Source organism: Lycorma delicatula, chromosome 1 (genome assembly GCF_047948215.1).
Source record: "Lycorma delicatula isolate Av1 chromosome 1, ASM4794821v1, whole genome shotgun sequence".
Taxonomy (NCBI): Eukaryota; Metazoa; Arthropoda; class Insecta; order Hemiptera; family Fulgoridae; genus Lycorma; species Lycorma delicatula.
The window spans coordinates 159,469,971-159,758,328 of record NC_134455.1 but is presented as its reverse complement, the minus strand read 5'-3'; the positions used below and the strand labels follow the sequence as shown (position 1 = coordinate 159,758,328).

General features: G+C 29.9%; 2 protein-coding genes across 5 annotated transcripts; one reads left to right on the top strand and one right to left on the bottom strand.

Moving 5' to 3' along the window:
- The first annotated feature begins 13,092 nt into the window (after nucleotides 1-13,092).
- On the top strand, nucleotides 13,093-53,699 carry LOC142324760 (uncharacterized). Of its 4 annotated transcripts, none has more exons than XM_075365727.1 (5): nucleotides 13,093-13,385; nucleotides 20,137-20,280; nucleotides 29,620-30,077; nucleotides 35,842-36,471; nucleotides 53,061-53,699. In XM_075365727.1, the coding sequence occupies exons 1-5, from the start codon at nucleotides 13,257-13,259 to the stop codon at nucleotides 53,329-53,331; spliced, it is 1,632 nt and encodes a 543-aa protein (XP_075221842.1). In that variant the 5' UTR covers nucleotides 13,093-13,256; the 3' UTR covers nucleotides 53,332-53,699. The 4 variants fall into 4 exon arrangements, with proteins under 4 accessions (XP_075221842.1, XP_075221835.1, XP_075221847.1 ...); XM_075365720.1 differs by having other exon boundaries at nucleotides 35,839-36,471; nucleotides 53,061-53,698; XM_075365732.1 differs by having other exon boundaries at nucleotides 13,251-13,389; nucleotides 35,839-36,471; nucleotides 53,061-53,698.
- A 31,283-nt stretch (nucleotides 53,700-84,982) lies between these two features.
- RhoGEF3 (Rho guanine nucleotide exchange factor 3) lies at nucleotides 84,983-256,661 on the bottom strand. Its single transcript, XM_075354770.1, has 16 exons — nucleotides 256,352-256,661; nucleotides 212,144-212,336; nucleotides 139,520-139,677; nucleotides 131,988-132,265; nucleotides 128,908-129,130; nucleotides 122,514-123,163; nucleotides 112,085-112,221; nucleotides 108,282-108,461; nucleotides 107,617-107,802; nucleotides 102,645-102,824; nucleotides 96,955-97,176; nucleotides 95,724-95,864; nucleotides 91,349-91,477; nucleotides 90,039-90,123; nucleotides 87,228-87,470; nucleotides 84,983-85,421 (listed from the first exon to the last, which is right to left on the bottom strand). Exons 1-16 carry the CDS (start codon nucleotides 256,534-256,536, stop codon nucleotides 85,237-85,239), a joined length of 3,375 nt encoding a protein of 1,124 aa, XP_075210885.1. The 5' UTR covers nucleotides 256,537-256,661; the 3' UTR covers nucleotides 84,983-85,236.
- Nucleotides 256,662-288,358: the final 31,697 nt, after the last annotated feature.

The following is a 288,358-nucleotide window of genomic DNA, read 5'->3' as shown; positions in this document are numbered from 1 at the left end:
TATTAACACTTCACTTCTCAATCTGACAAAATACACATTTAAAAGTCCATGTGTGTTGCTACTTTTAAGGTAAAGCATTCTCAGTACTCTATAAATAAGCAGTAACGATACAGTATTTAGGCTAACAGGAGGAAAATATTCACCTCTACTTCTATGCAATGTAACTATTTTCTTTTGTGCAATTATAAACAGCCTAAGTGCAAGTAGATAAATCCATCCCCATCAAGTTAAACGATACTTAAATTCATACCTTGAATTTAGAAGACCGTAATATATTTCTTTTAATACTGACAGTTGTATAAGAAATCTTTATTAAATTTAGAAAGAGTCAGTTGTACATATCTTCTCCAGTTTAGATTCTCATTGAAAATCATATGTAAGTACTTTATATTACAACAAACTTTCAATAAACATCCCTTCATCATGTGTTATCAAATTAAAAAATGCTACCACGTACATCAAACATATAATTAAATGAGCCTCCCCACTCACCAGCATTATGTCCCGCATGGCAGGTCAGCTCACCGTCACATATAAGGCACAACTGGAAAGCAAGTACTGTTTTGTTATAAAAAATACACATCATTTTCAACAGAATAATTTTATTAGTACATGGAAGAGCAAGCATACCTTAAACTAATTTTCTATATAATTTTCACCATTATAAAGCACTTGTAATTGGTTTTTTCATTTCTTCCTCAAAGAACATTAGTGAAGATATCCACTGTTGTACAGTATTTTTCATGTTAGCATCATCATTGTTCCACTAACCAGCAAGGAACTGCTTGAGGTAGTCGTTCGGTGCCAAGTTAGTACTGTAAGGTGGGTGCTTCAATTGCTTCCAGCGTAATTGTTCAATCAGACTTTAAGTTTCACTGGCAACATGCAAACTAGGATTGTCATGATGCAACAAAACCCGAACGACAAGCATACCTCAATCTTGTCTGAGATTGCACAGAGTATTCTTTTGCAAGTATCACATTAAAGAGAAGCATTTATAATCTCCTCTCTTGGCAAGAAGTCAACCAACAAAACTTCTTTCTTATTCCAGAAGATGGTCTACATGATTTTTTGTGTAGAAATGGTAGTTTTGAACTTCTATTTTTCAGAGATCTTGTGTCACATTCCATAGACTACTATTTGGATTCTGAAGTAATGTGAAAGACCCAAGTCTTGTCTCCAATCACTATTTCACTCAAAAATTCTCATCACCTTAATTTCTGTTTCAAATAAAAATAGACTGAGCAGATATTAAAGATTCAACCCACTGGCTTGATCCAATGGTGAATGCGTCTTCCCAAATCAGCTGATTTGGAAGTCGAGAGTTCCAGCGTTCAAGTCCTAGTAAAGTCAGTTATTTTTACACAGATTTGAATACTAGATCGTGGATACCGATGTTCTATGGTGGTTGGGTTTCAATTAACCACAGATCTCAGGAATGGTCGAACTGAGACAGTACAAGACTATACTTCATTTAATACATATCATCCTCATTCATCCTCTGAAGTATTATCTGAAAGGTAATTACTGGAGGCTAAACAGGAAAAGAAAGATGTTAAAGATTCATAAGAAGAAACTCAATGATTTATAAGGGATCCATGTTTATACAAATTATTATCACTGAAAATACATAAGGAGGAAAAACAAAATTAATAAGAAGTAGACATTTTTGTGGGTTATGGAATTATGGATACTGTGACCCATAATTGAGCTTGGAATGCCGCAATGTTCCCATAGCCCTGCAGGACGTCGTACATGACTACTTGTCTAATCGCACGGCTCTGTTTAAGGATGCGCATCTAGTTGTGAAAAAGTCAATCACCAGAGGAAGCCTGCAGTGCTCTGTTCTCGGTCCTTGGTCCCTTGCTGTGGAACCTGGTATTCGACTGATTTTTGGGACTGACATTCCCGAAAGGGGCACGGCCAAGGCTTCGCTGATGACTGTCTCCTGTTAGTTGAAGGTAACTCACAACCACAGCTAGAAGATCGAGCACAGGCGGCTTTGTTAACTGCAGAGGGCTGGATGGACATTCAAAATTTAAAGATTTCTGTGCCCAAGACGAAGTTTATGCTTCTCAAGGGTCCAGACAAATTATCATACAGTCGTAACCCATGTATTAAGTATAAAGGCTGTGTAATCAGCCAAGTTCGAGTTCATAAGTACCTAGGTGTTTTGTTTTATGAAAAAGTTGCTGTTTACCAACCACATTAGGCAAGTAGCGGCAGACGCCGTCTCTGTGATGGACAAGCTTAGGAGGATTGCTCGAAATGATTACGGGCTGTCAGGCCGTCATTTGTACATGGTGTACTGAGGTTTCTTCGAAAGTATGACCTCTTATACGGCGTCCGTTTGGGCGCATAGGTTGGAAAGAAGTTGTTAATGTTTTGAATGTTATGTAATTAAGAAAATAAAATGTAATTTAATGGAATGTAATTAATATAGGTTAGTTATTAGTAATATGTATTAAGTGGTGGGAAGACTCTCCCTCTCACTGTGTCAGTCGACTAGCGACAGCGGCTCCGCACAGATGTGCGTAAACGTGTGTTATACTTCATGTTAAATTTATACTGTATGTTAAACTTATACTTTAAACTTTATTCTGTGTCAAGCTCAAATAAACTGTGTAATTTAAACTGTGGATCTTATTCCATATTTGCCTATTTTTACTAACAGAAGTCGAGCACTTATTCAAAATTTAAGAAGTGCCCAGCGCAGAGCTTTAATTTTATGCACTGGTCTTTTTCAAACAACCTCCTACGAGGCTACCACCATATTGGGAAAGGCTCTCCCAATCGATTTGGTGGTGAAACTTCAGGCGGCCATGTGGAAACTGCAAAGAGGCAGGGAGGCCGAGGTATCTGGGATGCGGTTTTGAGCTGGGCCTGTACTGGAGCAGAATGGTGATCTCAGTGCACTGGTTCTAAATTTCAAACAATTGCCCATTTCCTGTCTGCAGAGGAGGCTTTACAGACTCCCGATGGAAGCTGCCTCTCCTTTGATTTTAAAAGTAACAGTAGCCCGAGTGCTTTCCAACCATGTAAATTTAAGCCAATATTTTTTTCAGTTCCGCTTGGCAGTTGATGAGCTGTGCATCTACAGGGAGGTCCAGTCGAAAGAACACATGATGTTCGACTGCCCAGCTCTTGGGAGGGCCAGAACTCAGGCCACTCTGGAACTTAGAGGTCAAGGGGAAAATTGGCCACTCACAAGCGGCAAGAGTCATATTATCGGACCGTGTGGGAGTTTCTTGATGCAGTTGCTTTGTTCAATTGACATCAGTAGTTTGCCTAAGGGAAAAGTCTCCTACTGCACTGCTGTAGGAAGCTAACTGAGAGATATGGCTGGCTACCAGCCAGATTAAGGCTCCTAGCGCTTTAATGGTGGACAGGTACTTGCTGGCATTCAGCGGACTAGGTGTGGCAGCAAATTGCAAAACAGCTGCAGATATAGTGGATTGCAAGTGTAAATGTACCAGTTAATATGACGTCTGGAACAACTAAGATAGACATTCTTGAGACATGTGGTTAATTGAAACCCAACTACCAAAGAATACCGGTATTCAGTCTAGCATTCAATCCATATAAAAGCAACTGCCTTTACAAGGACCTGAACCTTAAAACTCTTTCTTAAAGAACTCTTTTTTTAAATTTTCATTACATTTTTAAAAATAATAATAAAATAAATTTAAAATATTTTTATTATATTTTTTTAATTTATCTTCTTATTCTTTGATGGAGGAGTAGGGAAGGGAGAATATTTTTCAAACTTTTCCAGAAATACTCATTCAATATCAGTTTTGGTAGTTTTGTTGCAAAGAATCTTGATTGTTCAAATTCTTTTTTTCCCTTTCTGGGGTGAGGCATGTCGTAACATTCACATGAAGGTATAACTGCTAAAATTCTGCAGATTAGTTTTAACTAAACGTAGATAACATTACAGTTTTCCTGAATATCACTTAAACTCATCTAGTTATTACTAGTACTTCTAACTAACATTTTTAATTAAAAAACTTGGCAGAAAGTATTAAAATTACATACTAATTATGTAATCTTAAGTAGTAGTTACAACTGTTTATACATATGTTCCAATGAATTAGATTATTACACCAAAACACACATAATAATATACTAAATGAACAGCTATGCAAATGCAAACACATGTTTTGATCACAATCTAATAAGTCAAGCTACTGAAAAAATTTCCAGTAATAAGGTCAGTTAATTCTACATGAGCAGTACAGCCACTGAAAACAGCTGCAAAAAACACTGAAAACATCATATGATATAAGTTTAGAAAATGTTGTATTTATTAAATTTGATTCATCATTAAAAAAAAAACAAAAAAACATTGAATCCATTTTCTTTTGTAATTTTTTTATAATAAAAAAAAAAAACAACAACAAAAGATAAAATTATCTTTTTTTTAATCTTGTCTTGTTACTATTTGTGTATAGGTGGTTAAGAAATAAAACCAACAAAGTTAAAATGTTGAAAATAGCTTAAATATACAAAATTTGATCCAAAAATACTTGAAAATTACAGTTCTATTAATAAAAATAAATGGATTAATTACTGTATTTAAGAAAAAGAAATATGACACATTTTAAACAAAATATTAATATAAATATGTCCAAACTGATCAAATGAAGGAAGAAGATGACTCCAATGGAATATGAAATAAAATATATAGATTGCAACTAGATTTACATTGGAAAAAAACTAGATTATTCAAAAACAGACTTTCCAGACATTTTAACACATATACACTAAAAAAAATGTTCAAATGTAGTAGAAAGCCTCCAAATTAAAAATTGAACAATTACTTATATCCAGCATGTATTGAACTCCACTACAAAATATGATAACACTTTTCGGACAAGTAAATGATTATTTTCAATATAAAGTACATCATATAATGAATTTTTTTCTGTAGGACCTTTTAGAGATAATCTAAAGTGGAGTTACCAGTAATGCTATCATTAATGGGACCCTTCTTAGAGGTTTCCTAGTATTTAAAGTTGTCAAGCTTTGTTTTTTTGATAAAAACAACATATTAAATAAATTTAACATAGTTGGAATATTAAGAAGTTTCATGACTTTGTTAAGACAGGTACCCACTAACAACAGTACTACCAAACTACAGTTTTATATATGTAAATATAAAACTAAAATTTGTTTAGAACAATTGATACCACCAAATAACATAGAAATAACTGCAACAAATTTATTCTGAATTCGTCATAAAAACAAGATAAATTATTTATAAATAACAGCATGAAAAAATGTAATTTTAATTTAAGATTTTTAATCTATTTAGTACATGATGCAGTTAAAAAACTGCAAAAAAGTTCTGCAATAAGGTAAGTATTTTAGTATACCCTACCTGAATGTATTTTGATTGTTTAAAAAATGTATAAAAATTATTCTAAATTAACTTAAAATATACGGATGGAAAACCCTATATAAAGTCTGAGACCACCATCTATGTATATCGAGGGGATTTTCAGTTCTTAGCATCTTTCGGAAGAATGCACATCAACTTTCAACCTAATCAGTTAATATATCTTCTCTGTACTTGGTGTCCATTTGAATCGAGAAAGTCAAGTGATTTCTAAAAAATGGATTAAGAGAGTTTCTTGTTGATTAAATATTACTTTATGAAGGGCAAATTGCCTGGGGTGACTAAAGAACTAAGTAGAGGATGGATGACTAAAACTTGATAAGTAGTATGGTGAATCTGCACCTTTGATTAGAACAGTTTATGAGTGGTTAAAAATTTTTGAAGTGGTCATATGAACAAAAGTGGTGCGAAACATTCTGGACACCCTATTGAGGTCACTACTCCAGAAATGATTGATAAAATTCATAATATGGTGTTGGATGATAGAAGAGTAAAGATGTGTGAAATTGCTAATGCTGAAGGCATCTCGACTGAGTAAGTGCTTAATATTTTGTATTAACATTTGAACATAAAAAAGCTATCCACAAGATGGGTGCTGTGATTGCTCACAGTTAACCAAAAATAAAATTGTGTGAGGTACTCCATGAGTGATTTGCAGCTGTTTCTGCAAAATTCACAGGATTTTAAGTGTTGTTTCATCACTGTAAATTAAACATGGATATGACCACTACACATCTGATACCAAGGTGCAATCCAAACGATGGGATACCAACAGAGATTCTGCACCAAAGGGGAAGGCCCTTCCTGCAGCCAGGAAGATTATGGTGACTATCTTTTGGGATTGAAAAGGGATAATCATCAATTATTTAGAAAAGTGTTCAACGATTACAGGCAAATATTATCCATTGTTATTGGATTGTTTGAAAATCGAGCTGCAAGAAAAATGTCCACAATAATGCACCTGCTCACTTGTGGCCACAAAATTGAGAGAGTTAGGGTTTAAACTCCTTCTGCATGCCTCTATTTTCAAGATTTGCCTCCTTCAGACGACTATTTGTTCCCCAAGATGAAAAAATGACTGGCAGGAAGAGATTTTATTCACATGAGGAGTGCAGGAAAAAATGGCTAATTTGCAGAGTTGGAACAATCCTATTATTTGGAAGGGATCAAAAAACTGGACTAGCATTGGATGAAATATATAAGTTTAAAAGGAGACTAGTTGAGAAATAAAAATGGTTTATCTTGAAAAATTAAGTGGCTTTTATTTCTACATACACTTTTCAAACCATCGTCTTTATAAACCATTATACAGATTTAGAGAACAAGTGTCCATATAAACTTGGTTATAAAACATAATAGTCCCATTTACTAACTACATCTTTATTTTAGAGGGAAAGAGAAAGTTATAACCAATAGCAATCTACATAATTATCAGTTTTTACTAATATAATAATGTGTCTGTGGAAAAATTAGTTTTAAAAATTTGTTTCCTACAAAATATATGTACATAAATTTTACATTAAGATTTCTAACTGGAATAATATGTGTAAGAATTTTTTATAAAATCTTCAGTTTCAGAATGGGCAATGCTATCTTCATTAGAAAAAAGGGTGCAGGAGAGGTGTAGTGTAGGGAAAGTTTGCGAGATTAATTCCCTTCCCTCCTGATGTACCACACCACTTCTAGTCTGCCTCTCAGCAGCTATTAATGGATACTTCTTCATTCACATTTTACTCTGTCATTAAGTGTAATATTTGACCTAAGATTAGAATCATTCTTTTACTACTCTACAGCCCTGAGACTTTCTAGTACACTTTTACATACTTAACCTTACACTGGGTTTTGATAAAATTATCTATTTTTCCTCCTAGGACAAACTATTTAAAAATTATAAAAATACAAGAATAATGGGTTGGGATAAAGTGTTGTAGTAGTTCAATGTCAGATTTGGCGATATCTGGTATCTTTCAAAACAGAATTTATGATGTTATGATGATTTATGATGACAGAATATTTTTGGCACTGTCTAAACCTTCCACAATCAATCTTTATCAACAACCTTATTTTTGTACTTTAATTTAATTTTGTTGAAAGATAAATTAAGCACAAAATAAACATGGTTTACTATTCTCAAAACTACTGCTTAACTTCCTACTGAACAACCATCTGCATTAAAAAAGGCTAACAACAAAGTAGCAATAATTTCTTGGCATTAGTGAAGAAATAATGATATATTAAGAAAGTTACCTAAGATTCATTTTTTGGTCATGGGATAATTTATGATGAACTTTTATAGTAAAATTATCACTATATATTTTTAAAAAAAGGTTTAAAAATTCAAAATTATTTTTTTCTGCTTCCCAACTCCAAAAATCACTTTCTAAAAACATTTGTTGATTTTTCTACTTTTACTCTGTTAAATGGAAGAAACTAGAAAAATTCCACTAAAAATAGTACAAACGATGGTAGATTTTAGAGCGAGGTTGGACTGTATGTTCATAGGTGATGAATAAAGACAAACCCTTGTGCAATAATGGTTTAATGAATTGTCGTCTTGACAGTTAATGAAATGAATTGTAACATAACGTATAACTTGACATACAAAAATAAAAAATTAAATAAAACATTAAAAACAACATTAAAACATTCATCCGAACAAAGAATGGAGTCCATCCGGACTAAGCGTATGACGTGGCCGCCTATCAGATTCGAGTGCCGAAAGCTAGTAACACAAATTGTCCATCCGGACGAAATAAAAAATGCGACCGCAAAGCGGGATTCTAACGTAGAATGCTAGTAAGCCTTAACTACTGGTGAGCGCTAGTACCCACTAGATTGCAACACCGGAAGGCTCGACGTGGAACGGAACAACCAATAAAAAGTGGATCTTTTCTGTTTTTCCCGCACAATGGTTTCTTTTACGTTATTAGTAATTACGTATTAGTAATTCATTTCTAAAGGTCAACTAATGCAATAATGTGCGCCCGACACATTCAAGTTTTTCTATGATTACATCATTCCCATAAGTGTTATCCTACCATTTTTTGAAAACCCTTACTGTCCCAATCTCCCAGATACTCAACATACATTACATTTCTTTCTGTACTCCTAAAAACTTCAAGGCACCCGACAACCTCCATGCCATCACTTGTTTCTTCTTAACTCACTCGCAGAGACTGGGCAATTGTTGCTGGATTTCTTCGATTCCTCGCTCTGCGCAGGACGGCCGAGGGGATCTAGTAGATTAGGAAACTGGGTGGCTAGGGTCCGCCTGGACAGTTTGATTGGCCGAAAGTAGGCGCTTTGGCAACGAGCCACGGTTAGTTAGACAAGGTATTATAACTGCAAAAGCTGTCGGCGGAACGGCGACTGCACTACCGATGTGCATGGGATACCATGCAGCTGAAAGGTATAGCGGTGTTTTGACGAGGACAGATTTTTTATTTCTTTTTCCTGTTTAGTCTCCGGTAACTACCGTTCAGATAATACTTCAGAGGATGAATGACGATGATATTTATGAGTGTAAATGAAGTGTAGTCTTGTACATTCTCAGTTCATCCATTCCTGAGATGTGTGGTTAATTGAAACCCAACCACCAAAGAACATCGGTATCTACGATCTAGTATTCAAATCCGTGTAAAAATAACTGGCTTTACTAGGACTTGAACGCTAGAACTCTCGACTTCCAAATCAGCTGATTTGGGAAGACGCGTTCACCACTAGACCAACCCGGTGGGTTTGACGAGGGCAGATTAGAATGAGCAAACGACACTGTCGGCGGGATGGCAATTGCACTGCCGAGGGCATGGGATACCATGCAGCCGTGAGGTGTAGCGGCATCTCGACGATGATTTATGAGGTGAATGTCACGCGGGACTCTGCGATGGAGCCGACTGGGAGTAGGAGGTCTGTCCGCCTCTCCCTAGTGGACCAGACCGGAGTCCATAATTTAATTTAAACTAAGTCTGGGGTTTGAACTAAAGTTGAGTTCAGTAAGGAAAACTAGGACCATATTTCGTTGTTGCGATCAACATCTTTGATGGTACGTTGTGTTTAATTTGCCTCGATTTACGAGACATTCACGAAAAAAATTGGCGCATAATAAGTAGAACTAGGCGCGGGATTCCTGCTTCCGCAAACTCGGTTAGCTAGTTCAGAGGGATACGATGTAGGGCATTCAAGATGTCCGGACGAGGCCTACAGCGAAGGCAAAAGCTGAGTTAATGAATCACCGATGAAAATGTCTACCGAGGCATTTACATTGGCGGCATCCCAACGAGGCCAGGCTTATTACTATGAGATGTAAAAAGTCAGAGGGCGATAGACGACTTCCGTTAAAGCCAAAAACGGGAGTGAACGGGGGGGGGGGGAGGTGGCGGCGACCGGAACGTCATTAGGCGGGTGTCTTCAACTACAGGGTTGGGATGTAGGTGAGGTTAAGTTCGTAATGGAACAAAATACCTTACAAGGATTCGACCCCTTACCAATATTACTCATAGCATATACAAAACACTAATTTATATCATATTTAGCTCCCTTTGTTTTATCTAAATTCATAAATTATATTGATTTATCAATATATTGTGATACACTTATCACAAAAAAAGAAAAACAATACTTTTGGCCAATTCAACTTCTTCCTTATCAGAATAAATCAAGTTTACACAGTCATTTTCACAACAATATTTACAACAAATGTTTTTAAAAACTTATGCAATAAATTAATATCAAACATGCAGTATTAATCATCTGATCCTTTAAAACTTCCGTAACAATCTAAATTCAGTTTTTTTTCGAAGAACTATTTACTTCTGGTGGTGGCTGATACGGCGCGGATACAGGTAGATCTTTTACAGGAACACTTTTTTCCCTTTTTTGAAAACTCCGGGACCACCGTTAAGTATAACTTCAGAGGACGAGATGGATGACATGTAGTGTGTGAAAATGCCATGTCTGACCAGGATTCGAACCCGGAACCTCCAAATGAAAGGCCGAGACGCTATCACTCGCGTCACGGAGGCCGGCTTTTATACGTACTTCCTTCCTTTTTCCTCTTTAGCCTCCGGGTATCACTGTCAGGCATTACTTCAGAGGATGAATGAAGATGATATGTATGAGTGTAAGTGAAAACTATGGTGTATAAAAAATAAAAGTACAGTACTAAATCTCTCTCAGTATTATGTAGAAAAAAAAAGTTTATGTGGACACTACATGACTTCCTTGTACACCTATTAAATTACATATACACATTTTTTACAGCACTTCATTTAAACTTATTTCATTTGAAAGTGAGATACGATCATCCAATTCTTAATAAAGCGAAGCCACACAATTGCTAAAATATTAGTTAACTTCAAATATTTATACAATAATTACTTCAACAATCATATCTGAAATATTAGGATAGAGTCCCTTTATTGCTTTTTAAATAAATGTGTCTTATATCTATCTAATACTATGTTTTTTAAATTATTTTGATGTAACCATAAAAAAAATGAAATGAAAAACGAATAATCAGATCATATACCAAATCTAATTTGGACACCAAATTACACTTGCTAGTACGCCTATTAAATTACATATAAACATTTTTTTTTTTTACAATCAGAGGTTAATAATTATTAATAAATCAATATATTTAAATTAAAAAAAAGAAATTGGACTCTGATTCGAATCAAAATATCTTCCCCTTATTAAATCGAAATATTTAATTAATTAAAATTTTATTTGGCAATAACTCTGGAACCAATGAAAATAAGTACCACTTATGATACATCGTTGAAAAGCTCTCAATGAGGGCTTATTACTGCAGTTAAGAAAAAGTCCAAAATCCAACTTTTTGGGGGTTTTGGGCTTTTTTGGACACTTTTGTTTCAGTCGATTGCAATCAAAAGGAGAGGTGCACAACTAGATGTTACAGCAGTCCTAAATCCAAAATTTCAATATCCTAGGGCTAAACGTTTTTGAGTTATGCGAGATAGGTACGTATATACATACAAACCTACGTACAGACGTCACGCCGAAACAAGTCAAAATGGATTCAGGGATGGTCAAAATGGTCATTTCCGTTGAAATCTGAAAACACAATACTTCCTTTAGCCGGGTTCGAATCCCGGTCAGGCATGGCACTTTCAACACGCTAAAAATCATTCATTTCATCCTCTGAAGTTCATTTCATTTCAAATCATTCATTTCATCCCAAAGTTAAAAAAAAGCTTTACTTCGTACAAGGAAGTAATATCAGAAAAATGTCGGGCTTGAAACAAACAGATTTCAGGTCTAGACAACACTTTACAAAAATATTTACATATTCTGTATTTTTTATCGCGTTAGCAAAATACTGACATGGAATTGTACAGAAATAAATGTAAAAAATCACATGGCGCAAAATTAAAAAACCAGACATTTTTTTATTTTTGATGGTCACGCTTCTCTTAAAAAAAACATTGTGGAGGAAAACAGAAAAGGCCCTAAAAGGTTACCTAAGATTTTTTTTTTGAATTATGATGAAGTATTAAAAGTTTAAATAAATCAAAAAAAGTTCTGGAAAATTAAAAAAATATATATTTTTAAACTTTGATCGACTTCCACCCCCGAATATTGGCTCCAAATTGTTGTTTTTGGGTCACTTTAACTATTACGGTACTATAACTAGGAAGAAATTTAAAAAAATCGGTTAAAAAATATGAATAAATTCCGGTACAAAGATTTTATCGATTTTCATGGGATATTTTGGGTCAAATCTTTTTTTAAATGGTTATATAAGCATGCAAGCAAGTTAAGTTGTTAACGAAAGAAAAAAAAATTTCACAAATTAATTCTTTTATATATAGATAGATATTCTTTCTATGATAAAATGAGTACAAGACTGTCAGGTAATGCCTTCCAACAAATCAAGTTATTTAATATAACATTAGATATTCATTCTAACGATAGGAGTTTACGTTCACGGTTCATTCTAACTTAGTGAGTGAAAGACTAAAAAAACTACACAAAGAAGAATGGCTTCAACTGCAATAAACAATTCTTATAATTACTACTATTCCAGGAATGCATTCCAGTAACAATGCTAAATACTATACTCTAAATTGCATGTACTGAGCTTAATTTAAAGTGGGGTTATGTTTACAAAATTTTTAGAAAATTGACCCCATACACAAGTCCACAAAATTTCATTAAAATCGGTTTATCTAGTCAAAAGTTACTAAGCTTCAAACACGCCAACACTCATACGTACGTACAAACATTAATTGAGCCCCTTCTTTTTTGGGAGTTCCTGTGTCATGAAATGTCGAGAAATGGAAAAAACTAACAGCTCATTTTTTGACTGATTACTATACTTTCCTTTTTGCAATGTAGCTCTACAGCTATGTCAGGAAACAAAAAAAAACGTATGAAACCAAAGATAATACAGCCACTCACAAATAATTAATTGTGTATGTGGACCGCGTACAGAATGGCATGAATTTGGTCTTGAATGTGCTTGATCGTCAAATAATCAGCATATACCTGGATCTTAAAGGTCAAACAATTTAATAAATGTACTATTGAAATTAATAAGTAACCATTTATCGGTAGCTCCCGCGAAACAAAGGTAACTACAGATTTTCAAAACAGCCAATCCCGTCTTGCTATCGGCAAATTCTAGTTGGGATAATTCTAACACGAAGTATTTTCATTATGATATTTGAATGTATATGTTGTATAAAAGTGATCTTTTGACTTGATGTTATGTATTGTTTCCCGCTCGTTAGCGTTAAAACAATCCATGAGTTATAATCCTATTTTGTTTTTTGCATTTTCTAACTAATATTATTTTGTTGTTACTAGCTGATAATATTTTTAATTTCTAAAAATGGTCGATGAACAGTTACAATATAGGTGTCGTTTATGTGGTGTACATGAATCAAAGACATTACTTATGGTAAACATTTTTCAACCGGAGAATTATGTTCCTAAAATTCATAAACTTATTCCAGTATCGGTAAGTAACTAAAAAAATATTTTAATTCTTTGGTTAGTATTAATATTTCACTTCTCTGTCAACTCAAGTTAGGTTACAATGTTTCTATTTCTTATTTGGTATTTTTTAAACAAAATTTATGCATAATCTTTTCTACTGGTTCTTCGTCAAATTTCATTGGTTTAGTGGGTTTGAAAACAGTTATTTCTGAATTTTTTGTCTCGTTTGGTAGCTGTTGCTGTAGTATACAGCATAGTTATATTTTGATAAGATATCAAAGTATTTTTTGGGTGTCAGTTTTGCATAATCTTTCACAGTTTTCAAACTACCTTTAGCATTAGGATATTTTTAACAATCAGATTTTTTCTTTTCATGTAACTGTTAACTGGAAATTTTGCAGACTTAAAATACTTAAATAAACTGCTGTCAATTCTAATTCTTTCTACTGAAATATGTCAGCAATCAATAGAACCAAATAACCTGGATTGAACTGTGTGTGATTGTGCATATTTATTGAACATTATTTTGTTGATAAATGATCTTGAATTTAAAAAAGATTTTTGCATAGGCCATTGTCCATTCTGAATAAAGCCAAAAAATGTCTTGCTTTTTATTGTGTTTTGAATATACAGAATCTTAAGGATAAGGGTACAGAGAAGGCCCTTTTTTCTTTTTAAAAATTATTTCATGTCCAAATATATATAATTTTAATGTTACAGTTTTTTTTTGATTCAACACTATCCCGTTATTTCATTTAAAACCAACTTATAACTGTTGTCCATAAATTACTGGACCTAATTTCTAAACAGCTGATGAATATACTCCCATCACCCTTGGGTAAAGTATTTTTCTCCTCAAACTTCACTATTCTATGCAGGCTGGTTCAGTGTAATATAATTTATTAGGTTTTTTGTTGTAATGTTAATTTCCATCTGGTTTAGTTGATTAAAAATAATTCCAAAATATAACTGGTTACATTCTTATAATTAATATTCATCATACAATTTTCAGGATATCATTTTCAACTGGAAAATCCAAAAATATGTTGATTCTTGACTTTTGGGTTTTTCCTCATTAGTAATCTTACTTTACTAGCTAACTATACCCTTCAGATTTTATATTTAGCTTTTACCAACCCCAGGGGTTCCAAAACAAATTTGCATTGAGCTTCCTTGAAATTTCAGAGCCTTGATTATCTACAGTGCTAAGAATGGATGTCTACAAACTTGTAGTAGAATAATATTAGAGTATTGGAAAGAGAGCACAACCCTACTTTATCTGTCTGTTTTTGCCCTTCATTCTGAGCTGTCACATGTAAACCAGGCCAACATTGTTTCAGACAAATACTTGAAAAATAATTTTCACTAGGGGAAGTGGAGTTCTTTTATCAAACTTTCTGCAACTTTGATTAAAATGATTATTAGATAAGTTAATCGAAGCCAGTGATTAGCTTGTGTCGTATTACAACAATTAATTCCCAACTCATGCTTCAAAAATAACTATTCTCAATCAGGCTCATTAAATTATGTAACAGTTGTGTTCATTTTAAATAAAATGTGTAAACACATCATTAATTCCTATTACTGTGGAGTAGTGTTAGACCTGAAGTTGCATTGTTTTAGTCTTGACTCAAAACATCAAAAATTTGTTTTAAATAAAATTATTAAAATATTTTAATAATGTTAAGTGTAAGGTGTTTCTTTAGGTAATTGGTTGTGAATGTGATATTAAAATTTCAAAGTAAAAAATTATATATTCAGAATGGGGATAAAATTTAAAAACTGCAAAATCCCTTTAAAAATTTGTTTAATAATTGTATTTAGGGATTTTGGATATCGCTGATAACAAATATGACAGTTAAAATACAGAATGGTTAAAGAATATGGAAATCTTGGAAACATTTCTTTAAACTGTATTTTATGAAAAGTTATGTTTAAAGAGTAAAGTAGAAGACAGCTTAATACATGCAAATAAATATAAACTATTTTAGGTGAGTTTATTTCAGAATATAATTAGAAGCCTGTTAACAGAACCTTGTGTTAAAATTTTCCAAATCATCTTGATTTGCAATTGTGATAGTAGTGTTGATAATATAACTTGCCATCTACAGCTGTAAGCTGTACCACATAATGTTTTTAGTGGCAGTAAATTAATGTTTCACAGACTTTCTGCATACTTATTGTTATTTAAATATCTCAAGTACTCCCTGACCACAATTTTAGCCTGAGATATTATGGATTGTAATTGTACAGGAAAGTTTGGTGTATGGATGTATGTCATATGGTTTGACATTACATTTCTTTTTTTCTTAAAACAATCTATTGCTTCAGAATAAAAAAAATTAAATATTTTATAAATATTGCAAGCTTAAAAAGAGTACTGCTTAAAAAACTGAAATTCCAGACACATTGATGTAATATTGACAGTTAAATTAGTCAGAAGCAATACTTGTCATGCTATTTGCAGATAAGTTTGAAGTTTAATGTCGTCTTCTTTCCTAAGGATAGTAAAAATTCATCAAAGGTGATCTTCATTTTATTTTTTTATCTTTTTTCTGATAACCCATGCTATTTTATTGCATTAATGAAGATTTTTTTCAATGATGAAAAAATATCCTTTTTTAAGTGACCTGACACTTGTCAGAAAAATGAAAAATAAGTTTTAAAAATTTGTTTGATTAACTACGTATAGACCAATTCTTTTTATTGACCTTGGGGTAATTTGATTTTTTTGGCTGGTGCTCTTCTGTTATCATTTTTCATGTGATAAAGGACTATCTCAGTGTATGTATGTATGTATGTATATATATATATTTTTTTTAAATAAGTTCTTTTAAGAATCATACTCCTCAGTACTACACAAATATATTTATTTTATTAGATCAAATAAAGTAGGGTGACTTACTTTATTCCACTACATATGCAGAAGTGTTTTCATGATTTACTTGCATCATCTGTTGGATTACATAATCATATATTCTTCTCAAATTACATTACATTACAAACTTCATAAAATATAATAACTTATCATGCATTTATTTATTTAATTTAAAATTTTAAATCGTTTATCTTTTTATTTTAAGAATTTAAACTTTTATTCAGTTAAATTAAAAATTAAATTTAAAAATATCAAAAATTAATTAAAATTAACATTAAAAATTAAATTGTAAATTTTTAACGTATGTAAAATTATGCATGTTGTCCATTTAACTGAACTTACTTTACTATATATTCCCGTATTCATTAATAATTGTACCATAATCATTATTCTATACTGATATAGTAAAGTAAGTTCAATTAAATGGACACCATGCATAATTGCTTTACTTAAAATAATTTTTATTTGCTTTTAATTTTTGATTTTTAATTTTAATTTGAGATTATGCCTTGATGTCGTATTTTTACATATGTAAAATTTTTTACAGTTTAATTTTTAATGTTAATTTTATTTAATTTTTCTTATTTTTAAATCTAATTTTTAATTTAACTGAATGAAAGTCTAAATTCTTAAAATAAAAAAGGATTAAAGGTTTAAAATTTAAAATAAAATAAATAAATGCATGATAATAAGTTATATTTTATGAATTTGTAATGTAATTTGAGATGAATATATGAATATATAATGCAGCTGATAATGCGAATAAATCGTGAAAGCGCTCCTGCATATATAGTGGAATAAGCTAAGTCATTCTACTTTATTTATTCTGAATTTTGGTTGATCTAATAAAATAAAAAAATATATATATAATTTTTTAATTAAACAAAGATTGATGTATTTGGTTTTGATAAGCTAAATAATTATGTGTGCAGTTATTAGAAGTAACAGTACTTTGAATTGGTTTAAAAAAAACCTTTTTAAATAACTGTGTTTAAGAGAGAAATAAGTACTTAATGAACATTCAATTGATACATTACTGATATTGTGGACAGTTGGTCATGAAAACTGAATTTTGCTTGTTGTTTTCTTTTGAGTCACGGTGGACCAACAATATGTAATTAAATTTTTTCTTACAAAAACAATCCACCTCGATATAATAATTTTACATTAATATGGAATTTCCTTAATCAGATTAACAATATGAAGAAACCATTTAAGTTAAGTAGGGTTAAAGAATACTCAGAAGGGTTTTCTTCCTTTTTTTTTTTTGAGACTTGAATGGACTTTTCTGTAATGAATGGAGATGTATAGGTTAACAGATAAGTAATTGAGGAATTAAATAAGACCACTATTGGCTTTATTATGAAGTGAGTTATCAAGCTTTAAATTCATCAGCAGAAATGTAACATGATATTACTTTGAATAGCAATGCGTGATTTATATTTTTTCTCATCATTCTATTTATACAAGTCATTTCTCCAATTATTTTCACAAGTTCACTGATAATATGTGATATGCATTTTTTGTTGTATCATGTTAAATGTATGATTTAAAAAAAATATTTTGTTGGAACTGCGGTTACTGATATCAATTAATCATTGAGTGGCAGTCAGAGCTTGGATATAAAATTTTATTATTAACCAATTATTTTGTATAGTGTGGATCAAATATGTAATATTTTGTACAAAATTTCATGCTCTTTTTAATCATCATGTTTTTTTAGAGAAAAAAGAGAAGAAAAAACCAAGCTATTACCAAGTTTCTCTCAGTTTTTTTGCAGGTATAGTGTTTTTAAGGATAATTCTCAATTAGACAAGTTACATAGCATTTGAGTTGATGGAATCAACAGAACATTAATGCCTGTTCTTAAGGAACTTTATCTCAGAACAGTTAGTTAGTTGTATTCTACTTTTCTATTTATTGAAAATTAAATAAGTAACTTTTCTGAAGGTACAATCTATTGACACTAGTTTTAATTGAATAACTTTTAAGCAAGGAAGCATCTGTCAAAGATTAATCAAATTCATTCATGTGCTTGTAACCTTTTCCACTTGAAATGTATAATGTTCTTTGTGAAGAAATGTTATAACAAAATCATTGAAATTTAAGAAAACTAACTATAATATTTTGGTATAATAATGGAAAACATCATGCTTATGAATAATTTAGATAATTTAATAAGTAAATAAGTATGAAAAAGACTCCTTTGTAAATGTATGGGAAAAATTTTCATGTTGTGACATAAAATAAGTTAATTTGTTTTTATGGTAGTTTAAAACAATAAAAGTTATGTTTTGTTATGTTATGTTTGTCATATTTTACTTTTCATTAAAAAAATAAAAAATAAATAATATAGTGTTACATGTTCGTTATGGAAATGTGATAGGCATAACAAAAGGTTAATAACCAGCTTGCATCATTCACAGTATAATAACTCTTAACTCATAAAAAAGATTTAATTTGATAAGTATTCCACCAATTTTTTTTTGTGAATATGTGAAACAACTTTCAAAAATACATATTTTTAAAAATTTTATAAATCTTTAAACAAAATCAATTATATGTAGACAAATCTGGATCCTTTCAATATTAAATAAATATATTGTGTGAAATGTTAACTTTGCCAACAAATTATTAATATCATGAAAAATATGTCCTATTTATTTGTTTCTTAATTTTCAGGATATTAAAAAAAATTCTTTCTAAATAAGTTTTACATTTAAAAATTGTCCCTTTGAGGTTTTCTGTGGTTTATTTATAAATGAATAAATCGTTTAGTCAGTGAATTAGAATAAAATCAGGAAATTCAAATAAACTTGAAACTTCTTAGATCATTCTGTTCTGTATGACGGGCCGTTGAAGCATGATAGTCACAGATTTAATAGCATTCCCAAGTACTTTCTTAACCATAATAAGGTGAATAACAAGTTTTTAAAAATAAGTCCTATTTACCTTTGTTTCTGAAATGGTTCTTGATTTAAGATGAATAAAAGGTAGATTGATTGTTTCCAAGATTGAAAGTCTTTTTGGGTTGAAAATTTTAGGACTTGTATACTTTCCTTTTTTAAAATGACCTTGGTATCTCGTAAGATACTTTTTTGAATGACATTAACAAAATTATCTCATTAGACCTGTTATGAATTATCCTTATTTTGTAATTTACAAACTTCAGTATGTTCTAGATAAATGCAAATTTATGTGTACATAGTATCATAATAATATATATCACATTTTTATTTTGTATGCTACCTTTTACTACTTATTTTTAGTTTTTTCTGCTATTTGCGTGTAATTTAAAAGTGGAGTTATGGTTCTTATGTATATGTTTAACTTATTTTAATTACAAAGAATTTCAAATTTACGTTAAGGAAAAGAAAGAGAGTTCAGTCAAACCCAAGAAATCAGATGGTGAGTTTTATTGCAAAAAAAAGGAATAATTGTTAAGAAACAATTATCCATAATAAAAATTAAAGGAAAGCAGCTAGTGGTTGTGGTGTTTAATTAAGTAGTTACAAAGTATATGCAAAGAAAAGCAAAATATAGAGATGTAGATTGTGGCAGACATTATTTCTAATCTCTAAAAAGGTAACTGATTAAGTAACAAAAATAACTGATTTAGATGATTTTGATAAATGTGTATTCAGAAGATTGGTAAGTGATTTTTCTAATTTAAAAGCTACTACCAACTATAGATTTGATCAATAAAAAACCGATAGTATCAGTTACTCTGCTAGTGTGAACATTTTGAGGACAATAATGTGATCTTAAGGACTCGAATTGAAGAATTCTCAAAATATTTTTTTATGTTAATATATGTAATCAATATATTATTTTTTACTTGTTGTCACTTGGTTTGACATGTTTTATTACATAACTTTTTTTAAAATGGTTACAGATTAATGAGTATGATCCTTTGCCTAAGAAGATGTGTTATACTTGCCTATACAAGATTGAAGACTTCAGTAAATTCAGTGAAAAATGCGTGAAAACTCAAGATCTACTGAAAAAACAGCTTTCTTGGTGTCAAAATAAAAATTTGGTAATTTTAATTTGGTTAATATCCCCTAACATTAAAAAAAATTAATTAATTACAATTAAACTACTGATTCTTGGTTAATTTGAGCGATTTAGTAGTGTTCTTGTAACGTAGTGGTGTGATTTCTCTGCTGATTTAAAAAAAAGATTAATTTGATCACGATGATCAAATTAATCGTACAGACAGATGATCATTGATTAATTTAAAACAATGCTTATCATAATATGTATATACTTATATACATCTATACATTTTTTTTACAATTATCACTATTTATTTTTACTATCTCTTTAAACAAAATTAAAGTGTACTTTATAGTTGTCAGATGTTACTATTACTAATTATAATAGAACCTTCAAATCAAAATATGTAATTGGAACTGAATAAATTTCAATTATTACTTTCAAACTGATATGTTTATTGATTTGGAATGCAGAACCAAATTAATAGAAATTATTTGATGCAGGAGGTTTTTTCATGATTTTTTTTTTACGTGAAAGCCTGTACTTTAATCTACTTTCTACATTATTGCCACCAATATTAAGGCACTTCTCATATTGTGCAACCAGCTTTTGAACATTGTCATAGAAGTCTGCCGCCTGACTTAATAACCACTGCAACACAGTATACACCGGTACCCAGACAGACGGTATTGACACTGGTACCCAGCATGAGCATAGTTTTCAATAATTTAAGCGTTTGGTCACAATTTCATAGACAACAGTTCTTGAAACTTATGGAAACTCTTCAGATAGTGAAGAAATCATAAAGCATCCATTCTCTCTCGCTTTTTTGTCAACTTTTTGCACCAAATCTTCACTAATGACAGAAGATCGTCCATTCCGTTCCTCATCATGAACATTCTGGCGGCCCTCTTTAAAAGCTTTAACCCATTTTCGTACCATTCCATCACTCATAATGTTTTCTCCATACACTTCACTGAGCTGACAATGAATTTCAGTCACTTTCACACCTTTAGCACTAACAAAACGAATCACACCATGTATTTCACAGTTGGTAGGATTCTCGATCAGCAGAGGCATTTTAAATACTCACAAACAAACATAAACACAGTCGAATATTTCCATAATGGTGTCTGTGGTTTGCTCATACACTGATCTTGAGCCTTTGTCAACAGTCAGTGACAAACTAACAAGAATTCAGAGGTGGAAAAATCTAAAAGTTTGTAAGCCAAAATATGCATTGTGGCGAGGAAGGTCACAAGCGTGTCCGCAGAAAGCCGAGGCTCCATCGTGCGTCAACTGTAAAAGGTTGCGCAAAGAGTGCAAGCATTCAGTCAACAGTAAGGACTGTGGCTGTTACTTACGTGGGGTAGAATTGTACTTCAATTCCTTGGATAGTTAGTATCCTTCTTTGAAGCTTGGTGTTTGCACATAGAGTTAGGAGAGTCGTTGTTGTGGGTTTCGGGGTTGTTTTTCAACACCGCCCATTGTCAGTTGGGTGATCTGCCAGGTCGTGTAGTTGTTTTGTGAATATGATCCATCTCATTTCTGATGCAGAATGCTGTATGTATTGTTTCTGCGATGCCAAATTGCTTCTTTGGCAATTTATTTCTCGACCACGGGTTTCTAGTGGTAAGGTTATGCTTGCAGAGTCGATTCCGCATCGGACATGGGTGGATCCGGCCTTTAGGTTCTTAGTCCCGGTCTTAGACTGGGTTGCCGCATTTCTTGATGCGGCCTGGCGGAGATTAGGTATCCTAGCGGTTTGTGCCGCTGTATCCATAATTGACTAGCCTGTGCTTCTCTAACCTGTGTTGGCGTTTGCGGGTCCTTGTCTTGTAGGTTTCTCGGGTGGCTAGAGGACCGCCCAGGCAGTTCAACTGGCCAGAGGTAGGCGCTTTGGCACCGGCCTAGGTTAGATTTTTGACTTAGTTTCAATGGAGGTTGTACCCGGGGAGTTTACTCCCTGAGTACGATTTTACTAACTTTAGCATGGCAATTGGTCGAATTGGAGTGCATACTTATTAAGGGGGTAATAAGTAAATGTTGGTTGCGATCAACCTAGTGCTATTCCAAGCGGTCCTTAAAAGTGGAACTGTAGTGAGAGACTAGAGGTTATACTCAGCTCCTGACGGACCAGACCTGAGGTCCTCTGAGACTTAGTGTATGCTGGCTGCACTCCAGTCGCTTAAATTAACGATATTCGTAGCGGGTGACTGAATTTTTGCAGTTTGATATGCTGTTGTGGCATACTTGATGCATCTACGCTCTAGGGTGTAGTTTAGGGCTTAATGGTGACAAGCGCGGGGTCTTCAATTTTCCGCGAGTAGGCTTTTAGCTTAGTTCCTGAGGCCAACGTGGTAGCTTTAGGTGTCAGATGTTTTCTTCGGAAGGCATAAACTCAATACTATCTCTCCGGGTGAATTTACTGATGTAGGTGTCCCTTGGGGCATCTGCATCAGTGGCATCTCACGTGGCCAGGCTGAACACTATGGAATGTGATCAGTTTGAGGGCAACAAGATGTCCTCCGTTAAAGCCATGGCTGGCAAGGAATGGAGGGGGTGGTGTAGCGACCTGACACGCTACGAGGCGGGATCTTCTCCCCTCGGGGGGAATTGAGATCTGATACATATTACAGTTCCTTTCTGTAAAATTGTACTCCTTCAGTAACCATCTGCTTTATTGTCTAATTATTCTTAGTAATGAATAAAATTAATTTGGACGGATGAAACTGTTCATTTTTATTCATTTTTTGAAAAAGAAATTTTACGTCGTGTTTATTATAAATTTATTTTGAATAGCAGTTATCAAAAGTTACTTATTTTTAAAGTTATTGTTATAAAAGCAGTTATTGTTAAAAAATTTGTACAATGAAAATGAATTAATCTTGATTAATGTATTTGTTTCAAGATAATTTATCATTAGTTAGAACTTAATTTATATGTTTCGTCTGTTCATGGATATTAAAAGATGAATTTCATTTTCAGTGTCTTGTATAATTAATTATACTCAGACTGAGTTACATAGATATGTAGTAAATATTTACATTCTCTGTTGTGTTTCATAGCTTTTGCAAATTATTTTTGTGGTTTACATGAAAATGAATTAAAATATTTCTGGCTTTATGTTTTATTATGATTAGTGGTAGATTTGTTTTTGGATTGTAGTAGCAAACTTTACATCTATAATTAGAATTAAAATGCTTCAGAGCCAAATACTTGAAATTGACTAATGTTTATGATTTCATGAAGAAAGAAGCTCTAAAGATAGAAAAGTTTAGAGATTTCAAGTATAATAGTCATCCAAAAATGTGAAGAAAGAACTGCTGCTGTTTGTGGAATGTCAAGATCACAGATTCAGATACTTCAAAAGAAAGAAAAGTGCTCTTCAATCAAAATCATATTCAAAGTTGTTTAGCAGTCAAAAAAGTATAAACAATGTTCAAAAGTTATCAGGGGAATGAATAGTTTTGATAAAAGCATTGAGAAAAACCATTAACAGGTTTTATGTAAAGAAGAAGGACTTTTCTACTTAAAAGAGTTGCATCAAGAATTTCAGATTTATAATGATTTTAAAGGTAGTGAAAATATTCTAGTGATTCTTGTGAATGAGTTAGTTTTAAGGTGGTATAAAAGCTACAGTAACAGAAAATTTTTGATTGAGGAAACTGACATCCAGTGGAAGGGAATTAAATATATAAAGGCAATTATTGTCTACAAAAAAGCTAGTACACCAATTTTTTTGACAGTCATTTACTTTATCTTTACATTTGACTTCAAAGTCATGGTTGATCAATGATAATGACAAAGGACTTAAAGTGATGATTAATAAAGGATATCATTTAATAATAATCCATCCAGAGAAGAAATGGGCATTCATTCCAAAAAAATGTTAATTTTGAAAGTTAGTTCAAATAGCAGTGATTATCATGACAACATTAATATGATTTTAAATCTTTGTAGAACGTGTAATTTAAATGATAGTCCACAATTTCTAGTACTTTAAATTTCTTGTATATTGCTTTTGTTGAATGCAAGTTAAATTTTCCTTTTCTCTTTTTTGAATTATGTTAGGTCAAGATGCTGTTTTTTAATGGGTTGAATTAATAATTGTTTATGGAATGTTTATTTCAATTTATTTTTTTAATTTGGTTTTAAAAGTATTATTTTTATATAAAGATTTTTTTAATTTATTTCTTGATTATGTACATATCACCTGTTTCTTTCATAAATTTAGATAAATCATAACAAGTAGACAAGTAGTGTACAGGAAAGTATATCTAGAAACCAATTTTTGATTCTATTCCTTTTTTACAGTAAATAAGTTGACTTTTCAGTTCAGTTGAATGTGATTGTAGATGGATTGTTTTATTCTAAATTAAGTTACAGTTGAATCAAAACAATGACTAAAGGTGACCTTACTGTGTAAAACTAAAAACATTGAAGTTGATTATTGTAAAGTCTAACTTTTAATAGATGAAATGATGGAAAGATTTTTTATACGTTTAGGCTATGATGGTGATAGTAAAAGTGAGTGCAAACAAAGATAGTTAGGAAATTGCAGAAGAATTAATGCATAGTGCAAATTTAAGTAAGTTTTTTTTGTTATTATTAATAAAACAAGAGTAATGTTACGTTTAATAAAAAAAAAAACTTAGTATAAAATAATTAGGCATTTTTTAAATTTATAGTTTAAAATTTATTTTTTTCTGATAAATAAGATAAAATTTGTAATACTCAGTTGATGAAAGCTTAACATTGAGGCATGTATTAAATTACTAAATAGGATTGTTATTTTGTTAATTACCAAGTTAATATTTTTAGATTGAGTAGTAGGGTGCTTTCAGTCTTTTACATCACAAGCTTGTATATTCATCTAGTGTATTGTACATTGGTGTTCTTTGATTGAGTTGGTTTGATTCTCAGAATCAAAAAATTGTTGTACTCTGGTTGTATTATATCTGATACAAGCCACCAGTGGCTTTGGTTGTGCTGATCATACAATCCTACTGTTAAATTAAAAAAATTGTTTTTTTTTTTTAATTTCTGCTGTGTTCTGTGCTCGGTTAAGTTTTTTTTATCACACATCATTTTTATTTGCAGTATCAGCCTAAGGCTGTGTTTTTTTGTTGTTGATAAATAATTAACAAAGTTAAAAACAGATTTGGAAAAATGTATTAAATAAATAAAAGTGTATTTATGTTCATGGTCAGTGAAAACTTCATTATAATTGTTATTTTTCCCTATCTAACTGATTAAATTACAACTAGAAAATTAATAGTGAAATCATAACGTACTGTACAGTAGAATAATTTTAAATTATTTTATTATTATAAAATAGAAGTGGAAATGATCGAAGCAACAGATGAATTGGGTGTTATGATTATTCACCAGAGTACATATAAGTACATATGGTTAACTGCCAAATGGCCTGATGAATGTGCTCCTGTTCATACTCCTACATAAAAAAGGCTGCTGGTGTATAACCAACAAGGTTTGCTGACAATGTGATCCTGTTTGCTTGCGGGCTCTGAAGTTAGAATGAAGGAGATCCTTGACTGAGTCCAGTAAGAAAATGAGGTACTAGGCACTATTAGAAAAACAGAAGTTATGATTGTAGACAGAGCTAACAATCTTCCAGTCAGTAATACGCTGTGATTTCAAAAAGGTGGACTGTTTCATATATTTAGGATCCACAATAGATAAAGTTGGGGGCTTGTAGGCCAAAATATGAAGAAAAAGGCAATCACTAGCAATACAAAGCTGAGACTACTTGTTGTCATGTATGGCATGGTGACCTGGACCACCAAGGTGATAGACTGGTGGAGAATTGTTGGATATGATATGTGGACCTACAGAAGAATGCTCCACGTCATGTGAACGGAAAAGAAAACAACTCTATTATAAATGAGCTAGATATACAGAGGAGGAGTTGTTTGCAATATGTTTCTAGCACATTATCCGCTTTTTTAGCCATATAGTTAATGGGCTCGGTGAGAAGCTTGAGAAACTAGTCGTACAGGGAAAAATCGAAGGCAGTAGATCACGCGGAAGATCACTGAAAAGATGGCTGGATCAGATTGAAGAGGTGACTGAAGAAATTCAAATGGCAGAGGAGTGTGAGCTATGGCAGGAAATTGTCAATGGGATATGAATTGAATCAGCAGCTTTTAGACAGGAGAAGAAGGATCACTGATAATTATGATACGGATTAAAAAATTTTAATCCCAATTTTTCATCAGTAAGATGAAATACTGAAATTAGCAGCATGTGTTCTTATTAATAAATTTTTTCTAATCTTTAAATCAAGATCTCTTCTAAAATGTAACTTATGTAAATCACTGATTGATTTTATTAGCATTTTTTAGTTCTGATTACTTCAATACCTTGTGGATGAAAATGTACTTGAAAAATTAGGATGCACATTATTATTCTAATATTAAAAATATGAAAAATACTGTGTAAAACTGATGTAGCTTCCTCAGGCCCAGTACTACATTCTTCTCAGTTCCATATGCATGAGGTGTTCCAAAATGATATGCTAATATTTTTCTTAAAAAGTTACTTGTTTTTAATCAAGCAGGAAATTTTTTTTTTTGGTTGAAAATTAAATTCTCTCTTGAATTGCCATTAAGTTTTGTGATTTTAAAAATCATTTACTAGAATCAAGATTTATAATTTAATAATTTACTACAATTGTAAGATTTTGTATCCTAAAATGATTTGTAGATTTTAAACTTTTTTATTGATAAATGAATTTATTAAATATATATATATACTTGTGGAAGGTTTGAAATCAGTCATAGGTTATATACTAGTAAATAAACTATTAAAGTGAAATACTATTAACATGTAAGTTTTACAGGATATGATGTAAATTTGAATCATTTCTTGCTGTTGTTAAAAATATATGTTGTTTGATGGAGGAGAGACACTCAGAAAAGTGGTTCAGGAAATTGAAGACTTAAAATAGACTAAAGAACATTATAACATTTAACTGAACAAGATGATACTGAAGAATTCCCAGACATAAAAGGCTCTTTTGAATGCAGCAAAAAAAAAAAAAAATTAGGAATGAATGGGAAACTCAAAGAAGGGGAAAAAATTGAAATTTATCACAATAAACTATTAAAAAGTAAATATTTTTAATAATTTATATATGAAAAAATTCATCTCTTTTTAAATCATCAGTATTTTGCTGTTTAAAATTACATTTGTAGAAATGAGGTAATTTAACATTTTTAGAAAAGTAATAAATGGAAACAGTTAAAAAGAATTTTTATACAAAATTTTACAAAGGTAAGGAACTATAAAAAAAGGAGAAATAGAGTGGGAAGTGGTTGTTTGAAAGGCCAAATGAAATCTTGAGTTTCTTAGCATATTGAAAAGGAAATACATGGTAGACAATGTTTAGTTTATGAAGTTATAAAGTAAATTGTACCTAAACGTACTATTTTGTTGAAACTGCCGGCGCAATAATTGGGAGTAACGATTAACACAGCAGTTGAGTTATTTTGTTCAAATTTGTCAGCCATCACTGCCAGTGTGTCCCCACTAGTCTGTCCTTTGCTCTGGCAATGTAGTGCAAAGTAATTCATATACGTTAACTAGAAAAATAGAGTTAAATAGAAGACTGGTAGTGTTTATTGTTCATTAAGAAGAAACAGAAAGCAGTAAAATTGATTCCATTAACAACCAAGTTTAACTTTTAAAAAAGGAACATTGCTACAACATGGATAATCTTTTGAAAACCGATAAGGAGACATTCAAACATTTTTTAATCTAAATCAGTCTTATTTTAATTTTATCTCAAGTTTAGTGGGGAATAAGTTGTCAAGAAATATTATGAATGCAATGCAAGACTGGATGATACAAAGGAAAGGTTAGCAATCTTTTTTGATTTCTAGACACCGTTTGTATAAATATATGAAGGAGTAAAGCAATAATGCATTGTATCGTTAATATAGGAACGAAACAAAACCTTAATTACAGGAAACTTTAAAAAAGTAAACAAAAAAATAAACCTAAAATAAAAATTTCAAGCTTGTAATTTTTGCAATAAAATACTCAACTTTCTTGTTCTTTAGTTTTCTGATGTTCGTGTATGTTTAAATGTATGCATATTTTATTTTTGGTTTGTGTTTTTTCTTTCTTAATGATTTCTAAGGAACTTTTTTGGATATAGTATATTGGCATGATTTTAAATCAGAAAGTTAATAAATAATCTTTAATTGATGTGAACGATATAGTATCATTAAAATACATAAATTTCACATATAATAACTTTATTCAATATATGAAAATAAGCATTAAAACTTAATGAAATGAACTTAGTTAAATTTAAGAAAATACATTTTTCTACATTATAAATCGATTTTAAATTATTATTATTATTATTATTTGTTTTTTTACGGGAAATTGCTCGATGCATATTAACAAGTTTATCTTCATGTTCTTAAGATTGATTTAAATTACTCAAATCCCTTCATTCACATGCTTGATAGATGATATTGTTACGGGAGGAAAATCTGAATTTGCACTGAACTTGAGGAAACAGTTTATAGGACACATTGTTTAAAAAAGGTGTGTACTTTGAACCATGTAGCAATTGATACAGTTTTCATTTTTGAAAGTTGTTTCATTTTGACCAGGTTGAATTATTTTCAGAAGTTTTGAAAGAGCCATGAGGGTGAAATAGGGAATGTTATAGATAGAATAGGTAATCATTATGTAGAGTGATTCAGGAGGTATCCATCCCTTGGTGGTGTAATAAGGGTACTAACAGACTGGAACTAAAAGTTACTAATATCCATGGATCACCAAGATCAAAATGTATTATTACCTGGCAACAGATTGATGGCTGGAAGCAGTAATGAGGAGCCATTAGCTGTTCAGCTCTATTTATGTACGAGTATAAATGTGACTATTATGGAAACTATAGAAAATTAAGTTAACATTTATATTAAACCTTGTTTAGAGTTTATTTCTTTCAGGACATTTTTTTACAGGCGAACAAAGCTTGCAGTGATTCATTATGCATTATTCTAATATTATGAAAATTAATGAGGACCTGATGGGGATCTTTTCTGTAATTGATTTACAGTCTATTACTTCAGCTCATTTTTATTGGATTGTAATAGGTTTTTGCAAACTATTTTATCAGATTAAAATACACATCCTCTTATACTCTCATATTATTTTCTTCTTAAAATTTGACATTTACATAGCTACATGAGTGTTAAAAGTAATGTTCGAGAAATTGTATAATTAATTTGGGTCTGTTCTTATTTATTGTTTTTTTTATGGCTATAAATGTCATACCATTAATTTCTGTAATTTTAGTTGGTTTATCTTGTTAAAATATTCTATTTATTTTTAGATACATAATGAGCAGCTGTTGCCACCAATGCAATTGATAAAAGATGGTGTAAAAATTTCCAATACTCATAACAAGAATAATAGTAATACTAATAATAATAATAATAATAATAATAATAATAATATCAACAGCAACAAGAATGTGGAAAAGAAGACTAGTAATTCGTTCATTAAGAAAACAGTTAATCAGAATGACTTAAAGAAAACAATTCAGGATAAATTAAAACATGAAATGATTGATAGTAACAAAACTATTGATAATAAAAGTCTCACAGCTTGTACATCTACCTCTAGTCTAATTACTACTACTGTTACTATGACTACTAGTACTACAGCTTCTAATAGTACTACTGTTTTTTCTACTGCTACTACCTCAGTTAGTAGTTCTCTAACATCTATTAATATAAATAAAACTGCTGTTCAAGATAAAAATAGTTGCGTTAAATCTGTTAGTACAAGGTAACATATATAACTTATTTAATATGTAGTTTATACTGTCATTTAATTAAAGGTTTTTAGTACAGTTGTACTCTGTTTACACAGAGGTATGAAAGTAAATTAATTATTTTCCCTAAATTTTTGGGTAACCTGTTGTAGTTGACATACTTTTGTGTGCGATAGTATATATTTATCCAGACATACATTTGATCAAAAAAAAAAAATGCAGGGAATTGCCCTATTCAGTGGAGACGGTGTAAAAGGATGCATTAATTTTTTACTTCACACTACTTGTCAGCTTATTGTAGGTGGGATGCATAATTATCATCATCAGAAGTAAAGTTGTACTTGTCACAGTTGCTTTTTCCCTGGTAAAATGATGTTCATTATATATTTGTTGCAGGAAATAGAGTGGAGGTTCTCTTAAGGAGCTGAATATCATCATTCAGCAAGTTTGACATACTGATAGGCAACACCATATATTGCTTGTGAAAAAGGCAGTTGGAAACCACTTCATTTAATAACCCTATGGGGTAGTTTTTATTTTTTGGGGAATGATATGTCATATTTTGAAATGTGTTTTTTCTTCTATCAGAATGCCTACAACCTACAGTTATAGGACCTGATACACATAGTAGGAAAATTATTATGTTGTATGGTTTTTACATTTTGTGTGACTGTTTTATCACACTATTGGAGAAATTAATTTGACTGGTAGTTTGTTGTAGATCATTGTTTTATATTTCTGTAGAATAGCTGCAAAGTTGATTAATAGCTGTAGAATAGCTAGAAAGTCGATTATTTCATTGCTGATCTAATATAAGATGTTCATGCCAAATGCATGAAATTTTGTCAGAATCAGTTTAAGAATTAGCATTTATTTGTTTTCATATTTCCTCATCACTGTTGGCCAGTCTGAAATTAAATTAAATTAAATTGAATTAAGCTGCTCTCAGCTAAACAGATAGTAAAAAAATACAAAGAGCAGAAGTTGGATAATGTTCAAGCCAGAGTACGTGATGGATTTTGACAATCAATTGTATTAAAATAATCCAGTTTTTGTCAATTATCAGCAGTTTTTTCTAGTGTGTCAAAGAATTGCTTTAAGAACCTGCAAAATATGACATGGCATCTGAAAAACTTTGTCTGATATTTGAATTTATTTTATATAGACATTATTTTGGCTAATTAAATTTTAAGTTTTTTTTCTGATAGTCTTAGAGCCACGTTTCATTACTATGATGATATTATTCTTGTTTTTCCAATTTCTGACGAATAACTGCATAATACTTATTTTTACCATACATTAAGATATGTGGACAAATTTTGACACTATGGCAGTATGTTTATAATACTCAGGTATATCAGTTGGAGGATCAGGAATGACCATAAGAATATGTTGTAATGATAATGTATTAATTAACTTGTATAACAATTATAGCACAATTGAGGTTCTCAATCTGTTGATGAACCCAAGGCATCGATCATAATAACTTTGTGATTAGACATACATGAAGTGTTCATTGTGCTTTGATCTTCATCAGTTTTCAAGAATTTATGAGTTAGGAAGTTTTCAATATTAAAAAGAATTAATATTTATCTACTATTATAAGCCAGCAAGCTGTCAAATTAACTACTGCAACACAATTTTTGACTAAGATAGAGTTACTACCAATTACCAATGATGTATTAAAACAGTTTTTTTACACATTGTATGTAGACATTACTGATTCAAAGAATTACTACTTATGGATGGTTTTTGTAAAATTTTCTTTTTGGTGCCGACAATTACTATAATGGTTAATTTTAATTTTGTTATTGTCAGGTTAGGTGTTTTTAGAAAAAGTAAATTTAAGTTTCTTTTATTTTGACTTAAACAAAAAAAAACCACAAAGTATCTGATCAGCTTCTCTCTGCACAGACTATACTATCTCTATTATCATGTGATTTGTAAATTGAGCATGCTGTAATATTCTTATTGTACCATACCCAAAAACTTTCACATATTGGGGACTTTTAATAAAATGTGAGTAATTCTATCATGATTAAGCCAAATTATTAAATTTTTCAAAGTTGTTGATGTGATCTTGTGGGCTAAGTTGGGGATCTATGTACTTATTTAAATTACATAATAAATAAATATATAATTTAATTGCTTTGAAATTTAATATTATTTAAATATTTTCCAACTTATACACCATTGCTTTTAAAGTACCATTACTGTTACTGAATGTTGGCAGACTTCTAGGTAATTTCATATCTGTTCACAGTTGACCAGAATAAAGAGCTGGTTGATCTAGAAACTACTGCCTTAACTTCTTCAACCATGAAATTGTCCATCATCTTGGACCTCAGTTTTCCATGATTTTCCTTTAAGTTGTGAGACATAGAAGCTGATAATTTTCTAAATCCTTCATCGTTTGTGGGAAGTAATTGAGTTTTTCCTTCTTGTAATTTTAGATACTGCTGTGCTGGTATCCATCCTTTTCGGTACATCCTTATATGAACCTTATCGCATCAAATATTTATAAGCAATATTTGATAGACCCACCTCTTCTTCGGTTGCGTATTCAACAATGCTTTTGTTAAGTCCAAGACTAATCACCATATATTAGTTCAGAGAAGATTAGTGCTTAGTCATTCTTTTCCTCAAACTTGAACTTATTAAATTTCGGCTGTGTAGGACATTCCTTGTTTATAGAAAGACTGATCTGGCTTCTTCTGTTCTATTCTTTATCTTGCTGGATTGTTCCAAGTCATCATACCACGACTATTCCAAGTATATAAAATTTTGTACTCATCTATGAGAAAAAAAAGTGACCATTGTCACGGATTCTATGTGCACTTACTATAACATATTTTGTCCTCTTAATGTTAATTGCAATTGATGTCGGCCAGCTACTTGATTTTTCACTATTTTGTAGAAAGTGCTCAATTTAATATAAAGAATGGATCTAAAATCAACCCTATCAAACACATCACCTAATGTGAACATCATCAGGTATTCCATCTTCTATTTGATTATTTGCTTTCTGGTTCCAATATAGATTAGCTTTAAAATTAAGTTCCCCATCATTTATTCTCACCCTCTTCAATGTAATCATCCTCTCATAATGCCTGACCTTATCAATAACATTCTTATAATCCGTGAAACATAGATACACATTATGTTCATCATGTTGTGCATCTTCAGTATTCAGGTCTGGTACATCTAAATATATATGATTTGACAGATTAACTATATGATTTCCTTTGCAGTCTCAGATAAAATCTTGAGAGTCTCTATAGGTTCCTTATCTGGGTCTTTAGCTTTGCTATATTTTTTTCGGTGTAGCAACCACTGACTTCACTTTCCAGTAATATAGGAGCATCTTCCATATCCAGAGCATCATGTACTTCCATTGTTCTATCTGCAAAATTTTATCTTCCAGATAAAATTTGGAAGATCATCCAGCAAGCTGTCCTCTGACATCACAAGCAAATCATTATGTCTATTTGCCAACTTATTGTCTTATATCTTAATGGCCAGTCAAAAGGTTTTTAACCTTTTATGGTGATTAAAACTGATGAATCTTACCATGCATTCCTCATTTTACCACACTCTTTAGTGATCTAGTTTTTTTTTTTGCCTTTTGGGTCTCCGACCTAATAACTTGATCTGCTTTTATATTTGGTGGTCTTTTTTTATATTTCCTTCATCCTTCCATCATATTCAAGGTATGATCCAACATCCCTGACTACTTCTCTTCATGCCTCTCAAAACTCAATTTTTCTCTGATTTTTCACTTTATCATGTCAAGTGGAATAACAAATAATTTATTATCAAATACTTGAACAGTTGCAAAACAAACAGTGCAACCTATTGTCAAATGACAATGTCATTTGTCATTTGACAATGATATTACTCCCCTGCTACATTACAATATGATACATTTTTTAATAGTACTCTCCTGCTTCAGTTCAAGCCTTCCTTAAGATACTTCACTGGGAAGTGGTTCAACATCTATCATGCAATCTGATCTGGCTTCTCAGGGATTTTGATTTGTTTCCCTAAACTAAGGCAATTTTATGGCAGCAGTAATTTTGAGAGTGACGAAGTCAAGAAGCAGAAGTGACTGAATGGCTAACAACTAGTGACAGATTTATTTAATGATGGAATAGAAAAACTAGGGAAATGGTATGTTGAATGTTTAAATTAAAAATAGTGATTCGCAGAATATTTTTATTGATTTATTTTTAGAAATATATTTTTTATTTTGTGGAAAGAACATTATAGTGAACTATATTTTTAGATTAAGATTTAAGTAGAATACTAATCATACTTAAGCAAAAAAAATAAATAAATAAAATAATGGTTTTAACATTTTGCTGGTTTTAACATTTTAACTTAATATTTTTACATTTCCCTGATGTTAAATGCCAAAGCATGCTACCTACTAGTCATGGATCAAACTAAATTGTTTTTGCTCCTGATTAAGTCAAACCAGGTACTTGAATGTTTCTGATTAAACAAGTATCAAAAATGTTAAGTACCTGTTGCCAGAATACCTACTAAGCAGAAAATAATTTTCTTATACAGGCAGGCACTGTTTCTGTCTATCCTGACAGAAACAAAGAACCAACGGTTCTCTTTCTATTATTGTTTCTGTAAATCTGTTCCAATTTGCAGTGTTTTGAGATTTGAGTTTCAGTGGCATAGAATCCTTTGGCTCCCTCTTAGATTATGTAACCATACTAACGCATCCATTGTGTCAAAACAGTACAGTTTACATACGCGCTTGCCAAGGTACAATGTCTGATTACTTTGTTTAGTTTATGACCACAGCTTTTTTTAATTAGTTCTCTCTGCGTTGATTAAAAGTTGATAATGAGTACAACGGCATTTAAAATGGTGGGAGGGAAGTGAAGGCAATTATATATGATTAGGGTTCAAGTTTAATTGAACTGAAAGAGAATTAATTGGTTTGGTTTCATTTTAAATGATTAGAACTGTAAGTGAAATGAACTATCCAATTACAGTGCAGTGTCTAGTTCTACTCAGTAGAACTAGACAGTGAGTCTCTAGATTCTTCACACTGAGTGCAATACTGCTTAGCTTGTGTACGTGATACAGAACTTACCAGGTGATATAGCTGTGCACTGATTTTGTGTTTCTAATAGACACTTCACTTTCTTTTTCTGTTTAGCCTCCAGAACCATTATAAGGTATTACTTCAGAGAATGAATGAGGATGATATGTATGAGTGTAAATGAAGTGTAGTCTTGTACAATCTCAGGTCGACCATTCCTGAGATGTGTAGTTAATTTAAACCCAACCACCAAAGAACAAAACAGTATCCACGATCTAGACTTCTAATAAACACTTTTATTTAAACCAAGATGTTTGATCCTTATTATTCGCCACATCCCTATTACCTACTAGGAAAGCACCCTAAGAGTGACTGAAATCCATATTAAAATAAGGATGACTGGATAGAATCCTTAATTTACCATCTTGATGCATTTTGGTAAATACTTACCAAACCTGGTAACAAGTTTTGGTGGCACCTCCTTACTCTTACCTGGCCAAGATGCAATTTACCTTCTTGCCCAGGACCATAAACCTCTATATTACTGTTGATGAATGAATTGCTTGATATTTTAATTTTTTATTTATTTGATTAGACTGTTAAGATAAAAACAGTGCAGTGATTATTAAAAAAGTAAATGATAATGATATGTTGACCTGAAAATCTTATTTATGTGTAATTTATATAAAATATGTTTTAATAATTTTTTTCAGTAGTAATGGTGAACCAGATAAAAGTAAAAGAGAGAAGTTAACACTAACATTAAAAAAAAATGAAGGAGTTTCAGATTCTTGGTCTGTGCCATCTCCAGCAGCAAGTAAAAGAAAAAGAAGTGTTGAATCACATCAGGGTTATGAGTCGCAACATACGAATGCTGATGAAGAATCTGTATTATCTCAAGGAGCAAGTAAAAGGAATAAAAGTGTTGAACCACATCAGGATACTGAGTTGCATCATATGAATATTGATGGGGAAATACATTATAAAAAATGCAATAGTCAAGATAAAACAACCGAAACCAGTAGTAGTTCTTCCAGTAAAAGTAAAAAATCCAATCTGAAAGAACATAATGGACAAGAGATAAAAAGAAATGATGCTGCTATGAAAAAAAGTGATTCACTACTACGTCCTGAGCCCCAGCAGAGTTCTAAAACAAAAGAAGTTAACAATATTAATAGCAAAACAGATGATAGCAATAAAGAACAGATTCCTGATTATTTAATGGTTACCAAAATTCCAATGTCAGGAACTGTTTACACTTGTTTTCATTGTGAACAAACATTTGTTAGTCAGACGACTGCTTGTACTCATAAATGTAATAAATTACTGCATATGTTAGCTCTCAGGTAATTGTTTAATATATTGTTTTTACTATTATTATTTTTTAGATTGTGATGAGGTTAATTTATGTTGATTTTCTAGGTTAAATGGAATCTACATGTTAACATTATTAACAATAAAGTGTGCTTTTTCTAGCCTTTAAAATAATAATTTTGCGTATAGTAACTTTTTTTTATTTATTCAAATTTTTTTTTGTGTTTCTTACCTCTTAGTTTTTCAATAACCATTAATAATTTATCTGTTTAATAAATGATCTAGTATGATACTGATTACATGCCAAAGTAATGCAAAATACAGAACTTGATAATTAGGATACATAACAGAGATACCACACTACACAAATTAAATTATTCAGAAAAATAATTTGTAGTTTGATACCTCCAGCATAACAAATACTTATGCTCTTGTAACAATACATATTTTTTAATTAAATCCATTTGTCTCATCAGTATTGTCTTAATATTAAAACATAAGTAATTTTACAAAAGTAATCAAAAATGAACATTAAATAAATTTTAATAATTAAAGTAACTTATGGAAAATTATTTTCATTAGTTTTATTTTCTTTGATATAACCATACCAATTTTAATTGATGTAGATTAATTAATTTTGAATAATTTGCAGTTTTATTTTTAATTTTTCATGATATTGTATTTTAACTTGTAATATAGAGATGTTGCTGAAGATGATCTAAATTGAATTTATCTATGACTGGTTTATAGTATTTGGTAAAGATGAATTTTTCATTATTTTTTTCTAGTATTTGACATAAAGAAAAAGCTACGTTTAGTGGTCATTGAAATAAGTTCAGAAATAGAAAATTGTGAAAACAATTTTCAAAAAAATTTCATTTAATCTAAAACTACATAGCCATTTCAATTGTTAAACAATTATCATTAGGACATAACTTGGGTGCGGTATCTTCATTGTCTATGTTTCCCGAGATAAATTTTTACTTTTCCAATCACTCACAGTAGTTAGTGATGTCTATTAGGTGGGAGGACAATCTAATTTGGAAGATTGAATAATTTAGAATGTTTTAGTTAATTTTCTGCTTTTGACTGAGATTTCTTAAAATGTTATTACACATACAGATTCTTAAAATGTTATTACACATTTTCTTGTCAAGTTAGTTTATTTTTTCACTGTAGTTTATCTAAACAGTAGAAGTACTCCTTTTCTAGTGTTTCTTAATTATTGTGTATTTAGTAATTAATTAATATTTATCATTGTCATTTTTTTTGTTTCATTAAAAATAAATGTTTGCATTTTTAATTAGTTCCTCTGTATATCCTGTTAATAATTTATATAATAAAAGACAGTTGCTGTATAGTTTTTTACTTTAATAATTTTTTTTTAACGATTTTTGATATTTTCTGTTTTCAGTTTATTATTTGATAGTTAACTCTTTATTACTGTCAGTGAATATCTTCGCATGAAAGACAATTCTCTTGAGGAGTTTTCTCATGTGCAAACCCTGAGATTTTAAATACATGAAAATTTTATATTGGTAAAGTTTCTTTCTAAATAAATTGTGACTGTAATTAAACATTACACTGCTGAAGATTTTCTTATTATTAAAATTATAATTGTTTTATTTTTCTCTCTGGTGAATAAATGAATGAATTATTTTAACGCAATGACTACTGTGAGGAATAGTGCAATAGCATTACTGGGATAATAGCAATAATAATAATAATAATAATAGCAATACTGGGAAGTTGGCATTCTTCATCCTCAATGATAGATTTTTTACTAGTTTATTATTTAGCATACTTGTGGCCTTCATCCTAAGTTTGCAATCTAAAAAAAAAAAACATTTTCTAAGAATAATGAAAGAAGTAGTCAGCAGTATACTTGGCTACTCAAGATATAAAACAGCGAAATAAGAAAATTACATTATTAAAGGAAAAACAATATCAGAATTGTCATTGGTTCCAGGAAGGTTAAATAAAATGTTAGGCTTATGATAATGCCAAATATGATAGAACATGGTGTAATGGAATAAAATTATTGCTGTGAAACAAGAACAGAGTACTGTTGCATGATATCAGTTTGACAAAGATATCGAGAGATTACACATATTAAAACTTTTAAAAATATACAATTTATTTATTCTTCATTATGTTACTATCTACAGAATAAATAAATTATTATACAAATAAATCAAATTTATAATAACTAATGAAAATTAATATATAATTTAAGAAATTACTATGTTATTGAGATTATAGTTAGAAAAATCATAATGTCCTTTATGCAAGGATTATTTACTTTTACTATTTAAAAAAGGAAATTAGCATTAACTAGGTTTATCATTACTTTTAACATTAAACGATTTTATCCCCAGTTCACTATAAATTCACAAAATAACTTTTTGCACTTAACCAAAGAACACTGTTCCACTTTTATGACAGAAGAATACACTTGTGACTCACTTTACACTTGTATATTTTTACTGTTATTGCTTACATTGTAGCTTGTTGGCCCTTGAGATTATTTATACTTGTAGGCCTGAGGCTTGTCCTGATGTAAAAGCAGGTGATAAATTTTTGCATTTTTAATTAGTTCCTCTGTATATCCTGTTAATAATTTATATAATAAAAGACAGTTGCTGTATAGTTTTTTACTTTAATAATGAACATTATTATTACTTTACTAATGAAAATTAATATATCATTTAAGAAATTACTATGTTATTGAGATTATAGTTAGAAAAATCATAATGTCCTTTATGCAAGGATTATTTACTTTTACTATTTAAAAAAGGAAATTAGCATGAACTAGGTTTATCATTACTTTTAACATTAAATGATTTTATCCCCAGTTCACTATAAATTCACAAAATAACTTTTTGCACTTAACCAAAAAATCTTGTTCATTTAAGCATAATAGCTTCAAAATCATTATTATCCCAATTATTATTTTATTGTCCAGAATTCTTACTATTCAAACCTTCTGCTCTGTTTTAACAATCTTACCGTTTCTCTTGTTGTGTTTCTCAGTTTTCCCCTTTTTACATTTATTTGTCTGTTACATTCTTCCTTTATTCTCTCACACTTTCCATTTTTAGAACATTCTCTACCGTCACAGACCTTTACAGTGAAAAAAAGGGTTCACCACATTTGACCAGCTATTGCTAGCTATTTATGAAACACAATAAGGTAGACTCATGATGAAGCTTTTTAATTTTTGCTGGGCAAATGCTTCTATGGTTTTTCAAAGCAGAACTTAAAATACATTCAACTTATTTTAAGGAAGCATATTAAATTCTCTAACTGAGAATATTCCAAGAGAAAGTGTTCAGACAACTTTACCATCCCATGCTGCAATAACAATTATCCATTTCAGAATTGGATTAATTGGTAAGCTGCATTTTGCATCCTTACAGCCCAAGTGTTTCAGAATAATTGAGATGTCTCAGGTAGTAGTACTCTGGAACTGGAAGAGTACTTGAGAGTTTTAGGGCATGAAGTAAGGTAAAATGCCAATACTTAGTCACATTAAATGAATCAATTATTGTAGATTACCAAAAATTTGGTGCAAGTGATAAAAGACAAGAGAAAAATGGCTAAGCCAGTGTAAATGAATAAATATGTATTTTACGTACTGTACTGGTTGTGTATTTTGTTCTAGTTTTATAAATATCAATCTTTTTAACTAAACATTTTAGTGCTATTTTAAACATACTGTTGCTATTTTAAAATGGTAGTTGTAAGAGTTTCTTTTTATTTCTTTACTTATTAAGTATTCATTTAAAATATATATATATAAATTCTAATATCTTAATTTAATTCTCCATTAGAATAAAAGTTTAGAAAATTTTTATGAGTAAATATTTAAGAAATATATACATACTTAAAATATATAAATTGGTATTTCTATCTGGTCACCCTTTTGAAATGTAGGAATTCAAAGATGTTGATTTCAGATTAATTTTGAAAAAAATAATCTAAAATCAACATTTCCGGAATGGTTCTCCAAAAACATCATTCTTCTCTATGGCAATACTTCAGGAATTTTTCTTTAAATAAACAAAAAATAGTAATGTTATTCTTCCCCATCACTAGGAAACATTTTCTGTAATTTGAGAAATTCTTATAAAATGTATTTTAATAGTTTATCTATATGTTTCAAATATTTTTGGATACAGGTTAAAAAGTTGTAATTCTCACAACAGTTCAGTTAATAAAAAGTGAATACTTTGAAAACTCTGTGGATGAGACATTTGAAAAATAAAAATGTTGTAAATGTGAATTTTACTTCCTTTTGGATATCAATTTTGATGTTGGAAGTGTGGAAAAATCTGAAATCATCATGCAATCAATTCAGAAATTGTTTACTTTCTCTGGAAGATCCTATAACAGAATTGGTAACATAAGACTCCAATTGTCAATTATCTAAGCAAGGTTGTTGTTGAGTATATTTACTGTACTTTTTTATAAATATTTTAAGTGCACTGTATTTTAGAAATCTTTACCACTAAAAACACTCCAGTAATGCAAACATTTGACATTAAAAAAAAAGTGGAAATTGTGAATGGAAAAATTAAAAATTAATTACATGCTGAGACATTTTGCTGTTCTGAAACTCGAATAAGTAATTTCTTAAAAAGGGAGGCATGGTATTTTGGAGTCTTAAACTGAAAATGACAATCGGTAAAGCAAATGTACTTTTTGTTTAACACCAGGTGGTCGACAGTTGACATAAGAATGCCTATACAGGGCATTAATTAACTTTTACTGTAGAAATTTGATGTGCGAAAAAGCTGTAGAAATTGTTAATGAGCTAGGTTATGCTGATTTTAAAGAATCGCAGGTTGGTGAAACAAGTTTAGAATTGGACACTATTTCATTTAAAGGTATTTGTGGTGAAACTGCGGCTATGGATATGAATGTTTAATCAGAGTGAAAAAAAAGTTAAGGAGGTTTTATTTTATCTGTTAAAAAGAAGAAAAAATTATAACTATACTTTTATATATGATAAGATAGTACGACGGATGTCTCTAAAGTAAAGCTTGCTGGGAAATTTCACTCCTTAAGGTTGGCGAACCTGTGTTGTTCATGGCCACGCTAGTAATGTACACACTGCATTGTTGTCTGTAAGTTGTCGAGTTGTAGTACCTTTGATTATGTGTGAAGATATTAACGTTATAAAATGAATGGGAAAATTGATGTTGCCACCGACTGTGAAATACGTGGAATCATACGGTTTTTAAGCCATCAAAACATTAAGCCGGCTGAGATTCATAGGCAGTTGGTTGCTGTGTGTGGTGGTAATGTAATGAATGAAACAAATATCTGTAAATGGTGTGTAAGGTTTAGAAATAATGGAATTAATGTGCATGTAAAGAACGTTTGGGGAGGCCCTTAATAATCACTAAGGACTTGTTGAAACGTATTGATGATGAAATCAGAAAAGATCGTCGCTCAACAATTTCTGACCTGGCCCTTCTTGTTCCTGATGTTTCAAGAGCTGTTAATAGTCATATTGTTCATAACTATTTAGGCTTCAGAAAGGTTTGTGCATGTTGGGTGCCACACATCTTAATGGAACATCACAAAAAACTTGAATGGGATCTACTCTGGAATTTTTGATGCGCTACATAGAAAAAGATGATGAATTCCTTAATTAAATTATTACCAGCAATGAAACATGGATTTTGTGTTACACGCCAGAGATAAAACGGCAGTCAAGTGAATGGCGTCATCCTCAGTCACCAACAAAGGTCAAGCCACACCCATTTGGATGCAAACTGATGGCTACAGTCTTTTGGGATCGATTTGACATACTGCTGATTGATTTCATACTTCTGATTACTATTTGTTTGGGAAATTGAAAGAATCTTTGCATGGTAAGCAATTTACAGGTGACTATGAACTTAAAAAAATTAATCAGTAGCTAAATTGACTGGTGACAGAAGAATACGACGAGGGTATGTTGAAGCTGGTGTATCACTATAATAAATGTCGTAATTTATGTGGTGATTATATAGAGGAGTAGGATAAGGTATGGTAGTTTAAGAGAAATAAAAAATATTTATAAAGTTTTTAGAATAAATTTTTTTGCAATGAAATATTCTTTATTTTAGAATAACCTCTTGTAAATATATCATATTTTGATATTAAAACAAAATTCAAAAACAAATGCTTGGGTGTTAATGTTAGTTGATCTGAAATATTACTCTTAAGATATTTGTATTATTTTGAGTATTTTTAATTAGGTGAATTTTTATTGATCAAGAAAAGAATTGGAGATGTCACATTATCTTTTGCTTAACCAAATGCTGTTTTCTTTGGAATTCCTGATTGAATTTAGAGTTGTTATTTGAAAATAGTCTCCTAAATAGCTGGCAAAACATATTAACACTTCTTCATGAATCAGCATTTTTTCAATTTGTTTAATGCTAGATCATGAGGGATCGAATTAAATTATATGACTAATCTAAAATCTAAAGACTGTCCAGACATTTACAAACTTAAATAAAATACTTGTGTAATTAAATCAATAAGTTAAAATTTTTTAAATACATTTTTTGGTGAGCTGGATATCATTTGGTTGCCTTCAAAATAATAATAATAATATTTTTTTGGAGAATATGTATTTTTATTTTTTTTATTGATTTTCTATAATTTTTGAAAAATGTTTATTAAACTTAATAAATTTATACTTCTCTCTCTCTCTGCTTGAGGCAGACTTATAGGCCACATATTAATGCATCCTGGAGTAGTCGCTTTAGTATTGGAGGGACAGGTAGCTGGGAAAAATTGTGCAGGCAGGCAGTATTTGGAATATGTAAAACAAATTGTTAGGGTTGTGGGGTGCAGGAGGTGTATATAACAAAATGAAATAACTGTCTCTAGATAGGGAATCTTGGAGAGCCGCATCAAACCAGTCAAATGACTAAAAACAAAAAAAACTTTTCTGGTTTGTTTAAATTATCAGACTTAAAAATAAACTTAATGTTAGCTGTTTTAAAGTAGCCTTGATAATGCTGTCTCTTAAATTATTTATTAATTGATTGTTAAAATAGAAGCACTTTGTTTTATACAGAGGTTAGTAATTAAATTTTTATCCCTTCAGAAGTATTTTTTTTTTTTTGTTAATTAAGCAATTATGGCTCCTACTTCGTTATTTTTAACAGAATGTGGGATAATTTGTTATGGAAATGAAAGTTAATATTTTAAGTTTATTTTAAATCGGCTAAGATTTGATTATAACTTCAAGTAGTTTTCATACATAAGTTTCACCCATTTGGAAACAAACAATTTCAGTCTCAAGATTTATTCTACATTTTGATATGTTTCTATTTTCATTGTACCAGGTGATCATTTGAAAACTTACCACATTTATTATTCAATAGTTATCAGTTCCATCGTATTTTTGTTTGGAGGCATGTATACCATTCTCAGGGGAAACTTTTTTAAAATTATTTTCAAAGGAGTGGTACCGACCCTTACCATTACACCTACCCAACTCAAAAATCTTAAATGGTATTTGTTACATTTAATTTCATTAATTGACAACCTCAAAAAAGTAATGAATTTTGGTGTAAAAAAAAATAAAATCTGCCCATCTCTTTGCTTGGTAGGTGTAAAAAATCATTTGAGGTATTACTTTTTTAAATTTCAGTCCAACAAAAAAAAATATAAAATTATGTGATATAACTTCTTAAGCCATTTGAAATAATCGTAATTTTTGGATGAAAACTAAAAACTATTTTTAAAATTGCCAACACAAAATTTCACCCTTAAATTTTTTTTTAATTTTCAAGGGTTGAAAACTTATTTTTTTTGAATGAGACAATAATAGCTTGTGACAAGTCATTGGAAAGTCTTTTGAATGACAAGTAATTTGGTACAAATAAAATAAAATTTGGTTCACTGGTATTGAAGTTATGACTAAAACGTTTTTTTGTAGGTTATGTTAGGATACAGTGTTACTGATTCAAAGCATTATGTCAGAAATCATCTGTTCTTAAAAAATAATATGGGTTTCTCCAGCAATGAAAAAACGTTCCAATAAACCCAGCATTATAACATCAGTTAAACATACAAAAAACCAATAATAAGGTATCTACTTCTTGCTGGTAAAATTGTTGAAAAATTGATTACCTTGTTATAACAGGTTATAATTTTCTGCCAAATATTGAGATCTTAATTTCTATTATAAATTTTTGCAAATTGTTTTCTTTCATTTGTATTTAATTAGTGGCAAAAAGTATTTATTTTATCATCATATTTTATTTAAATTGTGTTCTTTAGTTAAAATTGGCATTTGGTTTGTATTATTATTTTACCATTTGGCCTTTCCTTTTTTTGCCTTTGTAAATTTGTCTCGCTAAAATGACTTGCAATATGTAAGAAAGGACTGAACTAATTTTTACATACAGAGAACAAAATATTTGTGCTAGAAGAACTGCCCAAGCATGTAATTAATGGCATTCAAAATAAACATGTTTCAGACTCTTACATTGTAAAACTCGTAAAAAAATTCCAAGAAACAGGATCTGTCATGAATAAAAAAAGTGCAGGGCAAAAGGTTTTAGACAAATTAACTGAAAATTTTGAGAGAATTTTAAGTTGAAATTTTGGGAAACGTAGTTGCAAACCTTCAGAAATCAATTTGTAAAACATCCCGTGAAACGGGTTTCTTATGGTTCTGTTTTTACTACATTAAAATTGAATAAATCTTTTCCGTATAAAATTCAGCTGCCAAGAATTGAATGAGGATGACGCTGACAGAACGACTTAATTTTGTGAAGAAATGATTCATTAATAGTTACCAAACCAATGTTTATGAAAATTGTTTTTGTGACAAATGCATTTTCTTTCTAAATGGCTTTGGTAATAAACATAATCGTGCCAATATTGGAGTGATGTAAATACTCATGTTTTCGAAGTTGGAGACATGAAGCATCCTGAAGAAATAATTGTGTGGGCTGGGATTTACAGTGATAACATAATTGGTCCAATATTTATCAATAGAAATTTGATAGGTAAGACATATTTGCAGTTGCTGGATGAAGTTATTCACCCACTAAAAGTCCATACCTTAGAAAATCAGTTAGATGACAATGGAAACATGGTGCTTGATGAAAACATGCTTCACTTTCAGCAAGATGGAGCAGCTTCTCACTATTCAATTCCAGTTCGACCGAATGTTTCCTGAGCAGTAGATAGGTAGAAGAGGAGTAGTTAAGTGGCCGTGGCCAGCAAGGTCTGCTGATCTTAGACCAATGGACTTTTTTTTGTGGGGTCATTTAAAATCAATAATTTATAAAGAAATTCCTACTAATATACAAGAGTTGAAATATAAAATCTTAAGAGCACGTAGGGATGTAACTAAATAAACTTTAATAAAGGTAAGATGTGAATTTCAACAAATACTTTCTTATTGTTTACAGGAAAGTGGGAATCATATTGATTTAAAAACCGATACTTTTTTTTTTATTGATGAAAAAATGTATTTCATGTATTCTTTCTTAAGGACTACTATTGTTAAAAAAAACCTTCATAAGAAACTTAACTAATGAATGATTTAAGCTTTATTTTTTGATTAAAAATTATTAATTTATGAATTAGTTTTTATTTAATCATTAAGTTTATCTGGTAATCAATTTTTCAAAATGTTCCCAGCAAAGAAGTAGGTGCCTTATTATTAACCCACCGGGTTGGTCTAGTGGTGAACACATCTTTGCAAATTAGCTGATTTTGAAGTTGAGAGTTCCAATCCTAGTAAAGGCAGTTACTTTTATACGGATTTGAATACTAGATCATGGATACTGGTCTTCTTTGGTGGTTGGGTTTCAATTAACCATACATCTCAGAAATGGTCGACCTGAGATTGTACAAGACTACACTTCACTTACATTCATACATATCATCCTCTGAAATAATACCTTAGGATGATTCCCAGAGTCTAAACAGGAAAAAAGGTACCTTATTATTGGTTTTTCATATGTTTAACTGATGTTATAATGCTGTGTTTATTGGAACATTTTTTCAATGCTGGAGGAACCTAAAATACTTAATTTTTAAGAAGAATGAATGATTTCAGACCAAATGCTTTGGATCAGTAGTTAACTGATACTGTAACCCAACATAATCTAAAAATTGCTAACATATTCTAAAAAAAATCACATTTTTAATCATAACTTCAATACCAATGAATCAATTTTTATTTTATTACTTGTCAGCCAAAGGACTTTCCAATGAGGTGTCATAAGTTATATCATCTCATTCAAAAATCATAAGTTTTCAACCCATGAAAATTTAGAAAAAATTTAGGGGTGAAATTTTTTGTTGGTAATTTTAAAAATAATTTTCACAGTTTAATTCATAGATTAAGATTATTTCAAATGGTTTAAGAAGTTATATAATGTAATTTTATAGTTATTTTTGTTGAAATTAAGTTTAAAAAAGTATTACCTCAAATGGTTTTTTTCGCCTGCTGAGTGGGCAGATTTTAAGTTTTTCACTAAAGTTCATTATTTTTTGGGGGTTGTTATAATTAAATGTTACCATTAGCATTTAAGATTTTTGAGTTGGGACAGGTGTAACAGAAAGGGTAAGTTCGAACCCTTGAAATCAATCAAAAGCACACCCTTTTAGTCCCAGAATATAGTTGCTATGATTTACCTTCAAGATTGGGATAAAAAAAAATTTGAATTTTGAATTTTTTTTGGTTTAGATGAACCAGAATGATTTTACTGCATGGATTGTTTTGTCTCGGCACCTACTTATTACGAAATCTACTTATATTCACCAGTGACAATATAGGAAAAAAATTTATCTCCCTTGTGGTTAAAGCAATGAAGAAAGTACTTGCAGATGATATCTTTCTCTGATCTTCATGTGCACTTGTCAACATTTTCAGCACCCATCATGAACACAATTTGTGATTGCCTAGTGTTGGTCACAATTCTCAACAATGTTGCCTTTGAAAAAATTGGAAATCCCAGAGAAAGATTGCTAATTGTAAAGCGGCAATTTTCTCTCACTTTGCATTCACTCATTCAATGAGATCATCAATCTAGACATTAGGCTTGCCATTTCTCTGTTTGTTGTGAACATTTAAATGACCTTCCTTAAATTCACAATTGCCTCACTTTTCCTTCACTCACTGCGATAAGCCCATATGTTTTAATAATTGATTGTGAATTTCAGTAGCATTATGTCCTCTTGTGTTTTGAAATCTAATTACTGATTGAACTTCACAGTTTGTGGGATTTATTATTATCAAATCAGTGAATTACTTCTCTGATTTGATAATATTAGAATCATTAAAACCAATCAGTGTTGCCAGTCGCTATTTATAGCTCATTGGCTCTTACTTTTGAACGGTGCTATGTGTATAAAAGTAATCAAAATTACTTGTTTAATTTTGTAACGTTTATTTGTATTGCATTAATAAATTCAGTTATTATCAGCATTATTAATAAATGATAACTTTGAGGGGGCATAATCAAAGTAATCATCAATTTGCTTCATGTGCTTCAATGACTTTGCCATGTGCTTCAATTAAATAAATAAAATTTTATTCTGGTCAGTATATTACTTTCCTTTCTTTTTCCTGTTTAGCCTCCAGTAACTACCGTTTAGATAATACTTCAGAGGATGAATGAGGATGATATGTATGAGTGTGAATGAAGTGTAGTCTTGTACATTCTCAGTTCGACCATACCTGAGATGTGTGGTTAATTGAAACCCAACCACCAAAGAACACCGGTATCCACGATCTAGTATTCAAGTTCGTGTAAAAATAGCTGGCTTTACTAGGACTTGAACGCTGGAACTCTCATCTTCCAAATCAGCTGATTTGGGAAGACGCGTTCACCACTAGACCAACCTGGGTTGGTCAGTATATTACTGTATATGACCTAAATCACATCCAGAATGGGTAGATTTTTTACTTCATCTGAAAAATTAAAGGAACTGTTCCCAGCATTTGTTGGATGAATCAAGGGAAATCATGGTAAAAACTTTGATCAGAGCAACATCATAACATGCATAATTAATATTATAAAATCAAAAATAGATATGATTAAATTCTACATTAATTATTTATATATAAAAATGAAATAATGTTACAGTAAATATATGAAGATACTAAGTATAAAAAATAATTCGCAATTTAGAAGGCATCAATGAAAATTATTTGTGCACATATACATGTTGAATGGAATGCAGAAAATTCATGATTTTATTAAAAAAATGTTTATTAATATTAAATGAAAATTCATTGACTGAGTAATATTGTTTACATTTTTTACAATGATTTCACAGCTCATTATTATGTATCTTGAAGACTCATTCTGTCTTAGAGGGAGTATCAATTGGTGGTATTGCAAATCAAATTAAAATATACATAGCATAATAATGATGAAAGCTTATCAGTTTATTTAGGGTGCTTCAAAGCAAAATTCCATAAACTGATTTTATTCCATAAACAGTTTGCAGTTAAAGCAAGTAAAAAAAATTATTCAGAAGAAACTATATCTAGCAACTGAATCACTCCATTATAACATAATTCCATTCTTAAAGCAGTTTTAATAACAAAATGAATACACTTATTTTTGTGCATTAAATCTATTTTTAAGATCTTAAGTTTAATTTATAGAGATTAGGTAGCCTTAAAGCATTTATTGTACTTCAAAAAGTATATTTTTCCATTATGGAGTCGACAAATTTAATTCCTATTTCTTTAGTAAACATAAGTTTTATATTAAGCCAATAATTGATCACAAAAGAAGACCGGATGATCTTGTTTATGTTTTTACATCTAAAAGAATAATAATTTTTGGCTACTTGTGGTATAGTTTGAATAGCACAGTTTTGTATTTTGATATACTTTTATTTCACTATTCTTGAGGAACATTGTCCGAATAGCTGGTGGTATCTTTTTGTTATTATTTTGTGAGTCGTTTTAATTCCTGATTGTTTTATTTTTAATGACTTCACTACTTTATTAAATGTTTCACTAAGTAATTCTTTCTGCATTTTTGGGATACCTTATATTCCATTTGTAATTTAAATTGTATTTATGTATTATATTGTATTCTTATTCAAGTTCTCATTTAAGATTTCAATTGATTTCATAATTTAATGAATGAGGTCTGCATTCTTTAATACTATTATTATTGGTATTACTATTATTATCTTTTAACTAAAATCTCAAATAATACAAAAATAAAACTTTTATTATTTCTAAAAAGAGTTCTTTTTACTCTGGAGACATTGTAAGTCTTTAACCCTACTTTTTAATTTATATAATTTAGACACTTCCACTCTCTTTTATTTCAATAAAATTTGATTAAATTAGCACAAGAATAAAAATAATCACGTTAACAAACTGAACACATCTTTAACTTCTCTTTTTTTGTCACAATTTCACTCATACCAGCATTTTACACAGCCATTATTTATATAAGAAGATAAGCACCTGATGTTCACTTTTGTGCATCACAGATGCAGTTATCTGATGATAAAACTAATACTATTGATGAGAAACATATTTAATTGCATAGAGGTCGGTTTTTTTTTAGGGGGGATTTACTTAATAAAAGATGTACTTGAAAAGGGAAAAATGAATAGGGGGTAAAGTATTAAAAGAAATACTGACCATCATTTTGGATGTTAATTATAAGTTATCTTGGAAAATCCATTAATACAAACTGATAAGATTGCTAAGTTGAGGTATTATAAAGACCTCTAATCTAAATTTATTAGAAATAAAATGCTACTTAAATAAACAGTTGTGAATGACTAGAAACATTATGACCAATTGATTATTAAGTTTTGATCACAGAATGGGACTGCAAAAGAAGTCATTTAATTAATGGGCAATGTTATATCACACCTTGACATTAGTGTGAAAAAGATAAAACTTATCTTGACTCGTAACACAACTGCAATATGTCAATTTGTTCAAGGTATTGGTCAAAATTTATTACAGAATTACTTTTAAGGCAACTTCTGTTAACAAATTAATGACATTTGGGTTGCTGATGAGTTTTTTTTAAGTGCATTAATATGTTTGATGTGATTTTTTGAGTTTGTATGGCATTGAATCATGAACTCCAATGATTATGAAAAATTATTTCTTAAAAGTTAGTGTTAAAACATCACAAAATTACCTGAATTCCAGCATTGATAACCCATTAAAAAAAAGGATCCTGTTAAACAACGTAAATTAGAAGGATTGATTAAACTATTTAAAAACTTAAGAGTCTACCCTAGCTAGTGATTGACAATGTGCTTGCCCCAGAGGATGTTTCAATTAATGTTCATGATTTTGTTGCTGCCTCACAAACACCTTGCAACTGTCAATATTTATGGTAATGACATTGATGATTCAGAATTAATAAATACTTTTTTCACAAGTAAAAAATCTGAAGAGGTAAGAAAATTAAAACAATATTTTTTACATAAAGGATTAGCGGGGCATTAATTTAATACATGAAGTTCAGTTTGCGTAATTGTTCTTGGATTCTGTTCAAACTAAAATATTTAGTTTTTTCAAACCATCTAGTGATAAATCTCATAAAAAGTTTTTCTGAACCGTATTTTTTTCCATTTTAATTGTTATAAAGTATTTTATGTAATATTTTATTATCAAATAAAGATTGAATGGAAAAAATAATTTTAAGTGGGTGGTTAAAAAAAACTGGTTTGCTATCTTGAATTTACATAGATAAATAAGTAAAGTTCTATTCAGATGATATAAAATAATTGTTGTTTCTCTTACTTAATTGCTTTCTGTGTTTTTCTAAACAGTGAATGCCTTAAAAAAAAAAGTTCAATATTGGGAAGTTTTAGTGTTATCATGTATTTTTAATATGTGGAGGGTGTTTCAATGAAGAAATGTAATAAATTTCAGAATGGGTTCTACTGGTAAAAATAAAAAAGTTTCATATAAACATACATCTGGAAATGGTTTTTTCTCCTGTTATATTAACAAAAAGATTCATTGTGATTTCAAATCCCAGGGCTAATACAAAACTATATAGAAATCATTGAGACAAAAATTCAGGAATAAAATTAATGGCTTTTACCCAAATTACAAAAAAAAAATGGTCATGGATGGAACAGGATCTCCAGAAGTAACTAAGAAAGTTGTTGTAAATTAAAAAAAAATAGAGTTAAAAGACATGGATTTTGAGATTTGGCATAAATTTACTTTGTTAAATGCTAGTAAAATAATAAAAATGTATAGATATATAATTAAGAGAACTGATGTAAGAAAATCAACAGAAACAAATTTAAGGAAAGTTTTAAAATTATTTTTATTTAAAACAAAACGGACAAAAATGTGGCAGAAAAATGTATAATTACTCTAAACCAAAAATCATTCTTATATTGTGAAAATAGTTGTAGAAACAAAATAAATAAAATAGCAGTCTAAAGTTATCTTTACCAATGGGACTTATACCAAAATTATTTCTCTTCCCTTATATATGAGGCCCCGTGAGACTTGCTTCAGGCACTTGGTAGCCAGCGTGTTAAAAAAAGTCTTTAGAATTAAAAACAAATTACAGTTTATAACAGTATTTTCCTTGTTGATGAGAAAGGAAAAAACTTAAAAAATGTTGATGCAATTTTAAAATGCAGAAAAACATGAAAAATTGGTTATTTTTGGAAAGCACTTAGTTATGTTTCACATTTTTGTAGAGAAAACACAAAAGATCATTAAGAATTGTTTAAAACTATATGAAATACCTAAGCCATAATATGTACTCTAATATTTTTCTCTCCAAGAAAGAATGCTGTTAGAAGTTTTTCAAGTTGTAATTTGTAATACAGACTTTTTTTTATTCATTTATTTTTTGTTAGTATCTGTTTTTTAATCACAAATCCTCAATTGTGAAGAAGAATAGATAGTTAAATGAACACATATGCATCTTATACCTTGCACAAAAATTCTTGGAAATGAGGTGGTTGTACTGGAATACATTAGCTAGAAAAACCTTTTTTTTTTTTTATGGTTACATTTTTTGGGCAATTGTTGATTTCACAGCTCTGATATTCAGTTGAGAGATTGTCTGAGATTCAGCCTCTTAGAAACTTTTTATGTAACAAATGTTAGGGTTGTTGTACTCTACATTATATAAGAAATAGTTTTGAAAATATAGTACGTTTGCCTGTGTTTAATATGATTTATGTTTTTTTTTGTAAAATACGCTATTCATTATTGCATGCATTATATTAACCATTCATAATTCTATTTATTGAATAAAAGATAAGTTTGAAGTTTTAAACTGTTATCTTTATGTATTCAATAAACCACAATAGAATACATTAAATTGCAATGGGCATATTTTTATTCGGGATATTGCATCTCTAATTTCTAGCATGTTTACAGTTTATTATGAGCTTTCCTGAAGAATGTTGCAATCTAAATTGTGTGTACAGTATTAACATGCTAAATAAACTGTGATTTTCTTTTAACAATGAAGGAATCAGAAACAAGAATTGTAGGAATATGTTCTTACCTTACCATAAATGTATTTATGTAATTTCTTTTTTACTGGAATACTTAATAATTTAGGATTATGATACTGAGTATGTAAAAAAGTATTCTTTATGATTTCAGTGATAATCCAGCCAATGATGTCAAAAGCTCAGTTTCAAGCACTGCTGATGTAACAACAGTATATGTATGTGAATTATGTAATCAGACTTTCAGCAGACAGGCATCATTAACAGCTCACCAATCTGTTCATTATACTGCAGTTGTTGATTATGACAGTGATGCGTGTGATGAAAATTTTGATGAAAATATTGTATTTTATGGACAAAAAAGGAAAAAGAAGTCAAAGATTGTGCGTAAGGTAATACAGGATCAGGACGGGAATTATTTATAATTAGTTATTTTGTTTTGTTAATGTTTAAGTGGTAAAGTAGTTTTATTAACATCTGTTATGTTTGACTTTTTTTTGAAGAATAAGAAGAAACTCAATTATTTGGTGCTCCATTCCACTGTTTGGAAATGATGTTACATTAAGAATTTGCTTTACCTTGTAAAAATTTACACTTAATATTACTTTACTTTGAAAAGTGAAGCAATTACATACAATTTTGTATGTAAATAACTATATTTGCTTGTTTTATAATTCAGTTGTTATTCAGTATTATTATTCATGTAAATAATTCTGTGTATAAGATTGTTTATATGATTTCTACCTATTACTGGAATTGTGTGCAATGAAAATCCTTTGTAATAAATGTTGATTATGGCTTAAACAAATATAAAGAGTTATAATTATTTATGAACTACTATATATGTATAATGAGCTCAACACTGCCAATATTAAGTGCATTATGTGCACTTAACATTTAAGATTATCATCTTAAACTTAATCCTTGTATAATTCTAAAGCTATAGTGTTTGCTACTCAGCTAACAATCTGCAAAAAAAATGTTTATATGTGTTAATACATGTGTACGTTTCAATTTGTTCAGATAAAGAGAGAAAGAGATGGCTTGTTGAGATAAATATAGTAATTAACACATTTTTCTAAAAACATTAGATTCTACTCATATTAACTAAAGATGCCCTACATTTTTAAAACCATTAAAAAGAGTATTGGATATGTATGTGTGAGTACATTTATGATTTATTTCTTTTTTATGATTATTTATATAAATATAATTATGATACTTAAAAAACTATAAGAATAATTGAAAACAATAAATAAATCATAAATATCCTACATCAACTATAAATAAAATTAATAAAGTATGGAGGTGTTCTTTTATCTCATATATAGTATGTTCTTTTATCTCATCAGTCCTTTAGAGTTTGGTAATTTTCCGGCATGCATACATCATTGTTCAGAGGTTTTTATGTATATATTTAACTTAGGAAAACAATTCTTTTGTTATTGTATTTGTCTATATTCCCCTCTGTACTAATATCTCAAAAACAAAAGTATAAAAACTGTTTACCACCAAGAGTATAGAATTTAATAATACTTCTTACCATATGCTTATTATTTTTTAATAGCACTTTCGAGGTTTTCCCTCATCATCAGTTATCTTTTTTTTTCTCAAATCACACATTAAGTACAGTACTGTATGTGTGGCTACTCACATAATAATTTAAACAAATTTTTAACTATATATTTAGTATTTTGACTACATAGTTTTGTATGTTGTAATTTTAATTTTTGAATTTATTGTGTGATTTGAAAAAAAAGAAAAGTTTTAACTGATGATGAGGGAAAACCTCGAAAGCAGTATTAAAAAATAATAAGCATAAGGTAAGAAGCATTAAATTCTGTTCTCTTGGTGGTAAACAATTGATATATATGTATCAAAGACATTAACTGATAAAGACTTATTAACTGAAATGTAATTTATTTAAGTTTATTTTCCTCTTGATTGGATTGAATTAAATATAATAACAAGACATACTTTACTTAAAAATATTATCTTTTTTAATGTCTTGGGTTAACCAATCAACTACACAAACTTATAAATTAAATTCACTACATTTCAATTATAATTTTCTAAGCTTCCTCAGGTAGGATACAATACACACATCATACAGTATGTAAGAGAATTTTGTATGATGTGTGTATGAATGTGTATTGTCACCTGAGGAAGCTTAGAGAATTCTAAGTGAAACGTAGTGAATTTAATTAATAAGTTTGCATAGTTGATTGGCTTACCCAATAGATTAATAAAGATAATATTTTTAAGTAAAATATGTCTTATTATATATACGAGGGTAATCAATTATTATCCGCAATGTAGTTATAAATTTTATTGCAATACAAATAGGAAACTTACATGTACATCCTTTTTCATCATAGTCCTCTTGTATTTCGACGCACTTGGTCCATCGTTGCACAAGCTTCCTGATAGCATTAGCGAATACTTAAAAAAAAAAAAAAAAAAAGAATAGAAGGAAGAGTAGGTGTGGAAAAAGGAGCAGAGAAGAGATAAATAATGATAAAATAATTCAAGATAGATAGAAATGGCAAAAAGGGTTCCACTGAGATCTGTCTTCAACTTCTCCTTTGATTCATCATATTATATTATATTATTTATGAGCACAAATGTCATGAAATTTAAACTTGACTTCTAGAGTGTGTATCTCCTCAGTTCCATAAAATTTTCTCTTAAATAAAGTTGAATTTTTTCACTGGTATGTGAATTAATGTACATACCAATATACTGAAGTAATAAATCTAAAATTTCTCTTGGTTGGATTATACACAAAAACTTTTCAAATACTTTCATTGATTAGTTTTAAAGCAAATCTATATTAGACTTGAAAAAGCCTATTATTTTAAGTTAAATATTAGGGATTGCCAAATATGATGCAATGAAAAGGGATGTGATTGGTTTTCTCAAGTTAACCAGTAATGGTTGTCATGTTAATCAGTAAAGGTGATAACAGATTGTTATTTTATTTACTTGAAAAGTTATAAAACATAATTTTTTGCTATAAACCCACAAAAGTTATGAATAATTTTTTTTTTTAAATTAAAATGTAACTTAGTATATTTAAGTCATAATAAATGATTAACTGATTTTTTGAGAAACACTAATAACTTTTTTTGTAAAATTAAAAAAAAAAAAAATTATAAAATACTCTTTATTTAAACAAATATTTTCACTAATCTTTTTCACAAAATAATTTTAATTGCTTGAACTTCACTATAATGTTTACTTTTCAGTAAACTTTCAAGATTATATATTGCTAAATGAGGAACCAATTAAAAAAAAACTTTTATAATAACTAGTGAATTTAAATTTAGAAGCTAAGTCAAGAATCCCAGCGGAGCTCAATTCTAACAGTAACCTGACTATTTATACTGAATTCTATCCTCAGGCCTCTTCACTATTCTAATTCAAAAAAATTTTTAAATGCCATTCTTATTGTTAAAAATGAAATTACTAAATAATCTTTTAACTGAAATAAAGCTTTATCATGACATCCATCATAAAAATAATTGTTTATAACATATTTCAAGACCAAACAGTTGCTACACAGCAGATTAGTAAAACTAAAACTTTCAGTACATCAAAGAAGACTGTAACAAGATGTATGTAACAAATCATATGTCATGTATCAAAGTGAATGTCTTAATATACATTATTTGCACATTATAATTATATATTTTTGTCAAATATCTGATACAACATGCTCAAATTATTCGTATAAATTGAAACGAATAAATTGATAAACTCCTACAGATAAGATTCTGGGACCTATTTTATTTGATTTTTTAGGTAAAAAAATTAGAAATCACTTATTCTGTATCTTAAATTAACATCCTAAAATGTTAAGTATGGCCTAATTTCACCGGGGTAGCTGAAATCTGAGTGAAATTTTTTACTAGCCATAACTCGCAATTGAAGCATATTATGACAATGTTTGTATGAACTCTTTCATTATTTCATGAGTAGAATAGGTTATGAAAGTTCTGGGACAATTTCATAATACATGCTGTAAATAACTAAAAGCAATAGAAATTGAACATATTGTGTCAGATCACCTTTATAAAATTATAGCTCTTTAGTGCTACTCACTATAAAAAAAAAAAATTCGAAAGATATAAAAATGGCGTAATTGGTAGTAAATATAAGACACGTTACATTTTTAAATGAAACAAGTTTTATCACAAGCTTTTATATTGTCCTCTTTTATGTTTGGTATATGACAATTATTGATAGATTTTGAAAGTAACACTATTTACTCTCATAATATTTCTCTTAGAGAAGTTAGTAAATATTCTGACATAACATCACCTTCATAGTAATAATATTAAACTTACATATTCTACAGGTGAGCAACATAAAACTGAGCCTATAACATAACCGCTGTTGAATTAATAGTTTATGTTGGAATGAAATTTTATGAATGATATGGATAAATTAAATAACGAAAACTTAAAGGTAATTTAAATGTTACATTTATTTACCTTATTAGAAAAGATGTTCAAAATGACCACTCTGGGCATCGATGCACTTTTGTGCTTGACTGATCATATTGAGAGTCGTCTGACGCAAAACGTTGTCACTTGTGTTGATTTCTCGTTGAATATTCACTTTCAGTTCATGTTCTGGGAATTAACATGGCCAGATAAATGAAACCATGCCTTGTCTGACATGAAGTACGACCTCGGGTCTATCTGTTCACTAACAATGTTTTCGAGAAGTCAGTTGCAATAATCAAGTGGTTTTAGTTTGTCTGTCTCCTTCAGATGTTGCACAGTTGGAACGCGGTATGGTTTCAATTTTAGTTCATGAAGAATTTTACTACAAGATGTGCATTTAACATCAGATTGTTGGGATGACATGTGTAGTTATTTTTTGGACTGGACTCCTTTCAATATCGGCAATGGCCTGTGGAGTCCTAAGTGAAGGAAGGTTGCCTATTTTGTTTTGCATTTGAAACCAAACCTGTTGTACGCCGCCATTTTTTTAACTAAATCGTGTATGCTACTCTTCACTGGAATACAAGCATTTGGAAATTTTTCTACAAACACCTGGGGTGATTCTTCAAATGACCCAGAACGAATATAGGCCTCAACTATACCTATCGTCTCCTGGATTGAATAAGGCATTTTACATAAAAACAATGCCACTCACAATACTGCACTGCAACAAAACATACTGCACCGACATGTAACCACCTGACAAATGGCAGCAACAATCAGTAGTAGCATATACATCCACTAGCTGTGCTAGATATGAGAGAGTCTTTCATAAAAAGTGTTGGGTAGCAGTTTCATTATGGGCTAATTATAGTTTCGTTATAGAGGGTTGGATGTTGTCTTGCTGCAACATCCTATGTTTTTAAAGGGTCATCAATAAAAGATGTCGTTTAGCTCAGAGAAGACCTTGATGATACTTCTCAAAGGCCGTTTGGCAATGAGGGGGACGAGTCGGCGTTCCTCCCTAAATGTAAGTAAAACCGACATGAAAGGAAGCGCGTCCTTAGACCATTGTGAACGATTTTGAAGCACTTTTATTTGTGGAAGAATTAATGTTTCTCACACGGGATGAGATAATTGAAATGGCAGAGGCGGCCTTCAAAGTTGATTGTCAATTGTTATTTATGATGGGTAGTCGCGAGGCAGAACGTTACCACGTTGTCTTCCAGGTGATTTTTGAACTATTTTAAGGCATTCAAATCTTAGGGTAGGTTGGTTACTGACTTTTCTGTGCGTAAAGCCAAAGAATTTGTAGATGTTCAACATTGTTACAAGTGCACACAGTTTCGCCACACATCTTAACTTTGTAAAATCTGGTGGTAGGGTGCTTCCACATTAAGGATGTTAGACATAAACGAGAGCTGTATCGTATGTAGTCGGTGGGCCCGACTTGTGTAAACTGCAGATCTCTTCGGAAGTACCATAAGCACTCTGTAAATTGTAAGTATTATGCGATTTAGTAGGGGGCTGTCGTAATTTATTGCAATTGAATATCGTTAGATGTTTGGCAATTAAATCCCTAGCGTGCTACATTGTGCAGATTGAACTTGACACCATTGCCATGCGTGGGGAGGTTGGATGTTTTCTTGTTGCAGCATCCGATGTTTTAAGGGTCATCAACATAAGACGTTTAGCTCGAAGAAGCCCACGATGATGCTTTTCAAAGGCCGGTTGCTGGGGAGGGGACAAGTTGGCGTTTCGATGTGTCGAATACGAAAAATATTATAAGTCCTTACAAAGACATTTATAAGGGGGATCAGTTTTTCTAATTTTTCTGACGTTTTTTTTCGAACCAGACCAAATAAGGCCATCTCTACCGATCCAGTCCTCAGCTATCTCTTGATCCCAAATCCAAAAAACCCCAAAAATTAACACACCCAAAAAAATCTTCGTCTGACCAAATTCTTCCATTTTTAGGAGTTTCACACAATTTCTGACTAATTTGAAACCTGTCCCAAAATATCACATCCAAAAAAATCTTTGAAACGCCTAAAAAAGGAAAGAATTGGCTTGGCAAAGATTTTTTTGGGGGGGTAGTTTTGGGGGTTTTTTGGATTTGGGGTCACGAGATAGTGGAGGCTCAGATCGGTGGAGATGCGGGTTGGTTTTTGTCTGGGACAAACAGGAAGTTAGAAAAAAGTGATCTCCTTATAATTGTCCCCGTGAGGACTTGGATTATTTTTTGTGTTCGAGTCATCGATAAGCCGACTCGCTTCCTCACAGCCAAACCGCCTTTGACGAGCTTCTTCCTGGTCTTCTCCAAGCTAAACGTCGTGTTATGTTGATGAACTTTTAGGTCGAGCCCCTCACACCTGCTGAGCAACCTCAGTCGCAGAAGTGAATGAAATTCCCCCACTCACAATAAGGGACCCAACACACTTCCCTGTTTGATAAAATGATTGCTAAAATGCATCCTTTCATCAAACAATACACCAAGGTCTTCTGAAATTTTATGCGGCTCTTAACACCGGCTTTACAGTTAAAGTGGTGGGTTATTGCTCTATGATAATTTTTCTGCGCCCTTTGAAAACATACATTTCTTCTTGTCCACAGATTTCCCATCCACGTGTATTATTTTATAGCAGCCGCACTTACGGGCCATCATCGAATTAAAGACTTTCGGATCAAGAACAGATCTGCGAATATTCCTCGGCACCTGAAACTGGCTGCGAGAGTATATCCCAGACACTGATAATGGACAGACGCCCAGACTGAGAATTCAAAATATAAGAAAAAGAAGCTAGTTGTATAGTTGCCGACGATTTAGATGCAATGATTTTTCTGACATTCTTGATGAAAGTAAAACCGACATGAAAGGAAGAGGCGTCCTTAGGTCATTGTGTATTACTGATGATTGTTTATTTGTGGAAGGGTTAACGTTTCTAATGCGGGATCAGATAATTCAAATGTCAGAGGCGGCCTTCAAGGTTGATTTTCAATTGTTATTCATGAAGGTAGGCGCGAGGCAGAGCGTTACCATGTGGTTTTCTGAAGTATTTTAAGGTGACCAATCTGAGGGTAAGTTGTTTACTGACTTCTCTTTGTGTAAGGCCAAAGAATTTGTAGATATTCAACGTTGTTACAAGTGCTGCCAGTTTCACAACACAGCTGGACTGTGTAATATCTGGTGGTAGTGTGCTTCCACTTTGGGGATGAGAGACATAAACGTGAGAAGTATCTTGTGTAGTCAGTGGGCCCAACTTATTTTAACCGCAGATGTCTTCGGAAGTACCGTAAGGAATCAGTAAATTGTTAGTATTGTGCGTGTTATAAGGTCTTTGTCGTAATGTATTACATTTGAATATAGTTAGATGATTAAAATTCGGCAATTAATTGTTTAGGGTGCTTCCATGGCGCAGATTGAATTTGGTGAGATCGCCATGCGTAGGGGGTTAGATGTTGTTTTGTTGCAGCATCCTATGTTTTTAAAGGGTCATCAACATAAGACGTCGATTAGCTCGTAGAAGACCACGATGATGCATCTCGAAGCCCGTTTGGCTGTGAGGGGGCGAGTTGGCGTATCGATGTCTTGAACATCAAATTATAAGTCCTCACCGAAACAATTATAAGGGCGTTCACTTTTTCTAATTTTTCTGGCTTCCTGTTCGTCCCAAACCCAAACTGACCCGGATCTCCACCGAGCTGTACCACCTCTTTCTCGTGATCCCAAATGCAAAAATCCCCTAAAATTACCCCCTTCCAAAAAAATCTTCGCCTGGCCAAATCTTTCTGTTTCTAGGGGTTTCACACCATTTCTGACATATCCGACACCTGTCCCAAAATACCCCATCCAAAAAAAAAAACGTGAAACGGAAGGATTTGGAAACATACACTTCGTCTTGGGCACAGATTTTCCACCCATGAATATTATTTTACAGCAGCAGCACCTATGGGCCATCATCGAAGTCTAGACTTCTGGGTCAAGAATAGAGCTGCAAAAGTTCCTCGGCACCTGAAACTGGCTGCGAGAATATATCCCAGACACTGGTAATGGACAGACGTCCAGAATGAGAATTTGAAATACATGAAAAAGAAACTAGTTGTAGTTGCCGACGATTTAGACAACAAAAGTTAAATACAGCATAAGATATTTGTTTTATGTGCAAATAGAAAATATATATAGACAAACATTTTATTAATTGCTTCCATGATTTGGATGAATGCTTGAACAATAACTATGGATGACCTCTGATACTAGATAAAAAAAAAATATTAATAATTTATATTATAAAATTTAATTAATTCAGAACAATAATCAAGCATAATGGTAAATTTAATTAATCAATTTCTAAATCTCATTTGTGATAAAAATACAAGTACCATAAAATTCATGGATTCAATCTTTTACTTTTAATATGATACAAATTAAATAATATGAATGTGTTTTTTAATATAATTTTCTTTCATACAAGAGCACTGGCTCAAATGTATGCTAATGAAAGATATTGTAATAATAACCAATAAAAAGTACAAGTTGTTATTGACAATATTATCAAAATTAGAAAAAATTACAACACCAGACACCTTCTCAGAATTTACCACGCACCATAAGACACTTCATCTCATTCCTTGCTACTGCTGCAGAAGCAGTTAACAGAAAACATTCAAACTATCACAACCACTACTACCACAAACAATTGCCATTTCACAGCTAACCACACATTTGTTGCTAAAACACAACAACTTAGGATATGGTTTGTATTTAGGATCTGTCTTAAGATATATTTTTTATATTACTTGTAACCTGACTGATGCTATTTTACAATATGTAATTTATGCAGATAAGATGAATGTTGTACTCTTATCTATTGGCAGTTATTCAAAACAAGAATTGCAAAAATTAACTGTTCTTATAAAATTTATACGGGTATGGTTTTGTGATGGAGAAAAAAGTGTATTACATTTAACGACTAGATGTGGTTGATGTGTCATCATAATATTGATAGACATGAAATAAAAATGTATATGTTTAATAAACTGATGGGTATAGAGCATGTAAATGTCAGTGACTGGGTTGAGATTCAACTGCTAACAGGATTGCTCAGTGGTAAGATAATGTTAGGAGTTGGAGGGAAGGAAATAGCTGACCAGATTTATTTCTAGTAATATATATCACAGTATGATGTATATAGAGATTGACTGGTATTCTGAACTGTATTAGTTAACAGCAGTTGAACTGTTCCTTACCTTCCTTTATACATTTCATATTAAATATATCTCCTTATGTATTTCATAATAATATATTACAGTATGCTTGTTGAATCTAAGCCAGATTGTTTCTATGAAATAGAGTAGTATATAAAAAAGAAAATGGGTCATAGTTACAAATTTTACAGATATACAACTTTTCTGTATAAAATTGTAATTTATTAGATTACACTTAATTTATATGCAAGCTACTGTAAGTTCATATTACTTAATACAAAGCACAGTTTATTAATGGTCTGTAGGTTTCTCTCTCTCTTTCTTCTTTCACACACATTGCATTTAATTCTGTATCACCTCCTCTCTCTTCTTTCAACATAAAATATATAACTGGTCCTTGGTTATTTCACATTAAATGTTTTACATTGTATTACATACAAGTGATTTGTGCTTTTGAGAAAAAATTGTATTTTATGTAATGAAAATTGAAACAGAGGTAATTTTAGTTGTGTAGGAGTACTGTGAGTTATTTCATAGAAATATTTTATGAAATTCCAGATGGGAGCTTCATTTTTTGTGAATTACCCACTGGTATTACATTATAGAAAAAGACTTCAAGAGACAAGAATTAAAGAATTTAAACACAGAAATAACTTCAGTGGGAAGTATTTTTCGGAATTTTCACCAAGGATCCCATTTGTGGTAGCAGTTAGAGGTACATTATCCACTGTTTAGCATTTTATCATACTTTCAGTAGTACATAATTATTTTTAATAAACGGCGGCTGTATGTGCACAAAAAATTCACTATGGATTTATTTTTTGGATAGAATGCTAAGAAATATTTACAACCAACTTAAATGTGTTTATCTGAGTACATTGTTGTATTGATCTCGTATATATTTTTCCTGATTAAGATTGGATCTGCAAACTAATAGTTTTAGGAATAATTTATTATTTTTCAAGTCCTTTGTTTTATTTTACTTTTTCTGTTATTATTATTTATACTTAAACATTTGCTTTTCTTTTGTTTTGTTTTCACTGCTGTAGCGTTTCAGTATGTCTTATTCTATTAGATGCATTTGATTGTAGCAAATTTTAAGAAAATATTTAATGTCATTTATATATTTGAATAAATTTTAAAATGGAGTACTCAATGCTGAAGGTCTCTGACCCGAGGGAGAATTGTTCTGATCTTGGTTTGCTGGTGTCAGGGAAGAAAGAAGTAGACTTTGATCATACAAAGCAAGCCGCATTCACCTTGATGTGGTGGGCTGAGGGAGGAAATCAGTTCTGTCAACAGAGTTGTGAAGATGTTGTCTTTAAACAATAGAAATTTCTGCAGTTTGCTTGAGAATATTGAGTGCGGGTCAGGCTGCAAGTTTCTGTCGATTGTCAGTCTACTGACAGTTCTGTTGCTGAATTGGGAGAGGAAAAAACTTGATGACAATGGCTTTATTGTCAAGTCAAGAAAAAAAAGGTGGTGAAGGACTACAAGTTTCATAAAGTTCTTTTGCCTGGTGAAAGCCATGCAAGGGACTTAGGCCTTATGCAGAGTTATTTGGGGCTGGATTATCATGTGACTTTGGTGGTGAAGCTCGAAAGGGTCCTCTGACCTTTGTACTTTATGAGGTGGAGGATCTTTCTAAGAATTTTTCTCTAGGCTATACATGATTATTAGTGGTATGAGTGCCATCAATAGGTTGCTGGTGCAGATCCCTGTTGTTGTAACAAAGATCAGGATGTTGAACCATAAAAGGGTGTTGTACCCTGACATCCTTCACCAGTTCAACATGTCGACGTTTGAAGTAATCCAAAGGAAAGTGAACAGTTGCATGAGGAGACATATTGATGCGATGTTGGATTGTTCCTTTTATGGATCCAAATGTGAGTTTCACATTCCAAATGGACACGTGCCATGGGGTGTATTTATCAGGCTGCAAGGTGTTTTACATGAAGCCATGTCATTGAAAATTTTGAGAAAGAATTTTTTACAAGAACAGGAAAGATCCTTTTTCTGTCTGATTTACCTATTTTAACTATTCACATACCTCCCACCGTAGAATTACATGTACCCTAACATAATAATAATCAGTATTATCAAGTCTTTCCCTAAAATTACCATAAATTCTAATAATATTAGTCACATAATGTTGGTAGTCTCAAACTTTTTAAAATATTAAACAGTGATTCCTCCCATTTAACCATACTAACATTAAGATTTCCCATATGAATATTCAATGCCTAAAACTGAAATATTTCTTTTCTGTGAATAATTAGATTTTACATATTTTTCAGAAATTGGTAGACCAATAAGGATGCTATTTTTCAGCTCAGTAATTTCAAGCTTGCCAACGATTTTTATACAACTGTACATATAAACGAGGAATTTCAATTTTTATTAAAGATTATGTTTTTAATAAAGTTAAAAGTTACTTTATATTTACAGAAGAAATCAATTTTGAATGCTAGCAATTCAATGGCCTAGTCTAAAATTGATATTTTCATTAATTAATAGATTTCCTGGTTCTTTTGAAAACTTTCTATATAAACTATTAGAAACTCTTTTAAAAATGCCTAATAAATTAAATCTCACAGTGTGATATTTTGAGGGGTCATTAATAAACAATAAGGAAAGCTGGTGGCCAAGAACAGTTCCCTGAGGCACTCTATATCTTGAAGTGAGGACATAAAGTTTATACTTGTATTCTTATCAAAAGATGAAAGAAATTTCAACTAATTATTTACAGTTGGTAGGGTATGACTTTAATCACTTGTAAGCAGTTCCTCTGATACTATAGCTACTAAGGTTTTCATCAGTAAAATATGTTATGGTTTTCAAGAAAGATTGATTTTTCATAATCTTTTCAAATACTTTAGAAAATACACATTAAAAAAACTGCCCTATAGTTTTTTAAACTAAGTAACAAAACCTTTCTTATATTTCCAATAATTAGAATTTTTCTATAGTCTGAGGGAACTGTGGTTAACATTAACTCTATTAATGACACTACTCTATCAAATAAATCTGCTCAAGTTATCATTGTTCCTACGTTGATTAATTTAATTTAATTTTGATTAGTGAGAATGCTGTAGCAATAAATAAATTTACTCAAATTATCATCATTGTTTCTACTTTCATTAATACAAAAAATAATTAATTTCCTTCAATTGGTGCTTCTGTTGGAATTCCTTCAGTTGGGAATACCTCTGTCTAATTGTTTGTATATGCTGCAACCAGCATTTAACTCTCATCAATCTTTGCTGTCCCAGTTTTTAAATACACTGATAGACAAAAAAAAAAAATGTTTTGTTTTTCTAAGTGTGATACCATTTCTTGAATGGTTTTTTTTGCATACATTACACATCTGTAAATGCAATTTTTCTATTACCTTCAGTTTTAGATAAATTGTGCTTCAAAAAAAAGTTAAGGGAAAATATAGTTAAAATCTGTAAAATTTATAATTTTGCATGGTCATACCTGTTTAGAATGATTTCATTGATGCATTTCTTTTAAAAATAGGCTCAGGCATATCCCGAATTAATGTCCAATGGTAATCAGCTAGCATGTTAATATTCCATTTCCCTTTATAGTGGCTTTCCATCACCAAAATGTCTTGGTGGAAATGGTCACCATGTTCGTCACTTACCTCTCTGAGGTTGTCCAGGAAAAAATCCAGATATGAGTGGAGGAAATGTATTTTCAAAGACATATTACATCCCATAGCTCTATGAAGTAAGAAGTTTATTAATAATATCATGGTAATTGTTAGATTTTTGTTTCCTGAGAAAAGTTTTGCAAATGTCTTTAAATGAAGCCCAAGCTGCACTTTACACATTATTTAACATTTAGTTAAATACATCATCTTTGACAAACTCTCTTATTTGAGGATCAACAAATATTCCCTTCTTTAATTTTTCCTTCACTTACATTCAGAAATTTCTGCCTGATGTACAAAAATTCGAGACTATCCTTCTTCACTGCTTAAAAAAAAAATCTTTTATTAGTCCTAACTTGATATGGAGAGGGAGTAAAGATATTTTTTAAGTTCAACTAAGGGCTCATGAATCATATTTTTCCCATATGGAGTTAAGTTGTTTTGTTTCCTCCACTCTTTGGTAACTTAATGTTTATCTCTAGCTCAGCTGTCCCATTCACAAAGAAAACACATGTACTTAGTATAGCCTAACTGCATGACTAACGAAGTAGCTATAACTTTCAAATCACCACATATGTTGCAGCTACGATTTTTATAATTTGTTTTTTCAAGAACGTCTTTCATCATGGAGTGTGTCTCTTTCAAATTAATACCATAAGCCATTGGTATCGAAGGATATTTTTTACCGTTGTGTAATAGAACCACTTTTAAACTATACTTGTATAAATCTATGAAAAGGCACCAGTCCTCAGGTTTATGAGCTTGCCCTAAGTGCAACATAAGCTCATCAATATTTGTGCAATAAACCAAATTATTTTCATCAATAAAGTACTGAGAAAGTTCTATTTGTCAGCTTCAAAAGCCTGAAATTTTTGTATTTTTTGAAGTAAATTCCAACCTTGCAGTCTTGATTCTAACAGTTCAGCCTGATTTTTTGATAAATTTTAATCCCTAACCACGTCATTTAATTCACCTTGTCATATAAGATGTGGCTTATTGGAAGATAATTCAAAATCAAAATCATTGTTGTCTTCTTAGTAATGCCTGATTCTTCATCACTGCTGTCAAAACATACATTCACAGGTGGTTCAGGAACTGGAATAATTTCACTGTGAGGTACAGGCCTGATTGCAGATTGCAATGAAGGATATTTGATGATTATAATGAAGAATTTTGGATTCTTCATTAGAGACCAGTTCATTCCCATGGCTAAGAAAACTCATCACCTTAGGTGCTAGAAATGTTACGAAACATCTTAATGAAATGAGAGTTAACAAAGTAAATTGGTATCACAGAAGTCAGGAAATGGATCCAAAACTACATAGATATGCTTAAAAAGATGTCTGTTATTATTTTCAAAATAGTGTCTCCAAGATGAATGGAATCAGAATAAGCAGAACTGTAACACGTATAAGTTTCTTAAATAAGAACTTGGAAAACATTAGTTTATAAGAACTGAAATATTGAACATTTTCCAATTCAAACATTTTTATGATTAAAAAAAAAATGTGAATGACACCACTGACTGAAAATTTAATTTTATAAAACTTACCAATTATTAATTATTTATCAATTCCAAATTAATTATTAACTGATTAACATCTGATCAGTAGGCTGGTTGATGATGATACTCAAATTTTGTAAATGTAAAAATTTGGGTGAAAAGAAGGAAAACATTTTATATTGTGATGTTTTCATAAATACTACTTGTACATAAATGATAAATTAAAGAGAGTTAAATTTAAAACTGATAACATAATTTATTTACATGTTTTTACAACATAGAAAAAAATATATTACACGTTTTCTATAATAGTAATAATGATATGGATTATTTATTTTACTTGAAAATAAGAAAACTAAAATCAAATAACAAACAATAGTTAACTATGGAAACAATAACAATAAATAACAGTTAGTTAATATGAATATAATAGCAGCTAACAGTCAAATATTTTAATTTAAAAAATTATGTTTTATAAATATAATTACTTGTAAATAATTTTGCCGCAATTATGGTAATAGGTATAACATTTAATATAAATATCTAACAAAGTTATTTTTAAATTCTATCACATTTTAAGATAAGAAATATTTATTATTGATGAAAAATTATTACAACATTAAAGTTAAAAATAATATACATACATACAACAGTAAATAACTTAATTACCACACATTGTCTAGGCCTATGATATCAACACTGATTGTGTATGAAAAATACACTACTTTATATCAATCAGTCTTAATATGAAAGATATGCCCTGTTTCTTTATAAATATTTGAATAAGTACATATACCTAATCATATATTAAGAATATTTAATGACTAACCCATCACATTAAATTCACAAAATAAGAGGAAGTAAGAGGAAGGTAACTCAAAGTAAGATTACTAACTTACTCAAAATCTTCAATTCTGTAAAAATATGCTATAAAACTCTGCGATGTTAGTTGATGCATGTTTTTTTTTTTAAATTATGTTATTTTAAATACAACTGTTTTAATCCACTTAGAAAGAAACAATCTTATTGGTATTAAAATTATTCAAAAGTCATACTTCAACCCCTGCTAATCCAGATTTGGTATTTCATTAACATATATTGTTAATGAAGACGTATTTCAGAAAATCTTCAGTCCTAAATCATAATTATAGCTTATAGTATCATTTACATTTAAAAAAAATAACCATCATTTATGTAAGTATAATTGTTATAAATAATTGAAAATTACCAACTATTTTATTCTTTTTTTTTTAAATTTGTATTTGGTAAATTTTATACCACAGCTTATAGTAGTAGCAGCAGCTATACTATGTTAAATTGTTATAGTAACCAATTAAAGTGCACTTCTGGCTTGCCTAAGATTTTCTTCAATATACTACACAAGTCTCCATTCATATCTGGATTAGTAGGGTTCAGTTGTAAAATGGATTAATATAAAATCTTTATATGAAAATAAAAATTTTAATAGTAACATTTTTGAACAAGAATGCACAGGCTAGAAAGGGCTGCCCTCAATAATTTAGTAAGCAATACAAAAATCAATGTTTACTTCACCTTTTTCAATGTCTGAAAAAGGTGAAGTGAACACCTTACATACAACAGACTTATGAAGGTAAGTAGTAACCTTTTCTGAAGAATGGGCAAGGAAACTATCAATCGCATAAAAATTCCAATCAAACTGACAATTCAATAAGTAACCTTTTCATTAAACAGGTATTTTCTATTGTACTTTACTTAAAGTGTGAAGATAAAAACTAACTGTAGGTTTGCTATGTATTTGTTTATCCATTCAGTACTTGCTACTAGCTGACAAACCTAGCTGAACATGAATAATCCAAATCCTCCATATTAATTAAATCACTAATTATCATTTAATTTTGACTTTATATTTTGATTGTGTATTTAAAAAAAAAATTATCTTCAGCTTTATATAAAACTAATACTTTTGTATAGTATAATATGTATATATATATATAAATATATATATATTATATCTTTAACAATGAAGATTACACAACACTTTTTCATTCAGTCTGACTGAACTACTACCATAAAACAGGGCTACTTTGCTCTAAAATATAATAATTCAGCGCCATCTAAGGAGAGAACTGATACACTTTGGGTAATAGTTTTTTGTTGGCAGTCACAGATGGCACTGTCTACTTTAATCAGGGGTATTCTCCAGTGTGGTCCAGTTGTGGTCTGTTTACTGTTTTTAGGTGGAAGTGATCTGTTGTGCAAAATATTTTCAAAGAAGAATTATTAAAATTCAACATTATAAAGAAAGTTTGGACAGTAAGTACAAAATTTTCTTATTAAAATTTAATATATAATTTGAATGTAACATTTAAAAAAAATGTAAATTCTTACAATTAACTTCATAATCATTTTGAGGTTACAGTGACTGTCACCGGCATTATTGGTGTTACTTTGGGGCTGCCCAAATTGTTTTGAGGCTACCATTCCAAAAATGGGCCAGAGTAGCCTCCATTTGTTTAATGGCCAAAAAACACTAAATTACTTACATTTTTAAACTATTATAGTACTGCACTATATTTCATTTTCCAATTGACTAAATCTAACTGGAATTTCTTGTTTCAGAAATGATTTGAAATTACTGGCATAAGCCAGGAGCACAAAAATATGCCAACTATCCCAGAGAAGCTGCAGAACATTACAGTATACCTTTGTAGACTATTATCGATAAATTGAAAGGGAGCTATAGTATAACACCTGGTCAACAACCAGTTTTTACACAAGACAAGGTGGAAGTGTTTACATTATACATATAGGTATTGAGTGAGTATGAAATTCCATTATCATCCTTAAATTTGTGGCATGCAATAAAACCTTATCTTGATAAAATTCACCGTTATGTTTATCAATTTTCACAAAATTTTCTTGGAAAATACTGAATAAAATATTATTTAAAACGCCAACCTCAATTAAGATAATGATTGGCTGCATGTAAAATATAACAGAACAGCCGTGGATGAAACGATTTTATGTGATTATATTAAAAATTAAAAATAAGTCATTTATGATGATCCACCAGAGAATATTTGAAACCAAGACAGAATGAAACTTGACTGATGTCTCTGGTCAAAAAAAGGTTCTACATCACCGAGGGACTAAATAGCCTGAAAAATATGCTATTTTCCAAATTCAGCACACCTCTAATTCATGGGAGTGTTGCAGGCAAGGTTTTACCACCTTATGTGGTTTGCAACTCTTCTCAGTTATGGACTATTTAGAGGGAGGGGGTCCACCAGTTTGCTGATATCACCATACTAAATCTGTTTGGTTTGATGTCAGAACATATCATGACTGGTTCCAAATAGCACTCTTACTCAAACTGAAAAAATTGAATGGGAAAAAAATTATTAGAGCAGAAAATCTAAACACACACCTGAATGTTATGATTCTTCAGAAGTGTTGTGAAGAAAATATTTAATTTGTTTGCCTATCACCAAACAGTACTCATTTGACGCAGTCCCTAGACATGGCTTTCTTCCATCTGATGAAAGTCAAATGGCAGCAAATTCTAACTGAATGGAAAAGTACACTTGAAGGTTTACAATCTTGTATTCTTCTGAAACACTAGTTTCCTGGATTACTGAATAAGGTCCTTGAAATAATGAAGCCCAATTTCAAGAAGAACTTAAAAAGTGGCTTTAAAAATGCAGAACTGTCCCTTGTGATGTTGAACCGTTGCTGCAGCTCGCTTCATGAAAAGAAGTTCACCAAGAAGCAGTAAATGCTTAATTTCTTAAATGAAGCACTGGAATCAACTAGAAATTTTTATTCAAATAGTGTGGTACCAATAATAAAAACATTCTTCAGAAAAGAAAAAAATTATATGTTCCAGCTGGAATGAGTGTGTCTCACACAGAAGTCTCTAAATATAGTAGCGAGCAAAAAATTCAACCAGCAGAGGCTAACTGTTCAAAAATTATAGAAGAACCATTTTTGACAGTCATCAGGCAATCTAAAAAACAACTACTGGTATTAGTATCAAAGCCATTAATGTCAAATTTCCCCTTTTTTTGTTTCTAGTGTCTAACCAACTTACTGCTGTTCATAAAAATGCTGCATTTCATTTTTCAAAAATAAGTTTTTTCTTACCAATCTGCAGTATTTAATATTAAATATGGTGACTGAAAGAATGTTATACGCAAACAATATTCTACTGTGAATTGCTCAGGTTTGTTATATGTTTCTACAGGTTTTCTATTGCAGAGCAAAGTTGCCAGCTCATGTGACTTAATTAGCCCCACTTTTTAAAATGTTATTAAAATGTAAAAAAAATTGAACTGATAGTTTTGGTAAGTTATGTAAGTGTAAAAAAAAAATATTCTTTCAAAAATGGCAAAATTTTAGAGCAAGTCGCCCTGTTCTACAGTATGTGAAAAGCTTTGACATTAGCTTTGTCTCTTTTTAACATCTGTAAATGTTATACTTTTATAATAACTTGAGAGATGTTACTTCATACAAAATAAGTTTAACAAATAAATAAAATGAAATCATGAATACTGATAAAAAAAAAATTGTAAAAGGAAATGGAATCGTCATTTAATACATAATCTACAGTTAAATCCTACATGTTTTTGAGTTTAATAAGTTACAAATCAAGATTGTGAAACTTTACTATTACTCCAATAAAATAATACAACTGTGAGTAATTAATCTAACTATTGCCTAATGATTATACAATGGCATCAGTCCAACTTAAATACAGAACCAATCCCTAAATACAGGTCCAATTCAAAAATTATTTTAACACAGATGAAATTGAAAACTATCTCAGTGATTGTGTAATATCAAAAATACATACAAAATTTAATAAATTTCAAATACTATTTCAATATATGGAATCATTTTATGGAATTATGATGTATTATTTTCAATACAAACTAAAGTGAAAGCTTTCTCTTATTAAATGCTTATTTCCAAATCAGGACATAACTTCACTTTTTCCTTATGAGCTTGATTAAAATATCAAATTTTTTTTTTAAACTTGTACCTTTCTCATACCTCTTCTAATCGATCGCTCTATGAGACCATTTAAGATATTTATAGCAAGAGGCTATCTTATCAATATTTATATTGCTTTTTGGAATACTGAAATTGCATTTGTATAAAGGCTGATAATTACTGGCATAAGTATAAAAAAAATTTAGAAACATTAATGTAGAAATTGAAGTGATTGTTTAAAAGAAATTAAGAGTTTCATTAATCGTTACTTAAAATGCAATTATTTCACACGTAAAGAAAAAATATAACAGAAAATATTTGTTATTTAATGTGTTCAACTTTTTTTCAATCATTGTTGTCTGCATGAGATTATTTGTATTACTTTGGATTGTTCAGAGAAATTTCCCACATTATGTTTAAATGCCTCCCCATATTTCATGTATGAAATATTATTAAGACATATCATTGCTCAAGAATGTGTTATATCTAAAAAAAAAGGAAGTTTTATATACTGATTTATCAAGTTGTAAAGATTCTACATCCAAAATAACAACTGACTTATTTTGATACATAACAGTAATTTTTCAGAGAGACATTTGTTTTTATCCCTTAACCAACCAGAAGATAGTAAGAACTAACTTGGGTAAGAAGAGTTACATCCAAATTAGGATAAGCTGTTTGAAAATGCAACTGCTCTAAACCTGCAGTAAATCAGGTGTTAGAATATTTGTAGTTAAACCATTTGACTTAAAACAAGTCTGCTGTCCAAACGACTTTATGCTTAGCCTTTATGTTTTGATTGTTAAAAAGTGTGAAGTAATAGAAAAGTGAATAAAGAATCAATTAGAAAAGTAAAAAATTGAAATGGCTTATGAAAGGTGAACTTTTAATTTTTATATTTATGATTAATGTAGTTTTGTACTCTTAACCTCTTTAAATGTTGGGGTTAGAGTTCCATCATGCATATTTCTAAGGCTAAAAATTATATTTTAAAGAGAGTATTTCTGCGACTAAATCCAATATGTATAAATTTTGTAAATAAAAATTGAATTAGAAGCCAAAATTTTCAAACAGTCTGAACTGATATTTCACTAAGATTTTCAATTTTTTTTTAGCCTCTGGACCACTATTAGGTATTGCTTCAGGGGATGATGAAATGACAATTTGTAGCATGTGAAAATGCCATGCCTGACCAGGATTCAAATCCATGACTGGGATGTAACATTTTTAAATCGATACATACTAACTGCTACTGTCTTGAATAAATCATTATTTTGTTATAATTTCTAAATGAACAGATATGTTAAATGTGTCAGATTCAAATGAGATTGGTTTTGTGATTACATAATGCAGTACAAATAGCATGACAAAGAAAATGTCAAAACCAAACCTCCAAACACAATTTTGAATACCCTTTTCTCTGTTGAAAATAATTTTATAATTCATTCTCTGTTAAGTTTCATACATACAATTTTCATAATGGATGAAAATAATTCATGGTTAAAAGTTATTCCGTATAATGGTGGTTAAGTTATTCCAGGCTACATATTAGTTATTATACAGGCTATTTATTTAATTTAAATGAACATGTCAAATTAATATATACTACATTAAAACCTAACCAAACAATAATATGAAAATCGGTAATGCTATAATTTCATCATGCAGGTGTGTATGTTCCTTTTTTTGCAGGAAATGGTTAAACTGACAAGACATATAAATATAGGTGTATTATTTTTATACAAAATTAAGTATAAATTACCTATATAACCTAGTAATGTCATGGTGCCTATTATTCATCACTTTTTAAATTACCAAATCTGATATCATGTAGTGAGAGAAAGAAAGCGTGTTGTATTTTATTCTTGTTTACTGTCACTAATAATTTGTACATCTTTTTAGGTTTGCTGATGAAAGTGACATAAGTCAAGGGGATGGGATATTAATAGTGAAACAAATGAGTAATATTACTGCATTAGAAGTGGTGAGTAGAATCTTATCATCCCTAGTAATATTGTCCATAATAAAGATGAAGCTGATAATGTAAGTAATGTGTACAATAGATTTATCATTTAAGTCTACAGAAGGCAATTATTCAGCACTAAGTAATATTAATTAAAACAGTTTAACGCAACCATAATAATAGTTTTGAAGTTACAGAAGAGCAATTTATCAACCATATTGCAAAGCAGAATAATTCTGTCAGTAATATAAGTGCACATAGCTTGCTTGATTAGAACAAAAATGTACTAAAAATAAAGAAGCCAAATGTGAGAGTATAATAAGCCACTCAAAATTAGTAAATGTAAAAAAAAAACAGATGGAAGATGGAAGTAAAAAAGAACTTCTTAAAGAAAGCTGCAAATGCATAATTAAATGCGATTTAAAATTTTCCAATGCAGACAGAAAAGTAGTTCATGAGCAGTTCAAGTGATTGCAAGATGACAAAAAAAATAATTTTCTAAAATTTATAGAATATAAAACAAATTATGATAACATAAAACCAGCCCTTGTCATGATCAGCTTTACAAATTTCTTTCTGATGCAGATAATGTTAAACATTTATTCTTTTAGATTCATCAGAAAATTTTATTTATCTTTTTCTCTTCAAATGTTTTACATATACTGATTTATAAACAGATGTTATGCATATTCTTCTCATCAGAGAAGTAACTGTCCTTTTAAGTACTTCTGGATATTAGTGAGGAGAAAATAAAGGTCTGTAAATTATACTCCTTAAATACACTAAATATCAGATAAAAGGATTTACAATTATTTTGAGAAGAATAACAGTAAGACAGATATCCCTTGGTAACCTGTAAAAGGAAAATTGGCAAAGAATGAAATAAAAGGTAGAATGCAAAGCACATTCCTTATTTTTGACTGTCGAATCCCATTATTGTCAAGCAACTTCTTCTATACCTCAACTCACTTAAATAGAAGTAAAGATTGTTAAGATTTAAAAAAATATACCTATAGGGATATTTATAATAAAGAAATTGATCTGTTGGTCTTAATTCCAAGAAAAAAAAAACAGTTGTGACTCCTGTGAAGAGATGAAGATAAATAAAGTCTTCTGATGAATCTAAGAATAGATGTTGAGCATTATCTGCATCAGAAAGAGACTTATAAAACTAAGAATGACAATGACAGACTTAACTGTAAGAAACATAGTGAAGTTTGTGAAATTGCATTTGTATAAAGGCTGATAATTACTGGCATAAGTATAAAAAAAATTTAGAAACATTAATGTAGAAATTGAAGTGATTGTTTAAAAGAAATTAAGAGTTTCATTAATCGTTACTTAAAATGCAATTATTTCACACGTAAAGAAAAAATATAACAGAAAATATTTGTTATTTAATGTGTTCAACTTTTTTTCAATCATTGTTGTCTGCATGAGATTATTTGTATTACTTTGGATTGTTCAGAGAAATTTCCCACATTATGTTTAAATGCCTCCCCATATTTCATGTATGAAATATTATTAAGACATATCATTGCTCAAGAATGTGTTATATCTAAAAAAAAAGGAAGTTTTATATACTGATTTATCAAGTTGTAAAGATTCTACATCCAAAATAACAACTGACTTATTTTGATACATAACAGTAATTTTTCAGAGAGACATTTGTTTTTATCCCTTAACCAACCAGAAGATAGTAAGAACTAACTTGGGTAAGAAGAGTTACATCCAAATTAGGATAAGCTGTTTGAAAATGCAACTGCTCTAAACCTGCAGTAAATCAGGTGTTAGAATATTTGTAGTTAAACCATTTGACTTAAAACAAGTCTGCTGTCCAAACGACTTTATGCTTAGCCTTTATGTTTTGATTGTTAAAAAGTGTGAAGTAATAGAAAAGTGAATAAAGAATCAATTAGAAAAGTAAAAAATTGAAATGGCTTATGAAAGGTGAACTTTTAATTTTTATATTTATGATTAATGTAGTTTTGTACTCTTAACCTCTTTAAATGTTGGGGTTAGAGTTCCATCATGCACATTTCTAAGGCTAAAAATTATATTTTAAAGAGAGTATTTCTGCGACTAAATCCAATATGTATAAATTTTGTAAATAAAAATTGAATTAGAAGCCAAAATTTTCAAACAGTCTGAACTGATATTTCACTAAGATTTTCAATTTTTTTTTAGCCTCTGGACCACTATTAGGTATTGCTTCAGGGGATGATGAAATGACAATTTGTAGCATGTGAAAATGCCATGCCTGACCAGGATTCAAATCCATGACTGGGATGTAACATTTTTAAATCGATACATACTAACTGCTACTGTCTTGAATAAATCATTATTTTGTTATAATTTCTAAATGAACAGATATGTTAAATGTGTCAGATTCAAATGAGATTGGTTTTGTGATTACATAATGCAGTACAAATAGCATGACAAAGAAAATGTCAAAACCAAACCTCCAAACACAATTTTGAATACCCTTTTCTCTGTTGAAAATAATTTTATAATTCATTCTCTGTTAAGTTTCATACATACAATTTTCATAATGGATGAAAATAATTCATGGTTAAAAGTTATTCCGTATAATGGTGGTTAAGTTATTCCAGGCTACATATTAGTTATTATACAGGCTATTTATTTAATTTAAATGAACATGTCAAATTAATATATACTACATTAAAACCTAACCAAACAATAATATGAAAATCGGTAATGCTATAATTTCATCATGCAGGTGTGTATGTTCCTTTTTTTGCAGGAAATGGTTAAACTGACAAGACATATAAATATAGGTGTATTATTTTTATACAAAATTAAGTATAAATTACCTATATAACCTAGTAATGTCATGGTGCCTATTATTCATCACTTTTTAAATTACCAAATCTGATATCATGTAGTGAGAGAAAGAAAGCGTGTTGTATTTTATTCTTGTTTACTGTCACTAATAATTTGTACATCTTTTTAGGTTTGCTGATGAAAGTGACATAAGTCAAGGGGATGGGATATTAATAGTGAAACAAATGAGTAATATTACTGCATTAGAAGTGGTGAGTAGAATCTTATCATCCCTAGTAATATTGTCCATAATAAAGATGAAGCTGATAATGTAAGTAATGTGTACAATAGATTTATCATTTAAGTCTACAGAAGGCAATTATTCAGCACTAAGTAATATTAATTAAAACAGTTTAACGCAACCATAATAATAGTTTTGAAGTTACAGAAGAGCAATTTATCAACCATATTGCAAAGCAGAATAATTCTGTCAGTAATATAAGTGCACATAGCTTGCTTGATTAGAACAAAAATGTACTAAAAATAAAGAAGCCAAATGTGAGAGTATAATAAGCCACTCAAAATTAGTAAATGTAAAAAAAAAACAGATGGAAGATGGAAGTAAAAAAGAACTTCTTAAAGAAAGCTGCAAATGCATAATTAAATGCGATTTAAAATTTTCCAATGCAGACAGAAAAGTAGTTCATGAGCAGTTCAAGTGATTGCAAGATGACAAAAAAAATAATTTTCTAAAATTTATAGAATATAAAACAAATTATGATAACATAAAACCAGCCCTTGTCATGATCAGCTTTACAAATTTCTTTCTGATGCAGATAATGTTAAACATTTATTCTTTTAGATTCATCAGAAAATTTTATTTATCTTTTTCTCTTCAAATGTTTTACATATACTGATTTATAAACAGATGTTATGCATATTCTTCTCATCAGAGAAGTAACTGTCCTTTTAAGTACTTCTGGATATTAGTGAGGAGAAAATAAAGGTCTGTAAATTATACTCCTTAAATACACTAAATATCAGATAAAAGGATTTACAATTATTTTGAGAAGAATAACAGTAAGACAGATATCCCTTGGTAACCTGTAAAAGGAAAATTGGCAAAGAATGAAATAAAAGGTAGAATGCAAAGCACATTCCTTATTTTTGACTGTCGAATCCCATTATTGTCAAGCAACTTCTTCTATACCTCAACTCACTTAAATAGAAGTAAAGATTGTTAAGATTTAAAAAAATATACCTATAGGGATATTTATAATAAAGAAATTGATCTGTTGGTCTTAATTCCAAGAAAAAAAAAACAGTTGTGACTCCTGTGAAGAGATGAAGATAAATAAAGTCTTCTGATGAATCTAAGAATAGATGTTGAGCATTATCTGCATCAGAAAGAGACTTATAAAACTAAGAATGACAATGACAGACTTAACTGTAAGAAACATAGTGAAGTTTGTTTTGATTTGGAGAATATAATTGCCTTGCCTCACGCAGAAGTGTTTTCTAGGTTTTTTTTTATAAATGTAAATGTAATTGTTATGATGTAAGGCTGATTGCTCTACAGATACAAGGACTTATTTTCCAAATTGTCATGAATGTATGGGAGAAGAAATCAAATTTTCAGTGTTCTAATTAAAATTTCTAAAAATGTATTTGGTGATAATCAAGATAATAATTTGGTTGTCAGAATCCTGTGCATCACAGATCAGGAGTTCAATTATTATGATTTGCATTATTAGATTTCTGCAAAGCAAATAGAGTGTTTATGTAAAATCAATACAATAAAAATCTAGCAAACCAAGCTTTTGCAACATCCAAGAACTGGATGCCATTCACACTGTGATTGAAAGATGGTTGAAAGGATTAGAAGTGTACAGCCCTGTTTTCTTATTAACACATAATCTCTTGTAAAATAAAAGAAAGAAAATAGTAATTTAAATGAAATAGAAGAATTTTAAAAAAATTATCAGCCCATTCCCTCAAATTTGAATTTCGATCAATTACTATGTACTCAAACTAAGCACATTTCAATAATAAAAGAATGTCCTTTACTTGTTTCATTCACAACTTTTTTTAAAAATAAATGTACAACAGTGTTGCTTCAACCTACAAAGAAAAAACTCACCTGAAAGAATAAATCATCTCATATTTTTACATTTTCAAAGCCAATAAAATAAAAATCACCTTGAAAATAGAAGGAAGTTTTACAAGGCATTCTTAAGTACTGACCGGTTGATTTAAAATTTTATAAAGCAGTTTTAAATAATATGAAATTAAAATCTTATTATATCTTATTAATAAACTTTTGACCATATTAATTTTTCAAATAACAATCTAGTTTAGTTTTAGTAAAAACTAATTTTTTTTTTTTTTTTTTAGTGAATAGAGGAATAAAAGTAATAGGTACTACTTTTCTAAGTAAAAAAAAAAAAAAAAAAAAAAATAGCATTAGCCTACAATATTTTTTCTACTTTACTCTGTAAATTTTTATAATGTACTATTATTATTATTTATTTTATTATGATTATTTTTTTAATTTCTTGGAATGTATTGCTTTATGTCTTAATTTGCTACTACTGTAACAGTAGTAACAAATAAGAGAGAGTGTCTGGCCCTGGACCACACCCAGCTGGATGAAAGCCCATCACTGAAGCCCGTCTTTATTGGTCGGCGTGTCACTAAATGGCTCAACAACTATGGGGCAGGTGTTGGCTAGTAACAGTTTAATAAAACTTTATAATTTATTTGATAAAATAATATTGAAAAACTTCAGAATAAACAGAATAATAATGAAGAAAAAGCTATAATCATATATTTCTATCAAGGCATTTGAACTACCTCATAATTTGGGATATAGAATAAATGTTCTCAGATTTTCTCATCCTCAAAATACATTAGTTCTATCTCCAAATTCCATAACATAACTACTACTTGCTTTAAGGGTTTTTAAATAAATGTTAATATATGCATTGAACATGTGTAATCAATCAACAAATATGGAAAAAATTTAGTTGAAAATACTTTTAAACAAAGTTGAATTTGCTTGAAAACTTTAGCAGTTATTTACCAAAAAAGAGAATTACTGAACATAGAACACTTGCATATTCAGGCAGCGTAGTCTATATAGTGATAACCTAACATTAAAATCATTGCTGATGTACAAGTTATGTTGAGATCGGAACATGTTAAAAAATGATCTCACATGTGCTTGTAACACAGCACATGATATTAGTTTACTAACATCATTGGAAAAAGTATTCTGTGCAACACTTTTTCAGAACACTTCCTCTTTCTAGTGCATTACTAATTCTAAGATAAAAATAACTTGATTTTCACAGTTATTTCTTTAAAAAGTAATCCTTTGCTTGTGAGTCAGCACAGGATTCATAAACATTATTTTAATAATGGAGTATAAGTGCCATCCATGTATGTAAAAAATATTTTTTAATTTAATTATATATACCAACCTATACTTTATTTTATGTACATTTCATTTGATATATTATTATTAGAACCCATATAATATTTTGTGCATGATTATTTATGCAGATTTTACATAGAATACTTTATTATGATTCCATCATCATTTTATTATCTCTGATAATAATATGCAGGAACCAATTGTAAATAATGAAATTCTTAATGAAACAGTAAAGAACATTTAAGAAAGTTTTACAAAAAGGATAAAGCTATCTTTGTATATTTCAATTGTTAAAAACAATTATTATTAGTTAAGTAGAAATTTAAAAAAATAAATATAAAAACTAAACATAAAAAATTGAATCAACAAGACAACACTATGAGGCACTACAAACAAATTTTTATAACTATATTAATAAAAAAATTGGAAAGAAAAGATTAGCTTACAATACAGTGTATTAAAATTTACACTTTTGGCCTGCATTGGCCACCACATCCTGTTTAGATCCTATATTAAGTAGGATAAGATAAAGTTTATGTCAACAAAGATGTACAACAAAAATTCACACCATTACAGAAATATTTATTAAAAAAAATTTAATTAATATAAACCTTTAATATTATTAAGATAGAAAAATTTCAAAATTCTGCAGGAATATTAGGTAACCTACATCTAGTGGGAGATGGTATTAGCAGTAAAACAAAAGTTCGAGATAAATTTTTATTTTTCTTGGTATATAAAAGGAAAGTTGGAAAGGATGTGGTGACTAGCAAAGGTGGAGAATTTAGGTGTATATAGATTACACTGTTAAGTTTGCCAACCCACTTGGACTATATACATAGTGAGATCATATTATTTTTTTAATTTTCAGTTTTTATTTTATAAATACGGGTAAATTTTTTTTTAATATGTGTGGTAAATCTTTATTTATTTACAGACAAAAAATAATGACTATAATTAATAATTTGACTGTTCAACAATCAAACAGTATTTATCTATTCATAAATTTTTACTTTTTTCAAGTGGCTCTTGGGAATTTCTGGTTTTTCTTTATTGCAAGAACTAAATTTAATAAAATGCGATATATAAAATAATATCTAATTTTACCAACTTCAATCAGGTTGAATAACTATTTTTAAGATGAACATACTAAATGCGTATATAAATACTCTACTGAATTTTATAATTATAACTTATGGTATTAAGTATATAATAAACACTATTTAATATAATATTAATGACATAATAGAGTAAGTAATCAGTTTATTTTAAATAATACACCACATCAACTTCTTTATGATCATATACAATATAATATTTGAAAAAAAAACAGACTTTCTAAAATCAATTTTTATTTATTAATTATGTGCATAATTGTTAACAAAGAACATTTCATTGTGGATGAATCTAAAATTTGTTAGCTACTTCCTGAGGTAAACAAAATACTTAGAAAGAGAAAAAAATAAATTCATGTGGGTGAGAATATCAATGCCTAGATGTTATTATGCCATGTAAAAAAAAAAAATGTATAAAAAATTAAAAAAATAAATGGATATAATTTTGGCATGTGGAATTATAGGAGCTAACACAAACCAGAAATATCTTTCAACACCTTGGTTGCTAGCCACTTTTAGTTCTATAAATTCAGTTAACTTATTAACTTATATAATAATCCATATAGCTTGGCTACGGAAAAAACATCTTAGTCTGAGCTGTTTGGAATTGTTTTATCAGAATTATTGGGCTTCTAAATTGTATATACAGAATAAAGGAAAAAATAGTTTATTAAAATTAATAATAAAAAAAATAATTTGCTTTGTTTGCTTTATTAAAATATAAATGATATGTTTCTTGATGTTTATATTTATAAGCATTTTGATTTTTTTTTATGGCAATCCAAAATTAAGCAATTATTTTTATATCTTATCTTATGATGAAGAATAATTACTGCTTTTCAATGTTAAAATTCACAGTGTAGTATTTATTAACTATTATTATCAGTGATACTGCTCGTAAGTTTTATACACAAACACACCCACCAATTAAACAAACCTCTCATATGACAAACAATGTACAAGTTAAGATTAATTTTTTTTAAATTAAATCTGATATTAATGAATGAAATATATGGTTACGAAGTGCAGAAATAAATTAATCTGACAAAATAAATAAATAAATTTGACAGTAGAGTTTTTAACGAAGGTTACTGATGCAATATATTGTCATAATATATAATTAACAGAGATGAGAAGATAAAATATGTTTAAGTTAAATGATAAAAAGTTCAGTCTTACCCTGAGATCAGTAAGGCAGCAGTCAAGGTGTTGCAGTATAAATACCTTGAAAAATATGCTGGAAAAGAGCTCTGTAAGAAGTTATTTTGGTACATAAAAAATTTAAGGCAACAATTTCAAAATCTACATAAAATTTAAAATAAAACTAAAAGTAACTGAATAATATGATAGTAACAATGCATATTATCAATATTTACACATAATAGAGATTATGAATGACCATTGATTGTGAATAAGATCATCTTTTAGTAATGGGAAAAGTTAAAAACATTATATATAAACATATCTCTTTTGTCAATTTTAAAAACGATGTGAGAATGATAGTATAATAAAGATTTCTACTTTTGAAATATGAAATGAAAGAAAGCTATAGAAGAAACGAGATTTAAAAAAAAAGAAAAAAAAACACTTGAATAAATTATAAAGTAAATAAGTTTTAATAATTGCTAAGAATTAAGTATGCATCCAGTATTTGCAATTTCAGTAAGAAAAGAAACCAAAAAAAAAAGAATTTGTACATATATGAACACTAAATAACAAAACTAGAATTTCCTCACATAGTAACATTACCATCAATAAGGTTACAAAAATTTACAACAGATGTGGCTGCACATAACTGCACTATGTTATCACAGATTAATCAATGAATATAAGATGATTTGGAGACCGATAGAAAATAAACAAAAGATTTCCTGTAGCTAACTAAATATTTGTACAAGTCGCAAAATTGATGATTTTGAGAAAGTTGATATTCTATTTAAAATTTGATAGTCAGTTAACACTCTTTAAATTAGATGTAAAGGGTGTTAACTTAATGTTTTAACTCCAACAATTTTTTTTAAATTTCCAGAGAATGGTAATTGTTACACTGATTTAGACAAACATACTTGAAAGAATACCTAAAGTCCTTGAAATAAGAAAAAACAACTTATAACAAAATATTAGGGTGAATTGAGTAACAGCACCACGATAAAATAGTTAAGTAATGTTTAAGGTCTTATGTGCATTTTTTGGGTTTTGAGTTTAGCAGTGAAACGTTTGCACTATAGTTACAATAACAAAAAAGCAGAATAAAATATTTCAGAAATTTTGGAATGAGGAAGTAAATTATTTATAAAAAGAAGAGCATTAGTAAAAGATATTAAGTTAAAAAAATGTGTAACAGTAAACTTAAATAGTATCAACTGATAAATAGCCCAATTAATATGTTTCAAATATAAAACAAATAATGCACAAGATCCCATAAGTAAAAAATTAAAACAATAACTGCAGCTAAAGACCGTAGCAGTTGACGCTAGTCATAAAACATTAACAAAGGTTAAAAATAATGGCCTAAAAGGTTAAGAAAAAGGAATGATTAAATATTTCATGTTTAATGTGCTAAACACTAGGTTCTTCATTGATACATATGAAAACGTGAGATTTAAAAAAATTAACAACAGCTGTTCATAATTCTACAACTTATTACAATATAATTTTAGCTAAATTAAAATTGTTATCATAATAGAGTTCCACTAAACAAGATAAAAAAAAAAAAAAAAAAAAGCATGAAAAATGTGCAAGACCTCAAACAGAAACCATTATGTCTTTATTCAAGATCTCCTGTAATCAAATAAAAACATAACAATTATTTACTGTATAATATGTTATGTTTACTGAATATGTGAAGAATTCTGTAATTCTATAGCAGTAAAAAAGATCATATTTATTCCAAAGGAGACACATTAACTTGTTTAATACTTAATAATTCAAACTCAATAGATTGATGATGAAAAATTACAAAAGTCATTAAAATCAACCCTCTTCATACCATATTTGCATTTTAATCAATGCAATACAATCAGTCTTAATGAAATAAAACTATAATTATTTATTACATAATAATATTAACAGCAGTAAGTATAATAATGGTCAGTAGTAATAATAATGATAATAATAATAATAGAAATATTATTATTAAAATGAATATTAATAATTAATTAAGTCATTAAGATATAAATATTACAGGTATTTAATTTATTATCGTCACACCCATCCCTTGACTGTGACGATCACTTGTTCTCATGACGGATGAACTGTCTGAAGGGTGGCAGCCCTGCCCAAGGCACGAGTCTTTTTATTACCGCCAAAAGTGAACCAAGTACCAACACGACGACCCAAAGAATGTGTCGAACCATTTAATCCATTAGAGCGTGCTGATAATGCGACTGCATCTGATGAACCTATTCCTCTTTTGTAATTTTTACCTGAAATAATTTATTTTAACAGTAAAATTAACATTTTTAACAAAGAACATATAAAAATAGAAAACCTTTTTTACATATAAGAATAGCTGAATAAGGAATGTAGAAATATCAGTGCTGTAGCGTACAAAATTACTAGGATCTCCAAATTGTAAAGAATATGATAGTGTTCATCCAGGTTACTTTCCTCTGACACAAATCTTGGTAATAATGGAGGCAGATCAATTTTGGCCAAATTAACTAAATTATAAGCAATTGAAAGTTGATTTTTCAAGAAAGTCCAGGAGAAGCTTTACTAAATGAACATCTAAAGAGACATGATATGTTTAAAAATAATGATAATTATAAATCTGTAATTAAAATCTACTCAAATTATTCTGTTAAAAAAAGTACAAATTTTCATGAATATCCAAAATCTGTGGCAAATTGTGCAAAATTTCACCATTATACCCTTTTGACAGCATCCAAAATTTCATCAGCTTTTAAAATATCATTTTTATGTTTACATATGTTAAATATTGTATGTTAAATGTATGACATATTAAATACATGCTACATACAGTATCATTCTATTATAAGTGTGATAAATAGAAGTCTTAAAAAGCAGAGTCTGCAGTGTTGTAAACAGCAATATCAGGCAACACAAATAAACAACAGATAGAAACAGATTCAATAATTTATGGTAATCAATCATAAATGTACACAGATATATAAGAAATTTAAATAGCCTAAAAATGACCAAAAAGCAAAAATATTGTATTTTACTGCTATACAAAACTATTGTATAACAATAACTACTGTATACTTTAGGGGTGTTAATTTTTTTATCCAAGTAGTGAGTTTTGCTCAGAATGTCACTTTTAATTAATTAGATTAAAATAAGAACGTACAAGAAAGATTTAGCTTTGTTTAACAATTTATTTATCTATAATAGAATACATTTAAACCATAGAGTTTGAATTAGGGTACTCATGTGGCAGAATCAAAAAAATTAATTGTAAACAGAATTTCAAGACTTCGATTTAACATACTGTATATCATATTTTTTAAAAAGTAAGATGCACTATTTCTCTACCTTACGCTTTTTAAAAATTTGTTTGTGCCAACAAAATGAAGATATTGATATCCTGTGATTGGTTTTTTTCAAAAATCTAAATTAATAGTGGGGTCTGACATTTCTTTCAATGTCAGAAAATTTGAACAATTTAATGTACTAAATTTATATTATTAAGGAAAAATTTCTTAGTTCTACACATTATTTTATAATTAAATTTTTACATTTAAAACTGCTTTTAATACAAGAAGTGTCATGACAGTACAAAAACATAAAATTACAAGTTCCATTTGATTGTTTAAAGTGTATACAGTCATGTTTAAAACAATAGTTCCCTTGGATCACCAATATTATAAAATGCTAGGTACTGTATTTTTTTAAGATGACTAATTCAACAGAGGTGCTCAAACTTTGTTTATGAAAATATAATATCAACATTTTTACCACGAGAATCATGAGAAATAATTACCTGGCGAAATACCTGACCAAAATTTGAACTGGGTGAAAGGCAAAGACCATGGATACCTATCCATGGTGATAGGCATGCTTTTGGCATTTATTAATGATTACCTACCATAGCATTTAAAACTACTTAGAATATACATAAAAAATTATAATAATGAAAGTAATAACCTTTTTATTATTCTACGACTAAGCAAAAAAATGAAGAATGTTCTTTTATAACATTTTTTATAAGAATAAGCAAATAAAATAAGGAGCAAGCTACATTTAAATAGAAGAAGAAATTAGTATACCTCTCGGTTTGTTTGGAGGTCGGCGATAACATTGTGCTGCTGCTATCCTTGCAAGTTGTCTTGCAGCTGGTGCAAATTCAAGACCATCTCGCAAATCCTGAGCAACTAAACGTCTTTCTTCAGCAAAAGCTTCTAACCATTTTGATTTTTCTTGTTGTGTACGACAACAGAATAAGAGCCATTTATCTCTTATGCAACTATATACTTTAATTCCATGCCGAATACTGACACCTAGTTGTGGATCTATTAAAAAAAAAATTCAATAATAAATATAAAAAAAAAGTCTTTATAGCTACATATACAAAAACTATTTGTTTTAACTTCAAAGAAGTACAGTTGCTAAACATACACATAAAAATTTTGGATATGATTGTGGCGATCCTACTTCATGATTAATGAATGCACTTATGTTAGTGTCTGAAAACAATTAAAAAAAGAAGTGTTTTTAGTAAAAGTGATAATTTAATAAAATTAGTAATTAAAACAATGATAAAAAAGGTAACATACAATTAATATACAAAGAAACAGGTTATAACAGCTTTACAAAAAGAACAAAGAATTTACAAAAAAAATTATAGAAGTTAACAACAACCTTCTTCTTTGTGGAAGTGAAGTCCAAACAATACGTAAATAAAAATTGAAAAACCAATTGGTATAACGCATTATTAGAAATATGCGAGAAATATATTATAAAAACTGATCATGCACTAGTTTTAAAAAAAAAATATGTAATTTTTAAGAAGTTCTTTAGAAAGGAATAAAACAAAATGGTTCTATAAGAGGTAAAAAAGGTGTCAGTGAAATGTAAAAACCATGTTTATGATATTATGATTCACTGGTATTCACAAAAGATCAGGATGAACTGACTGAAAGTGTAAATAATATAAACAGCTCAGTAGATGAAGAAAATTACAGAAACATAGCAGAAACTCTTATTCAGTATACTATAGAAGACCTCTCAGTAAGTGAACGCTTACTTTTATTCATACAATTATTGCAGAATACATTGATTTTAATTTATATATATATATATAAATTAAATAGTATTATTTTAAGTATATACATACTTAAAAAGTTATATATAAACTTAGGCTTTGCCCTTTGTCAACATTTAATCTTGCCATGGTACTTTACCACTACTGATTAAATATTTTGCATATTCATTTCTACTTTGTTTTGCTACAAGTGAAGTACTTGATCTCTTTGAAATTTGCAGTGGAGTTAAATGTGCAGAGTCCTACCTCTTAAGTATAATTCTGTTGTATTGTTTTTGTTAGTGAATTTTCATAGTCAAACACACATTATTATTATAAGGTGAATTTTTTTCTGATTAAATAATTATATAAAATATACAGGTATTATGTAGTTAATCTTTACAGGATACATGTTTATGCTGTGTGAAGAATTTGTAACCAACCAGATATTACACAAAGTGCAATTTTAACAACATTATAAGCTCTGACCAAATGATTATTAAAAACTGTTGTTTGTTATGTCAAATCTCTTTGTGAAAAAGGTTTCAGAATGAGTTGATAACTGGCAAAGGCTTCATCTCCAACAAAAATAAAATTAAGTTTTGTTCACATTCTTCTCTCTTAGAAATTTGTAGAGAATATTCATTTAAATGTTTATAAAAGTTAGTGTGTGCCATATTCCACCATCAGATATCCTTATAAGCATTCTTACATTGATGTTTATGCTTGTTTTGTAATATGTGTATATTCACAAGGTCAAACAAATCAATAATATATTTGAATCTATTCTTAGAAATATTCTGTATTCATCAGGCTCTTAATTTCTCATTACTGATAATAAATTTAAATGATTGTATTAATATATTTCATTTAACAACTTTTTTTTCACATTTTCCACCTTGATACCTTCATTTTTTTGTCTTTTTTGGTAGCACTTAAAGAAGCAGCAGGACCAGAATTGTGTGGAAAGTCAACACAAATCTGGATATCAGTATTTTAGATCTAACAGACTGATATGATTATTTTATAAAATTAATCTACATTTCATCTTAAATTTTCAATAAACTTAATCTTATATATTCAAAAAAATTGGAATGAAAACCTATTTCTAGTCTGTCTGGGCATTCTACTGAATGGATCAGGATGATAATTTTTTTTATTCTGCTCAGAATGGCCCACAAATATGTCATAAAGTGTCAATGAACCTCAAACTTGAATCTCCTCTGAAAAATCCTCAAAAGATTCTTATTTATTCCTTAATATAGGAACTTTCTGAGGTTATTTCTCACACGAAAATCACTTTGAAGATCCATCAATGCTTCATGATATATTTGCAGGCCATTCTGTGCAGAATAAAAAAAAATCAGACCGATCTGTTAAGTAGCATGACTGGATGAACTGAGAATAGGTTTTGAGTGTTCATTTTACCTGTGTTAGGAAAGAAAAGAAAAAAAAGCAAAGGGGTTGGGGGTGAGACATGGAATAAATGGATTAGGTTTTTAGCAGATTTTTTTAAAATATATAACATTATTTTGTAATTTATTTTATTAGCTCAACCAAAGTACAGAATAAATGAAGTAGGATGTCATCTTATTCCACTATATATGCAGGAGCGCTTTTGCAATTTACTCGCATCATCAGCTGCATTATATATTAATCTCAAATTACATTACAAACTTTGTAAAATAATTAATTGTAATTACTTTGTAATTATACTGTTGTGGAGCAGGAAGGGTCCGATGTTTAATTATAAAAATACTCAATAAAAATTAAAGTTACTAAATATGAATAGGTCCTTTTACAAGAAAGTAAGTTCTTTTAACTTACACTTACTTACCTTTACCATCTGCTACATTTATAACATCACTTGTGTCCATTTCCATTCGGCCCTTATATACGTAAGTATTTCTTTTTAAGATATCCTGAAAATTTAAAATAAAGAATAAAAATACAAAATAGTTACATCATAACTAAATAAAACTTCAGTGAGCAATAAAAACTATACAGTGTAAAAAACGATCTTTAAATTATGTAGAATATATAATTACCTATCACATAATTCACTAGTAGTTTCAGTTAATCATCGGTTAAAATTACAATCATCAGAATGAATAAACTCATAAATAAGAACTATAAGTGAAATACTTTTATGAGAAACCTTATTTCAATGTTTCAAAAAAAAGAGAAACTGGAATAAACTGCTTTACTGTATTAAACAGACAAGAGTGGTTTGAATTTTTTCAAAATGAGTTGATATCTTCAAGTCATGTTCAAATATTCCTAATTCAGTAAAAGACTTCAATGAATGGAAAAGTGTTAAAAAACAGAATTATCTTAGAGAATTTTTAATAAGCAGAATGCTTGAAATTAATAATCACAATTTTTTTTCACGCATTAGTCTTATAAGTAAACATTTGAAGTTATAACTATGTTAATTCATTTATTTATTCATGTGCTAATAAAATCTAAATGGAGGCTAGATTAAGTCCAATTATTCCTCAATATTTTGTTGAATGAAGGAAGCTCATTTAGCAAAGTATTCTTTTAAAGACCAAAGAAAACAAAAATTAAATGTACTTCTACCTTACTACTTACACAACATAATAATCATTAATCAGTTTGTCTACCAACAAAAGTCTTTTTTAAATAAAGAACTTAGAAAATTGGTTCAACCTTTTTAATAAATAAATAGAAAACTTGAATACAATAGGTTTTTTTACTAAAAACTTCTTTTATAGTTTATAATTGAGTTTTTTCTTGGCAAATTGGCAAACTGTATGTGTCTGCATTAAATATTCTTTAAACAGTCCTAATAGTAGTAACCCACAAAACTGCTTGCATTACATATTAAACTTATAAAATACTAAATTTATAGCATCTAGAGTTAGTTAAAAACCATGCTCTATAATCACACATATCTTTTTGATATCATTTTTTTATTATTTAATATAACTACTTTGTATAAAATTGTATTACCAGGCCCAAATAATAAATTTAAAAAAAAAATTGCTTTCCTCTTTAGAAACTTGGGATTTATTACTAAATTTAAATTTTATTTAGTAAAGAGTTAAGGAAAATAATGGTCAAGCACAGATTTCTCTTTTGATAAGTAAAATCTATAAAAAATACCAGTGGAGCTGAGATTACCTTTTTACAGTAAACAAGTTGATGATCAAATAAGAACAACATTATGCTACTAGTCCACATTCCAGTAGTTATTCTAACAGCTTCCCCTTGATATATCAGCTGAGAACTGCCTTCAATTAAATCATCACCCTGAAAAATCCACAACATAATTCTTTACAACGATCAGATAAATAAAAATGTCTTAACAAAATTGACCTTATAATTTGTCTATAAAATAAAATTGAACTTACTACATTAAAACCTACTTTAAAACCTAATTTTCTAAACGAAAGTTTTATTTTTCCTTAATTTGATCCTCATATAAACAAACTGATTTCATGGAGGTACAGCCTAATTCCAAGAATGTCTGTCTAATCCCACAAATACACACTAGGCAACTATACCAAAGTTATTTATTATGCTACAGCCTTATTAACTATACACTATCAATTGTTTATTATTTTTAGCTATAAACAAATATATTTAGCTTACTTCATTTTATATTTATTTTATTGTTTTATTATTTTCTTATACAAGTATTTTTATTGTTAAAAGTGAAGGTTTGCTTTTATTTATAATCATAAATTCTTTATTTTGTCTAATGCTAAAACACTTCTGATGCTAAAATGAATAATATAATACTACTTTGGAAAAATATTATTTTAGTTACATTAAATTTTTTTAATTTATACAGTTATAAATAAAATATATAAATTTTATATGGAACTTTAGATTTTAAATGTGTTACAATTTAAGTTTAAAATATAATTAATCACTATAATAATCTGCCTGTTTGATTCCTTTCAATTTACTGGTTGAATCGTTAGACCTATGTGTTGTTTCTAAAATATTTATCGCCATTTTGTCTACCAATTTGTCAATGATGCCGCCCACTTTCAACATTTTTTTTTTTAATGTGTCACATACAATTCTCAGTCATTATTCTGTCAATTTCTTCTTGAAAGACTACTTTTTACATTAAAAACTTTACTGTTTGTGGCTACATATCCTTTGGTATGGCTTCAGATCATCTCAATAAACTGAAAGAGTAGATTGGTATGATAAAAGCCTTAGAATAAAACATACATATTTTCTTACTATTTTAATAATTATACGTTTTTTTATATTTTTGCTGTAGTACATTTTACTGTTGTATCAAGTGGTATATGTTTGGTATTATGAGAATCGTTCTGAAAGTTTTGACATGACAAAGAAAACACAAGATTGTTTTTATATTTTTCAATGTAGTAATCTTGAAATTTGACTGTTTTAGACTAACAACTTTTTAATACTCTCAGTATAATGCGATTTCTCCAGGTTTGGGAAAAGGAAGTAATCACTGGAAGCCAAATCTGATGAATTTGGGTCATGTGGAAACACTTCAAAGTGTATTTCATGGAATTTTTACAGCAGCAACCTGAGATGTAAAAGCAGGTGCATTACCATGGTGAAAAAGCACTTTCTTTTTGGCCAGATGTGGACATTTTAGCCTGAATAGCATCCTTCAATTGGTCCAGTAGTGAAGCATCATACTTCCAAGTAATCATCTTGCCTTTTTCCAGGAAGTCTATGAGCATCACATCACAAGAATCCCCCCCAAAAAAACAACATACCTTTCCTGCAGATGGAACCATTTTTGCTTTATTGAGCGCACTTTCACCTGTCCCACTGTTTGGTCATTGGCATATAATGGTAAATCCATTATTCATCTACTTTTATAAAATTCTGAAGAGATTCAGCAAAATCACACACAAATTCAGCACCCATAGAGCGTATAGCTTTTTCATACCCAAAACATCATGTAAAATGTACTGGAGAAACATCTATGAAAATGTTTGCAATGTCAGCAAGCTCACGTAACTTCAGTTGGTAATCATTTAATATTGCATTGTGGATTTTATTGATGATTTCATTTGTGTTAGTAATTTAGGTTTTTAAGCGTATATTCTTGAATGATATACGACCATGTTTTAAATTCAGCAGCCCACTTTATCATCGAAAATGATGGAGAAGAATCCTTCAAAGTGGAATCTAACTTTTTTTCTTTATCCATCAGGGTTAAATCTTTTAAAACAAAGTACTCTGTAACAGGTTGAATTTCAATTTTATCCATTTCTCAGAAAAAGTGAAAACTTGTTTGCTGTACTCCATCACTACAAATAAGCAACAGAATGCATGTGTATGAAATTTCACAGCATGTCACCGAAAGAATTATACTTGACAAATATCATAATCAATTGATTATATGAGATGGTATCAAAATATTTTGAGACTACAAAATATTTTGTAACATGCCAACAGATAGCAGCACAAGGCTGCATATACAGTTATAGTGTGCATTGGTAGCTGTGCAGCTTGTGTTACTGTGAACACGTGTGTTACCACTTTTGCGATTCCAACATGAAATGATACGTTTGAACAAAGAATGAATATGAAATTTTATTGATACACGAAAATCTGCCTGAAATGTTAAAAATACCATACATAAAAATATGTTGTCAAATAATAAAAATATTAATTAAAAATTAAAATGATAAATATGTTAAAAAGAATGAATTTGTGTGTGTGATTTGGCTAGCCAATATTATATTACTGACAGTAATATACGTCATATTTTTATATGTGGAATTTTCAACTTTAATTTTAACTTTTAATTTTGATTTTAAAGTTTATATCTAAAGTTTTGGAAAATTCTTTTTTGCTGTATTTATTAAGGATTTTTTTTGTTAATGGTGTGTATTTATAATGCGAGAAAATCGTGAAAGTACTCTTGTATATATATATATATATATATATACTGCTACTCAAACTTATCTTTTATTAAGAAAGGGTAAATAAAATCGTGTGAGAATTTAATTTCTTTTAAAGAATTACTTGTCATGGAATAATAAGGTTTTAACCTGGAACGCTGCAACAGTCATCTGCTGATAAATACAGCACAATTCAAATGGAAAAAAAAGAAGAAAATAAACACTTGAAATATTGTATTCTATTTCTAAGACTAGAAGTTCTTAGTATTTTAAATAGATATAGAAACCCATTCTACTTATTTCTTCAAGTTTTGAATAACAAAATTTTATCAATAAATCTGTATTGTTATGCAGTTGTTAATATTTTTAAAATGTTACTGTATTAGCTGTTGATGTATAAACTAACAATTTGTATTCTAACTGGAGTTGAATTTTTAAATTCATTCTGTAGCAAACATTTACTTTATATTTATAAAACTGGGATGAATCTTTAAAAGAAAATGTTACTACTTATATTAAATGAATTTAGAGAAAATGAAGTTAACAGTTATGATTTTCTGAACATTTTTAAAGAGAATGGCGATGATTCAACTCTATGAATTGGGTATAACTTCTGAATATATTTTATGTGGTACATCTTTCTGGGTAGTAAATAGCAAATCTATTGTGTTTTTATTTAGCTTTAAACATCTAAACTATCTTTTACTAGGTTTATATTAAATTATGCAGTTTGTTTCTAAGGATAATTTTTTTAATGCATTTTTTATCTTTCAGCTATTTCAATTTTAACAAGCTACCTATTAGTCACATAATTTTAAGAAGTTATTAGATAATAATTCAAGAAAATATACTCAAAGTGATATCTAATCCTTATAACTTATTTTTACATTTAAAGTAACTGAAGCAACTAAAACAAGTTCTGCAAAATTGAATGCTCATCATAGTGTAAAATTTCTGGGTCTTTATTAATGTCAAATTTTTGTGGGATGATGAAATTGTTCATAACAAAATTAAACTGTATTTATTTTCTATTTTGGCACTTTAATAAAATGCTAAGCTTGCCATCATTGTTAAATATCAATACACCTACATTCATTCCCAATTAAAATAAAATACCACCTTTTGAGGCTCCCTCAAAAAATTTTTAAAATTTTCAAGACAAAAAAATGTGCTGTTTGCACATCATAAATGTGAGTCATTTGACTAATACTTAGTAAATTAAAAATTTGAATTTTTCATGCGTTTATATATATGAATGTATGCAACCTTAACTAAAAACAATAGACACTTATTCTTAAAAAAAGAACCAAAACCTCTATCAAACAGACAATAGATTTGTCTATGTATTCTTCATGGTGTGCATAACACACAAAGTTCTGTTTATGTACAGAACTCAACACATCACTTCACCTTATCAAAAACACCTTATTTTGATCTCATTGCCAATCCATTAATAAATAAATTATCAACCCATTTAAAATGCTTTTCTTTCAATTAATTTAAAATAAAATTAAAAGATAATATTTTTTCATTTACAGTAACAAAATTACCTTGTCAATAAGCTTTTAAATAGTAATTAAAAAAAACCTGAACTTTCTGTTTCTCTATTTAATGCATATATCTTAAAAATGTTTAAATATTCATACCTCCCAACCTTCAACACGTTGCTGCCATGATGCAAGCTTTTCTAAACTTTCCATTCGTCTTTTGCGTTCATTTATGAGTACAGCTACACCACGCATTGCTTCAAGTGCTTCTTGTATCTTACTATGGTCCAAATGATCAGACTGAAAATGATCAAACATTAGAATAATTATTTCCAATAAAATTAACAATGAAATATAATTCTGAAGAAGATTAATCTATCTATAAAAATTAACCAATTTAGTAACAGAAATTCTAACATTATATTAATAGCTTAGGTCAGTGGTTCCCAAACTTTTCTGAGTCATGGTACCCTTTTTCAATTGAAATTTTTCCATGGTGTCCTACTCTAAGTAAAAGTATGACTACTCGTAAGTAAGAGATAAAAATAAATAAAACTCATGTATCTTCATTATTTAACTTTTCTTTTTTTTTTACTTTATAAAAGTTTTTTTTTTTAAATTAACAATTATAAATGTCTTGGTTCAATTAATTCTGAAGCTTTTACAATATTTTGCGACACCCCTGTGAAGAGATCATGGCTCCCCTGGGTGCTGTAGCACACAGTTTGGGAATCACTGGCTTAGGTGCAGGAATATCAATGTGTATCATACCATTTTTATAGATTTGCTAATGCTATTGCTACATTTCAAATGATAAATCTAATTTTTTTAATTAAAATTCACAGGACCTATTAAGAACTATATAAGACCTATATTATGGCTATAGTTAGTATTATTAATCTACTTAGTGTTAGTGTCTACTTAGTGTTTTGTATCAAGAAGACTTGATATGAAACACAAATCTCGTGTAGACAAAATCTGAATAATTTATAACTAGGTGCATGTGAATGATTTGATTTACTAATTAATGAATAGTCTTTATGTATTTTTAGGGAATCATAAGTTGAATAAACTAATGTTTGTTTACAAAGAAAAACTAATCATCTTTTTTGACATAACATTTTATAATATCTTGTAAATCAAACCGTTTTATTTTTCTATTTTCACAGTACTTTGTCAATTACATAAAATAAAATCTGTAAAATATGGGGGACTTTTTTTTTAAAAATGAAACTGAATTAATGTTCATTACATAACTACAAAATAACTGCATTACATAATTGTGGTTACATAGAAAAAAATACAAAAATATTTATAGAAAAGTATTTAGAATTTTGGTAAAAGTAAAAACTACTAAAAGCTTTACCATGAAATTAAATATAGTAAATACCTTAGTATATTTCAACAATTCAGCTAACTGTAGAGGATATTTACATATCCGTTGTACTGGAGTTAATAGATAACCATCCAAAGGTATTTCAATTAAGCCTCTCATCAGTCTACATGCTTCAAAGAATTTGTTGTAGCTATTATGTTGATACAGCTCCTGTAAAGTAGCTATTGCTAGAGGATGACTATTGCAATATTCTGAGTACATTCTAAATCCTGCTTGCTGTAAAAAAAATAAAGAAATAAAATATCAGAATACATAAATATAAACAGTACCAAAATTATGGTGAATAAATTAAAACTTTAAAGCCAAAAGGTTAATAAAAAACCAGGAATTGATTTTACACAAGAGCTTAAATAAAGGAGTTCTAATTTCTGAAGGTTAACGTATTTATAAACCAAATCATTAATTAATATCTTATTAAAAAAAATTAATAATTCTATGGGAGTTGTACACAACTGCTGAGCATTATCGTTTTCTATTAAAAAAAACTAATGTAAACTAAAGATTTCTGGAAATTACCTATGTCAGTATGAACAATCAAATTGTACAATATGTAAAACATGATATAGGAACTCAGTCTGTTTTGTAGCCATTTTGCTACAGGAATCTTTAATTCATATCAACTAAGTTCTTCCTGAATGCATTATTTTAATGACAAATTACTTTTCTACCAATCATGTTCAAGTTTTAAAGAGTGTACTAAGAATCTTGCTTCACTTTATGTAAATGTAAATGTAAATGTAAAATCTACAATTTTTAAGAAAAATAAAGAATTTCACACCTTAAAATTCTCACTAATAAAAATGTTTGACATTTATATACAATATTAAAGCATCTGATAAAATTGATAAAGCAGCATAGGTTTATAAAAGCTATATGTAATTAATGGTGGTTATAGTTTATACGTTTTGAGATTGTTGAACACAGCTACAACATACATAAATGAGTGATAAACGTATAAATACCAGTTGAGAAAAAGATGTGAAAAAGTGTTTTATACAGAGTTTAGTACATGGAAAATTTATGCAAATGTAGTTTTATTAGTTCTGAAAAATGATCTTAAAGTAAAAAGAAAATAAATATTTTTTAAATTTTAAGACATGGACATGATGAAAGATGAAAGGAATAAAATGGTCAAACTATTGTAGAGATGTTAAAATAAAGTCAAAGAAAAAAGAAATAAATTAAATGCCACAAGGAAATAAAATTCTGATTTTATAGGACAAATACTTAGAAAAGAGCTTGTAAAAAAAAACCATAATAGAAGAGTAGGTGGAAAAAGAAGCAGAAAAGATAAATAACAACAAAATAATTCAAGATAGATAGAAATGGCAAAAAGGGTTCCACTGAGGTCTGTCTTCAACTTCAACTTTGATTCATCATATTATATTATATTATTTATGAGCACAAATGTCATGAAATTTAAACTTGACTTCTAGAGTGGATCTCCTCAGTTCCATAAAATTTTCTCTTAAATAAAGTTGAATTTTTTCACTGGTATGTGAATTAATGTACATACCAATATACTGAAGTAATAAATCTAAAATTTCTCTTGGTTGGATTATACACAAAAACTTTTCAAATACTTTCATTGATTAGTTTTAAAGCAAATCTATATTAGACTTGAAAAAGCCTATTATTTTAAGTTAAATATTAGGGATTGTCAAATATGATGCAATGAAAAGGGATGTGATTGGTTTTCTCAAGTTAACCAGTAATGGTTGTCATGTTAATCAGTAAAGGTGATAACAGATTGTTATTTTATTTACTTGAAAAGTTATAAAACATAATTTTTTGCTATAAACCCACAAAAGTTATGAATAATTTTTTTTTAAAATTAAAATGTAACTTAGTATATTTAAGTCATAATAAATGATAACTGATTTTTTGAGAAACACTAATAACTTTTTTTGTAAAATTAAAAAAAAAAAAATTATAAAATACTCTTTCTTTAAACAAATATTTTCACTAATCTTTTTCACAAAATAATTTTAATTGCTTGAACTTCACTATAATGTTTACTTTTCAGTAAACTTTCAAGATTATATATTGCTAAATGAGGAACCAATTAAAAAAAAACTTTTATAATAACTAGTGAATTTAAATTTAGAAGCTAAGTACAAGAATCCCAGCAGAGCTCAATTCTAACAGTAACCTGACTATTTATACTGAATTCATATCCTCAGGCCTCTTCACTATTCTAATTCAAAAAAATTTTTAAATGCCATTCTTATTGTTAAAAATGAAATTACTAAATAATCTTTTAACTGAAATAAAGCTTTATCATGACATCCATCATAAAAATAATTGTTTATAACATATTTCAAGACCAAACAGTTGCTACACAGCAGATTAGTAAAACTAAAACTTTCAGTACATCAAAGAAGACTGTAACAAGATGTATGTAACAAATCATATGTCATGTATCAAAGTGAATGTCTTAATATACATTATTTGCACATTATAATTATATATTTTTGTCAAATATCTGATACAACATGCTCAAATTATTCGTATAAATTGAAACTAATAAATTGATAAACTCCTACAGATAAGATTCTGGGACCTATTTTATTTGATTTTTTAGGTAAAAAAATTAGAAATCACTTATTCTGTATCTTAAATTAACATCCTAAAATGTTAAGTATGGCCTAATTTCACCGGGGTTGAAGTTGAAAATTGCCTTCTATTGTTTCATGTGTATTTACTTCTGCCCATGTATGCTCAATGAATAAGATGTTGACATCTCAAGTGAAATTTTCCTGTTTTGTTTTTCGGTAAACAAAACATACATGTAAAGTTGTCGATTAGTATTCCACTAGTTGTAAAACTCCAAATGAAGCAAACCATCTCCTGGGTGTAGATGTTGAACAGACTGTTTATGATAGGGTAAAACTTGTTTTGTTTAACTGTTCTCCAAACCATCAAACGTGAAACTCTGATATTGCTTAGAAAGACATCATGTACTGACAGCTGGACTGTGCTGAACTGCGTTAATAATAATTTCATCAATAACAGCATTGTGTAGCCAGATAGTTGGTATTACTAATAAGTAGTAAGCCTGTTTCTGTTTCTTGCAAAAAGTCATGCAAATTGTTTTGAGATGTAGAATCCTGCGATTTGGAATATGTATTTCATATTCTACCACAGCAGCTGTAGTATTACCACTACACACACCCAGAATGAATATTGCATCAGTGAATTCCTCTGTTGTAAACAAGTATGGTGTTACATCAGTGGCAAACTGATCATGCTCACACTAAAATTGACAAAACACATTTACTAACGACAGCACAGTTTAAATTACCAGATATACTTAATGTACCTTACAGATTATTTAAACACTAATATAATATTGCATATTGTTGATCAGCTGTTGTTATTTTATTGCCAACATTGAAATAATAATTTTTCAAATAATTTATTGTATTTCTGTCAGTAATAAAAAGATTATTATGTAAGTAATTTTTATTTCACAACTGCTGTGTAATTTTCAGTTTTTAAAATTTTTCAACAGTAAATTTTGTATTTACAGTTTTTCCACATTACCAAAAAAGAATCAGGTTTTTGTTTACATACACAAGTACTTTTCTGACAATTGCAGTAATGTAGTGTTTCTAAATATGATTCAAATTTTTATAATTTTTCTTTGTTTTATTTAAGTTATCATAAACCATTTTTTCAGAATTAAATTCACTACAAGTTTTGTTTAAACCCACTTAACAACATTATTGTACGTCAAACACAAAATCAAGGTTTTTCACCCCAATTTATTTGTTATCCCAATTTTATCTTTACCCCAATTTATTTGTGATGAAAACGAATAAATTGAAAAACTCCTACAGATAAGATTCTGAGACTTATTTATTTGATTTTTTAGGTAAAAAAAATTAAAAATCACTTATTCTGTATCTTAATTAACATCCTAAAATGTTAAGTATGGCCTAATTTCACCGGGTAGTTGAAATCTGAGTGAAATTTTTCACTAGCCGTAACTCGCAATTGAAGCATATTATGACATATGTTTATATGAACTCTTTCATTATTTCATGAGTAGAATAGGTTATGAAAGTTCTGGAATAATTTCATAATACATGCTGTAAATAACTAAAAGCAATAGAAATTGAACATATTGTGTCAGATCACCTTTATAAAATTGAAGCGCTTTGGTGCTACTCACTATTTAAAAAAAAAAAAATTCTAAAGATACAAAAATGGTGTAAATGGTAGTAAATATAAGACATGTTACATTTTTGAGTGAAACGAGTTTTATCACAAGCTTTTATATTGTCCTCTTTTATGTTTGGTATATGAAAATTACTGATAGACTTAAAATCTATATCGGTTTAGAAACTGTATCGTTTGACTGATTGTTATACTGATAGATTTTTAAAGTAACACTATTTACTCTCATAATATATCTCTTAGAAAATTTAGTAAATATTCTGACATAACATCACCTTCATAGTAACAATATTAAACTTACACATTCTACAGGTGAGCAACATAAAACTGAATCTACAATGTAACCGCTGTAGAATCAATAGTTTTTAAGTTGGAATGAAATTTTATGAATGATATGGATAAATTAAATAACGAAATCTTAAAAGGTAATTTTTAAAGTTGCATTTATTTACCTTATTACAAAAGATGTTCAAAATGACCACCCTGGACATCGATGCACTTTTGTGCTTGACTGATCATATTGAGAGTCATTTGACGCAAAACGTTGTCACTTAATGTCGTTTAATGTTCACTTTCAGTTCATGTTCTGTGAATTAACATAGCCGGATAAATGAATTCATGCCTCGTCTGACAAGAAATACGACATCGGGTCTATCTGTTCACTAAAAATGTTTTCGAGAAGCCAGTTGCAATAATCAAGTCATTTCAGTTTGTCTGTCTCCTTCAGATGTTGCACAGTTGTAATGCAATTTTAATTCATGAAGAATTTTATGACAAGATGTGTATTTAATACCTGATTGTTGGGATAACCTGTGTAATGATTTTTTGGACTGGACTCCTTTCAATATCGGCAATGGCCTGTGGAGTCCTAAGTGAAGGAAGGTTGCCTATTTTGTTTTGCATTTGAAACCAAACCTGTTGTACGCCATATTTTTAACTAAATTGTGTATGCTACTCTTCATTGGGATACAGGAATTTGTTAATTTTTCTATGAAAAATTTCCAAATGGTGATTCTTCAAGTGACCCAGAACGTATATAGGCCTCAACTATACCTATCGTCTCCTGGATTGAATAAGGCATTTTACATAAAAACAACTGCACTCACAATACTGCACTGCAACAAAACATATACTGCACCGACACGGAACCACTTGACAAATGGCAGCAACAATCAGTAGTAACATATACATCCACTAGCTGCGCTAGTTGTGAGAGAGTCTTTCATAAATAGTATTGGGTAGCAGTTTCATTATGGGCTTGGTTTTATGCTGCTCATCCTGTATAACTTGTATTCTTTTTAATAAGATTAAACATATACATATATATTTAAATAAAAATTTTCAATGCAAATAATAAATTTGAAAATTATATTATGAGATGTACATCACTCTGTTCTCCGATCTTGTAACTGCAGTGGAACATATATTTGTTTTCTTGCCCCACAATGGTTAAAAGCAGTTATAAAGAAAATAAATTAGACTTTATCAAGGCTTAAACTTACATGTTTTAAAAATGTGTCACCAATACAACTTTTGTGAGGAGCATCCCATTCAACACACTTTTCCAGATCTTCAAGAAATTCACTTTGGAACTGCAATAGTTGTTCAAGATTTCCAAATATTGTTGTTATTTGTTCTTCACTAAACATGTCTGTTCTCCTTCTACATTCAGCCAAATAGCCCTGGAAATAAGGAAAATATTATGCTTAAAAACAAGTAAAATTATAATGTATGTAACTAAAACACACAAAAAATGTATGTAAACTGAATTAATATACATAATCCAGTATCTCTAAAGGAATCTGGGTTTTTACATCCTTTCTTTATTCTAATTTTATTTTTTAAAATTTAAAACAATAATGTATGAATTATAAAACAAAAATTAATTTCATAATGATGATGATAAAAGTTTTCATCAATTTATCTTCAGTAGTTTTTGATGGGCGCTGATGAATCAATCATTCAGTCAGTCAGAACAAGTGCTTTATACGTACAGAAATATACATATATTAATCACTTAATTACAGTTAAGTTTATTGCCTTACCCACCGGGTTGGTCTAGTGGTTAACGCGTCTTCCCAAATCAGCTGATTTGGAAGTCGAGAGTTATAGCGTTCAAGTCCTAGTAAAGCCAGTTATTTTTACACGGATTTGAATACTAGATCGTGGATACCGGTGTTCTTTGGTGGTTGGGTTTCAATTAAACACACATCTCAGGAATGGTCGAACTGAGAATGTACAAGACTACACTTTATTTACACTCATACATATCATCCTCATTCATCCTCTGAAGAATTATCTAAACGGTAGTTACCGGAGGCAAAACAGGAAAAAGAAAAAGAAGTTTATTGCCTTTAATGCAATTAATGACATTCAATGCCATTTCGAATCTTACATCACACATAAAACTTTTAAAGGCCAAAAGCTATTTATGTCATTATTTTGGTTGAATAAAAATAGAATACTGAAATCTGTGAATGAAATATGAAAATATGTTATTTAATAGACAGAATAATGTTATACATGCATGGAAATATAATGGAACATTAACGAATTATGATTATAAAATGGTTACAGTGGTCTGCTACATTCATAATTTGCAATGTATGCAAATTATTATATCCTAAATTATATTTTAATTATATATTATAATACATTATAATGCTTATTATATATTATATGCTAAATTGTATATCCTCACACTGGATCTGGCACTTGACAGGTTTAAAAATGTAACTAAATAAACTTATTTTGCTAATAAGTTTATTTAGTTACATTTTTAAACTATAAAAGTAACTACTCTTACCTAGTTATAGTGTAAAAAGTATTAAAATATTTTTGAGTCATGAATCAGGCTGCAACATACCTATGCTTAGTAGTAAATTAAGTTTTCTAAATAAAATTTAGAAAATTTTCCTCAAATCTGAAAGTTTGATACAGAGTTTGCAATTCTCTTGAGATTTACAGATATAATGGTATAAAAAATGATCATTATGCAACTGGCAGTTCCTTTAATGAAAGTTTATTATTAAAATTTGACAAATTACAAAAAGTAACTACAGAATGAAAGTAAATAAGAAATATATGAGTATACTTATTTCTGTTGACCTTTCTATGGTAGAGAGGCAGCATCTCCAACTTTCATCTACAAGTTTCTGAATTTGATTCCCAGTCAGGCTTGGTAAAAAACATGTACATGTTTTTTACATGCTAAAAAATTATGTAACTGCAATTGTGCATCGTCTGCAGTAATACATAAATAAATAAACAATGTGTCCATGCTAATTGTCTTAAATTTTAATGCCAATTAGGAAGTGTAGTCGATTGTACAATATACAGCTGCATTTTTTAATATAAATTAAACTTAACTTGTGAAATTACACATTCTTTTTTCTGTTAAAAATTTCTTGAGTTAGAAAAAATAGATAATTGATTAATCTAAGATATATATATATATTTATATATATATATATATATATTATTTTACTGAAGTTAATCTTTTTAAGATTGATATTATTCCTCTGTACTGTGTTAGATTATATTTAAATTCAATTAAATAAACGACTTAGTACAAAATACTGAGATAAGCCATATCTTAACTTAATTTTAATACAATTTTGAATTTTTATTAAGCAATAATTGACTTATTTCAATCATTACTGAGGATGTGGGATCCTGCAAAAGTACTTTCATGGAAAAATTAAGCTAAGATATATCTTATCTCAAAATTCTGTATTAGGTGGTTTATTTTAACAGAACATAAATATATATATAGATATTTCGAGGGTGAATCAAATATAGTGATTTTTTTAATAAATTTATTGATTAATAATATATACAATTCATACCTTCATCATTTCTCTATATAGTCTTCTGCATGATTTACATACTTTTGCCAACGATTTGGAAGCTTGAATATTCCTTGTTCATAAGAAGTTTGAGAACGAGTCATCAACGAATTGCGCATGTACTCCTCAAAGTTTTCATTGTTTTTGAATCATTACCCATTAAAGTGATTCTTTCAAGGGCGCAAACAAAAAATAGTCATTGGGGGACAAATCTGGACTGTAGGAGGTTGGGAGTTTCCCAATGCATTTTTTCCAATTTATCCCTTGTCAAAATCATGATCTGGCATTGCCATGGAGAAGGATGACATCTCTGATGGTGGTGTTCTGCCTTTTGTTTTGGTAGGCGGCTTTTGTTGACTGTAGTAACTAGGAATAATAAGCCGCATTCACCATTCGTTATTTTAGAAAAAATCAATGAGTAAAACTCCCCTTGAGTCAAAAAAATCATTGCAAGAGCTTTTCTGAATGACAGAGGATTTCAGCCTTCACTGGGCAGCTCTCATCTTTCCTTCGCCACTCCTTACTCATTTTTGACCCTGTAGCATAATGATGGACCCATGTCTCATTACATGATGATGCACCACAAAAGATTGTCCCCCTTCTTGCTGAAAATCAAGAAGTCTTTCATTCAGAAGTCTCTCACAGATCTCCATCCTGATCTATTTTTGATTTTCAGTCAACAACCTCGGAACCCATTGGGCACTAATTTTTCTAAAGCCAAGATGATCAGTGATAATGGATTGAGCACTCCCATAGCTGATACCCACTTCTGACGCGATTTCTTCAACAGTGAACCAGCAATCCCCTTTGACAAGCTCTCGAATGGCATGGATGTTGTCAGCTGTGAGATTTGACCTTGGTTGTCAATCATGACTTTCATTTTCACACTTTCTCGCCCATCCTTAAATTGTCTGGCTCACATATAGATTCGGTTCTGGGACAGTATAGTGTCCCCAAACTGTACCTTTAAATGAGTTAACATTTTTGCAGGTTTAACGCCTTCATTAGTTAAAAAATTTATGATTATATGTCATGCAACATGACATATAATCATAATCTGCAAGGCGTGAACCTTTTGCTCACTCATGGCTGGACTGAGTACTTAACAGAGCAGAGGAGCAAACCAAGCTGGTTCCCTCTCTCTAAACACACCAAACATTAACAACACCCCACTCCGCCATCCAGCTCAGAACTGCTTGCTGTGCATAATAGCAAAATTACCATTTAAATTTGATTCACCCTGGTATATACGAGGTGCGACAATAAAGTAATGAGACTGATTTTTCTTTGCAAGATGTGGCAACCCTGCAGCTGGTGTAGGCACACCATCTTTGACCTTGGTCTATAAGCTACTTCTAGTCCAAGCGGCACATTGATGCTGCAACTGCTCAGTCGTGAGTTGTGCTGTAATAAGTGAACACGTGTTTGTGTCTCTCGTCACAGAAATGAAACCGCAAAATAATGTGCAACGGTATGCCATTTATTTTTGCGTTAAATTGGGTGAAAACGCGACAACAACTTATGGTAAGCTTCAGAAGGCTTTGGGAGAGGAGGTTATGTCAAGAGCTCAAGTTTTTCGGTGGCATAAAATTTTTAGTGAAGGCAGGAACGAATGTTGAAGACCACAGTGGACGACCATCAACCTCACGGACAGATGTCAACTTGACCAGGGTGCGTGAAATCGTACGATCTGATCAAAGATTATCTGTGAAAATGATTGCACAGAACTCAACATCAATCGAGAAACGGTTCGTCTAATATTAACTGAAGATCTTGGTATGAGAAAGATTTGTGCAAAAATGGTCCCCAAAAATCTCACACAACAGCGAGAAACACGGAAAAATGTGGCAGCCGATCTGGTAGAGTAAACATAAATCAATCCAGATTTGTTGAGCCGTGTTATCACTGGTGATGAAGGATGGTTTTTTCAATACGATCCAAGAGACCAAACGCCAAAGTTCGCAATGGTGGTCAAAGGGATCAACCAGACCAAAAAAAACTTGCATGTCAAAGTCAAAAGTGAAATGCATGCTTGTGTGCTTCTTCGATTCCAAGGGAATTGTTCATAAAGAGTGGGTGCCTCCTGGACAAACAGTTAACCAATATTTCTACAAAGAAATTTTAGAAAGACTTCGTGAACGAGTTCTTCGTGTCCGTGCCAACATTGCTGATAATTGGATTCTGCATCACGATAATGCGCCATCCCATACTGCTGTCAGTACAGTATTCTTTAACCTCAAAACAAATTTCAGTACTACCACAGCCACCTTATTCACCAGATATCGCTCCGTGCGACTTATTTCTATTTCCAAGAGTCAAAATAGCGGTCAAGGGACACCATTTTCAAACAATATAAGATGTCCAAAAAGCTGTGACGAGGGTCTTGGAGAATATTACAGAAGATGAGTTCCAGACATGCTACCATCAATGGCAGAAGCGCTGGAATAAGTGTGTGCAATCAGAGTGGAACTACTTTGAAGGAGACAACACTAAACATGACTAAAACGGTAAGCAACATTTTTTTTCACATCAGTCTCATTACTTTATTGTCGCACCTCGTATATTAATAATAAAATTTACTAACTTTCACAATCAAGAAATTTAATAAACTATAGAGAATAATTACCTCAGCTACATCCCTCAGTACTTTAACAAAATCACGTTCTGTGTTAATGAGCTCTCTGACAACTCTAGATCTTACTTGGTCATTTGATAACAGTGATATGCTAGTTCTCCTTCTAAGCTGTTTGCTACCTCCTGATGCCATAGCTGCTAAACAGTCTTCAACCGTATCTTCTTGGCTAACTCTTAACTGCAAAAACATCAATAACCACACATAATTATAATTTATAAGTTAAAAGTTTTAAAATGACTTAAAAAATATCTTTACAATTAGTCTGTATTGATTTGAATAGTTGCATGGAACTGAACTTTATACACAAATGCTTTGTGGTTTATAATGTTAACATTAAAATCCAAACAAAAATAAGTATACTTTAGTGATTTCACTTTTAGTGTAGCCACAGGCTATAGGAACTAATCAGTTATTAGCTATTAGTGTATCCACAGGCTATAGGAACTTATCAGTTATTAGCTAAAGTATTTAACACGTTCCAATCTTTTCTGATTATGATCACCAATATTGAGTTTTCATATCCTGATCATATATAGTTCTACAAAGTGTGCATTACTAGTGGTAAATTTTTCACAGATTATAAAATATAATGATAATCTACATCAAATAATCATAGAATTAATCATTGTGTAAATAAAGTATAAACTGATAATTACTCTGACAAATGCGGAAGGGAACCATCCTACACAATTATTACAAGATCCCCACCACCAATCTCTGTCAAGTGTATCCAATACTTCGATAACATCTCCAGCTCTAAATGCCAATTCTTCTGTTTCCATGGCTACATGATCCCACACAGCTTCTGCAAGTATAACGACTTCTTCATCCATTACCTGAAATAATAAAAAATTAATAACTTAAAAAGAACTTGATAATGTTACAAAACATCAATATATAAATGGTTCACGCTGGACCAAAAAAAATTAAAAAAAAAACAAAACTGTTTACCTTGACAGTGATATGCTAGTTGCTAGTTCTCCTTCTAAGCTGTTTGCTACCTCCTGATGCAGGGCTGCTAAACAGTCTTCAACTGTATCTTCTTGTCCACACATAAGTTAAAGAATTTTCTCATAATTGAATTCTCTACATGTTTTGTTACAAATTTTTATCTAATCTGTTGATAATTTAAAAAATATAATTTACATCAAACCTAAAACGTGTTTATTTCTGGTTTCTAATAAAGCATTGCATTGATAATTCTTGATGTGTGGCATTTCGTCTTTTTTTTTATTCCCAGCTGATATGTATATATATTTAAATATCTCAGTTATTAGTGATTTACACAACTACAGGGTGATTTTTTAGTCCTGTTACCCAACTGTTAATGTCTGGTAATTTTTTTCTAAGAAAGGGAAATTTTGTTTTGTGACATGAAGTTGGTAGCGCTACTCAACCGGTATAGATAGGGCAGTGTGAGTTGATTTGTTTGAGCTGTGTAAACTTTTGTGCTGTTTCTGGTCATGTTACGAACAGAATGTCTTTTACATAGAACAACGAGTTTTCATTGAACAATATTTTGTTATGAAATCATATGCGATTGTAAAAGATTTCAAATTAAATTTGTTGGTGTTCTTCCGCCAGAAAAAATGTCAATTTCTAGGCTAGCAAACTGATTTCGAGAGACAGGTAGTGTTTGCGACAGAAAACATAGTGGTCGACCAACTCGCTTGACAGATGACGTTTTAGAGAATGTGAAAACATGATTGCTCAATTCTCCACGGAAAAGTTTACGAAAACTTTCCATGCAAGTTGGTTTGTCATATTCGAGTGTTCAGAAAGCTGCTAAAAAATTGAAATTGTATCCGCATCACGTACGATTAGTCCAAGAGCTTCAGCCTCCAGATTTAAACAAGCGATTGCAATATTGCCGTTGATTTAGGACTCTTGTAAATGATAATGGAATCAAATTTTTAAACACAGTGTTCTTTAGTGATGAAGCTTGGATCCATCTAGATGGTTATGTGAACAATCAAAACTGTCGAATTTGGGTGGTTGAAAATCCTAACGCTTTACAAGATAAATCTTTGCATCCTGAAAAAATTGGTGTGTGGGGTGCGATATCTCGTCATCGTATAGTCAGACCCATATTCTTCGAACAGACAGTAAATGGTGAAGTATACAGCAATATTGTACGCCAATTTGTGTCCCTCCTGGAACCTCAAGAACGGTATTGCTGGCTTCAGCAAGATGGGGCTACATGCCACATGTCTCAAGAGACCATGGATTTTCTGCAAGAATTCTTTGATGATCGAATAATAAGCAAGGGCTTATGGCCTCCAAGGTCCTCAGACCTCACATCTCCTGACTACTTTTTGTGGGGCTATATTAAGTCCGAGGTCTTCAATAACAATCATCACAATATTGATGAACTCAATATTACAGACTTAATCATGAATATTTCCAATGCAACTCTTAAAAAGGTTTCTGCTAATATGCTGAAAAGAGTCCGTGCGTGTATAACCGCAAGGAGTGGGCAATTTTTAGCATATTCTTTAACAATTATGTAATAGCTTTTTATTAAATCTCTTTTGTAAGTAACAAATACATATTTTTATTCCACCTAAATTTCCCTTTCTTAAATTATATTTAAAATTGGGTAACAGGACTAAAAAATCACTGTATTATATGGTGAAGCTTTTAATAAATGAGAATTTTTCTGTTTTTAATGAATACTGTTTGACAATGGCCCTTGAAAATTTATTTATGAACAGTAATAGAAAACATAAATTAAAAATAGAAATGCAAATTCTAATAAATCCCAATTATAGAACTTATTTATCACTGCATTTTGATGAATACACTGAATTTTCAACTTAATTTTTTTAAGTGTACTTTGTATACCAATTTAGGGTAATAAATTTAGCTATACATCTCCCAGCAATACTCAAAAGTAAATAAAATTTCTTTATAGTTTTTATTGTAATGACAATTTTATTCCAAAAACATGATTTTTTTTTTTTAGTTGAAAATGTCTCCACTACAAATTGCCTTCTTTAATATTTGTAACCATTATAAATTTTGACTAAAATTGGCTTATAGGGCTTAATTAAGTTGGTTACTTTGTTAGAATTATATACTTTTTATTTTATAAATTTTGTATTACGTCAATTAAAATAAAAATAAAATAAAATAAAATAAAAATTAAAAAAAAATAAAAATAAAATAAAAATTCAAGGTTAAATGGATTTATTCAGAGAAGACTGATTGTGGATAATCACGGCATAATTAGATAAGAATAAACTATTTTTTTTTATGATTGAATTCTTATCGCACATTCCTGCTAAAAATAAAATTTATCATAGTATGACATTATGCCTGCAATGGGAACAAACTATTCCCACAGAAAGTGTTACGTTAGTGTGTGAACACGCACTTTCATAGACTGAGTAATTCTCAGGAATAGTGGTGGGGTAAGACTGGGAGACCATCGAAAGATGCAATTTGTGTTTGGATTCGTCGGTGTGAGCTTGAGTGCAGTGACTTTGTTCGGAAAACTGTTCAGGAGGTTTGCAGTTTATGTTTTATTCTGGATACAGGTATGAGAAACTATTATTAAAGGTCGCTGTGCAAAAATACTTCAATGGTTCGATTACAATATTACTAATCCGTCGACCATTTAATAAAGAACTATTAAAGATGTTACTTGTTATAATGATAAATTATGTTCAAAATTATAACCAGAATTAATTTCGGATTGGCCAATTCCATATCAGTATATGTATTAATAAGATGATTTGTGAAATTGATATGCAAATATCAAAGTTCAAGTAGATAAATAATAAAGGTTCTACAAGTTTCAGGTAGTTTAATAATGGGTGTTCTGAATCAAATATCTACTAAGCAAAAGAGTTTGTTTCATAACGAATAAGTAATGTATAATTATTCATTGCTAGTAACATTTTTTGATGTGCTGAGTTATTGTAACTGGTTTTATGTTATCTTAGGATATAAAATTATCAAGCAGCATAGTCATAGTGCATTGTTTCGCAAATCCCAACATTAGTAAATTAGAAAATTCATTTTTTTTAAAAACAAATTCTTTAAAAATTTTTATCTTTGTAAAAAATTTAAATTTGGTGTAATATAGTAGCTTACATATTGTATAAAAATTGATGGAATAAATAGACCAGTTTATTTTGGAAAGAACTACAAATAAATGAAAAAGAATAATTTAAGTTAATTTGATGAAATCATGAAGCGTATATCCAATATTTGGGTGTAAGATAAGATGATTCTGTTCTCTACAGAAGAGTGTGTTAACTTTTACACATACTTGATAATAGTAATAATAATAATTATTATTTTCTCTACCTTTAATTCTAAACTAATTCTTTTTTTATTTCAAATTTATGAAATTCAAATATTCACATTTATAAGCTTAATGAATTCTATTGTTCTTCTATCTTCTGCAATTCCTTAAAGAACTACACATAATGTAAGAAATTAAAATTTGAACCTGTTCAAATGATTTCTTCCTTTCATTTAATGATGTCATAGAAGATTCAGAATCGGACAGTATTTCATCATCTGACGTAATACCCTTTTCGTCTTCACTAAGGTGACTTACATGAGAAACACGACCACCAATATTACCTACAATTCACAAAAATAAAAGTATTAGATCATAAGTGAAATATATTCTGTATGAAAAATGCTACATTTTAGTTATACCTGAAGATGTATAATTTAATTACATTATTTTGAAAAATTTATAATAAATTAAATGTTAGGTATTTTTGGTTAGGTTTAGTTGTTTTGTTTTTATGAGCCAAGGCTAAATATTTTTTGATCATATCTTGTAAAGAATAAACCAACTTTATCAAACCCCAAAGAAAATAATCTGACTGCTGAGATCGGAAGATAGTGGTGGCCACTTTACTGGTTCATTCAATGTAAGTATAATTTAAATAATCTCTGACACTATTAAACATAAGTTGAGTGTGTTGATATTATGCACCACCATACAAAAGCCATAATCTCATTATATTTATAACTATTTTATCTCCAAGAGTTCAATCAGATTTGTTTATAAGAAATGCAAGTACAGCAGCCCTGAAAGACTTTGTGGTAAGAAAAAAGAGCTGATTATATTTTTATCAAGACCACACACAACACATTAAGTGAAAACAACAAGTTGCAAGGAAATGAAATGTGGCAGACTTATGAGGGTTTTCTCTGTCCAAGTATCCATGTTTTGAAATTGATAATTTCATTTCTAATGAAGCATTATTAACTGATAATCAGAATATGATGAAAGAAATTAGGTTTGAGAGCAAATTTTCTAAATAACCATTTACAGAGTTTTGTCTATTCATCATGATCTGACCGTAATATATCTTTAACATGCCTTATATAGAATGGATACAATTGTTGCTCCTATAATTTTTATAATGTTTGCCAAACACTTCGCTATGAAACATTTAAACAACATCAAATCTTCTGGTGCTTGTAATAGAACATAACTGTAAAGTATTGGGTATTTCTTCTTCAGTATTTGCATTTCTTACAAACTGCTGTCGATCAGCATTTGATAGTTTTGGTTTCTCCACAACTGCTCACATCTCACATTCCAAACATTTTATAAATGGTAATTTTTGATCTTATTTCCTATAGTATTCTCAAACTGCACCAACACTGTTATGTACTTACCATAAATTAACAACACTTCAGTCAATTCTCAAAATATATACAAGTTTGTGTTGTCTCCTATTATATATAATAGGAGATTAAACTATGCTTTAAATTCTTATCTAAACAACACAAAACCACTCGCATATAATCCAGAAAACTTAATAAATTGATCAGCTATTATTGGTAACTCATGAGATAAAATATTTCTTCAAGTAATTGATTTGTTCTAGCATCTATTACTATTACTTTTTTAAATTTATTATTTATTTTAGTGTTATGAAGAAGATTTCTGTTCAGTTTACAAAGTAATATTTTCTGCCAAATTCTGATCTGTTTTGTTTTCAATTAAATCAAATTTCTGAACGTTTTGTTTGCTGTTGACATTATTTACTTACAAAAATTTTCATATAATTGAATTCTCTACATGTTTTGTTACAAATTTTTATCTAATCTATTGATAATTTAAGAAATAAAATTTATTGTAAACCTAAAAAAAGTGTTTCTTTCTGGACATATGTTATAGCGATTTTTTTTATATTGATCTTTCAGATCAGTTTCTGAAGTAATGCTATGGAAATTAGAATGACCCATATAAATATAATATATATATTACTTTAATGAAATTAATACTTTTAAAATTATATTATTCCTTTACATTGTTAAATTATATTTAAATTCTATTAAAATAAACGACCTTGTACAGAATATTGAGATAAGACATATCTTACCTTAATTTTTTATGAATGTACTATGAATGAAATTAATACTTTTAAAATTATATTATTCCTTTACACTGTTAAATTATATTTAAATTCTATTAAAATAAACGACCTTGTACAGAATATTGAGATAAGACATATCTTACCTTAATTTTTTATGAATGTACTTTCATGGGACTTGCATCTTCAGCACGATTAAGCTGCTAATTATAATTAATTTATCATTTGGTTTATTTTGTCTTTAGTTTAAATTTTGTGCATATTTTTCTTTCAAGTAGATTATTGTTTAGAACTTACATGACATATATGAGAATTAAAAATTACTAATGTATGTCTTCAAAAGGATTTATTTATACTCTGTCTTTATTTCATTTTATGTAATAATTTATTTTTATTTTTTGTTGGCTTAGTTTTTAGACTTTAAATTACGTAATAATTAATATGGGTTATATTAAAAAAAATAATAACGATCTAGGATTAATTACATTAAAAAATCACTAACTGCTTTTAGTTTCTGTTTGTATGTATCTACATAGTATTCTGTATGTATGTGTGTGTGTATGTATGTATGTATGTATGTATGTATGTATATATATATATATATATATATACACACACACAAATCTATATTTATTATTAGATCCTTAGATATGTTTCTTCATGTATTTTAATGAGGAAGTTGAGAAAGATGAAATTGTAAGTGAGAAAGTACTGGAATTTGTAGGGAGTTGAACCCAAGACAACCGATTCAAACTAATTTCAGATTCTCTTGCCCCAAATGCACTCATGAGTATTAAGGCTAATGATTTGGAGCAACAAGTGAAAACCAAATTAAAATAATTTCAACTTAACATACTCTTAAAATAATTTTGATTTTGTTTTATAGGAACACAACCCATTATAATCCTCTAACCATAACATGCATATACCTACATATATTAATGTACAATTATTATCCCTAAGGTAAGTTTTTAGTTATTACATCCTACAAGTTCCTGCTTATATTCTTCAAGTATGATGTTGATGGTCTATTCATTATCGTTTGATATCGCACAACATAATTCATGATCATGATCAAGCTTGCCAATGGCAGAACTAAAATATAAAATTTGTTGCATGTTGGACATGTATTGACATATTTGTTCATATATATGTGTAGTGTAATGTAAAAACAACTCAGATATGATCACACCAACTGATCTAATATAGAGATTACAACTAACCGTTTATCATCTTTTAATATATACATCAATTTTTAGTATCCCCCAGATAAGGTATCAAGGTATAGATTATTATTTGCTCGTGTTAGTTCTTCCATGGAAGAATGCATTTCCAGGGTCAAGTGGTGAATGTTGTACTACAGTAAATTTGTTAAGCCAACTGATTGATTGTTTACTATATTTTTCTTTTCTGTCTGGTTGTATAACAGCTATAGCTTTTCCCTCCAGGTACTTTACTTTACAAATAGCCACACAAACAGTAGCAATTGTGATATACTGAAACAGATTGATGTTTGTAATTTCAAAGAAATGATTTCTTAATTATAGACAACCTCTACTCAAGATATCTACATTAGTTACAATGTTCTTATACTCTTCAATCTTTTTCTTAAAGTCAAACACGTAACTTTCAACAACTCTGTTGACATGCCACTTCAAGAGCTTTTCTCCAGCGTTTGGTTTCATGGTATCTGCGCCATAATAATTAATTTTCGAAATAGGTCTAATGTACTTCTGATGTTTGTATATGTTGAAGAAATGTGGAAGTACCCTTTCTTTAGTTCAGTAAGTCCATATGTCTTCAGAAAAGATGATAATGGTGAAGCATCAAAGTTAGAACTATCTATAATTTAAATCTCATATCCAGTTAATGTCATCAATATAAGTTTTGTTCTGTTGTATATAATAAAAGGTGCAAACATGTTCTCCACACAGCATCTCAGAATAAATTGTGCATCATATCCTTTTCTGTAAAGTGCTACACGAACGTAATCGTAATGTTCTTTTGTTAATAACCATTTACAAAATGAATCATTATCATAAAATTTCCAAGTCTTTCTGTAGTAATTTTTAACCATCAAAAAATTTGGTACATGTTCTCCTATTTCTTGTATTGCCTCATAATCGAAGAATAAAAAATACTTTATTATATACTGGCAAGATTTGTTTTCATCAATGCAATCTTCAGTAGATTTCATTCTTACAACCTTTATACCTTCCACTAACATACGAGGTCTGTTCAAAAAATATGTAGATTAATGTCATAAAACAAAATGTAGTCTATTTAGAAGTTACTTGTCTGGGTCTCCTTCAAAGTACTCTTCTCTCCGATGCACACACTTATCCCAACGGTGTTTCCACTTTTGGAAACAGTCCTGGAACGCTTCTTTTGTGGTGTTCTTCAGTTCCTTCATCGCATTTGCCTCAATCACGGGAATTGTCTCAAATTTTCTTTCTTTCAAAAATCTTTTGAGTTTGGGAAACAAGAAGAAGTCACAAGGAGCGAGGTCAAGTGAGTTGGGTGGGTAGGGAAGAACAGTGAAAGAGTGTTTGGCCAAAAACTCATGAGTTCTGAGGGACGAATGGACGTTGTCATGATGAAAAAACCAGTCACCACTTGCGTAAAATAATCTCGAAATCTAGTAACATGATCCAACTGATATCTCACACTCTTCAGCAAGCTCTCTGATGATCAGATGTCGATTTGCCCGAACCAGGGTGTTGATTTTGTCTATGTGTGAGTCGTCAGTTGACATGGAAGGACATCCAGGATGCTCATTGTCTTCAATTGACTGACGACCATCTTTAAAACGTCCATGCCACTTAAAACATGTCGCACGCTTCATAGCAACATCGCAGTAAGCCACCTTGAGCATATCAAAAGTTTCACTCACAGATTTCATTCAAGTCACTCATCTGCCAAATGAAAAAACACACTTCACAAACAATCACGTAGCTAAGCAACTAATACTGATATTTGCAATCAAAAAACTGCGTTGTAATCAGCTGATCTGTACGAACATGGTGATACCAACTGGACCCAAGCAATTCAAACAGTCTACATATTTCTTGAAGAGACCTTGTATAGGAATTATGACTATCCATCTTAACATATTCAAGACAGTTCTTATATTTCCAGTAGCCACATTGATGTTGTTTGTTTCTTTTACAGATATAATTACATATTTTACATTTGTAGATATTTTCACAAACACTGCCTTTTGCTTTGTTCCATTATACACTGATCATTGTAACTATATTGACTGCAGTACTTATAGTATATAGCTGCATACTCTTCATCATGATCTGGTATCTTACAAGGTATCATACAGTTGTGTTCAGGCATTGGTCTACTAACATTCCATGCTCTATCATATTTTTTACAGTAATCTGATTTACCTAACAAAGCCTTCATACTGTTAATTATGTTGAAATGGTTAACATTCTTGTAAAGATAAATAACAAGAACTTTTGAATAGCCTTTGGAGATACTCTTGGCACACTGAATCATAATCTGAATATCCAATACTCTTTTAACATGTTTGATATATTCCAAAGTGAATCCTTCCTCATCAACATGTTAAGTTTTTCAATTGTGTTTACACAGTTCATGTGCAAGCGCTCACTGGAATCTACTTCCTTGTTTGATAGACTTTTTCTCTAAGAGGGGTGGATTCTCTGCTTGACTTGTATTTTGTGTTTGAATATATCATTTTGCTTGGAGAAGATCCTCTCCAAGCAAAAACAACTGATAGTGGGTTGGATTTGCTTCCCAGAATCTGAGCCGGACAAAAAACAACTGAAAGTCAACTGCTGCCTTCTACTCTCAAAGACTTTAACAGATAATAATAACACTATCTATCATTTTACGTAAAGGATTTCACTACTGCTTAAATATTTATATTCTTTTTCATATCTTAAGTAGGTGCACACAAGCACCTACTTGACAAGCACCTGATTTTTACTAAATTATATCATAACTCTTTCTATTAGAAGTTGATTTTTTTCTATCATCTCAAAGCTTAAGTAAGCAATATAATCAGGATTAGGAAGGAGATTACTGTCTTGATTTTGAATAGTAATCACAATATCTTGTATTCAGTGCAAGTTTTATTTTAAGGTATATTCAATCTTTCTTAGGGGACTTTATGATATTTTACTTCCGTGAGGTAAATTCAAAAAGAAAGCATACAAGATCTCTCTTTCATTTTTATGCCAGCATAAACTGTGATTAGCAATACTTTGTTCAATTACAGTGAATTTTGATTATGTCCACGATTCTAAGGTTTGGAGATCTTTCTGATGTGCAGAAATTTGCACAAAAAAATCTGTTCTTTTTAAACCTAACAGTTTACCCATAAACTATTAAAGATGAGAGACCCATACTACTGAAGAGGAGAAACCCTTATCATGATTTGGCATGGTTATAATGATTCTATTTCCACTTTTGACAAGTTTAATTTCATTTTCAGGTTTCTTGATATGAATATTTATCCTCTCTTGAATCGTTTTCAAAGTCCAGTAGCCTTATGCAAAATATTTAATATTATAGACTTTTTCTCCTTCAGCATAAAAATACAACTCACCATCTTTCTTCAAGTTATATATTTTGTTAAATGAATAGAAATCAACAAGTGAAGCATATACTTATTGTCTTCTTCTATATGCACTGGATGTTTGAAATTTTATTTTAATACAGATTCTGTACCTATTAGTTTAAAACAATTTCATTTTTATAATAAAATGGATATTACTATTACTATAAGGAAGAAAAAATTACACTATCTTGCCACAACCTCTTAGTGCAATAATAGTCAAAAGCTCTGTGTAGAAAAACAAATTTATGGCTAAAACTTATTTAAAGAGAAAAAGAGGATTAAAATATAAGCATCAGTTCATTTTTACTAAATCATTACAATAGATAGCATATATGAATTTACAAAAGTAGTATAAAAAAGTAGAGAATACTATGATTCTATCATAGTATGATAATAGAATATTATCATCCTGATTACTCTGAAATAATACCTTAGTTCTGGAGACTAAACAGAAAAAGAGAGCCAGAGAATATGGTGATTGCTTATTTTTTATGGATCTTGCAAAGATTTAATTCCTGTAGATGAATGTGAGAAAACTTCTTTAGTTACATTTGATGACTGTTTAATGGAAGAACAAAAAAAAAAAGAAAAAAAAATTAAAGACTATTTCATTACAAGTAGTCATAAAAATATGTCATGTTTATCTCAGTCAGAGCTACAGCCATCTATTTTTAAGTATGATTAGAAATAATATAAATTTTTTCTGCATATTTCAATCATATAAATATTATACTAAAAGAATATATGAAGATTATATTGGCTCTGAACTAAAATTTGAGAAATTATGCAATAGTTGGTAAAAACACTTATGGCTTCTTGACTAATGATGTGCATAAATGGTAAATGCCAATACAGGTTATGTGAAGCGTTTAGCATTTTTTTTAAATATTTTTATTTATATAATAAAGATATTAATATGAGAGTCTTAATAAAATAGAAAAGAAATTATTGAAGAGGTTCAGAGAAGGTAAAAAAGAACAAAAAATGGCTGAAGAATAAGAATTGAAACATCCTTTGATACCACCAACTAGACCTCCATAAGAACTTTCTCTTGAAAAAGCTAAACAAATTGAAGAAATGGAGAAAAACTAAGATGAAATTTCATGAAAGATAAAAACTAACAAGAAAGAAGACAAGCAAAAATTTAATGTGGATGCAAAGTAGAACTGAAATATTGATACCACCAACTAGAGCAGCTCCACAAGAACTTTCTCTTGAAGTTCAGCGAATTGAAGAAATGGAGAAGAAACTCAAAAATGAATTCAAGTCTTTCCATATTCATGAAGATAAATAACTCAGAGAATGGGAATAGAAATATAACCAATAGTTAAAGCACTGAAAGAGAACGCAGTTGAAAGTACTTCGAAAATAACAGTTCCTGTGAAAATCAGATAATAAATTATTTGAACCGCTTATTGGAAGTGTACCAAAACAGATTTAGTTTGGTGATGATAATTCTTCTTATGTTATCAGATAAAGATGAAAACTCTCCATTGCCTGAACCTTTAACTTCTGGGAAGGAATCATTCCAAACAAGTCAATTAAAAAACTTAAGAGGTATAATAGAAATTGGATCGATAGTGGTAAAATACATAAAATGAGCTGCTGATGATGGAAAGTTTGTTATTTGGGTAGATGAAGAAAGGGATGAAATTAAAACTGGGGATTTTCCAATCACATTTGATGATGATGACTATGTTTTCTGGTCAAGATTCAAGAAGATATAAAGATACTGATGGCATTTTGGTGGTTATTGACTCTGAACAATTATATTGAGAAAAAATATGTACACATAAAGAAAATGTTATTGGGAACATAAAGAAATTTTAATAAAGACCTATTTGCTATATCAATACAATGATCCCAAATCAAGTATAGGTCATAAATGGAAAATGGTTAACCTATTTGGGAGAAGTACAAAAAGAAGAAACATGAAGATGCTGGCTCAGTAGTGATGAATGTAAGCAAACAACCTATCGAGTAAATAAAAAATTTGGATGAACTAACGAAATGGCTACATATTATCTAAGCACAAGAGGCTGCTGGTAATAATAGCTTTCATAATGAAAAAATGTTACTGGTCAAGATTTTTGTGTGATTGGATGGTAGAACTACTAGCTACCCAAAATGGTCTAAATATTGAGTTTGATGTACATCAGCATTTCGAGAAAGTGTAGTAGTATGTTCTGGTCTCGTTAATGTTTTCATAAATAATCTTTCTTTTGAATTACACTGGCCTGGTGCACAATATTGTGGACAGAGTACAAGATTAGAGAAAATATAAATTTGTGGTGATAAAGGAATTGATCCAACAGATTCTGTTTGTATGGACCTTGGTAACTGGTACTCGAAATATAAGAATACAGAAAACAAATAGGTAGCAGATAAGTGCTGTTAATAGATTGCTTTCTAAAGTTGCTGACCTAAATGAATATGTTATGGATTTACTGATTAAACCTACCATATTGGCAAAGATAAAATTGGGATTAGATTTGAGTACTTCTTCATACATGTACTAAAGTATGATATTTTTTTTTGATTTTAGTACTTGTTAACAGTATTAACATTTTTCTATGCAATAAAAAAAAGTTATGGTTTTATACAAATGAAGGTCAATCTGTCAGCTAGGAAAATAATGTTAGAAGTGATGCGAAGAAACAAAGACAACCAGATTGGTAGTGGATTGTTGAATGATATTTTGACTATGTTCCTTTTGTGGATAAAATTAGTCCTTTGATAAGAAATAGAACTGCACCTCCTCTGAAAGAGATGCTACCCTGGTTAAAGGACTAGGCTGATAAGGAATTGAATGAAGTAAAAGACCTGCTTGATGATAAATTCTTTACTTTCTGAAGTTAGTAAATAAAATGCTCTAATTCCTTTATTATCTAATGATTTACGTAAATAAAAAATTGGGTGTAAAGTATTTTAAGGTAGTTTTCATACTAGATACACTACTAACCAGCAGTATTAACATTAAAATATTATTGTACGCAGTATTAACTTAGATAGCATATTTTCTACAGGAAATCATTGGATGTGTTATATGAAGAAAGGTAACAATGTGGATTTTTTGATAATTGTGAAGATCCACCTCCTTCATTGGAACTTCAACATTATCTAAAAAAACATAAATATCTTATACACTATACATAACACTAGGGAACAAAAAATCATTTTATTTTTGTCTCAGGAAGAAATTCAGGTGGAAATTGTTTTAAGAAAAATTAAATTTAGTCAAGGTTTTTTTTAAAAAAAATTATACTCTAAATTTCAAATAGAAACAAAGTGAATAAATTATATTAGATTAGAATCGAACTGGAGAATGAATGAAAATTTTAATTTTATTTGCATTCAAAGACAGTAATTATTTTAAGAGAAGATCATATGGAAATTATTTATCTTAAACTAATTCAAAGTCAAAACTATTTTAAGAGAAAGTTAAGTGAGAATAAATTTTCACATAAAATTCTCTTTTTGCTCCAAATCATCCGCCTTACTACTCTCATACGCGCACATATACATTTACACAACACAAAACACACACACACACAAAACAGTTTATTAATTCATGAGGCAGGATTTTATTTGAAAAAATTGATGTCCTCATGTCCATTTTTGTGTATTAAAAGGTGTATATGAAAACAGATTTAAAACTGTAACATACGTAAAGGAACATCTTAACTTTTAATATCTCGACTTTAATATTCTGAAACAATGCACATATATTTTTAGTACTTTTAAGTTAAGTGTTTCTAGAAAAATCTTTACAAAACATTTATTATTAGTAATAATTATAAATTTATGTAATAACCCACTTAAAAAATTACTTTTAGAGATTAGCAATTATTTTTGCTTCAGAAATAAAATTTATAAAACTAAAAATAAGTGAAGATTATCAATAAAGTAGAATATATATAATAATAAGTAATTATTACCTATTGTTTTGATTGATGATAATTCATTTAAACCAAGTGGTTGACTGATAGAGCGTCGTAAACCAGTTAACCTACAAGCTAGCCTCCTGGATGATGCTTTAATATTTGTCACAGATGTTATGTCTGTGGTTGAAGTATTATTACTTTTTCTAGGACTTAAATTTGGTCTAATTTTTATGGGAGATGGTGTAGATAGCATTCTTCTATAGCTACCACGCATTTCCCAATTAAATAATCTCTGACCACCGAGGTCAGAATGTGTCCTTCGTACAGGTACATGACTCCCTCGTCCAACATGCCTTGAGAAGCTATGAGCTTGAAGTCCTGCTTTTAATTTATCAATTAGTATTTGGTTTATAACATCTGATGATGGTCTGGAAGGTGGTTTACTATCACCAATACTACTATCACAATTTGCTGTATTATTTGGTCTTCGTCTTACAACCAATGGGCTATCAACATCATCACACATCTGTTCTTCTTCACACATATGATCTGTATCATGCTGTGATTCAGAACTGTCACCACCCCCACGACTTGTTGATATTTCTATCTGTATTCCACTATCTCCACTATTGCATTTAGCACTTCTTGCTGCTTTTTTACCTTTTCTTCTTTCTTTACTTGATCTCCATATTAAAGGACCAAACCTAAAAAAAAAAATTAGGAATACAAATTTTATTGAATATAGTAAATATTATGACATTATAATGTTCAATTATCTACCAACTGGTACATTAATGGCAAAAATCATCCAGTGTGAATGGTTTTTGGTAAGCAAGTAATATGAAAGAATACATGACAAAGCTCAGTTTCTTATATTACTGGCAGAAGCCATAAACTTACTGACTATAAACAATCACAATATTCAGTCTGACATTTTGAGCTGTTCTGAACAGCATATAACATTACGAAAAAGTTTTTCGTATACACGTACACATAATACATAAAGAGAGGCAGTATAAGAACATGCTTACAAAAATTACTTTTTAATTAATTTTTTTTTTCAAATTACTTATAAAATAAGTAATCCCTTCAGTCACAATCATCAACAGCAATAGTTTTAGTTTTATTATTTTTTAAAGAACCAATTGTTTATGTCATTAGTAAAAAAGTCTGTAGCTTAACATGGCATTATTTACATTAAATTAAAAGAAAAAATTTGCAGAACTAATGAAGCAAAATAGGTGGGATGGATATTAGTAGGTATTCTGCATGGGCAGATATGAATAAATAAAAAAATTTATAATTTTTGGGCACATATGTTCAGAAATTAAGGTTAACAGAAATGAACAACTCTACATTTTATGAAGTTTTCTGTTAGGAAAGTTGGTACTTACGTATTAACGCCACCGCAACTACAGCTTTATTTAAAAACAAAGAAGTCAATCGGATTTCGGTGGAAAATGGGCCGATATAGAGTTTAACATAAATAAATAAATAATTTATTATTTAAATAATCAAGTTGCAATAATTACTGAATTGATTAAATAAATACTCAAAAAATTACGGTGTTAATTAATCAAGGTTAGCGAGCGTAGGTTAAGTTTGGTTAAATTATATATTTTTTTTCCTCCTCTATGAATCATGAGACCTTGCCGTCGGTGAGGGGGCTTGAGTACTCAGTGATAAAGAGTAGCTGGACCGAAGGTGCAACCATATCGGAGAGGTATCTGTTGAGAGCCAGACTAAGGAATGATTCCTGAAAGAAGGCAGCAGCTCTTTCAGTAGTTGTTAGGGGTGTGAGTCAGGACAACTTAAACGGCCATATCAACATCACTCAGTCCTCTGAGTACTGCGCAGCTGAAAGCAATGGAAAACTACAGCTGCTTTTTTTCCAACAAAATGTGGCTCTCTGCATTTTCATATAGCAATGATGGAGGCGCCTTCCTTGGTAAAATATTACGGAGGTAAACTAGTCCCCTGTTCGGATCTCCGGTTGGGGACTACTAAGGAGGGGGTCACCAGAAAATTAAAAAAATAAAACATTCTACGAGTCGGAGCGTGGAATGTTAGAAGTTTAAAAAAGGTTGGTAGGCTGGAAAATTTAAAAAGAGAAATGGATAGGATAAATGTGGATTAGTAGGAATTAGTGAGGTTCGGTGGGAAGAGGAAGGCGACTTTTGGTCAGGTAATTTATGAATAATTACCTCAGCTTCAAATAATGGGCAGGCAGGAGTAGATTTCATAATGAACAAGAAGATAGGGAAGAGAGTAGAATATTTCAAAACGCATAGCAATAGAATCATTGTAATAAGGATAAAATCAAAACTTAACCGACAACGATTGTTAATGTCTATATGCCAACAAGCGCCCATGATGATGATGAGGTAGAGTGTGTATACGAAGAGATTGATGAAGCAATTAAACACGTAAAAGGAGATGAAAATTTAATAATAGTTGGAGATTGGAATGCAAGCATTGAAAAGGGCAAGGAAGGAAATATAGTGGGTGAATACAGGCTGGGCAAAAGGAATGAAAGAGGGGACAGACTTATAGAGTTTTGCACAAAGTATAATTTAGTAATTGTCAACACCCAATTTAAAAATCATAATAGAAGAATATACACTCGGAAAAAGCCAGGCGATACTGCAAGGTATCCGATAGATTATATCATGGTTAAGCAAAGATTTAGGAATCAACTCGTTGACTGCAAAACTTACCCTGTAGCAGACATTGATAGCGACCATAATTTGGTGATAATGAAATGTAAATTGGGATTTAAAAACCTGAAGAAAAGGTGTCAGATGAATCGGTGGAATTTAGAGAAGCTTGAGGAAGAGGAGGTAAAGAAGATTTTTGAGGAGGACATCGCAAGAGATCTGAGTAAAAAAGATAAGGTAGAAAATGTAAAAGAAGAATGGGAGAATGTTAAAAAGGAAATTATTAAATCAGCAGAAGCGAACTTAGGCGGAACAAAGAAAAACTGGTAGAAAACCTTGGGCTTCAGACGATATATTGCAGCTGATGGATGAACATAGAAAATATAAGAATGCTAGTGATGAAGAAAGTAAAAGGAACTATCGGCAATTAAGAAATGCTATAAACAGGAAGTGCAAACTGGCGAAAGAAGAGTGGATTAAAGAAAAGTGTTCAGAAGTGGAAAGAGAAATGGACATTGGTAAAATAGACGGAGCATACAGGAAAGTTAAGGAAAATTTTGGAGTACATAAATTAAAATCTAATAATGTGTTAAACAAAGATGGTACACCAATATACAATACGAAAGGTAAAGTTGATAGATGGGTGGAATATATTGAAGAGTTATACGGAGGAAATGAATTAGAAAATGGTGTTATAGAGGAAGAAGAGGAAGTTGAGGAGGATGAAATGGGAGAAACAATACTGAGATCTGAATTTAAGAGGGCATTAAAAGATTTAAATGGCAGAAAGGCTCCTGGAATAGACGGAATACCTGTAGAATTACTGCGCAGTGCAGGTGAGGAAGCGATTGATAGATTATACAAACTGGTGTGTAATATTTATGAAAAAGGGGAATTTCCGTCAGACTTCAAAAAAAGTGTTATAGTCATGATACCAAAGAAAGTAGGGGCAGATAAATTTGAAGAATACAGAACAATTAGTTTAACTAGTCATGCATCAAAAATCTTAACTAGAATTCTATACAGAAGAATTGAAAGGAGAGTGGAAGAAGTGTTAGGAGAAGACCAATTTGGTTTCAGGAAAAGTATAGGGACAAGCGAAGCAATTTTAGGCCTCATATTAATAGTAGAAGGAAGATTAAAGAAAAACAAACCAACATACTTGGCGTTTATAGACCTAGAAAAGGCATTCGATAACGTAGACTGGAATAAAATGTTCAGCATTTTAAAAAAATTAGGGTTCAAATACAGAGACAGAAGATGTAGAACATGTAACGGAACCAAACAGCAACAGTAATAATTGAAGAACATAAGAAAGAAGCCGTAATAAGAAAGGGAGTCTGACAAGGATGTTCCCTATCTCCGTTACTTTTTAATCTTTACATGGAACTAGCAGTTAATGATGTTAAAGAACAATTTAGATTCGGAGTAACAGTACAAGGAGAAAATATAAAAATGCTACGATTTGCTGATGATATAGTAATTCTAGCCGAGAATAAAAAGGATTTAGAAGAAACAATGAACGGTATAGATGAAGTCCTACGCAAGAACTATCGCATGAAAATAAACAAGAACAAAACAAAAGTAATGAAATGTAGTAGAAATAACAATGATGGACCACTGAATGTAAAAATAGGAGGAGAAAAGATTATAGAGGTAGAAGAATTTTGTTATTTGGGAAGTAGAATTACTAAAGATGGACGAAGCAGGAGTGATATAAAATGCCGAATAGCACAAGCGAAACGAGCCTTCAGTAATAAATATAATTTGTTTGCATCAAAAATTAATTTAAATGTCAGGAAAAGATTTTTGAAAGTATATGTTTGGAGTGTCGCTTTATATGGAAGTGAAACTTGGACAATCGGAGTATCTGAGAAGAAACGATTAGAAGCTTTTGAAATGTGGTGCTATAGGAAAATGTTAAAAATCAGATGGGTGGATAAAGTGACAAATGAAGAGGTATTGTGGCAAATAGATGAAGAAAGAAGCATTTGGAAAAATATAGTTAAAAGAAGAGACAGACTTATAGGCCACATACTAAGGCATCCTGGAATAGTCGCTTTAATATCGGAAAGAACAGGTAGAAGGAAAAAATTGTGTAGGCAGGCCACATTTGGAATATGTAAAACAAATTGTTAGGGATGTAGGATGTAGGGGGTATACTGAAATGAAACGACTAGCACTAGATAGGGAATCTTGGAGAGCTGCATCAAACCAGTCAAATGACTGAAGACAAAAAAAAAAATTATATTTATAAAATAAATAAATATAAATAACAATTTATATTCTATTTTGAATCTGTTTCGGCCCATTTTCCAATGAAATCCGATTGACTACTTTGTTTTTAAATAAAGCTGTAGCTGCGGTGGCGTTAATACGTAAGTACCGGAAAGTTATATTATATGATGAAAGTATCTTTAAATATGATGAGATGGGTACCCAGTAAGAATACCCTTTTTCTCCTATAATGTAAGTAGCTGATATTTTTTTCCAGATAAATTATTTAATGATCTAAATTTTATCTATTTAAATACCGTATAGAAATATATGATAAAATAGAAATGGTAAGAACTATTATTTTTTCTTATTATTTAAAAAAACCAATGTCATATATGTTTATTTCATCTTTTATTACTTTATATGCTATGTCTTAAGACGTTCTAAAATATTAGTAATCTCCAGAGGTGGCTGAATAGTTTCTAAGTCAATTAGATATTTTTTACACCACACAATTCAGTGCAGGATAGGTGAAAATTTTCTTTAAGGAAAACAGATGGTATATACCAATGCTATATTTAAAAAATATGAATAAATACAAATATGTATTGTATATAAAAATGTCTTGGATGTAGTGCTTATCAATATCTGGAAAAGATCAATTTGCTTGTAGCATATATTTAGGCTGATCAATGGAAAATGTGAATCAGCAAAATGCTGGTTTCTTCCTTGGGAAAGGTACCTACTAATCTCTTTTGTGAGAAAAAATGATAGAGATGGGATATCTTTGAAGGACATCTTAAGATAAAACTGTTTGTCTTATTTTGCTGATCCATTGCAGGTAGGGTATCCTTTTCTTTCTAGCCATCCTTTTCTCTTTACCCGTTATCCTTTCTGGTGGTATTCTGAGGGTTTTAGTTAATCACTCATTGGATACTTGGTAAGGTAGGGATGTGTTTGGGTTACTCCTTTGTGTTTGTATGATTATGTTGGTGTGGCTCTGACTTTTGATCTGTCGAGAGACTCTCTAATCACTTTGGATATGTTGAAAAGGTCCAACTTACAGCTGAATTGTTTATCAAGTAAAGCCAGACCTCCTATATATATATATATATATATATATATATATAATATATATACATACATATATACATCAGATGGTAATGGATGCAGTTTAATACCAGAAATTAAAAAAAACAATTATGCATAGAAACCCCTTAATTATTCTGTTATTTTTATTTCAGCAAGAATATTTCATTAAGGCTGGAACAAAAACAACAGATATAATGAAAAATAAATCAATTTTCAAATATTTTGATTTATAAATGTTACTTTGTATGACATAGGAATTGTTAGTATGACACATACAGATAAATTCAAAACCGCTTATTGGAGGTCATGCAACTAACTATTAGAAACATAGGAAGGCATAAAAAAGCATTTAGATAACACTTATGATGGATAAAGTAAGAGGATGTAGTGGCAAAGGAAGGACTATAAGCAAAAAAGACATATAGAAATTATTTCTGTGAACAAGAACAGATTATTATGATTAAGTTATGGTTAACATGTACCTAAATTTATCTGATGAATTATCATCTTTACTAGGACAGCTACATGATGATGTAATAGGAAGAGAAGGCTCTGTAGATGCTCGCTGTGGTTGCTGATGTTCTTCATCATCTTTACTGCTACTTACACCACCTCCTCCTCCTTTCTTGTAAAACCTTAAAGAGAAACTCTTCCTGAATTTTTGCAAAACACTCTCTGATGAAGTACTAGCACTTCCTATTCCACCTTTGAAAAAATAATAATAATAAAATATCAATTGAAAAAGATATAAACATATATATATTACGACTCAGATAATAGATGATTATTCAGATACAAAAACATCAAAACAAATAAATATAAGAAGGTAAGCTGAATAAGTTGACAGCTAAAAAAAAACATACATAATTCAACAATAAAAAATATGAGTGATGTTGAATTTATACATCCACTTTTAAGTAACATAATATATTTTTTACAGTCCATAATATAATAAAAGTTTTTGAATGATGAGCTATGAGCGACCAAATATAACTGTATAAAGTACTCTTCCATTGAATTTACACTGGACTGCTGATTATTGTCAACTACCAGTTTTTGTTAGATTTATAGACTAATTACTATATTGTTACCTACAGTTATAACAGTAGTTATAACATACTTAAAAAAAACAGACTTTAATAGTTCACTAATAAATCTATAAAATTAACCCATAACAAAGATTATTTTACAGTTACAAATATTAAACGATAATTATGTAAAACCTCTATAATTTTGATTTCTAAAAAAAAATAAATAAAAATTATCAATAGTTAAATAAAAATATATATTTTTCTTTCTAAAACATAAATCAAACATGTACTTTTTATTAGATAATTCTATGTATACTTGAAAGAAAATAAATAAATACTGCATAATAATATTTATAACAGCACAGTAATAGTAATAGCACAGTAATAATTAGTCAATTCACTTATAATATGGCAGTCTTCTTATTTCTTCAAAATAAAAAAGGACCAGTACAGCAAGGGAATTCCTGAATAATTATGCTAAACAATTCCGTATACCTGCATCATCTTGTTTACTCTGGATCATCAATATATAAGTGAAATTCATCTACCGCTGAGTGTAGAAGTAGAAATTTGCCTTTTTTTTAATATATTTTTCTTTCTTCTTAACTTCTACCATTGTAAGATCAACTTTTTATTTCCAGAACGGCTAATTATAGCCCGATTAATATAAACAATTTGCTTATCTTCTTCTTTAAAATATCTGCAATGATGTTAAAAAAAAGGCAAATTTATTGTACTGAGTGTGTTTCAGTAGTAGAACCACCCTACGATTTGTTTGTGTTAAGCTACATAAGTCCTTATGAAAAGCTGTCTTCTTTAGTTTTAAAATCAGTTTCTTAAAAGTTGAAAAAGAACTGAATTCTATTTAAATAACAGCAACGTTATCATACTGTCTGAACTGGTCACTACTTGTAATGTTAAGTTTTTTGTAGGATGGAAAAACAAGATGAGATTTATAGTTTTCTCTTTTCAACATTAATCCTTTTCATGTTTTATTTATTTGTTCCACAACTTATTAAGAAAAATTAAATGTGTCTATTTTCATGCATTCTTATTCACATAAATAAATAAATTTTTTAATATTTCTTATATTGCCCTTGTTTAACTAGTTTGGGTATTTTCTTTAAAAATTGTATATTAATCTATACTTGCATATATGAAACAATAAATTGTAATCATAATGAATAATAAAAATAATAATAATAATAAATCACAAAGAATTATAAAAAAATAATAAAGGAATTGTACAATATTATATATACAACTTAAAAACTTTGAAATAAAAAATTAAAAGAATGCAGATTCACTTAATCGACTTAAATAAAATAAAAAACAAAGATTTAAAAAATATTATTTCAGTAATAATAAAATATCATGCAAATTTATGACATATCTAGCCTTATCATGAAAATGATCAATTATTATTTTTACCTCTTAAGACATAAGTTTTTATGAGAAATGTGAGATAATGTGAACGAGCAGCAAATTAAAACCAGGGACTAAAGCATGATAATGAATTCAATGGGATATCCAAATACGGGATGTCCGAGAATTATCTAAACAACTTTGACACTGAGTAAATAATTAATTTATTAAGATACAAAAATGGGTTGTTTGAATTTAGAAACATTAAAATTGAAAGTTTCATTTTTACCTGTAATCAAAGGCATTCAATTACTTTATTAGTATATTAGTATTATATTTGCATTATTAGTAATTTGGAAAATATCCAACTGGTAATCAATTTCATGCTATGTTCAATAAAATATAAAATCTATGAGTTCGAATGCGTTAACAATCCTCTCCTTAAGGTCATTAATATCCACTACATGTTTTGTATACATTATTCTTGATGAAATCTCTTAGGAAAAAAATCACATGGAGTTATAACCAGTGATCATGGTGGCCAAGCAATCGGCTCATAACATCCAATCCAGTGATTTGGGAATGTGTTTTTGAGGAATTGACAAACTAATAAACCCCACTGTGGGGTTTAATAAACGGTTGATGGGATGTAGGTCTGAATTTCATTGTACATATAACCCATTTTGAACGGTATTAGTTTAGCACTGTATTGACTCATTACTTAGTCGATAATTGAGGCATTTACAGTAAACAAGTATTGGTATTAAAATTTTACCAGGCGCAGGGTTCGCGCTTCCGTGGACTCAGTTAGCTAGTTCAGAGGTTGATATTGTAGGAAAAGAAGAGTGAAGGTATTCAAAGAAGTCTAAAGCAAAGGCAATGGCTGTGATAATAATTTTTACTGATGTAAATGTCTGCCGAGGCATTTGGATCAGTGGCACCCCGACTGAGGTCTGGCTGATGACTGTGAGATATAATCTGTTAGAGGGTCTAACAAAAACCTCGTGTAAAGCTCCTCATGACCTGGAACGGAGGAGATGGTGTGGCAACCGGAATTGCCACAAGGTGGGTGTCTTCCTCCCCTATGGGGTTGGGATGTACATAAACAAACAATGCATAGCAGCAAATAATTTATGAATAAATAGAAGATATTTAAATTTTCATACCTTGAACAGAAGAATTACTAGTATAAGATTTTTGTAATCGCTGTTTACAGTTATCTTTGGATTTAGAAGTAGTATTGGATGAGCTAGCTTGATTAGTATGACCAACTTCAATATCATGATCATCGTCTTCATTATCACAGTCACCTCCATGACCTCCATCATCATCATCGTCGTCATCATAATCTTCTTCATCTTCATAATGTTCATCATTATCATCGTTATTATTGTTCTTGTTGTTATGAATTGTGCTCCTTGAATCAACAACCCATTGCTGCCTTCTATAATCATAATGAATATATTTATTTAATTAATTATAGCAGGATTACTGGGGTCTATGACATTTGAACTATTTATATATTTTAGGGAATTTAATAAGTTTAAAACAATAAATCATATTATTTTTATGTTTTAAAATATATGAAATACTTTCAATCTAGAAACACAATTAGTATTTATTACTATTTTTTTGGTCTACATTTCCACAACCTAGTTTAATTGCGCAGATTCTATCTTTAAATCATACTGTGTATAAAACACCCCAACTACTATTTATTTTAAAAACCACTTTTAAAGTTAAAGTGTGTTAAAAAAATAGTTAAAATAATTTAAGTGTTTATGTTTCAGATTTCTTAATGAAAATAGTTTTAAATGATCCACACATATCTCCATAAGTATAATTGGAATTGATCTGTTTTTGCTCTTCTATTAATATAAAACAACCATGTGATTAAAACAGGAACGTGACTTTTAGTCCAGAAACTAAAAAAAAATCTGGGGTTCTTTGCCCCCATCCCTTTAAGGGGAGGTTTGAATAAGGCCAGATACCACCAGAAAGTATCATTGCCATCAAAATTTTCAATGCTAAAGTTATGAGTTTTTTTGTTAATGAGGGGGTAGTATCATAAAACTCAAAATCTAAAAAAACCTGACATGCAAAATTAATTTTATTACTATACTTTACCTTATACAGCTATACAGTACAACTACATAACCAGGAAAGTGAAAATGTGTGTGTGTGTGTGTATGTGCATGCATGTGTGTAGATAGATCATTTATATTTTTTTAATATAATTACAATACACGTAATCATAATTTATATCAATAATAAAACATAAAAGCAGTTTTTATAATCATTACATGACATAATTTGAACAGTCAGAACAAAATAACTTTTTCACAAGACCAGATGAGCAAAAATATATAGCCAATTCATTTGCTTTAATGAAAAATGTCTTTATGACAGTTGTTAACATAACGCAAGATAACCAGAACTACAGAAACCAAAATAATAAACATAAAAATAAATAAATATTCAACTGAAATATATTTTAATATTTAAGCCATCACTTTTTTCTAGAGTCACTGGTTATTTGTATTCAATGTTATTCTCTATTTGCTTTCTGTTCTGGGCTAAATTTTTAACCTCAATGTAATTACTGGATCCAATTCCCACAATTATCTATTCTACATATTCCAATGTTTGTCTGTTTAAAATTTTTACCCTCTATTCATCCCTATTTGATTAAATTAAATTGAACTTAGCTGTATGAATGTATGGCTCACCAAGTTTGCCTCTTTGGAAGATTCTATAATAAAATTTTCTCAACTGGTTTAATCCACCAAAAATTGAAAGGTTACTTACACTGGCAAGAATGACATAAATCTTGTAATTCTCTAAGACAGAGTTTGACTTAACTATTTCAATAATAAAATTTACTTATTTTCTCAAATAAGTTTCAATTCGCCATTACATGAGCAAAATGATATGCTGAGCAACTGTAAGTAAAAAGAAGAAATTATTTAACGCATAAAAAGCTTATTCAACTGTGAAAATGCTTTGGAACTACTTTATTTATTGAGGAAATAAATGTTTCTTTCTTTACTGAGGGTTCACTCTTTCATTACTTTGACAAATGATGTATATATATACATGATGTGTAATGATGTATATGATATACTGATTACTGAAGAGTAATGTTACAACTTCTAATTCTGATTAAGTTACAATAATGTTTTATTGCTTACAGATGTCTCTCCTTTCAATGATGTTTATTTTCTTACTCAACTTTTTTTATTGCTTACAGCACAGGTCCTTCAACATTCTGTCCTGATAAAGCAGGAATAAATGGACAAGGAAGAAATTATAATTATTATAAAAAACAGTGACTAAAATAATATAGGCTAGTAAAAAGTGTAATTCTGGCCTATATTGATGTTATCAATCTTTAACCTACGTCAATGTAAAACTCCTTGTTGACCTGCCCATGAAAACAGTAACATAACAAAATGTTAAGCTATCCCATAACATTATCCTTTTCACAGATGGAATAATTTGTATATTGATATTAAACAGTAAATACCTTCAAATGCTTTCAGTATAATGCCTTCAAATGATGCTCATTAGCAGACTAAAGTTTTTCGTTGAATAAATCATATCTTTATGATTATATTTAATAAACATTAATAAGCATTTATATTTATTTATTTTATTTTTATTTATTTAATAAACATTAATTTTTCTGATTAGTTCTCAGAGATCTCCTATATGACATTTATTACCTTTTCAACTTTCCTACGTCATTCAATAAAGTCATTTTTTAATTTTATCAATTCTTCTGCTAAGTGGAGAAAACGTATATAATGAATAATTTTCCACAAAAATGATACATTAATTTATTGTTTTGCAAAATCTATCCTAATCGTTGTTATAGTTGCGATACATGAAAAGCAGCTGAAATACAAATGGTACTAGTCAGAATTGCTCTCTCTGAGAGAAATGATGGTCACTAAGCAGCCAATCCATCTGAACAGAGTGAAAGTTCACTTGTAGGGCTGAACATTATCAGCAATTTTAATGGGCTTGACATGCTAATACGTAAAAGTACAGTCATTTCAGAAGATGGCAATAGGAGAATGCTTCATTCCTCAGTTTCTATAGTATGCCTGAGATGATAGGCTGGTCCTAAGAACACCTACCAGATTTTACGAGTGACCAGTGGTTTAAAATTACAACTTTAACATTATCGTTTTAAATGTTTAAATTTGTGACTTTTAAATTTACTTTACTTCTTGAAACATTTAATCTTTATTTGTTTAAACACATTGTTAAGCATATAAATAAACACTTCTAATGTAGTTTTCTTTGATCTTGACAAGCAAATAAAATTTTTTGTTTCCTATATTATGATTAATCTACTTGATAAAATTCTTACAATTTAATTGGCATTTTACTTCATCACATCCACCCAAAACAAACCCACACACGCACACACACACACACACACACACACACACACACGGCCGGACAGACGGACGGACACTAGTATATGGGAATAAACAATCTATGTAATGCTACATTATGATCAAAATGAAAAATCTTTATTCATTTTATAGAACACACATATCCACAACATATTTCTCATCATATGTGTACACAAATTGGTAAAGAAGTAGCATTAATTAAAAGAAAATCTTCACAACAGTTTTTAAGGGCTTGATAGAGCTAAAAGTATGTGTGGAGAAATAATATTCATAAGAATAAGATTTATTTTTTAACCAAAAAAAAAGACAAGATATTCTAAAAAAGAAAATACTTAAGGATAATAAAGTGCAGATGGATAGTAATCACCTAAAATTCTGAAGTTTTATGGAAGCTGAAATACTGTTTTTATTTACAAAGATGGTATGAAGACTATTATAACAAACCTAAGTCAGCTCTACATATAGCAGAACCTGAATGTGCAATTTCATCTTTGTAACATTATATCACCTTCAGATTAAAAATGCAAAATAATAACAAAAACATTCAGAAAAAATCTGATGTGGACACAACATGAGTTCCTTGTACATTAAATTACATATACACATTTTTTTTTTTTTAAATGAAAAGTACATAAAATTTTATTTCATTAATAACTTCTGATATTTTTTCATATATAAATTTTTATTATTATTATTATTGAATTATTATTTATTATAAAACATTTTTTACAATCAGAGGTTAATAATTAATCAGTATATTTAATAATTAATAATTATTAATAAATCAGAAAAAAAGTTAAAAAAAGGAGATGAAATCTGATTTGAATTGTTGCCTTCTCCTTGTAAGATCCAAATATTTCATAAACTAAAATTTTATTTCGCTATAACTCTGGAAAATGAAAATAAGTACCACCACAGTATGATATATCATTGAAAAGCTCTCAATGAGGACTTATTACTGCAGTTAAGAAAAATTCCAAAATCCAATGTTTTGGATTTTGGGCTTTTTTGGACACTTTCGGTTCAGTCAATTGCAATCAAAATGGGAGGTGTACAACTAGATGTTACAACAGTCCAAAATCCAAAATTTCAACATCCTACGGCTGATTGTTTTTGAGTTATGTGAGATGTGTACAGATGTTACACAGAAAGTAGTCAAAATGTATTCAGGGATGGTCAAAATGGATAGTTTCGTTGAAATCTGAAAACTAAAATTTTTTGCCTTCACAGTACTAACTTTTCTTCAGGCAAGGAAGTAAAAGTGTTAATTAACTCCCAGTAACATGCATAGCAAATAATATTAAAAATTTTTTCGATTATATGAAATTTCTTTTTAAATAAAATAATATTTTGTCTGTAATTTGAATTTGTATTCGTTTAAACATAATTTTTTTAAAGGTCCTTCAAATGTTCAAGAAATATTTTTTACTGAAATTATTGTTATATATAGAATTACTATTATTCTAATAGTGATATTTATTTTAAATATTCTAAAGAATTTAGAATTTTTTTTTTTCAGTTTTTTCTGTGGTGTTTATTTTTATTTCATTTGTTTTGTGTATCATGAGTAACTCAAAATGGTACAGATGAAAATTTTACACTGTAAAACAAAAAACCCAATTAATCAAAAAAATTGTCAACATTTTTGAGAAAAATCTGAAGGAGTAGATCATTAAAAGGGGTTATAACTTATTTTATTGTTTAATTCTGCATTACAATAAAAAAACAATGCAATGAGATTATAAAGGTAGAATCTACTGTAATTCATGTTGTTCGTTCTAATAATACAAGTATCTACAGGCAGATGAGGCCAAGAAAAAATGTAATTCATTAAAATATAAATAAGAAAAACATTCTGTTGTTTTATTATTCAAATGAAAAATGAATATTGCAGTCTAAACTGTCAGATTTAGTGCAATAGTATGAAATAAAATAATTCTAAATGAAGTTTCTTTATTAATAAAACAAGAAATGGGTCAGATATAATTTATGCCAACAGTGGACAATGACAAAAAAGTGAAAATATATTCTTTCGATATTAAAAAAAAATTAATTAAAAGTTCACATAATTTCGCACTGTTATATTTAATTTATTACAGTAGCATAGTGTACTAGTTAAAATAATGTGTATTATTCCAATTTAACAGGAATAGAAAAAATAAATTTAGAAAACATCAACATTTTATGAGAAATTTAATACATCTGCTTTATGGGAAATATGCTACACTGCAAGCACAGTTCTCTATTTAATTTTTGATAACCTGATTTTGATCCTAATCACCTTGGATTATATTTTTATTTTCCTGTCAGGATAATGCTATAGCTCTAGAAGGGAAAACATTATAATCAGCCCAATTTGGGCATTTGCGGTTTTCACTTGATCTTGATGTTTTGACACCTAAAGGAACCCAAAAAACCGGATTAAAATTTTCCAGATGTTGATATTCATATGTATATGTTTGTCTCCTCTAAATGACCTTATATCTCCAGAACTACTGGATCAATTTTAACCAAAATTATTCAGACTACTTCTATATATGGGGTATCAATGCCATTAAATTTTCAACTTAAAAGGTCAGGGGGGTAAGGTTGTAGGTTACCCTCAGTATCTTGAGAATTCGCCTAATTAAGGTTATATTTTTCTTGGCACATTTTTTAATGATTAAAAATTAAAAAATTTGCAATAGATTTTTTTGCAAAATCGCATCCCCACCCAAAAAATTCTGTTGTATTCACAGATGAGCTGTAGAATTAAATAAATGGATAATATTTAAAATGAAAAAAGTAACTCGATCCATCCGGGTCTTGAACTCAATCACCCAGTTGACTCAGTACCTGGTGCATTAAGCCTCGCAGCTACACCAGCCTGCCGACTGTACAAGCAAAATTTGTTCTGTGTAAGTTGTGAAATTACATTAGTACAGTTAGTGACGACCATCACCACTAGTACTGCCACACCCATGTGAATTAAATACGGTATGCACACGCGCTTTAGTTAGAATCACTTAATTAAATAAAAGAAAAAATATTATATTTAAATTAAATAAATATTTTATATTACATTGGGTGTGTACATGTATGTAAGCCGTGCATCAGAAACAACCCACAGTTGTAGGACTTTCTGGAAAGTCCTACAATTGTGTTGTCAGTTTTTTCGATAACTTTTTAAAAAATAGTTTAAAACTTCATACAAATCAATGGTTGCTTCAACCTGTATATTACTGATTGACTGGGCAAAGATTCAGCCCAGTCAATAGTGTATAAATCAAATCTGCAGAAAGATCTGCTTTAGTTTGGTCTTTGGCATTTCACCTTTTGTGGGTCATGTTTGCACATTAATGACCAAACATGTTTTCTGATAATCTGAAACTTTGCAGGAAGGGTTCCTTGTTTACAAGTTTCATTTCTTCCATTTCAAAAGAATGAGTAGGTAATCACAATGGTGATGTGGTGGAGAGGAAGTTTCCACTGACAAGTCATTACCATATTACTTTCTCTCCACTCCTGATATCACCTCATTTCCAGGAAATCTCAGTAACTAAGTGTTATGTACTTCATTCTTTATGTTTTACTCCATGTTAAAGCCATGTTTGCCAGAAAAGTTTAATATCTTTCTGCAAGATTGTTGCTCTATTACCGAACAACACCAAGTCTTTCTTAGTACACTATTAAACACTTAATACTGATTTTCAATATTCTTATTTTTAATTGTTACCTTATTTAAGGATACCACAGGACCTACTTATTTATTAAATGAGTCTTTATTAACAAAGAAAAAAAACACATGAAAAAATAAATAAAATAGATATTGATATAATGGAAATATCTGTTCAACAGTTATCAGTCAGTGATGTCTGGTATTCCTTTAATTAAGAAACTGCTAACATAGAAAGATTATTTCAGCAAAACCTTCCATTCATTTTGCATTTTATTTTAATTTTCAATATTAATTTAATTTCATTTAATTTTAGAGGTCAGTCTGTTAAATTCAGTACAAAATAAGTGAGATCTATTGTTCACAGAGCTGCTAGTTAAATCTGTTTGAAAAAATATATATACTGATTATTTTTTCAACAAATAGTATAATTAAAATTACAGAAGTAATTTAGTTTTGAACAATGATAACAACAAAAAGTAATTAAACAGGTTCTGGAGGAGTTTTTAAGATCTGACATTAATATGAGTAATATCAGGTGGAAGAAGAAATAGTAATAACATGGAAATAATAAAGAAAATGAAAAACAGCGGTAAGTACTTAAGTAATTAATTACCTGATATTTGCAGCTGGATCAAGATGAGGTGTACTAGAGAATCGTGTTTTGGTAGAGGTAGTTAGATTACTACTGACACCAGTGCCAGCATTACTACTGCCAGGTTGTAGTCTGATATTATCCACAACTAGTGTATTACTACTTATATCATGTACCGGCTGAAACAGAGAATAAATGTAAAAATTTGTTTACTCGGTGAGAAACCATAGCTATAAGATAATGTTTATTGCTCTCCGCCGAATCTTTATAAATAATATTACAAGATTTTTTTGAATACACAATTTAATTCGTTGTAAGAAATCAACTTTTATCTTACTTCAGTATTGTTGTTAAAAACATCAATGAAAAACTTCAATAAGATTCAACCAAATCTTTGTCTAAGTATTATGCTGATGAAATGCATTAAAAATGCAAGTAAAAGAAAGAAGCTCTCATAATAATAGTTATTACTATTATCATTACGTTTTGTAGATTAAGAAAAAAAGCAACTTTAAGACAGTCAATGAAAAACATAAAATGATGTAATGAAAGCCTTGATTACAAATTGTCAAAATAATAAGTGCATTTCTTGGTTTGATTTAAGGAAATAAAAAAATATATATCTATTTATACAAAATCATGTATTTTGTATAAATACTAAACAGTTGGGAGGAGGGAAGTTACTGTTGACAGGATGATGCAGCATGGTAGGCAAGCAAATGGCGTGACCTGACGTTGAACAGTGAAGCATCAAGCTGTCAATTAATACTGGCACTGATATACAAACAAATACCTGCATTATTCAAAACTGAAAATGGAAATCTGACTGTACCTCATTCCCAAATGGTTAAAAAAGAACACCATGACTTACTCATCAAACTGAATATCTAATAGCAAAGTATAAATATTATAGAAAAATTTGTAATTCTTATTTAACTTAATTACATCAATATTAAGAATAATTTTAAGAGTATAAATGTAGTTCATAGCAATTTCTCAACCAAATATTATTAACATTCTGTAAATAGAATTTGTTGTTTATCAATACTTTGTAATATTTATAAGCATCTTAAACATGATATCTAGAAAAATACAAATAAAATTCATCAACAGCAGCATGCAAATTAACCAAAACATAAGAAATCTTTTGCTTACTTCTATTTTGTGGCTAAACTGCTTGACAACACTCATTCTTTTCGTTCTCTGTGTAATGTGAGGTAATTGTTGTTTGGTTATTTAGCAATTTTCATGTTATAAATAGTGTTTGTGAAAATTTATTTCATTTTTTATTATAAAATCATATTTTTTATAGTTTTTGTTCTGTGTCTTAAATATTTCATAATGGACATAATTCCAAGAAAGCATTCAAAAATTGTTTTTCTTTCTGAGTGTACCAGTATGACAAAGACAAACACACTTACTGAGTGGGGTGTTGGATTAGAAACCGTGTTATTTTAAAAAACTATTTAAAACAATTTAAAGAAACTGATTCCTTTTCACATCAAAGGAAAGGCAAATGTGGCTGTAAAAGAAAAACAACTCCTACACAAGATTGGTTATTAGTAAGAAAAAGTAAACTTGATCCAAAATTATCTGCTGTGGACTTAAATAAAGAATTAGCAGCCAATGAATAGATTTACAAGTAACAAATATTATCTAATATTTGTTTTGAATGTAATGTTTATTGGCCAGCTAAAAATAAGTTTTTAACACCAGGAATGGGCAAAAAAATGCAATTGTGGGCCAAAGCACATTGGTAACTGGACCAAAGAAGATTGGAAAATGTTATGTTTGCTGACAAGTCACATTTTTATGTTTAGGGGCAAAGGGTTCCGTATCTTAGAAAAGCTTCAGATGAAAATACATTACCGGCTCCTATCCAATAAATCACTTAAACTACCCCAGAAAAAATTTATTGGAATTGTTTCACATTTCAAGGCCCTTGTTCATTACTACTAGTAAACGGTATGTTGAAAAGTGATTGATACTCATATATCAAGAATCTTTTGGAGGAAAAGGTTAAGACACAACTACAAAACAAATTCCCACAGGCAACAGAGTGTTTAGAGTGTTTCAACAAGATTTGGTGCCATGCCATACTCTCAATAAAGTGGAAAAACGTTTTGAAGAATGAAACATTAAAGTGTTCTCTTGGTCAGGCAACTCCCCAGACATAAAACCCAAGTGAAAATCTTTGGGCAGTAGTAAAAAATACTAAAATAATTGTACCACAAACTGGCTCATTAAAGAAATAACATTGCTATGGTTTCACGATGAAGAAATCAAAAAATGTGTAGTACTGTTGTTGAATCATTGCCAAATCATGTATATCAAGTGATTAAGAATAAAGGAGGATGCATTAATAACTAGATATTGATAAATTTTACAGGTATGATTAATTTTCTAAATAGTTACTTTTTAATAAATAATATCTGCATTTGGATTAATTTGCATGCTATTGCATGAGCACACCAAAATATAAAGTTTAAGTAAAATTTAAGTTTTATTAAGTTTTACTTTATAATAGATGAGTTGATTATGACAACTATAAATTTTCTATGTAATGATAATGGGTAAGTGAATAAAAAGGAGTTAAAGCTATCACTACAGTATTTTTAAGTTGTAACTATCTTTGGTGTGAATAAAAGTAAGTTACCCTCTGTAGTTACAACTTCATTTTTAGTTTACTTCATTTTTGATGCAAATAAAGTGAAGATTCAATTGAGTGTAGTTGCAACTTCATTATTTCGGAGTTAAGGGAGGGCACACTTCACTTTGTCAGTAGTCTCTGACATGTAAATACTTCCAGACAATAGTGAAAACTGGATTTTCTTTTTCACCCACAGTAATGAAAAAAATTTTTCCTAATCTTTAAGTTTGATTTTTTTGTTTCTGTTGTTTTGTTATCAGTTTTCTTTTTTTACTCTGGTCAAGTTTTGTACTAACGAAGAGTTGGGAGAATTTTTAGTTTTTTATCCGCTTTTGTTAAAATAAAGTACATCCTAAAACCATATACATGTGGGTGCACATACACTGTAAAATACATTCAGAACACTGCACATACACATTGTATGCAAGTTCATACGCATACACAAAAGTGCTTACTTAGATATTATTAGCATGTTATTTAAAAATTTTTTGTTATTTTTTTTTATATATCTTTATTAAATTTTTAAAGAAATTTTGAGGGAAGGAAAAGGACATAATCTGAAAAGTACGAGTTTAAAAAATACAATGATTGAAAAAAGTAAGTTAATATGCATTTAATAAAAACTGACATTTCTAGACACTTTTGTTCGCCTAAAATTTTTGTTCCTTCATTTTCATTTTGCTGTTCATTATATTCACTCTTTTCATTGTCATCTTCTACAACTGCTTTATTTTAAAAATCAAGTCTGTCATTCGTTTTGCTACATTATATAATACAACCAACAACTTTTGGTACTTTCTCAACAGATACTGAAATGCAATTCACCAGTACTGGCAAATGCTTGATTTGCCCAAAACATCCTTCTATGATGACTCTTTCTTTGGTGTGTAGATGATTAAAATCTTGGTGTTCCATGTTGCGAGGAGGTTTGAACAGTGTTATTAGCCAGAGTGAAATCCCGTACCTCCAGTCCCCCAGTAAGCATACTGAACAGTTGTATTGCGAGAAAATACATCTAACTGGGCTTTGCCACCATGTCCTGGCATCATGGACACTTTCCGGCCACTCAGCACTTACTCTGGTAAATACTTCATCCGCATTAAAGTAACTTGTACATTAAGGCTGGCATATCCTTCATGGTTAATATATTTGTCCCCGTATCGCTGTTTTCTTTATTTCTGTATGGGTACAATCTAATGCACCTATTACTGTTGGCACAGTAAAACGTTTCTACCATAACAACTTCACCACATTTTTTTCTTGCTCTGTCTGTGGGAATTGTATCCACTTATTTGCTTCAGCAATAATCTTGTCCATAACAAAGTTAATCAATTTACTCACAGTAGAACGATGGACACTGAAGTCTAATGCAATCCAACTCTGACAACCTGGGTTGCCAAGGAATCTTTAAAAAAATTTCCATTTTTTCCTGGACGATACAGCACCTTTTCAAGATTTAGGTAAAAATTCTTCTGCTACAAAAATCTACATTTTCATTTTCAAACCTTAATAGTTCCTTACACCTACTAATTTTTATGGCTTTTCTTGGGATGTAATTTTTCCTCTCACAAACTGTCATAAACATCGCCATGACTACGACCAACTTAAAATTAGTCTGCTCTTCATCAGACTTAAAAAATGGTAGTTTAAACAAGATGAGCATTCTACAATGTTCTTCCTCTTATGAGCTAAGGCTGCACACTGAGCTAAGATTGACATGAACATGTCAATCTAAGATTGACATTGACATGTGGTAGTGCAAGGTAGGAGGTAGAGGGAGCAACGAACAAGTTGAATGATAGTTATAGAACATGAATGATAGTTATTGCTGCATTACAGTTACAACTATCCGAAATTGTATCTTCAGTTTTTCGGATACCACTCCCATCAGGGTAACTACCTAGATGTAGAGTTTGTTTATTCACTTTGATTTGACTTAAACCTATCACTACACCCTAGATTCTACTATGAAGTTGCTATGTTTTATTAACTTGAAAATAAAGAAAAAATAAGATTTTAATTTGTGTTTTCTTTGGAAAATTTAATTGCCTCATGAATGATTGTAATTAACCTTTGCAATTAATTTTGTATGGTCTCAGACAGACATTCATGGGACAAGGGCCTTTACTGGAAACAACCAAAATCTAATAATAATAAGAGTATTCACATCTAACTGAAAGTAATCATAATCTTAAAAGTTTTAAACTCTTGAGATGTCCATTTAATAATGATGGCACGGCAAATAACAGAGCAATGATTTCTTTTCCTGCACGTAGAAAATTGAAGGTCATTCAACATCATCTTTTAAGAGATAGAACAGTCAGAGGTTAAGATATCAGGTGTACATTTTTGAAATTAAATACTACAAAAAAACCTATTTCTCATCGAATTTAGGGGTAAACTGGGGTTTGAGGTAACAGTGTTGCAATTTTAATGTTCTGAATTTACTAAATACTTATAATGTCATGCATATAAACATTCAAGAAATTAAACATTGTCATACCCTCCTAATTTCACATATCAAGTTATTTACTCTGAAACTGACATATGATGTAAATTGTGTACATGATCAGAACATGAATGAATAAATATATAACATATATTTCAAGACCTGAAATTAAATCACACATTACAAAATGTATAAATGAAAATAAGGTCTCTTCAAATACATATATTTAAAGATATTTACAAATAAAATGTTATGCAAGATAACATATGGATAGTAAATTCACATCTCATAAGAAGTTAGAAATAAGTATGGAGAATAGTTGTTCGTTAATTGTAGTTCGTAGCTAATACATAAAGTCTGGGCGAAGAAGTTTTTTTAATTAATTAACATTAAATGATGCTGTTTATAAAAGCTGTCAAATATAATTAAAACCATATCGCACTAAAATATTCAGAAAACCTGCACAAACAACCCTTGTACTGTGACAGTCTTTTACCAAGAACATATGATCTAGAAGCCAACTTGCTAACTACGACTGCAAATGTAATGTGGCTAAAATGTAATGCACACTGCAGTATAATAGGGGAACAAAAAATCACACAAAGCGACAGGTAGTTTTATTCTCCTATTATTAATATTCCGAAACTGGTGCTTTCTCATTCTGTCAGTCGCCACTGTTATGAAGTCAAAAACACTGGTTATGTTAAAGCGTCTAAAATAACGTGCAATGATTGAATTTTCAATAGTAGAAAAAGTGAACGCTGCGCGTTCATTCATCTTTGTCTAAAAGCCGTTTATGGTGATTAAACTGTTGATCGAAGTCCTGTGAGTAAGCATGCAATACAATTTGTACATCACAAATTGGTAAACCAATATGAAGAATTAACCTTGCAGCGGTCAATCAGTTTCTGTGACTGTTGAGAAACACCAAAAAAAGGTGGAAACACCTCCTTTCAGTGCTACTAAAATACCTCAGGAAATGTGTGTGTCATGTTTGACAATTCATGGAGCCGACAATTCTGCAGCACAATAATACTGAAGCATACACATCTAAGTGCAACCGCCGAGGATCTTATGAAGTTGAAATCTGGAATGATACCATATCCTCCATACTCACCAGTTTTTGCGCACTGCAATTTTCACCACTTTCCGCAATTAAAGAAGGATTATTAAGAAGCATTTATTTCACCACGGATGGTGAAGTGAAGGACGCAGTGAGCTCTTAGATCAAGTAAAGAAATTCAGCGTTCTTCATTGACGGAATGAGAAAATTGGTTCACCGTTCAGGAAAAATTCTAACTGTAATAGGTAACTTAGGTGAAAAAATAAATGTAGTTTTTATAGCACATAAAATGTAACTTTACACCATATTTGTTTCATTTATCTATCTCTTCATTTGCAAGTTTTGAGCGAGTGCGTATTATATTTCAGCCACCCTTCGTATTATATAATCTAGCCAAAACTAATTTAATTGTCTACCAGGTAACGGAGGGGCAAATCATGAGTGGAAAAAATAGTCTAAAGGAAGTTTTATGACTCATTTGTGACTGACAATTAGTCAGCAAGGCCTTCTTAATCCTTCCCTGATCAACTTACTGAAATATAAGCTGCCAATAATATTATTACTAATAATACTCAAACTATACAACAAAAATAAAACTGCTAACAATATTTCAGTTCATCGATTACAAAAAATCAATTCGATAAGTATTTTTCACTTTCTCTAGTAATCAATTCGCTTAGTAGATTAGCGTTCCTAGTTGGGACAGTCACCTTCTCAGAGGAAAATTTCTTTAAACAGCGAGGACATTATCGTTAGATAATATCAGTTTTAACCCACCTACCTCTTTTTTATCTGATTAAATATTGCATATGGTCGAATCTGAGCATAAATAATTCAGAAATGACCTAAGATGTTCACAAAATATACACATTTAGCCTCCCAATTTTACGGTTGTTAATTGCGTTTAATTATTTTCCAACTAATTTATATGAAAGTTTATTTTAGGTAAACTGATCTTATCGTCAGCAGTAAAGGATGCCAGAACTCAATGACAATAAATGTTGTTGTTATCGAGAACAGATCTATAATTTTTAAGAATTCGACGGATAACCACTCAAAACTGATTAGATAAAATAATTTTAAAAAACTGGCGCCCGGCACAGAATTACTAGATACTAAATTTATGATAGATCACTTTTAATTGACTGTAAATCTGTCAGAATATAAACCATTACAAATATTGTTGTACACAAAAAATTACTTGCATACGTTTAATTTGAATAAGTTCAATAAAATTGAATTATAGCAACATCTCGAAGATATGGAAGATAAGTAAAGGAAACTTCGTTTGTTCTCACTATAGATAATAAAAGGTTTAGTCGCTAAACTTTTGCAAGTAGCTGCTAATTGAAATATATTTGGACGTTTTTGTGTGGATTTTGCACAGGCACAAATTCAGATCGTACCATTAAGTAGTAACAAGGCCTTTCTTTAGTTTTAATTAAATCAGTTAACGTCCAAATAATTTAACAACGAAATGAAAATGAACAAATCAGCAGAAAACTGCTGCGGGTAATAAAATCTGACCGAATTATCTTGAATGTTTTTAAAGCGATTTTGGAACAAGATATTAAATATATTAACAGTCACGTCACAAAATTTAGTCTAATAAGTCTATAATAATAGTAATAATATAATATAATAATTGTATAATAAATCTAATTACTGTACTTATCGGTGAACGTCTGCTTGTCCATAGTCGTTTATTATTTTATTAATTTCAAAGCATACGAGTTAAATTTTTTTATAAAATTCAGTTTATTTGGATATGATAATTTATAACATCACTCTGAAGAGACGCTAATCAATAGGACACATATTTTTCCCTGAGACTCATAACTCAAAGGCCTCAGTACTTTATCCGGATGAATTCGCGTAGATTCGTATTTTTCTACAAGCACGTGCTACATTCATAAATTGGATTTGTGAAAACGAAGGGAAATTTATTTATTTTGCTATTACATCATTTTCAAATCTAAACCGAATACTTTGTTACAAAACACGGCTTTAGAAATTACCTATATAACGCCGAGATCATGCAAACTGGACGGCAGAGATTTACAACAGCACAAAAGTGAAACAAAATAAAAGCTTATAAAACAATCAAACGCATATGATATGAACGGTGAGATAGTAATACACGCAGTTCGCCAATGCAGAATGATTCATAAAATAATTGTATTTTTTGTATTGTATTGTTTATTTATCACAGATTTCTACAAGTTTGAAAAACGGTAAAAAGCAGTATGTAAAATTTCAAGGAAAAGAGGGAAAAATATAAAGCAAATCTCGAAAAATGGAACAAGTAAAATCATCGGTTGATTTAGACTGCATTGTTGTAGTTCAAATCCAGGTAAAATTTTAAGCTCGACTTCAAATAGTCGAAAGACACATTCATTATTTGAATCTTATAAAACTTTTACAAAATTAATTCTGTTTGTAATAAAATATCTTTTTAGCCGACAGAAAATGAAGATTAAATTATATATTTTAATAAACTAAATTGTAATTCAATTAAAAAAACGAGTAAATATATCACATCCGAATACAACTCTTTTAAAATAATAACACGATATGAACCACTTCTTTAATTCTTGATCTTACTAAAATGTAAAACAGTAGTACTCAGGCTTTAACTGTGCGATTAAATGGCAGGTCGGAAAGAATGCGTTTATTACAATTGACATGGCCTATTAAAGATACATGCAAGATAAAAAGCCTGTCATTCCTGTTTAAGTTAACCTGCCAGACGGCGTCACTAGTAAACCGATAAGGTCTGAAGGAGACAGTGACTTAAATCGTCAGGAAAAAAGTAATGTCTACACAATAACAGTACAAGTACGTACTGCATTAGTTGTAGTCTAAAAAAAATTCAGCGAATTAAAAGAGCGAAGATCAATACGATCGCAGTCTTTCAATACAAAGATGTTCAGTCGATATTTCCTTACATTTTGCACGATAATTTCAAAGTAACACAGAATTAGTTATGAAGTAGAAAGAAAAATAATTATACAAAAAACATTTTATGTAAGTTATGTTAGTTTATCTACGTTGTGTTAGTATGCAGTTTTATGTAAATTAGTGTGTACAAACACGTTTTATGAAACATTCTGTTATTTTAGTACGTTTAATATTAACTGAACGAAATCCGATTTTAATTATCCATAACACGCTCAAATATTACTCATACTCCATACTTTATAAAAAAAACATTTTTATCGTTATGAAAACAGAAAAAATTTTTCCTTTGTCTTGAAAGCAAAAATCTATTTTACTAATGGATCTCAAAGAATGTTCCTCTCCGTGACCTCTAAAAATATTAGTTATATAAAAATTCTGCTGTACATCGATAAACGTAGCGTTCCGAAACTATTTTAGCTGCAAAATGTGTTACAAATAAGTATGTAAACTTCGTTGATGTTATACAAATTTAGGAGGAGTAATTAATAGTTTTACATTTTAAATATTATTCTCCTATTAAGAATTACATTTTTTTTTTTTTACTTTATTAAAGTTAAGCAGGTTTTTTGTAATCAATTTATGGTTCAACGCTTAGGAGAAAGTATAAGATTACATATTGGGAAAAAATGGCTATTAAAATCGCTACGAGGTCTTTTGTACATGCAAGTGTGTAATTGTATATATGGGTCTGTTACGAATGTGTTAGTGAAAAACTATGTATGCTTGTGTGTGTATTAGAGTAAGTAATATATCTTTTGTATTTATGTTATTAATATGGTACAAAAAAATGTGTATGTGTGGGTGTGTGTGACGAACAACACACATCCCAATTTCTTTCCTCCAAACTAAAATTATTTTGGAAAACTGTGGAGAAAAAATGCACACACACACACCAGAATCATTTGCATTTTATTTTATTTATTGATTTAAAGTTTGTTATTGGTGTACAATATTACAACATAATCATAACGTAAATAAGAAAAAATCTATTACATACGCATCTACAGGTGAGCAACATAAAACCGAACCCAAAATGAAACCGCTACCCAACACTATTTATGAGAGACTCACACTAGCGCGACTGGTGGATGTATATGTTATTACTGATTGTTGCTGCCATTTGTCAGGTGGCTACGATTCAGTAGTATACGTTTGTATTTGTGTAAACCCACCGGGTTGGTCTAGTGGTGAACGCGTCTTCCCAAATCAGCTGATTTGGAAGTCGAGAGTTCTAGCGTTCAAGCCCTAGTAAAGCTAGTTATTTTTACACGGATTTGAATACTAGATCGTGGATACCGGTGTTCCTTTGGTGGTTGAGTTTCAATTAACCACACATCTCAGGAATGGTCGAACTGAGAATGTACAAGACTACACTTCATTTTACACTCATACATATCATTCTCATTCATCCTCTGAGGTATTATCTGAACGGTAGTTACCGGAGACTAAACAGGAAAAAGAAAGAAAGTTTTATTTGTGTAAAATGCCTGATTCAATCCACGAGAGGATAGCTATAGTCGAGGTCTATATTCGTTCTGGATCGTTTGAAAAATCATGTCGAATATTCGTAGACAAATTTCCGAATGCCTGTATCCCAGCGAAAGGTAGCATACACGATTTAGTTAAAAAATGGCGTACAACGGGTTCGGTTTCAAATGCAAAACGAAATAGACAACCTTCCGTTAGGACTCCACAGACCATTGCCGATATTGAAAGAATTACTGCCAGTTCAAAAACATTACTACGCCAGTTATCCAAACAATCTAGTGTTAAATACACATCTTGTAAAATTCTTCATGAATAAAAATTGAAACCGTACCGCGTTACAACTTGCAACAACTGAAGGATACAGACAAACCGAAATGACTTGATTATTGCAACTGGCTTCTCGAAAACATTTTTGGTGGACAGATATAGTTGTCTACTTGGGAGTTTTTCCTTTGAGGTTACGTAAAGAAGAGAGTTTATGCCTCTAATCCCCGCAATATTGATGAACTGAAGGCGAACGAACATTCAACGAGAAATCAACCCAATTGACAACAACGTTTTGCGTCAGACGACTTTCAATAGTCGAGCACAAATGTGCGTCGATGCCCAAGGAGGTCATTTTGAAAATCCTTTCTAATAATAAGGTAAATAAATTCAACATTTAAATTACGTTTTATGTTTTTCTTATTTAATTTATACGTATCATTCATAAAAGTTCATTCCAACATAACCCACCGATTTTGCAGCGGTTACGTTATGGGTTCGGTTTTACGTTGCTCACTATATTATAAGTGGCCACACAAACTAAATATATTTACATAGGCGCGCGCGACACACACACACAAAACCACGGCGACTTCATTGCACTTTTTCCAAATCTAACCTTATACTTCCTTCCTTCCAATTATTGAAACAATTCACTACAAAAGGAAATTCACTTACTTTTTTCCGCAAATCAGAAAAGGTACGCAAATTAAAAATCAGCTCTGTATGTTTTGTTTCAGAAATATTTTGAAACATAATTTATTATATTTAGTTATTATAATGGCGAAGAAAACATGAAATAGAAGTTAATTTATCACAATGGTTATTAACAGAAAATTTTTTCTTCCTTTATTTTAGGGTTTCATAAAAAACTGAAGCGATTTAAGTTTAACTTAATTTTTTGTTCGTTAGTCCTGTTATCGCTCAAAAGAGACTTAATAGATCTGATTAAAATCGCTGGAGAAAAAATTATTTAAACTCAAACTGTTAGAATGATACGACTTAAATGTTAAAAAAGGCTAACTGATGAAAATGTAGTTTCTAATTTACTTACCCGGTTAGGATGTACTTCATCGAAGCCAGTAATATTTGTAGCAATTGTCTATTTATTTATTGATCATTACCAGATTACAGGAATAAGATACAATACATAATTACGTAAAAAATTAAATAACTACATACTAAACTCTGCAGAGATGCTTATTCATCTGTACGCAGCCCGAAAAAAACGTAGCAGCCAATACATAAACAATTTGCCTTAGTTCACTTATACTAAACTTAATTACTAGAAAAAAATTATTCATTACATTTTTCTTAATACTTAAATTTCTCTCGATTTCAAATACACCTCGTTTTCAGTAAGTGTTCTAACTCAATTTTTCAATTTATTTTTGAGTCAGATGGTAACAAATTTTAACTTTTTGTGCAATTTTTGTCTTTATTTGGAACGGAACCGGCTTTTTTCGGAAGCATTTAAAAACAATTTCAAATGATGAAAATAAAATAAAATTTAAAAAGAAACCAGCCTTTAAATCTTTTCAAACATTGGAAGTGTACTGTGTTTTTTTTTATTCGCATTTTAAAACAGAAATAACATCCCTAAACGACTTCCCTGGAATATGTTTTCGGAATTTCTCCCGGGTGTTTCCTTTTATTAGCGACGGTTACCCCGAGGATCACTGGATAATACGCTATTGTATTGATAATCGTATTTATAAATTTGGACAATAGTAAGAATTTTATAATGAGTCTAATACTTTTCCTATTAATAAAAAAACTGGTAGAAGTCTATGATATTGAAACTGTTTTGTTTTAAACAAGTAAAAGATAATACTTTTGAAGTATTAACACCACTTAACGCTAACCATCATACAATACATATAAAATTTATATATATATGTACAAAAGGTGGATTATAAGACCAAACACAAAAAAAAGCCAGTGAAAAAAAAAGTAAATTTAGTTTGTTCAGTCTATAAATGCTTTTAGGTAAAAAGATCTTGAAAGATTACGTAAAAATGGCTGCACGCATTTAAGAAATTAAAAGCTGTTTAAAGCGTGCAATATTATGTTTACAGTAGTAAACTTCTACTTCTTTTTCCTTGTACATACGATTATTGTTTCGATAATTCCGCTGCAGCTTTTTGAAGTACTTTATTAAAACGTTTTGAAGAATAAAAATTACAGCTCCTGTTTTCGTTTGCGTTACAGTTAAAGAAAATAATTATTTTTTTATTTAATTTTCATTCGTATTTAAAACGGCAGAAAAACTGTAATAAAGTAAGAATTTTTTATCACTTGCCTTATTTATTCGACTGATACATTTAAAAAGAATTAACGTGAGAGCGATATGGAGGAAAGGAAACTAAAAAAAAACATTTATTTTTTATAGAGTGATTGTATTTCTAAAAAGTGTACGATGCATGAATGAATGAACTACCCACCGGTGAAACATTTCGAGGGGATGCGGCAAATATTTTTAACGCCATATCCTGTTCTACTTACCGATTCAAAACTGAAAAATAAATGAAGAATAAACGTAATAGAATTTGTAGATAAACATTTTTCTCGTTAAAAAACTATCCTCGTTGACTGAAAAGTTGCGCAGAAAAAACTAGAAAGATAATTTACTAATTTACGATAGCCTCAAATGAAATTCATCCGGGTCTATTTTTCCAGTCTACTCAGTTCCTGTTCTTAATACAAAAGCCACTTACATCCTTTCATTAACTTTTTAATCAAATGGAAATATTTACGTGTGCATATATTTTTTTTTAATTGATAACTTATCGAGATATGGTTTTGTCGACTACTAACTTGCTTAACAGAATTAAATAAGTAGAACAATTTTAAACGCAAGCTATTATATTTTTATACAACAAGGTATATTTTAAGATAAATATATTAGTAAAACAATAAACTTACATCATATATTACATAAAAATTTAAAACTTGTTCACAGAATTGTAACGCAATGTATTATAAAAATATACCAGTACTGTAGTATTAAAAATGAATAAATACGCTTTCACTTCTTTAATTTGCAGATTTTTAAAAACATTACTGATTTAAAATAATAATTTCATATACTAATTTTCATTAACTTGTTGCAAATTAATTAATTTCATTACAGAAAGTAAGAAATTTAATTTCCACTTGAAGTATATCGAAAGTAGTTACGGTGTTCATTATTACCACTGACCTAAATTGTTCAATTATAATAAAAGAATAAATTTACACAAAATGTATAGCCTTCATGATAAAAAAAAAAAAAAAAAGTTTAGTGTGAAACAGCACAAAGTAAAGGATTTAGTTCGTAAATTGAAAAAACAAGATCGAATTTTCATTAATTTGATTTTAATATTTTAAATTTGTTTAATTCGGTTTAATATTATTACAATAGATACTGCAGATACAGAAACGTCAACTTTACAATTTCCAGCATCATAACGAACCACGCTTCTAATTTGTCCCGCTCAAATATATCTCTATAATATATTTTTTAATCTATTTTTTTTTTTTTTACTTTAAATTGAGCGTAACTGAAGAACGATTCGACCAATCTTCATCAAATTTTCAAATGCACAACTTCAGTAGTATTACTCAATTTAAATAGCACATTTAAATATATACATATATAACTAGATACATAAATTTATATAAATAAATAGATATTTAAATAGCGTATCTAAATTTCATTGAAACTGATCCAGTAGTTTTGAAGATTTTTGAGCCGTAAAATTTTATACACAAGCCTTATAAATACATAAGGAAATTCCAATTAAAGTGAATGGTGTTTTTGTACACCTCATACGTCAAAATGTAAAGAAAATTCATTTTCATCCCCCACTCCCACCATGGGACTGAAAGTAATATCGTACTTTTCTTTGAAAAGTCTGTAAAAAAAATTAAATTACCAAAATAAACAATTTATACCTCCACCCTTTATATTCGTGTATTATTGCTAACGGGTAGTGAAAAGAAACTACATTAATTTCAAACAGCTAGATAATGTGTTTCGTATTTTTAATTTGGAAAACCGAATATTTAAATTATAAATATTTAAATCGCATTGAAATCTGGTATATACATATTTTGAATAAAGGTTTGAAATTTTAATACTTTTTCAGGAAGCGTAACAATCAGTTGTACAACCGTACAAAATTTCTTATTTGTGATCGAGTGGTTAAACTATAATTTCTAACGGTCATACGGAGAGATAAAGGCAGTTAATAAAAAAATGTTATATCTTTGTATTATTAATGAATGTTTACGAGTACAGTCTAAATGTCTTTGTGGGAAGGACAAGCGTCTATGCGGCTCCAAATATGCATGTAAGCGTGTAAACAAATCGTAACGATCGTATATAGATAAAAAAATACCTTATTGATTGTGGATAATAAAAACAATTTTAAAATTTTACTCATTTTATAAGTTAAAGTTTCTAAGTCAACGATTTAACAGTAATTAAAAATATAATCTGAAGGGACGCATTCCAAACGGAAATCTATTCTTTAAACGTTTTATCGTTATTAATAATTACCGTTAAAAATTTAATAAAGTAAATCGATGGACCATACACGGTCAATATTTTAAATAAAACGGTCTAGTAATTTAAATAAAATCAGTACCCCAAAGCTTATAATAAAGTTAACGAATTAAAAAGCGTCACGAAAAATACATATACTTCTGAATACAAAGGACAAATTTAAGTAAAAAAATAGTTTCCTTAGATTTTAGACCAACGATTGTACATTACTAATCTAACTTTACCTCAAATTTCAAATTTTTGGAATTAAGGCAATATTTTCATTCTCCTTGAAACACAAAAGTAACAAAGAAAATAATTTAACTCGAGTAAGGTTTTAACTCCGCATTTAAGTTCTTAATTTCAAACGTGTTCTATGTAAAATACAAACCTACTTACTATAAAAAAAAATCAATTAAACAAATGACATAGTAACAAGTTACGTTATTTCTGCACCAACTCACTTGTAAAACCGCATTCTTCAAAGAAACACTATAATTTTTAGAAGAATATTTAACTCAGTCTTTCAGAGTTAATAGAGAATACTTTATTAAAATGGTAAAAAACGACAAAAATAATTTTCCCTGGAAAAAATTAAACAATAAAAACACAAGTTCACTATTTTACTGAAAATACACGTGGAGATCATAGAATTGCACATTTAATTACAAAGGGAAAGGATATAGCAAATAAATCGTGATGTTTTAAGTTAAGCGCTCGATTCACGAAAACTATTGAGACAAACGCGATCTCATACGTCCTGGTTTTTTACGAGACAAGCCCCAGAATGTAGGGTTGTTCCGCAGTTTAGTGCCGTTGTCCAAAAGAATTACAGGCGGGAGACTAAAACATCCCGATCGCTCTTTCCTGCTAAACTACCTTCGACTGAAGTTTCACAAAGCAAGTACAATCGAAATAGATTTATAAATAAATAGATGTTTAAATAGCATATCTAAATTTCAATGAACCGATCCAGTATTTTTGAAGGAAGGTCACACGCTCCATGAAGGAAGGTCGAGTACAAAGCTTTCTTAGCGATTACATCGGCGGGTTCATCGACTGTGACTGCAGCAGATTCACGTGGCTTCAATTGCGGTTGCTGAGAAAAGAAACAGATACATCCGATATTATTGAACGCATAATAAGTACGCCCACAGTGCTTAACCTACATTAACAGAATTTCAACGCAAGTCAGTACGATCGTATCTACTTGCCGTATATTCTGGAGCTGTAAAAGGCATTCTTATATGATAAAAGTATAAATATATCGGTCTACCGAAGCGGATGAAAGTTAACTTTCTAATCGAACACGAACGTCTGCCCGACTCAAGAACCTAGTTTAGATCCATCGATGCAAATTAAAGAAAAATCCACTTAGTAAAGAAATTTGGAAACCTACAAGTAAAAATAATATTCTGATGAACAATGATTTTGCGAATCTTCTTTTTTAGTTTCTATTACATGATAAATGTTTAGTTAAATCCTAATGCTGAATCTTTGCGTTCAGGTGATAGTAAAATTTACGGTTGTTGCTTGAGAAAAAAATCCTGATATTAAATATACGTACCCTGAAGTTCAAGATTAGCTCAAGAAATTTATGATCGTTCTGAATTTCACGTTTAACCATCGGTCGAGTAGATAAACATTCTAGATAATTCAGTATTTCATTTTCTTTTCTTAATTTACTACGATCAAATATTATAACGAATCCAGTTGTGGTACGATATCGTTTGTTCGGGATATTTTTAATAATTATTCCTTAAAAAAAAATCTTTTATTTATATAGTACATTAGTCATTTTTATTACGTTACAATCGACAGAAATTTCCAGTTCTAATCGACGTATACATATCCATGTTAAAAATTTGTACAGGTTGTACACCCTTAATGATAAGCACAGCTATTAACGACTAGGTTTTTTATTCTATAAATAAGGATATTCTAATTTGTTGTTTCATTACGGATCTTACTGAATAACTAACATAGTGAACGACAGCAAAAAACAACGGCTGATTCGTGCCGTGCGTTCAGCGAAACGATGGAAAAACCGGTGCAAAGTTCAACAACTTGAAGTGCATTCTCAGAGGTAGGACCGCAGCTCCTAAGATCCAAAAACGAAATTAAAATAAATATTCCCCGGCTACTTTGGTAGCTCTTTTTGAAAGTGCGTTGAAAGACTTAGAATCCAACAACAACCTGCTTAAGATCCTATACCAAAACATTAATGGCTTTGAGATGAACGGGGAAGTACATACTGATTATTGAAACGTCGTACTCACCCGTAAATATTCATTTACTTATTTTATCTTTTAGTAAATTACCTCGTGCCGATTGTATTATTTTTTTAAACGATGAATGTATTTTGTAGCGTGTGAAAACTGCAAAGCCTGACAAATTCAAACCCAGAATCTTCCTACCGATTTACCGTTAAATATATAATCTTATATTTAATACAGTTTGTAACTTCTTTTCTATTTATATACTATATTTAAACCGATAAATCTTATTTTCTAACCTGTTTCAACACAATATTCTACGTGATAATTTATATCGTAAATTATAAAACTAGGTATTAATTAATTCAATAAATTGTAATACTTATATTAATTTACAGTTATTTTAACTGTAATGCTACTCGATCTGTTGAAGAATATCGTTAGCGATTTCCCGATCGACAGATTTCGACATTTACGGAAAAGAAAATTATTTAGAGTAACGTCAAACCGGAAAGAAATGCTCGTGAACAAATATAACGAATAACCAAGTTTGATTGAAACAACCTAGTCTAATCATTACACTACACAAGATTACAAGTTTGCCAAGTTCATACATTGAAAAATATAACGGTAAAATAATTGAGCTGGATCATTCGCAATACCGCATTATTTTACTTTTGAGGGCTAACACGGAAAATCTTTGATGGGCGGTAACTCAGAAACACAGAATTTTCGGTTAAATTAATTTTTTTTAAATTTTATTTAGAAGAATACGGCCTGTAATGCGTACCTACTATAACACTCTTTATTTCAAGACAATCGGCTAATTTTATGGGTTTTTTTTTACGAAACGCTAAGAAGTAGTGAAAAATGTACTCTAAACAATTTACACAAACAATTCATTTTATAAATAAATATAGGTAAACGAAAACTGCAAAATTACATACAAACGTGTTAGTTCATTTATTTTAAAATTCCCCGTTTGACCCGAATAGGAGGGGGGATTCAAAAAATTCTCGTTACCGAGGTTGAAATATAACACAGCCGCAATAAAAATAAAATTATTTAAACTAAACAACACAATGAAAATTTCTAAGTACAGATTACAACAAAACAAATATAATGTTTTTCATGGTGTTTTTTATTCTGTAATTAATGTATTAATTAAATATACGTTAACTTATAACCACGACTGAATTTGACGCACGATTACGTTACGTTTAGAAACCCATATTAATCGATAATTAATTATGCGTAACAATCCTGTGTCGATTATTCATACATAATAATGACAGTTCAGGATAAGTTAGCGGTTGGCTGTCACAGGATACACTTTGATCTGTGTTAGTCTGGTAATAATATTCACAGAGGAGTATGTATAATAAGATCTATTAAGCATATGAGAGTATACACAATTGCGAGATTTTTTCTTTTAAAATGATGAATGTATTTTATAGTGTGTGAAAACTGCAAAGCCTGACTGAGATTCGACCCAGAATCATCCTATCGATTTACCATTAAATATATAAGCTTATATTTAATACAGTTTGTAATTTCTTTTATATTTATAAATTGTATGTAAACTGATAAAACTTATATTTTATTTATCACACGGTATTTTATGAACATACTACCCTAAGTTCACAGGAATAATCAGAGGTAAATAATATAATACACATTTAATTGTTTAAAACATAGAATAAATTTATTAAACATGCTTAATAATTAATTAATAATAATATAACACTTTTTTATTATTAAAATAAATTTTATAATATTTAAACGTTAAAAAAATATTATTATTTTTTTAATAATAATGACCAATTTCATATTTTCTCGCATTGTAAACAGAAGTAAAAATAAATCGTAAAGCGATAATTATGATTATAATGAAATGTATTTATTCTACCGTATATTATTATTACGCCGCCTGCGATGTGAATTGACAAAAGAACCGAAGGGCTTTCGAAAATTTCCTCTCCAAAAATTAAATCAATAAGCTGAGTCATTCTAATTGGTTTAATTAGTATGCTAAGCAAACATTTTTTTTCTGAATAAAATAAAGAAGGAAAAATTTAATACATAAATTAAGTTAATATATAAATTTTGTTTAAATTAAGTAAATCAAAGATTCTCTCCTTATGACTTTTGCCACAAATCATTTGTAGAGAAAAGGCACATAACAAAAATAAGTGAAAGAAACTTTTAAAAAACTTAATACTATTAATAACTATTTAAAAAGACAATTTTCATCCGATTTGAGATACATTTTAATTAAATTTACTGGAGTAGGTAACTTCTGACGCGAGTGTTGAAGAATAGAAAAATTCCTGTCGGTTGAAAAAACTCCAATAGTCAAAATAAGGAGCGGCATTATTTAACCGTACTATTAAGAATTAAGTACACAAATGAACAAAATAAACTCATTTCTGCCAAAAATTATGCTATCTGCCTATAAAAATCATAATTCATTAATTAGGCCTACTTAACAATACATTTTATTTCGTGTATGAGACTTCATTAAAACAACTGAAAGACTACGTGAACTCAAAACGTAATTATTCTTTGACCTTTTAAATCGAGTTTCATCTCTCAAATGTATAATCGTTACAAATTTAATTTTAAAAAGCAACAATTAAAAAAGCCTCATTCAAACCGTCAACTAAAATATTTGTTTTCCTTAGTTACAAAACGGTAAATTATTTTTTTTCAAATTCAGATTACGTTTTATTATGTAAATGTTTGCATTTTCCTAATGATTATCCTGTACGTGCATTTATGTCGAACTTATTATATAGATGAATTATTTTTTCACAAGAAATTACTGATAATGTAATCTCTCTGTTTTATTTAACAAAAAAAAAAAAATTAGTAAAGCATCTTTGTTCTGATATTTATTTACATCTAACACTAAATATAATTATTTTTCTAAGCGATATAAAAGTTAAAAAAAAATATATTTATAAGAAATGTACTTCTGAATAAGTTTTGTTCACTTGATGAGTCATGCATAACTTGAGATGACTTATAAAGATGTAATTTAATAACATAAAAAAAAAAAAATAATAATTTAGCTCAATCTTTATGTTTAATTAGTAAACTTTTCACGTTTACAACATGTTAAATGAACTTACCTAAAAAACAAATCAGATTTGGCAGACGGTAACATGACCCGATTTTTTTGCGCATATCCTGTCACAGAAAGTGTAACAAAACCGCAAATATTGAATCGAAAGCGTTGGCAACTTTCTTAACGTTCATGCAAAGTAAGCTAGGCACACCTGTACCACGTCCATTAAAAATCTGCCGCGATATTTTCGAGTTAAAACTGTAAAGATAACGTTGCGTTAAAAGCATTTATAAAATATACGCATAAAGAATTTCAATATACATACTTTCTATATACGTGGAAAGATATCATTGAGCAAATAGAGAGAAGAAAAGGTTAGACCGATTCCTTATTTTATGAACAGTGAGATAGTCATTTAAAATTTTCTCTATTAATTAATCATATATTGCAGAAATACACGACAGAATATTATAAATACGATAATCTTTGCATTAATGAAATAAGAAAATTTTAGCAAATGTTATTTGCTAAATTAGCTTCGGTTCACATTAAGTTAAAATTTAATCCGTAATTATAGATACCCACTTCTTAATGTAATTTTTTTAAATGCGCGCAAAAACTTGAACAATTAAAAAGTAAATTTATAATTGATTTGTAAGCAGAATAAAAAATAACAAAAGTTTAATGCAAATAGTTCTAAATCCAGAATACGTTGACCGACTCATAGCGATGAACGTGTGAGTACGTTCTATTTAGGTAATGATATTGTGCAAGTCAATGATAGTATATACAAACAAGTTTCTCCATCACTCCTTTAGCTTTCAGTTTTGATCTCTGGATAAACTACACCCGTGGTACTCGAAGAACATAAGTGAATAATTTGATACCATACTCATAAAAAACTGTAAATTTCTTAACTATAAATATAATGTTGAAAAACAGTTTACAAATTTAATTTATACCGCGTGATGTTTTTCTTAAGTTTTTTCTTAGTATAGATTTCAAAATATTTTTCTGAAAGTTAATTTTTTCAAGCGATTAAATTTAGAATATATTTTACATAACGGCTTCATATCGACTTTCATCACTTTTAAAACTTAAAGGTTAATGGGTTCCAAATTAATAACAAACAGTATACGGTTGATACAACGGTTTGGCAGATCGTACTGAAGATCTCCAGATGTTGATAAACAGGGTGTGTAAGATGAGTATTGCTTAACATTAAATTTTTGTAATATTAAATTAATGAAAATCACAAAGATCTCTTGAAAAACGACTTTCACAGCCGACTGTAATGATAGAAAGAGAAAAGTACAGTACGTTGGCGATGTGAACGATTTCTTAATAATTAATTACACCACGGAAATGAAGGTAAAGATTGAGAACGATTGAGTGAATTTCATCGAAATGATGAAAGGAGTACAATGTCTTAGATAAACTTGGGCATTTGAAATGTACGTCTATAAACGAATATTGAGAATATCGTGAACAGACCGATAGAGAAACTTAAACGTTTGAGAAGAATGGGCTAACAGACAGAAATTATTAAAAGGTTAAGATCGTCGTTATTTTACCTTGGTTATGTAATAAAACGTTGAGTTCAATAACGAAAGGGAAGGTCCAAGAGAAGGAAGAAAAGGAAAAAAAATGTTATCGTTCTGTAAACTTAAACACTAGTTCGAAAGTACATCGAGTGACCTGTTCAGAACCACTGCTTCCAAAATTAGGATCGTCATAAAAACTGGCTACTACGTTGTGGTGATGGACCAGAGAAAGATTAATTTTCATTTATAGTTGTTTATTAAAACTCTCATCATGATGCAATTTGTTTTTTTATTATTTTCCAGGTTATTTCTACAAAATTATTTATGGTTGTTTACTGTAACTATTCTTCATTGACAATATTGTTAACAAGCCCGTAACATTTTTTAAACCCCATCATTTTCACAAATACCCCGACTGATGAGCTTCAAACGATTTTAATTTTACTAAATTAAAAACTGTTATTATTCGAGACGTGCAGTAACCAGCGTATTAGCACAGTCGCAAGGCAACAGAGCTGATGTTGTAGAGCTTGGAGACAACATCTTTGTTACTGATCTGAATTTGATCTGCAGTACATTGACAATTATGTTACGTTCAATCGCGACTTAGGTATACTATGTAGAAGTGTTACGAAGGCTTGAAAAGGAAAACAAATTGAACGAATCGTACGATGATTTAGTACAGTTTTAAATTTGTCAGGATTCTTATTTAGTAGATTAGTAGAATCCCTTGTATTTTGTGATAGCGTGTATGTGGCAGTTAGATCCCAGATTCGCCAAACCGAAATGCGCTGTCTACTAAAACAAATAAAAAACAGCGAGACACTTCAGAAACAGACAGCGATAAAATTTAATCGGAGTGATTAGTGTTAAATTTGTCATTGTTTCAACGAAAAGGTTTAACTTCTGCGTTAGAATGACGTAAAAATAAGTACGAAAGCTAATAAGAAAATAATGACTAGGAATTTAGTATTCGCGTTAGGCGAAGTGAAACTTCAAATTTTTCTTTCTAAACGTAGTTCCCATCCAGATGTATGCGATCGGCTAAACGCTTCTGCCAGATCCAGAATACTTGCTGGAACTTAGTTTTATGACATCATTTTTAGAACCGATACCAACGTTTCTCGTACAGTTGTTGAGGAATCGATACGCTGGACCCGCAGCTCTGATTTTAGACGAGAGAACTGATAAAAGTCACGCACGGAGAACGGTCCGGACGATGATGGATTAATGTTTCATCGCGCTAAATAGTGGAAACAACATGAAAGCGTGCATTTTCATACTTTAGGTGCCAATAAGATGGCTGCAGCTAAGGCCGTTTTCGTCCTTAATGTGTTCGGCTAGGGTCTTGAAACATATCACGTAATTTCGTTCAGTAACTGTCTTGTGCGGGAACGCTTCATGCCTACAAACCATTCCGCGGTAGTCGAAGAAGGAAATAAGCATTACCTTCTTCCTCTTGGCCTTATTATACGTCAGAGATGAAGGTGATTTACAGACCGTTTACTTTCGGGATCGAAGTTCTGAAGCCAACTTTCATCAATAGTACCGATAGGATTAATGTAGCTAGCCTTACCGTGTTCTGCTAACAGGTGCTGAAACTGCCGAACCGTTCTATGAGCATTAGCTTCTATTCAGGCATTAGCGGTATCTGAATCCATCTTGTATAATCGTGTCTTATGCCAAGACATCGTACAGAATAGTAAACGTACGACATGGGCTACGAACATGTCCATTAGTCCATCCTCTGTTATTCCGAGCTACAGCGGCAACTGTGATCTCGTTCACTGCCATGGCCGGAGCGCCGTGACCGTCCTTGCTTTGTGATTGAAACACAGCCCTCTCATTTGAAACCTTTCAAACCGCTATATAACAACGACAATGCAGTCGTTATGGAAAAATATCTTTGCAGTATGCCTGCTGTAGTATTTTGATCGATTCTGTGGCGGAATTCTGCAGACGTAGGCAAAATTTCAAAGAACCGTACTCCATTTTCCATATGCGACTGCCGACTACTAGTGCATCCTCGATCCACTGTTAGAAGTATACGCGTACACGCTTCGTAGGATACATGCGCATGCAGCAACTCTCGATACAACTTGCTTCATTGACGTATACTTACTGTTAGCTGTAAAATAAACTCATTCTCACTGTTTGTTGACTACCCCTTGTATTACTTTGAGGTTTTCATTTCTTTCATCAAAATCCATTTTAACTAAACATTAAAACATGAATTAGAACTTATTCCTTCAAAAATCTCTACCTACTATTAAGTAATAAAATTTAAACATCTAGTCTTTAATTTAACAAATTAAAATTACACTTTATCATAATTGATAACTTTACAAAAACAAAAATAATTAAAAGGATCATTTTAATTTTACTAATTCTATTCGTCGATTAGTCTATTTCCATATATAACCAAAAAATTGTTAACATTACTTAAATATTTTCAAAAACTTTCTTTCATATAAAACTAGAAAGGAATTTTTTCTTGCGACTTTTATCGAATCTAAAACTAAAATAAATAAAACAAACGATTCATCACAGATATGATCCTTTTAAATTAGAAAGAGACGTTAAAATTAAATTGAAAACTAGGCGAATATTTTATGGGGTATTCTCAATTTTCTAAGAATATTATATTGTTCAACACATATTTCACCAATGTGAAATATTATTTTCCACTGACGATTCCAGTGGTGCTAAGTATCCTACTGGTTTTGAAATCGAACTTAAATAAATAATAAGAATTAGTTTAAAACACGGGATATTCTTTACATCGAAGTGAAATGTTCTATTCTAGTTTCGGTGTGACGACCTTCTAACGTTGGTTTACTTAATGAATTTCTAATGGGTTTCAATTTGAATGTCCAATAACATTTTATAAACAACGAAAAATTAAACAATAAAAATTTCAAGACGTTTATTTTTCTTAAGAAAGAGAGAGCAGTATTTTATATAAGTCCCTATGAAATAAATAATCTTATAGGAGTATAAATACTCCGGGTAAGACCAGCGAGATCAGTCTAAACGAGACCATGATGTCTCGTTTGAGTCTACGAAGTCATGCGAGTCTTGGAAGGGAGTTCTGCGAGCTGTCAGTCAGCGAGAGTATTCTGCGTGGAGATCAGTGAAGGAGCGAATTTCTAGTTTAGGTTCGATGCAATTAAGGTGACAGACATCACGAGTAATTCCGGTACACGAAAACAAGAAGTGGTTTAGTGAGTTACTGTAAGACTATAAGTGAAGAGATAACGTACTAAATTTCATTCATAAATTGTAAGGGTAGTTTTATTTGTGAACAGCAAAGGTATTTGCAGTAAAAGAACTTTATACTTGTCTTACCTACTTTAATATTGTTGTTAATACAAGACTAATGGTTAAAAGTGCTAAGACTAGCGGTCATGCTAATGTCAATGCTATTGTCAATGGGACTGAATTCTGCTTTTGATTATTTATTTACCTGTGAATAAATCCTGACGATTACTTTAAATTCTGTTTTATATGTAATCACTGTTTATTATTATTATTGTTGTTATTGTGGTTGTGATTACTACGAAATTATTTATTGTCGTTTACTATTATTATTACTATTGTCATTATTATTACTGATTTGTCTTCTTTAACATATGTTCTTAAACCAATAAATTATAATTATATAAACATTTTTAATTGTCAATCTCTCATATCCTGATCGAGCCGCGAACACCGACAATATCTGTTTGTTTTACGATCAAATAAAATCGCGGCTTTACAGGAACAAAAATGTGACCTATTTGATCCTTTTAATGAATTTAAAATCATAAAATAGCAAAATACAAATGAAAATAAATAAACATTATACGCAAAAAAAAACAAGTTTCAACAATAGACAACTGGTCATTTTAACTTTGTATTATATTATCATACTTCTTGTTGCTCTTTTAAGATATTGTTCATAAGAAGCGAATGTAAAAAACCGTTTTTTAAACGATATAATAATCCAAAATACAATTAAAACTTCTCTTTTGAAATATTAATCGTGGGTTCACACTTACGTTAAATAAAGATAAGCATAAAGCGATGTGAAAACCTTCTAGAAAAGAAATTGCTCTGTTCGTTGGGAAAAACGATGCAAGGACCTCTAATAATCAGGAGAATGTACTTAAAATGAAACGCACAAACGCTTTATTGCATAAAAGTTAAGCTTAAATTTTATTTCAAATGAAACTGCTACTAAAAGGTTTGAAGAAAAACCTGTATGTAAATTCAAACAAAGGACGTTCAAAGGAAGTGTTATGAATGATTACGTCACCATGTACGTTTATAAATTTTATTGTTAGTTTATAAAAGTATTTAATATTTAGAAAATGTCCGTAGAGAAGTTTTATCACACTCCGTATTCCGTAAATAGACGAATAAGTACTCTATTCAAAGCAGGTCTTACTACGGTGTAAGGCCTAGAGGTTTATATCTATAGTCCTGTAGGTGTATAGGTCTACAGGTGTGTAAATGTACCGATATAATAAACTTTCAATTCTAAAAAAACTGAAAGAAACAATTTTCGAAAAGATTTAATCACTGATGAAGTTTCTGGTGTTAATCATTTTTATTCAATCCGGAAGTTTTATCGGGCAGATTAATTCAGAAATGAGGAGCAGCATGATATTTTGATTTCTTTCTGAATCTTTCTTAATGTGACGGATGCTTTTAATTTTAATAATTTAAACTGTAAAGGATAATAATATTATAATTAACGATGAGTTTTTTTTAGTCTCGTCCAAAATTTAAGATTTACTTAACTGTACTGTGTTATGTATAAATAAATAAATAAACAACTTTTCGCGTCACAAAGATGAAATAATAAATAAACCGAAATGAGGTAAACATTTTCAATTCTTTTACTGCCGATTCTTCCAGAGAATGGAGGCAAATTTATTATTCAACTAGGAAATCAATCATATGCATTTTAGTGCATCGTTTAGTTTAGCTTCCAACTAGGTTACTCGAGAGACCGTAAAAAAAGTATTTTAGATGTTAATTTATAATTTTCAGTTTTGGCTTGAAATAAATAAACTGAGAGTTTAAAATTATAATAAATTCATTATTTTTGAACAAAAAGTACAACAAAACCTTAACTTTAAAAATTTAAACAAATCACAAAAAAAATTGTTTGGCTGAAGAATAATAGTTGCGGAAAGACGTGTAACTATGATTCTTAATTTTTCCTAATTAAAATGGTTTCAGACATCTTTCTTAGATAGAAATCATAGTGCGATTTAAAGGATGTTTCCCGCATTTAGTCATCGTTAGCTGAACACACGATCTCCCCTCCGTCTTTGACATCACACAAAATTTCTCGCTTCTCTCAAGAGCTTCGCGTTATTAATTCACCGTTTCACTTTTATTCCATCTACGCTAACGTTTTTCTATGAGATCGTTCTCCTGCTATTATACAGAATAAAGTAAATGGTTTTCTTAGTTCCAAATGCGAGTACTTCATCTGAGCTGGTTTTCGAAAAACTTACTTTTTACGATTTCTCCTAGATATCTAAAAAAAATGTGGAAAAATAAGAGAAGTATAAATTAGAAAACAGAACATATATACACATTCAGCAAAGTATCACCTCTACTGATGTTTTAGAGTTTTTGGAACAGTGCTTACCGTATCATTAAAAACAGTTAAAGATTATTTTCGGCATTGCCTGGACCATCCACAATCAATTATGATCAATTATTTTAAACCTCACTTTATTAATCCTATTTTGTAGTAAAGTTCAATTTACTTTGTTCAGTGTAAAATGAGTGCAGCCAACTATTCACAGTAGTTAATTACCGTTTATAGATCGATCATAACAGGGCGGTAGTTCAACTACGCATTTCAGAAATGTGATTTTAACCGAGATGCTCGCAACATCAAACACACAAACAGGATTCATATGGCAATGAAATTATGCAGCTATTAGGTACTTTATTTTCATTAACGAAGATCTTACTTTTATCGATTCATATCTCTTTGCATCCTTTATTTCCGATCTTAATTATTTACGACGAAGATTAAAAAATTATTAGTAAGCTGTTGATCGCGAAAATATTGCTCAATTAATATGTTTTAATGTACATCAGTGTAGGAAAAAAAAGTTCGACGATGAAGCGGCTGCACTATAGAAACTACATCGAAACGGCTAAAAAGGAGCAACGTTTTCTAAGATGAATTTTTAAACCCCACCTGTTCTACAGTAAAATATATTTTGTTCACAGGTTATATTTAACCTAAATCACGAAGTCGCGTGACCAGAAGTTTTTCATTAAATATTTCAATTACTGAACATTCTTTCACGAGAATTTTTAACATTTTATTTTCAAAACAAGTAGTTTTTTTAATACTTCTTTACTACAACCCCGATAGAAAAAAAAAACATTAATTGATTCACATTTTATGGTAATAACAAACCTTCAACAATGTTTGCAAATGAATCACGATAATTCATATAAATAAAAACAGGTAGCTTAAATTAGCTGCGTCACGTTATTTAAAGGAATGAAGTTATAATCGCTAATATTTTAAATAACGTCTCTTTTTAATCACGCATAAAAAACATAAAAGGGTAACCCTTCGGAATTAATTATATTTGAATAATTAACGTAATACTATTTCCGAACACTTGCTGTACAAATGTATATCTCTGTTCTTTTACCCCAGGTAGATTATATATTTTCATTAAAAACGAATAGAAACGAGATTAAATCTAATAGTCTAACAGTAGTAACTCTAATTTCAGTTTATCTGATATAATTTCAGAAATTTCGTAGAGAAACTAGTCATTGTCAGTAGTTGTCAGCTAGAGAAATGCGGAGAACTTGACATTTTTACATAAAAACTTTGTATTTTATAATAATTATTTGTAAACTGAAGGCATAAAGTTCGGCATAAATTTCTCAAGATTGTTAGCGCGCGATTCTTGTAGAATAAACAAATTATCAATAATTATAATAAAATAAATATTATTAAAAAAAATTAATAAATATATTTTTTATGTACTATAAAAAATATTTATTATAATAATAAAAATAATAATACACATAAAATACATATAAATTATAATACACGTGTAATATGCTTCCAATAAATTATCATCATATCAGATTTTTTAGCAAATAATTAACCGAGATTGTATAAATAACTTCGCGCCGATACCGAACAAATACATGACAAATTGACTAAAATTGAAGATGAATACGTAATTATTTATTAGAATTATTATTATTATTAAATAATAATAATTATTACTATTATAATTATATTTATTATTATTATTTATCAGAAATTAGAAGTTTATGCTATTCCTTTCAGAACGCATAAATAAATAAATGTACAGGGAGAACATATACTCTGTACAAAGAAGATTTAATATTAACCTTTAAATTTACGTTTATTTTTATCAGATCTTTAGTTTTATAATAGCAAATACTTTTTATCACATTCTTTTTAATGTCACTCCGATTTACGATCTAAACTAATCAAAACTGACAAATAAGTGCAGTTAAAGGCCAATTTTATATGTTATAAGTTACAAGGAAAGTTATATGCTACTCTAGCCAAATTTTAAATGTTTGACAAAACATGAAATTCATATATACGAATAAACAATGACATGAAGCTTACTTCATGTCTTCAATAATAGTAGTACATTATACTATTTAAAAAGGAAATCGTATTTTGATTTACTGGCTAGATCGCAATTTTTTCTTTTCCACGAACAAATTTATTATTAGAATTTTTTTCTGTATAAACAAAATTTAACAGTTTTCAATGCGGGAATGAAATTGGTCATCTATATGTACATGTGTGTACATAAAACGGCATACTCAGAAGCATTCTCACACACCTACATAAATAACTCTTTTTACAGTGATTGTCAAAATATACATAACTATAAACAATTAACAATAACAATTATAATATTTATAGGATAGTAATATTTAGGTAGTAAAATAAAATTTAATTAGTAATATTTAATGGAGAATATTAACGATTGATATATTATATATTTTTTCAACATACATTAATGCATTTAACAATACCAGTAAATATAAGTAAATAAATATTGTACACTAAAATAACATATGTGTTTATCATGTTTATATAAAAAATTTAATACATTTATAATTCTTGGATTTCAAGAAATTGATGACTGATGAATTAAAAAAAATTATAAGACTTTATGAACACTAAAACAATTAATCTATCATAATAGTATTTTTAGTACTGTACAAATAACTTAAAACATAGTTTTAGTTCACACCAACGACAAATGAGGAAATAATGTTTATTTATAATTATTAAAGTATAGTTTATAATGATCATTATAATTTCACAGAAAAAATATTCATCAATACCTTCCCGCTTTCATATATTTTATTTGTTTATTTGGCACCCTAAAATTAATATATAAACGATTTAACTAAACATTACAATAAACACTGCTATTCGATATTAAGAATGATAAACTTAAAATACTTACTGGAACTGAAAAAAGAAATTAATGAAATACTTATTGCTTAAAGTGAAACGCATGATTTAGTCGAATAGTTGGAGTCGTTCGCATCATTTATTTCAATGGTATTTCGCTTAGTCATGGAAATAAATCGCCACTATTCTTCCTAGCGCAGCATTACCGATCACCATTCAACAGTTACTCGTCACTTTGTCACTCGCTAGGAAACTGCTTCTCAGTTAATTAAAAACAATTTTTAATACTAAGATTATTAAAAAAAGTAGGGTCATCCGTCATAGAGATAAAGAAAGACGAAATGGAATAAGTAACTACTACACGGCTGACAATTATGGTACGATTAAGCCTGTTCTCTACTTCCCACTGTTATTTATTAAATAATCGTACTGTCTACTCTTAAGGTGCAACCGCATGCTAGTAAAAAAGAAGAAAAACAATAATATACAAAGAAGAGGGGAGGAAAAGTAAACAAAAAATAATAATTTAAAAAATCAACCACTAAAATCTAAAAATTTATTTATTTTCAATAATTAACAGTAACTGCTAACAGACAGTTAAAATGACCTTCCTCTTTCGCTAACACTAATTTATTTTTTTAACTCTTCTCTATTCATAGGAATTTTCGCCCATTATTACTCACGGTATTTATCATTATAGCGATAACACTTCGCTTAAAATAAATTTAATGAACATTTTCTAAAATTAATTCATGAAAATTAGCACAATCAGAACGATGGCACTCCACGCAAAGATAACAACATCATTCGATGTTCTTCACTTATATATTTTGTTATTTAACTGAATTAGTACGATATAAAGTTAAAGCTATAAACGACTTGCACAGTACATGATATTAATATCTGTAATGTCATTTTACTGAAGAGTGGACGCAGTTGCAACATTACACATGTTTCTACGCCGTTTTATACGCTTATTAACAGATAAGGCACTCTGAATCGGTTAATTTAGTAATGGAAGCGAATGTAGAAAGTGAAGACAAAAATTGGAATACAAAAAGTAAGTAACCGGGGCAAAATGGATAGGAATGATGTAGCGAAATAAGTCAATCCACTGACTAAAAATATTTTCAAATCGTAACTAAATACTTATTATTACTATTATTATTAGTAGTAGTGTTAATTTCACGACAATCAAATTTTACCCAGTAAAGTAGCTAATAAAGTTTGTCGACAAAAATATTTAAAGTTATCGCCAGAACATGGACAATTACTGCGTAAATTAATATTTAAAGTTATCGCCAGAACATGGACAATTACTGCGTAAATCTTTAATGAAAACAATTCAAGCGATTTATGTACGATTTGAATCCTACAAAATATCGGTAAAAAAGCAACACCAACCAACTCTTAAACGTTCAGTTATCTCTAATTAAAAGTATGTTCACATTTGCACATATAATGCTACGTATCATTGAGGATAAATGACAGGAATGATATTACAGACGAAATGGCCACCATTCTTATCATGCTTTATGAAGAATATAGAAAAGCAAATGTTGACACACCTTTATAATTTCAAATCAGTCCAAATACAGCACAAGTTAATAAGTGATTATACATCTGAAAAACGTGCGAAATTTAAAAAAAATTAATTTATATAACACTTCACAAAATCGATATAAATATTTTATTACAGAATAAAAACAATGTGGCTGGAGAATATATAGCATAATATAAATACACATGAACGTTTACGTCACAAACCCCTAATATGTTAAGAAAATATAATTAATTTTTAAGACCGGTAAGCGAGACGAACGAACACTTGTTATATCGGTCGATGTTATTTAATAACACAATCAAGGACTGTTTCAAGGCTTCCTCATTCAAACTTGTCCGTCTAGTGCGGCTGGCCTTTTCATAGTTATACCAATAAATCATTGGGGAGGCACTTGAGAAATTCACAATAATTCAGAAGTCATAAACAAACTATTATTAAGTCAACCGTTAAATAACATACAAATACATTTATATTGTTTATTATATAATAATAATTACACATAATAAGTGTACCAAGTACAATTATAGTATTCAATATATCACACAAAAAACAGGATTATAGAAAATTACTTTCGGTAGAATTAATTATTGTAACAGCACATACTTATTTATGATCTGGCTGTAGAAAGGAAAATAATTACTCACGCAGATCGCACAGATTTGTCTAAAAACATATATAAAAAACGCTAAATAGGATTTTCTGGAACTTTAAATTCAATTTACAAGCAGTAAATACAATTTTTACAATAAAAATAATATTAAATTTTGTTATCAAAATAATTTCGGTTATTCGCATTTAATAACTGCAGTCAGAGGTTCAATGTAACCGAATTTTTTACAATTTCTAACCTAGTAAACGTTCAAAATCTAAATCTTTCCGGATTGATTTAAACGCCAAATACCAAATGTTAAAATTTATACTGTCACTTCGGAAAGTCGCAACAACTCCACAAACCGTAAACCCCGTTTCCAGTAATGGATTTACAAGGCATTGCGAATTAACATTCTCACATGAACTTTTTTAACTCTAGGAAAGTTTATTTTATCTTGCACAGTTCGTTTTTCTTAGCTGCAACCGATCATTGCACTTGTACAATCAAGATTATATTAAATAAGTCAAATACAAACCACATATGTTTTTTTGTGAAAATATCTTCATACATATTGAGTTTTTTCAAACAGAATTTTTATACATTTTTCACAGCAGAACATTAATTTTTACTTTCAAAAAGTTGCAGGCTTATTTAAAAAAAAAAAAACTTTTCATACTAAAATACCAGGCTATTTCCAGTGCCATAATAACATTTTTAGCTATTTCCAGTGCTGTAAAACAGAAAAATGAAATATCTGTTTTATGATATGAATTTCCTCCGATGGAGAGATAAATTATTTAATTATTTTGGTAACTGTTCCGTACAGTAAACGAAAAATAATCGAATTTAACGTATAAATATAATAATATAAACTGACAATTTATTTAAATAAAGATTTTCCTTTCATACGCCAGGTAATATTGATTTTTAAATCACAAACTTTTTACTCTTTCGGATATCAAATTTTATAAAAAATATAATATGTAATTTTTCAGCAGTTAGATCCTTTTTTGTATGAGGATATATATTATTAACTACATTTTCCTTCCCGATAAATGAGATAAAAATCAATCTAATTATTTATTATTCAACTAAATAAAGGGAAAATTTCATTAAAGTTATTAAAGTTCATTAAAGCTATTAGGGTAACGTTATTTTAAGAACAAAAATTGTATTAAAAGTAACATTTAAAAAAGCAATAAGGAAACAACAAATTCCAATCATCAAACATTAAAAAACAGTATTTTTATATTTACATATATACAAATAACGAACATTTACCACATTGCAATAACCGGTATAAAACAAAATAAAAAAGCAACAATAAATTAAATTATTATTAAATTAGAACATGAATTAAAAAAATATATTAAAAAATAATTAAATTCGATACTTAAATTTGTTACTAAATTACAATCTACGTCAAAACGGCCATGTCTAAACATTTTATAGTACTGCAATAATTAAGAATTAGCATATTTACATTAGTACAGTGCAAAATCGTAAAAGGGAGTTACATTATACATTTTTCATTCATATACGAGTACATACATAGGCTACCTTGAAAGTAAAAAACTTTTCATTATAACAATTTAAATTTAAAAATAACAAAAAATTATTAACTAAAACTCTATGCATATCCTACTTCTCTACATAAGTATCAACATCGAGGCATTACACGAGTTTCAAAATACTTTGATAATACTTTTTTCAACTCCAGTCTACTTAACTATTACTTGATTTCAGGAAAAGTAATCGATGAACGGTCATTATTATATAGAACATATATAGTATGGTAATCGTAATGTTAGCTCTCGTAAATGTACATATTTCAAAAATTATTTATTCTTAGTTCCATCCTCATGCAAACAGAGTAATAACGAAACAGTTTCTAACGGCTCGTCAAACAGTAGTGAATGAGTAAAAAGAAAATACGCAATGTCCCCAGTACACTCACATTCCGGAACTAGAATCAAAGCCGTCAAACTCAATGTACAAATGGGGCTGTAGGCTGTAGTATAAACAAAGTACGTACCGTACAGTGGGTACGTACCTATAGTGGGTTATCGAAAATGAGTTCAATATGTCTATGCTGTACCTACATGGATTCAGTTTGTTTTTATGAGAATAAAAAAAAAGTTAAGTATAGTCTTGCTTTAAAATCAAACAAAATAATTTTTAGAAAAGTGCAGACAATTTTGCTATTCCTAAACAGAAAACTACAACTTGTTTTCATTAGCAAAAGTTCGGATAATAGAGTATAAAGAAAACCGGTAGCAAGTTAATTGAAATCAAATTTTTAGCTATTTCCAGTGAGAAGCTGAGGGCACCCCTAGGCTGAAAGCCCAGTTAGGTAATATTCAGTTCTTATTTTTCTTAATACACTGTGGGATACTTAAATCAACTATATTTAATTTTTGTTTTTTATACAACTCGCGATTATTAAAGAATATTCATCTATAAACGGCGAAGAAGCATAGTACAAAAGGAAGGCGTATAAAAAATAGCGATACGATCTTGGCGTAACTGAGTTCAAAACTTCTGCACCCGGCAGAATTTCTCTTCAAACGCCATTGCTCGTTTCACTTTATTCTATTTTTTCTACACAAAGAAAAAATAGAACAAAGAAGAGGGCGAATGAATATTTAATAACAAAAGGATTATATAAACAAATTTATATTAGTATGATACTCTGATAAAACAATCATGAGCATTTTATAATATATATTATTTATATTTTATACATTTTTGAATTTCGATTTTTTAAGGGATGCGACAGTGTACGGCGCGGCGGCTCAAGCAACACAACCACTGTTACTGTATGTGCGACGCGACTGGCTACACCCGGCTCCGGTTACTTGGCTAAAAACCATAAAAGAAAAGTGATTAAAAACTTTTAAAAAAATTGGAAAACGAAGTATGGTCACCTCTAAGTGGTGTTTGTTGAGTAACGCTAAGGACCGGGAAAACACATTTTTATCCGTACGAACTACAGGTAAGCAGTTAAAACTAATATTTTTAAGACGGAGGCCGACTGTTTTGAAACCAACATTCTTGGATCACTCAAAGTTTCCGGTCCTGTACTGACCGAACTGTTGCTCTAAGGAATTACAATACACTGATATGTTTTTATAAATCGAACAGACTTCAATTTTTATTTATTATTATGATTCTACAAGCACGAATTTAATGAACACAACGGAGTCCAAGGGGCAGAGCCCTCTGGCTAGAAGGGTAGGGAAGGGAGAGTGAAACGAGCCATGACCGGCTAAATATCCCCTGACCGCGACGGGATACCCAAGTAACCATATAGCGCGGGCGAAGCCGCAACGGGATGCTAGTATAGCATATATTATATATATATATAATTTAAAACATTTAAAAACTATTCAAATTATCAAAAATTTTACCTATAATTCTAAATAGTATTTTTGTACTGTAATGCCTTTTTACAAAAATAAATATTAAACTTGTTAAAGTCAATTTTTATGAAAATATAAATAGGCATACAGTGAGGTTAGACATAATGGAACAAAAGATATTTCTCCTTTCCATTTAAGTTCACTATATTCGCTAATTACATGAACAGTACATAAGAAGTACATTTTAATGAATTATAATATATGTGCACAATGAAAAGTAACAAACAAATTAATAACGTAAAGGAAATTCTTCAATTAAATATGTACGCATGAATCAATGTAAAGAACTAATATAAACTGTATATTTAATTTAAAAAAATATTTAACAATTTTTATCTGAATGTGCATACTGTATTAACTTCATCTTTTTATTTATTTTTCAATTAAAATTAATCATTTCTATCTTGTGATTTTATTATTATATTTTTTAATAATAAAATATATAGCTAATCTTTAAAGAAAAATTTGCAAAAAAAAATATAAACAAGATATACTTCTTATATAAACAAGATAACTGCATAAAATTACAGCTGTTATTTCACATAAAAATGTCCTATAAAAACACCATAGAAAGGCTACTTAGAATGTAGAAAATGGGAAAAGGTACACATTATTTTAAATCCAAAATAATTTTACATAGTGTATAATTAATTAAATCAAATAGGGCTTACAATGAAATTTTGGAAGATAAAAAGGACTTGCATTATATCATATGTTTCTAATCCTAAACACAAAACTGAAGATATTTATGAGAATAAACATCAGAGATACATTTTCCTTAACAAAAATTAATGAAAAATCTGGCATAACATATTTATGAGCACTGATAATAAAAAAAACCAATGAATGTATCGGTGGAAAGAAAGACAAGCTAATTAAGACATTAAAAACATTAGAAAAGTGAGAAAAGAAAAAGTAATTAAAAACAAATAACATCTGTAAGAGATACTAAATAAAAATAAATTGTTTGAGAGTGAAGCCAGTATTATTAATTCCGAAGCATTATCTTAAAAAGTGAAATAGATAATTTCAATTATGAAAATGAGTGACAATCTGAATAACAACTGAAATAAATAATAGGAAAGAGAAAAGATCATTAATGGCAGAGATTATTGCCCGAGCCAGAATCCTAATATAATAAATCAATTGGATTTATTCTATACTAACACAAGACAAATGCAGAAAGGAGCAAGATCATAAATGAAATGAAAATTTTGTGGTGCAAGACATCTATCTACCTTACATATTTGTAATCCTATATCTTAATTATATTCAATCAAAGAGAAGAAGCTGTTTTTTGAAAGTGAAGTAGCTATGTTTCAAAGGAAAAACTAAATTCACAGCATCTGATTCTGTATTAAGAACAGGAGAAAAATTAATTTTTTTTGAAAATAAGACACCACTATCTAACAACACTTTTTAATGATTATGTTATGTAATTTACAAAGGAAAAATCTACCTTTCAATAAAACAGGTCTAATAAATTTATGGTCAATATATACTTCTACTTCCAAATAAAATGAATTAAAGAATCGATCGTAATTAAGACATTTTTAATAATAATTACGTTTTTAAAAGAACTTTATTTAAGAAACAAATAAGAAAGTAAACTAAGAGAATTTACGGGAATTTTATGTTAGAATATAAATAAATTTACTTGGACAAACCACAGTCGCACGTTAGTGAAATAAATAAATCCTCTAGTAAGTAGAAATAATGTATATAACACACTGTTTCAAAACAAATTAATTATATTAATTTGTTGCTTTTCACTATCGTTTGATTATTTGAGGATTTGATGTATTTTAAGCCTCTGAAATGTAAGAGGCACGTCAGAGTTATTTTCACTATGAATAATGATGTTTACTAAATATCCAGTCTCTATGGAGAATAGAAAGAAGATATTACTAACAGATCTGCATTTTGATGGGCTTGTCATGCCAACTGCAACGGTAAGGCTTAGTGAAGAAGGCAATGAGAAACAACTTTTTGTTCCTAACTTTTCATAATAAATCTGTCATGTCATGCCTGTTCCCTTGAATTGAATATACCAATTTCTGAAGCCATTTGTATATGATGTCAGGTGGCCTATTGGTTATGGCATGTAAAATACATACAAACTAAATATAGCAAACAATTATAATGATATTATGACTGTTGGAGAATAAATCCACCAGTGTATAAAATATAATGGTAGAATAAAACAGTGGGGGATAATAAAATTATGAAATACTGAAAAAGGGAATAGAGTCTAACACAAAATGAAATAAAATGTTATTTCTCAATGGTCCCCACAGATAGCGATGCTCACAGTTAGACCTGATATACAAAAATTTCCAAGCAATTCCTTATTATTACCTGAAACCCTTAAGAAAAGAAAGAAATATGGAGAAAAAGGAAAAATTAAACAATATATAACACAAGGATGTGAAGACTGATTGAGTAAAGATCAAACAGTTTAAAATAGAAGCAGAAGTAAATCAGGCGTTCTCTTCCTGAATCTTTCTAACATTATAACTGATGCTGTATTTATAAGATTAATGACAGTAGTTTTTTCAAATGTCATCATCATTTGGAAAAGTAGATGAGATTTACGTATTTAGATCCCAATGTAAATTACATTGGTACTATGTAAGTATGAAATATGGATTAAAAATGAACATTACAAAAGTATTTGACTTGAAGATAGTAAGTGAAAAGAATGCAGAATTGAATTAAAAATAAATAAAAACAAAAAATGAGTACGCTGATGTTTTGTACTGAACAAATTAGCGGAACCAGAATAAAGATAGGCAGAAATGAAATGAAGAGAAGGGGACATCTTTCATCCATTAAATAAGAGGAACATCTATTTAAGAAAAGAAGAAAAATGGTGAATTTTATGTGCTGGAATACAAAATGAAAATTAATGTAAATATTTTGTTACCTCAAATAAATTTGGGGGATTTTTTGATTTTAATATATGTTTAATAAACTTAACAAAAAAAAAATTATGTCCGCATTAAAGTGGCAAAAGTATAATTAAAAATAAACTTCCATTTCGATTCAATTTTCTGCCTTAAAATAAATAATAAAATATTATTTCAGATAAATAATAAAATTCATCACAAAGTAACTTTTTTTTTAAAGTCTGAACATGATTACACTCACAATGCTACATACAACAAATTAGTGACATTCAAAATATATTCTTTTTCTTGTAATTTTAATAATCTAGTGCATGTTCTAAAGAAACATATAAATAAATATTAGTTTTTTTTAAATTAATAACTTATAAGTGCACAAGTTCAGTATTTATAGAAGTAATAATTATATAATTAACATTACAGGTAAGATGTATTCCACAATATGAATATTGAACACAAAAGTAAAAGAGCACTGAGGTGAGTTTCACAATTATTTTAAAATAAGTAATAAAAAAAAAGTAATATGGAACTTCCTAATTTAAAATAACTTTTAGAAATGTGATTTTTTATAATATGTTCCAAGTTCTTTAAGTATCTGAATTGAGAAATTTATAATCTTAAAAAAAATTAGAAAAGTATAATGGACATTAGGCTTAAGTTATACAAAACAGAAGTAACCCATTAAGCAGTAATAATGTGAAATATACTTATAAGTAAATGACGCAGCAGTAATGTCATTTTCATTAGACAATACAATCTACAATTTAACTGTGTACTAATGTAATATGAACCACTTGTAAGTACTTGTTCTACAGCTACCTAAGGTATTAACATGAATTTGAAAATCTATTTAACTACATAACTTTTAACATAATTATGTAAATCTAAATCAAGTCTATTTCAATCTACTTAATCATACTGATTTTAACGTTTAATGTAACTGTATGGATCAACTTTAAACCAAACACATGCACAGAGTTCAGTAGTCTTGTAAGTGACTGGCAGAAATATGAAATCTTAATTAAAAATTTGTTTAATTTATAACAAATGCAATTACGTAAAAAATAAATCTGTAAAAATTTTAATTATATGTTAATAATTTGTTAAGTTATTGTTTGTTTAGTAAATTTTTCAGTATTAGAACCAAATGTAAAAAAAGGAGGGGGTTTAAGCCTAAATAGTAAAGAGTATAAAAATTAATAAACATTACAAGGTAAAAAATATCTATTTACTTTATCCATAAACACAATACTGTGTTTATTACTAAATACTTAGTTATTCAACTAAGTTAAAATCCTTTTGTAATATAACTAAAAACATACATAAGAAATAAAAAATTTCAAAAGTATAATAATAAAAGGCTGCTAGCAATTAATTTTATTTTAAAGCTATATACAATTTTTCCATTAAAATGAATAATGAAGTTTACATAAAGTAGCAAGTGCAATTCGTATTGCATCAAATCCAGAACAAATAGAACTTGTTTATAAAGTTAAAATTATACTTGTAACATAAAACAATCAGAAAAAGAAAAAAAATTGGAAACAATGAATATATGTGTTTTTCAAACAAACACTATTTCCAATTTCCTTTGATCTTATTTCATTCTTACAACTCATACTTCATTTTTGTGTTTTACTTGTAATTCTATGATATGATAAAAAGTATTATTATTTACACTGAGAATGTGTTCAGTGAATTTCACTAAAATAATTACATTACACAAAGAAAATGCAAGCAGTTGAAATAACTTTAAATGTATAAAAAATTCTAGATATAAAGCTATAATAAATTATAATGTAAAATAGATAACATCGAACAGGTGAAATAAAAAATAAAATGTCTACAATAAATCCTTATAGGAATGATTTTAAACCAAATTTAATACATAATGAATTGATTAAAGAAAAATGCAATTTAAAAGGATCTTAGATAAAACATGGAGAATAAAGGGTAAAATATTTATAAAAAAAAAACACAGTAACGAAAATAAATCTATAAACAGTTGAAAAGATAAATAACTTTGTTAATAGAATTATTATTTTTTTTATTAACCATCAGATTCGGTTAGAACACCAAAATACTAAATAATTTAAAAGTTCTTACAACTAGCTTAAGTACAACATTAAGCTTGTCTTTAACATTTATTACAATGGTTTAAAAATATCCTAGCCTTACATTCATAAAAGCAAATTCGCCCACTAACTTGATTACATCTGTTTTACATTCGCTAATCACAAACAAAGATCAAAATTAATTTATCAGAATATAATCAATAACATTTCTTATACAAGCATTTTTAATCGGTGATTGTAACTAAAATCAAAAATTGGAAAACCAGTAAATCTGCAAGGCATGCTTAAATATAACTCTTGTTTCTTTAAACTAAATCTGATAGTGAATAAATTTTGATTTAACTCCCTTTTACAAGAAAGAAAAAAATAACCATTAAATTTTTTTTTTTATATAAATCATTTTTATGCATCATATCATTATTAATTCTTAGCTACAAGGTGTTTACTTTAATACAAACAATACATATTCAACTGAAACCACAGATTAACCAAACTATCTTACTTTTTTTATCAACAGTACAGAGTTATCCAGTCAAATGGAAACTGAATCAAGTATGTAATTAAACTTTGATTAACTAAAGACATTGGGTGATTAAAAGATTGGAATTCCATCCTGAATAGAATTGTTTTTTCAAGATTGGTCTTCTTACTAGGATAAGTTTTGCAGACATTAGGTAATATAATGTGTAATTTACTGGCTAGCATACAATCCAAGGTGAGTAGTATATGTCATTTACAATGAAATAAATACACTACAGTATATATAAAAAGAAAAGGATTATAAGCAGAATTTAGGAGTATAGCTATAGTAATTTAAGAAGATAAAAATTTTCCTATCAGAACATTATTTGCATGTGCTTTTTAGTATGTTAGCAAAGTTTTACCTCTACTGCGCAATAAATCTGAGTGTAATTAATTCTTTTTAAAACGTTTCTTTTTTTTAAAATCTTTTAACCCAAGGCATAGTAATAAAATTGTTTAAACACTGTTTAAAACCTGGACAGAAATTTTTGGGCATTCTGATTTTTCTGGAAGCGAATATATGCTGTTGAAAAAAGTATTCAAATTCTTTTAAAGTTTGTTTTTAATGTTTACTGTAACCTTTTTATCTATTATTAAAATGAAATTAAACAGGTTTTGAAGGATTTACAGTTTTTTCTAAACAATATTAAAAAACTGTTTTAACAAAAAAGAAAGTAAAAGAAGAATAACAATTTTCTTTTACCTAAACCAGTTGATTTCTGTTTACTTATCAGAAAGAGTGCAGTTATATTTATTCTTTCAACAAAACTGTAGGTACTAGACCATTTGTTCTTAAAGTGGGCGATAACACCCCCTTGTGCCCCCCTGAAGGCTGTAGGCCTTCAGGGGAGCAGTAGAAGGCCCACAGAAAATTGGGGGCATTCAGGTGATTTAGAAAGGCGATGGCTGATTAAAAAAACGCCAAAAATTATGTTTTCCTGATGTTTTAAACTAAAATTAAATACCTACTACACTAATAAAAAAAACTGAAGGGACAACTACATTTTATGATAAAATATGATTGTATACAAACCACTTTAACTTGGCAATCGAGGCTTAGACGAAAAAAAAAAATTAAAGCTTGAATACTCCACTTTTTGACAGATTTCAGAAATCATCAAATTAAAAAAAAAAAAATTGTGAGAAGAAAAATTTTACAAACTTGAAAATTTTTCTTTGCGTTTGATTACATGCAAGGAAAAAATAAAATTTTTCAGTAAACTACAACTTTTGCTTTAATTTCTTTTTTTATATGTCTCTCTACAATTTTTCTGAAACTAAATATTCCACTTTAAAGAGAAAAGGCCAATATTTTTAAATAAAAAGCAATTTTAATAAAAATACTTCCAAATATGACTAAATATGCGTTTTAATTACTCTCATTTAAAATGTACATTTCAACTCAGAAATAAGATCTGTCATCTTAAAAACAGCAACAGCAATTATTATTTTTAGCAGATGGTAAGTTTAAACATTTTTAATATGAGTGGTGGGCGAAAAAGTTTGATAATCAATGTACTAGACCCAAAATCTATTACCAATAATGAGAAATGAATTTTGTAGTGAGAAAAATGCCTAACTTGATCAGGATTCAAAACTAAACCTTATTTAAGAAAGAGCGAGTTATTGGCCTTTTATCATGGAGGTTGTTAATTCATCTTACATGATTCCTTATTTGATTTTACAGGTAACATAAAATATAATATGAATATAATTATTTACGTGAAATATCTGGAACACAGAGACTAAACCTACTGATGAAGAAATTGGTACTTTAAAAATTCCGGTTTGTAAAGCCATACTAAAAAGTTATATAATTTTGTTCACTACATTAATTCTAATGAGAGCAAAGCATCTACCAAATTTTAAATTTCTATAACATCAAAATGTCCTTTTTAATAGAATTTTTAGACAAAGGAATTTTAAGAGTTACATAAAAGACATCGATATTATAAGAATTACGGAATCATAGATATGAACTAACCCAGACTTACAAAGGATTAAATCAAACAAATAACAGAAAGATGTAAGGATTAATAATTAAATACAACAAACTATTAAAATAATGGTAGAAAAGTTATACGGTGTCTTCTACAGTTCAAAGTACACTATAAACTATTCAAACTTAACAAGAAGATACATTTCACAACTGAACAGCAGTAAATTGGAAAATACCATAATTAAAGTAATTTTTTCTATCCAAACATAAATTCATATCAACCAGTAACTTGCAAAACTACACCAGGTCAATGACAAAACAGAGGCACTCTAAATATTGACTGTGTTCAATTACAACAATTTTATCAATTAATGAAATATAAAAACAGTTTACTTTAAAAAAAAAAAAACTTAGATACGTTCAATATACTCTTAGCAATAGTGCTTTAATGGCAGAGAAAAGATGAACACTTAACTCCTCTTTATAATTTACTTGCTCCACATCCTATTCAGAAGAGGAAAATCAACAAAAATTAGCTATATTGTATTTGTATATAAGGAAGATAATGAGACATGCCATCACTTTATAAGCCTTGCAGCTCCAAGGATGGTTTTTTTATATACAGCCATGGATAAAATAACCAGACACTGAACAGATGCATGACAGAACAATATGCATGTAAAAAAAATATAATCAGAATTACAAATTAATTTATATATTTGAACAAGAAAAAACAAAATTTATAATAGACATTCTCAAGTACCAAGAATGTGCTGCTAATGCTGTATCTGCAAATAATGTACCAGTAACTGTAACAGATAAAAAAATAGGACAGAATAATAATTATAGAACAGAAAGAAAACACTGTATAACAAAAAAATGAAAAAAACTATATCACTACCAAAAAGAAGTAACAGCTCCTCTAGGAAGAACAAATAACAGTTATTATAATATATGAAACATATAAGAGGCTATTACAAAATGTGATCATATTAATTATAGTAACTGAAGCATTTTGTGAATGAAATAATAATTTTATGAATAATAATTAAGAACAACAAAACATGTAATTTTAAAATTGCATTAAGCATTCAAAAGGATTCTATTACAGTTTTCACTCAGATTTAAGATTTAAAAAAAATATGATCTGCAACAATTGAAATGCTTCTTGGTAGAAAAATGGATATTTTTCTATGAATTGTGAAAAATTTCTTTACAGAAAATGCACACCCAAAAAAAAAATCAATGAAATATAAAAGATGCCTGACTCATTCTTAAAAGTTCCATGAGAATACTATAAATTCTTTAGAACATTATTTCCCAGAAACGATTACAGATTCATACATATTATAATGACAATCATGTTTTGTCACATGAATTTTTTTTTAATGGGTTGATCCATGCACAATAAACTATGCAAATTTTTAAAATTTACTTCATTATAAAATAAAATAAAAATTTACCAATCGGTAAACTTTCATTGTAGTAGGTCAAGGCAATCTCTGAACTTAAAACTGTTTTAAGATAATTCATAAACTATATAACAAATAAAAATAATTAAGTTTTGAAAAGGTACAACTGCTAGCCATAGAGATGTAAACAGTGAGCAAGTTAAGATATCTGGGAAATAATATAATGGATAATGAAATATTAAAGGTGGAAATAGAAAAAGGAAGATGATGAATATGGGTTTGACTTCTTTTATCGTATTAAGTGATCATTATGGAATGCTAAAATATTGAAAAAAGTCAGTTGCCATTAATCTTGACCTATTGAACAGAAATGTGGATGATAAGAGGAAAAAAGACATTAAGATAAAGACAATAGAAATGAAATTCTCAGAATATGATTGGTTTACAAGCAGCAAAGAACCAGTACATAAGATATTAGAATAGAGAGCTTACAAGTAAGATTAAAAAAGCTGACAACACAGTTGTAGGACTTTCCTGCCACATGGCTATTTTCTGATGCACAGCTTATGCACACACACAATTTAAATTATTTATCATTTTATTTAAACTTTTTTTTAAATTAAATGATTCTAAGTTAAGTGAGCACACATATTGTATTTCATTCGCGCGGGTATGGCGGTACTAGCTGCTGCTTTAAATTATTCATTTGTTTAATTTTACCACTCACCTGTGATGTTACAACATAGCAGATGACTACAGCAGCTGTATGTCAGTATTACACTAGGACTCCTGGTGGTGAGAGGGGCACTAATGACGCACTATACCCACTTAGCCACTAGCTTATTTAGAGCAATTTTTGGGAAGGGAGTGCGATTTTGCAAAAAAACTTTTCTGGAATTATTATTATTTTTTAATTGTTAACAAATGTGCCTATTAGGTGAAATCTTGAGATACTGAGGATGCCCTTAATTAGGCTTTAGGTGAAATCTTGAGATATTGAGGATGACCTTGCTCTACAGCCTCACCCACTTGACCTTTTAAGTTGAAAATTTAATGACATCAATGTCTAATGTAGAAGTAATCTGACAAAGTTTGGTTAAAATTGGTTGAGTAGTTATGGATATATAAGTTGTGAAACACCAAACACATAAGCGTACATGCAAACATTTCCATCCTGTTTTTGGGTTTCTTAGGTGTCAAAACATACAGATCCTGTGAAAACCACACATGCCCAAACTGGACTGATTACAATACTTTCCCTTCTAAAGCTATAGTTCTGCTACAGTGCTAGGCAGGAAAGTAAAAAGGAAAGGCTAAGATGGTCTATCATGTTAAAATGATGCATGACAAAAATGGATAGGGAAATGATGGTAACTGGTAAGAAGCCATGAAGTAAGTAAAGAAGGTTGCAGTTTGGTAAAGTGATAAGAGACAGTGAAAGATCTAAGAACATAGCTTTTATGAAAAGTGTGAAAAAAAGAGAAAGTGGAACACTACGTTAGTGCCCACCCATAAACTCAATTAAAAGAGCAAGAAGATTAAATTATTTATGATTTCTAAATGAAAATAAGTACCTTGATCATTCTTATTTATATTGGCTTAAAAATTACAGTATATGGATAAAAAAAGGCCCTGAGTAAAATGGTAAACTACCCAAATCTTGGCCCAAATTAAAAACAGTCTCTTTATAGGGCAATTTTCCCTTTTCCCTTATCTTTCATCCTTTATGGAACTATCTTAGAACTTTGTTTCCTATCCAGCAGTTGCAAAAAAACCAGATTAATAGCTGAGGTGCCTTGGAGTAAAGCTAGCCCACATCTGAGAGCCTAATTTGGTTAAAAATACCACACATTTAATAAGACCCTTGGTTTTAAATACAATTAAACTGATGAAAATAAATTACATTGTAATGACAAACTTTCTATTTTTCATAAGAAATATATTACAGAATTAATATATCATCACTATTCAGGCACACGTTTGCTTATAGACAATTGCCGATCTTGTCATTTAATATACAATGTTAGTCCTGAAGCCATTTATTACTAATTTTCGAGAGTCTGGCAATGATTGCGATCCAAACTCTATTTATAGAAAATCAACTACAAAACAAAATAAGGTCAATATGTAGTACTAGATACAACAAAAACAAGGAGTAGAAAAATCTGTCAAAAAAAAAATTGACTGAAAAAGTATTCAATCTAGTTAATTTTCCAATTGAAAAATAGAACAGATACTGATACAATTTAGTTTATTTTAAAATGTACTAGCTTACCTTGTCATTGGCAACATAAATTTGAAATGGTGTACAATTTTACAGCAGAAGTCTAATACAGTGATATTTGAAAACGAAAAAAAAAATATATGACAGACTAACTTTATACATACAGAGTGGGCGGGAAATCCCTTTATATTGTAATAAATCCTCTTTTTTTCATTTTAGCCTCCACAACAACGATAAGGTATTACTTCACAGGATGAATGAGGATATGTATGAATGCATATGAAGTGTAGACTTGTACAATCTCAGGTCAACCATTTCCGAGATGTGTGGTTAATTGAAAGCCAAAGAATACCAGTATCCATGATCTAGTAGTATTCAAATCCATATAAAAGTAACTGCTTTTAATAGGATTTGAACCTTATACCTCTCGACATCGAAATCAGCTGGTTTGCAAAGATGAGTTCACCACTACACCAACCCGGTGAGATATTACAATAAATTCAGTTCAATTAATTCAGTTGCTCTACTGCTGTTCAGTTCTCACACTGATATCACTCAAGGGCTGCTGAAAATGGTGGGGAGGATAAGCTGTGATGGGGATTGTCCGGTGTGTTCTTTAGTTCTTTAGTGGTGAGATGACCTTAATTGCAATATAGTAGTGTGGAACAATGGTGGATATGAATACAGTCACTGTTGAAGAGCATATGTTAACTTAGGTGTGGGTTTACGAACGTCCACACAATGGTAAAACATTGGAGAACATTATGAATGACTTCTTTGTGCGTTTTGAGAAATCGTCAACAAGGTAAACATTACTTCAAGGAAGAAGAAGGCTTTTGCAGCAAGAAGTGGTTCTGATGTGCTACATAGTGGAAGGTCGAACACTCGAGCTGAGACATAAGCTATTGAGGAGGCATCGATTCAACGATCACCGATAAAATCAAAGATTCTGCAGAATTAGGCATTCCATATGGTCTTGACAATATGAGACCATATGCAGAAGGACTTCAAAGTTAAATACTTTCATCCAGCCACAGTTAATCAGTTGACTGACAATGACCTTGATCGATGTGTTTATGCATTTCAGTTACTACTTGAACACTTTCCTAGAGCAAACGATGAAAAAAATGTCATGTCCTCAGATGAGTGTGGGATTTATCGAAGCTCTCATAACCATTTTTCTGGGTGAAAGACAATCCTCACTTTTTGGAGGAAATCGAACACCATCTGCTTCATGTTATGATTTGGGCTGGGATGACTGCTAAACATCTTCTTGGTGCTTATTTTTTTGATGGTGAAGTTATTCAACATAGTTATCTGAGAGTGATTGACAAGTGGGGTTGCTTTCAGAATTTAACACAAAAGTGATCTGTGACATAATTACATTTCAGCAAGATGGTGCTCCAGCGCACTTTGCTTTGAATGTCTACAGATGCTTCAATGAAATTCTTCTGAATTGCTGGTTAGATGTGCGTCAGAAGAGTTACTGTCTCCATTGTCTTGACCAGCAAGAAGTCCTGACCTTACCACACATGACAATGAACTCTGCTGGTTTTGTAAAAGAAGAAATTAAAAAATGTAGATACATCAAAACGAGCAACTCCAAGATGCTGTTTGGTCAGCATTTGAAATTATCACCCCTAATATAGTGTGTTGTGGATGAACAACTGGACATGGAGGTGCATACAACTGCGCTTTGAACATGGTGGAACCCATACGGACGTTTTAGATCCATAAAAGGTAAACTGCACTTATCCTAATAATTTCATAACTAGTGTAAAGGTACGTCCCACCCACTCTGTACAATACCATCACATATAAAATAGATATTACATAAATTAGAATAGAATTATAAGCAATTATATATATATATATGATTTTTATAATTATTATTTCAGAAGAAAGCTTTAATGAATAAGAAATACAAAATTAGAGATCAATACCAAACACTTAAGGTATAAAAAAAAAACAAATATAAAAAAAGAAGATTTTTGTCAAACATGGATCACAATGATTTTTATTAAATTAAAACAACCTCAGAGAATTTTTAAAAGAAGTGAGGAAATATAAAAATAAATTGATTAGTAGTAGTAAAACCAAGAAAAGGAAAACAAAGAAAATAATATAAGAATACTTTTAAACAACATTTTTGGTAAATGGTTCATGCAGAATGAAAGAGAAGCAATCATTTTTTACAATGAAGCCAAATATTCAGACAAAAAATAAACTGGATCACACTAAACAAACAGAATTAAATATAAAAATAAAATAAAATTTAGATAATATTAACATGTAAACAATGTATTGTAGTATCACATAACAGTATAATTAATCACAACTAAAAGATAGGGGTCTGATTAAAATAGACAATAAACCGTTTTAAACAAACAAAGTCTGGTCAGATACTGTGGAAAAAGACTTATTGAATACAAACGATTGTTGTTCTTGTTGTAATCTCCGACTTGTACTTTTAGTTGTTAATTTCCTCTACATGTTGTAGTGGTGGTATGTTGTATTATTAGTAGTGTGCAGACATGTAAACAAAAAAAGAAACCAAAACCAATGACAAAATTATATATTTAAAAAAAAATAACTTATATTATAAAATTAAAGCAATAAATGAATAACTTATAATATTTAAAACAAATGGCATTATAAAAATAATTATTTCAATAAATTCACTAAAACTACATATCTAATATTCCGGTATAAACAAAAAAGAAATTAACTTCATTCATTTGAAATTAAACAGAACATAAATTCTTAAAAAAAAAATTGTTTTCAATATATGAGTGAATATTTAATACATCCCATTATATTTAAAAAATGTCTTACTATTACACAATATAATAATATAACTTGTTAGAAAGGGGTTTGACCTACTTTAATTAAACCTAACTTGGTTGGAGGTGGGGTTATCAAAGTGGTTTATATATCTATATTACAAAGAGATTTATATCATACCTATATTATTTCATTTAATCTATATCATTTCTAAAGTCGTTTTAACATTGGAAGGACAGGTAGAAGGGAAAAATTGTGCAGGCAGGCAATATTTGGATTACGTAAAATAAATTGTTAGGGATGTAGGATGTAGTGGCTATACTGAAATGAAACGACTAGCACTAGATAGGGAATCTTAGAGATGCATCAAACCAGTCAAATGACTGAAGACAAAAAAAAATATTTCATGTCAAATAACCTACATCAGAAGAATTAATTTTATGATCAATTTTATTACCCATAGCACTCAAAATTATTCCTCTACAATTAAGTTAAAGTTGAAACAAAAATTTATTCTGTAACTTAAATTGGAATATCTTCATTTTGTTAAAAATATTATAATGTACTGTAATTGCAAAACTGTCATAAGTATTTTTGATTTTTTTTTAATAAACTTCTACTTCATTTTACAGCATTCAATCTATCTAATATTTGCTGAAATATAATACTAAATACTTCACATATATATTAATTTTCTTAAAATTAAAAATTACCAATATTGTTAAAAAATAATCTTAAATTTTGTAAATTTATTTTGCAATTGTACATAAACATTGGCTGACATATTTTTTAAAAATAAATAAATTTAATAATACTGTTTTTTAAATCTAATTACAGTGCTAGAAAGCACTTTATAAAAAAAGCTAGAAAGACAACAATAAAAGTTAGTTAAAAAGAAAATTAAATTGTCAAAAAATCAATACAGCCCAGACAGTACAGGCACACGTGAACATAAAAGAATTTGAGCCTTAAGATATCTATTGCAAAACAAATTTTAATTAATTTTTAGCGACAACAAGTATCCAATACTAGAGCAATACATAGTGGACAACAGCAACTAACTACAATTACTATCTTACTAGTATGGAATGTATTACAATTGATTAACTGATTAGGTGAATTATTTTAAAAGATCTAAATGAATTGAAATCTAAGTTCAGAAAAAATTTATCCCTCAAAATATCATCTGTGAAATCTAAAATAATAAAAAAAAATCAACCACTAAATATGGGTTTTATCCCACAAAGATGAAAAGAAAGATTTGGTTGTCATTACCTCATTTCACAACCAGAAAAGTATATGAAGAACAATATGTTTATTATTTTTTTTAACTCCAATAGTAAAAATGAGCATCCATTACATCTGAATAGACTAAAGGATCTAGTACATTAAAAAATATATACTGACTGGTCTCATTCAGATTCAAATATTTTACCATTAAATTAAAAAGCTGGTAATCAGTATTACTGTCACTGAACATTACAGTTAGCTGTTATATTTACTGAGTTTTGAAAAAGGTAATCTGTAATGAAATAATTAAACTGATGGAAAAGTCCAAATATACCAGAAGTGATACTAAACCCCAAACTCTCACATTTTCTTAGAAAGATATGTAAGATTTGTAATTTCATGTAAGCATTTATATGAGTAACTACAAAGAATCAAGATTAATCCCCTTGAAAACAATTAAGGAAAACTCAGAAACAAAAACTCTGTAGGGCTACCAATATTTTGTAACAAGATTATTATTAACCAGTTATTATATATTTTTAATAATCTAACTGAATGTAATATTCAATATCTTGAGATGTCATTTATAAATATTTATCAATCTTAACATTTTTTCAAAGCAACTCATATTTCTCATTGTTAATAAAGCTAACAACAGTGGTAATTAACTCCTAAGCGAGATGATTCTAACCTTAAATAAATTTCTCCTCTTACCTGCCTAATATATCGTTAACCTTATGTTAAAAATGGTCTAAAGGTAATATGTAACAATTTTCATAGTCTCCAATTAAAATAATTCAGAAATTACTAATTGATTTCATTAACTTATCTTAATTTGGAGTTCTAATTTTCTATTTTTCCAAATGTAACTTTTATGTGTACTTTTTTTAATATTTGTCCTTACAATGTAACTATTTTATATATTTATTTTTTTGGAACTGAAACCTTTCATAAACGTATTTATTATCTGAAAACAGTGTTATTGTTTTTTTTTTTGATCAACATGTTTGTAACTTTAAATTTTTATATAAGTAATTTATTTTTTGAACAGATTAAACTGTAATTTTACAAGTTTTCTTTGTTTTGACAATCAAATACAATTTTTTACATTCTAGAAAACAGTATAAACTTGCTTGATGAGAACAGTATAATTACATATTCTCTCTTCAAAATAAAAAAATTGTTTATTTATTTATTTCTGATATAATTCCATGAAAAACTATGCTACTGCTACTACAATAAATTAAAATCATTAAAATCCTTATTATTAAAAAATAAATAGCATCAGGGAAAAAATATAATACAAACACTTTTCTTTCTTTTTCCTGTTTAGCCTCCAGTAATTACCTTTCAGATAATACTTCAGAGGATGAATGAGGATGATGTGTATGAGTGTAAATGAAGTGTATAGTCTTGTACAGTCTCAGTTTGACCATTCCTGAGATGTGTGGTTAATTGAAACCCATCCACCAAAGAACACTGGTATCCACGATCTACTATTCAATTCCATGTAAAAATAACTGACTTTACTAGGAATTGAACGCTGGAACTCTCAACTGCCAAATTAACTGATTTGGGAAGATGTGTTCACCACTAGACAACCTGGTGGGTATAATACAAACACTATCCCAACCAAATATCACCGCTACCATACATATACAGTAAAGATTACTGTTAAATGAATAGAAGTAATATGTTGAAAGTGAAGTTATCTAAAAAAAAATGCATGGTAGATTTAATCCAAAATTATGGTAGAAAGTTGAATCTCCACTTCAGTATAGAAATACTATAACTACTACTCTAACTTGTTATTAGAACAACCCCCACTACTGTCAATCAGGTATTCAATATTATTTTTAATTTTACAATTTCTACTTCCCATATGCATAAGTACCCAATATGAAAGATGAGATCTGATGAAAAGTATTGAATACTTAGACTTTTACCTATTTTTCTTAAAACTTAACATTACTAAAAATTCAGATATTAAGAAGATACAGTTTTTTACTTTATGACAATTTTACTGAGATCATCTTCAATGGTATAAAAATTAAAGAACCGTACGTTAAACAATAACTACAAAACTGGTAATCAATTAAGCACTAAAATAATGAAAAAAGTTGAAGTTTGACTGATGTAGTAAGCAAAAGAGTTAATTTAAAAGTTTTTGAAGAGCTATTTTTTTATTACCTAAAGATATGTACTCATATTAGTGTATATTAATTTTATATAAAACACTAATATATATTTAAAATTTTATTATTATAATTTAACAGTACAGAGGAATAATAATAAGAATCTTAAAAAGATTAATTTTAGTAAAATAGTTAATAATAAATATATAACATATATATATGCAAGATAAATAAAATACAATGACACACATATCCACCTTTCCTTAACATTATAAAAAAATCAATTTTCAACAAGATTCTATAGGAAATATTCAACAACTGTTTTATAAAAACATGATTTGAAAATATATATTTTTCCTCATTTATTTAAATAAACAATCAGTTTAATTCAGCGTGGCAAGCAACAGATGAATCATTTAAATAACTACCAGTATTTAATATCAAAATATTATTAGCATCTAATATTCCCTTCAACAGGCACCAACTACATGATGAGTGGCGAAAGAACATTAATTTAATTTTTTAATACTATAGATTTGTAACATAATTTTTATATAAACTGTACAATAATAATAACCAAAATGAATAATTAAAATCTGTCTTGTTTGAAGAAAAATGCTAACATTTTGGAGTCAATATGGCCACTGGGTGAGGTAGGTAATTCTTTGGGGTCAGTATTCTCAAAATTTTGCAGACGTAATGCCACTTTATATTAAACTCGATACATAAATGCATGGTTATCTTACTTTTTTTTTTTTAATTTGCACCAAAATTCCTTCTCCAAAATCTGAAAAATCTATCTTTGTTTTATTGTTTATTTTTTAACTGAATTTTTTTTTAATGTTTTCCTAGGCATAGTAGTAGTACAAGTGACCCAAAAAAAAAAAAAAATAGTAAACAGTAAAAATAGTAAATAGTCAATGAAAGTAAAAATATTGATTTTTTGAATTTTTCAAAACCTCTTTTTTGTTTATTTAAACTTTTAATGTTAAAATAAACTTTTAACATTTTAATTATTTAAAAAAATAACAATGCAATATTATTGATAAAAGTTAAAACAATAAACTTTTATCAATACTCCCAATAATAGTTTAATCAAAACTTAACAATAATACTTTTATCAAAAGTTACCAATAATAACTCATCCCCAATAATTCATCCCCCACCATCAAAAAAAAAATCTTTTTTATTGGTCATGCATTTTTCAGTGAAATTTATTTACTTTTTTCCAATTACATAGTAAATATCAAACTATCATAGAAAAATCAAAAGAAATTTCTTGGAAGGTGATTCTGGAAGTGGGGGAGCAGAAAAAATAATACAATAAACTTTCTTGCATTTTTAAAACTTTTTTTGGTTTATTTACACATATGATAATTTTACAATTAACTTCATCATACATTACCTCCACTCTATAAAAGAAATCTTAAGTAACTTTTTTTCATGTATTATTTTTCCACAACAAAGAATAAAAAATCAATGGCAGGAAAGTATTACAACTTTATTGTTAGCAGTTTTTATTTTTTTAGACAATCTATTCACTTTTTAAGTTTCATTTTAAGCAGAAACATCTTAAGGATTGATTCTTTCTAACCTGTGACCCCATTAAATCCGATACATACTCTGCTACATACACTACATCATTAAATTTTAAGCTTTTGATGAACATAAATATATGTAACAAATTACATACTGTTTGAGAAAATTATTTTAAATAATAACCTAAATATATAACGTAAGATATATTAGTTTTTACTTAAATAAAAAATTAAGATTTAAAAATTTTGTTTTTTCATGGTTGCGAGGCATGCAAATATGTTCAATATATTATAATATGTTGTTTATATAAGCAGTGCAAAAGAATGAAAAAATTCATGATAAAATGGTATAAAAAGTGTAATAGTGTAATATGTCAATAAGGTGATAAGTGTACTGGTATTCTATAGACAAAATAGGAAAAGACCCTGTAAAAAGAAATACAAGGGATAAGTGGATAGGAACACAATGCTATATGAGAGCCTCTCTAGAACATTAATGAGCGAAAAGTGGCAGGGAAGAATTGTTGGGGATGATAAAGAATGGATAGTATGAAGTAGATGAGGGGAAAATAGGATGCAAATTACATGACAGACAAATTAACCAATGAATATTTAGTAATCTTCAAACTAGTCATAGAATGATTAAAATACAAAAAAATGAAATAATAGTTAACCAATTAAGAAATTTAAATTAACTAGAAATATTATTGAATATAACTGTAAAACAATACATATTTTGTAAATAAGTCTTAAATGTTAGAGTTCTAACATTACTTTTGTTATTTTGTTATTTCTGTATGTTTGAAACTGTATTAGAATCATGTAAAGCCTGAATCTGCATCAGTAAAGACTAAACACAGTAACTAAGGTAATCGGTGCATGTTATTGAGTGGGGGTAGACTTTTTAAACAGATGTGAAAGGCTACGACCAGGGTAGTCAGCCCAGTCAGGACAAAAGGCAACTAAGAATTACAGATTCAAGGTCAGTTCCTTCTCCTTTTCAAAACCATACATTAATGTTTACTACAACAAATAAATGCACCAAGTTGTTAAGAAATGGCTGAACACAATAAATGTCAATCCACTGTCATAAAAAACGGAATTAACAAATTGTAATTTACCACCAGTAAATTAACATGAACAATGTAATGAGGTGAATACTCAAATGCATAAGCACAAAAGCTAATTCAACTAACAAGTATACACTGTTGTTAGGATGCTACATGGAAGACAAAGTAAAGTTATTGGAGAAAATCATTAATGAGTCATTGATTGAGTGTTTTTGAAACAAAACAAGAAAGACATTACAGCACATCTCCTATGCAAAATCTAGACCTCTTTTTAAATGACGCGTGGTATACAAGGTAGCAGTTTTTAATTTTTAGGCACAAATTTTTTGGTTTAAATAAAAATAAAAGTAAAGTTTTCTTCCAATGTTATATAAAACAGAACCATATCTTTGAATTTTTACCATTGAGATATTCTTTTAAATTTGATAACACTATTGATGAAAAAAAACTGCATATCGTTCACATAAAATAAAAAATTCTCTCATTAAGCATTTGCCAATAAGAAACGTGTTACAGAAATTAAAAATAACGTGAGTAGTAGAAAGTTCATAAAGTAGTGATAAAAGAAATGGAAAACATTTTACCTACAATTAATTTCATTATATGGTAAATATGGTAATAGGAGCATAAAAATTACAATTGGTAAAAATTTAAAACATTTGATGATCACTAAATTTGTTGGGCTATTACAGTACATGCATCAGATGAGTAGTAGGTCATTCTGTATAAGTGTAATAGGGTACATGCAATTACAAAAACTCTAATTAGGCAGTTCAGTAACAGAATCAGTCTTTTATAGCCACAACTGTACCAAAACAATTTAATAATATTATACATTGCAACAAAACTAAATAACTTTACATGACATGAATAAAATTAACAAAGTTATGAAAAAATAATAATTATAAAATGATGAAACAATTATATTTATAAACATATATTTAACAAAATAATAAATTCAGAAAATATAGGGAGTGAGGATACAGTGAGATTAATGTTTTTATTAGTATGAGAATAAGGAATTTAAAATAAGCACGGTCATAAAAATGTTTGTTACGTAGCCTGGCTCACCAGGAAAGTTATGATGTAACTCTGATTACTGAGGCTTCACTCTCAGCAGACTACTACTAAAGAGGAAAATTATTAATAAACCCTTAGGGCTTATTAATAACTTCATTATTTCTATATATATATATATATATTAATGTTAATTTTCTACAAATATTGACAATATCAGCATATTATGGACTTTTTGCTCAGCTCTTGTAAGTGTATAAGCCCCTTCTATTAAGAGATACTGAATTACACAAAAAAAAAAAAAATATTCTACTCTTTGTATAAAATTCTGATACAGGATTCATGATGATGATTACATCTCACTGGTAGCCACCTGAGGGTACTTACAGTCCAAAATCTAACATGTATCATAGTAAAACTGATGCTTAATATATTTTTCTTGTGCAAATAAATTTTAGTTCAACATCAATAGTTATTTATTGCTATGGCTAATACATAACTTATTCAAATTAGAAGCAATCTTCAGTGGCATCAATTTGGCTTTCGTGCACACACACATACACACACTCAAGTTTAATTACAGTTTTTGCAAGAGTTAATGCTGATTTTTTTTCTACTAGTCAGATGTGTTATTTTAGTTATTTGTACAATGCCTATACTCTAGTATTTCTGTTAATTTTCTACAAAATATGCAAGTGGAAAAATAAACTTGGCTAAAATCATTAAACGTTTAGAGCACTACTTAAGAAGTAATAAATTATGGTTTGAAATCAAGATATTCATGTCTCTCAATAAAAAAAACTTTATTTTGGATAAAGAGATGTATTAGTCATGTACTCTATTAGTTCAATATTTATGAAAAAGTTTTTTTAACTACAAATTTTTTTAACTAAGTAAATGAAAAAAATTGATAATATTTTTGCAAACAATATGAGAATTCAGAGTGCTTTTACTTTTAGTGAAACTGTATAATATTATTAAAATGGTGAGAACTGTTTTCATTAATTGAATTTGACTAATGTGAAGGAAGTAACTTGTTTGGAAATTAAATTACATTACTGCTACCATCATTTATAAAAACATGTTAAACTATTTTCTATATACTTAATTTAGTTTGCTATTTTTATCATAACCATTTAAATTAAAGGGGGTGGTGGAATTATTTCATTAGATTTAGATAGATAAGCTATTTTCTAATAGTTGTGAAATTAAATAGATAATATCTTAAATTATTATATTTGTTCTTCCTTACATTATAAATACGATCATGAGGTGGTTCAAATTCATTATTATAGTTACAGAAATAGATAATAATACTCAAAAAAGTACAGTTACTCTTAGAGTCATCATGTTGAAGTCCTTAAGACTCGAATACGTTCTTGGTTTATTTAGTACTGTTTTTATAAGTTTTTGCAGAGTAAATAAGTCCACTAAATGATTCAAATGCTCCACCCAATATTTTAAAACCACATTGCAATGCAGATTTTATAAAAAAGGTCTTATAAATGAATTTTTATTAATATCAACACAATAACACTAATATACAAGTTTTAAGAATTATTCATCGCTTATGAAAAATATAATTCGTTCGTCATTTACCTAATTTAATTATTTTTGCACTTAAACAAATATAGTACATAAATCTACAGGAAAACTGTATTATAAAATTATACAAAAATTACATTATTATAAGTCAAATAAATTGGCAATTTCTATGTAGTAGGAAACCTTTTTTTGCATATACTATTCAAAAATTGAATAATGGAGTTTCAAACAATTATAGCAAGAGTCAAAAAGAGAACATATACAAGATTTTTTGACTAAATGAATTATTATTCATGAAGTTTAGAAAGCTAAACACATTGATGCACAGTAGTTCTACCTAGAATGTCTGAAATAATGTTGGCACTGTTGATAGTACAACAGAGGGAATAGTACACTGCGTTAGGATGCCATAGATAGCAACCCGGTAATCGCTTTTTTGCATTCGTTTCCATGTTTTACAAACAGTATTTTCCAATACTTATTAACAAGTTTTTTATACAATCTTCTCATTCACACTTACCTTCACAATGGCTGTCAATATAAAGCTGCATATTAAGATGGTGAATGAATTTGAAATCAAACCAGTTGTATAATAAATGTTAAAATAACACTCATCCATGAAACATGTTACACTCAGAAAATCAAGCTCGTGTAGCTTACCTTCAAGACATGTATGCTCATACGATGAGGTTAAATTACAACAAATCAAATAAAGAGGGAGAAAATCTCTGAGGTGAAGTAGTAGCGTCTCGGCCTTTCATCCAGAGAGGCCGGCATCGAATCCCGGTTATGTATATTATTTTTCAATCACTAAAAATTTCCTTTTTCATATTCGCACATACTAGGTTCTTTGTAAGTTTTTGTGGTGAATTAATTCATCAGTAAAAAAAAAAGATTCCAGTACTCTCAGAAAATTTTGTGAAAAAATGAAGAAGAAAGCTAACACTGATAAATTTCAAAGATGTGCATTCAGAAATATTATATACAATTTTCATGTACGTTATGAAATATTGCCGACATTAAACAAGCCATTTTGGCGGTTTTAAAACAGAACATCCGGATCTGCAGATAAATTGCAAGCACAAAACTGTATGAAAAATTCTGATTATGGTTTTTGAATGGAAAAAGACAAAAAATAATATGACTATTTTAGTAGAAAAACACCATGTACATTAAAAAAACAAGTAAATTATTTAAAACAAATGAAAATTTACAAATAGAAAAAGTCAATTATTCTTTTAGATGAGTCATACATTCACTCAACAGACAAAAGTTATGGTTGGACTGATGATATTGTTAATAATTGCAATCCGTATGCAGAGTGTCAAAGTTGATATTGGTACAAGCCAACAGTGCTGCAGCAGAAATTCCAATTTATTTTTCATTTTTAAATTGGACAATAAGCAAGGAGAATACTAGAAAAATAAGAATGATGAGATCTACGAAAAATGGCTGGAAAAAATATTAGCCAAACATTTCATTTTGTTCAGTTCTGGTAATTGATAACACTCGATCTCATAACATAAAATTATACAAGATGTCGAAATCCATACAGGTCATATCTAATGAGCCTAATCTGTTAAGGATATCAAGTAGCTACAGCTACACTAAGAAAAAATGACTGCAAGGCAACAGAGCTTGTCGTTTGTATACATCTACTGTTAACTGACATGTTTACATTTTAGAAACGAAAATGAAAATATTTATTTATAAATATTTATTTAAAAAGTTTTAAATATTTTTAAATATTACTTATATACTTTTTAAATATTTATTTAAAAAGTTTTACCAAAAATAGTGGTGTTATAAGAACTTTATTTACTAAAAAATACAAATTTCACCCTTGAACTAAAAGAATAAAAAATGAAATGCTAATCCTTTAGAAACAAAATAAACACATTAAATTTATACTTTTAATGGTTAAAAATATAATTACTACGATAAGGAAAATGACGGGATGATACAGTAGACGTAGTAAAGTCGTCCGAGGTTTTTTTAACTATTTAGCAGTACATCATTATGCATTGCAATGTTCAGATGTGCTGTATTCAGTGGAGTAGAAACAAAATTTCAGTCTGACCGGAAATAAACATTTTTAGGATATGACACTTTTACTAATCACACAAATATCCGTCAAAAGTTTGACGGATAAATGGCTAATATTAAAAAAACAATAAGTAAATGTGAATTTCAAAATGCAATAAGCATCCAATAAACATTCTTAAATTTATTTTTATTTATTTATTCCTAAATTATATATACAAATAAGCAAGTGAAAATATTCTGTCATTGCTTAGTTACAAATGCGTAAAAAATCCCCACCAAACGTCAAATCTGTGTATTTATTTAGATTATTTTACATTCGTATGCTGTACAAATTTATTTTCTAGATGGAACTTCTGACTGAAATTATTTCAAACTGAAGGACTTATTATTTCATACACATGTTAAGACCACAAACATCTACGATAGCAGCACCTATGACTACATAGTCGCCGCAATAACTGAACGATTAGGAAACAACGATCCACTGACGGATGAATGCCCATGAAAATTTATTGGCTCACTTTTTACGCACGAGTATATATAGTGTCACATACTTAAAAGTAACACACAACCACAATTTGGAAGTACTCAGAAGTTGTACGTACCAACTGAGTCACGATACAGCTGTAAAGTTTTTAATAACTTTGTCATTGCTTAAACTTTAGTTTAATAATTGTACTGCATCAATCTAATGTAGGCCACTCAATGAGAGGTTTATGAAAGAACTCAATAGTTTATAAAAATTATCGACTAAAATAATTATAACGTAGTTATAATAATTATATTTGTAATTTTGATTTGACCCCTCCTAAAAAAACTAATTCAGGATAGTTTCTTTTCTAGGATTACTGGCAATGTGAAATAGTATACAACACTATCTATAAAATTGTAATAATGTTTTTCACCGTTTTTACCTTAAAACCAATCAGGATTAAGAAATATAATCCTCCGTAGTACTACTATACTTTAACTGCAAACATAACCAGTAATTTTACCTAATACTATAATGTTCTTCTAAAAAATGAGCGGAGTAATATAATAAAAGCCGATGCACTCACATAACATTATGAATATCTTTCAGCCTTTTTATTTTTGGCGTCTAGGTAGGATCGACTTTACATTATTTTTATAGATACAGAATTGGGAGTAAAAAAAACCTACAATTAATGGGAATAAACGCACTATTTAGTTTTCTGAATTTAACAATAACACGACTAAAATAAATAAAAAATTATTCGTTATGTTTTATGGAGTCATGTTTATAACGATAAAGCATCATCTTAATCCTACTTTCTTTTATCTACACCGACCAGTATAAAAAAGCTGAAAGTGCATTAATATTTGTATAAATATTCGTGAATTCAGTTTAAGAGTAAGTAGCAAAAATGTTGTAATACTTTCCTGACATTCGTTTTTTACTCTTATGTAGAGGAAAAATAATGATAATTTTATTGCAAAAATTATCATTATACGTTTAAGTAACCAAAAACGTTTAAAAAATTTGTATTTTTTATTTTTTCTCCTCCCTCGCCACCAGGAAAATGTTTGATTTTTCTATGTTTACTATGATAAATGGGAGAAACAAAAAAAAAATTCCACTGAGAAATGTACAACCAATAAAAAGTTAAGTAAGATTATTTTTTTGGTGAATTATGATGAAATTTTGTTGTAATATTATTATTAAAAGTTTAAATAAACCAAAAAATGTTGTAAATTAAAAAAAAAAAATCAATATTTTTAAACTCTGATCGGCTTTCCATCCTTAATGTTGCTTACAAAGTATTTTTTTTTCTTGGCCTCGCTTCCACTACTACTATGCCTAAGAAGACATAAGAAAGATTCGGTTAAAAAATATGCAATAAAAATAAAATGTTAGCTTTTTAGATTTTTGGGAATGCAGGGGATTTAGAAAAATATGTTAAAATAAGCATGTGTGCATGTATTGAGATTAATATAAACTGGGGTTTTGTATGTAAAATTTAGAGAAAATTGATTCAAAAAACTACCTACCCCACTCCCTGGAGATACTGATCCCTAAAATTTTATCAACAAATTTCCCCATATACACGAGTTTCTGTACACACTTTCATCAAAATCGGTCAGTCCAGTCAAAAGTTATTAAGTTTCAAACATACAAACACACACATATATCATAAGTACAAACATTCCCCAATTTTTGTTTTTTTGTTTTTTGGGGTCCTTAGGATGTGAAACATCGAGATATGCAAAATATCCGATCCAATCTTTTGACTAATTACCATACTCTTTCCTTCTTGCAGCATCGCTCTAGAGCTACGATACCATGAAAAAAGACGAAAAAATTCCAAGAAATTTATTTTTTGGTAGTTTAAAATAGTTTTGTTAGTAGTCTAAAATAGTAGTTTAAAATGTTATTGACTATAAATCTGAACAGTAGTTATTTAATAAATAAGTCCTGTACAAATCAGAACAAAACCTACCTCTCAGCCTTACAAAGTAATATCCCTTGTTTAAAACTAAAATTGTTACAAAAGTTGTTGCAAATTACATAAAGTTAGCTTACTAAGATATTCACCACCGTTTTAAAATTAATATAAGTTTATCTTGCACGTTTTATATAGTTTGATTCAGCCGTTCTAGGGTGGTGCAAAGGCAAACACACAAACTAAGATACTTTTCTAGTTTTGTTATTAAACAGATTGTCCATCCTGTAAATATTACATATATTCTGTGCAATTAATGTTCAAAGCCTATGCAAGCAGAACAAATGAGTATAATATATATAAAGACAATAATAAGCATGATAAATTAATGAAGTAAACTGAAATAAATATACTTAACAAATGAAAAATATGTCATATTGAATATGTAATATTATTTATTAAGAATAGAATAAAAAACAAGTAAATTAGAAATGACTTAAATTATAACGAAAATAATGAAACAAAACTACGTTTTTATTCTTAGCCGTACGTTGATAAAATAGCATCAGGTTAATTGTAAAAAAAAATAATTTAGTGAGCTGTAAGATTATAAAATAAAAATAAATGATAATTTTATTATTAAGAATGTTACAAATTAAAACAGTTCTCAGAATCCTAATTCACCTAAATTAATTATCATCTCCGTCGTACAAACGGTTTTCATCTTGCATAATCTCAAACACAAGAAAACATTTTACGCAACAGTATTAAAAATGAATAAATATTTTATAATGCAGGCAGTTCAATATAAAAATAATTAAAACAATACTAATCAAACACCTTCCGGTCACTAGGTGGCGGACTCGTAGAAAAGTATGAGACAATTTTTACCGACCACAATACAACAAAAGATTACACTCCGTCAAAGTACGCTCGTAATCAATGTTTTTACATGAATTAGAACGGACGGTGCTAACGTAAGGGAGGTGGTGATGTCCATACCAAACCCGATCTTTATTATCACTTGCTTCGACATTGTAAAAAAAGAATAACGCTATATCCGGTGTAGCGATTTAAATACGAATTTCCCTTTCGTTTGAACATTCCGAATTCCACTAAGCTATCGAAGAAACTGAGATGAAAATAAACCGAAGGAAGGTTTTGGAAATAATTACAGGGAGAAAAAAGTTCAGAAAGGAATTTTATTCAAACACATTTTCAGCGTAACATTTCTAATCCCTGAAGTCGAAGATTTCTTCACCGAAGAACTACGGCAGAAACCATCAAGATGTAAAGATTGAACTGTCATTTACCCGTATTGATATATTAAAAGGAATCAAAATGAAACATACGTAAAGGCTAACAGAAGGCAAAAAAAACAGAGGAAACATAAGAAAGAAAACAGTTACCTTCTTTTGCTTGGACTACTTTTTGAATTGAGAACGTACTGGATTACCAGCGCAACAACATCCCGAGATTCCAATTCTTCAAAGCGGTTATTTTCCTTTCGTATTTTTACTCGTGATATAATATTTATTAAGTTTAGAGCAAATTTTTACTGTAATTACTGAATTTTTGAACGATTAATAATTCTCACAAAATAAACAACGAAAAACTAATACGCACTTAAAGAGTAAGAACGAATTAAAGCTAACAGAAAGAATTTTTGGGACGGAACTGACCCAAAAATTACTCGACGTAAATGACGTTTTCCAAACGTGGATTGAGGTAACTCATTTTGCATACGATACGCAAGGAGTGATGTTAGCATAACAATACTCGACAGCTTCCATTTCCTGATAACGCTCAGATCAATCGACATCAATGTTAAAAGCGGTAGCTATTCTACCTTTCATCCTTAGTTGTGGATTCGAGTTCCGATTAGGTTTGCTATTTTTCAAATGTTTATTTAACAGGATTCGGATATACAGACTAGAAATTTTCTTACTAAGTTCAAAACTTAATAAAAAACTAAAATCTGAATGGAAAAAGACTGAATTAACTCGCATCAGATTTGACAGAACTAACTTAAACATGTGTTTACTAAATTCATAGATTGAATAGACTCTTGAGATAGCGGTAAGAATTGTAGAAATGTCGACAAGGCGCTGGAACAGATCGGTTGCTGTCGTCTACTTTGACAAGAAATGCTCCTGGAGTCTCTAACGAGAGAATTATCGTCGCGTTCTACGAGGTACGACTACTTTCTAGACAAGAATGAAAAAAATTATTGCACATTACACGATTCTTCAAATGCAACTGAATCGTATTTAATGTCTTGTAAAACGTAAGAAGATAACCGGCCGGCACAAATGGAGTGCATAAATGGGAATAATCAAACATAATCGCGTTCTTTCTTCTTGTATTGAATACAAATACAAGTCGAAGTTAGGTAAGGCTCAACTTCAAAAGTAATAAATCAAAACAAGTTCTTTATCCGTTGCTTTTTAACCTGAACGAAGAAGAAGCATACAGATATTCAACCGCATTTTAAGTGTTGTGTTACAGTCATAAGGAAGAAAATAAGATGTTATGTGCTTCGCTGACGGCACTTTTCGTTTGTTAGAAACTAAACGATGAGTTAATAGAAACATGAATGATAAGAATTTACTGCTTGGAGAGAAATTTTTTCAGAAAAAAATGCAGCGTTAAAAAATGAAGAAGAAAATTAGGTAGACAGACAAAGATTTGAAATAAACACGAATAACAGGAATAACACGAAAATAAAAAAGATAACACGAATATAAAAATTTAATATCAGAATCATGAAGTAAGACGAACTACTCGTAGTTTGGTAGCCATTAATTAAGACGATCATGTTCAGTTAATTTGCCAATAGAGAATATATAAATGGTTTTATCAACTTGGTGAAACAATGATTGAAGATTACGAAACGGGTAACTCAGAATACGGTAAATAGGCCGAGGTAAAATATCGTTAAATGTAATAACCATAAAGATTCTACGTGGCCTAACATGAGTTAACAAGTCATTAAAAATATACAATCAGAAACAATTACCTGCTAGACTCACTAGAGAAAATGCGGAGCAAAATGATTTCTCTTCGCTTATGTTACTGACACAAGCCAAATAAATGCTTTCATATTAGGATACCAGCCCATGAAGTGTGTATGATGAAGCCCTATAAGAGACACCTTCATCTGTTTATCATAGAAACTGCCAACACAAAGGACATAATAATCTCGTCAGAGAAAGCAACTCGGACTAACGCTATTATGCTTTACATATATTACAATCACAAGAAAAGATGTTTAGTGTAATGCAACATATTAACGTATCTTCCTGTTACGAAATAATGCGTTATGCTTAATGGTTCAAGATAGCAGGGGAAGATTAAAGGATTAGCACAAAACATAAAGACTGAAAAAGCAATGAATCAATCAAACTTAAGCTAATGACCTTAACCTAACCTAGGTTTGAATCTATCAAACCTTTCGCTTTACTTATTTTGGAAAATTATATATATGAGTTTAATAAATATCCAGACCCAGGAAAAAAAAGCAGGAGAAGATATATTTTTAAAATACACTACTAGTGTTACGAGAACAATAAAAATTCTAAAAAAGAATGACATACCATTAATAATTCAAGATATTTATTTGAACAGTCAACGCATAATACACTTTGAAAAGATTTCCTTGTAAGTTCATTGTTTGCAATAAAACACTCATATATGAACAGATAGAAAAATTAGATAAATAAAAAATGTAAAAAGAAAATGATTTTCCACTCCTAGCATAACACATGCACACGTGTATACACATACCGATATAGTAAAATTAATTAATCAAATGAAATTTGCTAATCGACAACATGAGTCATCTAGTTATGTGCAGTTAAATTCCTTACTATATAACAACCTTGTCCGTTAATCTTTCCCGGGGACCGAATTCTACATGTAATAGTACTGATTATAATTAATTCAAGATTCTTATCTTTAAGAAGCTGACCGATAAGTGTAATTAACAATTTGTTTCATTTACTTAATTATATAATCTATGATTTATTTCTCTTCGCACGCCTCACTAATATAAGCCAAATATATATTTTAGTATCAGGATGCCAGCCCACGGAGTGCGTGTGATATTCATTCAGCCCTATAAGCGACACCTTCACAGTCTATCATAAATATTGCCTGAACAGAGAACATAATTACTATCAGAGAAAGCAACTCGGACTAACGCGTATTACGGTTTACATATAATACAATCACAAGAAAAAACGGATAGTGTAAAGCAACATATTAATGTACTTTTCATCATAGTTTATCTATAATATAGATAAACGAATCCGATTCTCTGATAAAGTAACTAACTCCTTCAAAAAAAACTACTGCACTAACTACTAAAAAACGTGTTTGTTTGTTATAATTATAAAACATTCCTGAACGCCATTTAGGCATCGAAGTGGTGTTGCCCGGCGAGCGATTGTCGAAAACCATCAACATTTTCATTTTAAATCGTTCAAGATTTTTTTAACCCCACAAAAGTAGTAATTTCGGTACATACTTTAGTTCAGTAATCCGTCAGTAATCAGTAAAAAGTGCGGCTTTCATACCACAACAATAAATGAAATAATTATTATTTTTATATACGACATAATACATGATATGAACAGAGGAAAAATACATCAGATTACGATCAGATATCTTCCTTCACTCCAGGATTAGTTGATAGACCAATTTTAAAAGTTATCTAAATGAATTCACAAAAAAGCTGTTAATAAAGTGTTACATTTATTCGTTGCAGTCCTTTTTTACATAGGTTTTCATATCAGGCTCAAATCGGTAACGGTAAATTTGTTTTATTGATAATAATAAACTATTCTATAATCGTAATACAAATTAATTTTTATTCTTATGCACTTTGACGATTAGATTATTTGTCTGATTTACTGTAAAAAATGAAGTAATAAAAATGCGTATTAAGTATAAATATTACATTAATCGACATGAATAAATAATATTGATTTTTCAACATCGTGCGGTGAAGCCATCACGATTTAAATTTTTCTTACACACAAGAAAATTCGTATATATCACCAGAAAAAACATCAGTCAGCAAATCCCATACCGACCGTACCTAATTAATAGACACAAACCCAAACGTATAAACACTAAATATACGCAATGAAATCACAGTCTACAAAATTTATCTCAGATTATCCTAATCACCAGTAAATCCACCACAATGAGAATCTTACAAACACTTAGTTGTATTATATCAAACGTACGTAAATTACGGATACTACATTCTTAAGTAACCGATTTGTTCGCATAAATAAATTTACGTTCCAAAACAGCACTGAAAATTTACCCGGCTCTACTTCCCGTTTTTACATTTAAATTAGATCGGCCCACATGTCTAATTCAAATGAAAAGAAGAGAAAATAAATACTGTTGGTATTTATTTCAATTAATTGTTGGAAATCAATCTGTTGATCGATTTTTTATTGCACAGATGCCTAAAGATTAATCTCTGAACGAACATCAAATTGTCAATAAAAATTATCTGCGTTAACAAAAAGCCACTTTGACAATCAAATTTACTTAAGAATAGTCAACCGGCATAGAAACTCTTGATGGATCGACTTGATCCATCAAGAGATTTGTTTCCGATAGCACCAAAACGCCAGAAAAAATTCACCTATACTTAATTAAACTTTCAAGTAACTATAAATGTACCAAAATAAAAGAACAATATATTTTTATAATTTACTAATTATAAAAATTATTTTATAATTAGTAATAAAATTTCAACAAGCTATTAAAAAGTAAACATCAATAGCTGTATATGAATGAAACAAAAATGAAGAACAGTTCTGTAGCACCATAAAGGCTGTACATCAAAATTTTCGTTTTAGCATTAAGGTTCGTTTAAACAATTTAACCAGCAGTAAAATTTACCAAAATTAAATCTCTCTTGAATTTTGTACAGAAATATATTACACTTTCGCCATTTCTAACCGGCTTGAAATGCATCAAAGTCCGAAAAGCTGATATCCATAGAAGATGACAACATTTTACGGTTTACTTAATCATCTAAAACCTGTTCATTATTTTTTTTTAAATTAAATTGCAACCGTAAAATACTTTTAAGATATTTAATACTTCGATAGTTCAAAAGATTCTGCAAACATATATGCGCCGATGAACTATCTACGATAATTAAAAGGAAGAAAATGGTATCAGACTGTAATCTATGCGCCATTCAATGAATGGAGGGGCGATTGTAACTTATAATGAAATTATATACAATATTAAATCGCAATTTTCATCTGGCGTTAAGTAATGACAGGTGATTAACACAAGCTTAACAGCTAAAAGTATCTAATTGAATAGTTTCTGGTACCAACCGATGCCAGACGATTACAGTCACTAATGTTGTGACGGAAAGTACGTGCACTCGAATTTGAGACCTTTTGAAAATAAAGCCATCCGATTTAAAAAAAAAAAACTTGCAATGTTTTAGATTATTTGATGATATTAAACTTTTATTTGTTATTTATATTGAAAGGTATGTTATCACGGCATACGATTACGTCGTACTGTGCCCTATTTATTTACAGACAGAAAAAAATATGCGTGAAAGTTAGTGGGAGTATAAAAATCTTCCAACATCATTTTACCGCTTTAGAATTTCCCCCATACGATGAACCCTCCGATCCTGCTAGATGAATCCGATTGACAGGTACTACGTATAAACTTCAAGTAAGAGAGTTAGATTAAACGTAAAATTTTAAATACTCGTTATTTAACGTAGTTTTAAATTACATTAAAACCATAACAAGTAAGCAATGAAGACTAAGAAAGTTTCAATCTCCGAACGCTAATATGAAATAGGGGAACTAGTTACCCGAACTACGAATCTGTTTATTAACCAAGAAATACTGCTGACATGGTACGATGAAGAATTTAATCTACCAGACAACATCTGAATACGTTTCTATCAAGTCTTTAAAAGCAATCACTTGAAAAATCTTTGATTGAACGCCTCAATTAAAAAGATAAAAATTAACCTTTACAAGTCGCTCTTATAAAAACTGATATCCCACGGCCAAGGCGAAGCAAATTACACAGGTCGCGCTAAAGTATCAGCTTCTGATCTGAGAGTAGAGAACTCAAGAATTTTTCCCGTTTATCATTCTACGTGTGAATTTTGTATAGTAACTGATATAGTTTACATACTTTCTCAAGAATTAAAATTCGGATACCCGATTAAAGTACAGTTAAATATTCTACTACTCGGTCACATAAGCATGTAGATTACACGACCAAGGCTAAAATATTCGTTTAAAGTTTAATAATTATCCTTTATTTCTCCTTTTTATCTTTTATTTTTTCTTTATTTTTAAAGGAAAAGACACTGAGCTTAAATTAACATGCAGAGAGGACAATGATAGGTGTGCAAAGGTAATAGTTAAAAATTAATTTTTAAGATCATGCTCGTTAAGAAATGTAGATAAAAATTTATATTTAACAAAACGTTAATTAAACGTATGTTAAATTTGCTTTTTTATGTTAATTTGCTTTTATTACTATTTCAGACCATATCTGTATAATAAAACCGACTGACTGTCTTAGATCCAATCTGTCCTCATCAAGAACTCTGCAATGAGAAAGTTCATCGGTTCCACCTTTAGCTTCTTCGTCGATTTCAGGTTCTCTTTCTTCTTGAAACACTCCTTTTTGGGATTATTCAGAAATTACATCGTGTTTCTAAGGGTGGGATTTGTGAATTACTATATATGATGAAAAGGTCGAGGGTCTATGAAATAAAAACTTCAATAATTCTGAATGAATTATTTTTAACATAAAGAAATATCGATTTATTTTTTTCTGATACTTCCACTTTTTACAGCAGTCAGTATAAATCCAAACGAGATGCCTAAATCTACAGTCTACCACAAATAAACTTGAGCGGCAACTTTATTAATCCGATGATATTAAATATGGAAATGTCTGCCGAGGCATTTGCATCGGTGGCATCCTGACAGATGCTAAACTGATGACTGGATGTATTATCAGGTTTAGAGGGTCTAAAAGATGACCTCAGGTAAAACCCGTCTTGGAACGGAGAGGGTGGTGTGTGGCTACCGGGATCGTCCCAAGATGGATGTCTTCCCCTACGGGGGTCAGGATTTTTACGGTAAATATTTTTTTGTCAAAATGTTCGTAAGTTTATGTATTCTGGATCCGGTTCAAACGACGATTAACGTAATTTCAATCGAAATATCTATCGTTAAGTTTTTTTTTTAACATTCGTTTAAAACATTAATATAGAATTTGTATTTCAAGGTCAGTTAGAAAGTTTTAACACACTTAAAAATTGCAAATTTATCATATTAATTTCATTACTTACAATGCAATAAACGTTACTGAAGATTATTTTGACATCGTCGGGGTTGCAGAAACAATACAACAGAATGAAAACAGTGTTATTGTAAACGATTGACAATAGCAATGTTAGTACGTGAAGTTAAAGGAGGCAGAGATAAGAAGAAACATGCCGGCCTCACACGCAACAAATCATTCATCTCATCCTCTGAAGCAGAAGAAACATAAAGAACAAGGGAGGAATCTATTATGGCGTAAATTAAATAACACAAAGCAACTTCTAAACGGTCTTTTTAGAACAATAGTACAAATTATGTATATATTTAAAAAAAAAAAGAAGAAATTATTCCCACAAATGACCAACTGGAATACTCGTCCGGACAGCTTTCTAGCTGGTATAAACTATTACGCACGAATTTTTGTTTTAATTTCCTTGTTTATCCACGAATACTAAAAATATTCTTTTTCCTTCTTTTTTTCTATTTCGTTATTTATTTCGTTCGTTGTTTTAGGGTCTTCCTATTATATTTCTGAAATACTTTCGTTACAAAATGATTTATTATTTATTAAGTTACAGTCCCGTAGAAATATCACACAGAATAAGAATTAACGAATATAGTTTCGAAGATTAGCCAATATCATGAAACTTAAAGTTTTCTTGGTTCATCAGTTTTTTTTTTAGTAGAATGATTATAAAAATTTTTAACGACTATTTAAGTGAACAGATTTCAGAAACCTCCACCGACGTTTAATTTATGTAACAAAAATTGCAACAATAGATCCCCTATCAAAAAAATATAATTTTTTCACCAAGACCTACAAAGCGATGCGTAAAACAACGTTAATAAAATAGAGATTCTCAAAAACATAGGCTATCTGGGTACCGCCCGTACACCTTACATTTTCTCTCGGTCTTTAAATAAACCCTGCACGAATAAATACTTCCATATAATTCGTCGCAATTTATTTATTTTTTTAATTTTATTATAAACAGATCGTTTTATCAATGTAAACATAGTGAGACAGTAATTATGCTATTTAAAAACAAATTAATAAGCAATGAAATACTTTTGTAAGATTCATCTTCTAATAAAACAGGAAATTAATGCATTTTTTAAAGTCTTTTACGACTGTAAGAAGATATTCTGTTCGTTTAAAGAAATCATTAACAGTACTCACGGTGGCAGGTGCTGTTCGAGCAGTTTCAGGTGTTGATGGTCTTAAAAGGGATCCGGCCAGCTGCTGCAGCTGCTGTTTTTGATGTAAAGATATCGATGGGTTGTTTGAAGAGGGGCGACCAGCACTTCCTCCTCCGGCAGATGCTGCCAATGATCTGCTCCCACCTCCTGAACCACCCCATCCAGTCTGAGACCTGAATAACACAAAAAAAAGAAACTGACTTAAAGTCTCTTAAATCCAGTAGTTTTTCGTTAATTTAGTTAAGACCACTGAAGAATACGCTAAAAATCATAAGGAAAGAAAATAAAAGGGTTTTTAAAAAAAATTATAATCGGAAACGATTGCAGTTTTTTATTCTAATACTTAACGTTTGCACATATAAACAATAACATATTATTGTATTTTGCGAAGATGTATCACTGCGCTCTCACTAATTAGTTTCTTTTAATTTTATGTTTTTTTTATCCCAATTTTCTTCGTCATTAGTAATATAGTAAAAAACGGCATCAATAGATCGCTTATTAAAAGGAAATATTTCACGGTACCATGAATGTAGGGGTGAAAAACGTGTGAAATTTGCTTCATTAAACAGAACTGTGTTTGTTATGCGTACAACGGAAAATAAAATAAGCCTTTTATCGGAAAATTTAAAGTTTCGGAATGCAGGGTTTAGAAAATGTTTAGACAACCTGCGAAAAGTCAGGTATATACACTACTTTATCTGCTCTCACCATCGATTCCGTAAGTAACAAAGAATGGGGGAAAAGATCTTCGTTCTTTTGTTTCCTTACTTATACATTTAAGTGTACAGTAATTGCCTACTTATTGTTGTCTCTGTCCTTCCTATCTCTCGATTTAATGACTTGTCAACTATCTTAGAACTCAACTGTTAAAGGTATACCTCTAAATATACATTTTTGCTTTAGTTCGGCAATAGTCATTATGGCTTCGAAAACCAGGTTTAGGCTTGATCTTAACAAGAGAGTAAAAGTACTTCGTGCTAGTGAACGAGATAAACTGAGTGTAAATTAGATCACGAAGGTGTTCAATGAAGGAAAAACTTGTGTAAGATGTTCTAAAGAAGTAAACAGAAATTTTGAAACGGTGGAAAAACGTTTATAATGAAACCATTAATGGATAGATTGCTAAACTACCTTTTATAATTCAAGGATATGAATCTGAAAACACAGCAAATGGCGAGAGATTGGATTATTTTTCCGCGCGTTACCGAATACATGTTTGAAAGGGGAAACATTTTCGGGGAAAATAACGCAAGGAAAGATTGACTGTTTTTTATGTCGTTTTTATATCAGATGAAAAGGAAAAATGGCCCCAGCGAAGCTGCTCGTTGATTAGAGATCCAAAAAAAAGGCGTGAATGAGTTACAGATTATGGAAGAATGATTAACAGTAAGTATTTAATGGCAGAATGAGAAGCAAACCGGCATGTTTAGCTTTTTTTGGAGCAATGCAACATGTCACAACACCTCAAAATTTTCTAACGTCCGACTTGCTTGGTTTCTTACAAACACTACAAGATTTCTCGACTAATTGACCACAGCATCATTCAGAATGTTCAATAGATTACCATAAACTGTTAATACAATCTTTGGTCGCCAATATGAATTCTACATCATCCACCTCTGAACTAGCTAAAACCATCTAGGTTCTAGATGCGGTAATTTAAATAAGCAAAGCTGTAAAGAAGTTGTACCAGAACAGTGACAAAGTGTTTCGAAAAATCAGGATTTCCAACGCGTAAAGATATTGTTATTGAAGAAAATGAGGATGGAGAGCAGGGCTTACAACACTACATTAATGAAGCTGCTTTCAAAATAAGAATTTAACGGAAAGTTGGAGAAGATTTGAAGAAGGAAGAAGAAGAAGAGATATGATACTGAGTTGGAAGAACTGCAAGTTAAAGATTTATCAAGATATTGTCAAGAAATGGAGTTATTGGATTGGTAGCGTTCAGACGTCTCTGTTTGTGCTCCGGGGTTTGTTAGGCTTTCGGATTGGTTTAACGGGTTTTATTCTTGATTTGTAGGAACGGTAATTGTGGCAAGTGTTTGATTTAATTTTCCTATTTTTTATGAGTTTTGGATATTGGATTGTCTTTTTATTGTGAGTATTTTGGTTTTTTATCCTTGTTGCCAGTAGGCAATAAGGTCTATTTTCGTGTGCTACTACTTTGGTAAGACAATACAGTTAGTGGTTATCTTGTTTTGTTTATTAATATTATGTACAGTGGATAATGTTATTCACTGTACTGTTCTCATATTTGGCGGACTGCTTTGTTTAGTACAGGTGTGCGTGACAGTGACTTTTATTCTTACATATTATCTATCTTTAATTTTATAAAGTTAATTTAATTTTATTTACTTTAGTTAAATTTTATTTTTAATTCAATATTTAATTTATTATCTTATCAGCGTGATAACAGCTTGTTGATTGGGGGGGAGGGGTTTTTTGCAGTGCAGTATTGTGAGGGGAATTGTTTGTGTAAAATGCTCTATTCAATCCAGGAGAGGATAGCTATAGCTGAGGCCTATATTCGATCTGAATCATTTGAAGAATCACGTCGAATATTCGTAGAAAAATTTCCGAATGCCTGTATCCCAGCGAAGAGTAGGATACACGATTTAGTTAAAAAATGGCGTACAACAGATTCGGTTTCAAATGCAAAACGAAATAGGCAACTTAACTTTCCTTCCGTTAAGACTCCACAGGCCATTGCCGATATTGAAAGAACAATTACTGCCAGTTCAAAAAACCTCTACGCAAGTTATCCCAACAATATGGTGTTAAATACACATCTAAAATAATTAGTCTTCTCACGTTAAATTATTATTAACATTCAGACCCCCGTAGGGGAAGATATCCGCCTTGTGACGATCCCGGTCGCCACAACACTCCCTCCGCTAATCGGGTCTCGATGCCAAAACGCCTATCTTTGGAAAGTAAGCACTCAGCGGGCCCCTTGCCTCCCTTGTCGCTATTCTATCTGTACATTTACAACATCAGACCCCCTCAGCCATCCTCCGCAGGACTAAAAATATAAGGAAGCCCGCAAGTATTTTCCATTCCCTTTCGGTTTTCCAATTAACTTGCAGTTCCTCGCAAGCTCTTAACTACTTTGATACGTTCAGCTTCATACCTGGGACAGAAATATAAATATAATATGTGCGTATATCATCAATGGCCCTACACTGGACACAAGTCTGAATTAATCAACCAAATCTGGTCAATCTAACTCAAAAAAGCACCATGTCCAGAAAGAGATTGTGTAATAAGACGATTGGGGGAAATCCACCTAACAACCTGCATACTTCTCACAATATAATTAACAACAAGCATTCATGACAAACTACAAGTATTGTTTTTTAAATTGTTAAACTTAACTTTATAAAATTTAGCGTAATACCTTTCTATAGAAGTTATAAAAATAGAGACGGTCTGATATTTGTTTGTGTGTGTGTATGTGTGATATATATATATATTACATTTTATTTTCTGTCTTTAATTTTATCTACAGATACAAATGTTTTTGTAAGTACATGCTCTCATAACTACTTTTTTCTTTTTTATAAAACCAGCTTAAGCCCAATTTCAAAGCTACATCTTTTGATAGGCTGTATATCTTGAAAAAGTCAAAAGATGATTTTCCAAAAATTGTTCATATGATTTTGATAAAATGTTAACAGTACTGTTACGTAAAAAAATATACATACATATTTTTTCGGCTTATAGCGCTGCAGGCAATTTCAAGAAAATATTTAACCAGTGTTAGCTTAGAACGAAAAATCTGATGTGAATAACAAATAACTTCCTTGTACGTCTATTCATATTCACATGTTTTTTTTTTTTTAAATGAAAAGTACATAAAATTTTATTTCATTAATAAGTTCTGATATTTTTTCTTTTTTTTGTTAATGAATTATTATTCATCGTAAAAATGTTTTTACAATGAGAGGTTAATAATTATTTATAAATCATTTAAATTAAAAAAAAAAAAGTTGAAAAAAAAGAGATGAAGTCTGATTCGAACCGATGTGCCTTCCCCTAATATCCAAATATTTCATTAATTAAAAATTGTATTTCGCTATAACTCCGGAACCAATGAAAATAAGCACCATTTATGATATATCTTTGAAAAGCTCTCAATGATGGCATATTACTGCAGTTAAGAAAAGTTAAAAATCCATAACATCTGAATTTTGGATCAATCAAAAAAGGAGGTGCACAACAGTCCTAAATCCAAAATCTCAACATCCTACAGCTAATTATTTTTGAGTTATGCGAAATACATACGTACGTATAGATGTAACGCCGAAACTAGTCAAAATGGATTCAGGGATAGTCAAAACGTATATTTCCGTTGAAATCTGAAAACCGAAATTTTTTGCGATCATAATACTTCCTATACTTCGTACAACAAAGTAAAAGTGATGAAATTCCAAGTTTATTACAGTAGTGTATGTACAAATGAGTACATAAAAAAATATAAATATATAAATGTAGTACACGATGTTATTGCGCGCGCGCGCGCACACACACACACACACAAACACAATAAAACCTAATACTGACCTTTATAAACAATGACATGAAATTTTCCTCCGCTTTTGAGATTTTAATTTATTCCCGTAGTCAAAATTATTAATGATAAATCTTACTTTTATAATTTTTCTTTTCAACTAAAATATCAGGAAAGTTTTCAAAATATTTGTTTTAGGGGAAGTAATTACAATTCAAATAAATTCTATCTTGCGGAAAAATAATTTTTCCAAGGTACCATAAAAAAATCAAATGAGAATATTCTGGGTTATCTGATTAAGAAATTACGTTTTAAGAACCCAAACATTCACCTCCTACTCTTGTGATATGGATTATTTCTACCCTAATAACTAGCCATTCAAAGAATAATAAAAGTTTTATATCGAAAAGTTAAAAGTGAAAACATAATAGTTTACTTAAAAAAAAACTATTTCACAGAAGCAAATTTTAAACAAACTGAATAACAAGCTCATATAAGTATTAAGCTGCATAAAAATATTCTATACAAATAAAAATTGATAAAACTCAAATTTTTAAGGAAGGAAGGAATTACATTTTTTTTTTAATCCTGTCTGAATTGTTTTTAGTTTCGTATAAGTTAGGAAACTGATATGAGTAAAATTTTCATTCGGTTCTACCCCATACGAGACACAATATTTCACAAATCAATACATCCTCATTACTTTATCACATCTATTAAATATTTAACAGAAATCAAATCCCCCGTAACAAGGATTACTACATGAATTCCAGATTATAAGTAAAATCAACTCGGTAATGTTAACAAATTTAGCACCAGCACATTTAACTCAATATTTATAAAGCAAAGAAATCGCTAGCAAAAATGCGTTATTTACAACAAAAATAATTTCTCGAGGGCAACAAAATGTAAATATAAAAATCAAAAATCATAAAAAACATAAAATGGTACATAAAAATCCGGCAGGTAACTTTTTACACTACTTTTTTCCTCTCAATTGTAAACTATATACCAACATGGAAAAATAGATGGATAATCCAAACAATCAAATTGTAATCACATATAAAGTAAATCTCACACGGGACTCTGCGATGGAACTGAGTGGGAGTAGGAGGTCTGTATTCCACCTCTTCCTGGCAGACCAGACTGGAGTCCACAAATGAAAAAAGTCAGGGTATGAACTGAAAGTTGAGTTTACTAAGGAAAGTAGGACTTGTTGCGAATAACATTTTTGGTGGTATGTTATTATTATATTGCCTCGATTGTTATGAGACATTCACGAAATTGGCTCTGTAAAATGTAGAAATAGGTGCGGGGTTAGCGCTTCCGCGAACTCGGTTAGCTAGTTCAGAGGGAAACGGTGTAGGACATTGAAGATGTCCGGATGAGGACTGCAGCGAAGCCAAAAGCCGAGTTTAAAATCACCGATGCAAATGTCTACCGAGGCATTTGCATCGGTGGCATCCCAACGAGGCATGGCTTATTACTATGAAATGTAAAAAGTTAGAGCGAAAGACGACTCCCGTTAAAGCCCATCAGGGATAGAAACGGAGGGGGTGGTGTGACGACCAGAAGCGTCACAAGGCGGGTGTTTTCCTCTACGGGGTTGGGATGTAATCGCATAAAATTTTGTACAATGGACTAAACCAGAGTACTTGAAAACGCATAATAAGTGAATTAAATCGTCTTAACGATTCTGAAATTCATGAATAACGAAAACAAAAAATAAAATGAATTAAATAAGTAGCAGAAAGGTCTTATTTTTTGTAAACCAGATATTGAAAAGACTAGAGTTGCGAGACGTTTTTCCAGAAATAAGATAAGGTACTGCAATACATAAGACAGTATCGGATATGCATCTAATTAGAAAATAATGTGGAAATTAAAAATATTTTGATTTGGTTGATTTGTATCCGCAGTTACTTAAAATGATGTGGAGGGGGTTCATTCGGATGATAAATTAGGCCCTCGATGTTTTCAATTTGCGGAAACATAGAGTACTCTAAATGTCAAGTACACTATGTCCACAATAGTCTGCTCATAGAAAAAAAATAGTCCAAAAATTTCATTATGCATGATACCACACGGAACATTTCCTTTCGGACAGTTGAGGACGAATTCAATCAATTTTGTGGCTTTCTCAGCATTTTTACTCGACAATAATGTTAACATGAATGTTGATTCACGACTCCATTAATATGAAATGTTGTTTCATCAGAAAAAAGAAAGCAGGTAAAAATAATATAAATGCAGGAGAATAAAATGTTGCATGAAATTTTCATCAGCAGAAATAAGTCTAAAATGGTTGTAGCAAATTGAACTTTTTGTGGCTGGCTTATCGTTACGTTTAATTTCAAGGAGTAGTTGCAGTTTATAAGCACAAAGTTACAATCTCCTGCGAACAACTTAATGAATAGTGATTTTTGGACTGAATGTTTTGGACTTCGTGAAAAAGAGTCGAATTTTTTTCTGTTTTCGGCACTTGTTTTAGGCCTATCTGGTGAGTGTTTTATCAAAATGCTTCCTGTTTTCAAAAACCGTCCACACCACTTACGTACGCTTTTGTCACTAGGAGAATTTCTATGACAGATTCGCAAATAATATTTTTGCACAACAATCACTGACTTATTTCTGCGAACTAGTACCAGCATTGTACGTTTTCTCGTGAAGACGACATGGATCTGATGCCCGTGCTCAAAACAGCTTGGACTTTGCAACACTCAACACAGCTGACGGAGAATGTGAATACGAAAACTTAATTTTTATCGCTTCAAGATTACGTAAAAAACCAACGAAGCTGCAAAATAAAGACTATATTCGTTCTTGAAACAACGGTTTATCGGACACCCGGTATTTAAAGTAACTGAATGAATGAATAAAAATCACTCGCTAATATTGTATTTGTTAAAATAAAAATACTCAACCGCATGGTATTTATTATTTAAACAAAGCCAAACGTGAAGGAAAAATTACGAAAAAGTGATTCTGTAGTTTAATTCTAAAAACATACCGAGTGACCGCAGTAACAAAAAATTACAAGACTTTTTGAGAGTGATTCCATACAATCTTGGTAATTTTCGTTTTTTTTCTAATTTACGAAACATTCTATAACATATTTTATGAAAACAATGTTAATAGTCCGCAAAATTTGGAATTATTTTTGTCTGAAACATTTTTCGGTCTACTGACTTGGAGATCCCATTCATCTACGTAAAGACGGTTTGATAATTTCTCACTTAATTTGTACTTGATTAGCTTTAAGGACAGATTAAGTAAGGGTGGTTCAAGTCGGTTCAGAGTAAATCAAATTAACGTTGATTCGTAACAAAGATAATGCACTGAAACTATTTGGTTAATTCTTACATCAAACGGAATTTTCATAATTTTCGTTGAAGGATGACGTAATTTGTGGATTGAAATATTAATAGTTGTTTCCATAATACGATCGCTTGTTCTGGAAAAATTTGACGGCCCATGGAAGTAGCAAAGTAGCATCGCCACCTTAACACAATTCTATGAATGTATAACACAAAAAAGAGACTGATGTATTACTGCCTTGGGCAGAGAAGCCTCCGTGACAACATTTCTTTTTTTTAACACTTCTTTCGTGATACAAAGTAACATATAATTAGTTTAAGAAAAAGTAGCACGTACCATTTCTTAAACTAACTACTTCATGTAAGATACAAGAATATAAATAGCATCCGTACTTAACGGAAGTCTGAAAACAAGTAAAATCTGGATGACAATGAACTTTACGTTCTATCTGAAATATAAAGAAGTCTAACGAATTTCAATACAGTATTCTCACTGTGTATTATATTTTATCATCCCTTAAATCTGTAAAGTATGAAGTATAAAACTGTTTAGTCTTAAACTAATTACCTATCTAGTATTTTTCTTTTAGGTAGATTTCATAGAAAGTTACTTATTGTAATAGGTACCATTATTCGACTTCCGGAAAATTTCGACATATTTTCGCGTTTCACATCCCCCAAACCCCAAAACCACCATCAGTTCAAAAGTTCACAAATACAATTTATATATATATATATATATATATATATATATATGTTTAACTTTCGTAATTTCGCGTCAATCAGTTTCAAATTGATACATAAATTATAACGACCCAAAATCTCAGTCAAGTTCGTTAATGGGGAAAATCGGACGATGTGGGCGGAAATGGGGGATTTTTCGAAAGAACAAAATATCTCTTTAACTTTCTTATTACATAAAATATCAAATTCGTTTAAACTTCCTACTATTCTTTGGATAAGGGCCTAAAACTTATCTAAGTAAAGTTTTTTGATATCACGACCATTGGCCCAAGGGGTGGAAAATATGGGATTTCAAAGACGAAAAAATCATACCTTCCTTAACAGGCTCAGTATCGAATCGGTTTAAAGTGATCGTTAAACCTCTAAACATTTCCTAAAACTTTTGTCTGAAACAGTTTTTGATATAACCAACCCTTACGGCAAGGGATGACCAAAATGTTACTGGAATTGTAAGAAGATGGGGCTTGTCGTATGCTAAACATGTGAAAATTTTTTCACATGTAACCATTGTCGTATTGAGTAAATTTGAAGTTTTTCTTAACTTTAAGGTGGAAATCTTTTTTATCCGCTATTTAGCACAGGTGAAATCTACCTCCGCTTTCCGGCGTGCAGAAAGGGATTTTTTCCTTATATTATTTTTCAACAAGTCCAACAATTTTTTATTTGAAATCAAAGAAGCCACGATAACTAGCGAGAATGTAGCGTCCATAACAAAAAAAGTTAATCAATGCGATCCACGACAGAATTTAGATTCTGCAAACACCGTAGACACATAATCTAGAGTATGAATAAGCGTTTAAGTAAAAAGATCGATTGAAAACTAAATTTAGAGTGAATCTAGAACGATAAAAATAATATTTACCAAGAGACACGAATGGCCCAATAAGAAGCACATCTGGCCCAATGTGAAGCCGGATTTAACAGCCGTGCAATACCGTTACTAAGCAGGATCAGAAAAACCGAGCGGCTATCCTTTTAAACAATAATTTAAGAGATTTAATTTTTTTTTAACTGTCTTATCATCACACATACACGATTTCAATAATTTAAAAAACTGCCGAGGACAATTTGTTTGTTTTCCTAAGAAAAGGAATTTTAGTTGTTTGTTATCCTAAAAAAAGGAAACCGGTCGGATTTGAATGAATCCGTCACCAATTGACAACTTGAATAAAGAAGAATGTAAGGGTACGAAGAATTTCAAAAATATTTTTGGGCGGCATCCCTCTAGAAATTCTTGATTCTGGGTGCCATCTCTATTCTGGAGTAAAATTTAAAATTATGTTATCGAATCCTTTGATCTCAAACTTTTTGTGAACGGATCTCTATTCCCGTTATATTGGACTTTTCAGTCGGTAAAAAATGATAATGTTTTTTACCTGATGTTCCATTTTAATAAAACCTCGAGAGAAAATTAATTTAAAATGTAATTTTGTAATTTTAATGTTCGAAACAATCGACTTTTCGGACGCTACGACCACGCGTAATAAACATCGGACTCTAATTTAAATCCATTTCCCAATCGCGTTTAACTCATCAGTATAATAAACGTGAACTTAATTAGACTTCTTCACCGTACTTAATTAATAATATGGCTTGTCTGAAGCAACAACCCGCGCATGTAGTCATCCGAAATATAAGTAAAAAAATATTAATTTGTATGAAATAGCCGCAAAAGCTTTCTATTTAACAGGTTTAATGTCAAAAGATTCCCGTAAAAAATAATATAAAGTGAACGATTTGTATTTCTTAGGTTACAATTAAACATTATTGGTCTATTTAATAACAGTACTTGTTGGGGTTGTCATAAAACCTATTACATCTACCCGTATATAACGGTATTTATTTGTTTACAATGATGAAAAAAAAAAAAAAAAGAAGAAACAAGCCAAGATGTTACAGTAAATTTCGATATACACTGGAATGTAATTAGATGAAAATAACACTAGACACTTAGATGAAAATCAAGTATGCTAATTAAATATTTATTTTACTACAGCAACTATTTAATCCTTATTTTTGCGTTTACAATTTCTTTATTTCTTTATTTTCCTTTTGTTGAGGAGATTTAACTGCAGAGTTTTACTTGTTTTGCAGAGAGTGAACATATGCAGGATGCAAATATGAGTATGTAAAAAATACATAACGCGCCCACTGTTTATTCACATCTATTAAAATAAGACCTTCGATCTAAACTCTATGAACAAAACACGGTAAAGTTCAGAAACTAAACAACAATGTGGATACCTATATGCGTTAGAGCGCATACACGCGCGCATGCGTCACAGATTAGTGGGCTTATGCTTAGCAGCTTATCTTTATTATTAGATTTATCATTCAATAATAAAATTTATCTAAAGCAAGTGTTCTATAATCTCAATAGTATTATTTATTTATTTTTTAACATTACGAATAAGCAAGTACAGTAACTTTTGTTAGGTTCAATATTCTTTATGTACACATCTGAAAAGATTCTAATAGATAATTTTTTTAAATTTCACATAATATTACACAGCTAAAAAAAAAAAAACAAAAAAAAACAAACGTTTCAAGTTTCATTACTTTAATAAAAAAGTATAAATCAGCTTAATTAAGTAAACCACTTAATTAGGTAAACTACTATAAAATATTATTGCTAAGGGACCTTAAAATTGTACATTCTACAATTAGGATGAATAAAAGAGAAAATTTATCTATTAGTTCAGAAAGTACATATTTATTTAAGAAAAAAACTATAAAAAGTGGGAAAACCAGCAAATAGTAAATAAATATATAAATATTTTTTACGATCAATATCTATTAATTGTACTTAAAACTTGCCAAATGACATTAGAATTCTCTGAGAAAGGAGGATAGAATTACAAAGTTGAGGAATTAAATAATCTTATTAAAATAAGGAAAACGAAAGGTGCTATTTTGGGAGAAAATTTGCAAAGGATAGACGAAATACGGTATAAAGTAAAAGCAGACCGAGTAAGGAAAGTATTCATGCAAAAAGGAACAGCTAGTATATAATGTAGATCAGAGGATTAGAAAGAGTTTTAAAAATATCTTTGTGAAATTTAGAGCATTATGGTAGCGAATATTGGACGGCACGTAACGAAAAAGAAACGATGTCTTAGAAACTTGGTGCGATAAGAATATTTAAAAAAAATTGGTGGGATGATAAAATATGACTGAAGAGGTTGTTATAAACGAACGGGAGAGAAGAGAGGTCTATGACACAATCTTGAGATGGGAGGAACCGGGTTATCAGGTGGTTATTAAAACATTCAGAGACATGTAAAGAAAAAAACTCCTGAGGAAAATAAAGATAGTAATGTATGAAATAAAAAACTGAGGATATATGTGGCAGTAATTATGTTCAGGTTAATAGGTTTTACAGAACAAAAAGTAATTGTTATTGTTTTCTGTTCTGTAAAACCAAGCCTCAAATGGTCGATGATATACGAAGACTACTACTCGGAAAATAATTTATGTTTCGCTGCTGTTCAAGAAAGGATGGGAGTAGCAGCGCCATCTTAATGGTGGTTGCTAGTCTGAGTCGGTACAATAAAATAAGCGTTTAAAATTTTGTGCCGTTATAGAATATCCCACCAGTTGTGAAGTAAGATCGGTTATTACATTTCTTTTGGCAAAAACCAATAAACCCATTGAGATTTATCGAGAACTGTACGATAATTATAAGAAAGATGTAATAAGTGAAGGTGCAGTAAGGCAGTGTTGTATTATGTTTAAAAATGGCCGCTCAAACTTTCACAATGAAAATCGACGCGGCCGGCCTAGCGACTAAATGACAAACTGATAGCAAAAGTTGATGAAAAGATTCTCGCTAACCGGCGCGTTACCATTACAGAGCTTGATTTCATTACAGTTTCCAAAAATTTCACTTGGCCACTTGCATGAAGTTTTAATGACAAAGTTGGGTTACCATATAAGTTTTGCGCTCGATGAGTTCCAAAACGTCTTTCAGAACAACAGTTTTGTGGAACAAAAAGAAGTAATTTCTGTTGAATTCATTGATCGTAGCGGTACAATAAACGTAAAGTGAGACGTTACAAAGGCTATGGAGAAGGATCCAAAACAACCGACGCGGCATGTCGACTTCTGGGATTTTCTTCATCCATGACAATGCACGTCCGCAGACGGTTCATCGAATTTTTAGGAAAGTTTGGATGGGAAATTTTCTGATCATCCTGCGTACACTTCAGGTCTGTCATCGAAAGATAACAATCTGTTCCGTCACATGAAAAACTGGATGACAAGTAAGCCCTTCGATGATGACGACGAGAGGCTCCAGGAAGGCGTCATTTAGTGGCTAAAAAACCAGGCGGCAGAATCTTTTGATGAAAGAATACAAAAACCGTACTCACGATGATGACAATGATGAAGAAGAGATCGCCGTACTCATGAACTTTTGGAAAAGTCTGGATGGGAAATTTTCCCGTTTATGATAAAAGTACATACATCTGTTAAATACTGAGGTTTTATTATAAACAGTCTGTTATAATTGCATGATGAACAAGGTGTTTAATGCGTAGAAACTACTAAAAATATTCGTTTATAAAAATGTTATTTTGTTTGCATTTAGTTTATTAGCATTTAGCATTAGTTTGACTGTTGTATTTGTACTCTTTTATTCCTTGTAATAATTTGACAAGACATTCCAAATCTTAATCAAGATGCAGACGTAACGACTGGATCATATTATTTACATATTAATGTACTGAGGAAACAGTAATACCTCAAGTATCAAAGATGTTAAGCAAGTAGTAATATCGTTACTTTTATTGATACGGTAATTAAAATGGTAGATTTTACAAAATTACATTATGTACAAGCATTATGCAATTTTATTTATCCATAAATAAAAATTATAGAGTAGAATTAACAATTTTTGTAAGAACATTTTGTTTACTCCAATGGTACTTTCCAATCGAAATAGATTTTTCTGGTTAACATAATTGGATGTTATTTTAGCAAAAGACCTGTTCAGAAGAAGAAGTAAATTTCAAAAGGAATTAAAGCGATTCAAATTTGAAACAACTGCGATTTATTTATTGTAAGTTTTTACAATATACATACACAGAACTGAAACTTTCCAGAGATTTTTTAAATTTTAGGCGATAATAATGAAATTTGTCCCCTGTAGGGAGAAAATGTGGAGAAGCAATTTAAAATTTTAAATTAGTCATCTCATTATGAAGTTCTCATCAAAACGAGACAAATGACATAAAAAACAATTACTATTCCAATCCAAAATGGCGGAGGTACAAAGGTGTTTTACCCGATTTTCAAAATCCAACTGAATATTTATTAATTTGGAGAATCGGAGGAGTTGGATGCTTTGTTTTTAATTTATTTTAAGATTGAATAAACATCAACTATTGTGTTATTGGAGCTAACTGGGGGTCTCCTTTCCTAATCGCGCACCTATTTTGAAATGTTCCGCGTCAAAAACGGTTCAGCGTTTTGAAGAGACAGCCGACCTGGGATAAACAATGTACAATGAGATCTGAAATTGCTAGTTCTGATGATGAATCATTAAATTTATTACCAGTTAAATGGATACCCCATTCCTCAGCTAGAAAAACAACGCAAGATCATAAGATCAGCCGAAGTTCTGTCCTTAGTGTATTAAAAAAGCAAAAAATGCCCTTCGAAGTACATTTACTACAAGGAATGATCTCGACTTTAGGATCGAGTTCTGTGAAAGGCTGTGATGGCGGATTCTAAAATATTAAATAATGTAATTTTTACCGATGTCACTTTCATGTTAAATGGTAAGGTAGACATCTCAACCCAAACTGGTATCATGAGGACATTCTCAGTATCCTGTCAAATTTAACGTTTGGGTAGGTACTGGTTAGTGGGCGAAAATAGCACCTATTTTTACTATTTTCAAAACGTTCAACGACGTAGTCTTCTTTTTATACTCAGAAGGCATTGAAAAGGGAACAATTTAAACAGTTATTGCGTTAAGCCTATAAGAATCTTAACTCAAATACACTTACCATGTTAATGCTTTGAAAATTATTTGGATCCCTATTTATTTTTAATTATTTATTTATTCTATTTATTTACTTTGATAAATAATATGATTTTGATTTTACTCTTACTTATACATTTTTTAGTCACTGGAACTTAAAACAATGATTCATTTTATTTTTAATAGTAACGTCAAAGTCAGTTGAAGAGACAGATGCTTTAACCATCCCAGCAGGTTCGAACAGGACAGGATTCATGTACAACAGGTTTTCAGTTAAATCTTTTCCGACCTTAAATTAAATTAAAAACAAAGCATACCGCTCCATCAGATGAACTACTCTTACTCAATTGGTTTTGAATATTTTGGAAATCGGGTAATTTTGTCTTTCCGTAAATTTGGATTGGGATATCGTAGACGAATTTGGTTTTGGCATAATTTTTCGTCTTGAAGAGAACATCATAATGAGATGCCGCTTGATTATTGTCGCTATTTAAAAATTTTCGAGTTGGCCCCTCCCTTCCACACAAAGGTAAAAAAGTCATTATCATCAAAAGCTAGAATTTACGGATATGAATTAAAAGTTTCATGTCACCATCTGTAACTTAGAAAATGCTTCAAATTAAAAAATGCAATACTTCTGTCATATTCATTTCGTTTAGCTTTATTTAAACAACAACTGAATATATTGTAATAATATTTAACTATTAAAAATGTAAAATAAATACATTTTATATTCTAATATAAATAATTTTGTTTAGATTTAATTTAAACCCGTGGATAGGTTTACTAATATGTTTTATCTTTTTGGGTTATTGCTAAGTACAATAACTTAAAAGTACATCGACTAATTTGTTGATAGTATTTGGCATTTTATGTATCCCTATTTATATATCAAATGTCGGATGAAACTGTTGCATTTCTCAGGTTGTCGTAGACCAGATTTATACAACTCTACCTCAAATTTTATAAAATACACCGATTTTGATGAAACGTTGAATAACTCTAGCGAAAGTTGAAATTTCTTAAAATCAAATTGAGTTTCTATTAGATCTAGAGCACCGAAAAATAAGTCTATAGATTTACCACAGTAGTCTAAATTCACGCACTAGTCTGAGGATATATGTTCTTTATCAACTGTAGATAATTTCAATTTGTATCCGTAGGAAGTATTTTGGTCTTCCATTTATTTTTATTAAATTTTTTTCGAATACATATTTCTTTTCTAGATTATTTTTTATGTGATGGATCAGTTAACTATGTAAGCGCAAATCTTGTACAGACTCATAAATTTTACGAGGCTTTAATGATCGACATTTCAACAGACCGAGTTTGATCGGGATTCGGACCTGGAACCTTCCGGATAAAAGGTAGAGAAGCTGCTATAGCAACTTGAGAATTGTACATAAATGTATCCTACTTTTCTAAGAAATATGTTTTTTAGTTTTTACCGAGGATTCCTTTTGCGTAGTAATGCGAATTTGTGACCAGAAGGTCGTCGACTGACTCCGTTGTTTTTGAGCTATATTAAGTAGAAAGCAAGCGTAAACAAATATTTGCTCTCACACGCACGATTAAGTGACTTTCTGATGGTATTGCGTTAACAAAACTCAAAAATCGGCCGATTCTGCAATCTAAATTCAACATAATTTTTTATTATAAATGCTTTTCATTTATTTATATCCTGCTCTACTGTAAAATCATATGTTATTAAGAATTACTAAATTACAATAATTGGAATATACAAAGTTTACTAATAGGAAGAGGCTCAACGTTATTACGTTCACTGGGTTTGCTGTTATTCATGTTAAACGTATTAGCTTTGTATTATATAGTTTATTACAAGGTAAAGATCTCAAATCACTTTATTATAAGGTAATAAACTTTATTATTATTATTTTAATACGTTATGAAAGAAAACCGAGCATATTGAAGATGCAGTGGAAATATATACCACACAGTAATTTTATTTATTTTGAATGAAATCGATATTCAATTAGGCTACTTTTAATTAAACTCATTTTTGCTTTGATTAGTGAAATTGTAACTAATCATGGAAATATTTTGCAATTGTCTACAACAATCGTTACCGGGGTAGCTCCATCATAAAACAGTATAGTCAATGGACCACACAATGAAATCTAAAACTATTAGAGTAGTGTTTAACGGTGTTCAAATTTCAAAGAATCTAATTTCACATTATTATTAAAATCAAAATAAAATGAACAACACTTTTAACTTATTTTCTTTAAATCACTTTTAAAATTAACGCTTATAGTAAAAAATTCATTCAATCTACGATAAAAGGCTGTAAGCCCACAAAAAACTCCACGGTAGATAAGCTAAACGAACGGGAAACATGCACGGATAAGGAAATGTAAAAAATTAAATATTTTAAAGCTAGTAAAAGAACATCTAACACAGAAAAAAATACACTATAGGTATAACGATTTAGAGAAGGAAATACAATTAACAAAAAAATGTACGAGTATAAAAACATTATGGAAAGGAAAAGGAAGTGTTAAAGAATTGTATGAATTAACGACCGTTCCCATCCTACCTAATGGCCAACCCCACCATTTGAAAAACACCATTGTGTACCACTCGTTTTAACTCAAACCAAGCAGGCATACGCAGATTAATAGAACAATGCGTTCTGGTGACGGCGAGCCTTAATTTCACGCTAACTAATTGTACTTTGACATAAAAACATTTAAAACAAATATAAACAAAAACTGAAAATTAAAAAAAAAATGTTTTAAGAATATTTTAACGGTATCATATTTTATATAAACCACAAATCAATAAATAGTAGAATAGTTTCTTACAATTGACTTTTAAAAATATTAAGACTATCAATTTAAAAATTATAAAATAAAATAAAAATAAAATGTATAAAATTATTATAAAATAATACAGTATCTTTCATAATTTTAAAAACACCTTAGAAAAACTGTTTATGTCAGTTTGTCTTTAAACTTATGAACTACATACAAATCTTATATGTCCGTGAGAAACAGCTTTAAAAAATACATTTTTTTTTTTGTGAAAACCGGAAGCTCCTAAGTTAGATGCTTCAAATTTTTTGGAGTCATTTAAATATTTTAGCTAAAATTATCCCGTTTTTTATAAAGAAATTACTATTTCTCGTAAAATATGTAACCTAGTCTAATGAGTTTGATATCATTTTAAAGCCGTGTTGTAGAGTTTTTCAATACAGCAATAAGAAAAATTCTAAAAAATTATTTTTTGAGTTAAAAGGGCTTAAATGATTTTAAATTTTTCATAAAATTTTTGTTTTTAAAAGAGTAATGTTCAAAAATGTACAAATCACTTTAAAGTGTCAGGTATACCAACAGTAATTAAAAATGTCAAGTTGGCTCTATTATCAACTGTTTCCCACCAAAACGATGATGAATTAGCATTTGTTTCTTTGAGGTTAGATTGGTGAAAAGTTTTTTTATTAACAATGGGTAAGAAAAGTTTTAGTGTAGAAGTAAAATGGCAAGTATGCGTTACATCTCATAGCTTAAAAATCGTGGTACAGTTATTTGAACAAACAAACAAAATTGACGGAAACTATTAGAAAAACAGTTTGGGTTTTTAAAAATAAAGTATTTGAATTTTAAAAATATTATTAAAAAATATAAACATATTTTTAGTTGTTTAGTTTAAGTGGAGCTATATTTAATGTTTAAAAGTAGCCCAATTTGAAGTCCAAGATTATAGAAAGGCTAAAAAAAAAATACTAAGCCTACGTACACGTATTCATTTTTTGATTTTCTTCTAAGCATTTAAAATATTTGAAACAATCACGCAAATTAAAAATTAATAGCAGTTGTTAATTAAGTATAAGTTCTTAAACTAATATACAGATCACTTTTCTATAGAAAAGTGATCTTCCTTTCAGGGACTTAGCAATTAGAACTATTAGAGCTTTATATATTTCTCGATGTTCTGGACCACGAAGATTTATATCATAATGCTGGTTATATCGTAAATCTTCAACCACAGCTGCATTTCCCCCATTATTCATCGATCTTCTTATTGATTCCTAGATTAGTTTTATTCAAAGAGAAGAGAATCTGAACCAAGAAAATCAGAAATCAACTGTAACCAAACAGAAAAATTTCATCTCTTGACTTGAACCAATTAATTTTCCTAGTTCATTGATTTGATTTCAAATTCCTTGAAATTCACGGTCTAATTTCAGAAATTAAAGCTGGAATCGCTATACCAATTCAAATTGTAACATCGTATCATTACCAGCTTTTTTTTAATACGAATCTGAGTTAAAAATTACTTTAAAAAACCCCGTTAAAGTGTGATTAGCGTTTTAACCGATTTAAACCTAAAAAACTGTTAAAAAACGTTACTAGTAAATTTTATAAGTAACATCTTTGTTATACAATTATCTGAAATCACACGCTACAAAATTATAATGTTCACTTACATTATACATCGGTTATAATTACATTGAATTCTAACAAATTTTGTTACAATAGGCTTTCTTTCAGGAAACGCGTTTATTTTTTATTTTTAGGCAATTAATTTTTTTTTAATAATGAAAGGAGAGAAATCCAAAAAAGAGAGGAAGAATTTACTTACAAAGTCAGTAACCTGAGCTCGATAAAAAATGCCAAATCTGATCGAATTTCACATCCACGACGATTTGAATAAAAAGCTATGATTAAGATGTTACTCAGCCACACGGATCGGCATCGATTTACCTTTGTCACTAACATATTGAAATATAACGACTAGCAAATATCTAAAGTTATGAATACCTATCAGCGGTTCAACTTCAGAAGATGCTACGCGAAACTGCAATAAACTGTGTGTTGGGATAGCGCAGCGTGTTAGGGCTTACCTTCCGCGCGGGAGGCTGTAAGTTAAAGTCCTGGCCACACCAGTAATGCTTAACTTCTAAAGGCTCCGCGATACTATTTTCCAGCCACCATTTTATAGTTGGGTTCTAATTAATCTTCTACAATTAGCGAGTGAAAGTAGTGCTCAGTCTTTATTTCATTTTATTAATTTTAGAATTGCGAGTATCGCAGCACCTTTTCTACTACTACATCTGCAGAGAGACACGTGTATTCATTTCTTCTATTTACACGGAATATATTTACGATGTATACACATAAACACTTCTTTGATCATATGAGCACTGCATTCAGTAACTACTAAATCGCATTCGGTAATTTTCAACATTAGACAGTTTTTAACACGTCAGGGCCTTGCTCAATCAAGTCACGTTTCATTAATTATTGTTTATATGTGAAAATATTTTTTTCAGTTGTATATTTTTATTTAAAGTTTTCTACTTTTTTTACATTTTTACCGGTAATTTTTTATTTTTATTTTCAACACGTGTTTTAATATCCTTTAAATTTCATTATAATATTTATAAATAACTTGCAAGTACATTTGTATACATTTTAGATCAGAGAAAGACATTAAGTAGCTGTTTTACAACTATCATATCGGATGTTCACAAAACACCGGGGTTTTAATTTGTTTAATACCTCTTGGATGAGGTGTACAGTTTTGATTTAAGGCAAGAATCAAAGACCAAAAAGATAGTTTTAGGTATGGTCATTCCTTATCTTTCCCTTGATAGCGCTACTAGCTAAGATGGCGATTCCTGAACAGAAATTCTTCCGTGTTTTTCAGTTTTCTGAATGTGAATCTGTAGTCAGAGTTCAATGCGAGTTCCTAGAAAGTTTAATCAAGATCGTTCAAGCGACAATAACATTCGTCGATGGCACGATCATTCTGAAACGACCGGATGTGTAAGGTAAAAGGAAGAGTACGGGATAACAAGAGTAACTAAAGAGAACGTTGAACGTGTCAGGGGGGTCTTTCCTGCATAGTCGTGAAAAATCTGTTAGGAAGGCCAACCGCGAACTAACAATGCCAGTGATGACAAAGTGGAATATTTTAAAGAATCGCTTACATATGCGTCCAACCAGAATGAAGTATTTATAAGACTGCTTAATACTATAAATATCGTTTATAGTGGCCTCCAAGGGACCGACGATTTTAAGTCATTATAACCGAAGTCACAATAACCGATGGTTAGGTAGGTACTACTTTAATAAGCCTGCTACACGGGTATTGTAATACAGTAATAACAATTATTAAAAATAGTAATTTATTTCCGAAAAAAATATTACATAAAAAAAATACTACGCAATAATAAATACAAGTACGGTAGAGTAAAACAAGATAGAAAAAACTGTGAAAATTACTTTTTCTGCAAAAAGTCGATTATTTTGTTTTATATTATTATGTTGACTTTTTGACTAGACTATAATTTTTTTTTTATTTCACAGAATTTTTTCTAATTTTTCCTAATTCCTTCACTGTTCTTCCAAATCACCGAAATCGCCTAATTCTTGGGCGATGTCCTTATTAGTTTTACCATTCTCGTAACTTCCTGATAATGTGTGCATTTTCCTCTATCATGAATGTTTTTCGCGAAGTCATAATTAAATCACTGTTGAATGAATTACACAGGAAACTTAAAATAAAATACTGTACCCGTACGATATGATACGCTCACAGCAAAATATTAATAACAACTGAATGTGAATGCTTCCGTTTACAATAATCTGGTACACGAAAAAGTTAAAAAAAAATAACTACAGTGCATATGTAAGAAAAAAGGAACCGTCAAAATATTTCTGTTACTACAATGTAGATATACTACGTTACTGAGAGTCACTTCCGTCTGACATTATAAGCGATAAAATGTTGCATTGCAGTAGAAAAAATAAGTCATAATAACTGATAACCGAAGTAATTATAAACAATTTACATACTGTATGTATGTCTTAACAGCATACCAAACCAACTAAGAAACAAGTTTTGGTCGCTACAACCGATGTCACTATAAACGATACTTACTGTAGTTAGTTACAGAAATAATGTAGAGTTAAATTAAAATTTAACTAATAAGAGTTGAACAACACATTTTGGGTGTGGCGAACCAGAGTTTTAACACGTCACACTTACGATCACTAGACTACGGGAGTCAAATCGCTTACAGGTCCCGATTCAACAAAACCTGTTGAATTTTTATTTGCATCCAAACACTTCCGGAAAATCATACAAATCGATCAAGCAATAATTTTTAAAACTGCCGCATCAAATTTTCAGAATACAACAGTTTTCCACACCGAAGAATATCTGGATGTATATTAAAAAGTGGGGTTATCAAATTGCATCTTTATTTTACGTTACGTGTTAACACCTCGATTTTATGTTACGTGATCACTGTTTATCCTCGTTATAAAAGGATTAATATTTTATAAGCATTACTAATTAAATATTTTTATCAAATACTATTAAATCGATCAGGCATATTGTTAAAGAATTAACTAATGTTCTTAAGTAACGGTCTTCCTTAAACTTTGAACAAGAGACACAAGACCTCTTGCATGATAAAGAGAAATTTTGAAACCAATCCTTTGGAACGCAACATCCTTGAGGTTTGAGAATAATCCCTCTGATCACAAATTATAATGTATGGATCCAATACTGCAAACATTTCCTTTTGCAACTTAACAGTTGAAATATTTTTATTTATGGAATATATTCGCAAACTCTTCTTAAATGTTTTCGTTGTAGATTCGAATAAAGCAGTAACAACTAATTTAAAAAAGTGCAGAGCATAGCGGGCTGACTCTCATTAGATTTCCATCTACGATTACACAACAGAAAAACAAAGAGACCCAATCGCTTTATAAAAATCTCTACTGTATTTGTAATCCAAGTTTTTTTTTAATATTATATAGATTTTAAAAAATTATTTTAAAATTATAAATTTTACTGGAAATATTCATAACTACCAAAATTAAAATATAAAAAGGAAAAATATGAATTAATATTTTACATAAAATACTGTTTTTATGTGGTAAACAAATCATTTAAAAATAAAAGAATACATTTAATTATTTTTCTATATACGAGATGCTACTCAAAAGTTCGGGGAATTTGAATTTCGCGCGCGAACAATTGCTGGTACGACCCCTGCTGCCGCTAGATATGACGAACAGTACTCCTTGTGAATCAGTGTTCCAACAGCTGTGACGGTGAGAGGCCGCATTGTTGACTTTCGTGAGGTTATATAACGTTGTGTTTTACTGCTTCGGCGAAGTTCTAAATGGCAGTTTTTAAAGAGAAAGAACCTGCATCAAATTTTGCTTCATGCTTAAAAAAACTGGTGCAGAAACCCATCGCATGCTTGTGGAAGCATTTGGTGACAATGCTTAAAAAGTAAAACTTTTTTGTGGTACAAACGATTCAAAGATGGACGAACGACAGCAGATAACGATGAGCGTTCAGGAAGACCATCAACAAGCGCAACACCGGAAAATATCGCGAAAGTGCGAGATGCTATTGTTGCAGATCGTAGATAAACAATCCATGATGTTTGTGCAATCGTACAAATGTCATATGGGACCGAGTAACGCATCTTGTCGGACAATTTGAACATGAGACGCATTGCTGCAAAATTCGTACCGAGACTGTTGAACAGCGACCAGAATCAAAATCGCGTAGCTGTCTGTAGTGAATTGAAAAATTCAGCAAGAGATGACCCTAACTTCATCTCCAACATCATAACCGGTGATGGGACATGGTGTAAGGGTATGACCCTGAAACTAAGCAGCAGTCGTCGCAATGGAAGTCGCCAAGTTCACCGCGGCCAAAAAAATCACGCCAAGTTCGCAGCAATGTGAAGTCCATGACGATTGTTTTTTTTCGACATCAAAGGCATTATCCATAAGAAATTTCTTCCTCTTGGTTAAACTTCTATTGCGAAGTTTTGAAGCGGTTACGTGAAAGCATTAGGCGCAAATGTTCAGATATGTGGGGTGATAACAGCTGGGTTCTGCACAATGACAACGCACCCGCGCACACATCGCTAGCCGTTCGGAATTTCTTGGCTTCCAAAAAGTTGGTAGTGATTCCCCACCTACCCTATTCGCCTGACCTTGCCCCGAGCGATTTTTTTCTCTTTCCGAAAATAAAATTTCAATTGAAAGGCCGTCTTTTAACACAATTGAGGAGATTCAGGAAGAAACGCAGAACGTGCTTCGAACACTTACACCTGCAGACTTTCAGGGATGCATGGAATCATGGGAAAAACCTTGGGATCACTGTATCAATACCCAAGGGGATTGCTTTGAAGGAGACAGTGGAAATTATAAGTTATGGTAAGCTATTTTATTTTTATGGTAAAATTTCCCGAACTTTTGGGTAGCACCTCGTGTATATATATAACATATAACAATAATATTCAAAATGTAATACAGAACAACTAAAGAAAACAAGAAGTGTAGCATATTGTTTTAAAAGATTAGCGTAGAATATAAAAACATGGAGAATTCATCAAATCAATTAAATGGCTGTGATAAATACATACAATAAAATATAATAAAACTTCGATTTGTTTGTCTAAATTAAATAATAAACTTAAAATACTGGATATTTTTTTGTGGAATTTGAGAGATGAAAGCTTCATCATTTTTTAATGAGAATAAATTTATTTTATAAATTATTTGTATTTCAGTTAGTATCGATTAGAAAAACATGTTTTACTTTTATTATATAATTATATAATACTTCAATAATTGATACTATTATTGTCATTTTAAATAAATACTTTTTGGCGATTATTTATATCCTTTATAATAAAATATACGTTAATAACTCATAAAGCATGTGTCCAAAAATACACTAATGATATATAATGTTATCAGTAGGCATGAATCAGCTAGTCTTAACCAGATACGCCGATATAGATTTTCTATTCGAAGAAGGAGGACGGTAGCACAGTGGCTACCAGAAGCATACGAAGATAATCTGACAAAGTTTCAAAGATATGTCATAACTAACGAAAGAGGAACAGTCATTCCCCAGATACAGTTACACACCACAATGTGGTTCCAGTCGTACATTCTATGATTCGAATTTTGCCAAGGGTGTTCTCCTACTGTGAACATCTTCCTCACGCATATCTCCCGTTGCAGACTATAGATGGATTCTTATTCTCTCAATAAGACAAAGTTCAGATTATAATCAACATTCTTACCAATAACTAAAAATAAAAAGTCTGGCTTTGATTAAAATCGAATAAAAATATTTTTATACTCTACTTATGTAATTAAAATATTTGAAAACTATACCGTAAACGAACGTTATCATTTATTTATACAGAATGCTCCTGATCAGGAAGATCTTCTATCGTAAAAATTCCACCGATTCTTTCTGCTTAAAAATGAGCATTACGGAAAAGAACAGAGTTAAAGAAAAACAAATAAAAAATGGAGATGGTTTGTCTAAAATAATAAGGCAGATAATAAACGTAAACAAAAAAGAAAGTCCGGAAATTTCTGAAAGAATTTTACGTACTGAATGCGCAATAAAGGAGATGATAATAATAATAGTCTAAAGAAAAGTGTATGACCTCACGTAGTCGCTTACTGAAGGCTGAAGGGATGAAATATCAAAAAACCTTCTTTATAGTAATAAAATACTGTGGCAAGTCTTCACTAACTGAACATGTTTATACGAAATAAAGACGTTGATAAAAAGTCTAAGCGTATTTTTTGAAACTAGATAAACGACTTAAAATTTAAACAAGCTTATCGCTCCACTATCGACCAAACAAATACATTTTTAAAACTATTATGTACAGTTTGGTAAAAAAAAAGTTATACAAATTTTTACGTCTCTGAGGAAATACGAGTTACGTATAGGAAGCATATCACTCGTTCTACTGTTTGTTTGCGGAAAACTTTACAATTCAGCAGTCTATACACTTAACAGTAATTTTTCTTTCTTTTTTTATAAAATAGGAAACTATTTCGTTAATTAGATAAATTTTAATAAAATATAATGACTTTTTCTACATTTCATCGTACTTTCATCGCACATGAATTTAAAAATATCATATGCGTTATAATATTTTGACTATTTAATCTAAACACGTAAACACCACAGTAATTGTTTGACTGAAACTACTTTTTTCAGTTAGTGTAACTTATTGAGCATATTTAGTACGAGTTCAAAAGTAAAATAATGTAAATCTATAATAAATATCTACATTATCCATATCTGTTATTATTTTTTCTGATTCAGTAATATAGACGAAAAATAACGCTAATTAGTAAGTTTTAGTTAACCGACTGGACAGTAAGCCACATCTATTAAGATAAAGTCATGGTAGTAGTAGGTCGGGGTGATGGTACAGCACGCAGTGCAGTTGGTGTAATTCGCGGTTGCGGTTGGCAGAACATGAGGAAGTGATTTACGCCGCTTCAGTCGTACTCGATGAGGCACCAAGAACGTTGGTTATATGGTGTGATTCCAAACTACACTACAATTTCTTGGGAGATGATTCTATAGCAAAAAATAAGAAAAAGGTTAATTTAAATATATGTCAGAAAACGATCCGTTAATGAGTTTCGGTCCGCTAAACATTTAGTCCTGCTTTCTGCTCCTTTTGTGAAATTAAACCACTAAAATTCTTGGAATACAAATCGAGGGGTAAATTTGGTGGTTCCTTATGGTTTTTGAGCTAAGAGATTGAATAAAAGTGGTCCAATACCTCTTGATCTTGCTTAGGTTTTAAGAAAGACGGGGTATAATACGAAAATATTTTGTCGGAAAATACACTTTTTTAGGTGCGGGATAGAAAAATTTTGTTAATTTACCAATAAACAAATAAAAATTTCTAGTTAACTTTGTAGATAATGTAATGCTGCGAAAATTTATGTAAATAACGTCTATTAAAATTAAACACAAATTTGAGTTAGTTCAACTTAATAAAAAAAAAAGAAAAAAAAGCAAACTGGATCGGAAACGTGATACGATTTTAAACAGAACAGTTTATATACAAATGCTAAAAATTATTCAAAATAAATTTTTAAAAAATCCTTCTAAAACATTTAATTTTTTTTTAAATTTTTTCATAGATTGGCTAAAACAATAACTTAATTGGTCAACAATTAAGTTTTAATGTCTAGCATTTGAATATTCAGTTGCGCGGTGTTTGTGCTGTTACATGTTAAGGTCAGTCATTCAGAATGGGTGATACTACAAATTTGTTTTCATTTGGATAGTTGACGGATATGAAGTTAATTTACGGTAAGTAAATAAAAATGGATTGGCTGCTGTGCGTGAATTTGAGGCTTTGGAGAGGCAAGTTCGGAAACAAGTATACTTAACTCACAACGAATCGAAGTTGGTCTTCGTTTTGTTGGCATCTCTCACAAAACGTTGAGAGATGCAATATTGAATGCAATACAAATATCTCCCACCTCAAGCACCAGAAGATTGTCACATTTCACGTTTCACAACCAAGTGTGTGGCGAACATTATGAGAGCAATTATTACACCCAGTTTAAGAGTTATTACCACCTAATTTTGATAAACGGATGAAATTCTGTCGATTAGTAATTAGAAAATGTGATCATCCCGATCTCCTAAGTAATATTCTAATTACTGATGAAACCAATTTTACAAGAAATGGCATAATAAGTTATTAAAACACTCACATTTCGGCTGAAGAAAATCCCTATGAGACTGCTACAAGTCATTTTCAACGCACTTTTTCGTTTAATACGGTCTTCGTGGTGATTAACTCATAAGCCCTTTTTTCTTATCCCCAAGGCTCAATGGGGAGCGGTACTTGCATTTTTTTGCAAACAAATCTGATTTAACTCTGGAAAGATATTCCACTTGCAGATATGGTTTTTCAGTGATGGCGCGCCTGATACTACTGTGGTGATGCGATGAATAATTTAATTAACACATTTAGTAACTATGGATTGGTCGAAACGGAACAGTAAAATGGCCACCTCGTTCTCCCGATCTCACGCCAGCAAACGTTTTCCTTTGGGGTTGGATGAAGTCGTTAGTCTACTCCGCTCGTATTGGCACACAAAAAGAATTAAGAAATCATATAATAGAAGCTGGAGCTATTATAAGGAATAATAATGATGATGTTAGACGTGTCCGACTAGCAAGGATTCGCCGAGCTGAACTATGCACTGAACGGAATGGCGGCTACATAAGCAAATGCTTTGAAGTAATGTTGAATTTTCGTGCAATTTGGAATCATTCTGTATATTAATTTTAATATTTGTAATATTTTTAACATGATATGCGACAGCAGTAATGATAGTGAAGAGATGTCAGCAAAAAGGTGGTGGTTACCTTATGTACCGCAGATTTGCCGCACATTCAATCAACAGAAAATGGCAAAAATTAGGTGAATAGCATCAGCTTTTCACAGAAGTCAGAACCGACCAGATAAATTCCAATCGTAGTTGAGATGACGCTGGGGAAATTTTTTTTTATTTTTTATTTGCTCAAACAAAGTTTGAATAAGTTTGTTACATACTGTGTACGTCAATCCATTTCTTGTGCAGAAAACTTTCTCTGAAAAAAATAACTTCGTACAAATCAATCACAGTCGCAGTCACCGCACTAGCGCTCCAGAGAAACCATGAGTTGCACCTACATCACGACGTGCTCACTATATATTTTACACTTAAGTTATAATGACAATGATTTACAAAACGGTTAACCACGACCTGCTCACTACGCAGGTGACACTATAGGAACTGTTTCTAAACATAAATTCAAAGACGAATTGATGTGAAAAAAAATCGCTTCAAAAAGTTACCACTTTTATTAAGATCATCAATAACAAAAATCCTTCGCTAGGATTACGAAGAGAAATCTAGTTGCTACTTCACCGATCCTAACATTATCCATACAAAGACCACCGAAATGAAAGTGACATTCAGCCCACAAATTATCACCTTTACTCTATTCAAAGTAGAGGCTCTCTGTATAAATTATTAGCCTTTTTCAGATAAAGTAGTTCTGAATGGTTCATAAAATGCTTTACATGCATCGCAGCCATAAGAAAGTTTGGAAAATAATGTACAACAATAAATTAATACCTCTTTTCGTAATTAAACAACGCGTTTTGTAAAATGCTTTACACGTACGAAGAACAACATATCATACAAATGTAACAACAAAATTAAGCGCTTAAATGAAGAATTATCGTGAATTCTACAATCACGGTAATTCACAACATTCTACATTCACGATAAAGGCGTACAAAAAAAAATAATACACATACAAGATAAATTAATTTTTTTTTATAACGCTGCAACATTATAGTTGTTATAAATTAAATTGAACGGTGTAGAATAACGATAAAACAGTTAACCTAAATAGGAAATTTGATATCTAATGATATCAAACGTTGAACCTGACTAAGACAAAGAGATTAAAGCAAATAACAAATACATAAAGTACCAAATCGTAAAAAACTTAGAATTAAACTAAGTTCCGTCGCTAAATCTAAATAATAAGTACAAAAAATTAATTTTGTTTTAAACCTAAGCTTCTCAAATTGAAAATTTACTTCAATAACCGTTTAGTGTTTGTCTTTATTTGTATTAAGCCTCAAGCCTTGTATTGACCTCAAAGAAAATTTTCTTTGAGGTCAAGAGTTTCTGATATCTTTACATATATTGATATCAAATCTTCTGAAATTCTAGAGAATGTACTGCAGAATTTTTTACTTCTTTTACATTTTTTATTTAGAAAATTTCTTTAAGCGAGAAAATCTTTGTTACAAACAGATAGGGTATTTTGTTGTCGGTATTCCATAATTACCTTATTCAATGCCAATTTCCTGAACATGAAAAGTTTTTGTTATGAAGTTAAAAAAAAGTTGCTTTAGTCAACTTGCAGAGAATATTGTCAAGGTATACGCGATTTAAATTATACGGACAAATTTTAAAGCACAATTCATATCACAAAATAATTTTTTAAACTGATGTAAAGAAAAGGTTAATTTTATCTATATTCGATAAATATATTAAACCACTTTCAACATTTAAAAAGACTTCGGTTTTCATTAAACTACATTTACGTCAATTTTTACGTCAAAACAATGGATGCCTTACGAGTGCGCAGTCAATAGTCGATAGTCTACAGTGTAAAATTGTACATGTGTGTGTGAATATATATATATATATATATATATATAAAGTACTAGTCATTAAACACGCACAGAAATGTGTTATACTCTCAACTTAACACTATAGGGTAGCAGAATTCAATACGATTCGTTAATCTGTTGGGAATAAGTAACGACTGTATAAAGAATAACAACAAAAAAACCCTCTTATTAGCTAATCATTTATTAAGAGCCAGAAAAGAACAAAGGCACGCACATCTGCAAATTTAATATTTATTTAAAGTACAAAACGTTGTAACTGAATAACTGATAGTAAAAATTCTTAACTTACTCATTACGAAAATTATTAAATTTGTGTTTCTTAATTAATTACAACAATTTTACGGAAATATGAATAGCATTATACATTCTTTATACCGCATAACTTCTTTTAAAGAATTTAAAAATGATTTCACTTCAAATATTTAAACTCGTACAGAGTTTCGCTCATCCGTGTAAAATTGCAATCAGTAGATTGCAGGTTTTATGCTGTTTTATTACCACATTTTCATTAATTTTTATCTCCGTAGTATTATTATTTTAAGGTTAAAATATTAATGCAAGTAAATAGACATAAAATATACGTCAACCGATCGATGAGTTAAGCGAATAGAGACAATTAACTGAACGAACCAGGTTCAAATCCAGTACTTACTTTTAATAAGATTTTAACTCTTATACCTTCAATGTACTTGAAACTGTCAATTTATCATCATTATTATTTCATTTTTTATAAGTATCCAGCCCAACTCATTATTATTGAGTATACATAAAAAAATATTAGTATTTTTACTATTCAATCAGCAGTAAAAAAAAGCAAGTCTGATCACTTAGCGAAAATACACCAGGAGAATACAAATGAAGAGAGGGTCATCATGAAGAAAATAAGTAACAAACAGTTAAGCAGTAATATATTTAATATATATAGACATAATAATTAAAAATATTTATTTACGACTATTTAGTTCAAAATTTTCTACATATTTCAACAGTCATCAGCTTTTGGATTTCTTCATCAAAGACCGAACTAGTTTTGTTAGCGATAGTTTTTTGTTTTACCATATCACTTCCATACTGACTTTATCTAAAAATTCTTTTACTTTAAGAAAATAAATAAAAATCAGATCGGGATTGTGTAGTAGAGATTTGAATACAAATGATTCGGTTGATTTCCAGCTAGATTTTTGAACCTGCTTGAATTGTTGCAGTTGTATACACACGAGGGTTTCGATTAAAAAAAAAACTATGCTACTTACTAATAGGATACACAGTTTTTCTCATTTACATAACGAAGGCGGTTAATTGTTTATAGTATGTCAGTCCACTTAATACGAAATCACCGAGCAAGAGGCCTTTCCATTACCAGAAAATTTAATCATCACTATTCCTCAGGAATTAGGTATGCTCAGGATTTGCTTGACTTATAATTTTATGACAAAAATCCATATTTATCATCAGTAACAATGCGAAAAGAAATCAATCGTTCCTTCGCTATATCGATCGACAAACTGCATTTGTCAAGGTCATTACAATCTTCATTTCTGCTTCAGATCAATCGAGGAACTCATCTATAAAAAATGCTGATCTATCTCACACAATTCATGAGCAATTTCGTGTAGGAGAGACCTTAAAATCTAAGAAAATGATTCATATTAACTATCGGCTGAATAGACCATCCTTAAAAATCTTATAGGTTTTTTACTTCACAGGTTTCAAAGAGCAATCTTGTGATGTACGATCCATCTTCCTTTATCGAGCACAACACATTATTTCCTTGCGATTCATTGATATCTAACCCTAAGGTAAAACGTGCTTAATGCAATAAGGATAATTCAACAAACTGTCTTCTCATCAAATCAATCACCTGCCTACTGCTTTGCGAAATTTTTTTACTTTCTGGATGTCCTCGTGTTTATTTATATGAACATGTCCCGAGATTGAATATCAAACACTAATCTTTAACTGGACTTACAGCCTGGGTTAGGCAGTGTAATATTTAAGTAAAAAACATTACAATAAAAACAATTAAGGAGTGAAGAAAGGTAAAAAAAATTGTCGAACAATGATTGAACATTTTCAACATTTACGACTATTCTAAATGATTTTCATTCGACGGGCTTTCAAATATTCTTCAGATAAATATCTAAAAACCATTTTCGTTTTTTTTAATTTTAATATTTTAAGTGGTAAAAAAACATTCGGGTAAATTGTTTTTTAAATTTTTACAGTTTTACGCTACCGCTATTGAATAAATCTTTAAGAGATTTGGTAGCAATGCGATGGTATATCTATGTTTGTAATTCTGATTACGTATTTCGCGAGCAAAGCCGCAACGGGAAATCTTAAAACCATTTAGTGGGTTCTGTACTGATCAATCTGTTGCTCTGAATAAATTACAATACACTGATAATTTTTTATAAATTGAACAGGTTTTAATTTTCATTTTTTATTATTATTATTCTCACAAAAGTGAGTTTAATGAAATAAGGGGTCCAGGGAACAGAGCCTTAACCGCGAGGGAAATCGCAAGTAACCATATAGAACGGTCAAAGTCCCGTTGGGGATGCTAGTTCCATAACAACCAATTAAATTTCAGTTATGTTAATTAAAGAGAAACAAATTAAATGAGAATGTGTTTCTTTGTTACAAAAAAATGTTTAACGCACAGCACAAAGACCAAACAATCGACGTTGTTCCTTTTTGTTTTCTGAGAAGCGTCCCCCCCCCCATTAAAAAACTATACTTTTCTCTCGCAAACCACAGCTTCTAGCCAGTCACAGGTCAAAGCACAAGAGCGGTATTATGTAGTACCTATAATAATGTTGCTACTATTTGAATAAAAATGGATTCTAGAAAGTGGGGTTGAATCAAAAACTAATTAAGAATTTGATAAAATTTGATCCCCTTCCTGAAATGTTATTTTATTTATAATAATCCAGTACAAATAAATTCAATAAAAAATGTTTCATAGAATTGTACTACGTTTTTGTCATTTAAACTTTTGTTTCAAAAAGTTGAAATACTTTGGATGAAAAACGGAAACTCATATAGAAAATTAAAATTAAAAAACGGTTTCCGTTAAACTTTAAATTCGAATCTGATATTTTACATTAAAAATCTACAGATTGAGGAAAAAGAAGTGTAAGCAAATAGCGCCTACTACGTAGTCAATTCTAAAACATTTTTAAACGTTATCATCAATTACTAAACCAAAAGAAAGACATTATTGGCAAATAAACGTCACTAAACAACCACAAAAATATTGGAAAAAACAATTTAAAAACCACAGGTGCAAACGCCGCCATTTTTTTAATTCATGGTCAGAGATAACATTAAAATTTTCACTATATAACATAAGAGCGATAATTTTGATCTTCTTACTTTTATTAATAGAATAATCTTCCACTCATTTTGTGTTGCTACAAAATAATAACTCGCATTTTAAAGGTTACACATCTAAAAATCGTTTCTACTTTTTAAATATTCTTTGCCGTATTTAACAACAGCTATTAAACTCGTTTGTGGAAGAGGAAACGAGAAGAAAAGAAAACAAAAAGTTGACCTACAACAAAATATCAGCTATTACAGATAAAAGTTAAAAATTAATTAAAATTATGAAGTCTAATCACGAACGTTGTCGGATATAATAACTACTTTACTTAGCAAATATTTTTTTTATGTCATTAATTCCATTATTTTAACTAGAACAATGTAATAAATAATAGGTTAAAACGAAGCATTTCGTAAATGCAAGACACTACAACTTTAAAGGACATTATAATTCACGTACCGGTTGATCCGAATATGGATTCATAATCTAAGGATATTAATATTAATTATTTTTTGTACTTATTATCTCTTTGTATAATTAATTTCGTTACTGAAAAAGTACTTTTCGTAGCGTAAGCGGTTTAAAATGTATGTTTGTTCGATATTACAATAATTTGAAATAACATCTATGGTTAACAAAGCGTCCAGAATGTTGTTATCTGAATTTCTTAAAAGCAATATCCTTACAAGCAAAAACAATAAACAAATATTAGTCCCATAACACAGCGACATGCAGGTGCAAACATAAAAAACTAAAATAAAACAATACACTTTATCACTGAACTTAAATTACAGTTTTAGTTAAGAACGCCTGTTCTTTGCGGCATTGATTGCGTTCATTGCCTGCAGCAACGAATGACTTTATGAAACAGCACAACAGTACACAGTAAACTCCAATTGAGCCAGTAGGCAGTGGGACAGGGAAGGCAGTTTAAGAAAATTTTGTTTTGTGTAAAGAAGTCTAAGAAAAGGGATAAGAAATCTTGTTCTTAAGTAAAAAAAAAGCATTTATACGGAATAAAACACGATTTGTAACAAAACCAACATAAAGAAGATATATAAAGTAGAAGATAACTGAATATAAACTTCATTATTTCCTTAGACCGAAAAAATCAATTTCTGTATTTTTACCGAGCAAAATAAAACAGAAATAGAAAATAACGAAACATTTAAAACTTTAAACTTTAGCTAACTAAATCAAAAGAAAATACGATATTACGAATATACTTTTACAAGATTATGCCGCTTTACACCCAAATTCAATTATGCAGCTAACCTTTTCCTATCCCGGGGCAAAACCTTAGAACATTTCCATTAAAAGAAAAAAGTATTTACCAAAGTACATTAGTATCTTCAGCAGGTAAATAAAAAACAAAAGTTTTATTAAAATTTTACACACTATTACAGTAACGTAGATCACGCCAGGAATGTATAGATGTGCTACTCTACAGATAAAATAACGTTTTGCCTGAGGCATTTCCTACGACAGAATATTCCACTGTTTCCCGGCATAGTTAAAATACTAGCTACGATTTGTCTAGACGGATCAAGGAAACCGTAAAAAAAACAGAGCAGTGTCACAAATACACATCACAAAAATTAAGTATAAAAAATTATGAGGATAAAGTAGTTATATATTAATTAATAAATATAATAAAAACAAGAAATTAAATTAAAGAAATATATTTGCAGATACTAAATGAATAACAAAAAAAATACAAAGGATAAATTAGAAAACGTTAGTGAAGATTATTTGAATATATTATTTGCACAAGTTATAGAAAAACGCAGGAAATAAAAATTTAAATCGGTGCTGTTTTTAAACTCATCGACAGAGTAGTTCTGTAAAAGAAAGTCAAACAAACCAAAAAGGTCTCGGTAGATTAGATTAAAAATGGCAACAGAAGTACAAGTAAAATATGGATCTTGTTGTTCAGAAAACTACTCCTGTTATCTATTTTAATTAAAATAAACCCAATTAAAATCTAAACATTAAGATTTGCTCCTAGACTATGCAGTAACACAGAAGAGTCAGTTAAAATTACTTTACTTTAAATTAACACAAAACATATAAATTTATCCACATGCTTAAAAGAATACGTAAAATTTTGCAACTGATATATTGATTTGACTTCATGCCCTAAAGTAGAAAAGTTAAACACGCTCGTTTCATTTTAAACATCTTGGTCAGAGATTAATAGAAAACTCACCATTTTTCAACATGAAACAAAAACAGTTTCCTAAAATTACAAAATTCATAAATATTTACGTTATATTTCAAAGTTATCATATTAATTTGTGATTTTCGATTAAACATTTTCAAAGACTGAACCAAAAAGGGAATTTTCAAAGTTACAAAATTAATTTAAAATAATTTTTCAAATATTTTAAGTTTTACAAATATAATTTTAAAATGAAAGAATAAGAAATTGTACCGGAAACCTGAGAAACTGGGGGGTTTCCTACATTTCGCTTATTGACATTTAGAATAGTTCAAGTATTACACGCTGAAATACATTATCCTATTAAAATCTTCAAATAGGAACCACAGCCCACACCTTCAAGAAATTATGGAAAATAAAAAAATAATTATCATCGAAAGAAACAAAAATTAAATTATTTTTTTTAATTTATTTTATAATATTATATTGGAAAATACTGGAAGAATTTTAGATTCCCAAGATTACTAGTATAAAAAAAATTATCTACACTTTGAAATGCTTTATATTTACACAGAATTAATAATTATACCACGATATAAATGCAATTATTAGACAAAAAACCGCAGTATAATTTAAGACAGGTTTCACACAGGGTAACAAAATGCGGTTCTGAAGCTGTGTAGTTATACTGTCCAGTGAATGGATTAGAAAGCAGTGTCTGCAGCAGCTATATTAAACAGTACTGAAACAATACGTCAAACTAACACAGCACTTGACTACGTTACCACAGCAGTATTTCAGTGGACGTAATTGGAACCTACAGCGGCTGCTGCAGCTGCAAAAAAAAAAGGTGTGACCTGATGATGGACAGAGTGAGGGAGAGCTTGGACGTTTATTACAATGCAATATGCGGGTAAATGCACCGAATAATCCAAGAAGAAAGAACAAAGCGCACAATGCCGTTTCGTAATCGTAAACTACAGGAAAGGTATGACAGAATCAACGACAAACTTGTAATACTAGATCGTACCGTACGTTTAGTAATACTAATTACATAAAACTGAAACTCGCATTAATAAAAAATAATAGCCAGTATTACATACCTACTTATTTTATTTACTGAATAATATCCTGACCCCCGTAGGGAAAACAATAAAATCGTTTATTAGGTATCTTACAGTTTATTTCTTATTTATGTAATTCTGTTTAATTGTATTATCTGACTTATCAGTTCTAAACATAATTATAAAATTATTTCTTTAATGTTCTAATTTATATATATTTCAAATTAATACAGTACTGCCACTCAAAAGTCGTGTTTACGATGGCTAATCTATACAATAAAAATAAATAATAACAAAACAACTTTAATTATTTTTTACCAGATGAAACCAAATCTCTGTGTTAATTGCAAACCATTTTACGTTTGTTGTGTAAACTGGTAGGAATGTATATGTTACCTATCTAATTTTCTATCTGACAAACGGAAAAACTTAACAACAGCAGTATTTGGAATGGTTTCATCCTTTGGAGAAAGGCTCAAGGCCCCCCTACTGGGCCTGTATCCGTTGGGATGGGAAATTATCCAAGGCGTTCGGTCAAAGTAGAAAAAAATAATAACAGAATCGTTACGATGATTTTTAGTATTCTTTGAGTTATGCTGTTTATTTTATAGTACCTGAGAAAAAAAATGTTGTAACAGTACATAATAAATTGACAAAATTACAGGGCAGTAGTTTAATTTTTACATTCAACAAAGATTCTTTTGCGAGTTCTAAACATAGGACTAAGTAAAAAAGGACCAAAAAGTTACAGAACAATGGGGTTTCAGAATGGGAAGAGGCACAAGGAATGCGATTGGGTCGATAAAAATTACTGATGAAAAGAATATAGAAAGAGACAAAGAAATAAGTGTGCTTTATAAATATGAATAAAGCTTTTTTTTGCTTGATATCGCCACATAAACTTGAAGCTCATGAGTGGAATATGAAAATTATGTTACACATATTATTTTAGTTTATTCTTAAAAACCCTTTTGTCACCGAATCCAAATATGACTCAAAATTTAATAAGGACTTAATTTTCAACTTCGCAAAAAAATGAAAATCGTTAAAAACATTTTTCAACTGTTAAAACTAAAAACTTAACTTATATGAATCAATGTTTATACGTATCAGTAACGAAATATGAAATATAAATAACGAATATGAATAAGATATTTATAAATGAACCGTATTTATAAATGGTTCACAGTGGAATAATAATAGTTCAGAGTGACTAATATGGTATTACTATATAACTCATTCCTTCTAAAAAAAATAAAATAAATTTATCACAGTAATAAGATTTAGTTAATAGCCTTTACTTATGACATCATAAGTGATATAATCATTTAAATCACTATTTTTACTGAGGAATAATTTAGACCAGAATCGCTTTCGTTTTGGATTTCATGCAAATACCATAGCGAATTTGATCTCTAATTTTATTCCTACTTTTTACGATACAGACGTGTATTGTTTTTGTTTGGCTTGATATATATTGTTTTTTGTGTAGTTAGAAATTCATATACAAATGTTGAATAAATTTTCCTAACAATTTTTCCTATGTGTGCGGTGAATTAACTTAAATCGGAAAGAAGAAATATTACTCATTTGGTTAAAAAATCATATGAACTCTAATTTGGATGTAAAATAGATAAGGAAAAGTCTTAGGCCCATCAAATTTACTGCAAGTCTTGTGAAACTTAGCTAAGCAGCTGGCTAGGTAGAATGCCATTTGACATATGCCATATGCTGGCTGACATATGCCATTTGCTGTTCCTATGGTATGGGGAGAACCTAAGGAACTCTCAATAGACTGTTTTTCTTTTAAACAAAAGTATCAAAGGCATCAGAAGTAAATTCAAGAGATCTGTTGCATATTCTAGTTTTCTTCAGCCACAAGACCTACTTCATTTAGTGAAGAGTAATATGTTCCAATAACCCAGAAACATGGAGTTTAGAAGAAAACTGTGATGATTTAGAAAGTAATGAATAAGAACTTCCAGATTTCCAAGGTGAGAGCACTGAGCTTCAAAAAATTACTTTAGCACAACTTCATTAAGTTGTGCTAAAGTAATTGTCATTTAACCTGATCATTATCAGGTTTGTGATCTTAATTTGTCTCAAGTGCAGTCAAAGTTACTGGCTTCAAGGTTAAAAGGCTGAGGAACAATCTTATTTATCAAGCTCTTGTGAATCTGAAGAATGTGTATCTTACACCATTACAAAACCTCGTTCGATAAAATTTTTGCCAAAGCAATGGATCGTAATGGCCAAGGTTCCTCATACCTTACGAGCAAGTTTCCTAGAATCAGCGAGGAAAAACCAAAGAAGGAATATTTGTTGAACCACAGATATATAAGCTAATGATGAAGAAATCGGACCTTAAATTAATCCTGAGCAAAAGGAAGACTGAAAACTATGTAGAACTGGTGAGCGAATTTGAAAATATTAAAAAAAAACTGGTATGCAGTATATACAAAATGCTGTATCCACATTTGGACATTTTTCCATCTAACCTTGGCGATGTAAGTGATGAACAAGGTGAACGCTTTTCTCAGAATATACCAATGATGGAAATAGGCTACTACGCAAAATTGGGCTCGAATAAGCCTGCCGATTATTGGTGGAAACTGAAAAGGACATTCCAGAGACTGAATACAGGTAAGATCAAAAAAAGCAGATATTAGATAACACCACAATGCCTTAAAAAAGCAGGGCCATTATAGTCGAGTTTAAAAAACTCGAGTTTCTGTAAATCCGCTTACTATAAAACCCTGTCCTTCATTTAATTTTGGTTTGCAGATCTGAAATCAGAGCAAAAAAAAGTACTATAATACACGCCTTACTGAATGCATGTAACAGAAATATATATATATTTTTTGTATAGTGTAATTCAATTCTTCACGTAAACAATGTTCAAATGAAACAAATGTTTAAAAAAATTTGCGTAATAAATTTTACGCAGAGTATTCTGCAATGTGCCTGATAACCATTACTATAAAATACGACTTCACAGCTAATGTTTTAATTAGTGAATGTGCAACATTAAAAATGGATTTTGGGATGTATAGAATTATACAGCATACAAAGTAAAATATCAAATAATTCGCAAAACGTTAAAAAAATATAATTTCGATATCACAGTAGTTCAATAAGTACACAAAAAACTGAAACTAGTACAAAAATGTCTCGGTAGAAATTCATTTATGTTTGATAGTATCAAATTAATAGAACAATAAATATACGAAGGGTTGAAAATAGAGAGATAATCCATTTCTATACTGATGCAAATGCAATTACATTAAAAAGGAATAAAAAGATATCGCTTGTTAGAATAAAACACGGTTCACGGTCTCGCTCAGGCACACGCTCGGAAAATTTGCTAAGTATACCCATCACCTTCCCGTTTCTACGAGAGTGGTAGACTCCAACTTACTCAGCAAATATACTGTCGCTGAGACAATTAGCCTAAATTAAATTCATACAACTTATCAGACAATTTAATCAAAATTAATTGCATTTCAAGAATATTTATTTTTTATTTTTTAAATTACCAGATGTAAAACCCTTGCTATTACAAAACTAATGAAATAGAAAAATTGTAAGGAGTAGAACTTCAATGATGCATTTTTGTTCCTTATTTTTTATATCGGAAAATTTACGTAGTCACTTTTTTCTTTTTCGTTTATTCATATTTAATAACATCGATGTTACAATTTTTTAAATGTTTAATTTAACATTTAATGATTAAATGTTTACTTTTAGTTAATATTTAAATCAAGCTAAAAGATTAAGCTCTACCCCATATAATATTTAAAGAGAGGTAAATGAAATTTCCTTAAGACGGATTTACTGACTCTAATAACAATAAATTAAACGTTTAAGGCCACTTTTTAAACTAATTTGAAACAATTTTAATTCCACAAATTACCAGGGAAATTTTTTCGTAATTTGTACATTATCATTGACACAGTTATTAACGAAGCAATTAGATTTTTAATTAATATTAAATCTATAGGTTTGATTATATATTAAGTTGAAGCTTAGTGCAAAGCGATTACAGTCACCAAAGCGTACGACCGTTCGATATCTTTTTCCAGGAAACCCTCAAAAATAATAGAACAGTTGTCTGTTTGTTTCTTCGTAACGCTGTTTCAACTATCAGCAGATATTTTAATGCCTTATGATCGCCTAGACGATCAGAAAAAAAATTCCTCAACACTGCAGGCTGGCGATTCAATATATGTATGTAAAACTGTTCGGGCATAAATCCTGAACGAGTAACCCCTTTTTCATGACACCTCTTTTCCTGGTCTTCGCTGAGATTCTAACTACACACCATTTCAAAAATACAACAGGTTGCCATAATATTTTGGCCAGAATCAATTTTCCGCAATCTTGATTTGTTTGAATGCCATTGTGGAAAGTTAAGTCGTAATTTATTCTGAATCAAACTTCCATTAGCTTTTTTCTAAAACATTTATGAATACACGGAAAATGTTTCCGGTAATTGGTATAATATAAAAGTTACACAACGGCTAAATCTGGCAACTACTGTAATTAGTCAATACAGTTACGGGAAGAGAAATAAAATATTAATAAAATAAGGTTAGCAGAAAATTCCCTTGATTTTTTTTATACAGAGGATTTAAGACTTAAGAGCCTTACCATGATTTACAGATACTTATTAACCATTAGGTAATAAAAAGAAGATTTTTTTTAATATTTCGCATGATGTAATATGTAATGAAATAAAAAAAAACACTTATTTTAGTTTTTCTTCAGTTTACGAAGTAAAATTTCAGTAATATGAAACTGTTTAGATAATAATAGATTTTAGAGTAATACCACCCCAGCTTTTAACTTTACCAATTATTGAGCTTCAAACTCATTGCAAAATATGTAACGTGTTTAACATACCTAAGACACTTATGAGATAATAAGAAACACTTGAATGAAAGCTTAATGAAAATCCAGGCAATAGTTTTGAAATATCTGGAGATACAAACAAAAATCAGACACGAGCTTTATAAATTGTTCAGATTTTCCAAAGGAAATAAAAAAAAATCAACGAATGAATAAGCAATGACCACAACAGACCATAATTAATCACAATAATTAGTAAACAAATAAATGCTACAATATTAATTTATCCTGCATGTCATCAATGCAGATAGTGAACAAATCGTTCTTTTGTTAAAACAAAAGATGCTAATTGATTCATCATATCAAAGAAAAATCCCACACTTCTGATCTTTTATACAAAATAAAGGAAGAGACTTCAAAATTCATAAATAGGCTCCCTAGAACCATATAAAGAAGAGGTATAAATATTAAAACTGATGTCCCTTCCTTTCCCACAGTGAAATACTTGTGACATTCTAAATGCCCTGAATTAGAGCACATTCTAGAGCATAAATATACAAGATATGAAAATGATGTATATAACATAATGTGTAGTAATCTCTGTGTAAAGTATTATTGATTTTGTTTCAAGTCTCTAAGTTTCTGAGTTATTGGAAAAAACCACAAGTGCCAAAAGATGAAAAAAATTGGTGAGAGCACGGCATTGTAAAATTTAACCTCTAGTACATACTATACTAACAATTATTAAAAAATAAAAATAAAAGATTGGTTTTGAAGGCTTGAAATATTAGAGAATGAATAAACAAAAAATTACATAAATCAAAGATGGTCATACAACCACTACTGGATAACCTGACATGGATTGACCCGTCCCTGTGGTGAACAACGTGAAGATAATCATTTGTAAGGCTGAAAAGTACATTTTGATGTTCAACATGCTGATATGGCATGGTACATGACTCTGTTAAAGGACAATAGGAAACTACCTCCCTCCTTATTTTCCTTAGTCAGCCTGACATGGGATTTTGTTTTATTCCTAAGAATGGCAACACAATTTTTGTGTCACGGCTAGAACAATTAAATTTAATGTGTTCTATATAAAGAAATCATTTTAACAGAGTACTACAACAGGCTACTTTTTTGGATAGTTCAAATCATCATAATAATGCTTACATAATTTTCCTTTCTGACAGATCACTGGGATTCATGAATGTATCTATTAAAAAAAACAAAAAAAAAAAAAACGGTATATAGACTCTGATTCTATTAAATAATATTTTTATATGCCTTCAAAAAAAGGGAGGAAGTTCTAAATTTTAGAAATTCCTTTTTCTTTTTATGCTCAAACTTTACTCTTCACCAAACGGAACACAGATTATTATTTTCTATTTGACAGAGGAAATTTCTATGATAGTCACATTGAAAGCTTTTTCAAACATGGAAGTTTTGTAAATGAAAAATTACATAAAACATCCTCAAATCATGGGTGTTGAATAAATACACGCGTGCGCGCAAATACAAACACACGATTGAGATATTTTTCCATGATTTTGTTGTTATTACTGCAAGTAGTGTTTGCTATTATGATATTCCAAGTTTTCAGATGAAAATGTAGCTATGATTTGATAAATAAAGATATGACAAATATTCACTGTGGGAAGGGCATGTCAATCTAGTAAAAAATATTGTATTAAATTCTAAAAAAATTTACATTATGTACGTAAACTTAATCTGATAAATTAAAGTAGCATTTTAGATAAAATGACAAAAAAAAGGATTAAAACAAAAACTGATCAGCTGATTTTTATATTTCAGAAATCTGGATATCTGTAAACTTTTCTGCAGCCCTTATAAAACTTAGGCCTATGCTTATAGCTTGTTACATACCTAGACTGTTAAGTTCAGGATAAGAGAACACAAAGAAAGGCGATCAGAGGGAATTTCAAGAATCTGATAAATACATAATCAAAAATTAATAACACAATATTTTATTATTATTTTTTAATGTAATGTTTTAGTATTAAAAATATAATTGGTACCGGTAAGAGACCTGAATCTTTAATCAAAATTTTTGAAAAGATTTCTTTGAGATCCATATTTTTTTCTTAAATTAATAAAAATCTAAACTTAAGCAATTATTTGAAGTCACATATGAAAGCAGTCTACCTTCAATTGTTTCATGAATTAGAAACCTCAACTGACTGGTTCATAAATCATGATTTGCTTTTTAGGAAAAAAATAATGTTATGTACAGTTATCTAATGGTATGTAAAAACTGAATAGATTTACAAAATAAAAACAAAAAATAAATAATAAATAAAGGAAAAAAGGGTAAAAATACATTCAATCAAATAACTATAAACAAATATACCAACATTACATGAAACATTTTAGAAAATAAGTATATATTACACGACTTCTTTAAAAAAATTAATCTATACAAATTTGTTTTTTGTCTATTAACAAATTTCTCTTAATTCAGAATTTAGTTGTATTTTTATAATCATCTATTATAATACATTTTCATTATAAAAAAAAAACAAAACATACTAATTTAGTTATTAAATACTAATGTTACAAATATTAATTCAAGCTAGTTATTATTTTACCTAGTTATAAAGTAAGTTTACTTTAGTTATATTACCTTGAGTTATTTTACAGTAACAAAAAAGGCATATTTTAAATATACTAATTTATCTATCAAATGTAAAACATTAAATTCTTACAAAGAAAACTGAAAAAGTTATGATTTAAGATTTCTTGCACTTTAATTTGAGTAAGAAGTTTGGGGACAAACTTCTTTTCAGAGGGGCAAAACTTCAGCTTAAATCTACTTATTTATTTTTACATTAGTTTTTGCAAGTCAATGGATTTTGAATGATATTTTACTACTGCATTGCTTTCGTAGTTAAAATACAATTAATGCAATTAATGTCAGATAAGAAAGGGAAGAAAAATTTATGAACTGTAATTAAACTCTCAAAAAAAAAAAACAATTTTTGAGTTGTTTTGCAATACATAAAGTAACTTATGTTTTCATCGATGGTTACTAAGAATGACAGCTCAAGGCCATTATCCTAAATCATATCTTATTCCAAACAATGTCATAATAAATAATTTCTTAATGAAATTAAACTTTTTTAAAACATACTACATAATTACTTACTTGTGTTGAGGTGATATATTATCCTTCTTTATTGAAGAAATGTCAATCTGATCAAAAGTAGTATATGATAATAATCTGACAACACCAGAGCCACCTGAATTATCTACAGCTTTCACATTTGGCCAGCTGTTGTGTCTTAAAACAGTTTCACAACTGGGACTACTACAATTATTACTTAAATGCATTATTCTATTTAAAACAGCTAATACAATTCACATTTTAATATGTAAGTGAGCAAAAATAACACTAATACAGTCATATTCTTTAAAAGTAATACTTTGATATAGGTACCCACACTACTCTCACATTTTAACACTTCTTGCACTCACAAGAAAAAAAAAACACTCGAATAAATTCACTGAAATTAAAAAAAAAATATTAATTTTGGATAATGGAGGGGATTTAATACCAATAAAATGAAGGACAACTGGCAACAGGTAGTTTTTCAAAATAGTAAACAGTACTAATTCAAGTTTAATAAGTCTGAATTGATACATGTATTTTAAACTACACACAGAAGTTGATCTCAACCGGTTATTCCTAATACAGAGCTAACTTATACATAATAAAATTTACTAGAACAAATTATTATATTACCAAAATATATTTTCATAGCTAACAATCATGAACAAAAGCACTGATCAGGAACTTGATAACTGACCATTTTCTATAATTTGTCATCTTGAAAGGATGCAACGGTTTGAATGTAACTATAAAAACAAGGCAGAGATTTGGAAAATAGTTGCAGTGTGGCATTTGTAAAACTTCATGAAACTAGTTTAATTAGATATTTGTATGAATATTAGTTTTAAAAAATCACACTTTTTGAAATAAATTAAAAAACTCTAATTTTGTAAATAAATTATTTACAATTAATTTCTAATTAAAGTAACATCACCATTATTAAAAATTCTGCTTTAATAGTTTTTCATAGTTTGTCTATTTTTGTTATCATCCTTCATTCTGGACATGAAAAATAATTTATTTTCTATGGCATTGTATATGTATAAAACTAACTACATGAAACAAACATTAAAATTGTTTTTAACAGTATATCAAATAATTTTGAATAGGGTTTTGAGGATGGCAGAAAATCTCATATTTGCTGAAACTGCATGAGATGAAGTAAGTATGGAGTACAATGACTGAAAACACATCTGATCATCAAAATTAATTTGGTAAATCATTAAAACTAAAAATAATTCAAGGTACAGCTCCTATTGTAGGCATACAATGGCATTATCGACTCTTTGTCTCTAGCAGTCAATGCTATTTTTAAAAAAATGTTGATACCCAGAAATTTTTTTTTAATCTAAGGCCAGGTAATAAATCTTTCTCTTCAGTCTTTCCTCTTATAAAAGTAAATTAACAAATTAACGACGTAAACTATTCTTATATATATTTCTTAATTCAGACATTTTATTGTATCTAGGCTAGTATACACAAATTCATACTTTTGGGTCCTGTTTGGTTCAAATCACTGGCTGATATTAAAATAAATTTTTGTTAAATTTTATCTTCTTACTTCAACAAAGGCAAAAATCTATAACTAAGAATTACCCACCTAAAGTAATTAAACAAAAAAAAACGTTTTTCTTTAAATGAGAATTATTTCCTTTTTTTTAGTTATTTCTTTAATAGGTTGTTGAATTTTTTTAGGTGAAATGACAAATGAATTAAGTAAAACAAATTTACTACGTATAAGAAATTAAATTCTTCTTTTAAAGGAAGAGTGCTGCTGACCTAACCAGAAATAGTTTAATTTAATTTTTGAGATATTGCTCATCTTGTTTTCTACATTAACAAAACTAATTGTAAAAGAATGAATAAAGTTGCCATGATCAATAACTAATGCTAAATATCAACAAGTATACATGCTACCGCCAAGCTTTAAAAGCAAATTGCACCTCATGTTGCTTAGCTATAGTGAATAGAGTTCAAACAATCAATATCAATCTCTCCTCACTTCATAACTCCTTGTATTTTAACAAGGGACTCCTCAAGACATTCCAGTAGTAGTTGAACTACGCTTACAGTGATGTAATAATTTTGAATATTATGATTTTACTTAATTCATCACAAAATAATTGAATACTGACAAAATTTGTACATTTTGTGCATTTTTAAGGAACTTGGTATTAATATTGGGTGACCCAAAATTCACTGGACCCCTTTAAAATATAACAATTTTTTTGGCAGGTTTTTATTTTGTTTTAAATTAGTTATATGTAATCCATGGAAAATAATTATGGAAAAATTCATGACAGAGCAACAAGTAAAAATCACAGAATTTTTATTACAAAATAAGCAATCAATCATGTTAATGCAAAGGGATTACGTCTGTCATTTTAGACACCTTCTAAGCAAGGCATACTCAACTTATTCCATTGGTTCAAAGAACAGCAGGCTGTGAGTAATTTACCATGCACTAGAAGGCCACATTCTAGCAGTTCTCAAGACAACAGTCAGAATGTAAGACACTGATGAAGATTCTTCAACATCAACCTGAAGGAGGTCCAAACAACTGAGCACATCCCAAAGCTAACATTTTTCCTCTTTAAGGTACAAGTAGTGCAATAACTGAAGCCCCAGATTTCAGGCAATTTTAGTTATGCTGCCCAGATCCAAGAACTTGCAACAAAAGAAAATTATTTCATTCATAATCTTATTATGGATGACGAGGCCCATTTCCATTTAAATAGGTTTGTCAGTAAACAAAAATGTGATTTTGGAGGACAGAAAACCCAAGAATCCTCCTCCACCAATGTGAGATGTAACCTGTAAAAGTTATGGTCTGGTGTGGTGTAAGTACAGAAAAAATTCTCAATCTTACTTCTGAAGATGGGTCGCAAAACATCCTAAAGTCACTGGGGAAAGGTATCGAAACATGCTGGAATATTTTGTGCAGCCTGCTGTTAAGAACACACCAATGGTTTGATGGCAGCAAGATGGGGCTACTGCCCATATAGATCATCCAACAATGGAGCTCTTACAAATGTTTGAAAGAAGGATAATTTCCCGAAATTAAGGACTGAATTGGCCTCCACTCTCACCCAATCTAATGGCTCCAGACTTTTTCCTGTAGGGATATCTGAAAGACAGAGTATACCGCAACACCTCGGACTATTCAGCAATTGAAAGCCAACTTCCATGAAGAGATTAATTGAATAAGCCAAGAAAACATTAAGATAGGTGATGGTAATGTTTTAAAAAGAGCCCATCAATTTCAGAGCAAAATGGTGGCAAATTGAAATACATAATTTAAAAAAGTAAATAGAAATAATTTCAAAGAACTGTGTTTATTGTTTACTACAGAATAAAAGTTAATGTATAAAACAAATAAAAAAGGGATTATATTTTAAAGTGGTCCAGTGACTACTGGGCCATCCAGAACCTTCATACATGTACAATATTTATTTTATAACATAATCTATTAAATCATTTTAAAATTCTAGAAGGAATCGTGGCTTGAAAAAGATTATGAATCGCTAAAATACATTTTATACATCTGCTGACCATGTCAGGGTAGTTGGTTTTCTGTCTTTCGTCTGACAGATTGAGAGTTTGAATCATTCTGTGGGTCGATATTTTTCATTGACTATTAAATTTATTTCTCGTCACCATAAAAAAGATGGTATTGTTTGGGTTTCAGCCAAACAATAAGTTATACTTATGTTTCATAATATAGTGAAATAATTTATTAAATAGTAAATTTGAATTAACATATAATAATCAATAATAATTTAATTATATGTGCCAGTTCATTTTCAGAAAGAAAACCCCAAGTAAAAATATATAAAGCATACACAAGAGTGTGTGAATGCATGAAACCTTACAAGTTTTATAATCATATATTTTCTTTCATTACAACTACTTCTAATACAGTAGTAGTCATTTAAGTTCACTAATTTCCAATTGTAAAAGTCTTCAGTCTAGTTCTAACGCATTAAAAACAAAAATTATCAATATTTTTCTTCACATGAAGAAATGGTTTTTATATTAATTTGTCACTCTAAACTGTATTTTATTTTATTTATTAATTCTGATAACTGCAGGTTAATATCTAAAAATGACTGTTATCCTTTTATTTAATAAGAGAGATGAATCTTACAGTGCATAACAAATACAAAGTATGACCAGGATTCAGAACCAAACTTCTAAATGCAAGACAGAAACACAAACAATCTGTCTTGGGAGTTGGTGAAGGAAAACATCATTTAACGATTTATGTAATAATTTAATGAAGTGGATAAATGAAATACAATCATCTGGATTATAATTATTACTGAAGTCAACATTACTTTAAAAAAAGTATTGATTCAAGGAGAGGGTACAATTTCATGTATACTACATAGCCTAAAAAAATTCTGGTACATGTATGCATAAAGTAAGGATCACCAATTTGACATGAAAGAGTCAACTACAAAGATAGGTTTTACTTACATGAATAAATGGTTTCACTAAAAAAGATGAAAAAAGTATAAACTCTAAGGATCAAGTAAAACAAGTTAACAGATACATTTCAATTATAAATTTTTAAAAATGTACTAGGTGATAAATTTCAATTAACCTACATTTACGTAACTCACTGGATTTAAATGATTTTGTTTAAACAATTAAATCAATCACTTTTAGGTAAATGTCTGACCAATTGATCTTATTTTTATAAATTTTAAAATGCATCGCATGATTTATGAATTCAAATTAAACAAATAATCTTGATGACAAAATTAAACTTTTTTACTCTGTATCAAAAAGGGAAGAAACTACTAGAATAACAAATGTTTAACTGTAAATTTTTCAGTGATTTAAGCATTTTCAGTGTCCTTGAATTTACTTTAAGCAATTTTGAAGAAAACTGTGTGGGAATGGCTTATATTTACGAATAAAGATTACTTTAAAAATTTAAAAAAAAATGGAATTCTCCTTGGAGACAAATAACTGATTACATTTTTATCCCATATGAACAAACAATATTTGTTGAAGAAAATAAACATTTTGTTTTTAATGATAATATAATTTTCTATACACAATAAAGCATACATTTATCCACAAATAAAAAAAACTGGCATTTATACTACAGAAATTTCAATTTGTACACAGCTTAAATTTAACTCCTATCCCAGTATAAAGTTGAAAAATAATTTTTACCTTTTCATTCTTATTTTTTATCTGAAATATTTTAAATAGAAACTAAATGACTTTGGTATTATTATAAATCACTAATAACTGCACTAAATTATTACTTTTTAAGAAAAATATCAATAATATAAAATGTATTAATCAATGTAACAAAAAATTTATTTGAACTAATGTTACCACTAAATAACCCAAACCACAGGTATCAGTCAACTCATCCAACCCGCAAATGCAGTGCATGTTTTAGTTTACAACAGAGGTATCATATGTTCTCCTATTAAGCAGATGCAGAAAAAGTAATAATACAGTATTGTCTTCAGTTGAAAGGAACACATTAATCTAATGCTTTACATAACCTAACCCAGTCTCATGGCTGTAAACTACCTGTGTACAGGAGACAAGTAAACCAACTGTGACACAAGAGACATTAATTATAGCTCTTCTGAGAGTAATGATGTTCAATATACAAGCTATTCCCTATGGTAAAGTCACTATGGTAAAGCTAAAAATTATATTCATTTCAGTCTGACATTCTGGGGTGTAACAACATGTTTGACTTAATAAAGAAGACACCAGAAAACCACTTACTCTATTTTTTTTACATTAAACATGGCAAGGAATGTTTATCATTCTGGAAAATGGCTATGCCAGTTTTGGGCAGGAGTTGTATGCTACATCATCAGACCATTTTTTTTAGTAATTTACAGCAGAATCTTTTTGTTATTGTATCTAACACACACAAAATGTTTGCACATCTAGAAAACCATGTACCTCTAGAAATAAAAAATATCTTTTCATGTGTTTTAAAAGAATATGTAACTATTAAAACAAGCTCAAGCAAAACATGTTTTAAAGATAAAATATTACTTAAATTAACTGTAAATTTTAAAATCCTATATGGTTTCATCACAGTAAAGATTAATTAAATATTAATATTTTATTATTAATATGATCAATAAGATAAAATAAAAGGATGTATTGTAAGAGACAAAGAATACAAAATACGTAGAATGGTGCATGATTTATTCTTGAGTAGATCGTACCATGCAGAGAAATAAGAAAAAATATGTTGCGCTATAATATTCATAAAGTACTCAAGGTCAAAAACTAACCTACCAAGTTGTCTGCAGGGAAAATTAAGAATGTACATCAATATTAATAATTTTAATCAGAGGCATTCATAGAAAAAATAAAACATCCAGAGGCTGTAGTGTATAAAACTATGAAAAAAGTGAAATAAAAAGGTGTTACAAAGATGCAAAATTGCAATTTTTAATAACCAATGGGGAATAAATGTTACTTTAAAACTGCAAAAGTAAATAGTTTTTCCTTTTAAAATAATTAATATTACCCTATATTTAAAGAGAATTCTTTTATTTATTAGAAAACAATTAAGTTAATGAAAATGTAAGGATTAAAAATGAAGTCTTTAAAGGACATGAGAATTATTTATAAATTACATCTACAGAGAAATTATAGATAGCTGAAACGCAAGATAAATATTGAACAGAGTAAACATTACAAGGATCCAGAGATTAATTAAATAAGATCCAGAGATATTATTTCAAAACATTAAGATTAAATTTGTTATAATACTGTCAAATAGTAAAGTTAAAGGTAAAACTATACAGCAGGTTTTATTAGAAACAATTTATTTTTTAAGCCATGTGGTACAGACAGACAATAAATGTGATTAGAAAAAAACAAAAGTTCAGATTTGAGTAAATTCCCAAGAAAAAAAATCAACAAATTAATTAAAACACAAACAAAATGGTACTTATAATATAATGAAGATTTTTCATAAAATTAATGTTTTTTTTTGACAACATATAGTACTAGAATGAGAGTACTACTGTCTGTCCTAAAAATGGCAATTAATTGTATTTTAATTTGTACAAGACCCCATTTAAGAAATATACAAGTGAAAGGAAATGAATAGAAACCTATTCTGTTGGGGGGGGGGGAAAGGGGGCAACAAATATATTAATATCACTATAAAATTTAAAAATCTGTGTAAAATAATGAATACATCATCAACAGTAATACACAGCTACCTTTACTCTTGCTGGTAAAAATTAAAAATGAACTATATTTATCTACTTTTGAATTTAATGATAGCCCTAAATTTAAAAAAAAAATATTTACACTATCAAATCTTAGGAATTTAATTTAAATAAATCCAAATTAAGGGTAAAGTTTGTTTTGTTTGGATGAATAGAAACAAAAAATTATTGCAAAACATTTTATGAAAAATATAAAGTTGCTTGAACCGAAAACAATAAGGAAAAAAAATGTAAGTACGAATACTATCGTTAATCTTACTTTTTCCTGATTGGCCTCCGGTAATTACATTTCAGATAATACTTAAGAGGATGAATGAGGATGATATGTACGAGTACAAATGAAGTGTAGTCTTGTAGTCTCAATTCGACCATTCTTGAGATGTGTGGTTAAGTGAAACCCAACCACCAAAGAACACCGGTATCCACTACCTAGTATTCAAATCCGTATAAAATTAACTGACTTTACTAGGACTTGAACGCTGGAACTCTTGACTTCTATTACTACCGTCAATCTAATCAGCCAAAACGCTACTTCAACCCTAAAGTTCAGATCTGTACTTCAACTGCATTAATAATGTTCGTAACGTCATATAAAAACATTCTAAAAGGTAAGAACTGCTCCTAATACAGTTATAAAAAAATTAGTTCCAGTCCAGTATCAAATTAATTTTAAGTAAAAAAAACTTTAATTAAACCTACTTTGCAATTTCGGTTCTGTTTGAAAAGCCTGGGGCAAAATCCTGGTTAATGTTTTCCCGTTGCTTAAAAAATTAATTTCGCAATTCCTTAAGGCCTAACGTTTAGAAACTATGGGTTGCAACATTCCAATAGGTTGCAGTCATAAAGTAACGGTATAATAAAACTAGAAAATAATAAATTAAACAGACCATTTCGTCAAAAATAGGTTTTTGATAAAAAAGCAGAAAACATAAGTTATGCAGAGAATAAATATCAAAATTATATTCGTTATAATTATATCTTACTAAAATAAGGTTTAATTTTTTATCAAATCAAAACTTCCTTGTTTGCTTAAGCTTCTGACGATAAGATCGATTAGACATACAAAAGGAAAGCTTCATGGCGGAGAAAATCGAGAATACTGACGATTGCTGGACAAAACAGTGGAAACTGGTGATCCAACTACTACGAATATTTCCCGGTTTCATTTTCAAGTATCCGTTTTACTATTTACTCCTTTCAAGTAAATCTAATTAATCAACTGACTAAATAATTCAAATCTAGTTTTCAATAATTCAAATCTCGTTTAAATTAACTGAAATATCGATTTGTTAAGTTGGATAATTAAATTTTTACAAAAATAGTATTCAACGCATTTTGACATGAATTATGGTTTTGAAATCACTGTAAAGTTTCAAGGACATTACCTTTTTGTGTTTTACGGCGAACGTAGAATTACATTAATATTTTCATGTAGTAATGGTGCACAGCTTAAAACTATAGTTACAGTCACCTTAAAATAATTGATGATCAACAAGCAAGACACTAATGAAGGCAAAGTGTTTCCCGTTAATTATCCATAGCGATGAATATATTTTTAGAATGGCGAACATTCAGTCATAATTTTATATGCAGATATTACTAACTAGGATAGAGTTTTCATCTTCAAATTATTTGTAACGGATACTAAAGGTACATTAATCAAAGAAAATATTTTCCGATACCTCTTGGCTGTAATGAAAATGGGTAAGACAGTAATTAATTATTGTATATAAATTGAAATTAGATTTATTCAGCTGAAAATATTTTATCGTTATTTCAGAAATTAAGCAGTACATAATAGTTTTTTTTTGCAAAGAGTTACTGGAGTGAAGGAAATTTTATTGAAAGAAAAGTTAGATGCAGTAGAAACAAAAACAATTTTATATAAGAAGGCATTTCAAAACATAACAAGTTCTAAAATCTACAAACACATGTAATTAGCTAACTTGATTTGTTATATCCTTGACAAAACTGTTCTCAATGGTAATCCACTAATTCAGCTGACGCAATGTTTTTTCTAAGATTATTCTGCAACGGTCGTCCAGCCTCTTGCTTACTTAATAATATAACGGAATAATCTTTAAAAATATAGAAGCTAATCGTAGTATAATAACGGGCCGCGGAAAATGTTACTTCATGAAATTATTTTAGTTTCAATCGGTTTGTTCGAGATATTTAAAAATCAGATGGTAGTTCAAAATTTGGTTTAAAAAAAAATGTTCACAAACAACTTTTAAGTGTAAGGCTAGGGAACTTAAAGAATGTCCGAAAGTAAACGCTTAGTCCTTTGACCTAGACAACGAACTGAACTAAATTTTTATTACCAAATTAAAATTACAAAATAGTAATCATTAATTCTTATTAGTTTATATTAAGTTTTTGTTATATAGGCCACATTTTCGGAAAACTTGAATATTATTAATTTACTCTTATAGAAGAAAACTTTCTTTCTAAATGCCATCAATATAATTAATTTTTATTTCGGTGGATTACAGCAGGCTATATATAAATAAAACTACTGAAAAATTGCAAAGATCTTTTATAACTACAGTATACCGAAGCACATTGTATAACGAAATAATACAATCAATTATTAAAATAAAATTAGCCAACACTTTTTGTTACAGTATATTTCCCACAATTTATGAAAATTATTCCTTTAGTTTTTTAATAAAATTATAAATATATTATTTATTTACATTATTATTACGGCAATAAAACCGTTACTTAGACGCAATAATTTTGTATGGTTGGGTTTATTTTGGACGTTCTATACAAATTTATTAATATTTGTTCAAAACAAGTAAAGAAACACAATACTAAATTACCGAACATTTAATTTGTGCAATACCAATAAAAGAATTCATTAAAATGAGAATAACTAATATTAAATCCAAAGAATTTACTTTAATAAAAAAAATCCTAATTCATATTACATAGAATAACCTAGAACTAATAACTAATTTTAAAGTACTTAGGTTACTGAAATTAAATGATTCTTTTCCTAATTAAAAATGCAAAACTAATTAAACATAAATGTAATGGATATAAACGGGTTATAAATAAATGGAAGGACATTTCAGAGTAGGAGTAACGGACAACATAATCAAGGTAACCTAGTATTATAAAGGTATTCTGCAGGTCGCAAATTACATACACTCCCGTATATAAATAAAAAAAAATGATATATTAACTGCAATTAAAAGGGATAAATAACTAACACTCAACGTATTCCTCATATCGAAACAAAAACTATACATGAACTGAAACAAACAACTGTGTTTATTTGTAAACAGAAATAATTCACAACACAATCAAACCATCCGAAACAACACTCAACGCTTACACGAGTAAACTGGAGTTGAGTTGGCGTGTCTCGAATAATCCTAGTCTCTTAGCAACCCAGTCCAGGCGTCAATAATTCAACAATTCACCGCTAGATGGTTGTACCTCACTGACATAGTTTAAAAATTTTCCCATCCCCAATTCGTTATCTACGAAATTATTATTTCTACCACAATTCGCTTTGAAATTTATCTACAATCGAGAATTAATTTCTTTTTGACTTTGTTGTTCCTTATTTTCAGAGTATAAGACTGCAGTTGCAATATATACTTTTAAAAGAAAATAAATATTTTATTCTTCCTCGGTAAAAGAAATGGGAAACTGGAAAGTTTTAATTACTAATTCAGTCTGTTTAAAAATAGTAAATAATAATTTTTTTTGTGAATTGAGACCTCCTCTATGAATCATGAGACCTTGCCGTTGGTGAGGGGGCTTGAGTGCTCAGGGATACAGAGTAGCTGGACCGAAGGTGCAACCATATCGGAGAGGTATCTGTTGAGAGCCAGACTAAGGAATGATTCCTGAAAGAGGGCAGCAGCTCTTTCAGTAGTTGTTAGGGGCGTGAGTCAGGACGACTTAAACGGCCGTATCAACATCACTCAGTCCTCTGAGTACTGCGCAGCTGAAAGCAATGGAAAACTACAGCTGCTTTTTTTTCCAAGAAAATGTGGCTCTGCATTTTCACATAACAATAATGGAGGCGCCTTCCTTGGTAAAATATTCCGGAGGTAAAATAGTCCCCCGTTCGGATCTCCGGGTGGGGACTACTAAGGAAGGGGTCACCAGAAAATTAAAAAATAACATTCTACGAGTCGGAGCGTGGAATGTTAGAAGCTTAAAAAAGGTTGGTAGGCTAGAAAATTTAAAAAGGGAAATGGATAGGGTGAATGTGGATATAGTAGGAATTAGTGAGGTTCGGTGGGAAGAGGAAGGCGACTTTTGGTCAGGTGATTTTAGAGTAATTAACTCAGCGTCAAATAATGGGCAGGCAGGAGTAGGTTTCGTGATGAACAAGAAGATAGGGAGAAGAGTGGAGTATTTCAAAACGCATAGCGATAGAATCATTGTAATAAGGATAAAATCAAAACCTAAACCGACAACGATTGTTAACGTTTATATGCCTACAAGCGCCCATGATGATGATGAGGTAGAGTGTGTATACGAAGAGATTGATGAAGCAATTAAACACGTAAAAGGAGATGAAAATTTAATAATAGTTGGAGATTGGAATGCAAGCATTGGAAAAGGCAAGGAAGGAAATATAGTGGGTGAATACGGGCTGGGCAAAAGGAATGAAAGAGGGGACCGACTTATAGAGTTTTGCACGAAGTATAATTTAGTAATTGCCAACACCCAATTTAAAAATCATAATAGAAGAATATACACTTGGAAAAAGCCAGGCGATACTGCAAGGTATCAGATAGATTATATCATGGTTAAGCAAAGATTTAGAAATCAACTCGTTGACTGCAAAACTTACCCTGGAGCAGACATTGATAGCGACCATAATTTGGTGATAATGAAATGTAGATTGGGGTTTAAAAACCTGAAGAAAAGGTGTCAGATGAATCGGTGGAATTTAGAGAAGCTTGAGGAAGAGGAGGTAAAGAAGATTTTTGAGGAGGACATCGCAAGAGGTTTGAGTAAAAAAGATAAGGTAGAAAATGTAGAAGAAGAATGGGAGAATGTTAAAAAGGAAATTCTTAAATCAGCAGAAGCAAACTTAGGCGGAATAAAGAGAACTGGTAGAAAACCTTGGGTTTCAGACGATATATTGCAGCTGATGGATGAACGTAGAAAATATAAGAATGCTAGTGATGAAGAAAGTAAAAGGAACTATCGGCAATTAAGAAATGCTATAAACAGGAAGTGCAAACTGGTGAAAGAAGAGTGGATTAAAGAAAAGTGTTCAGAAGTGGAAAGAGAAATGAACATTGGTAAAATAGACGGAGCATACAGGAAAGTTAAGGAAAATTTTGGGGTACATAAATTAAAATGTAATAATGTGTTAAACAAAGATGGTACACCAATATATAATACGAAAGGTAAAGTCGATAGATGGGTGGAATATATTGAAGAGTTATACGGAGGAAATGAATTAGAAAATGGTGTTATAGAGGAAGAAGAGGAAGTTGAGGAGGATGAAATGGGAGAAACAATACTGAGATCTGAATTTAAGAGAGCATTAAAAGATTTAAATGGCAGAAAGGCTCCTGGAATAGACGGAATACCTGTAGAATTACTGCGCAGTGCAGGTGAGGAAGCGATTGATAGATTATGCAAACTGGTGTGTAATATTTATGAAAATGGGGAATTTCCATCAGACTTCAAAAAAAGTGTTATAGTTATGATACCAAAGAAAGCAGGGGCAGATAAATGTGAACAATACAGAACAATTAGTTTAACTAGTCATGCATCAAAAATCTTAACTAGAATTTTATACAGAAGAATTGAGAGGAGAGTGGAAGAAGTGTTAGGAGAAGACCAATTTGGTTTCAGGAAAAGTATAGGGACAAGGGAAGCAATTTTAGGCCTCAGATTAATAGTAGAAGGAAGATTAAAGAAAAACAAACCAACATACTTGGCGTTTATAGACCTAGAAAAGGCTTTCGATAACGTAGACTGGAATAAAATGTTCAGCATTTTAAAAAAATTAGGGTTCAAATACAGAGATAGAAGAACAATTGCTAACATGTACAGGAACCAAACAGCAACAATAACAATTGAAGAACATAAGAAAGAAGCCCTAATAAGAAAGGGAGTCCGACAAGGATGTTCCCTATCGCCGTTACTTTTTAATCTTTACATGGAACTAGCAGTTAATGATGTTAAAGAACAATTTAGATTCGGAGTAACAGTACAAGGTGAAAAGATAAAGATGCTACGATTTGCTGATGATATAGTAATTCTAGCCGAGAGTAAAAAGGATTTAGAAGAAACAATGAACGGCATAGATGAAGTCCTACGCAAAAACTATTGCATGAAAATAAACAAGAACAAAACAAAAGTAATGAAATGTAGTAGAAATAACAAAGATGGACCACTGAATGTGAAAATAGGAGGAGAAAAGATTATGGAGGTAGAAGAATTTTGTTATTTGGGAAGTAAAATTACTAAAGATGGACGAAGCAGGAGCGATATAAAATGCCGAATAGCACAAGCTAAACGAGCCTTCAGTAAGAAATATAATTTGTTTACATCAAAAATGAATTTAAATGTCAGGAAAAGATTTTTGAAAGTGTATGTTTGGAGTGTCGCTTTATATGGAAGTGAAACTTGGACAATCGGAGTATCTGAGAAGAAAAGATTAGAAGCTTTTGAAATGTGGTGCTATAGGAGAATGTTAAAAATCAGATGGGTGGATAAAGTGACAAATGAAGAGGTATTGCGGCAAATAGATGAAGAAAGTAGCATTTGGAAAAATATAGTTAAAAGAAGAAACAGACTTATAGGCCACATACTAAGGCATCCTGGAATAGTCGCTTTAATATTGGAAGGACAGGTAGAAGGGAAAAATTGTGTAGGCAGGCCACGTTTGGAGTATGTAAAACAAATTGTTGGGGATGTAGGATGTAGAGGGTATACTGAAATGAAACGACTAGCACTAGATAGGGAATCTTGGAGAGCTGCATCAAACCAGTCAAATGACTGAAGACAAAAAAAAAAAAAAAAGTGAATTGAGATGGCAGTTTACTGAATTAAGTTTATCGTGTTATAGAAAATCTACTTAAACAAAAATTTGCTTCAGTGTAAATACTATTATTTCAGTCACTTACATAATAATATACAATAATAAAAATAAAAATTACTTTCATTATGGCATTTTATATATTTATATATACATATATTAAAATTTTACATTAAAAGATATTTTATCCAAATGTCTTTGTCCCTTGGATTTTTCTGGGCTTAATAAAACAGGCTGTGATGTTACATCTATTTCATAGTTCTATTTATGAAAGTTTCCTTTAGCAACTATAGCTTTTTCAACTTTGACTGAAGTTGAAATAAATCACACATTTAATTAGCGCTTTAAATAAAAGTGCTAATATATAAATAAGTTCATTCAGACCATCATCCCATTGTCTATAACAGACCTATTATCTATAACAAAAAAGTTCTTATTATAGAGTTTTTTAATAAAAGTTTCTGCCATGAGTTACATGTGTAGAATCAAATGAAATTATTTTTACCCTGTGTAAAGTATCAAAGGATAATTTTTGAAGGGTGCGATGTTTCTCAAAACCTTTAAATATAGTAGTCATGTAATAAATTATTTTAAAAACCATTTATAAAGACTATATATTAAATACTATAATATATATGAAAAAAATTTTAATTTTTGTATTCAAATTTTTATGCTATCACTAATGATCTCAAATGGGGTAACTATTTTTAATAAAGAATGTCACTGGATAAGCAGATGCAAAATATATGTCCACATATATCTAATTTTTTTTAATTTGTAATTTTTTTAGCATTTCCTGTGTTTTATTTTATTTACCATTTTTTAAGTGACTACACTATCTTATACTGAGTAGAAGCAGAGTTCGTTAACATAATTTCCCATCATAAAGGGAAATATTGTTTTACATGGTTTGTATCACTCTTTCTTGTGACTATGATGCTTGTAAATAAAATGCTTTCTATTGACTATGATGCTGTGGTATTATACGTATCACTCAATGCTCCTTTCTTGGGAAAAAATAATGTTTAATATATAGCCAGGAGATATATCCTATCGCCAACAAAGTAAAGGTGTCACTTGCAGTGATCAATATTGGTTACATTTCAGAATTCTTGTTATGATGGTATGTAAATAAACATTTAGCACAGTGAAGAATGTATTGGTCAACCACTTCACTTCTAACTTTCCTTAATAACTGACATAGAATGCTTGTTATACTTATATAGAATTCCTATATCATTTTAAAGTGACTTATGTTTCATGTCAAGTTGCATACAACTGTTAAAATTTATAGCACTTACTATTGTTAGGATCCTGTCTTCAGATTAAGAGGTATTAAATTAGATCTCTGGCAAGGTTCATATTTTTTCCATCTCATCTATATCATTTTTCTTGATAAAATATCTGTGAATTGCATATTGAAGTTTGGAATAATAAAAAAATATATGGCAAGAGATTGAGCTAATATGTAGATACTATTGATAGAAATTATGATCATGTTTTTGTTTTATTGATAAGGTTTATGATTCATTTTAAAATACCTCAGTAATGTACCACAGGTTATAATAAATTAAAAAATATTTTACAATACATTTATTTTGTTAACATTCATTGTGTGTTTTATACACGTTTTTAAGTATTACAATGAATCATTAATAAATTAAATTTATTGGCATTACTGCAACCTATTATTACTACAAAATTGTGTAAATTGTATGTTCATCTTATTATTTCTTTTATTTAATTATTGGCTCACTTATTTCAAGTACAAAGCATAAATTTAAAATAAAGGGACTAAAATGACAGTATTACAAAGAATGCAATTTTAGAAATATGTTGATTAAAATTGCTTTCGTGAAACAAATTTGACTACTGATCAAAAAACTTTCAATTTAAGCTATTTATATATAACTTTTTTGCTGAATCTAGGTTTGTTCCTTATGTATTTTAATTATAGAATGTAAACAAAATAGTAACCAAATGTACGCATTTGGAGGATTTAAATCTTTAGGATTTTCCTTACAGCTTCTCACACCTACACAACTATACAAAGATTTTCCCTACAGCTTCATGGTTTCAAAAAAAACACATGACATTTCAGATAATAGCAACTTGGAAAATAAAAAGAAAAAAGTGTAGATATATTAGTAATGATAAACTTATTACTTGTTTATTAAAACTGATTTCCATGTGTCAGTGAAATTAAACAATTGTAGGTGCAATTACTTTACAGTGTTTATTTTAAAAGATATTATTACACTTATTTGCTGATCACTAAAGCTTGTTTATATAACTTTAAATTAACAGAAATTAAAAATACTATCATAATTTTCTAAAAAAAAAACAAAAAAAAACATGAAACTAATGAATAAAAAATTAGTTTTAAAGTTTACAAAATGTCTAATATTCTATTTTTACTTCCATATACATAGTAAAGGAAGTATAATGATAGTGAAAATTTTAGTTTTCAGATTTCAATGGAAATATCCATTTTGACCATCCCTGAATCCATTTTGATTAGTTTCAGCGTGACGCCTGTACATATATATGTATGTATGTATGTATCTTACATAATTCAAAAACAATTAGTCGTAGTAAGTTGAAATTTTGGATTTAGGACTGTTGTAACATCTCCCCTTTTCATTCCAATCGATTGAACCAAATGTCCAAATATGGTTGGTGTTGAAAATTATAGTTTAGAATCATATTATTTTTGGATTTTCTAGTCTAATTTCTGTTTAATTTTATTTACTAATTCTGGAATTTCTGTTTAATTTTAGCTACATAAAATAAACCCTCACAAGAACAATATATACACTGAGTCATATATGTGTATAAATTCTCTAGTTTTTCAAATTTTCTCTCTTTATATTCATCATCCTCTCTTAATTTTTTATTTTTTCCTTGGGTTTAATGATTTTTTTCTTTATTTAAACATCTTCTCTTAATCTTTTTATTTTTCTTTGTTTACAACATTTTCTTCCTGTTTATTTTTTTTTTTTTGGTTTGCAACATTTTCTTCCTTCTTCCTTTTTCCATTTTCCTTTATATATATATATTTTTAATTTAAATATATTGATTTATTAATAACTATTAACCTCTGTAAAAAAGTTTTACAGTAAATAATAATTAAATAACAATAAAAAAAAAATATGAAAAATTCAGAAGTTATTAGTGAAATAACTAACATTTTATGTACCTTTAAAAATGTATATATGTAATTTAATAGGCATACAAGGAAGTAATGTGGAGTCCACATCAGATTTTTTTCTACATATTACTACTGTTATAAAGGGAATTAAAACACCTGGAGTTACAATAAATAAATAAATTTGATATATTTGGCAATAAAACTAAACTTAATTTGTTTGAAATTAACTAATATAAGCAGTACAGAAAATATTTCTGAATTGAAGGCTCTGCCAAGTTATTCAGAAATTAACAAAACACTGACAACCCTGAACCAATTTAATTTCTGTGTAAAATTATATTATTCCTTTACATAACTTTCTGCTATATAATTCTGCCTATCATCATCATATCTACCATTTGAACTAAACATTGTTTTATTTCTTGTATAGACTGATATAACCATCGCTATTATAATATTACCATCCATTAACTGTAGGTGTCAAATACAGGTACAGACAGGCTACTTTATCTTTGTTTATTGTATATTATTCACTACTCTTAAACAAATGTAAATATGCTATTCATGAGTATAATGAATTCATATATTAACTTCCATTGTAGTGGAAACTAGAGGGATGTATGAATAACATAATGTAGAGATGTATGAGTGTGTGTGTAGGATTGAGTAAGGGAACTGAAAATATTAATATTGTTATAAAGCAGGAATAAACTGTATAAATGATTATAAATATGCTATATTTAACTATAAGTTATTGTAGGAGCTTCACATATCAAATAAAAAATAAAAATATATTAAGTTGATATCTAAAAAATGCTAGTTAATTTATTTAAGTTAGTTCTGTTATATTGACTTATCTTATTATTAAGATCTGATAGAATAACCCTTTATAGTTCACTTGGATAATTATTTCCCACCAGATTTAGTTTTAAATATTTTTTTTATTTCATAGAAATCACTGGTAGATTATATTCCCACTTATCAGATGTATTTATTATACATTTGGCTTTCCTTCCATATTATTCTGCTACTGATGCTACTACAAACAGCTGACAGAGACAGCTAACATTATAAAGTGGGGAAATAATTATTCACTGGTACATAGGTTACCTTATGTTAGTGTGCGTTAGTGATATTTAAACTTTTACAGCAATTGTGTGTGCATCCTTCTCATCTAAGGAAAATTGTAATGTAAGTATGGAAAGCTATGTTTATTCTTGTGTATTGTCATATATATATATATTTCTTCAGAGGATGAGATGAATGAAAATTTTTGTAGCATGTGAAAATGGCATGCCTGACCGGGATTTGAACCCAGGACCTTCGGATGAAAGGTCGAAGCCAAATATTGTTTAGCTGGATTTAGAAAACCCATTATGTACAGGCATGTCTTTTGGAGGTTAGAAAATTTTATTGAAATTATTTATTCTGTAAAAAATATATATCAATATGTGAATGGAATTTTATGTTTTTTATGATCTATATCTACTTTTTTAGCAACTACAATTTTAGTTTTTGAAATCTTGAAGGGCAAAGATGTTTTCATTACATAAAACAAGCCTGTACATCTTGAATTAAGGGGTTTGTATTGGATATGTAAAAAAATATTTATATACTAATTATTTTTAGTAGTATTATATATAGCAGCTTTATTATTCTTACTTTATTTATATGAAAAACTGAAAAAAACTAAAATAATGTTTAATCTACGTTATTTTCTTCTATTCTTATGTTATTTTTTCATGCTTTGGCTACAAGCTAAAAATATTTCCCTGTTAGTTTTTCGGATTTCATATTTTATTTATTTTGAAGAATGTGATAATTTTGTGTGTAATTTTTCCTGCCTTCAGTATACAATTACTGGTCCAATGATGAGAACTTCTATGTTAATAGAATATTTAGAGTTATGCCTTTAAAAACATTTCTTTGAATTTTGCGCTATTTACATATTAATAAAACTAGGAATCTTTAGAAGGCATTAATTATCATTAATGCCTTCTAGAGATTCTAATGAGTTTGACAAGGTTTAAAAATTTGATTGTTATTGGACCACCTTCAACAAAAAATATTTAAATATGTTTTCACCTTCAAAGTTTCTGGCTGTCTATGAGAGTATGGTAGGATTAAAGGGAAGAAGTTCACTCAAACAGTTCATGCCCTAGAAACCAATAAAACGAGAGTTCAAAATATTGGTTTGTGTTTGCTTTGTCATTGGATTTATGTTGACTTTTGATGTATATACTGGGAAAAAATGAAGGAATTACTAAGTTAGGTTTACGAGAAAAATTTGTCATCAAATTTTAGAGGAAAGGGTTACTGTCTGTTGTTTGATAATTTTTTTAGCTCTCTAAAATTAACAAGAATATGGCTTGATCAAAATACTTTTGCTTGTGGGACCATATGACAGACAAGAAAAGTATTTCCTAATGACAAGCTGAAGAAATATAAGTTAATTGCTAAACATGATCATGATTTTGTAGTCTGCTGCTGTTAGTATAGTAAAATGGAAAGATCGAGGCTCAAAAACAGTGACAGTGATTTCTAACACGCATAACCCCTCCAACCCAACGAAGGTACTCAGAACAAACGCAAAGGGGAACGTGAAGAGGTGACATGCCCAATAGCTATTGCTGATTATAATAACTGTATGGGTGGTGTTGATCATTTTGAACAATTGATGGCAGCCTGTTGAGTTGTTCAGAAGTCTAAAAGGTGGTGGGTAAATATTTTATTATTTTTTTAGATACTGCGGTAGTAAACAGTTAAATACTCTATTTGTAGAGAAGCAAAAATAAAAAAAAATAAACCAATAACTCATCTATAGTTTTGATCAAATTTAGTAAATGGCTTCATTGGAAGCTTTACTTCAAGAAAGAAAGGGGGTTTTCCTTTGGAAGTGGGCATGCTAGAAAGAGGAATGCTCCAGATGGTCATCCTACAATAGAAAAAGTTATCAGACTTAGTAATGTTGGAGATCATCAACCACAAAATCAATACATATAGAAGGTGTGCGTTGTGTTCTACAAAGCCTAAGGAAAAAAGAAGCAATATAATATGTGTCACTTGTGATGTAGCATTATGTAAAACCTGCTTCAGACTATTTCATACAAGTTACAACTGATTTGTCTATATCATTTCATGACTAAACCTTATTTAGTTTTATTTTTTTCTTCATTAATTTTGTAACATTATAAAAATGTGTATATATATACTATATACTCTACTGTTTTTTATATGTAACATTATATATGTTATTTTCTATCAATAAGAGTGTTTTTTTGTTTGGTTAAAATTTGTTTATTTATTTAATTTCTGTTCATGATTTCAACTTCTTTACATTATAACGCAAAGTATGTAATTAGGTAAAGAAATAAATCTAGAATACCAGTTATTTTAGGAATTGGGAAGATATTATCCCACTAAACAAAAACATAACATGATGGTGAAGAATTATCCACTGGGATAATAATTTCCCACCCAAAAATGTATGAAATTGTAATATTTTTTTGAAAAAAAAATGATAACAATTTTTAATATACAATAGAAGTTAGTGTTAGTGTTAGAGCAAAAAAAACTAAATTTCAATTTATCCCACACTTTCGCCCTATAAAGGGTCAAGTTCACATAAAAATTTAGCTGAAGAAGATCTGATTCTTCATGAAAATTATTATTTTTTTTTTATTTGTAATGTCATTAATAAAATTAAATAAGTTTATTTTTGCAGTTGTAACTTGTGGGGTTATTTATTTATTAATTTTTTATAATTGCCAGTTTTAAAATATTGCCAATATTGAAAAAAAAAACTAAAAATTTATACTATTTATTTGAAATTTCATATCTTTGTTTACTAATAACCAGGAACTGAATGATAAAACCTTTAAATTCACTGACTTTTATTTACATTTAATTTAATTGATTATACAAACTTTATTTATCTTTCTTTTAATAAGTAAATAAATTACTAAACGTGAGAATAGGTTACAAGAGTAACAGTGTATTTGACTTGACACAGAAGGGAAGGGTTAAAGTTTAAACTCTGGGAAAATTTCAGGAATAACTATTAAAAAAAAAAAAATCAGCTCTGTGTAGTATAGTTTACTAATACTAAATGTAATGAATAGTTTTTAATTTTTTGTTCAATATGCTAAAATCAGTCATTTTTATATTTTTGTAATGTTTATATCAATTAACAAATAAGTATTGCAAAAGTAATCTAATTAACCTAATTTTTATTTTCATTGTCTATTGCTATCTCATTTTATTATTATATTTCTAGATGATGTTTATGTAAGGTGTAATTTGTGCAAGAATGTAAGGATGAAATTACATTGCATTTGCAGTGGGAAATCCATTTAAAACTGATTTATGATGAGTCCATCAATTTCTCTAGTAAAAGCAGTTTTTTGTTAGTCTTCTTTTATTTATGACCTTTGAGAAAGATTTCTGTATTTATAAAAATTCATCATAAAACCATTTTTGATAACATTTTATTATCACAATTTCTGTAATGACAATGAGAAAATTTAAATTTAAATGGAAGCTCGATTTGACATGAATTTTTTATTGGGGCTAATTAGTTTACATTTACAAAAATGGGCTGTTTTTAACCAATTTTTATGATAAGATATGAAGTTATGCAAAATCTATACTTGTTTAAATTTTTCCTTAATTAATGTCAATAATTTAATGACTAGGATTACTATTAAATACAAAAGGAAAGTTTGGTAATGCTGTTATGTTAGCAATGAGAAAATTGCCATATCTTTACTGATATAAGTGTATGGTAAAATCAATATTCCAAATACATGCTACCAATTTTAAAAGTAGGTTTATTCACTCAACATTTCATATTAAATATTCTTTTTAACATCATGAATAATTCAGGAAGATAAAAATTATTTTAAAATATTAAATCAGGTGCAAATATAATTTAATAAATCATTATGAAGTTATAAGTATAAAACATTATTAAGTTTTATTAAACAAAATGCAAAAATATTTTCCCATTACATTTATATTATCATATGATTATTATCTCAGATTACATATACTACTTAAACTTACATCATAGTTTATAATACATATATTATATAATCTGTTCATTTTTAATGTTTAATAAAACAATAATTTTATGTGAGGAATAAAAATGGCTAATTTTATTGAATTCTGATTGCATATAAAAAGAATGTTTATATGCAAGCCTCAAGTAAACATTTTTTTTTACTGGAGTTTTTTTTGTAAGTATTCTACATTTACTGAGTATTTATTGCTCATTAACGCAAGGAATTCAGTTACTAGAACTAAAAGGATGCTAAAGAACTATTATTTTTAATGATTTATTGAATCATTATGTTATTCAGAATTAAATTTAACTTTTTCTGCTATAAAAAGGCATATACATTAAGCTAAAATACTACATGTATAAATATTTGCATATTTATACAAAGTTGTGTAAACCCACCAAAATATGAACAGAAATGGCAAGAATTACTGGCTTTTGGCATTTTCAAAATTTTACTTAATTTTCAGCAATGCATTGTTAAAAATAAAATTATACAGTTTAAAACACAGACACAAGCGTGTGTGTGTATGAAAAAAGGCACATTATTTATTTTTTATGTATATGTTTAAGTCATATTCAAACAATTTTTAACTGATACAATTTTTCTAGCACAATGCTAAAGATGAAATAACCCTTTAAAAGTTATATCAAGCAGTTCTACTTTCTTTGTGAATTTGTATTAAGGTGATTTTAATATTATTAAATTCAACAATGTATAGAAATAATATTGTTGGAAAAATATACTAATAGGGTGAAATGTAAAAGATTTAATGGTTTTAGATATTATTTAGAATCTTGAGATGTCTTTTGAATCTTTAAAATAAACACTTTTAATATTTTATTATAGAATTGGGTGCGTAAGATGTTTAACTACTTTACTCAATCTGATCGTTTCATCATTAGAATTTCAGGGAATAGAAACTTAGAAAATGGTGTGAGGACATAAAGAAATATAAGATGCCAATGTCAGATAAATTTGACTGCCTCCTACCTTCTTCTATTTTATCTTTGATCTATGCTTTATATGATAACAATTCTGGAAATATTTGTTCAGCTATCACAATTACACTCTCCACAGGAATGGAGCAGTAGCCAGTGGAACATTTGTTTCCTTATGAAGCTTGGTGGTATAACATTTCCTATGGGTTTAATAAAGGAATTTTTTTATCTATCCAGGAAATACATAATGGATCTAACCATTATCTGAAGCACCACTTGGTTAAACTGGGTCTCCTACTCTTTCTATAATCTAATACTTTCTTAACACGATGAAAAGTAATTAAAACTGAAAAGTATTATTTAACTCTTAAACAATAAAAACATATTTTAGTACTGCATTTCTGTAGCTACGGGTTGTTGATGTTCAACCAGTGTGTGTTTCTGTGTGTATGTATGTGTGTTTTTTAAAAACTGAAATCTAGGTTATCTTAGCTTGAAACATTTATGGAGGCTGCAAGATGAAATCCAGATCCAGATGACATGTTTTCAAAAAATGGTTCTTTTTTGTAATTTTTTTTACATTAATTGTTCAAGATGTGAGCTATTGAAAAAGTTCACCAGAAATAAATTAAATGAGGTAAAATTTATATTAAATTTTAAAAGAAAAAGTTTTAGAATTTCTACGCAGTTCTTTGGTTTCTTCTTTATGAAATAATTTTTTTGGGACTTATCTAAGGTGCTTGAGTAATTATTTGGTTGTATTGAGAAAAACCTTTACTTAGATTCTAGGTAAGAGTGTAAATTGTTCCCTCAGAAGGAAAATTGTATTCACTGTACTATAAAGTTTATTACAAAAAAAAATGTCTACTCACCTGTGTATCAGAGTATCCTTAGCCTGGAATGATTTAGGAAGACTGAGTGAGCGTTGCTGTTGCTGCTGCTGTTTGATCTGTTGTTCGAGATCCCTTCTTGTGGCATGATGCTGTGCTGGAGCACTATCAGGCCTTGCCTCCTGCTCCTCTTCTTCATTATATTCCTGAGGTGTTCCTCTCGGTGATCTAGTGAGAGTTCTATCTGATGTGGTGATCCATATTTCACTAGAAGAAGATGATGAACTTAAAGAAGCAAGACCAGAATTTAATACAACACTATTTACTTCAATTGGAGAAACATTAGTAGTACGTTTACCCTGGGTTCCTGATACATTAGAAACGTCAACTCTTTCTAAAGATGCAGGAGAAGATCTTGTCGAGTGGTAACCAGTTCTGCTGTTATTATTTTCCTGTTCAGGCTTACGCTCTCTTAAAACAGTATTAGGGTAACTATGAGACAACCTAAGAGATGCTGGAGGTACAGGGGAAGCATTTGTTGGAGTAGGTGCATTTGTTTTTGTTGTTGTGTAAATACCATCTCTATGAGCACAATGTGGCCAAAAGTCACAAGTTGTTGGGTTACATGGATTTGGACAAAATCCAACTGGTGATGATCCTTTACTAACAGGAGTTGTTGCACCACGCTGTAGTCCAACTCGTCTTGGATTTCTATTACTTTGGTTCCGATCAACAAATACAACGTTAAATGAGGGAACAGGTGGTTGTTCCTGATTTGAAGGAGCTCCACTATGTCCATGGTGATATAAAAGTGCTCTGGCAGCATCTCTGCTGCGGACTCCCCAGACAAAATCAGTAACAATTCTAGCTTCCTCTTCTGCTTCACGTCGTAACTGAGCCTCTTCTGATTGAGTCATTCCTGTAAGCAAACAAAGAAGTAAAAATTAAGTACTTTTTCACTCTTTTGTGAGGGTTTTACAAGGGATATCTCTAAAGTAAAGACCGCTAGGAAATTTCCCTCCTTAAGGTTAGGGAATCTGTGTCATTCTTGACCTGCTAGAAATGTACACACTGCATTGTTGTCTGTAAGTTATCGCGTTTTAGTATCTTTGATTACGTGTGGGATATTAGTTATAAAATGAATAAGAAAATCGATGTTGACTGTGAAATAGGTGGTCATACGTTTTTTAAACCATCAAAACATCAAGCTAGCTGAAATTCATAGGCAGTTGGTTGCTGTGTACGGTGATAATGTACTGAATGAAAGAAACGTCCGAAAATGATGTGAAAGGTTTAGAAATAACAGAATTAATGTGCGTGATGAAGAATGTTCGGGGAGCCCTCAATAATCACCGAGGACTTGTTGAAACGCGTCGATGATGAAATCAGAAAAGGTCGTCGCTCAACGATTTCCCTCCTGGCCCTTCTTTTTCCTGATGTTTTAAGAGCTGTTATCGGTCGCATTGTTTACGACCATTTAGGCTTCAGAAAGGTTTGTACACGTTGGGTGCCGCACGTCTTAACGGAACGTCATAAAAAAATCCGAATGGGATCTGCTTTGGCATTTTTGATGCACTACATAGAAAAAGGTGATGAGTTCCTTAATTCAATTGTTACCAGTGACGAAACATGGATTTCGTGTTTCACGCCAGAGAGAAAACAGCAGTCAAATGAATGGCGTCATCCTCAATCACCAACAAAGGTCAAGCATTTGGACGCAAACTGATGGCTACAGTGTTTTGGGATCGGTTTGACATACTGCTGATTGATTTCATGGTATGTGGAACAGCTATAAAGCAGAAGCCTACTGTGAAACTCTACATAAATTACGGAGCACCATTCAAAATCGGGCTGACCGACGGTGTCGTCCTGCTGCACGATAATGCACGTCTACATGTTGCGGGTCAGACATGTGATTTACTAGAACATTTGGATAGGAAATTTACGATCACCCACCATATAGTCCGGTCTTGGCACATTCTGATAACCATTTGTTTGGGAACTTGAAAGAAGTTTTGAGTGGTAAGCAATTCGCGGGTGATGATGAACATAAAAATGTTGTTAATCACTGACTAAATGGACTGGCGGCAGAAGAATACAATGAGGGTAAATTGAAGATGGTGTATCACTACAATAAATGTCTTAATTCATGTGGCGATTATATAGAGAAGTAGTATAAGGTATGTAGTTTAAGAGAAATAAAAAATATTTATAAAGTTTTCAGAATAAACTTTTTTACAGTGAAACGGTCTTTACTTAGATAAACTCTCATAAATACATTTTAATATAAAATATTAAACCATTCAATAAATGCTTAATTCTTTCTGCAATACTGAAGTCAAAAACTTTTGAAAAATGAAAAATAATTTGACACATTTATATATAAACTGATAGAGAATGAGTACTTAGAAAAATTAGATATTACTTCCAATTGTATCTGCGTACAGATTGTTCTGGAATGTAGTACAAATCTTGTACTTATAAGACTAGTGTGAATAAAAACTTTGGCTTACAAAATTTTGAGACATTTTCAATTTTTATTTAGAAACAACATGTATTAGTTATCTATAAGTACAAGTTAGAATGATAGTTTTTTCTCTACATTAAAAATGCATTATAAGTAAAGATTGATGTTTCACCAAGATAAAATTTTTTTATCATGATAGATTTAGTTATCATTTACATCTGGTTCTCAGTATTTTTGTCAATTAAGGGACATGACAAGAATTTTACTTCTTGATGTCCTTTCTGATAGTAGAGGATCCCAGCAGTGTAGCATATGATAAAATGAATGGTACCCATCTATCACCACAAACTCTTGCCTGAACTTACATAACTAAGGGTTGTACATTTATTAATGACTGAATTAACATTATAAAAGGTTACATTATAAAGATGTATGGTACATTTCATACTTCTTCCATGTTACTAATCATAACAATCAGTCATATCAAAAGGAACATTATTAGATTAAGATAAAATTTTGATATTGTTAAACAATATCAGACCCTAGTTGGGAATTGGAGTGTAACACTAGCATTGTTTGGAATCTAGAAGTCGGCATTCTAGTCAATATACTAACTGTCTAGCTAGTGGAAAGTAAGAAATTGAAAATATAAAGCAGGGATTTAAAAAAAAAAACTACAGATTTTTACTATAATAATATGTATTTAGAATGATCAGAATTATTTACTGTAGATTTAAGCACTTAATTAAAATTAAACATTTGGAACTGTAATTTTATTTTTATTTGAGATTATTCTGCGTTTGACGCAGAATAATCTCAAATAAAAATAAAATTACAGTTTTTTTTTAGGTAGCAACCTCAATTAAAATTTTACAGTTGGTCTTATCCAATTTCAGATCATTACAAATAGAGCCAGAGTAATAAAAATATAGAGCAATCCTCTCCATAAAACTGCACAAATATCAAGATATCTTTAAAGTTTCCATATTCTACAGAGTTTGTGATTAAACAGGACCCAATGAATGGAAGGGATCAAGAGTAAGAGAAAAAAAAAGAATAAGATGCATGTCTGCAGAGAGACATGTCTTTCTGTCTTATTTCTGAAATAAGACAGATATTTCTGAAAATTTCCAGGAAGTAGGCACTGATCCATACACAATTGCTTGGAAGATCCTTGGTATTCCAAGCAATATCAAACAAGAGAAATATCTAAGGAATACAATAAAGAATAAGAACAGAATCAAGATTGACCAACTTAAATGGCTAACAACAGAGTGTTTTTCCCCAGATAGTAAAAAAAGCCAAATTAGAGTATGAGGAAGTTTCCTTAAGGAAGACACCCTTCCATATACCACAGTTGTGGAGAATATGGAAACATCAAAGTGATGCACATAAAACAGCCAGACTGCTAGAGGAGGCAAAGGTTAGGTGGACTGAAGTGCAATGAAAAAGTGTGTCACTACTACACTGTACTTTAGTATTAAATATTATTTAAGTTTTATTTAAATATTTTTAGTATAGCTATTACAGTAAATATGAGGGTAAGTATTTTTGAAAGAAATTTTATCCATATATTTCAACAAGTTTCAAATTTCTATAACTTAAAGAGAATAAACATTAGCAATTTGCATCGCTGTTTGTAAGGTTTCCAAACATCTCTAATTCCATTCAGCATTATAAAAACCTATTGTTTGAAATACATGATAGGATTTGAATATTCACTAGGTCAATATGATTTATTAATCCACCACTTGTGGTATGTATAAGTGTGTCACCACATATAAAACACAATTGTTATATCTTCACTAATGCAATTTCCCAGATATGTATCTACTTTGAGTACACAAAGTTCTATATCAGATAAAAGGAATGTAGCAAACAGAACAGTAGTAAAAGTCATGTCTGCTAACTATCTCATAGAAATCACAGATACACTAATATTAATGCTTAAAAACTAACCATGTGTTCTACATGAGAATCATATCTTTGCTTTTGAATATTATTAATTACAAAAAGTAAAAAATACATTACTGTATTAATAAGCAAGTATTAAATTAAAAAAATCTGGTATTAAGTTTTACAAAATTACTGTACACATTTCTAAAATATTTTTTGATCCCATCCTAAATACACATCTAACTAAAATACAACCACCAGTAATAGTGTGATCTAGAACCACTATGGAAAACAGTAGCTTTAGTGTCACTGAGGAAAGTCACAAAAACAATAGAAACAACTGAAAGTAAGTAAAAATAATCATAAGATATACATTTAGCTACATAAATATGTATATTTAAGTTATATTAATAAAAAGTTATATTAAATTTTTTATTAAAAGTTAATAGACTTTTGAATACATTTTATGTGTTCTAGATGGTAACAACTTCAATACAAACTATTAGAACAGATAATAGTTAATTTTTAACTAAAAATTCTGAACATTTTATTGGTGTAGTCAAGACCCTAAACACAGACAAAAAACACAAGGGTAGAATAAAATAGAGCAATTTTTCATGAGATCATTATTTACTAACTCTTACTAATTGAAATAAAATTATAACAACAGTATTATGATATGCAAATAATTTTAGCTATTATAATAGTAATATTGAAATACTACTAAAATATTATTTAAGTAATATTATTACTTTTGTATTAAGTATTATTAAGAAATATTATTTAAATACTTGTATAGCTAATATAGTAAACATGAGGGTAAGTATATTTGAAAGAAATTTTATCCATTTATTTTACTATCAAATTTCTTTAACTTCAAGAGGATAAAAGTTAGCAATCTTCAGCACTGTTTGTAAGGTTTCCAAAAATTTGTAATTTCATTCAGCAGTATAAAAACCATAGAATATAAAAAACTATTGTTTGAAATACATGATAGGATTTGAATGTTCAATAGTTTACCACCACCTGTTGCAATATAGTGTTATGTAAGATGTTTTTTGTTAGAAAACTGGATGCAAAATATTTTATTCTTTTTTTTTAAATTATTACAGAAAAAGATTATTTTATATAATAAAATATCTACTAAGCTGGTCAGAGCGAGCGAAGCAAGCCCTTACTATTTAGCCATGTTGTTGCACTTAAGCAGAAGGCTTGAATGTGAAAATAAAATATAAAAATGAGAGACACAATGATTCATTAAATGAATTTTTCTGTCTGAAATAACTTCTATAATTTTAGTTATGTGATATAAGATAATTAACTCTGCCAACTGTGCTTTTTAGTACTACTGGTCACAAGCCTGGAGTCTCATCATGCTTCCTTTGATAGGGAAGGAGGAACGGGATCCTCTTCAAAAAACCAGGGTCAATCTGACTCTGGATTGTAGCACTCTGTTATAGGGCCCCTGTCTAGGGTGCCAGGTGAAAACTGGCAAACAGTCTTGAAGGTGGACGAGGAAGAAATTCCCAACGACAAAGAGAACAGAAAATCTTAGGGAGTAAACCCAAAGAAAATCTACTATAGGATGTGCTCTGTGAGCTGTGGTGAAAGCAAACCTCCTAGGTGAAGGAAAATTCAATCTAATATCCTCTGGTCCTCCAGGTTGGAGGTCTTGCATTGGGATAACTCCCCAGCCATGTAAAGAATTTATTATTATGAAACCAGGAAACAACAAGCCTCAAAATGGACAGGACTTATGGAGAATTAAATGGAGTACAGTGTGAATGTGAATGAGGGAGTATGAAAAAAAGGTAAGGATACGGACTGGAGATTGGCAACATGGAATGCAAGAACAATGTTGACACTGTGGAGGATGAAGGAGATGGTGTTGAAGCTGATTCATTGTAGGATGGATGGTGCTGCAGGAGATGAGATGGTGGGATAGTAGAAAAATTGATAAAAATGATTTCTCTATTTTGTGTATTGGAAGGGTTGATAGGACGGGTTATGGTGGATCTGTTTCTTTATCAGTAAAGAAATGAGAAGTAAAAAAAATTACCAGTAAAGAAGGCTGTTAAGTTTTGACCAGTGTCAGAAAGGTTGTGTACAATTTGGCTGAGAGTTAAATTTAGAAATGTTAGTATAATGTCTGTGTTTACATCTACAGAGTAGGTAGAGATGTGGAAAAAGCAAGATTTTTATGATGTGTTGTCAGGCAAGGTGAATAGGTTTCAGACATATGTCATAGTGGTGGGTGATACTGGGAAACTTTAATGCTAAGGTGGTGAGAGAACTGTTGGTAAGCTCTGTTACAAGTCAGTATTCTCTGCATGAGGAGTCAAATAATAATGACTTCTTATTGGTGCAATTTGCAAAATGTAACGGGATGGTAATTAAGAGCACAGGATTTTCTCATAAAAAGAATACATCTGCAAAAGATGGAATGTCCCAGGATTGGATATGGTCAATCAGATTTACCATGTCTTATTAGTCACAGCTAGACACGCATCGGGGATTTTAAAGTCTGTGTGATGATAGGGCTGAATTGGAACTCTGACCATTTTTTGGTTAGAGCCATGATTAGATCAAGATTGGGCAATATATGTAAAGGAAGCAAGATAAAGAGATGCAAATGGGATGTAGATAGGTTGAAGATAGGGTTAGATAGAAACAGGTACTGGGAGGTTGGATGAGGAGCTTGCCAAGTGATGTGAGAATGGAGGAGGTAAATGTGGAAAGTCAATGCAGGAATATAAAGGGAGTTTTAGAGGGTGTATTCAGGAGGCTGTAGAAGTGAGGACAGCATGAAGAAGTGGTGAGTGGTATGTTGGGGAGTGTGAGGCAGTGATGAGGGAGAGAGATGAGGCTAAGCAAAGGATGATGCAAAGGAATATAAGAAGTACTCAGAATAAATACAATGAAGAAGAGTAAAGTCGATATTGAGGCGCAAGAAGTGTGAGGCAATGATGAGGGAAATGGAAGAATTGGAGGTATTATGTGGTAGAAATCAAAGCCAAAAATTTTATAAGGAGGTGGTTTAGAAAGTGTTATGAACTAAAAATGAAGGGCTGTAAAGATAAAGGTGGACAGATTGTGGATAATGATGGAGTTTTAGAGAGATAGACCGATCACTTTGAGGAAGTTTTGAATGGGAAGAAGAAGGATGATGTGGAGAAACAACTTAATAACAGCCATAACACACAGATGAGAAGGGATGGAAGTGTATGGATTTGAGTTTGGTGGGGACAGTAACAGTAGGTTAAGCAATAATATAGTTGTATTGGACCCTACCAGGGATGAATTTGAAAATACAGTAACAAGATTAAAAAATAAAGCTCCTGAGGAGCATAGTGTGGTGAGTGAGTTGATTAAATATGGAAGTGATGGATTAAAGGAGAAGTTTATAAACTGATATTGATGACATGGA

What these genes read in the sequence shown, in the direction of transcription:
- LOC142324760 (XM_075365720.1), top strand. Translation starts at nt 13,257, where the DNA reads ATGGTCGATGAACAGTTACAATATAGGTGTCGTTTATGTGGTGTACAT. An exon ending in ATAAACTTATTCCAGTATCG is followed by an intron (nt 13,386 to 20,136) that starts GTAAGTAACTAA and finishes AAATGGTTACAG; the next exon opens with ATTAATGAGTATGATCCTTT. An exon ending in GGTGTCAAAATAAAAATTTG is followed by an intron (nt 20,281 to 29,619) that starts GTAATTTTAATT and finishes ATTTATTTTTAG; the next exon opens with ATACATAATGAGCAGCTGTT.
- RhoGEF3 (XM_075354770.1), bottom strand. Translation starts at nt 256,536, where the DNA reads ATGCATTTAAGTAATAATTGTAGTAGTCCCAGTTGTGAAACTGTTTTA. An exon ending in GATCCAGCTGCAAATATCAG is followed by an intron (nt 132,266 to 139,519) that starts GTAATTAATTAC and finishes TTATGATTATAG; the next exon opens with AAGGCAGCAATGGGTTGTTG. An exon ending in TACTGAGGGATGTAGCTGAG is followed by an intron (nt 102,825 to 107,616) that starts GTAATTATTCTC and finishes CCTTATTTCCAG; the next exon opens with GGCTATTTGGCTGAATGTAG.